This window comes from Microtus oregoni, unplaced genomic scaffold (assembly GCF_018167655.1).
Source record: "Microtus oregoni isolate MIOR12 unplaced genomic scaffold, Mior012 000025F_ref0000491, whole genome shotgun sequence".
Classification (NCBI taxonomy): domain Eukaryota; kingdom Metazoa; phylum Chordata; class Mammalia; order Rodentia; family Cricetidae; genus Microtus; species Microtus oregoni.
The window spans coordinates 23,887,836-24,164,144 of record NW_024543084.1 but is presented as its reverse complement, the minus strand read 5'-3'; the positions used below and the strand labels follow the sequence as shown (position 1 = coordinate 24,164,144).

General features: G+C 50.0%; 14 protein-coding genes across 40 annotated transcripts in view; 6 read left to right on the top strand and 8 right to left on the bottom strand.

Moving 5' to 3' along the window:
• The window catches only part of Kxd1 (KxDL motif containing 1), a 10,834-nt gene extending 8,598 nt beyond the window's left edge, over window positions 1-2,236 (bottom strand). The window contains exon 1 of the mRNA XM_041675095.1: window positions 2,153-2,236. The gene's annotated coding sequence lies outside the window, so the exon portion shown is untranslated. The remainder of the gene's footprint in view (window positions 1-2,152) is intronic.
• Window positions 2,237-5,627: 3,391 nt separating this feature from the next.
• Window positions 5,628-12,474, top strand: Fkbp8 (FKBP prolyl isomerase 8). 4 transcript variants are annotated; one of them, XM_041675041.1, is made up of 9 exons: window positions 5,628-5,728; window positions 7,121-7,430; window positions 8,755-8,924; window positions 9,001-9,089; window positions 9,332-9,549; window positions 10,238-10,410; window positions 11,292-11,369; window positions 11,634-11,765; window positions 12,033-12,474. In XM_041675041.1, the coding sequence occupies exons 2-9, from the start codon at window positions 7,148-7,150 to the stop codon at window positions 12,117-12,119; spliced, it is 1,230 nt and encodes a 409-aa protein (XP_041530975.1). In that variant the 5' UTR covers window positions 5,628-5,728; window positions 7,121-7,147; the 3' UTR covers window positions 12,120-12,474. The 4 variants fall into 4 exon arrangements, with proteins under 4 accessions (XP_041530975.1, XP_041530972.1, XP_041530973.1 ...); XM_041675038.1 differs by having other exon boundaries at window positions 9,329-9,549; XM_041675039.1 differs by lacking the exon at window positions 5,628-5,728 and adding an exon at window positions 5,779-5,925 and having other exon boundaries at window positions 9,329-9,549.
• Window positions 12,475-16,880: 4,406 nt separating this feature from the next.
• Window positions 16,881-72,756, top strand: Ell (elongation factor for RNA polymerase II). 2 transcript variants are annotated; one of them, XM_041675078.1, is made up of 12 exons: window positions 16,881-17,029; window positions 46,821-46,868; window positions 63,085-63,206; window positions 63,312-63,475; window positions 65,120-65,385; window positions 67,199-67,323; window positions 68,461-68,548; window positions 68,888-69,371; window positions 70,516-70,576; window positions 70,685-70,856; window positions 71,100-71,144; window positions 71,240-72,756. In XM_041675078.1, the coding sequence occupies exons 1-12, from the start codon at window positions 16,895-16,897 to the stop codon at window positions 71,354-71,356; spliced, it is 1,827 nt and encodes a 608-aa protein (XP_041531012.1). In that variant the 5' UTR covers window positions 16,881-16,894; the 3' UTR covers window positions 71,357-72,756. The 2 variants fall into 2 exon arrangements, with proteins under 2 accessions (XP_041531012.1, XP_041531011.1); XM_041675077.1 differs by having other exon boundaries at window positions 68,867-69,371.
• Window positions 72,757-74,333: 1,577 nt separating this feature from the next.
• Isyna1 (inositol-3-phosphate synthase 1) lies at window positions 74,334-77,236 on the top strand. Its single transcript, XM_041674706.1, has 11 exons — window positions 74,334-74,490; window positions 74,566-74,694; window positions 74,769-74,930; window positions 75,117-75,249; window positions 75,338-75,531; window positions 75,696-75,845; window positions 75,918-76,133; window positions 76,226-76,390; window positions 76,462-76,575; window positions 76,654-76,871; window positions 76,957-77,236. Exons 2-11 carry the CDS (start codon window positions 74,575-74,577, stop codon window positions 77,159-77,161), a joined length of 1,677 nt encoding a protein of 558 aa, XP_041530640.1. The 5' UTR covers window positions 74,334-74,490; window positions 74,566-74,574; the 3' UTR covers window positions 77,162-77,236.
• Window positions 77,237-77,499: 263 nt separating this feature from the next.
• On the bottom strand, window positions 77,500-87,154 carry Ssbp4 (single stranded DNA binding protein 4). Of its 12 annotated transcripts, none has more exons than XM_041674996.1 (17): window positions 86,956-87,154; window positions 82,708-82,780; window positions 82,547-82,608; window positions 82,377-82,461; window positions 80,395-80,469; window positions 79,816-79,875; window positions 79,672-79,741; window positions 79,484-79,554; window positions 79,330-79,400; window positions 79,091-79,136; window positions 78,967-79,002; window positions 78,831-78,885; window positions 78,681-78,751; window positions 78,518-78,596; window positions 78,199-78,227; window positions 78,012-78,119; window positions 77,500-77,768 (listed from the first exon to the last, which is right to left on the bottom strand). In XM_041674996.1, the coding sequence occupies exons 1-17, from the start codon at window positions 87,009-87,011 to the stop codon at window positions 77,739-77,741; spliced, it is 1,077 nt and encodes a 358-aa protein (XP_041530930.1). In that variant the 5' UTR covers window positions 87,012-87,154; the 3' UTR covers window positions 77,500-77,738. The 12 variants fall into 12 exon arrangements, 10 of the variants coding, with proteins under 10 accessions (XP_041530930.1, XP_041530931.1, XP_041530928.1 ...); XM_041674997.1 differs by having other exon boundaries at window positions 78,831-78,882; window positions 86,956-87,153; XR_005976382.1 differs by lacking the exon at window positions 78,518-78,596.
• A 37,261-nt stretch (window positions 87,155-124,415) lies between these two features.
• On the bottom strand, window positions 124,416-138,696 carry LOC121463032 (myocyte-specific enhancer factor 2B). 4 transcript variants are annotated; one of them, XM_041675066.1, is made up of 9 exons: window positions 138,646-138,696; window positions 126,921-127,001; window positions 126,411-126,614; window positions 126,020-126,154; window positions 125,593-125,722; window positions 125,351-125,484; window positions 125,138-125,225; window positions 124,932-125,019; window positions 124,416-124,770 (listed from the first exon to the last, which is right to left on the bottom strand). In XM_041675066.1, exons 2-9 carry the CDS (start codon window positions 126,972-126,974, stop codon window positions 124,548-124,550), a joined length of 1,056 nt encoding a protein of 351 aa, XP_041531000.1. In that variant the 5' UTR covers window positions 126,975-127,001; window positions 138,646-138,696; the 3' UTR covers window positions 124,416-124,547. The 4 variants fall into 4 exon arrangements, with proteins under 4 accessions (XP_041531000.1, XP_041530999.1, XP_041531001.1 ...); XM_041675065.1 differs by having other exon boundaries at window positions 138,610-138,689; XM_041675067.1 differs by having other exon boundaries at window positions 124,416-124,767; window positions 138,610-138,689.
• A 4,373-nt stretch (window positions 138,697-143,069) lies between these two features.
• Borcs8 (BLOC-1 related complex subunit 8) lies at window positions 143,070-150,027 on the bottom strand. The gene is made up of 6 exons (XM_041674630.1): window positions 149,681-150,027; window positions 147,591-147,703; window positions 146,888-146,952; window positions 144,435-144,545; window positions 143,680-143,757; window positions 143,070-143,496 (listed from the first exon to the last, which is right to left on the bottom strand). Exons 1-5 carry the CDS (start codon window positions 149,715-149,717, stop codon window positions 143,724-143,726), a joined length of 360 nt encoding a protein of 119 aa, XP_041530564.1. The 5' UTR covers window positions 149,718-150,027; the 3' UTR covers window positions 143,070-143,496; window positions 143,680-143,723.
• Window positions 150,028-150,163: 136 nt separating this feature from the next.
• Window positions 150,164-157,715, top strand: Rfxank (regulatory factor X associated ankyrin containing protein). 2 transcript variants are annotated; one of them, XM_041674627.1, is made up of 9 exons: window positions 150,164-150,509; window positions 151,454-151,645; window positions 155,042-155,122; window positions 155,572-155,637; window positions 155,824-155,924; window positions 156,037-156,162; window positions 156,497-156,563; window positions 156,825-156,905; window positions 157,586-157,715. In XM_041674627.1, exons 2-9 carry the CDS (start codon window positions 151,462-151,464, stop codon window positions 157,654-157,656), a joined length of 777 nt encoding a protein of 258 aa, XP_041530561.1. In that variant the 5' UTR covers window positions 150,164-150,509; window positions 151,454-151,461; the 3' UTR covers window positions 157,657-157,715. The 2 variants fall into 2 exon arrangements, with proteins under 2 accessions (XP_041530561.1, XP_041530562.1); XM_041674628.1 differs by lacking the exon at window positions 155,572-155,637.
• Window positions 157,716-157,820: 105 nt separating this feature from the next.
• On the bottom strand, window positions 157,821-159,198 carry LOC121462749 (nuclear receptor 2C2 associated protein). The gene is made up of 5 exons (XM_041674629.1): window positions 159,062-159,198; window positions 158,776-158,866; window positions 158,493-158,598; window positions 158,356-158,423; window positions 157,821-157,955 (listed from the first exon to the last, which is right to left on the bottom strand). Exons 1-5 carry the CDS (start codon window positions 159,097-159,099, stop codon window positions 157,836-157,838), a joined length of 423 nt encoding a protein of 140 aa, XP_041530563.1. The 5' UTR covers window positions 159,100-159,198; the 3' UTR covers window positions 157,821-157,835.
• Window positions 159,199-171,397: 12,199 nt separating this feature from the next.
• On the top strand, window positions 171,398-198,469 carry Ncan (neurocan). 3 transcript variants are annotated; one of them, XM_041674521.1, is made up of 15 exons: window positions 171,398-171,556; window positions 175,438-175,517; window positions 176,618-177,016; window positions 178,655-178,829; window positions 178,917-179,044; window positions 179,357-179,650; window positions 180,831-181,415; window positions 182,159-183,346; window positions 186,318-186,434; window positions 188,149-188,262; window positions 188,643-188,801; window positions 190,135-190,217; window positions 192,111-192,255; window positions 193,165-193,347; window positions 193,956-194,163. In XM_041674521.1, the coding sequence occupies exons 2-15, from the start codon at window positions 175,445-175,447 to the stop codon at window positions 194,123-194,125; spliced, it is 3,813 nt and encodes a 1,270-aa protein (XP_041530455.1). In that variant the 5' UTR covers window positions 171,398-171,556; window positions 175,438-175,444; the 3' UTR covers window positions 194,126-194,163. The 3 variants fall into 3 exon arrangements, with proteins under 3 accessions (XP_041530455.1, XP_041530457.1, XP_041530456.1); XM_041674522.1 differs by lacking the exon at window positions 193,956-194,163 and adding an exon at window positions 194,764-198,469 and having other exon boundaries at window positions 171,401-171,556; XM_041674523.1 differs by lacking the exon at window positions 175,438-175,517.
• A 2,709-nt stretch (window positions 198,470-201,178) lies between these two features.
• Window positions 201,179-207,991, bottom strand: Hapln4 (hyaluronan and proteoglycan link protein 4). 2 transcript variants are annotated; one of them, XM_041674931.1, is made up of 5 exons: window positions 207,872-207,991; window positions 207,141-207,261; window positions 206,549-206,911; window positions 204,458-204,781; window positions 201,179-203,459 (listed from the first exon to the last, which is right to left on the bottom strand). In XM_041674931.1, exons 1-5 carry the CDS (start codon window positions 207,872-207,874, stop codon window positions 203,068-203,070), a joined length of 1,203 nt encoding a protein of 400 aa, XP_041530865.1. In that variant the 5' UTR covers window positions 207,875-207,991; the 3' UTR covers window positions 201,179-203,067. The 2 variants fall into 2 exon arrangements, with proteins under 2 accessions (XP_041530865.1, XP_041530864.1); XM_041674930.1 differs by lacking the exon at window positions 207,872-207,991 and having other exon boundaries at window positions 207,141-207,851.
• A 1,083-nt stretch (window positions 207,992-209,074) lies between these two features.
• Tm6sf2 (transmembrane 6 superfamily member 2) lies at window positions 209,075-215,472 on the bottom strand. 2 transcript variants are annotated; one of them, XM_041674958.1, is made up of 10 exons: window positions 215,239-215,472; window positions 214,004-214,107; window positions 213,243-213,340; window positions 213,054-213,157; window positions 212,353-212,435; window positions 211,760-211,884; window positions 211,268-211,363; window positions 210,836-210,928; window positions 210,304-210,423; window positions 209,075-209,533 (listed from the first exon to the last, which is right to left on the bottom strand). In XM_041674958.1, exons 1-10 carry the CDS (start codon window positions 215,331-215,333, stop codon window positions 209,324-209,326), a joined length of 1,128 nt encoding a protein of 375 aa, XP_041530892.1. In that variant the 5' UTR covers window positions 215,334-215,472; the 3' UTR covers window positions 209,075-209,323. The 2 variants fall into 2 exon arrangements, with proteins under 2 accessions (XP_041530892.1, XP_041530891.1); XM_041674957.1 differs by having other exon boundaries at window positions 211,268-211,369; window positions 215,239-215,471.
• Window positions 215,473-218,046: 2,574 nt separating this feature from the next.
• On the bottom strand, window positions 218,047-252,335 carry Sugp1 (SURP and G-patch domain containing 1). The gene is made up of 14 exons (XM_041674160.1): window positions 252,084-252,335; window positions 245,089-245,260; window positions 241,539-241,639; window positions 238,529-238,753; window positions 234,487-234,610; window positions 234,054-234,154; window positions 233,277-233,400; window positions 229,732-230,093; window positions 220,820-220,926; window positions 220,227-220,404; window positions 219,917-220,023; window positions 218,689-218,834; window positions 218,342-218,471; window positions 218,047-218,203 (listed from the first exon to the last, which is right to left on the bottom strand). The coding sequence occupies exons 1-14, from the start codon at window positions 252,115-252,117 to the stop codon at window positions 218,177-218,179; spliced, it is 1,938 nt and encodes a 645-aa protein (XP_041530094.1). The 5' UTR covers window positions 252,118-252,335; the 3' UTR covers window positions 218,047-218,176.
• A 41-nt stretch (window positions 252,336-252,376) lies between these two features.
• Mau2 (MAU2 sister chromatid cohesion factor) lies at window positions 252,377-276,034 on the top strand. 4 transcript variants are annotated; one of them, XM_041674163.1, is made up of 19 exons: window positions 252,377-252,771; window positions 260,210-260,227; window positions 260,762-260,827; window positions 262,418-262,513; window positions 263,284-263,378; window positions 264,941-264,968; window positions 265,309-265,464; window positions 266,262-266,408; window positions 266,476-266,566; window positions 267,212-267,315; window positions 267,703-267,780; window positions 268,066-268,131; window positions 270,460-270,543; window positions 271,363-271,412; window positions 271,520-271,597; window positions 271,708-271,819; window positions 274,118-274,208; window positions 274,601-274,728; window positions 274,851-276,034. In XM_041674163.1, exons 1-19 carry the CDS (start codon window positions 252,478-252,480, stop codon window positions 274,923-274,925), a joined length of 1,857 nt encoding a protein of 618 aa, XP_041530097.1. In that variant the 5' UTR covers window positions 252,377-252,477; the 3' UTR covers window positions 274,926-276,034. The 4 variants fall into 4 exon arrangements, with proteins under 4 accessions (XP_041530097.1, XP_041530099.1, XP_041530096.1 ...); XM_041674165.1 differs by having other exon boundaries at window positions 270,460-270,546; window positions 274,858-276,034; XM_041674162.1 differs by having other exon boundaries at window positions 270,460-270,546.
• Window positions 276,035-276,309: the final 275 nt, after the last annotated feature.

Sequence of the window (276,309 nt, the reverse complement as noted above, 5' to 3'; positions counted from 1 at the left end):
TATACATATTTAAGCCAGGTACAGTAGCAGAAGCAGGGAGATCTCTGAGTTTGAGGATAGCCTGGTCTACAGAGAGTTCCAGGACAGCCAGGGCTACACAGAGAAACCTGGTGTCAGGGAAAAAAGAAAAAGAAGAAACTAGCTATGGGCAGGGCATGGCCTCTGCTATTCACCCAAGGTGGACTACGACAGATAGATGGTGGTAGACCCCAACACACGGTGAGAAGAGTAAAGGCAGAAGGATTCAACCTTCAACACCAACCAGGACTTCATAGATCTTCCCAGGCACACTGGGCAATCGAGAAGACCCTGTTTCTAGTGGAACATGGCCTGTGACATGGCTCAGTGACTAAAAGGTGCTTGCGATCAAGCCAGAGGGTTCCAGTTCAAGTCCTGGGACACATGGTAGAAAACCCAACTACTGCAAGTTGTCTCCTGAATTCCAGGCATGAAGGTGCATGCCCCTCCCCATAAATAGGATATATATATCATACACATATATACATACATATTATATATACATACATACATGTACACGTATTGTTTTTTGTTTTTCAAGACAGGGTTTCTCTGTGGTTTTGAAGCTTGTCCTGGAACTAGCTCTTGTAGACCAGGCTGACCTTGACCTGCCAGAGATCTGCCTGCCTCTGCCTTGCCAGTGCTGGGATTAAAGGCGTGCGCCACCACTGCCTGGCATATGTACATATTTCCAAAAAAGAAGAAAAAGACTTGTGGTTAAAGGGTGGAGTCAGACAAGTTAATGGCATCTCTCAGATGCAGAATTTTGATTCGAGATTTTGTTTTAAATTATTAGTCGGGCTGGAGCTGAAATGGTGGCACACAGAGGGCCAGCTTTGGCTATACATATTGAGATCTAGGTCACCCTAGAGATGTACGAAACCCTATCTTAAAACACAGGCCTGGAGCTGGAGAGATGGCTCAGCATTAAGAGCACTGGCTGCTCTTCTGGAGGTCCCGAGTTCAACTTCCAGCAACCATATGGTAGCTCACAACCAACTGAATTGAGATGTGGTGCCCTTTTCTGGCCTGTAGGCAGACATACAGGCAGAACACTGCATACATAATAACTTAAAAAAAAACCCAAAACACCACAGGCCTGGCGTGACAGCTCATGTTTGTCACCCTAGCACTCAAGTGGCTAAAGGATGTTGTAAATTCAAGGCTAATCTGGGCTACACAGTGAGCTCCACACCAGCTTGGGATACTTAAGACTGTCTCAAAAAATAAGACAGGTGTGGAAAGGCCTGTGTTTGGCGGTAAGGAAGGCAAAAGATCAAAGTTGCTTTTTTTTTTTTTTTTTTTTTGGTTTTTCGAGACAGGGTTTCTCTGTGGCTTTGGAGCCTGTCCTGGAACTAGCTCTCTAGACCAGGCTGGTCTCGAACTCACAGAGATCCGTCCACCTCTGCCTCCCGAGTGCTGGGATTAAAGGCGTGCGCCACCATCGCCCGGCTTCAAAGTTGCTTTTTGAGTTCCAGGCCAGCATGGGACAAATGAGTCCCTGACCTAAAGCACGACAACACAGCCAGGCGTGGCAACTCAATGTTCGTTAAGTCCCAGCACTCTCGAGAGGTGCACTTTAACGGGCTGAAGGCCAATCTGGGTTACTATCTTAAAAAAACTAATGACTTCCCCTAACACTTGGGTGGCTGAAACAGGATTACCAGGAATTGGAGGCTAATTTGAACTATCATCTCAAAACATTAAATCTCCCCCAGGAATGCAAGGCTGACAGCAAGGGCTCTGCGCTTCAAGGTCACAAACAGGAGCACAAGGCGCCTTCGCGCCCTAGTCCTAACCGAACTCGACTCAGCAAACCAAACTCCAAGGGGGAAAAAAACAAAAACCAAAAAGGATAAGGTGACACTCAAACATGCATTGAAGCCCCGCCCCTTCAAGAGGGGAAACTGAGGCACGCGCGGACGCCGAGCCGCTCAGGACCCGGGCTGCGCACGGTCACACAGCCTGGTTCCCATCCGGATCCTCCCGTGCCGCCGCTGCGCAGTCAAGGAAACTGAGGCCGGCTCGGCCGCAGAGTCACAGTGGCCGTCCTTTGCCTCTGCGGCACAGCCCGCGGTCTCCCGCCACCCCGCAATCCCGCCCTAGCCCGCCCCGGCGTCGCCGGCCTCGGCACCTGCACATCTGGCGGCCTGGCTCGCGCTTCCGGGATGGACGCCGCGTTACGTCACTACGAAACGTCCTTCGCGCCCTCCGTCAAGGCGCCGACGAGAGTGCGTGACCCCGCAGCAGGAAGGGGTGGGACCACTCCGTAAGAGGCGCTTACCAGAACGTCAAACGAGTAACCAATCACAGGTTGGTTTATGCGCACGCGCAGTGTTCGGAACTTGGTTTCCTAAGCCTTCTGGATGTGGGGAGTTAATTTTTATTAAGTTTTATTAATCCTTTTAAAATTTCGCACGTGTATATAAAATATTTTGAGCTTATTCGCCCCACTTTTGCTTTTAGCCCCAGGTGCATGAGTGGTGTCTGTGAAGTCCCGAAGAGGGAGTCGGTTTCCCTGGAACTGAATGATTGGGAGTCTCCTTATGGGTGCTAGGAATCAAACCATGTTCTCTGCAAGAACAAGCACTCTTAACCACTGAGTCAACTTACAGCACCTAATTTTTTGTTTGTCTTTTTGTTTTTTTGTTTCAAAGACAAGGTGACATGTAGCCCAGACTGGTTTCCAACTTTTCACTGTTAAACTTCTGCTTCTCCTGCTTCTACTTCCTGATATGATAGATGTATGGCCCCCATGTGTGACTTTCAAGTTTTTGAGACATCTCTAGCACAGGCTGCCCTGGTGCACACTATTGTGAGAAAAAAACCCCACTCGGTAATAAAAAGACAAGCTAGTGGGGGGGCTGGAGAGATGGCTCAGTGGTTAAGAGCACTGCCTGCTCTTCCAAAGGTCCTGAGTTCAATTCCTGACAACCACATGGTGGCTCACAACCATCTGTAATGAGGTCTGGTGCTTTCTTCTGGCCTGCAGGCATACAGACAGACAGAATATTGTATGCATAATAAATAAATAAAAAAAAGACCAGCTAGTGAAAGAGAAGCAGTTCTGATTTAGTTTTGTTTATTTTTTGTTTTGTTTGTTTTGTGAGACAGGGTTTCTCTTGATAGCCCTGGCTGTCCTGGAACTCACTATGTAGACCAGGCTGGCCTGGAACTAAAAGATCTGTTTGCTTTTGCCTCCTGAGTGCTGAGATTAAAGGTGTGTACCACCACAGCCTGGCAAAAGTAGTAGTTTTCAAAGTCCTGATCATAAGAACATAAGAAGCCTCTCCTTTTTCCTACAGCCAGATACTCAGAGAGTTAACAGTCTTTGTATACTTTTAGCATTATCTCCTTTATATCCCCATTCTATTCAGGGGACTCAAAGCCTTATCAAATGAATCGTCTGCAGCTTGAGCCTGACTATCCCTTCTCTGATGGCAGACATGTGTTACACAGCGGAGTGCTTACAACTTTTCAACCATCCTGAATCTAGAAAGCTCAGACAGAAGCTGCCAGCTTGGGGCAAGAGGGTCCTAGTCCTAGCGCCTCGGGCTCTCCATGACTCTGACAGTCTCTAAGCTCATCTGACATGAAAATGCAAATAATTTCTTACACTATGGGTAGAGGGCTGGCCTTGATCTTGTGGCCATCCTCCTGCCCCAGCCTGCAGGCGCTGGCAGTGAAGGCCTGCAGCTCTGTAGCTATCTTTTGGATACTTCTGCAGTTCAAGTACCACAGGAGTTCCATGAGGCACGGGATGCCTGAAAATTTAGCTTTCTCAAGTAACCTGCTTTTTGTCTTTGTTTTTAATGCTTTTATTATTGTATTATTTGTTTTGCCTACATATATGAACCATATATGTGCCTGGTGCCTGTGGAGGTCAGAACCTTGCCAACTGGAGTTAGAGGTTGTGAGCGGCCACACGGCACTGGAAATTAAACCCTGGTCCTCTGCAAGAGCAGTCAGTGCTCTTAATTTCTGCGCCATCCCTTCAGCCCCTTTCTTTTTTCTTGGTCCTTGCCTTTCTCATTCTGTCTCTTTATCTCTAGCCCCAAGCAGTGTGCTTCCTCTGTTTGTTGTTTAGAAAGAGTCCTGATTCTGGTTGCTGTGACTGTATGGCGGAGCACTAACCCTGAATTCTGCACTCTGTTGTTAGGTGTGAAAGACCCGTTCTAAAGCGATGAATACCAAGTGTGAAAGCTGCTCAAGTCATTTTCCTAGACTTCATCAGCTCTAGCTGCCTTCGCACTGACTGTGGTAGCACCCCTGGAACCCACTACTGGCTACTGAGAGGCCGAGGTAGGAGTGTCACCACAAACCTAAGGCCAGCCTGGGCTGTGTACATAGTGAGACTTTCCCATAAGCCAGGTGGTGGTAGCATAAACCTTTGATCCCAGCACTTGGGAGGCAGAGGCAGGTCATCTCTATGAGTTCAAGACCAGCCTGGTCTACAGAGTGAATTCCACGACAGTGAGGGCTGTTACACAGAGAAACCCTGTCTCAGAAAAAAAATCAAAAATAAATTATCCAAGAGAAAGGACTTTATGATATCATGAAACTACGTGCGAAGGAGATGAGCACCAATAAAGAGGCACACAGCAGGGCAGGGCCAAAGCCAGGGCTCTCGGCACAGCTAAGAGCGTTGGGTGCTGGGCCAATGACATGGGTACCAAGGAAAGGGCTTACCACCAAGTCTGACAATCTAAGTTCAATCCCTGGACCAGAGGGTTATGAAAGAACTCATTCCTGCAAACTGTCCTTTTGCATTCACATATGTACCAGGGTACATGTTCCTTGCTCCAATATTTAACAAAAAGTCCTGCCGGGCAGTAGCGGTGCACACTTTTAATCCCAACACTCGGAAGTTAGAGACAGGCAGATCTCTGTGTTGATGCCATCCTGGTCTACAGATGGAGTTCCAGGCAGCAGAAGGATTGCTGCCAGCTTGGTCAGACCTTGACTAATTAAAAAATACAGTATAAAACATGAAAGAAAACACAATAATAAAACTAAAGAATGAGTTGAGCTGGGTGTGGTAGTGCACAAGTTTCATCTCAGCACTAAGCAGAAGGATCTCTGTAAACAGAAGGCTGGCCTGGTCTGGTCTATATGCTCAGACACGGCCCCCCCACCGAAAGGGAGGGGGGAGAGAAAGCGGAGTGGGGAGGGAAGGGGGAGGAGGAAGGGGGGGAGACAGAGAGAGAGAGAGAGAGAGAGAGAGGAGAAAATGAGGGAGGGGAAATGAAATAAGTAAAATTGAGCTCCCAAACTGGCCTCACACCAGGCAGTGCCGCCACCCTCCCCTACCGAGGTCAGAGTGCTCCCACCTCCCACTCCGTACAAAACACCCCCAGTCTGAGAGTCCCTTTAAGAACAGCCAGCCGAGGCAGGCGGTGGTGGCGCACACCTTTAACCCATAGGCAGGCGGATCTCTGTGAGTTCCAGGCCAGCTAGAGCACAGAGAAACCCTGTCTCGCGGAAAAAAACAAAACAAAACAACAACAAAAAAACAGCCAGCTGAGCCTAGCAGGAAGGAGGCGGCAACTAGGGCAAGACGGATGTGCGCACAAGCCAATGGGCGGGGCGGCCGCGGCGTGACCAGCCAATGGGCGCACCGGGGGCGGGGCGGCGCGTCTGAAGCTGCTTCCCGAGGCGCGGCGGCCGCGGCTGGGGGCGTAGGACCCCAAGTGGGGTTCCCGAGCCGCAGGCACGTGTGGCGGGGCGCAGCGCGGAAGCCGAGGCTGCGGCCTGGACCTTCCAGGGCTGCGGGGGCCGCGGCATCACGGGGCGGTGGTGTCGGCTGGGCGCGGGACGGCGTTGGGGGTGCGGGGCGCGCGGGGCATTGTGGGGGCTCGGGGCGGGAGGGTCTCCGGTCGCGGCCGGATCCCGGAAGGAACCCCGCAGGTGAGGGTCGCTGGGCAGGGCCGCGGGACTCCGGGGCTTCCTGGGGCTTATGGAGAGGGCCTGACTGTAAGTCGGTGCTGCTGCCGGGCTGAGGGGCTCCGCAGAGAGGCCTGGGGCCAGGGAGACGCTGCAGGATTCCGTATTGGGGTCCCCACTACTCTTGCTTTCATTTTTTTGAGACAGTCTCACGTATTCTACGCTAGACTCCAAAGTGGCTGTGTATCTCGGGCTGGCCTTGAACTCTAGATCTTTTGTCTGTACCTTTCAAGAATTGGGATGACAGGCATGCATTGCCACACCAGGTTTATGGGGTGCTGAGCCTAAAACGTGCCCGCTAGTAGAGCGCTCTATCAACGAATTACAACCCTAGCGCACATTTTAGATTTCTTGAGGCGGGGTTTCATGTAGTCATTGGATTCCTTGGCCTTGAATTCTGACCACCCTGCTTCCACCTCCCAATGGGATGACAGGCCTTTGTTGATCCGTGGCTTCTGTGGTACCTGGGGATAGAACTCGGGGTTTTGTGCTTGATAGACAAGTGCCCTATAGGCTAACCTACCTCCCCAGTACCCTACTGTGATTAAAACCTGGAAGCAGACTTGATGATAGAGGCAGATTGGAACCAGGGTCCCTGATGTTGTTAGAGGTATCCTCAGGGTACAGAGCAAAGACATCTAGCATCTGGCATTGATCCTTTTATACTGGAGCCTTTAGCAGACAAGATAGCCAGAGGCAAGACTCTCTCAAGTGACCCAGAAGCTGTAAAGATGACTGTCCCAAGGGCTCAGGGACTACACTATCCCCACCATCCCCAAACCCTAGCAACTTTTTCTTGTTATTCATTCCAATAACCTTACTTTTCTGTCTTGGCTTGTGTGACCTTGGCCAAGTGGCTTTGCCTTTCTGTGCCTGTTCTGTTCTGTGTGTGCACGTGTGTGTATAAGTGTGTAAGATAGGTTTTCCCTACTTTTTGGGTGTTTATAAAGATTATATGGTAATTAGTTCTAATAACAGCCAGCCCATCTGCAGCCTGTGGCTCGGAACTTGAGGTCTGTGTGTTGGTAGGGTGCCCAGTGTGTAGATGAGAAATGCAAGCCCTGGTGGTGTTGTCCCGCAGGAAGAACTGTCGCTGAGGGCATTAAAGGGGCTGCCTAGATGGGGTTGTCACTGTAGTGCTTGACTGTCTGTTCCCTAGGGTCAGTTCCTGGTCCCCCCCAGCAGCATGGCGTCCTGGGCCGAGCCCTCTGAGCCTGCTGCTCGGCCACCTGCTGGGGTCCCACCATTGGAGGACTTTGAGGTGCTTGATGGGGTAGAAGATGCAGATGGGGAAGAGGAAGAAGAGGAGGAAGAAGATGACCTCAGTGGGCTGCCGCCACTAGAGGATATGGGACAGCTGACAGTGGAGGAGACTGAGCAGCCAGGAGCCCTGGCTCGGGAGTTCCTGGCAGCCACAGAACCTGAGCCAGCCCCAGCCCCAGCCCCTGAAGAGTGGCTGGACATCCTGGGTGAGTGGGAGCGCGAGCAGAGTACAGGGCTGGGGGCCACCTGACCCGGGGACGTCTCCTCTCCTGAGTTTCATTTCCTTCTATTCCTACCTGAAGTGACATTAGGACTTCACTGGCTGTTTTTTATTTATTTATTTCGAGATAACTTACTGTGGAGCCCAGGCTGGCCTTGAACTTTGGATCCTCCTCTTGAGTGCTGGTCTCACAGGCCTGTGTTCTGTGGTTGCCTTCCCAGACTGCTTGAGACAGGCGTGTTTTTGAACTCTGTTCGTTGGCTCACACCTTGGCATGCACCCACAATTTTTAACAGGTTGCTTTTTACCCCCAGTGCTGGTAACAGCAGCTCCAAAAGGCTGAGTCACCTTTCTGGAGCCACACAGCCCTAGCACTGGGTGCAGGAGCTCCAAGCCAACCCCCACTGCATCTTTCCTAAGCATTTGTAGACACGTGACAGGTTCTGAGACTGTGCCACACTCAGCAGAGGTGTCCAGTCCTTTCCAGCCTTTACCACTCTCTCCTAAAATGCCATCGTCTCGGGATAGTGCCTTCAGCAATTTTATGCTTTGAGAAGGTTTTTTTGGTTTTTATGGTTTTTTTTTTTTTTTTTTTTTTTTGGTATGAGTGGTGCTAGGGAATAGAACCCATGGTCCCCTGCATGCCAGGCAAAGACTCTACCACTGGGGTTCACTCTCAGTCCCCACTGTGTTTGTTATTTTTTTTTTGTTTGCTTGTTTGTTTTGTTTTTTTGAGACAGGGTTTTTCTGTGTAACAGCTGTAGCTGTCCTATCTCTTTGTAGACCAGGCTGACCTCAGACTCACAGAGATCCACTTGCCTCTGCTTCCCGAGTGCTGGGGGAATTAAGGGTGTGTGTCAGTACTACCCGGCTCCCCATGAGATTCTAGGAAGGGGTTCTTAGAATCCAGACCTTGGGAACTGGAGAGCTGATTCAGGGCATTGGCTGCTCTCCTGGAGGACATGGGCTCAAGTCTCAGCGCCTACATGGCTGCTAAGTGTCTGCAGTCCAGTTTCTGGGGATCCGACACCCTCACCTGGACTTTCCTAGCACTTTGTTCATGTAGTGCACAAATGTATATGCAGGCAAAATTCCCAGACACATGAATTAAAAAAAAAAACTTAAAAAAAAAGCAGGACAGATGTTGGCCAGACATCCCTAATGCTGTGCTGCTGGGGGAGCCCAGCCTAGTGATCGAGCCCTGGGATAGAACGTGCAGGTCACCACGACAGCAGCAACATGAAGGGTGGCTGGCAGTGCAGAGAGCCATGCTGGCCACCATACTACAGAGCACATCCTGGCCCCTGCAGGGAGCGGACTGCTGCGGAAGAAGACACTGGTCCCTGGCCCGCCAGGCTCTAGCCGCCCTCTCAAGGGCCAGGTGGTGACCGTGCACCTGCAGATGTCCCTAGAAAATGGCACCCACGTACAGGAAGAGCCTGAACTGACCTTCACGCTGGGAGACTGTGATGTCATCCAGGTGGGAACTGGGTGGGCAGGTGGGTGGCACCTCACAGGGCCTGGGTTCATGTGACCCTTACTGGCCTGTCCTCCAGGCCTTGGACCTCAGTGTCCCGCTCATGGATGTGGGCGAGACAGCCATGGTCACCGCTGACTCCAAGTACTGCTACGGTCCCCAAGGCAGGTGAGAGATGGCCTGCACATTCACCTGTCCCTACCACCCTTCCTGTTTCACAGAAAGGGAAACTGAGGTTTGGGCTGGCGAATTCACAAGACGCAGATTGCTGTGGGTGATTGATATGGGGCACACCAGGACCTGAGGCCTGGCCTTGTAGGGAGGATGTGGTGGTTGGCAAGGAGGGTGCGGTGGCGGGTGCAGCTGGGTGGCTGGGTCTGAGTGTCTCCTGTTGGCTAACTCCCCAGCAGGAGCCCGTACATCCCCCCCCACGCAGCCCTGTGTCTGGAAGTCACCCTGAAGATGGCAGAGGATGGACCTGACCTAGAGATGCTGAGTGGGCAGGAGCGTGTGGCTCTGGCAAACCGCAAGCGGGAGTGTGGCAATGCCCACTACCAGCGTGCTGACTTTGTACTGGCTGCCAACTCCTATGACTTGGCCATCAAGGCCATCACCTCCAGTGCCAAAGGTGACTGGCTAGCCAGGATGTGTGTGCGTGTGGAAGTCAGAGGACAATTAGGGAGGCCATTGTGCTCTGCCATGTGTGGAAGGGACTCAGACTCTGTTCCTTAGGCTTTGCAGCGAGCACTTCACCCACTGAACCATCTAGCTAGCCTGCAGGGTGGACAGACATCTGACTGTCATTGGGGTCATAGAACATTCTAGAATATTCCAGAATATAGACAGATTCCTTACTAGCCATAGCCTTCAGGTCAGTGGCTCTTTCCAGACCTGTAGTGACCAGACACGGTGGTGGTCACATGGTCAGAAGCTAAGACAGGAGGATGACAATTTGTAGTCTAGCCTGGGCTACATAGCCAGACCCTGCCTTTGGTGTGTGTGTATGTGTGTGTGTGTTCACTTCCAGTTCAGATCAGAGGTGGACACCTGGGGTTTCCCCACCCTCTGCCCACCTTCTTTTCTGACACAGTCTATCGTTGAACATGTGACTTGGGGAGAGTTGGGTGGTCAAGCCTGCCTCTGCCCCATGCTGAGATCACAGTCTCGCATATTGCACTTGGCTCCTAAGTGAGCCCTGGGATCACACGACCCTCAGTGGCCTGTGTCTGTCAGCTCGGCATGAGTTAGAGGCCACCCTGAACTACTGATGTGGGGAAGAGGGTGGGACTCCCTCGAAGTGACCACTCCTCCCACAGTGGACATGACCTGTGAGGAAGAGGAGCAGCTGCTACAACTGAAGGTCAAGTGTCTGAACAACCTTGCGGCTTCGCAGCTGAAGCTGGACCACTACCGTGCAGCACTGCGCTCCTGCAGCCAGGTGCTGGAGCACCAGCCCGACAACATCAAGGCGCTGTTCCGCAAGGGCAAGGTGTGCTGCAGCCAGCCCGTCCATGGTGTGGCCAGGCTGTGTGATTCTCCACCCTGGGCTGGTGGCACTGGGGACATAGCCTCTTTTCCCCACTAGTTTCTGTCCCCTCTGCCTGGGTTTGGGCCTAGTGCAGTTGGTTCTGTTTTGTGATGGTGTTGAGGGTACAATTCTGGGGCCTCCCACAGGCCAGAGGTAAAGCAGGGACACATCGGGTATCTGAGAAACTCGCCACCTGCTGCTTATGAAACGCTGGCTGTGTGGTTTTTTTTTTTTTTTTTAAAATATTTATTTATTTATTATGTATACAATGTTCTGCAGGCCAGAAGAGGGCACCAGACCTCATTCCAGATGGTTGTGAGCCACCATGTGGTTGCTGGGAATTGAACTCAGGACCTTTGGAAGAGCAGGCAATGCTCTTAACCACTGAACCATCTCTCCAGCCCCCTGGCTGTGTGTTTTATAGGCCTGCCGTGTAGAAGTCATGCGAGCCTAAAGAGGGATCGTAGGCAAGCATTGCAGCATAGGCCAGCAGTCCCACACCCAGGAGAGGGGCAGGACAGTCACAAGGTCTAGGCCATCTGGGCTACAGAAGAGAAAGCCAGAAAGAACTGCCCCATCGGGGGGACTGCTCCCCAACTCCCGCCCAGGTCCGGTGGGGTTCCTAGGGCTATAGGGTGCTGAGTCTGACTTCAGGCCCCTGCACTCTGAGGGTACATATCCCCAGGTCCCCTGTCCCAGCCCAGCAGGGATGCCATTGCCCAGCTGTGCCCCACCTTGGTCAGTCTCTGCACCAAATGTGGTGAGAGAGCAGGGACTTAGTGCAAGGCTGAGGAGAGCAAGGCTCTGGATGAATACAGAGAGTGGATGCCCCTCTCCCACAGGTGCTGGCTCAGCAAGGAGAATATAGTGAGGCCATCCCCATCCTGAGGGCTGCCCTGAAGCTGGAGCCTTCCAACAAGGTAAGCAGAACTCTGGTGGGTTTGTCTGGTAAGTCCCCCTATTTGTCTGCCTCTAGTTATTATTGCTGTTCTATCTGCTGGCTTGCCTTTGGGTTGGGGCAGCAGCTCCCTCTTTGTTAGAGCTGATGGGAGCAGTTAGAACCCCCAAGTCCCAGGAGCCCCCACACCTAGCAAGCCTGGGGACCAGAAGAAGGCAGCAGTAGTAATGACAGGCACGTCTGCTGCCTCCTGCATGTGTTCACCAGTCCTCCCCACCTCCCACAGACGATCCATGCAGAGCTCTCAAAGCTGGTGAAGAAGCGTGCTGCACAGCGGAGCACAGAGACCGCCCTGTATCGAAAGATGCTGGGCAACCCCAGCCGGCTGCCCACCAAGTGTCCGGGCAAGGGGGCCTGGGTGAGCTAGGGTGTGGCTGGGCTGAGGGCAGTGCTGGGGATACAGGCTTCTGCCTAGGCAGAAGGGAGGGACTTTGGAGCTGCAGGCTCTTGGTGAGGGTTGGAGGCTCATGCAGAGGAAGAAAATACATTGGAGGAGTAGGTGTTGGGTTTGGGCGTGTGTAGAAGTATCTTAGACATGGTAAAACACTGGCTAGGAGGCCTGTGTTGGTCATGGTGGTTGCTTTGGTGTGCAGCCTGCCTTCCTTACCCCTCCCTTTATTCACAGTCCATCCCATGGAAGTGGCTGTTTGGGGCGACTGCTGTGGCCCTGGGGGGCGTGGCTCTCTCTGTGGTCATTGCTGCCAGGAACTGACTGCCCCCCTGCACACCTGGACCCCGACCTGTGCTCCCCAACTCCCCCCAGGCTCCCTGTCCACTGCCCTCCCTGGCCGAGCCACCTCCTCTGGGTTGGGGGAGCAAGGATTGCGGGTCACACACCCCAACAAGCAGGAAGGACTGAGGCCCTGAAGGGGTACATGGGGTACAGCCCAGGTGGAGGGGCCCCGTTGCTCCAGACCCAACTGTCTCTGTTCCACATCCCTGCCCTCTGGGCTCTGGCCTCAGTTTTTCCCTCTCATTAGGCCTGGGGCAGCCCTTACTACTAGTCCTGCCTACCTGCCCCCTGCCCAGGCTCCCCCACAGTGAATGAAATAAAGCCTCACCCCGCACCCCATTGCTTCCTGAGCCTCCTTCTGCTGAGGCTGGAGCAGAGAAGGCCTGTGAGTCACAGCTGAGCTGGCCCAGCACAACAGCTCCCTTACAGAGGGCTGTGCAGGCTGCACTTGAGAGGACTTCTGCGCAGCCCGCTCTATGCGTTCATCTTGTGGCCATTCTCTGCCTGAAGTTGGGATTGTGTGGATTCTGGGTCACTTACTTGGTTGATGCTGTGATTTCAAAAGTCACTGGTCTGGTATGTATGAGGCATTGGGCTCTACAGGGAAGAGGTGGAGGACTTTGGCAGCCCTGGTCGAGGAGAGACAGGTGTGGGACAGCTAATGCCGAGGACTGATCCAGGCAGGGATCCCTGTGTCCAAGGCAGTGCACGCTGTGCTTCCCAATGGCAGCCGACTGCAGCTCTGCACATTGCAGAGTTCAGAGCTGGTGGAAGCTGGGCTTGCAGGCTGCCCTATAGTGCTGGCCTGTGCCCTCACACACCTGCCACGGCCAGCAGAGCGGGGATGGGCCATGTAGTGCCTGACTGGGGGATTTGTGTTTGAGGGAGAGGCTCGCATTGCTGAGGCTGGTCTGCAACTCCGCATTCTCCTGCATCCAGCTCTCAATGTTGGGATGGCAGGTGTCTCAAGTATATGACTTATCTGGGACTTACTTTTTTTGGTTTTCTTTTAAAAAATGTTTAGAGGTGCTGGCTATGAAACAAAAGACCTTTTCTCAAAGTTCCTTAAGAGTTCAGAGAGGGCCCGGCGGTAGTGGCGCACACCTTTAATCCCAGCACTCAGGAGGCAGAGGCAGGTGGATCTCTGTGAGTCTGAAGCTAGCCTGGTCTACAGACCGAGTTCCAGGGCAGCAGGGCTGTTACACAGAGAAACCTGGTCTTGGACAAAATAACAAAAACCCCACAAAGTTCAGAGAGGGCCAGTGCTTCCCCCGGGGTACACAGCAGCTGTCCTGCAGATCTCCCGAGCCCTAGCTGCCTTTGCCCTTGCCCAACCCTCTGACCAACTCCAGCATTCACCGGACCCAGCCGGTGAATGTCCGGATGACTGGACAGCAGTGAGTCTGTCTCCCTGAGCTGTCGGAGAGTCACACACAGACCCATCCTGAGGGGCATCTGCTCACCCATACCTCACTGGTCTTGCCTCTCCACTTCAGCCCCACAGTTCCCTATAAAATGCCCTGAGGTTGGCAGAGCACCATACATGACCTTAGAGACGGGGTCTAGACTGACCTTGGGACTGCTGGGTTCTGGTAAGCCTCCTGACTTGGTCTCCTGGGTAACGAATTGCATGCTTGCTATCATATCTGGCTTATTTTGCAGTGCTGGGAATCCAAGGTCTTGTTACATCTTCTTGAACTGTTGGGGATGGGGTGTGCAGTGGTGCATGTCACTTCTCTCCTTTCTTGTGGGTCCTAGGGTTTGAACTTGGGTCATTAGGCTTGGTGGCAAGCTGCTTTGCCAGCTCAAAGGACTCTGGGAATGGATGGGTGGGCCATGCCCCCAGCCCCTCGCTGGGACATCCTGAGCTGTGACAGATGCCTTTGGAGGCTGGGTAGAAGTATAAAGTAAGGACTTTGGATCCAGTGGTGAAGTCTGTCTGTCATCCCAAGTCAGTCTGAGCCCAGAGGATTCTGAGTTCAAAGATACCCTCAGCTATGTGGTAAGTTCAGCCTGGATCCTAAGACCATGTTCACAATAAGGGGCTGGAGACTCATAACCACCTCCTGGAACTAGTTACAAGTTCCAGGAGCGCTGATACCCTCTGGTGGTATGGAGGGCATCAGGCACATACATGATGCACAGACACGCATGTGCAAACACACTTAGAAAAATAACTTTTTTTTTTTTTTGATTTTCGAGACAGGGTTTCTCCGTAGCTTTTTGGTTCCTGTCCTGGAACTAGCTCTTGTAGACCAGGCTGGCCTCGAACTCACAGAGATCCGCCTGCCTCTCCCTCCAGAGTGCTGGGATTAAAGGCGTGCGCCTCCACTGCCCGGCAGAAAAATAACTTTAAGAAGTGGGTGGTGGCTCCCCTATCATCTCAGTGTGGAAGACCAAGGCTATCTCAGCCATTTCCTGACCCTTTGCTCTGTGGTTGTATTAAAGCGATTGGGAAAATAGCCAAGCATCTCCTGGATTTGTGCAGCAGGGAGCTCACACAGGCACCAGTGAGGACCCCTCCCCCATGATAATACATATAAAAATCTATGCTGGGTGTGGTGGCACGAGAATTTAATCCCAGCAGTTCAGAAGCAAGCAAATCTCTGAGCCTGAGGCCAGCTTGCTCTTGCATAGTAAGAACCAGTCTCAAAGATTATATATTTGTTAATATATATTGTGTTTTTTTTTTTTTTTTTTGGACAGGGTTTCTCTGTAGCCCAGCCTGTGCTCGAACTGTACAACTCAGAGAGACCCTCCTGCTTCTGCCTCTGGAGTGTTGGCATTAAAGGTGTGCACCAAGCTGGGTGGTGGCGACGCACCTTTAATCCCAGCACTCAGGAGGCTGATCTCTGAGTTTGAGGCCAACGTGGTCTACAAGAGCTAATGCCAGGACAGGTTCCAAAGCTACATAGAAAAACTGTCTCAAAAAGAAAGAGAAAAAGAAAAGAAAAACAAACAAACCCTAGTCAAACAACAACAAAAAAGGCTTGCACTGCCATCCAGTAAAAGATGTTTTAAGAGTCAATGTGTAACTCATCCCAGCAATTCAGATGATTAGTAATGGCCCAGGTGGACAGTGAGGAGCAACATTGGACGCGAATCATCAGATGGATAAGCAACAGCTGTCGATTACAGGCAGCATATTGTGTCGTCCTCAAAAAGGAACGATTGATCTTAGATTGATGACTCTTGAAAACAATAGCAGTCAGACTTAAAACACTGAGCTCAGGATGTGTGACCACACTAGAAAATGCCCACAGGGACAAGCAGATCAGAGATGCCAGGCGACAGGGAGGAAATGAGGAAAACCTGCAGATGGGGACGGACAAGGCTGGCTTTCGACCTGAAGGAATGTTCTGGAGCGGAGGGTGGTGGTGGTTGCGCAACACTGAGGACGTGCTGAATGTCGCATGAGAGAGTGTTGTTTATTGGAAAGCCAGCCCGCGGCGTGTGGGAGTTTTTATCCTGTTACTGAACTTTTAGCATCAGGAACGCACAGCACACCGCCAGTTTGCGTCGCTCTGGCCGCTTCCGGTCTGGGGACCCCCACCCATTAGCGGGTCCCAGCGAATCACGCGCACTTTGTTACATAGTCACGCCCACCAAGCTAACTTTCAACCTCCCGCGCGCCGGCCCCGCCCACCTCACGCTCCTGACAGATCTGCGTTTACTCCACCAAAGAAACGCTGAGGGGAAAAAACAAAAACCACAATAGCTGAGTAAAGAGGACCCTACGAGTGCGGTAACATGCGCCCACGTGTTCAAGGCTCATGAATAATTTATGTGAGGCGGAGTTCATAAATGGCCGTCTCTAAGTGGAAAGCTGAACTCGTCAGCGGCTCATGAATATGTATAGCGCAGGGGCGGAGAAGGGGTGTACGTCAGGTCGCCAGGGGGCGTGGCCAGCTGAGTGGCAAACCCTTGAGGGCTGGCGTCCGAGGTGGGAGCCGCCGCAGCTCCGAGTGGTTCGGCTTGTGTGAGGGCCTGAGGTTGTAGGAAGCGCGCCTCAGGAGCCTGCGGGCTTGCTAACCTGCGCGGCGCCGGGCGGCTGTGGGCGCGTGGCCAGTCGGGATTTTGGCGGGCAAGCGGTGGTCTGGGCAACCCCCCGGCCCCGAGGGGGAGTGAGCACACCTTCCTCATGAATAATGCAGCAAGGCTGGAGGGCGGGCCTTATGGAAGCTTAGAGGCGTGGCCAAAGGCTTTGGCCGTGGGCGAGCATTTCCTGTGACGTAGGATTCTGTGGGAGCTTGGGGCGTGTCAATGAACTGAAGTGGGGCGGGCGTCACCAGAACCTGTGGGCGTGGCCATGTGCGTAGTGCTTTTATTTTCAGTGTGGGCGGGCTCGCTTCTGGCGGGAGGCGTGGCCATCGCGGCCGGCGTCTACAGGTCTTCCCTGAGAGGGGGCGGGCTCCCTGAGGCGAGGGGCGTGGTTATCTCGCCGGCTACTGCTGACAAACAAGTTCGAAACCGCCGGCCGGCTGGGACGCAATCGTCGGGATGAGGAGCCAGCCTCTCCTCGTAAACAGCCCACCCCGCGGCGAGCGCCGGCCGCGCTGTCCCGCTGACCGGCCTCGCGAGACCTCGGGGCGTGGCCTCAGTCCATCCGGTCCAACTGGGCGCCCTGCGGGAGGGCGTGGCCGAGTCGGCTCATGAATAATGCATCGCGGCGGAGGGCGGGCAGGGCAGCGGGGAGGGCGGGCCGGCGTGCAAGCGCAGCGGCCGAGGAGGGGGCGGGGAGTGATGGTTACAAGATGGCGGCGCTGAAGGAGGCTCGGAGTTACGGGCTGTCGTGCGGGCGCGTGAGCGACGGCAGCAGGGTGTCGGTGTTCCACGTGAAGCTCACCGACAGTGCCCTGAAGGCTTTCGAGAGCTACCGGGCTCATCAGGTGAGCGGCGTGGCGTTCTGGCGGGCGGACTGCGCCGTGGGCACAAGGCCGCGTCCACACCTGGCGACACTTGGCCAACCCCAGTGACATCCTTCAGGTTTATTTTCAATCTGCTCTTTCGCTTTTTATAAAGCATGTCCTTCCTATGTAGCTCAGGTTGGCCTTGGACTGACGACCATCCTCTTGCCTCAGCTTCTTCAGCGCTGGGATGACAGGCGTGCCTGGACCCACTCTTAGAAGGGGTAGTTACTGACCCCAGACCCTGTCTCCTCAGGTCACCTTGTGTCGCTGGAGGCTTTTGGACGAGGCCGTTGTGTTTTTTCATAGACTGAGGTGATGTTAGCTGGGCATGGTGGCTTCCTCTGGCTGGGCACTCAGGAGGAGGCAGCAGTTCCACCACATTTGGTCGTTCCCTCTCGTAGTCCACCCGTCATCTGGGAGAATTAGAAGCCTTTTGGTGCTTCCTCCTGGCTTGGGGGTGGGGCGGGGACCCCAGCAGTATGCCTCCCTCCGGGTCTCACCTGGATGCTCCACCCAGGTCTTGGCACCACCCTGCGTCCACTGGGACAGAAGTTGCAGGTCCCCAGGGCAAGTGGTTTCAGGCTTCATCTTAAAGTGGCTGGGGTGTTGGGTCTGTTTCTGGGACGTGTGTTTGCCTGTGTTGGCGCAGGGGGTGTTGACGCGGACGAGTGAGCAGAGAGTAACTAGGAAGGAATGTGGTTTCCTTCCTGCCCGGGACATGCGCAGCATCATTGGCCAAGCTAGGAATTTCTTCCCCATTCAGCCTTCTGGGGAGCCTACCTCTTCCCACCTGTCTTCCCATTACTTCTTTTGAGCCACTTCCTCCCTGTGTCAGGGTCTCAGTTTCCTCCTTTCTAGAACAGGATCCGATTTCTTTGGGAAAAGATTAGTTCTTCCTTTGTCAGGTTCCACACCTTGGGGCAGAAAGCGCCCCTGCAGGTGAGGAGGAAGAGGTGTTGGGGATTTGGGTGGTAGCCTCTGGTTGACCAGCCCAGCCGCTCTTCCTGGTTGGAGTCTTTCCCCTTGGGCCGTTCTGACTAGTACTGGAGGAGCAAGGCTTTTCCCAGAAACAGCTGGACCAGAGTGTGAGTCACCACTGTCAGGTGGACTTGGTACCTGGTGGCAGTGCTGCCAGCCCTTGCCCTGATGCCTCGGCAGCCTTCTCTCCAGCATCACTGTCATACTGTTATTTTGAATTTTGGGTGTGCATTACATCCCCTAAGTAAGCTTGGTCTTCCTCATGTGAGGGCGCTTATGGAACTAGGCCACATGCATGTGCCCCAAGGAATTCAGCTGTGTATGGCCGCAGCTGACAACGAGGGTGCCTCTGCAGTGTGGCTGGCAGCATTTAATTTTGGGGCAGTCTAACCCTGTGTTTATCTGAAAAGCTGACAGGGCATTTAACTGGCAAGGTGACTTTGAAGTTTAATCTCTTGTCAGCATAGGAGCCTCACGCTATCCTAGGTTGGTCTCAAACTCATGACTCTTAAGTGCCAAGATGGCAGACAGGTATCTACCACTGGCCCAGCTTCAGAGATACATTGCTTGTTTAGTTTTCCGAGACAGGGTTTCTCCTTGTAGTCCTGGCTGTCCCGGAGCTCTCTCTGTAGACCAGGCTGGCCTCGAACTCACAGAGATCCATCTGCCTCTGCCTCCCGAGTGCTGGGACTAAAGGTGTGTGCCATGCCTGGCCTGGATTTGAGCTTACCCTCTGAGCATGGAGGGGCTGAGACAGGGTGCGCTGACAGCAGGAGGGGCAGGTTTGCAATGGTGGGCCTGGGAGGGACTTGGAGACATGTCGGTGACGATGTTCACGGAGCAGTGCCTCTCGTGCTCTCCTGCCTGCTTCAGGTCAGTCACTCGCTTCCCAGCAGCTGCTCACCATTGAGCTGGGCCACCAGTTCTTACTTTTTTTCTTAAAGACATGGTCCTCTTCTGTAGTCCAAGCTGGTCGTGAACTCTCCTGCCTAGCTTCCCTACACTGCATTGGCAGGCATGCCCCAGTACAATCCTATATTTTATTTTGAATCTCCAGGAGCTTTTTCTTAACTTCATGTGTAGCCAGAGCAGAAGCTTGAGAGGAACTGACTGTGGAATGGCTGTGTGTGGCCTAGGGAAGGAGCTGGGCATACCTTAGTAGAGGGTTGGGAATGTGTGGTGACCTATGCTGCAACAGGAGGCCATGCCAGTTCAAGGCACAGCCATAGAGATGACCGGAGCCCATCTCACCTGGGGCTTGGGTTTTTTTCTCTTCTAATGTTGATAAAAAGAGAAAAGGCATACTGCCTAGGGTCCAGGGGCTGGGTAGAATGAGGAGCTCAAGGCCAGCCTGAGCTAAACAACCTAATAAGATGTCCCCGAAACCAAACTGGTGCTGATGTGGCACTTCATCTTTGTGTTTTGGGATTCAGTGGGTGTGGCATTTAGGAGAGCTAAGAAAATGTGGTCTTCTCATCCTTTCAGGACAGCCCGTTGCTGCTGAGAGGCATGCCCTGACAGCTATGAGATGGGGACCCTGCCTCCATCTATTCCACTCTTGTTCATCCTTGTTGTCTAGGTGGGCTCTGTGGCCATGTGTCCTCACCTTGTCCTTGGTAGAAAGGCACAGAGAGGTCAGGGGAAATTGAGGGTTCAAGCAGAGTCCACGTCCAGAGCCTTGAGTGGCTGTGGGCTAGCAGAGGCCTGACATCTTGCAACTCCAGGTCTTCCTTAGGTCTGCAGAGGTCTGTTCCCACTAGAGTCCCAGCTTCTACCGAGGTTCTGCTGTGGCCTCATGTTCCTGGAACTGTCACTTGGCTATAGGAGGCTACCTTACTTACAGTGCCTCCTGTACTGCCCTCCCAAGAAAGAAACACTCTCTCCTGTCAGCATAGGGCTGGCCTTTGGGCCCAGAGGCACTGATGTGCCTCTCATTACACCTGATGGTTTAGAATCCTCAAGAGTTGGCAGAGCTGGGCAAGGGAGATCCACCAGGGTAGATGTAATAAGGAGAGAAGTAGGGCTGTGGTGGTCATGTAGGGCCTAGAAGGGCATTGGAGGCCCTGGCTCACTGTGATGCACCGTGGGGCAAGAGGAGCCCCAGTTGAGCCTGCATCCTCCTGGTGTGGCTCTGCATCCCTGGGGATTCCCGCCTTTTGGGATTGGACACTGCCCTGACAGTGGGCTGGTGGCTCCCACTTTGTCCAGAGGCTGATGAACCTTGAAGCACATCACCAACCCCCTGTCCCAGGCCTTCTCTCAGTGCTCATGAGTCTCTGGTCAGTCTGCTTGTACCCTAGAGAGACTTGGTGACTGAGGGATCGTGCTACCTTACTGGCATGTCTGTGTTGTGCCCTGTTTTCAGAGAAAGCTGGAGTGTGACAGGATCACCTTCTCTTGTTCCCTGCTTGTCCTGTGTCATTCATCCCAGTCAGCCCCATCGGGGAGCAGTGTCCAGTCTTCAGGTGAAGTCATGGGTGGTGGCTCTAGACGTAGAATCACCTCTCAAGACCTTTAAGCAGGGAGGTAGCTCAGAAGCCAGGCATCAAGGCCTCAGAAGGGCTGTGGCTCTGCCAGGAAGGGTTGACCATACTGGTGTGGGCATCAGAAGTGTGGTGGCCTCATGCCTTTGGCCTGCTGGGGTGTGGGTTCCCATGTGTGTTGTAGGGTAGGTGCTGGATGGTGCTGAGGCCGAATTCCTCAGAGGACTAGAGAAAGAGGGAAACAGCCTGGCGCTGGAGTCTTTGGGGGTGATGAGTGTGTGCCAACAACTTGACACCTCCCTGGCCACCGTGACCCTTGGCTTTGCTTCCGGCTGCCTGCCTGTGGCCACGGTGACTGTGTGTAAACAGCAGGCACTCAGAACCAACCCATCTGTTGACTCATCTGCAGGCCAGAGTTCATCACCCTGCAAGCAGTTTTGATAGCGCACCAGGATTGTGACATCCTGGCGGCCTTGAAGGAGGAACTACCCAGCATGGAAAACATGGCTACTTTTCCCTACTCTGCTAGTCCCTATGCCCAAACCGGACCCACAGGAAACCCCAGGATGGGGCTAATGGGCACACACTGGAGTCCTGCTGATTGACCTGGGTGCTCTGAGTCACATATGTACATGTGTGCAGCTCATGGGAACATGAGGTTTCCATGGTGACCACACGCTAGTGTCTAGCAGGTGGATAGTTTGTCTGTTTTCATTTTTTTTTTCTTTCTTTTTTTTTTTTTTTTAATTTTCGAGACAGGGTTTCTCCGCAGCTTTTTGGTTCCTGTCCTGGAACTAGCTCTTGTAGACTAGGCTGGCCTCGAACTCACAGAGATCCACCTGCCTCTGCCTCCCGAGTGCTGGGATTAAAGGCGTGCACCACCACCGCCCGGCATTTTTTTTTTCTTAGACAGGTGTCATGTAGTACTAGCTGGCCCTCTCTTTGCTTCCCAAGTACTTGGATGACAGGTGTTTGCCACCACACCCATTGTTGTGTCACGGTTCAATAAAAAGAAAAGCTGGTGTCCAAATAGGCCATCCTGAGGAAACTGTCCCACACTTAGTGTCATAGCCCTGTGCTCTAATGACTCCCTGGCCAAGGAGTAACCAGGCCCAAGGGTTTGGGGTGGGGGCTGGCATCCAGTGATCCCCAGAGTCCATATATGTCTGTTGCAGCACACGGGAAACTGTCACAGAGGGGAGGCCCACAGAAAACAGTGTGACTGTCCCTGCAGCCTGGGGTGCATTCCTGCCTCCCTTCCCCCATCCCGAGACAGGGCTTTTCTGTGTAGCCCTGGCTGTCCTGCAACTTGATCTGTAGACCAGGCTGGCCTCGAACTCAGAGATCATCTGCCTTTGCCTCCCGAGTGTTGGGATTAAAGGGGTGTGCCACCACTGCCACATACTTTTGGTGGTCAGACATGCATGCAATTTTGTATCTTTCTTCCCTAGTCATAGACAGTTTATTGTCCCTTAAACTGAAGCCTGTGTGGTTGGCCCCAATGAGCTGCACTGCAGCACAAGCTTTCCTGGCTGCTCTGTTTTAAATTTTATTTTGTGTGAATGGGTGTTTGTAGGAGGAGGGCCTGCTTGTTTGTTCCAGCCACCCGGCTAACTTAGACCCAAAATAATTACACAGAAACTGTATTAACTAAATCACTGCTTGACCCATTAGCTCTAGCTTCTTATTGGCTAACACTTATATTAATTTAACTCATTTCTATTAATCCGTATATCGCCAAGTAGCTGTGGCTTACCGGCTAAAGTTCCAATCTGCATGTGTCTCTGGTGGCTCTATGGAGGCTCTCAGACTCCGCCTTTCTCCTCCCATGCTATAGGCCAAGCCAGTTCTTTATTCATTAACCAATAAAAGCAACACATAGACAGATGGACCTCTCATACCATGTGTTTCTATCTATATAACACTTTCATGCCTGGTGCCAGATGAGGGCATCAGATCTCCTGGAACTGGAGTTTCAGGTGGTTATGGCCACTGTGAAGGTGCTCGAAACTGAACCTGAATCCTCTGCAAGAGCAGTTGGTACTCTCAGCTGCTGAGCCATTTGCCCAGTCCCTCACTTTCTTCCTTGTAGCCTGGGGATAGAATCCAGGCTCTAGAGCATGCTAGGCAGATAGTGACCACTGAATACCCCAGCCTCTCGAGCTCTTCATTTTGATGTCTGCACCTTCCACCGCTATGTATGCAGCAGGTCTCCCTATTCCTTGGTCAGACATGTATGCTAGATGTGGTGTGTGATCCTGGGGATACTACTGTGGGAACCTTGAGTAGTGAGTGACTCTGGCTGACGGTGTCCTAGGAAGGTCCATGAAGTCATAGGTCTTGAGGAGGAGGCTCAGTGCTGGGAGCCACTGGTGTGGTCTCCACGAGAGGTACGGTGAGCTGGGAGAGCCAAGCTGGAGGCAGCGAGGCCCAGAGGAGGTTATAGGAAGAAGCTCCTGGGCCTGGGCTGGGACAGTACCCCAGGAGTGGGCCCGAGGACAAGTGCATGAGGCGTGTCTGAGAAGGTGGCTATCTCCCTTAGAGCCAGGCTGGCCCAGAGCTGCCTCCTCCTGGCTCTACCTTCTCGGTGCTAGGGTGACAGGTGTATCCCATAGTGATCTGCCTTCTCTTTCTCCTTCCCTTCCTTCTTTCCCTTCTCTCTTTTCTCTTTTCGTTTTCCTTTTCTCTCTCTATCCCTGTGTTTCTCTTTGCCACTTTCATTCTTTTTCTTTTTATGGAGCTGGAACCCAAGGCCTGGATTTCGCGAGTCAGGTACTTATCATGGAATAGAACCCTTGGCCACACGTGTGCAATTATAGAGTTTTTTTATTGTTGCATGTGAATGTGTGCCATGGTTTGTGTGTGTGTAAATCAGAGGACAACTTGTAAGAGTGTTCTCCTTCCACCACAGAGGTCCGAGGGAGTGAACTCAGGGTGACAGGCACCATTACGTACAGTCTTCTGGTGAGCACCATGTGTGCAGTTTGAAGGCGGTTTGAATGGGTGTGGCATTGTGAAATAGCCTGTCCTCCTGGTTGCCCCAGCCCAGGCCTCAGCACCTCTCACATCTGACTACCACAGGGCCAGTCACCACCAATACCGTGTGCTGACCCCGACACCTGATGCTGAGTCCCTTGAAAACCATCACCTGGGCAAGTATGACTGGAAATGCAGAGAAGGTGGCTGGAAGGTCTCATCGATTCCTGGGCCACACCTCTAGTCATGTGTGGCAGCAGACTTTGTAGTAGCCCACCCAGGACTCAGGTGCGGGTGCAGTTCCTGGAGTTCTTCTGGCTGCCTTTTGCATGGAGGACTAAGCTCAGTGTGGGGATGCCACTCTTTTCTCTCTCTCTGTCTCTTTTTGTTGTTTGTTTTTTGAGGCAGGGTTTCTCTGTGTAGCCCTGTCTGTCCTGGAACTCACTCTGTAGACCAGGTTGGCCTCGACCTCAGAGATCTGCCTGCCTCTGCCTCCTGAGTGCTGAGATTAAAGGTGTGTACCACTACTGCCCAGCTGGGAATGCTACTCTTGATATGTTCTGCTGAATTCTTCCCTAGCCACTGTCCTGTGCTTGGAGAGGGTGTGGCAGTCCTTTCCCTCTTAAAAAGCTAAGGGACTGTTTCTGGTTATGGTTCCTCAAGGCCACTGTGCCACCCTGGGACCTTGGTGTCTGTGGGGACAGTAGATGGTGCCTGTCTATTAGACATGGCCCTGCTCTTATTACCACTGTGCCCTCTAAAAGCAGGGGCCCAGTGCTGTGCCTTCTGTACCCATGCCACAGATCATTCAGGTAACAGGATGGTGGACCAGGATGGTGGACCTCCTTGGGTGCCTGCATGGCTCCCTCTGAGCAGGCTGCAGGTCATAAGAGATCACCAGAAACTTCCGAGAAACCCTGTGTTGTTTTCACAGTGTGCGCAATCATCTCCTGGGCGTGTGAGATGCTTCAGTGTCTACCTCCTGGGCAGCTTGCTGTATTTTTATTTGTTTGTTGTGAGAAAGGGGCTCTCTACATGATCTCATAGAGAACCCCTTACTTTTGCCTCCTGAGTGCTAGACATGTGCTGCCATGCACAGCCCAGACTGTCCTCAAGTTTGCATGCGCTCCTCTCACTCCAGTGCCACTGTGACATGTAGCACGAATAATAAAACTCCAGAGACAGAAATTAGCGTTCAACCTGAAAACCAGAAAAGCAAAGCAGCCAAGCCACTAGAGAAGTCTTACCTCTACCAAGGCTGGATGATCACAGACTTAACAGACTAAACTTCTCCCATTTTATATTCCCACTAGTGCTGGGATTAAAGGCACAAAACTCGCTAGTACTGGGATTAAAGGTGTGAACCATCACTATCTGCTGGATTTGTTTTCAGCTTTGGTCTTGTGGAGCCCAGAGTGGCCTTGAAATCACACAGATCCACCTGCCTCTCCCAAATCCTGGGATTAAAGGTGTGTGTCCCCACTGCCTGACCTCTAGTGGCTTAGCTTTGCCCTTTTGATCTTTAGGCAAACTATTTATTAAAACATAAAATATCACTATAGTTACAGCTATTCTTGCCATTTTTCCTTTAGATTTATCTTGATTTATTTATTTGGGTATTTTTGAGATAGGGTTTCTCTGTATAGCTTTGTTACCTGTCCTAGAACTCACTCTGTAAACAAGGCTGACCTGAAACTCACAGAGATTCACCTGCCTCTGCCTCCCGAGTGCTGGGATTAAAGGTGTGTGACACCATGCTTGGCTAGATTTATCTTTTCAGTAAGTAAGGGTTATTGTGTGTGTGTCACACACATCTACAGGTGCCAGCCAAATGCAGACACTTCGGATCCCCTGGAACTGGAATTAGAGGTAGTTGTAAGCCACCTGCTATTGGTGGTGGGAAGTGAGCCCAGGTCCTCTGCAAGAGTAGCCAGTGCTCTTAACTGCTCTTACACATTTCCTGGGTTTTATTAGAAGTGGTGTGTGTGCATGAGTATGCATGTCCACAGCAATGTGGCAGTCAGGACAACACTGGAATCTCTTCTCCCATCTTCATGTAGATCTAGGAGCAGACTCGGATTGTCAGGCTTGAAGGCAAGTACCTTTACCACAGGAGATTGGCTTGGACTGTTGTTCTGGAGGGCTGAGTGAGAGGAAGAGCTGAGTGGCCTCACTGAGTTAGTGAGGTGGTGTGACCACTGCCTATTGCTGGAAAGACTGTCAAATCATTAATACCCTTGGGATACAAGATGAAGAGGGAAGAGGGGGCTCAAGCCTCACAGCTCCCCAACCTTACAGCAGCAGGACTCTGATGAGCCACAGGCCCTGGCAGTGTCACCTGCTTGACGGCAGATTCAGCTCTGCCAGTCCCCTTGGCTAGAGGTTGGCAGTGGGCACTGTGAAAGGGAAAGGTGGCCTATGGGGAACTGTGATTTCTCCTGGCTGGAGCAGGCCCAAGGCTGTGAAGCCAGGAGCTCCAGGACTCTGGGGGATCAGACAAGTGGGGCAGCCTTGGCTCCCAGGCCTGCTTGCCTCCTTTCCTGTGTGTCATCTCTCCCCGTTGCTGGCTGGAGGTGAGTGGGAAGGAGAGAAGGATGAGAGTTTCTGGAGTGGCCTCCATCTGGTGTGTCTCAGTATGCAGGTGCACATGGGTAGCATGACTGCTCTGCCCTGCAAACGCCAGCGCAGGCCTCAGTTCAGGCAGGAGACAGTCCTCACCTGCCCTTCCTAGTGCTGTGCCAAGTTTCAGGCCCAGTAACTCAAGGTCTCCTTGCCTTTCCCCGACAGGTGTCGTCGTCCCCCCCCCCCCCCCCCCCGTCTGTCTCTGTCTCTTTCATGCCCCCTACTTCTCTTTTACAAGTTTGTTTTTAGTTTTGTTTTTTTGAAGTAGGATCTCTTCTCTATGTAGTCTTGGCTCCCTGGAACTTGCTGCGTAGACCAGGCTGGCCTCGGAACTCAGAGAGATCCACCTGCCTCTGCCTCCTGGGTACTGGATTAAAGGAATGCACCACCAGAGCTGGCTCTCGCTAGTTTATTACCATGGTTTGAGAATGGGCAATACACATGTCGTGGCACACATGTGGAACTCAAAGAACTGCTTTGTGAGTTGGGTCTTTTCCTTGCATCTTCATGGGTTCCAAGAACTGAACACAGGTCACCAGGCCCCCCCTCCGGTTTTTTATTTTATTTATATTTTTTTGTGAGACAGCATTTCTCTGTGTAACAGTCCTAGCTGTCCTGAAACTTGCTTTGTAGACCAGGCTGGTCTCGAACTCACAGAGGTCTACCTTCCTCTACTTCCCAAGTGCTGGGATTTAAAGGTGTGCACCACCACTGCCCAGCCCTTCTTTCTGTTTTTTTTGTTTGTTTGTTTTTGTTTTTGTTTTTTAGGTAGGGTTTCTGTGTGTAGCTCAGACTGCCCCAGAACTTGAGGTCCTTCTGCCACAGTGCTAGGTCACATCTGTGCCACCTCCGCCCCCACTCTTGACTCCTTCCTTCTTTTTCTTAAACAGCGGTTTTTCAAGGAAATTACGCTTCCTGCTATGGACCTCGTGGTCTCCCCACATCCTGGCATGACTTCAGGTCCCAGCAAGGGTCTGAGATGATGAGGACACTGTCATATCCACAGTCAGTTCCCACCCTTGGGAGAGGACCCTGGGTGTCTCCTGTGCTCTGCTTGTCTGCAGACTTGTCCCCGGGATCCTGATGGTCCTCTGACTGCCCTGTTTTTTAGAGGGTCTTTACAGCCTCTTCTGTCACAGCTGTGTGGGGAAACTCCTCCTGTGCTGCCCTTGGCTCAGTGGATGGAGAGGACCCTGACCATGTGATTGTTGCCCTAAACCAAGCCATGATCCAAGGGGTCATGCCACACTGCCCTGTCTTTGTAGATAAGTTTTAGCATGACATCATGTTTGGGGATAGGCTATTAAGCTGGGAGTGTTGGCCCTGCCCTCCTCTGTAGACCTCATTCCCCAAGCTGTGGTCTCTGGGTTGTACTGACTGGGGAAGAGAGTCCCGTGGTTCTGGTGTTGTCATGTTAACAATAGGTACTTGGAGAGAGTGACCATCTACATCACATTGTCTACATGGATGACATCAGCTTCCCCAACATGCTTATAGAGGCGCCTCCACCCCAGGATACTCCACAGATGCTGCAGGACAGTGACACACCTATGCTGCTTGCAGAGGGACCTAGGGAACACCTGGGTATCTGAGCTGGGTCTAACTTCTGTTATTTAAAAGCAGATGCATTCCCACCCTGGTCCCTGGTGGGCTGGAGCCTTGCAGTCTGGGTAAGGGAGCTTTGCCTCTTGTCTGTTGCCTCATTCTGGGCACTGACTGCAGTCCCTACGCTTTGCCAGTGGCTGATGACTCCATAGGGGAGGTTTAGTGGTCTACAGGGTGGCTGTCCGGTGGTGGTTCCAGCAGCCTGGACAGCTGGGGTGTGTGTGTGTGAATGTCTGTGAGAGTTGAACTCCAGGAGTCTCCTGGTGGGTCTGCTTAGGGCTCCTGCTTTTCCATGTGTCCTTAGGTCTCCAGGTGGCCAGCACTTAGGATAGTGTGACTGGTGGAAACCTCCCTGGGAGCTGTCTGAGGGCAGGGGCAGGCTGCAGCTAGGAGAGTGTGTTCTTTTCCCGTGGCTCTATTTTTGGAGTTGGCATGAGGCATCCACCACTTGTTCCAGGGAAATGTGCTTGGCTCAGGACATTTGAGATGGGGAAGGGACAGTGGGGGCTTGTGATAGCCTGTCTGAGGATCCCAGCTTCCTTAGGGGAGGAACTGGACCCCTGGTCAAGGGCCCTCATCCCTCCCATCCCAAATGACAAGGCTTCTCTGTTGGGCTGCCCATGGGTAGGAAGCCAGCTGTCCTGAGCAACCTGGGGCTGTGGTCTGGTCCTCCCTGCTGTCCTCTCCTGCTTTCTCTCTTTGTCACAGCACTTCCCCCAGGGAAGATGCCCTGTTTTCTCTCACCTAGGAAGGTCAGCCTCCATCCCTCCAGAGCAGGGATCTGCAGAGCCTGATATAGTGGATAGGGCCCTGGCCACAACTGCTGTAGCTCCACGGGGCAGAGGCTGCTCCTGTCTTCATAGGAGGACTGCCCAGGGTTGTGGCTTTGATGACTATCTGTCCTGGGACCCCAAATGTTTCCACCCTCTCTTTTCCTTCCCATTCTCCTCTATTGTGTGAATACATTGGAAACCTGGCTACCTTATGAGGTGACAGGGATGACCAGTGAGGATCGCTGTGGTCTCCTAGGACAGTGCCTGAAGCTCAGGAGAGCTGCAGGTGTGCCCATCCTCGTCACATGCCTCTCCCCAGTTAGAGTGAGGTGGCCTGCAACTGGGAGCCTGAGGGTGCCTGCAGTAGGACTCTGCAGGCCAGGTACTTTATCTAAGGTGTGGCCACACCAGGGCAGCAGCCTGGCATGCACCAATAGAATCTGCCTACCCCCATGCATCTGTGATCCAGATTTGTGAGGTAGGCTAGGCTGAGGGCCAGCGCTAGGTCCCAGTCCTTCAGTTCCCATGCTAGAGTCACCTGTGGACCTTTGATGTCCTAGAAGCTGAAGGGTGGCTTAGTGGGAACATAGCTCAGTCCCTAAGGGACCTTTATGAGGTGGCAACAGGAGTCCTGTTTGTAGCTCTCCTGGACCTTAGCCCTGATCTGCTCTGTGGGGCTGTCCCTCTGCTTGTGCTTGACAGGCAGCCAGGGATAGCCAGGTGCCTTTGCTTTGAAGCCCAGGTCCCTGGTCTCCCTTGGGAGGCAGATGAACACCATGGTTGACTCAGGACCGAGGTGATGAGGGGTGTATAGCTGGCAAGGCTGCACTGTCTAGACCAGAGGAGGCGTGGCCATCACTTGGTTCAACAGTCCCACTCTCCACAGGAGGTGCTTCTGACCACTGCAGTCCCTGTCTCTACTGTCTTGGAACAACTGTGGCCCTTAGCCACTTGTGGTCAAGCAGGAGGCTAAAATGATGTGGTGTGTGCTAGTGAAGGTGACAAAGGTGTCATAGTACCCATTGGGAATGTCCACAGGCTTGCCCCACTGTCCTTAGGATGGGCGTCTGAATACAGGAAAGCCCTATGTTAGGAGGGGGGGTGTGTGGCTCCTGAGCCAGGTCAGGACTGACCTGTCCTTGGTCCCTGCATTACCTAGATGGTGCACCTAACATTTGATGGGAAGTCAGTTCTTAAAATGGAAGGCACAGCTGTCACCACACTCACGTCCTGGGAGAGTCAGTGGCACACATTTTCTTCCAGCTAGAAGGTAACACATTCTTAATGCTCGTAGAGGCAATCTGTTGAGTTCAAGCCAGCCTGGTCTATATAATGAGTTCCAGACCAGACAGGGTTTTTTTTTTTTTTTTAAACTTTTTTTTATTTAACTTTATTATGTTCATTGGTGTGAAGGTGTCAGATCTCATGGAACTGCATTTTCAGACAGTTGTGAGCTGCCATGTGGGTGCTGGGAATCGAACCCGGGTCCTCTGGAAGAGCAGTCAGTGCTCTTAACCGCTGAGCCATCTCTCCAGCCCCCAGACAGGGTTTTATAATGAAAATACATATGTATGTATATATGGGGGGAGCACACATGCTATAAGCATCTTTTCAAGCCAAAGGACTATGGAGTCATTTGGTTCCCTTCCACCGTTGTGTGGGGTTTGGGGGCTGAACTTAGGGTCTGACTTGTGTAGCAAGCACTTTACACACTGAGCTATCTCCTGGACCTCTTTTTTGAGACTCCGTCTTACTTTACAGCCCAGGCTACTATTTGTGGGATCCTTCTGTCTCAGTCTGTCCTGTGCTGGGATCCTGTGTATGGACCACTAAGCACATACAATGAATGGGCTTCCTTTGGCCTGGGTTAGGGTTTCCCTTTGGGGGCAGGAGAACTTTCTGAGTGGGCAGCAGATTGCTGTTGTCACCATGGATCTGACCATCTAGACTGTCTCCTCTCTTTCTGGGTGCACCTCCAGGGCTTTCTCTCCTTCACCCCCTGGTTCCTCCTATGCCAGATACTGAGTGGAATCTGTCGTGGCTCTGGTTTGTCTCCAGTGGCTTCTGTGCACTCCTCACTCATGCTGAATGCTTATGTTGCTTCCCACTGGTGTCTAGCTGATCATGGCTTGTGCTCCTGGCTCAGGTGACCCCCTTGCACCTGGCTTCTGTTGTGTCAGCTTGATGGGTGGTGGGAGAGCCGCTATTTTGGAAAGCTGGCTCTGTCTGCTCGTGCTAGACAAGTGAGCCTCCCTGCCTTGAGTTTGGCTACTTGGTGTGTAGATTGTTAGGACATGCAGAGTTGACAGAGCAGGTGGAGTGTGCCTGCTGCCCTCCCCTGAGCTCTGTGTGCCTCCCAGATGTGCACTGATCTTCGGTCAGTGTCTGCTGCTTTGGGTGACATGAGGTCAGAGCCCAAGTAGCTTCCTTGATGGCCTTGCCCAGCACTTTGCACCTTGCTGGGTGATTTCTAGGTCATGAAACAGTTTTGGGAAAAGCCAGCCCACTCTTTCTTTCTTTGTTGAGGCAGCCAGTGGGCATTTTTAGTTTGCCCAGCACTTCTGGCCCTTGTCCCTTTGGTTACACTGTGACCTTGGCTGGAGAGCAACAGGGTGAGCAGCACATGGAATTTTTTTGTTGTTGGATTTTCTTTTTTTTTTTTAATTTATTTTTATTTTATGTGCATTGCTGTTTTGCCTGAATGTATGTCTGTGTAAAGGTTCTGGATCCCCTGGAACTGGAGTTACAGACAGTTGTGAGTTGCTATGTGGGTTCTGGGAATTGAATTCAGGTCCTCTGGAAGAGTATAAACAGTGCTCTTAACCACTGAACCATCTTTCCAGCCCTCTTGGGTTTGTTGTTGTTGTTGTTGTTGCTGCTGCTGCTGCTGTTGTTGTTTTTTGGGGGGGACAAGAGTTCTCTACATAACTTTGACTGTCCTTGAACTCATTATGTAGACTGGCATGCTGGCCTTGAACTCACAGAGATCATCTGCTTCTGCCTTCCAAGTGCTGTCTGTACACATGGGATTCTGAGGCTGCAGGAGGCAAGCCTGTCATCAAGGTCCCATGCCAGGCTGTGGGTTCTCTTCCTCACTTGGGCTATCTACAGGGCTGGCCTAGGTCCCTTTATCAAATTAGGTGTTGTTTTGTTTGAGGATTTTATAGGAACATTCAGTAAAACAAATCAGGAGTTGAAGGGAACTAAGACTGTATGTGTTGTGTGTGTGTGTTTTGTGTGTGTGTGTATGTTGGCATATGTATTGTTTTGTGTGCAGCTGGGGCTGTTACACACACTGTTTCCACAAGTGAGTTAGATTTCTACTTCTCTATGACAAAACACAGAGAAGCTGAGTGTGTGTGTGTGTGTGTGTGTGTGTATTTGTTATTGTTGTTTTGAGACAGGGTTTCTCTTTGTAACAGTCCTGGCTGTCCTGGAACATGAACCTGAGTATCTTATTGAGGTCACACATGTTGGACTAGGACATTCTAAGCTCAGCTACTTCTAGGGCCCATGTGTCGTTCCTACTTGGAAAGGTTGAGTGAGGCAGGGCTTCTGTGTGTGTGAAACTTGTTCTCCTGCAGCCCTTCTGCTGGTCCTGAACACCAGCACAGGGACCTCTTGGTTGCCTCATGCCCAAGGTGGGTAAAGAAACTCTGTCCCATTAGAGCTGGTTGAAACCTGTCCTGGTTCTGGCGGGCTCTGCCTTCCCAACAGAGGTCCTTATAGCACTCGGTGGTGTACAGTGTGGCGCACAGCTGCTGCTTCCCCAGGGTCTGCACACCCCAGACCTCATCTCTGAGAAACAGCATGTAATGGTTCTACTTGGTCATTCTCGTTGGTAGGAAGTTTGGAGGACACAATGTGTTTATATGGAGAATTAAGGTCTTTATTTATTTAAAAGCAGTCAGATAAAGGCCAGACTTGCCTTGGAGTCTCTGAGGCTACTGAGCCCCTGAGTGCTGAGTGAGGGGTGCAGTCCCTGTGTGTGTGGGAGCCGGAAGCCAGGGCCAGACATGTGCTTGGTGCGCACTCTGCCCACCAAACTGCAGCCTCAGCACCCCCAACACATTAGAGCAGTTTTAATCTCACAGCAACATAGAGTGGACTGTTAAGAGAGGCCTTTCTCTCGCCTCCATGGCACTACAGCAGGGCCCAGTTCACAGTACCGTCTGTCACAACAAAACACCTTCCGACTTTCTCCTGAGGGCATACAGCCAGCATGCTGGGGAGCCCTAAAGCAGGTCACATGGTAGTAGCAGACAGGAAGCAGGGCTGGCCTGTACCCCTCAGAATCTCCCCTCAGTGACCCACTTCCTCCACCAGACTACTTCCTAAAGCACACCCCACTGAAAATACACACAAGCAACACCATTGGCTTGGGGAAGAGTGTGCCCACACATGAGCCTGTGGGAACTATTCATGACAAACTGACCCGGGTCTCACAACCCAGATCCCTACAGTTACAAAGGTTTCAACATTGTTTAAAAGTCAGAATCTCTGCTGAGTCTCTGAGGCCCAAAACCAGACACGGGGATGCCCTGCCTATTGTTATAGAGGGTCAAGAGTTCAAGGTCACCTTCACCTACACAGTGAGTCTGGCCTGCAGGAGCCTTCTGGGCTTTGAAGACTTGAGCAGCCCTTGACCTGTGGCAAGTGGAACCTTTCTTTTAGGCCTGCTCTGCTTTGTGCCTACAGCTTTCCTCGCTGGACATCTATGTGAGTTTGCTTTCTTTTGATTTGATAAAACTGACCAAAGGCAACTTGTAAAGGAAAGGGTTTATTCTAGCTTGTAGTTGAAATCTGTTGTCAAGGGAAGTCAGGGCAGGAACTCAAGAAAGGAGCAGGAACAAAGGCCTTGGAGGAATGCTGCTTACTGGTTTGCTCAGTCTGCTTTCTTGTACCACCCATGACCACCTGCTGGCATTGCCCACATGAATCATTAATCAAGAACATGCTATGCCTCTAGACTTGCATACAGGTCAGTCTGATGGAGCTGACTCCTCATGTGACATTTCCTTTTCCCAGATCACTATAGCTTTTGTCAAGTTGACAAAAGAAACCTAACCAGCCCAGTGTCCTATGTTCCTGACCATCCTGGCATCCCAGTGTCCCTGAGGCCTCACTTTCCCAGCCCTGTACCTCTCAGGGCCTCCCTGCTACATGCAAAGGGGTTCTTTGCTCTCTCCAGGAGTCTTTAGGTGTGGGGGCTGGCCTGCAAAGCACTTCTGTTGTGCTGGAGCCAAGTCCATGTCAACTCTCACTGAGCTCTGAGCAGTCGCAGCCCTGCTATGCTTTGTACAAAGCCCCCTTGTCCACTTTAAACCTGCCCTTTACCTCTCCACACTGCACATGTTCCACTCTCTCTGCTCTCTCCCTGAAGTCTGACTGAGAGCAGGTGAGGAGTGACCTCTGCACTCCTGAAATTTCCTCTTTCCAGTTTATTCTAGTTTGTTTGTTGGCTGAGTGTGGGTCTCCCTGTACAGCTCTGACTGGGATGGAACTCACTATGTAGACCAGGCTGGGATTAAAGGCTGCACTGCTGTGCCCAGTTTATTTTGTTAGTTTTAGGTACACTCCTGAAAGCCTGTGTACAGGCAGAATGCAGCCAGGTTCATTGCCAGGACACAGCATGAGCAGGTAATGGGAAATGCTCACTAATTTTCTGGCACTCTGTTCCACGTACTTCCTTCTCTAGCCTTCCTACTGGCTTCTCACTGCAGTCCCACTCCTGGGCCGGCCCCTGCAGGAGTTACTCTTCTCATGGCTGAAGTGGTTTGGTGTGCGGTGGCAGGCACTGTAGTTGCTCACATTGTGACAACATAGAAAACACAGCTCAGGGGCTGGAGAGATGGCTCAGAGGTTAAGAGCACTGACTGCTCTTCCAGAGGTCCTGAGTTCAATTCCCAGCAACCACATGGTGGCTCACAACCATCTGTAATGAGATCTGGTGCCCTCTTCTGGCCTGCAAGTATACATGCAAGCAGAACACTGTATATGTAATAAATAAATAAATCTTTAAAACAACACAGCTCGGGCTGCGAGTGGGGCTGGGCTAGGGAAAGCCTGCCCCCCAGTTTCCCCGCTTCCCCGGCTAGGCCCCACTCCTTAGTGACTCTGCTTTGAACACAGTGACACCAGCAGGGACTGGATGTACAAAAACACTGAGCCTGAAGGGACCTATCATGTTCAAACAAGCAAGCCCAAGTGCGTTTGTTTCTATGAGATCTGATGAATGCAGAGTGTCGAAGCCACCAGTGCAGCGATGCGGATTTCCCTACCCTGTCCCTTCATTCAGTACTCGCCCATTGGAGCAGCTAGTTGCTTTTGAAGCGGCTCACATACCCAGACTAGTCCTGAACTCTGTTGTGGAGGATGCCATGAGCTCCTGTCTCTACCTCCTCTGAGTGCTGGAGCGACAGCTGTGTGTCTCCAGCTCTGCTTATCCTTTTTTCTTTTTTTAATGTTTATGTAATTTGATGCATATGTGCCCTGAGTTTGTGTCTGTCCACCAGTGCCCTCAGACCTCAGAAGAGGGGCTGGGGCTCCTAGGACTGGAGTTACAGATGGCCTCCATGTGAATATAGAACCCCCGAGTCTTCTGCAAGAGCAGTAAATGCCCTTAACCACCAAACCACCTCTCCAGCCCCTTGTTTTGGTAATTTTGAGATAGGGTCTTTGAACTCCTTTCCATGTACTGGGGATACTGGGTCAGTGTCATTATGGTCAGCCTACCCTGTTGTATTAGAATACAGTTTACTCATCTGCTCCATGACACGTCCCCCGAAAACCCACATACCCAAGGATATCTGTGTTTTCCACTTTTTGACATATGCCTTTAATCCCAGCACACACGAGGTTTGAGGCCCACCTGGTCAACATTACCCAGTGAGCCTTGTCTCAGAACAGAACAGAGGAGGACACCTTTTATGAGTGTCCACTATCCTGCAGAGGCAGGCACCCACCAGCTCCAAGGAAATTCTCCTGTCTGTGCTTTTCCGGACATAGGGGTGCTGGGATTACTGATGTCTTCCATGTCTTCCAGGCTTGAACTAGTCAGGCTTTGTAGTTTATGCTTTACCCAATGAGCCATCTCCCTGGCCTGGACTGTGCTTTTGTTTTGTTTGCTTTAGGCAGGGCCAGGGATAACATAACCAGAGCTGCCCGCTAGCTTGCTGTATAGCCAAAGTCTTTGCCTTGAGTTCCTGATCCTTCTACCTCTGCCTCCTGACTGAAGGGACTGTAGGTGTGTGCTCACATGACGGCTGCCGTGCTTCTGTGTGTGGGCACATGCACTCACAGGCAGTGTAGGGGAGTTGTCAGTGCCTGCTCCAACAGAGTCAGCTAGGGTACCTGGATGGGGGGACTGCCAGCGTACTCTGCACAGCCGTGAGTTTATCTCTGAGTCTGCTTCTGTACAAACATAGACAGTCAGTCAGTATCTAACCGCAAGGCCATTCCTGTCCTTAAGCAAGCACTATCTTCTATCTGTGTGCCCTCGGCTGGCATTCACCAGCCTGTGTCTTAGTAGATAATGTGTTCTTTCCCATGGGCTTACCCAGGACTTTGTCAAGGATATTTGGAGCAAGCAGAACAGGCAAGCTAAACTCAAATGACTTTTAAGCCAGAACGGACTCCAGAGGGAAACTGAGTCACTTGTGGGCCACCACAGGGACCTCAAAGTAGCACCTGCCATTTGTCTTAATGGGATGTTACCTGTGGCAGTGGCTGTGCCACATACGCATGGTGGTGCTGAGAGCTCCCTGTCACCACATCCTTGCTGGCTTTCTGCAGTGTCAGTAGCTTTGGCCATTATCTCAGTTATGTAGTGACTCCTCACCATCATGGGCAGAAACTTGGTGTCACAGACTACAGTAAAAGCCACCTCCTGCCTGTTGGCACCTGGTGTGCCCTCATGGGCAAGGGCACGGAGTACTCAGCAAAGCCAGGGAGAGGAGGAAATGTGTCTGGCTGTTGCAGGCCTGGTCTCTGCAGTTTTCACTCTGTTTTGGCCCCCCTGAAGGGCGCTTTTGACTTGCTGAACTGTCTGAGCCTCAGTTCCCTCGAGGATGGAGCCTATGGAGTATTGATGAAGACTGCCTTCCCCTATAGACTTCACTCTGCCTTGCCGTTTGTCCTCACCCTTGGCAGGTTCTCTTACTCAGCCTCCCTTGGGGGTCCTGTGACACCCAGGCATCTTCTGTGGTCCCAGGTACCAGGCTCATGGGTACCATCCTGGAACTAGTGTTCTCACAAGGCCCTGCCCTCTCTGGCTAACACTGTCAGCATCTCCTTCACAGCCAGAATGACTGAGAAGTGCCCAGTTAGAGGCAGCCAAACCAGAGACTCAGTGCACTGGGCTGCTCCTTTCTGTCTCGGTGCTGGGAAACAGTGGGAAGTGAGCTGCAGTGTGGGCTCGGGCCAATACTGGATTCTGGAGCTTGTGGTCACCTCCTTCTTCAGAGACCCCAGTGTGTCTAGGTGGTGTACCAGAGTCCAGCTGTACCCCAGGGTTGGGAAAGCAAGTAGATGTGTCTGTGCACAGATAGTCTCTGTGTGTATGTGCTTGCCTGTGCACCCATGTGTAGAGTGTATGTGGGTGGGAGGGCCTTGGGTTTTCTGGATGGCGGATTTGTGTCTGAGTTGGTTTCTAAAACATTCCTGGGACTGGGAAGGCTGTTCTGTGAGAACCAGCCAGCAGGTCATAGGACTGTGTCCTCCCTGGCCCAGCTGCTCATGGTGACTAGGAGTCAGAGGACACCAGGGCTGCATGTGTGATCAATGCATTGTGTGCCTCTGCTTAGCCACACCTCAGGGATCAAAAATGTTAGGATGGACTTCTGGCACTTGAGCCCACCATACTGTGATAGGGCAAAGTCACCCACAATCTGGGAGTCAGCCAGGTAGGTGGCTGCAAGAAACAATCTAAACAGGGACATGGGCTACCCGGCTGTGTCCCTGTATAGGCGCTTCAGGGCTGCAAGGCCAGGCTTGCCACTGTCCAGACATTTGGGCTGAGGACAGATGTGCTGCAGAGGCTTTCTTCTGAGGAGACTGGGGCCTGGTCGGTGGGGCCAGAATCTGACATGTGAGGTGGTGGAGGCTTGAGTTACATAGAGGCTTGGGCACACAGGTTGACAGGCATGTATTCTTTCCTCACTCTCCTCGGTAATCTCCTGACCTGAAAGAATTGAGAAATTTCCCGAAAGTGACTATTTCCTGGGATTATCAACTGGAGAGCTCTGTGCAGAGGAGCCCAGCTGGCTCCATCTCATGCTGATCTTGTTACCTTGAAGATCAGCCCGTTTTTGTCTCAAGGCAGATGATAAACAGCTGCCAAGAGAGAACTGAAGAGTCCAGCCTGCAGTCCTCTCAGCCATCCCCATGGGCTGGGGACCCAGGGACAGGTGTCAACAGCATTACCTCATACCCTGTCTTAGCAAAGAACCTGCCTTTTTTAATATTTATTTATTTATTATGTATATGTTCTGTCTGTGTGTATGCCTGCAGGCCAGAAGAGGGCATCAGATCTCATTACAGATGGTTGTGAGCCATCATGTGGTTGCCAAGAATTGAGCTCAGGACCTTTGGAAGAGCAGGCAATGTTCTTAACCTCTGAGCCATCTCTCCAGCTCCCAAAGAACCTGCCTTTCTTCATGTTTAAGTTGGGCTTGCTTGCCCTAGTTGACTTTGGGTCTGATCATAGCCTGCTTTGTGAGGGGTTCTGGATGCAGCTGCCCGAGCATCTCTGCTCCCTTCCTGAGCTCCCACACCCACTCTGAGCAGACTCTGGCAGCATGACCTGCCACAGTGTGTCTCCTGCATTCAGGCTTCTCCATGGGCCCTTCTGTCAAATCAACTGAGGAGCTGGTGTGGGGGTAGAGGCCTGATTGTGCTCTAGTGCTTGGCTTCTGGGACATTTTATGTGGCTCTCCGTGCTTGGGTCAGTCATCTTCCTGAAGCAGAATGCTAGTAGGCAGATGCTTGGCATCAGCTTCTGCATAGACTGGCCAGAGATCAGGGTGTGTCACCCTGAGATAGGACACGGTACTTGCAACCTGGGATAGTCCCTCTGATACACTTCCTCTCCCGACTGATGTCATTGCTCATGCAGGCTCTGAAGGCCACAGCATGGGTACAGTGAGCAAAGTCCCTTGCAAGGGACAGAGGCAGCACCTGGAGCTGAGTCTGTCAGACAGCACAGACCCATGAGTCTGAGAAGGTGACTCGTGTGCATTTGTCATGACTTTATTTGACTGAGGAACTCAGTCTCAGGGAATTCTGTGCCTGAGGATCCCAAAGACCTAGGGTGGGTACTAGTACCTGCCATAGGTAGTCTATTTGAACTCGCTTTTGAGGAGGGGCAGGTGCAGAAGGATGAAGCAAGGTGGGGCCTTGGGTTGGCCCAGGGACCCTAGCTCTCTGGAGATCAGTCTGGGAGATGTCCTAGGGAGGTCAAGGGTTGTGGTTGAGTGTACAGGCCTGCTGGGAGGTGATATGTTGTTTAGCAAAGTTCTGAAGTTGCATGCAGGTCATGAGTGGGGTTGAGTTGCAACATCCGGGTGAGATCAAATGGTGTGGTGGCCAGGTTGGGGTTGTTTAGGGATAACAGAACTTGCTGTCCTGTGAGGCTGGATCCCCACACCCTCGTTCAATCCATGTCTTCTCTGGCTTGTTCTGTGGTCGAGATTGGGGGTGGACCTTTCAATTAAAGGGGGTGTGAAGTGACTGCTGATTGGTTGTGGTTTCCTCAGCGGGCTCATCGAGGCAGCATAGGAACTGTCCTGATATCAGGCAGGAGTGGTAGGACCCTATGAGTGAGACAGGCCAGTATCTGCTCTATGTGCTTAGCAACATTTTTGGAGGCAGATCTAGAAAATGTCCTGGCTATGACATTGTTGGGGTCAGTGGACTGGAAGTGAGGCTGTCTGAGAAAGCTGCTCTGTAGGTGGGCACAACCCCTGCAGGGAGTTTGGGAGATTGTTAGAAAACATGGCTTTTCAGCAGAGTGGTGATGCATATAGGCAGATCTCTATGAGGACAGCCAGGGCCACATAGTGATACCCTGTCTCAAAAAGAAAAAGAATTAAATAGTGACCACAAAATACTGATAAAACATAAATAAAACACAGCTTTTCAAAAAATAGGAGATTGTTTTGTTTTTTTTTTTAAAGTAACAGCTGGGGTCTGGAGAGTTGGCTCAGAGGGTTAAGAGCATTGCCTGCTCTTCCAAAGGTCCTGAGTTCAGTTTCCCAGCAACCACATGGTGGCTCACAACCATCTGTAATGGGGTCTGGTGCCCTCTTCTGGCCTGCAGGCATACACACAGACAGAATATTGTATACTAAATAAATAAACAAACAAATATTAAGAAAATAACAGCTAGGGAGGCCGGGCGTTGGTGGCGCATGCCTTTAATCCCAGCACTCGGGAGGCAGAGGCAGGCGGATCTCTGTGAGTTCGAGACCAGCCTGGTCTACAGAGGTAGTTCCAGGACAGGCTCCAAAAGCCACAGAGAAACCCTGTCTCGAAAAACCAAAAAATAAAAATTAAAATTATACAAGGAAAAAAAATAAACAAGAAAGTTAGGACATCCAGAGCAGGAGCCACCCACGTGGGATAACGGTGCCTAGAGCCAGAGCATAGGCCCCAGACTCACCGGGGCAGCAGGCCCAGCACTTAAGCTCTTGGTGCTGCCCCTGGGTTTTGTGTGTAATATATGTAAAGATGACTGAAGGTGGTGGGCACACTGTCATCCAGGCAAGTGGGAGCTGATGCAGGAGGATCAAGGGATTGGGCCCACCATGATTAAATAGCAAAATTCTTGACTTTAAAAACAAAAAAGGAGAGCTGGGTGTGGTGGTGCACGCCTTTAATCCCAGCTCTCAGGAGGCAAAGGTGGGCAGATTTCTGAGTTAGAGGCCAGCCTGGTCTACAGAGCAAGTTCCAGGACAGCCAGGACTACACAGAGATACCCTGTCTTGAAAAAACAAAACAAAAAAAGGAAAAAAAGAAAAACTAGGGTGTTCTTGGCACTCTAGACACAGGAGCAGGAGGACTGATGAACGCTGGAGGCTGCCCTGGTGTAGGTAGTGAGCTCCAGGTCAGCAAAGCCTTACAGAGCTACAGACTGCAGCACCACATACTCAGACACAGGGGCAGAAGACCAACAGTTCTGAGTCATTCCAAGCTACATTGTAAATTGAGGCAGACCAGAAATGTGTGAGACTGCTTACAAGAAAAAGAAATTCCAGCTGGGCAGTGGTGGTATACACTTTAATCCCAGCACCCAGAGGCAGAAGCAGGCGGATCTCTGAGGTCCAGGACAGCCAGAGGTACACAGAAAAACACTTGTCTCAAAAAAAAGGGGGGGGGATCTAGTGTCCGTGTAGAGAGTGGCAGAAAGGAAGGATGCTAAAAGGGACTGCCTCTGCTTCAACCCAGTGACACTGACCAGGACAGGACAGGTTTTGGTGTTAGAGCTCCCAGATCAGAGGATTTGTTACACAACCACAGATCGCATGCACTGTGTGACTCCATGGACACTTCAGAAAAGACATATTCACAGGGACAGAAAAAGACTTTGAGGAGGCTTGACATCAGGACTGGGCTCTGGGTAGCCATAGTGCTTGAGCTTTTCTGCCCAAGGCTGCAGGAGGGTGGTGGTTACAGCCTTAAGAGTCTTGCTCGAAGAGGCAGGTAGGACAGCTAGGGCTACACAGGGAAACCCTGTTTAGAAATAAACAACAAAAAGAGTCTTCCTCAAGATGTTCTGCTGTGAGCTTGCTGGGTCCCTCCTTGAGTTAGGCAAACGTACCTACCGAGAGTGAGGTCACTAAGCGCATCAGGCTTAGCAGTTTGCCTGCTCAGGTGACAGCGCCACAGCTGTGGGCCTGGCTCCCAAGCTCTAGTCATTCACACAGAGGCACAGTTCCCACCAGGGTCCACAGCCTTGGCCACTACACTCATCCTGCCAGGAAACCAAAGGAGAATTCCTTAGCAGCATTGCCCAACAGGCTGGGCTTTACTGGAAAGGGGAGATCTCTGGCTAGAGCTCAGCCCCTTCAGCCTTCCCTCTGGCGCCCCGAAGACTGCTAGAAGGGATCCACACCCTCCTTTCCCCTCCTTTCCCTGGTCTTCTGTCCTGGATGGAGTAGGATGTGGGTGGGTGCGGGGACAGTGCTCAGCAGGGTTGACATAAAAGCTGTGAAGCTCCTGGCTCCAGGAAAGGGCACAGCATGCTCTGCCACCCTCACCCAGCCTTGTCCGGCTCTAGATATGACCCATCCGTCACATATCCGGTCTTCTAACTTGCTGCATAGGCAAGGATGACCTGATTGATCTCTTGCCTCCACCTCTCAAATGCTGGGATTCCAGGCGTGCGCCACCATAAGTAGTTTCTGGGGTGCTGAGGATGGAGTCCAGGGCCTCATGCCTGCTAGGTGTGTCCTCTACCAGTTGAACTCCAGCCCCTTGGTCTGTCCTTCCCCTTCACCCTCCTCCCTTATTTGTGAATCAGGGTCTCGTCTATGATCCACAATGACTTTCCTGTGGCAGCCACCAGGAAGCCTGGACACTAACACTCTGTCCTTTGCTCAGTGAAAGGGTCACAGTCTTTCTTCCCCTAAAATTCCCAAGGTGGGTCAGGACGCTAGCTAGCTTCCCTCTGGACCTTCCCAGGTGCTGAGTGTGAGTACCTTCTCCCCACCCCCAGCTCTCAGTGGTCAGTTGAGCCTCAGCCACACTCTGTAAACTGTCCCCTGCCTTAGGGCATGCACAAACATTTCCTGTTGCCTCACCCTAGCTGTTCTCTAGAGTTGGAGAGGATTCCAGGTCCTGTGTCCTGATGTTTGCCTTTGGGGTACAGGCGTGGAGCGTGGGGGTGGGGTAAGGGTATCTTGGAACCAGCCTCACCTATTCCCACTACCATCCCCTGTCCAGGAATGGGTCAGTGCTTTGGGCATTCCCGGCCCAGTGCCCAGGGCACTCTTGCCACTGCCTATAGGATCTGAAGTCAACTAGCTCTCAGCCTCTTCTCGGTGTGGACCCTGCTGGTACTATCAGCCAAATACAGTTGCCATGCCAATCCTCTGGCTCACAGTTGTGTCCTCTGTCCCCAAAGAATATGACCATTGCCCACAGCACATAGTCAAGCTTGTTAACCTGATAGGACCAGGGAGGGTGTCTCCTCCAACCAACCCTAGGGATAGTGACTCCTTAGCCACATAGCTTCTCCAGCACCCACCAGGGCCCTTAGACCACTAGTGACCTCCCACATGCACTGGGAGCCAGTCTAGATGTTGCTAAGATCTCAGGAAGTGTCACACCTGCTATCACCTGGCCCATGGGACTTTATTTCTTGCTGTGGAGGTGGTACCACAAACTATGGGACTTTGAAGGCAGCAACCCTGGACTGCAGCGGGGCAGGTCCCTGCACTTGCAGTCACTGTCACTCCTGGAGGCGGAGCTGATGCAAAGGCTATGCTGCTTAACTTGCTCCCCATGGCCTGCTCAGCCTGCTTTGTCATAGAACCCAGGACCTCCATGGGCTGGGCCTTCCCAAACCAATCACTAATTAAGAAAATGCCCCATGGGTTTTTCTAAAGTCCAGTCTCATGGGGCATTTTCTCAGTTGAGGCTCCCTCTTCAGATGACCCCAGCTTGTGTCAAATAGACATAAAACTAGCCAGCACTTGACCTTTGTTAGCTTTACACATCCAAACACATTACTGTTCAGTCATAACCTTTCCCCAAGTTCACATGTTAATATAAACATTACAACATAAACGCTCAATTTTTAAAAGTCCCACAACTTTAAAAAGTTCAGTCTCTTAAAATAGACAGTCTGTGTTTAAAAATCCAAATTCTTTTAAAATTCAAAGTCCCTCAACTGTGGGCTTTTGTAAAATCAGAAATAAAGTCTTACTTCAGGAGGGAAGAACCTGGACACAGCCACAATTAAATCAAAGTCAAAGCAAACTCCTTCTGTATAAATAACTCAGTATCTGGCCAGGCGGCAGCACACACCTTTAATCCTAGCACTCTGGAGGCAGAGGTTGGCTCTGTGAGTTCGAAACCAGCCTGGTTTACAGAGTGAGTTCCAGGAACAGCCAGGGCTACAGAGCAACCTTGTCTCGAAAAACAACAACAACAACAACAACAACAACAACAGAAAAGTAATAACAGCAACAACAACTAAGGATCTAGTGTCTGGGCTCCTCCAAGGGTCTTGGGTCACTTCTCTGGCTCTGCCCTGTGGCTCCACTCCCCACTGCTGCTGACCTTGGTGGTCTTCCCATGGTACTGTCATCTACACAGTGCTGGAGTCTCTGCTGCAACTGGGCTGCACTATCACCAACAAACTCTCCTGGGCTCTCTTCTGGGACTCCTGTCCTGCTACACAGCATCTGTTGAGCCTTGTCTGTTCTCCGTGACCTTCCAGACCAGCACCACCTGGTGACTCCTACACTATCAAGTCTGGATGCTAACAGGAGGTACAACATTGGCTACTTCTGGAACATAACTTCTGCATGCCGATCCCGGGGAAACAGGCATGGCTTCTCTTGCCACCAGCTAGCAGCCGTCACTCACTGCCCAGATTGGGATAGGATTGGTGCTGGAGCTACCTAGGTACTCAGCAGCCTGAATCCCAGAGAGCTTTGTCCCTTCTGACTGAAAGCAGCCCAGGGGGCGGAGCTTCTACAGAATCCAGGTTTTCCCCCTCAGGACCAGGAGGGTTGATGGAATGTGGTAGGAGTGGGTGGTTATAAACACAGGACACCCTTGGAGAAACCTAACTCCTCAGGCCTCTTAAGGCTTTTGAGCCTGTGCTTAGCTTTGATGTGAGGCACCTGCTGTCCTTCACGTGGCCTGGCTGCACTGTCCAGGACAGTGGACTCCAGCCTGGCCCCTAGGTTTCTACACAAGACCACCTGCTGGGCTAGTGACAGGCACTAGCAGGGTAGCTCAGCCTGGTCACCTGTCTTCTGATACTGACTCACCCAGTGGGCCTTCAGCTGTCAGACAAATGGGCCAAGGCCACGGTGAACAGCTGTGTTCCTCGGTTTGTTGTGGAACAACAGCAGCGCCCCTCCTGATTTGGCTTTATTAACCTGCTTTTTCCCTGTGGGTCACTGTGACCTCATGACAGGTATGGGTTGTGGCACTTTGCCCAGAGGCTGTTGGCTTTTGAGGCAAGGTTTTGCCCTGCAACCCAGGCTGAGCTGGGACTCACCATCCTGCCTCAGCCTTCCTCACTGATGGTGCACCACCATGGCGTACCTTGTTCCATCCATGCCTGTCTAACCCTGTGGGAGCTGCAGTCAAATGATGGGTCTGAGTAGTGAATACTCCTTGTTGACATGAAAGCCCAGCCTGTATGGCTGGGAGCCCAGGTTTATGAAAACAGCCAGGTCACATGGGAACAGCCGCTTGAGGTCAACCTTCCCAGGTCTGAGGAAGGCTGAGCTCCTGGGCTACTCCAAGACAGCTGTAGGAGAATGAGCAGCCAGAAAGTTTACAGATCAAGGGGAGTGTCTGCATGGCCATAAGGCCACTCTCAGAGCTGGCCCCGTATGCTATCACCTACGACTCCATGCATGTCATGGAGGATGTGTTTTTTTCTGTCTTGTCCTTTAGTAGATCCCTGTGTTCTGCTTCTGCACTGACCTCTAAAGAACTTGGCCCTTGGGGTGGATGTGGGCCAGGCTGTACCTGCTGTTCCTCCTCCTGGGCCCAGTGCCACAAGGCCACCTGACCTTTGCTCTGAGTGGCTCTTGTGTCTTTCAGAGGCTTCCTTTAACCTGTCTTTTATGGTAAGATACGGCCCCAGTGACAGTCCAAGCATGTGTACAAATCCTGGAAAAAAAAAAAGTGGGAGGATAATGAGTGGCACTTCCCCTTGCTCTATGGCTTCCTAATCCAAAGAGACATCTACACAGGCAAGCAGTGCATTGCACAGAGGTGGCTCCCATACAGTGACTGGTGAGGGATTTTATTTTTTGATATTTTTTTTTCAATCAGGATATCACGTAGCCCAGGCTGGCCTTAAACTTCCTATATAGCCAAAGATGACTCTAGGCTCTACCTCATTCTCCTGTAAGCTGGGACTCACTCACACAGCATGTGGCCATGGGAGCCGAGGTCACATCCAGGTCACATTCTGCTTTTGGGTGGCTTCACCAGTTGGCCCTTAAACCTCAAAGTGTGAGCTTTGGCTGTAAGTTCTCCCACTGTCCTTGGTGTGGCACACCAAAATGTGCGGTGGTGCCAGGGTTGACTCAGTGGCAGGTGTGCACTGGTGTGCCCAGCATCACACAAGATCAAAGAACCCTACCACCCTATACAGCGTGTGGGTGTGGTTCTGTCCTGGGAGAGGGTTGTCAGACTGGCTTTGTCTTCTCAGCACCTGTCATTGGCCCTGAGGACATGCCACCACTGGGTAGGAGATTGGTTGTGGTGTGGCCATGACCCCTCTGCAGGGATCCTCACCTGTGTCTTCAGCACAGCGCCCTCATGCATGCTGGGTGTTCTGTGACATGGCTGAGCAGCTGACATGGTTGTGAGCGACTGGCCCTGTGGGTCATCTCTGGAGAGCAAAGAGGGCCCAAGGCATGGGGTTCTGCAGACAAAGGGACCCTCACTGCCTCCACCCTGAAGGATAATTGTATGCTATTGTAGGACCACCGGCCACCTCTCCCCGCCCCACCTGCCCTTGACTGGCTGCTCCTGCCATGCCAGCTGGTAGCTCTGGTTCTGGCTCTGGCCCAGTGTGCAGTGCCCCCTCGGCCCCCAGGCCTGCCCTGCAGTGGAGTTATTGGCACTGCAGCTATGCATCATCTCCTTGCCTAGGGGAGAAATGGAGGGGGCAGGAGCCTGCAGACAACAGCATCCCTGAGAGAAGGTGGCCTGGACCCGGTGGGCTCTGGAGCAGAATGGAGACTGGAGTCATTCTGCTCTGGGCTGAAGCCCTTCAGTGCAGGTTTCCTGTAGGAGCCACTACCCAGACATGGCTCTGAAGGGCTTGCCGGGTGTCCTCACCCCACAGCAGGATCCTGTAACTGTGATCTGCTCCACAAAGGCCACAGTGTGCTAAGCTCCACCTGTTCTCCTCTCCCAGGGAATCGGCCTTGGACAGCACCAAGGCTCCTGACCTGTTGCTGGCTGCCCAGGTCTCAAGGCTCTGCTTCTGTGACTTTGTCTCTGGCAGTTGGAACTCCTACTGACCCTTCAAAACCCTTTGGGTCTCTGAATGCGCTTTGTGCTCTGGCCCTGTGTGGCTGGAAGGATGTGGATTTTATATCCATTGAAGCTTTCCCTTTTGTTCTCTTGTAGGATTCTGTGTCCCTGAGACCATCCATCCGGTTTGAAGGAAGCCAAGGAGTGAGTGTTTCCTGTCCTGACACACACATGGGCTGTGGAAGAGGGTGGCCCCAAACTGGTTCAGGGAAGGCCATGTGTGAGAGCAGGGTGACCATCTCACAGTGATCCTTGGGATGCCCTCTCATGAGTGTGTGGTGTTTTAGATAGGAATGCTTCCATGGAAATTCTTCCACCCCCAACCAACTTGCAGTTCTGGGGAGGGAGCCCAGGGCCACCTCCTTGCCAGCCCAGGCAAGTGTTTCACGGCTTAGCTACATCATCAGGCCTCTGTTGTGCTTACTGTCCTTTTGCAATGAGGTGACTCATGGCCCAGGCAGCTCTTAGAATGCATTTAGCTGGGGACTGGCGTATAGTTTGAGAAGCTGAGTCCATTATCCTCATAGTCAAGAGCATGGTGGCACACAGGGAGGCACGGTGCTGGAGAAGTGGCTGCGAGTTCTACTTCCTGATCCATATGGAGAGAGAGAGAGGCTCTGAGTTTGGTATGGGCTTTTGAAACCTCACAGCTTACACTCCCCACCCCCGTGACACACTTTCTCCAACGAGGCCACACCCCCTAATCCTTCTAACCTTTCGAATAGCTCCACTCCCTGGTGATGAAGCATTCAAATATATGAGCCTGTGGCACTCTTCTTATTCAGCCACCATGGCCTCTTTCTCTGTCCCACCAGCCTGCTCCCAAATAGCAACCCAGAGACTTATTAATTGTGAAGGCTTGGCCTTTAGTTCTTGGACTTGTTGTCAACAATAGTATAACTAACCCATGTTGTATTGATCTACCTTCTACTACATGGCTTTTACCACTGTCCCATTCTTTGTGTCTTTCTTGCACCTAGATTAATGTCCTACTTCCTCTCCCCCTGCCCCCAAGTCCCGCCTATACCTCCTGCCTAGCTCTTGACCATTCAGTTCTTTATTAAACCAACCACAGAAATATATCTTAACACAGCATAAAAGTATCCCACAACATTTCCCCTTTTTGTCTTAAGTAAAAAGGGAAGATTGGAACTCTGACATAGTAAAAGTATATACAATAAGAACAATTATCAGATAAGAATTCCATTCACAGTAGTTGGCAAATGTGGAGAAAGCACTGTATTTCTTTCCTGTCTTAGTCCAGAGTTTCAAACCATTCTCTATCATAACGTGTATTACCATCATAAAAATACCTTAGATAAACAACTTAAGCTTTTATGTTTCTGAACCTTATACAGTTTACATCTCTAATATAAACTCCTTTTCTGAATTTGGTAACAAGGAAAATTGTAATTACAACGATCTAGTCTTGAGCCCCATCAAGGATTTGAAAAGGATACAATATTATCTGAGTAAACAGGAAGTGTTGCACAAACAACTTTCTAATCTAAGAAACAACAGAGATATCTGGCTGCCTGGACAGTCATCCAAAGTTCTTCTCCAATGATGGGGCATCCATCTTGGACCTACAGGCCTAGAATATCTGACAGATATTTCCATGAAGCAGGTATTTTGAAGGACTGTCCTACCCTGTCTTGACAAAGTTCTGCAGTCAGAACTTTTATGTCCTGCTTGTTCAGTATGGACTGCATACTGTTAGCAGTTAAAGACAAGGAAAGTTTCTTGCCCAGTGACTAACTGTAGCACAATTAATAAAAACCCAGAGACAGAAATTGGGATTCAACCTGAAGATCAGAAAAACAAAGCAGCCAGCTACTGGCTCTTACCTCTACCTCAGTCTGAAATGGCAATCCTGCCTCCAGGAATCTCAAAATGAGACTATGTCTGAGAGCTGTCTCCTCCTGGTTTATAATCCTCTAGGGCTAGGATTAAAGACTTGCACCACCTGGTTTCTATGGCAAACTAGTGTGGCTACTGGGATTAAAGGTGAGTGTCACCAATGCCTGGTCTGTAAGGCTGACCAGGACGACTTCAGGCTGGCATTATTTATTAAAATAGCTAGCTTTGTCACAATAAAAGCAGACTCCATATGGAGGTTCTTCTATTTCCATCATTCTTTTTTTTTAAAGATTTATTTATCATATATATACAACATTCTGCCTCCATGTATGCCCGCATGCCAGAGGAGGGTGCCTGATCTCACTACAGATGGTTGTGAGCCACCATGTGGTTGCTGGGAATTGAACTCATGTCCTCTGGAAGAGCAGCCAGTGCTCTTAACCACTGAGCCATCTCTCCAGCCCCATCATTCTTTTTTGTAGTAGATTGATGCCACCAGGAGCAGATATGTCTTACTATCATGAAAAGCCTTGTTATTAAAACATTTTAAATGCCATATTCTGTGGGTCTCTGAAATGCTTGAAGACTATCTGTCTATCTTAAATATATTTCTGTTTGACCTTGAAAACATACTTAACATGGCCACAAGTTTGATTGTGACTAACTACTAACCTGTATTTCTTTTTTTTTTTAAATATTTATTTACTTATTATGCATACAATATTCCTTCTGCCTGTATGCCTGAAGGCCAGAAGAGGGCACCAGATCTCATTCCAGATGGTCGTGAGCCACCATGTGGTCGCTGGGAACCGAACCCAGGACCCCCGAAAGAGCAGGCAATGCTCTTAACCACTGAGCCATCTCTCCAGCCCTAACCTGTATTTCTTAATTATCTTTAATACTTTGTAATAATAATTTTCAAGGACTAAAAATTTGCATTACATTATTAAATGAGCTGCATAGGTACAATACCTTAACCAAGAATAGAAACATATAATACATTATAATGAAAATAACTTTAAATTTGTATCAGTATGCAAAAGTCCATGATAATATAAAATATTTGAGGTTAGTAGTTGCTTTTTAGTTTAAAGTAGATTCAGTAATCTACCCTTTTATCCTATCATTCCTGTATTTCCCTTTTTTCTAACCTTTCTTGCTTAGTTTTTTTCCCTTGCCTTGACCAGTAATAGCTTGAATAGAATGGCCTGAACCAATGAAAACATCCACAATACATTGAATGACCAAAAATCACCCATTCCACCTCTAGGGAATGTGGGTATTGTATTTTCTAGACTGCTTCCTATTGTCTGAGAATGAAGGCATCTTTAGGGAACTAGAGAAAACTGAGATAATGGTCAAGGCTGGGGAAGCTAGCTGTATCATTTGTTCAGTCTGTGTGTGATGGGAATATGCAGGACTTATCTGAAGTCCTGGCTGGAGTAGTGTGTGATTCTGGACTATCTCACCTAGCAGCTTTGAAGTTGTTCTGGATGCAGAATTTGGAGGAATCTGCAAACAGAGGCATTTTGAGAGACTAGATCACCTGTGGTTTTTTTTTTTTTGTTTGTTTGTTCGTTTGTTTTTGTCTTTATTGATGTCTTGTTCTTGTTCCGAAAACACTCAGAATTTTAAAGGTAATGTGTATATCTGCATTAACATAAATATGGGATATGCAGTGTGCACACATCAGTTAAAGTTGATTTTTTCATTTTATATTTGAACAGATAAAAGGTATCTGTCAGCTTTATAAATCTCTTGACTGTATAACCAAATTTCTACCCATGCTGTGGACTCAACAGATTTACTATGTCTCACCCAGTCTTAGAGCTACTCCCATAGTAGAGGGATCCGCATATACATCATCTGTCCTGCAGTCTTTCTTGGTTTCTTTTCTCGTGTGTAGCCAAGATTTTCAGGAGGTCCCCCCAATCAAGTGAAGAGAACCATAACTTTCCATTTCCTCTGGAGACAAAGGCAAAACCTCTTCCCCACTGCCACATATTTTCTGACTTTCATTCTGAAGTTAAAAGACATTCTCAAAATATATAGGTTAGTTTCATTTAGCAGTTTTCATAATCCAGTGTCTCTCAGCACTTGATGATTTATTCATTATCATTTAAAACTTCAGCATCAACAAAACACCATAGGGGATCCAGACACCTGTGTTCCCATCTTCACATGGCTTATTCTCTTTACTTTGTTCTCTCTTAAAGACTTTATTGTTTTTAAACTATTCTATTTTTTCTTTTTGTTTTGTTTTTATGAAACAGGATTTCTCTGTAACAGTCCTAGCTGTCTGGTAACTCACTCTGTAGGCCAGGCTCACCTCAAACTTAGAGATCCATATGCCTCTGCCTCCAAGTGCCGGGAATAAAAAAGGCATGTGCCAACACCACCTATCTTTTCTATGACTGTCTATACCCCCCAAAAAACATTTTATTTTTATATTTATTTTTTTGGTTTTTTCGAGACAGGGTTTCTCTGTGGTTTTGGTTCCTGTCCTGGAACTAGCTCTTGTAGACCAGGCTGGTCTCTAACTCACAGAGATCTGCCTGCCTCTGCCTCCCGAGTGCTGGGATTAAAGGCTGCACCACCACCGCCCGGCTGAACATTTTTTTTTGTTTTTAATGAGCTATATATTTCTTCCTCCCTGTCCTTCTCTTCTCCCCCCCCCCCCCCCCCAATTCTCTGGAGCTGTGGACTGTAGTCTGGTTGTCCTTTGCTTTACTTTACGTCTTCTATCCACTATGAGTGAATACATACCGGATTTGTCTCTCTGGGTCCGAGTTACCTCACTCAAGATTTTTTTTGTTCCACCATTTGCATACAAATTTTATGATGTCATTGTTTTTTGCAGCTGAGTAGTACTCCATTGTGTAAATGTACCACATTTTCCTTATTCATTCTTCAGTTGAGGGGCATCTAGGTTTCCAGTTTCTGGCTATTATGAATAATGCTGCTATGAACATTGTTGAGCAAATGTGCTTGTGGTTTGATTTAGCATCCTTTGATTATATGCCCGTAGTGGTATTGCTGGGTCTTGAGGTAGATTGATTCCCAATTTTCTGAGAAATCACTATACTGATTTCCAAAGTGGCTGTACAAGTTTGCACTCCCAACAGCAATGCTGGAGTGTTCCCCTTACTCTACATCCTCTCCAGCATAAACTATCCTCAGTGTTTTTGATATTAACCATTCTGACATGTGTTAGATGATATTTCAGAATCGTTTTGATTTGCATTTCCCTGATGATTAAGGATATTGAGTCTTTTGGCCCTTGAGAGTCTTCTGTTGAGAATTCTGTTTAGCTCTTTACCCCATTTTTAAATTTGATTATTTGTATTTTGTTGTCTAGTTTCTTGAGTTCCCATTTTTTAATGTACCTATTTAGAGATTTTCTTAGTCTGGATCACTTTACTGCACCCTTGTAGCCTATCTCTGACCGTGTGAGCCCAGCCTTAGTCCTGCTGCTTGTGTCTGCTCTGGCTCTGTACTGCTCAGTCTGAGAGCACCAGCCAGAGGCAACATTTACGAGCTTGGGGAATTTGCTGAGTCCGTGCTGTTTCTACTTATCGCCTCTGTGAGCTGCAGTGGAAGTCTGTCCGATTTTTGTTGTTATTGTTTTTAAGATTTCTCTGCAAATCAAAACAATTCTACGATTCTATCTTAACACCTGTAAGAATGGCCAAAATCAAAAACACTGATGACAACTTATGCTGGAGAGGTTGTGGGAAAAGGGAACACATCTGCATTGCTGGTGGGAATGCAAGCTGGTATAACCCCTTTGGATGCCAATGTGATGATTTCTCAGAAAATTAGGAAACAACCTTCCTCAAGACCCAGTAATACCACTTTTGGGTATATTTCCAAAGGATGCTCAATCGTGCCTCAAGGGCATGTGCTCAACTATGTTCAGAGCAGCTTTGTTTGTCATAGCCAGAAACAGGAAACAATCTAAATGCCCCTCGACCGAAGAATGGATAAGGAAAGTGTGGTACATTTACACAATGGAATACTACACAGCAGAGAAAAATAATGACAACTTGAACTTTGCAGGCAAATGGATGGAACTAGAAAACATTATTTTGAGTGAGGTAACCCAGACCCAGAAAGACAATTGTCACATGTACTCACTAATAGGTGGTTTATAAACATAAAGCAAAGAAAACCAGCCTACAAACCACAATCCCAGAGAACTTAGACAACAGTGTGGACACTAAGAGAGACATACATAGATCTAATCTCCATGGGAAGTAGAAAGTAGAAAAAGACAAGATCTCCTGAGTAAATTGGGAGCGTGGGGACCTTGGGAGAGGGTTGAAGGGTGAGGGGAGAGACAGGGAGGGGAGCAGAGAAAAATGTAGAGCTCAATAAAAATCAAATTAAAAAAAAAGATTTCTCAGGCCCTGCTAGGCGGTGGTATTACATACCTTTTTTCTTGTTGCTTTGTTTTTATTTATTATTAGGTATATAGTATTCTGCCTGCACGTATGCCTACAGGCCAGAAGAAAACACCAGATCTTATTACACATGGTTGTGAGCCACCATGTAGGTACTGGAAATTGAACTCAGGTCCTCTGGAAGAGCAGCAAGTGCACTTAACATTTGAGCCATCTCTCTAGCCCAGTGACGCATGCCTTTAATCCAAGCACTAGGGAGGCAGAGGCAGGCTACACAGAGAAACCCTGTCTCAAAAAGCCAAAAATAAACAAAAAGATTTCTCAATTCCTATGTGGAAATACATACGTGGAGGTTGAGCATCATATGTAATGAGTCTTGCTCTGTCCCACTGCCAACTCCCAAATAATGACACAGACTTATTATTAATCATGAAGGCTTGACCTTTAGCTCAGGCTTGTTGATAACTGGCTCTTATAACTTAAATTAACCCATATTTTACATTATACCACATGGCTTTACCTCTGTCCCATCTTGTGTGTCTCTTATGCTTATTTCCTACTTCCTCTCTTCCTGCCCAGAAGTCCCTCCTATACTTACTCTTGGCTAGCTATTGGCCATTTAGCTCTTTATTAAACCAATCACAGCAATATATCTTCACACAGTGTACAAATATCCCACATCTTTTTTTTCCCTAATTTTTTTTATTGCATGTTTTGTCTGTGTGCCCAGTGCCTGCTGAGGTAGAAGAGAGCTTTGTGTGCCCTGGCCCTGGTAGTTGAGAGCTGCCATGTGGGTGTTGGATCTGAACCAGGTCCTCCCCAGTGCTCTTAACGCCAAGCCATCTCTCCAGCCCCTGCTTTTTACGTTTTGAGACATCATCTAGCTATATTACCCAGAATTGATCTTATACTCAGTATCCTCCTGCCTCAGCCTCCTGAGCAGCTGGTGTGGCCAGCCTGTGCCCCAGTCCTGACCTCATATCTTTTTACTTAAAGTTGCTGCCTTGTCACTGACCTGGTCAGTGTATGCAGTGAGATGACTGTAGTGGATTTCCTGTTACTTAGTGCTCTGGGCTAAGTGCTGTCTAAATGGGAAGAGGTCTTCCTGGCCACAGGCCCCTCACGGGTGTGGCTTTGGGGCTACAACCCAGGCAGACTGGACCATTTGAGTGTTCCTACTTCTCCCTCCAGCTACCCAGGCTCTGCAGGTTTGTTCACCTCACCTTTGGCTGTAACTGGTAACCAGGTATATGGCGTGCCTCAGCTGCCCCACATGGCCCACAGTTGCTAGCCTGTGGCTCCCTGGGGGGACACAGCCAGGAATGACAGCTTCACCCCTGAGTTAGTCAGGGTTCTCTAGAGAATCAGAATTGATGGATATATATATATATATTGTATGTATATGTGTGTGTGTACATAACAATACATACATACACACACATACACACACAGATATATAAGGGGATTATTAGAGTGGCTTACAGGCTGTGGCCCAGCTACTCCAGCAATGGTAGTCGGCTAAGGGAAAAGTTGTTCAGTGCATGAGGCTGGGTGTCTCAGCTGGTCTCCGGTATATACTGCAGTCCTGAAGAAGCAGACCCTAATGACAGTGAAGGAATGGACTGGCTCCTGAGAGCCAGAGCAAGCAGGCAAGGCCAAGTGTCCCTTCGTCTCTGTCATTTACATAGGCTGCCAGCAGAGGGAGTGGCGCAGATTGAAGGTGGCTCTTCCCACTTCGGAAGATCCAGATCTAGGTTGGGTTTTTCCAGTTGAAATGATTCAGTCAAGAAAACATTCCTTACAGGTATACCCAGCCACTTAGGCTTTAGTTAATTCCAGATGTAGTCAAGCTAACAACCAAGAACAACCGCCACAGTCCCATGTCGTTGGCCAGTGCGCCAAGGGCTCCTTCCACAAAAGTCGTGTCAGCCATTTCTTTCTCCACCTTTGTGCCTTGGTGTGTGAGGGGGAGGTGGGACCTCAGACATGTGCCCTTAGTGTGTTCCTGCCCCACTCATCGATCTGGGCTCCCATAGGAGCATGCTCCCTGTTGAAGGCCCTGACGTCGGACACACCTGTGAGGGGGTCCGTCTCCTGCCGTCTCACTGTCCCCACAGCAGTCTGCTCCTCCTGGCCAATCCCGGCCTGCATGCGTTTGTCTGTGTGCCCTACTCCTTCATGGAATGGTCCTAATCCATTGAAGCTACAGCCTCTGAGGGGACAGAAACTGCCACCTGGTGATCCTGTGATAAACAGCACTGGTATCTATGATGTGTGCCACAGTCCATCTGAGCTCAGCCCTGTGTGCAGCTGGCAAGGCAGCTGTGTGTCCCAATGGTGTCTAGAGAGCGGACTAGGATCGCCACTGGGTAAGCCTGTTGTCTTTCCTCTAGGCAGCTGGTTCTCAGCCTTAGTAATGCTGTATGCTGTGGTGACCCCAACCATAAAATTATTTTTGTTTTTACTTATAACTAATTTTGCTACTGGGAATCATAGCGTAAATATCTGTGTTTTCAGCAGCTGTCTTAGAGCAGACAGGAACAGCACAGAAGGGGTCTGGAAAGGTCCACAATGTTCAGAACCAGTGTTAGCTCTGTGATGAGGGTGAACAGGTTGCCCAAGAGGACAGTGGTTCATACTAGTCAATCCCTGGGGTGAGGGGAAGGAAGACAGGCACCGGGGGATTCTCTGAGACCTGCTGAGGTGGGGCTGATACAGACAGGGTCCCTGGAGCACTCTAGAGCCCAGAAGCTGGGTACGGTGCTTGGGTTCCTGGGTGTCCTGTAGACCACATAGCTGCACACTCTTTGTTTTTTTCAAGACAGTGTTTTTCTGTGCAACTGTAGCTATCCTGGAATTTGCTCTGTAGACCAGGCTGTCCTTGAATTCAGAGATCCTCTGCTTCTGCCTCCCAAGTGTTGGGATTACGGGTGTCTGCCACCACTGCCCGGCTGTTTTGATTTGTAATTGTGTGTGTTTGTGTTGGGAGAAGTATGTTGCACAGCTAGTGAAGGCCAGAAAAATGTATAGGTCCCTGGAGCTAGAGTTAGTTGTGAACCTCGATGAGGGTTCTCAGAACTGAACTTGGGTCCTCTAGAAGATGCTGAGCCATCTGCACAACCTCCCTTTATCTGATTTAAACTGCAAAAACATTGCTTAAAACATTTCTTTTTATATATTTTTAAAATTTTTTTTATTGAGCTCTACATTTTTCTCTGCTCCCCTCCTTGTCTCTCCCCTCCCTTTCAACCCTCTTCCAAGGTCCTCACACTCCCAGTTTACTCAGGAGATCTTGTCTTTTTCTACTTTTCATGTAGATTAGATCCATGTATGTCTCTCTTAGGGACCTCATTGTTGTCTAGGTTCTCTGGGATTGTGATTTGTAGGCTGGTTTTCTTTGCTTTGTTTATAAACCACCTATGAGTAAGTACATGTGACAATTGTCTTTCTGGGTCTGGGTTACCTCACTCAAAATAATGTTTTCTAACTCCATCCATTTGCCTGCAATATTCAAGATGCTATTTTTTTCTGCTGTATAATATTCCATTGTGTAAATGTACCACATTTTCCTTATCCATTCTTCGGTTGAGGGGCATTTAGGTTGTTTCCTGGTTCTGGCTATGACAAACAATGCTGCTATGAACATAGTTGAGCACATGTCCTTGTGGCACGATTGAGCATCCTTTGGATATATACCCAAAAGTGGTATTACTGGGTCTTGAGGAAGGTTGTTTCCTAATTTTCTGAGAAATCACCACACTGACATCCAAAGGGGCTGTACCAGCTTGCATTCCCACCAGCAATGCAGGAGTATTCCTTTTTCCCCACAACCTCTCCAGCATAAGTTGTCATCAGTGTTTCTGATCTTGGCCATTCTTTCAGGTGTAAGATGGAATCTCAGAGTTGTTTTGATTTGCATTTCTCTGATGACTAAGGATGTTGAACATTTCCTTAAGTGTCTTTCAGCCATTTTAGATTCCTCTGTTGAGAGTTCTCTGTTTAGGTCTGTATTCCATTTTTTTTATTGGATTATGTGTTCTTTTGGTGTTCAATTTCTTTTTTTTTTAATTTATTTTTATTTATTATGTATACAGTGTTCCGTTTGCATGTATGCCTGCAGGCCAGAAGAGGGCACCAGATCTCATTACAGATGGTTGTGAGCCACCATGTGGTTGCTGGGAATTGAACTCAGGACTTCAGGAAGAGCAATCAGTGCTCTTAACCTCTGAGCCATCTCACCAACCCTGTGTCCAATTTCTTGAGTTCTTTGTATATTTTGGAGATCAGACCTCTGTCTGATGTGGGGTTGGTGAAGATCTTTTCCCATTCTGTAGGCTGTCATTTTGTCTTGTTGACCATGTCCTTTGCTTTACAGAGCTATTATTTCAGGAAGTCCCATTTATTAATTGTTTCTCTCAATGCCTGTGCTGCTGGGGTTATATTTAGGAAGTTCTCTTATTGTACAGGATTGTTTTGGCTATTCTGGCTCATTTTTGCTTTTCCATATAAAGTTGAGTACCATTCTTTTGAGGTCTGTAAAGAATTTTGCTGGGATTTTGATGGACATTGCATTGAATCTGTGGAATTGCTTTTGTTAAGATTGCCATTTTTACTATGTTAGTTCTACCTACCCAAGAGCATGGGAGATCTTTCCATTTTTCTGGTGTTCTTCAATTTCTTTCTTCAAAGATTTAAAGTTCTTTTCATACAAGTCTTCCACTTGTTTGATTAGAGTTACTTTGAGATATTTTATGATATTTGTGGCTGTTGTGAAGGGCGATGTTTCTCTGATTTCTTTCTCAATCCGTTTATCATCTGTGTACAGTAGGACTACTGATTTTTTTTTTTTTTTGGATTTTTTGAGACAGGGTTTCTCCGTAGCTTTTGGTTCCTGTCCTGGAACTAGCTCTTGTAGACCAGGCTGGCCTCGAACTCACAGAGATCCGCCTGCCTCTGCCTCCCGAGTGCTGGGATTAAAGGTGTGTGCCACCACCGCCTGGCAAGGGCTACTGATTTTTTTGAGTTAATCTTGTATACTACTATATTAAAGTGTTTACGAGTTGTAGAAGTTTCTTGGTAGAATTTTTGGGGTCACTTACGTAAACTATCATATCGTCAACAAATAATGAGAGTTTGACTTCTTTTCCAATTTATATCCCCTTGATCCCCTTTTGGTGTCTTGTTGCTCTAGCTAGGACCTCAAGGACCGTATTGAATAGATATGGAGAGATTGGACAAACTTGTCTTGTTCCTCCTGATTTCATTGGGATCGCTGTGAGTTTCTCTCCATTTAGTTTGATGTTGGCTGTTGGCTTGTTGTATACTGTGTTTATTATGTTTAGGTATGTTCCTTGTATCCCTGCCCTCTCCAAGACCTTTATCATGAAGGGATGTTGTATTTTGTCGAAAGCTTTTTCAGTATCTAATGAGATGATCATGTGGTTTTTATTCTTCAGTTTGTTTATATGGTAGTTTGCGTTGACAGATTTCTGTATGTTGAACCATCCCTGCATCTCTGGGATGAAGCTGATTTGATCATGGTGGATGATGGTTCTGATGTGTTCTTGGATTCAATTTTGCCAGTATTTTTGCATCAATGTTCATGAGTGAGATTGGTCTGTAACTCTTTTTGTTAGTAATGTCTTTCTGTGGTTTGGGTATCAGTGTAATTGTAGCCTCATAAAAATAGTTTGGTAATATTCCTTCTATTTCTATTGTGTGGAACAATTTGAGGAGTATTGATATTAGTCTTTCTTTGAAAATCTTGTAGAATTCTGAGGTGAAACCTCCTGGGCTTTTTTGGTTGAGAGACTTTTGATGACTGTTTCTATTTCTTCAGCAGTTATAGGTCTGTTTTATTTGCTTATCTGGTCTTAATTTAGTTTTGGTAAGTGATATTTTTCCAGAAAGTTGTCCATTTCCTTTAAGCTTTCCAATTTTGTGGAGTACAGGTTTTTGGAATATGTCCTGATGATTCTCTGTATTTCTTCCATGTCTATTGTTATGTCCCCCTTTTCATTTCTGATTTTGTTAATTTGGATATTCTCTCTGACTTTTGGTTAGTTTGAATAAAGGTTTGTTTATTTTGTTGATTTTTCTCGAACCAACTCTTTGTCTCATTGATTCTTTGTATTGCTTTCTTTGTTTCTATTTTGTTGATTTCAGCTCTCACTTTGATTATTTCCTGCCATCTAGTTCTCTTGGGTGAGTTTGCTTCTTTTTGTTCTAAAGTTTTTTTTTGTTTGTTTGTTTTTTTTGTTTTTTTTGTTTTTTTTTTTGGTTTTTCGAGACAGGGTTTCTCTGTAGCTTTGGAGCCTGCCCTGGAACTAGCTCTTGTAGACCAGGCTGGCCTCGAACTCACAGAGATCCACCTGCCTCTGCCTCCCGAGTGTTGGGATTAAAGGCGTGCGCCACCACCGCCCGGCTGTTCTAAAGTTTTCAAATGTTCCGTTAATTCACTAGTGTGGGATTTTTTTTTTTCCAGCTTCTTTTTATAAGCATTTAGTGCTATGAAGTTTCCTCTTAACACTGCTTTCATTGTGTCCCATAAGTTTGGTTATGTTGTGTGGTCATTTTCATTGAATTTTAGGAAGCCTTTAATTTTCTCCCTTTATTTCTTTCTTGACCCATTGATGATTCACGTGAGCATTGTTTAATTTCCATGTGTTTGTGGGTTTTCTGGAATTAGTGTTGCTGTTGAATTCTTATTTTAAGCCATGGTGATCTGATAAGATACATTGGGTTATTTCAATTTTTTGGTATCTGTTGAGGTTTGCTTTGTTACCTAATATGTGGTCAAATTTTGAGAAGGTTCCGTGAGGTGCTGAGAAGAAGGTATATTCTTTTTTGTTTGGATGGATTATTCTATAGATGTCTGTTAAATCCATTTGAGTCAGCACATCTGTCAGTTCCTCTTATTTCTCTGTTATTTTTTTTTCTGACAGACTTGTTCTGTGGTGAGAGTGGAGTGTTGAAGTCTCCCACTATTAGTGTGTGGGGTTTAATGTATGATTTAAGCTTTAGAAATGTTTCTTTTACATATGAGGGTGCCCTTGTGTTTGGGGCATAGATGTTCAGTATTGAGATTTTCTCTTGACGGATTTTTCCTGTGACTAATATGAAATGTCCTTCTTTGTCTCTTTTGATTGATTTTAGTTAGAAGTCTATTTTGTTAGATATTAGGATAGCTACACCCACTTGTTTCTTAGGTCCATTTAATTGGTATATTTTTTCCTAACCCTTTACTCTGAGATGATGTCTGTCTTTGAGGTTGAGGTTTGTTTCTTGTATGCAGCAGAAGGATGGATTCTGTTTTTGTATCCAGTCTGTTAGCCTGTGCCTTTTTATAGGTGAGTTGAGTCCATTTATATTAAGGGATATTAATGACCAGTTATTGCTATCTCCTGTTAATTTAGTTTTTGTTGTTGGTGATGTTAATTTGTGTGTTTTCCTCTTCTTTTGGGATTTGCTGCTTTGAGATCATCAATTGTCTGTGTTTTGTTGATGTAGCCAACTTCCTTGGGTTGGAGGTTTCCTTCTAGTATTTTGTCTAGGGCTGGGTTTGTGGCTAGGTATTGGTTAAATATCATTTTGTCCTACAATATCTTGTTTTGTCCTTCTATGGTGATTGAAAGTTTTGCTGGGTATAGTAGTCTGGGCTAGCATCTGTGGTTTCTTCTTTTTTTTTAATTATTTATTTATTTATTTATTATGTATACAATATTCTGTCTGTGTGTATGCCTGCAGGCCAGAAGAGGGCACCAGACCTCATTACAGGTGAGTTGTGAGCCACCATGTGGTTGCCGGGAATTGAACTCAGGACCTTTGGAAGAGCAGGCAATGCTCTTAACCGCTGAGCCATATCTCCAGTCCCCCTGTGGTTTCTTCTTAATGTCTGCATAATGCTTGACCACGACCTTCTGGTTTTCATTGTCTCTAATGAGAAGTCAGGTGTAATTCTGATAGGTCTGCCTCGTGTTATTTGGCCTTTTTCCTTTGCGGCTCTTAATATTCTTTCTTTACTCTGTATGTTTAGTGTTTTGATTATTATGTGGTGAGGGGACTTTTTTGGATCTAGTCTATTAAGTGTTCTGTAAGCTTCTTATATCTTCATAGGCATATCTTTCTTTAGTTTGGGAATGTTTTCTTCTATGATTTTATTAAATACATTTTCTGTGCTTTTGAGTTGAGCTTTTTCTTCTTAGGTTTGGCCTTTTTGTTGTGTCCCATATTTCCTGGAGATTTTGGGTTAAGCTTTTGTTAGATTCAATGTTTTCTTTGACTGATGAGTATATTTCCTCTATTGTATCTTCAGCACTTGAATTTTTCTCTTCCATGTCTTGTATTCTGCTGTTCATGCTGGCCTTTTTGGTTCCTTATTGTTTTTTTCATGATTTCTGTTTCTATAATTCCCTCGGCTTGTGTTTTCTTTATTTTGTCTATTTCAGTTTTCAAGTCTTGAATAGTTTCTTTCATATGTTTAATTGCTTTTCTTGGTTTTCTTTGAGGAATTTGCTGATATCTTCCATTTTTTTTTGTTTTTTCCTCCATTTCTTTTAGGGAAGTTCTCATTTCCACAAACGTCCTGAAGTTATTTTGTAGGTCATTTTCTTCTGCTTCATCTATATTTGATTGTTCAAGTCTTGCTGTTGTAGAGTCTTTCGGTTTTACTGGTTTCATATTGTTCTTTGTGGTGTTGTATGTGATCTTACCTTGTCTACTCATCTTTTCCTGTAATAGGAAATGATGATATAGGAAAAAATGATATGGAGACTTATCTGGCATCTCTGCCTTCTTCCCAGCATTCTCTCTGTCTGAAATCCTGCATAGGTATAGTCTTTTTCTTTGCTAACTTTATTAATCTTTAGCTATTTTGATCAACTCTAACAATGATATTCGGTGGAGATGTGCTATGTAAGGACTCAGGAAATGAGACTTTTCATCTGTGTACTTCAGGACCCTGAGCTCAGGCTGCCAGCCCTGTGTGATGTCATGTACAAAGAGCCCAACTCCTTGGCTGTGGCATCAGCCACATGTAACTCAGGGCTTGTGCCAAGGGAATGTCAGCTATTGCCTAAGCTGGGAGTATGTGTCAAGGACAGGTGGCTTAGAGGCCCTTGCAGTTCCCTGAGCCCACAGCCGGGAGGGACCTCAGCCGATGGCATGAGTCTGGGCAGGCTGCAGAAGAGAGTGCGCATATGTGTGGATATGTGTGAGCGTTGTGTATGCACATTTGAGGCTGCATGCTTGTGTACTCCTCACAGCCTGGGTGAGTGGTAAGAGGCAGGCCAGGGTTTGACATTTCAGATGCTGGGATCCCTCTTTAGACAATCAGTGGGTGCAATACTTGTCTGCAGCATTCCTGAGGCTTTGTGTTCATCATGTGCCAAGCAAACCAGGTGTAGTACACACCTGTCTCCCCAGTCCTGAGGAGGTAGGGTCAGGACAGTCAGGAGTTCAAGGGCAGCCTAGACCAAATTGCAAATCTGAGATCAGGCTAGGCTCCTAAAACAAACATATTTGAGCTGGACAGTGGTGGTAACACACACCTGTAGTCCTAGCACTTGAAGAGTCAGAGGCAGGTGAATATCCTTGAGTTCAAGGCCAACCTGGTCTACATAGCAAGTTCCAGGATAACTAGAGGTGTCACACAGAGAAACCCTGTCTCTAAAAACCACACACAAAACAGAAACCCCATATTTGCATTAAGGCAGATGCAGGTAATGGGGCCTTTGAGATTTGGTTGCCGACATGCAGGGCCATAGGATGGCGTTTACACTGTGTCTATAGTCATCCGCTGGTAGGAGCGCATGTTGTCCTGTTAGCTGTGGCTGCTGGGGCATTCTACCTTCATGGGGAATCTGAGGGACTGCTTAATGATTGGGGTGAGCTCCTGTGCTGCTAAGCCTAGCAAGAGGGTAAGGATGAGTGACCATCATGTCCCTTCATGCCAGGAGGTGCCTCAGAGGAAGATGCCCACACATTCTGTGCAGGTTGCACATTGACAACCAGTGAATGGTCTCTGTGAGGAGTGAGTGCTGACTTGTGCTGCAGCCTCCCGATGCTAAGGACCACAGTAACACTCCCTCTCCCCACAGCACATCTCCATACCCCAGCCTGACTGCCCCGAGGAGGTGCGGGCCTTCTCCTTCTACCTCTCCAACATTGGCCGAGACAGCCCTCAGGGCAGCTTTGACTGCATCCAACAGTATGTCTCCAGGTAAGGCTACCTGCCCTCAGACTGCTGCCTGTTCCTGTGGTGCTGAGGCTGGCTCGGCGTGGCTCAGGTGGCACCCTAATGGTGACATTTCCTCTTGCTGTGCAGCCATGGGGATGTTCACTTGGACTGTCTGGGCAGCATCCAGGATAAGGTCACAGTGTGTGCCACCGATGACTCCTACCAGAAGGCCCGGCAGAGCATGGCGCAGGCAGAGGAGGAGACTCGGAGCCGAAGTGCCATTGTCATTAAGGCTGGAGGCCGCTATATGGGTGAGTGGCAAGCAGGAGGCTGGGACATAACCAAAGGGAGGTTCATATTGCAGGGTGTTGGAGTATGGGGCTGTGGCTACAGATGACATGTGAGCCTCAAGTAGGACAGGGACCTGGGCCAGCCATCCTCTCCAAGTCTGAGAGGTACAGAGCTATGCATAGGTTCAGGTCCACTTAGTTCTCCAGTTATCCCCAGCCACTCCTCCAAAGGGTACTGTGGCCACAAGCTGCAGACTGGGAGGTGGGTGAATTTGGCCTCCTGAGAACAACCCAGCAATGGGACAGCACCAGGCAGTCCCAGGGGGGAAGGAAGGGCCTTGTTTTGTCTGCGTGGTTTTTTATGTTTAAAGTAATGCATGTATTTCTAATGTGCAAGTGGAACCTGCTCGGCTGTGTACTCACGTGCATGTTAGTTGGTGAATGCCTTTCTGGGGAGGCTATTTCTCAGGAGCTTAGCATTCTTAGTTGCCTTAGAGTTTCATGCAGAACTGCAGCCTTGTGTTTTTTCCCTGTTTGCTTAGCATATGTAGTGAGTCTGAGGCCAGCCTGGTCCACCAGAGACTCTGTCTTAGAACGAGGACCCAGGTTTGGTTTGTTCCAACACCCAAGTGTCAGCTCTCGGTGCCCTCTACTGGCCCCCTTGGCCATTGCACACATGTGCTCAAACATATAGGAATAAATAGGTGTCTATTTCATAATAGAATAAGAGTTGGAATTTCACATTGTTTCCCCCATACTCCACATGTTGTGGGGTGCAGCTTTGGGTGGGTCTTGAGTAGAGTGAGCATGGCTAGTCTTCCTCCTGTGTGCCTGTGGTATTGGAGTTCTGAGCTGAACCGTGATGACAGAGACCCCTCTTCAAGGATGGGGTGTGCACCCATGTGAACGAAGCTGTGGTTCTGTGGATACAATTTGGTTAGCAACCTCACTTGTCACACCTTGTTAAGGTACCATGTTGATTTCTAAGACTGTCGCTGTTTAACTAGTGGGCACACTTAGGAGACTGAGGCAGGAAAATGATGAGTCAATTTAGCCTGGGCTGGGCCTTGAGAGATGGCTCAGAGGTTAAAAGCACTGGCTGTTCTTCCAGAGATCCTAAGTTCAATTCCCAGCAACCACCTGGTTGCCTATAATGAGATGTGGCTCCCTCTTCTGGCCTACATGCACACATGCAGGCAGAGCACTATATAATAATAAATAAATACATCATTTGAAAAAAAAAATAGCCCGGGCTACAGTGAGACTTTGTCTCATACCAGACTGAACCAGATTGTGAAGGGAGGGGCCCTCCAGGTGCTGGGCTTGCTGTGTCCTGAAGGGCTGCTCAGGATGGCCTCCTGATGCCTTCACAGCCACAGAGCTCTGGCTGAGGCTGCAAGGCAGCCGCGGTGCCTTTAAATCTGCAGAAGCAAGCAGAGCTGGTACAGGGCACCTGTCAGCCCTGGTGCCTTCTGTCTTTGGGCTGTGGCAAGATGCCCACACATTCACAGTTGCTCAGTCTCTTTCCCCTCTCTCCTCTTGCCTTCTGCTTGCTTTGCTCTGCTATGGACACTGACACTGTTCATGAGTCCTAAACCTGGTGCACCCTCTGTGGCATGGTATTTGGCTGTCTGCTGCACCATAACACGCAGGCTCTCATGGCAGGCAAGAAAGTTCAGTTCCGGAAGCCAGCGCCAGGGACAACCGATGCGGTGCCCTCCCGGAAACGGGCCACCCCCATCAACCTGGCCAGTGCCATCAGAAAGAGTGGTGGGAGTGGAGCCAGCAGTGTGGTTCTGAGGCCCTTCCGAGATCGGGTGCTGCACCTCCTGGCCCTGAGGCCCTACAGGAAGGCTGAGCTGCTACTGAGGCTACAGAAGGATGGTCTGACGCAGGCGGACAAGGAAACCCTGGACAGCCTGCTGCAGCAGGTAGGTGCAGGCCAGCCTGACCACACAAGCTTCCTGACCCCACGGTGGTCTCAGGCCCAGCCTCCTGGGGTGGCAGAAATGTACTGGGTTCTTCCCTAGCAGGGCCCACAACAGGCAGTGCCCACAGACCTGTATGGTATGGTATGGTATGGTATGGTTGCACAGTTTCGGCTCAGAGCTGTGTCTGTGACTGCTGTTAACCCTGCACTATCCATAGGAACTTGGGTCATGCCTTCCTGCTGTCCCCACCCACAGTGTTTCCTGGGACACTGGATGGTGAGCATTCTTGCTGACTTTAAGCTACCAGCCAAGGTTGGTGAGATTGCTCACTTGGGAAAGGAGCTTGCTGTCTGGTGATGCCCAGTGGTTAGGATCAGTGTGCTCTTGCAGAGGATCCAGGTTCTGTTCACACCACCAATGTGTTGGTTCACAGCTGTCTGTACCTCCAGTTACAGAGGATCTTAATCCCTCTTCTGGTCCCTGTGGGCACTAGGCATGCACGTGGTGCAGACACAGAAATTCGGGCAAAACTCCCACACATGTGAAATTAAAAAAAAAAAATGACAGCACCAGCCAGACCTTGGGAACCAGCATAGAGGTGGATTGGGGTGGCCTCGCCCCTGTGCTCTGGGTGACAATATAATATCAAGAGTCTTACAGACAACACTTGGGAGGCAGAGGCAGGTGGATCTCTGAGTTCGAGGCCAGCCTGGTGTACAAGAGCTAGTTCCAGGACAGGCTCCAAAGCTACAGAAAAGCCTTGTCTTGAAAAAAAAAAAAAAACAAATAAAAGACTCACAGAAAGCTCTGGAATCAGGAGAGGTGATGATCACCCTCTACCTCTGCCCATGGAGTTCACATAGATGCAACATGGGGCTCCCAGGGCCTCTGTGGTCAGCCATACCAGGCCTGACCATAACAAGCTCTACCAGCCTCACTCTGAATGTATGGTGTATCTTGTGTGATAGTGGGACCCCACAGGTACAGAACAGGCCTGTCTTGTCACCCATTGGTCTGGTCCTTTACAGCCTCCACGGGTCTCCAGAGGCCCTGAGCACCTGCAATGAGGAGGACCAGGGGGTGGATTGACCAAAGGAACCAGGTCTGCCCCAGGGCAGTAATAGATGGTCAGTGAGACTACATGCATGGAAGAGCCTGTGTATGGGAATGTGTCCATGCTGTGCAGAAGCTGAGTGGCATGACAGTACAGCATCTAGATCTCAGTGCTATCATGAAGTAAGCAATTACTCAACCAGTAATAAGTCCCTGCCAGCTTAGCATGCTGGCATACTCGTGATCCCAGCATCCTGAGGCAAGAAGTTGTAAATTCAAGGCCAACCTGGGCTACAAGTCAAGGCTTTGTCTCCCAAACCCAGAAAATATAACCCATTCCTCTCAGATCCAGCACACCTCAAGAGTACTTCAGATTGACACAGCTGAATGGCTGGTGTGTACATTTGCCTCACACTGGCGGCCAGCAAGGCCAGCACAGACATGGCCTTAGCCCCTTCAGGCTCCTCTGATGAAATGCTCTAAGCCTCAGCTGACAGATAGCCTGGAATGAGTGAGAGAGGACTTCCTGGCTGTCACCATCTGAAATAGGTAGGGGCCTGTGAGGGGCTGACCGCAGCACACCATGCTGCCCCTCATCCAAAAGACAGTCTCCACCTTCAGTGTGAGCCTGTCGCTCCAGTGCAGGGAAGCTGAGGTAGGATTATTGCTGCCCATGTCCCTTTAGAGTCCTGTGTTCCCTAAGCACTCACCACCCCAGAGACTATGCAGTGCCAGTCAGTGACAGCTGGATATCCTGCAGGTAGCCAGTGTAAACCCCAAAGACGGCACATGCACACTGCGGGACTGCATGTACAAGGACGTGCAGAAGGACTGGCCCGGCTACTCTGAGGGTGACCAGCAGCTGCTGAAGCGCGTGCTCATGCGGTAAGGTCCTGTGTAAACTTGAGTGGTAGCAGCCTCACTCCCACCCCTTTCAGCCCCAGCCTCAGAGGACCTTGGACAGGCTTCAGCCTAACAGATGGCTCACAATCATAGCTGTCCCCAACCAACTGTGCAGGTTCCTGCCGGCTAGGGTGTCCCATCCATGTCCCCATGGCTTCTAATGAGCCTCTTGGGCCCATGGAGTGCAGGAGGCAGACTCCAGGAGAGTGGCACGATAATTAAATGCTTCCCCTGGTGCTGGTACTGGGAAGGGAATAGCTAATTGATTCTGGAGTGATTTCCCAAGGAGAGATTCCTATTGATTCCTCAAGGTTAGGGACAGCAGCTCACTCTGGGCTGATCTCCTAGCCTGTGCCTTTGCTAGAGCCTGGGTTCCAAGTGCTTGGAGAGGCTGGGAGGGAACATCTTGACAGAAGCCCTAGGCTTGCCACTCGCCACATACTTTTTTTCTTTCCTCTTTCCTTTTCCCTCCCTCCCTCCCTCCCTCCTCCTCCTCCTTCCTTCCTTCCTTTTTTTTTTTTTTTTTTTTTTTTTGCCTTTTTTGAGACAGGGTTTCTCTGTGTAGCCCTTGGTGTCCTGGAACGCACTCTGTAGGCTGGCCTCGAACTCAGAGATCCGCCTACATCTGCCTCCTGAGTGTTAGGATTAAAGGCATGCGCTGCCCAGTTTCTTTTCTCTCTTTTTTGAGTCAGGGTCTTACAGAGACAATTCGGGTCTTAACTGCTGACCCACCTCCTTGTCTCCGCCCTCCACCAGTGCTGGGCTCCCTGAGCCAAGTGCTCACCTGGTCTCTTACTGGCCCTCATGTGAGTGTGCGGGCAGGGCCAGCATGCCTGGGACTAGTCACCACTGCTGATGACATTCCCTCTGATGAGTGCTGAGCCAGTCGGTGTGTGTGTGATACCATGTGCATAGCAGGGCCACATACAGACTTAGAGCTGACACACAGGATGGGGTTGTGCTAACTGTGGTCCCAGGTGCTGACCACCCACACCTCAGCCTGCAGAGCAGGAGTGCTCCCTGAGGACCCAGGAGTCCTCCGCCTGGCGAATGCCGCGCAGGCAGCCCCTCTGGGCGCAGTTGTAGTACTAACATGGTGCCTCTACCACTCTCCTGCAGAAAGCTGTGCCAGCCACAGAGTGCCAACTCAGACTCCACTGCCTCTAGCCCACCCCGGGAGCATGGCCGCTCCGCCTCACCCTCTCAGGTACCTGCCTTAGGATAGATGAGTGTGGGGTCCTCATTGGTGCCCCACAGCCCTGTGTGGTCAACATCCACTGCCTGAGCCACATTCCCTTGGGGAACTTGCTTTCTTCGGGGTCGGGGGTTGTCTGTCTGGATGGCCATATGCTTCGGGACCTTGTCTTCATCCTCCAGTGCCCACAGTCAAGTACCTGCAGAGTGCCTGTCACTGACCAGTCGGGCAGGCACCTGATATGCAGGGATTGGTAAGCCCTGCCCAGCTGTGTGTAGGCACCCCCGTGTGGCCACAGCAGACCCTCAAGGTGGCTTCTGGTTCCCACAGGCTTCTCTGCTCACTTCTCAGAAACGACCTCAGTCCACAGACTTCATTGACCCCCTGGCCAGCAAGAAGCCCCGCATCTCACACTTCACACAGCGAGCACAGCCCACCCTCAATGGCAAGCTGGGTGCCCCCAATGGCCACGAGATCCTGCTGCCTACCCTGGGGTCCACCCCTACGGACACCCTCAGCTCTAGCCATTTGCCCCCACGGCTGGAGCCCCCACGGACCCATGACCCCTTAGCTGATGTCAGCAATGATCTAGGCCATAGTGCCCAGGACTACAAGCACCAAGAGGCTACCCAAGCCCCAGCCCCAGCCTCAGCCCCTCACCTCAGCCTGCCCCTGCTGACGGACTTTTCCCAGTCTGAGCGACCTGCTGGCTCCTCGCACACCCATAGCCGACCCAAGAAGAAGTCCAAGAAGCACAAAGACAAGGAACGGCCCCCTGAGGACAGGCCCTCCGCCCCACAGCCTGATGCCCCTGCGCTGCTCCCAGATACCCCAGGTCAGTACTATCTTGTTGTCTGAGTCACTAGGTGTGGGGTGTGAGAGCATCCCTGGGGTCAGGACCTGGGGTACTGTGGCTGGCCACCAGCCTGCAGCCCCAAGCAGGGGTGCCATGGGAAGCACTGAGATGCCCTGGGCCAGAGAGTCAGGGAGGGCCAAGGCACAGACGGGTGTACTGAGCCAGGGAGCAATGGCTGCTAGGACAGGAGGATATACCATGAGGAGTGAGGCAGAGGCCTCCGGAGCCCTGTGTCCACAGTGTGGTGAGCACATGGGTATGGCGTTACGGGGCCTGTACTGGCTGTGTGCTCTGCTGGCGCTAGGAACTCACAGACACAAAGTAGCTGTAAGACCTTTAGGGACTACTGAGGCCGCTGTGGGCATGCAAACCATTGGCCACAGATAACCTCTGGCTTTGTCTGATGGAGGACAATTCAAAGGGTTGTGATTACACATGGGGCACACTGCTCTAAGAGCCCTTGTCCACCTGGTCAGCTCCAGAGCGCAAGACCTGTGGTCCAGCACTGCGGGTTGGGGCCCTGAAGCCTATGTTGGTTAGGCTGAGAGCATTTGGTCAAAACAGGGTATGTGGGGACTTTGAGCTGTTAGTCCAGGGAAGCAGCAAGTGTACCCTATCAATCCCGCCATGGAGGGGAGCCCAGGCTACAGAGTCAAATAAATGAACTACATGGCTGGAACGTGGTGCTTTTCCTGGCAGGGCTGCACCTTGCCTCACCCCTTCGTAGGTTCCACCAGCTCCTGGTCGTAGGCTTGGTTGGGGATGCCATGTGGAGGAACCCCTCCTGACTGGCCCAGCCTGCAGTGGTAACTGCAGAGGGCTAGGGCCCAGCGGTCTCAGTGTTGCTGTGTTTGCAGTTGCTGTGCTGCCAGAGACCGCACCTGCCTGGTCGTCTGTGCCGTCAGGGTTTGTCTCCAGCTCAGTGCAGACACTGAATATTCAGAGTTCTGTTTTTGGCTTCAAGCCAACCTGTCTAGAGGCCAGTAGCCTGGACAGTGGGTCTCCACTGTGGCCAGCTGGCCTTGACACCTGGTCCACTGCTAGTGTCAACTTGTGGCCATCTAAGCATGGCTTGCAACCTCACACACACTGACCCTGGACTAAGGGTGCATTGCTCATGCAGGTCTGAATGGAGCCTGTGCCAGTGTCCCCACGTCTACTTCTGAGACCACGGACTATTTGCTGTGAGTATATTACCTGGGCTGTGTCCTACCCAGGCCCAGACACCTGCCTGAGCCAGGTGCTGCCAACCACTGTGCCCTTGAGCCCCAACAACCCTTATCGTCCCTCAGGAAATACCCCGCCATCTCGTCATCAGAGCAGCGTCAGAGCTACAAGAACGACTTCAATGCTGAGTACAGCGAGTATCGCAGCCTGCACGCACGCATTGAGCAGATCACGCGCAGGTTCACGCAGCTTGATGCACAGCTCAGGCAGCTGAGCCAGGGCTCCGAGGAGTATGAGGTACTGCTAACTACCCATGACCAGGGTTTGACCACAAGTCCCTGCAGTAGGGCCTGGGCAAGGTCAGGAGGTCTTGTAGCTCACACAGGTTTCTCTAGTGTGGCTACTTCACCATTTGTCTTCCCCCGCCATGTCCCCTGCACCCTTGAAAGAAGTGCAGGAAGGCTGTGCTCTGCCTGTCTAGGTGGTTGCTTCCTCAGCTTCCCAAGGTGGGACATAATTAGTTCTTACTGTTTCCCCCAGACAACCCGTGGGCAGATTCTTCAAGAATACCGGAAAATCAAAAAGGTGCGTGAGGCAGCGTGGGTGCTGAGTGGGGAAGCCTGCCTGGCCCAGGTTGCCGGGCAGATGTGTCTCACCGGTGGCCCTTGGTTCCCTCACAGACCAACACCAACTACAGCAGAGAGAAGCGACGCTGTGAGTACCTGCACCGCAAGCTGGCACACATCAAGCGGCTCATCGCAGAGTATGACCAACGGCAGCTGCAGGCCTGGCCCTAGCGTGCTAGCGGGCAGTCCTGATGCTCCGCCTGCCTTTTCTAGTTTTCTATGAACTCGGCCCTTTCGCCGGCGCAGAGACCGTCTATTTTTGTATTTTTTCTACTCCGTGCCTCTCCACGGCCCACACCTCCAGGGTTAGAAGCTCCAGGGAAAGTCAGCAGAGTACCAGGTCCTGGTCACTGTAGCTCCCGGCTATGCCCGAAACCCCCTGCAGTGCCCTCAGCAGCATATGGTCGTCAGCCCCCCACCCCCTGCATACACACCTTCATGTCACACCGAGGCTGTGTGGTCCTGTGCTGCTGGCCTCACTCTGTCCCTTCATCCATTTGTGGGTGATGGGGTCCTCTCTGCTGGGTTCCCACAGGGCGGGGGGGGGGGCCTGAAAGTGGTGCCTTGCTTGCCTTTTCCAGGGCGCAGGCCTGTGGCCCCCAATTGCTGCTTTCTTACTGTGCCTCGTCTTCTCATACCCCAAATCCTAGGGGCCGTTGGTGTGTGCGTGCGTCTATGTGTGAGAGTGGGTTCTGAACTGTGCACATTCAGAGAGAAGCTGTGCTGGAGATACGCTGGGGGTGGCAGGGGCACTGCTACCCACGGTTGCAGAACGGGGAGGGCAGAAACTCAAATACAGATGTCTATTTTTTGTCGTTATTTTTGTTTTTTTTCGAGACAGGGTTTCTCTGTAGCTTTGGGCCTGTCTTGGAACTAGTTCTTGTAGACCAGGCTGGTCTTGAACTCACAGAGATCCGCCTGCCTCTGCCTCCTGAGAGCTGGTGTGCCACCACCACCCGGCCCAGATGTCTATTTTTCTAAACCTCAGGGGTGTCTCTGGATGGCTTCCAAAGAGCCTGGCAGCCAGGAAGCACCTGCCTGGTCCAGTTCTACCCCACACAGCTATTAGTTTTCCTATGGGATCCCTGGGGTCCCCAGACCCTAGAGGAAACCGATCCTTCAATGTTTAGATGACTGTTGGTTTCTAAATGGGGCTGGGCCAGATTCTGCACAGTGCGTTGTGCAGGCTCTGGGTACACCCAGCCCAGACTGCCCCTTTCCTGCCCTGGGAACTCCACCCAGGGACTATCAGTTGAATTGGTCTGATTTGTTGTTCTGTTGTCTGTCTGAGATTTATGAAGGGAGGGCAGGGCCAGGCTCTGGAACTGCTGGTGCTGGCAGGTTAAAGATGGTCTAACTTATTGGTGGTCTCCGCCTTTGGACTGTACAGTGGATAGTCTACTTTGAGCCATGGACTTGGTGTTTACAGTCTTCACTTTTGCCAAAACGTTACAATTGACAGGAGAAACGGTGCCTTCTTGGGACCCTTTCTCTGAACCTGCCTGTCTTTTGTACACTAAGCAGGTGAACCACCGACTTTTAAAGTCTATAATAAATTTGATGGACTCGCATCCCCGCTGTGCCTTGTGTATGTCACTGAAGGGTGTGGGGTGGTCCTAAGTGAGCTTAGACCAGAGCTCCCTGTGGTGAGGTGAGGGGTGAGGCCAGGCAGGCAGGCTGGGGTGGTAGGGTGCTCGGGCACACACAGAGTTGGCTCTCCTGCAGCACCAAGGCCCGCCGATGAGGAGTTAAGGCCTGGTGAGGAGGGGGTGTCTTAGCTCCAGCCACCGAGGATGGGGCAGAAAGACTTCCTGGGCCTGTTTTTAAAACAACAGTGCACATAGCAAAAAGTGATGCTGTGTTTTAAGCTGCACTCAGCTGAGGCCATGGAGCTGAGTGGTGGGCTTGGCCACCGTTGGCCACCTCCAAGCAGATAGCAGAGGCTGGGTCTGGGCCAGGGCAGAGTCTGAGCATGTTTGTTCTCAAGGGCTGGGGTCAGTCTGCCTCGAGACCTTGGCTGAACTTCTAAGAGTTCTGAGGCGGCTGAGGGGGTGGAAGGGAGAGCCAGGTGCCCTGCGGTCTGCTGTGTACCCACCACTTGGGAACAGCATGACCATTCTCTGCCATCTTCGGCCCTGGAGCGGCTGACCCTTGTCCCCCCACACCTGACACAATGGTTCCTGAACACACACACTGCCCCACGTCCAGGCCAGAAGGGACTCTTGGGCCAAGTCCTCTCATCAGCCTTGCTTTCAGCTCTGGGTCCCTTGGCCAACAAATGTCCCAACTGCAATCTTCTTGCCTCAACCTCCCAAATACTGGATGACAAGTTGGCCAGCAGGCAGTATCATTACCTAAATCAGACTGATTAGATACCCTCCATTTCTATTGAAGTAAACCCCAAGACGAACGGGGGGGGGGGGGGAACAGTGATCTTTACAGCACAATCTGGATCCTCGGCCCCCGGGGAACAACCCCGCTCGCATCTGAGCTCCTCCCTGGTGCTTTACTTTAGGGGATGCAGTGGGCTTTGCCTGTATTTCTTCCTTGACAATCTCTTCTTCAAACATCAAAACCCTCTCCAACAGCCCCTCCAGGAATCCTGCCAGGGTCTCTTCACCGGGATGTGCACAGTCCCCTTTCTGTTCCTTCACATTGGGATTGGTTCAGGTTATCTGGACCAACCAACAACAAATAATCTTGACGCCTACGAAGCGCAACCCCCCTCCCTTTCGTGCAGACATTGTGGACGATCCACCTTTTTGGCCCTGCTCCAGCAGGGAAAAGTTTCCACTAGGAGGAGGCCACTTGTTTTGGAAAATTCTGGGGTGCCTCCCCCGCCTGCCCGCTGGGTTCCCACGGTCCTTATCGCTATGCCTGCTGAGGGGGAGGCAGCGCTGGCCTGGCCATCCTGTCCCTTCCCGTTGGCCTGGTCACGCAGGACAGTGCCAAGGATTAGGGGGTAAGGCATACGAGAGCGCAGTTTAGCTCAGCTCCGGGACCACCAAGAGCCCCTCGCCAAGCGGGGCCCCGCCTCCCTGACGGTGGCTGTCGCTCATTGGCTGCCGTGGTGACCCGGTACAACGTGAGTGCGCAGCGAGCCAATGCGCACGGAGCTCGCGCCTAAGGCTGCTTCCGGCCACCTGGGTCCAGAGCGCCTCGAACCCTGGGCCGCTCGTTACGCCCAGCAGGGGCGTGGCCGGGGCGTGGCCGGGGCGTGGCCTTGGTCCTTTTCTCCACTGCCCGCGCGCGCGCCCTGGTGTCCCGCGCTGTCCGCCTCCGTAGCCCGAGCCCACTCGGAGCCGGTGAGTGCGGTCCTGTCCTGGGGTGTAGGGTGTGCCCCGGGCAGAGGGCTCGCGCTCACCGGCTTTCGCCCATAGCTCGCCGCGATGGAGCCCGCCGCCGAGATCCTGGTGGACAGCCCGGACGTAGTCTACAGCGCCGAAGCCATCGAGGCTCGCTATGAGTACCGGACAACGCGCGTCAGCCGCGAGGGCGGCGTGCTGCGGGTGCGCGCGGGGCCCGGGGGGCGGTGGACACCAGGAGCCCGAGGTTCCGCCACTCATTCCCCACCCGTCTTTAGGTGCAGCCCACTGCTACTCGCTTCACCTTCCGCACAGCCCGGCAGGTGCCCCGGCTCGGGGTCATGCTTGTAGGCTGGGGTGGGAACAACGGTTCCACGCTCACCGCGGCCGTGTTGGCCAACCGGCTGCGTCTGACCTGGCCCACGCGCACTGGTCGCAAGGTGGGGGCCCGTGCGGCTGCGAGAGGACGGGGAGGACCCTGAGGGGCGGAGCCGTGTGAGGTGTGGGTGACGTCATCTCGGTCTTGCGCGAGAGCGGGCGGGGGCGTGGCCTCCGGAGCTTGCGGTCCCAGTGCGCCGGACCCTTACCCCCTCAACACCCTACCTACTCCTCTTGTTACTCCCCAGGAAGCAAACTATTACGGCTCGTTGACCCAGGCGGGCACCGTGAACCTGGGTCTGGATGGGAACGGCCGGGAGGTGTTCGTGCCCTTCAGCGCGCTTCTACCCATGGTGGCCCCCAACGACCTGGTGTTTGACGGTGGGCGGAACCTCGGGGTGGGGTGGAGGTACGTGTGGGAGGGCCCAGGGTACAGGATGGGTTCAGTGTGAGAGTCCCCACAACCTAGGCTGGGATATCTCGTCACTAAACCTGGCCGAGGCGATGCGGCGCGCACAGGTCCTGAACTGCAGCCTGCAAGAGCAGCTGTGGCCCCACATGGAGAACCTGCGACCCCGGCCCTCTGTCTACATTCCTGAGTTCATCGCTGCCAACCAGACAGCACGTGCAGACAACCTCATCCCTGGCACTCGTGCACAACAGGTGGGAGCCTCGACTGGCTTCCCCAGCTCAGTCACCTGTTAACTGGCCACGTGGTCCTTTCCTTTGGCTACGTCCCCACCCTCACCCACCCTGTCCCCATGAGTAGCCCACATCCCTGGAGGGCTTGGACAGCTTCCTCCTCCTCTAGCCCCATCTTTTCCCAGTTGGAGCAGATCCGAAAGGACATTCGAGACTTCCGATCCAGCGCAGGATTGGACAAGGTCATCGTGCTGTGGACCGCCAATACGGAGCGTTTCTGCGAGGTGGTCCCAGGTCGTAATGACACAGCTGAAAACTTGCTGCGTACTATCCAGGTGGGTGCGCGACCAGGATTCTTGGGGATCAAGGCCAGAGGGAGCCTTGGCTGACTGCCTGTCTGCCCACAGCTTGGCCTGGAGGTGTCACCATCCACACTCTTTGCCGTGGCCAGCATCCTGGAGGGCTGCGCCTTTCTCAATGGGTCCCCACAGAACACGCTGGTACCTGGTGCCCTGGAGCTGGCTCTCCAGCGCCATGTGTTCGTGGGTGGGGATGATTTCAAGTCTGGTCAGACGAAGGTCAAGTCTGTTCTAGTGGACTTCCTCATCGGCTCTGGCCTGAAGGTACCTGGGGGCTTCATGAGGTGCCCGGAAGGAGGCCAGGACCTCGGGTTGGTGAGGGTCCCTACATCCACAGTATCTCTGTGACCACGCAGACCATGTCCATCGTGAGCTATAACCACTTGGGCAACAACGATGGGCAGAACCTGTCTGCACCACTGCAGTTCCGCTCCAAGGAGGTGACAAAGAGCAGCGTGGTGGACGACATGGTTCAGAGCAACAGTGTCCTCTACGCACCAGGAGAGGAGCCAGATCATTGTGTGCGTGGGGTTGTGGGCAGGCAGGGGCCTGGTGTCGTATGATTGGGCTGTGATCTGATGCGCCTCCACAGGTGGTGATCAAGTATGTGCCCTATGTGGGGGACAGCAAGCGTGCCCTGGACGAGTACACCTCAGAGCTGATGCTGGGTGGAACCAACACCCTGGTGCTCCACAACACTTGTGAGGTACCGAGGGCGGTGGCGGGCGGGGGTGGGTGTTGATTTGCCAGACCCTTGTCATGCCCTTCGCCAACCCCCACCCAGGACTCGCTCTTGGCAGCGCCCATCATGCTGGACCTAGTACTGCTCACAGAGCTCTGTCAGCGAGTGAGCTTCTGCACCGACTCGGACCCTGAGCCTCAGGGCTTCCACCCCGTGCTGTCGCTGCTCAGCTTCCTCTTCAAGGCACCACTCGTGCCTCCTGGCAGCCCAGTGGTGAATGCACTCTTCCGCCAGCGCAGTTGTATCGAGAACATTCTCAGGTGCTCCTGGTGAAGGGTGGGACACAAGGCTGGCTGGGCAGAGCAGTCCCGGGGCAGCCCTGCTGAACCCACACTGTCCCCGCAGGGCCTGTGTGGGGCTCCCGCCCCAGAACCACATGCTTTTAGAGCACAAGATGGAGCGCTCAGGCCCAGGCATCAAGCCAGGAGAGATGGCGGCCACCAGCCCACTGTCACATAAGAAAGAGTTCACACCTGCTGCCACCAATGGCTGTACCGGTGATGCCAATGGGCACACGCAGGCACCAACACCAGAGGTGTCCACTGCTTAAATCAAGTAATCCTTTCATCCAACCCTCTCATCATTGTCCTCAGGACCTTGCCAACAAAATAAAGGGTCCCCATCAGGCAAGCGTCCTTGTGGCTTTTTACCAAGTCTTAGTGTGTAGCCCTGGCTAGCCTGTGTATGTTAACCTTGCTGGCTTCAACTCAACCCATCCACTTGCATCTGCCCAAGTGCTGGGGTTAAAGGACTGTACCACCAGCCCGGTCCCTATGTTCTCCTTGTAGATGTGGTAGGCTCGCAACTTCACCCCACCCATCTCATCTGGGCAAGGATTGAGGCCATAACTGCTGGTCAAGTGAGAGACACCAGTGGTACCAAAAAGACAAAAATCGAATGGTGTTTATTGGCTGTGCGCCCCCCACCCCCAGCCCCGTGACAGCGCACAGTTCAGAAGGCCTGCCCTTCTCTGAGGTCCTTGCACTGTGTGCGTGCGTGTGTGTTTAGAAAATGATAAAGTCCTTCGTGGGGGGCCCTGCCGGCCATCCAGGCTGAGCTGGCCAGGAGTCCGGGTGGGGCGCGACCCCAGACCTTGCCAGCAGGACACTGGGCGCAGACCAGGGCTATCACACGCTCATGGTCACGCCGGGGGAGTACTGCGGAGAGAGGGCGGCGCGCGGGCGCGGCTCAGCTCTGGCCGAGGCTGGGGCCCGCCCTCCCGGGGACAGGGGAGAACCCGGGGAGGGTGGGGAGGAGGGGAAGGTGCCGCGCCGCCCCCCCCACCTGGCCCGCCGCGGTCATGGTCTTGTTCTGGCCCCGCGGCCGCCCCGCCGGGGCCTGCCCGCCAGGCCCCTCCGGCCCGCCGCGGCCGCGGGTGGGGAGTCGACGCAGGCGCTTACGCTTTCGCTCGGAAACGGATGCAGGAAGGTCCCGGCAGCCGCCATCTCGTTGTCGTCGCGCGGGGTCCCCGGGGCGTTGCTCAGGCCGCCCACGGCGCCAGGGGAGTTCTGGGGGCGGCGCCGGTCAGCGCATGGGTCCCCTGTTCCAGGTCACCTGCCCCCACCCACCCAGCGTGCACAACCTCACCTTCGGCAGCCCGTCCATATCGCCCGAGCCTGCGGGGAGACAAGAAGCTCAGGTGCTGATACGGAGCTCAGGGACAGGGTATCCCAGGGGCTCTCGTTCCCGTAGCCTGGGGACAATGGAGGGTGCAGGCGTTGAGCTCAGGGGCCACCCGAAAGCTTGGGGGCAGGGGTCTCTCAGAGCCACCCCTCCCGTGGCGTGGAGGTCAGGGCACTAGCGGATCTAGGCGCCGGCGACCAGGGACCCTCGTAGCCTCTTGTCCGGGCGCCTGGGAGTCGCGGTGCCCGCCGATGAAGCCGCTAGGTGGCGCCCGGCCACTCACCCAGGGATCCGTTCACGTGGTGCGGCTCCATCGCGCTCATAGCGGCCATTGGGCCCTCGGGGCCGGGGCCGAGCGGGAACTGCGGGCACAGGGCAGCGTGGGGCTCGGGCCGGCCGCCCCCCGCGGGGTCCCCGTCGGGTGAGGCGCACCGGCCCCCACTCACGTTAGCCCTGCCGGCGCCCGGCCCGATGGGGTTCATGATGGTATACATGTTCTCGCTGGAGTTGGTGGAGTCTGGGGGGGACAGCAGGGGCTGCGTGGGTGGGTGTGTGGGATGGAAACCCCGGTCCACCCCAACCCGTGTGCTCCCTACCTCCAGGGCTGGGCATGATGGGTGTTCCGGGGGCGCCTCCTCCTGCGGGTCCCTGCTGGGAGACATGGGGACTGTGAGACTTGGCTTGTCTGGCCTGCACCCTTCAGGTCCCACCGCACACCTGCAGGGAACTCACCGTGTAGCTGCCAGGAGATGAGGAAGCGTAGGGGATCTGGGAATAGGCAGGGACAACTGTGAGCGTCAGTAGCAGGCAGCTGGCCCGAACCCTCCTTCCCCAGCGCACCCTGCCTGCCACTCACCGAGTTACCGCTGGGACTGGCCCACGGGCCACGCACCCCCGGACCCCTGGAAGAGATGGGGGCGCTGCAGCAGCCCAGGCGCCCAGGGCCCAGCAACCTGTCATTCCCCAGGGCTAAGTGATCCTTTTGTCCTGTTTCCCCTCCAGACCGTGGAATAAACGTTGCCCAGGTTGTCCCTGAATACATGGCCTGCATCTAGGCTGGGTGACCACAAGCCTGAGAGTACCCTAGGGCCTTACATGTTCATGGATGGCAGGACCTGGCTGGATGCAAGGGAATTGGGTGGGGGCCTCATGCCAGTTCCATAGCCCTGTTGAGGCAAAAACGTTCTTTCGTCAGAGAGTACCTAGGGCGTGGCCTTCCTGCCCCACAGTGGGTTGGGTCACCCCTTACCTGGGGCCCAACACTGGCCATGCTCCTCGGAGGTGTCACTCTTTGCATGGAGCCTCCCAGGCTGGGGTGCCCTGGGCAGAGACATAAGGAAGAGGGCTTGGGCATTCCCAGATATGGACAGCACATCCAAAAGGGGGCTTCAAAAAAGAACGGGTCCCGAGGAACAGCAGCTGGAGTCTGCTACTCACCTTGTGCGCGTGGGGAGGGGTCCATGGCACCAGGGATGATGGGCTGGGACCCAGGGAGGCCCACAGGAGGCTGTGGGGTGGGCACGGTACTGAGTTGGAGGCGACACCCCTACCCAGCTCCTGTCCCACCCCGCACTCTCTCACCTGTCCTGGCATCCGTAGGGTGGGCCGGGCACCCCCTGGAAACCGTGATGACATGAAGGGCTGGAAGAGGGGGTGGGGGTCAGCAATCTTCATTCTGTGTTTCCCCTAAAGAAACCCTGTTTTTTCTTAAGCCTGGGGCACAATGGAGGCAGGGGCTTCCAACCTTTCTGGTCCCCTGCCTCAGAGACAGATTACAGACCACAGCCAGCTGGTACAGCTGCAGGAGGGAGCAGTGCGCGGTCCGGCATGTGTGAGGGCCCTTACTTGACTGTGGGGGTCACCACTAGAACTCTGGGAACAGCTACACATCTTGAGGGTGAATGGGAAAGCTACTGAACCCCGACTGAGAGGGGAATGGGAGCACAGCCTGCAGGTAGCAGACGGTACAAAGAGACGTGAACAGGACGGTGGAACCAGCGGACACCGGTGCTCAGGGGTACAAACTCATGCCTGTCACTAGCGATGACAAGGTGCACACATGTTCACATTCACTGTGTCCACAGCCCTTCCACCGAATTCCAGCCTGCAGCTTACCCCTACCTCAACTGTGAGGACAAAGGAGGCCCCAGGCAGCCATACCTGGAAGAAGCCTGGTGCCCCCATCGTGTCGTTAGGGGCCATGGCGCCCATCACAGGGTTGGGGACGGCGGCACTCTGCAATGAGACACCAGAGGATGTGAGAGCCACTACAGGTGACTTTCGGAACAGGGTTTCCCCTCATCTTTGCATGCAGCCTGGGGACAGCTATCACGTGGTCAAGCTGGGAGACCAGAGAAAGGGGTGAAGTGGTGTAGCAACACCCCCAGACTTCTATGGCTCCCTCTTATCTCTTCTGGTGGCATGGAGGCCCTCTCCCGACCCGCACCCCGAATGTCTAGGCCAGTCCTTGCCCCAAGAGCCCCTTCCTTGTTCTGCACTGTAAATGTACAGCCACCCATCCAGGACGAAGGAGCGGGAGTGTGGGGAGGGTCCCTAGACCACAACCCTCCTCAGATGGACAACAACCAGGCTCAACAGGCTCAGAGCTGGGATGGGGGGTATGGGGTTGGCAGGCTCCTTCTGCTGTCCCTCTCTTCTCACTGCCTTCCCAGGTGGCTATGCTGGCTAGCACAGACATGCCTGGGACTCCATAGGCTTCTGCTATGATCTCTGGAATGGGGACAGCCCCACCATAGCTCAGAGTCAGGTCCCTGGTGACCTGTTCCTGCAACTCTGAGGTTGCTGCAAGCATTCTGGTCTAGCCCTGGGGAATAAATGACAGTAGCCCACAGAGAAAGTGCACTCTCAAGGAAGCCCCAAAATCATTGGAACTCCCGCTGATTACGGGTTGTCATGCCCAAAGCGCCCCCCCCCACGCCTGGCCTATCCGCCTGGCCTATCCCCAAACGCGAATACCAGGTCCCTTGATGCAGACCAGCTGGGCACTGCGGGAGGGCGGTCTGAGCCGGAACCCCACCCCCTGCGCCCGTCAATCATCCCACAGCGGCGCCCCCGCGCCCGCCCGCATTACCATGACGACGGGCAGGGCTGCGCTAGCGTTTCCAGGAGACGCCAAGGTCGGGGCCGCAGCAGCAGGGCGCCGAGGACCAGACTGCTCTGGCCCCGCCCTCCGACGCCCACGCTGCCATAGCAACCGGCGCCTAGGGACTGCTGTGAGGAGGCGAGGACCGCCTACTGTGCCAGAGGGAAACTGAGGCCAGGGCGTTGGCCTTTAACCCCAACTCTACAGAGGCGGGAGGTAGCGGAATCTCTGAGCTACATAGGAGTTCCAGGATAACAGGACTACTTAGTGAGCCCCTATCTCAAAAACAAAACAAAAAATTCCAGGAGACTCAAGAGACCACTTGCTGCTCTGGCAGAGGCCCCACGTTCAGGTCCCAGCACCCACATGGCAGCAGCTCATAATCTGTAATGATGCCCTCTTCTGGCCTTCGCAGGCACCAAACATACACACGGTGTACAGACAAGACTTGCAGGCAAAAATTCATACACATAAATTTTCTTCTTTTTTTTTTTTTTCCTCCGAGACAGGGTTTCTCTGTGGTTTTGGAGCCTGTCCTGGAACTAGCTCTTGTAGACCAGGCTGGTCTCGAACTCACAGAGATCCGCCTGCCTCTGCCTCCCAAGTGCTGGGATTAAAGGCGTGCGCCACCACCGCCCGGTTCATACACATAAATTAAAAGTGTTTTTTTAAATAATAAAATTAAAAAAAAACAATAAAGAGGGACGTGGTGGTGCATGCCTTTAATCCCAGCACTCGGGAGACAGAGGCAGGAGGATCTACAGAGTGAGTTCCAGGACAGCCAGGGCTACACAGAGAAACCCTGTCACAAAATAAACACACAAACAGCCGGGTGATGGTGGCGCAGGCCTTTAATCCTAGTACTCAGGAGGCAGAGGCAGGAGGATTTCTGTGAGTTTGAGGCCTACAAGAGCTAGCTAGTTCCAGGACAGGCTCCAAAGCTACAGAGAAACCCTATCTCGGAAATAATAATAATATAAAAAAATAAACAAACAAAAACAAAAGAAGTGGCCCAGATTCCAGAATCCTGGAGACTCACATAGTCCTGGAAGACTTTGGCCTCACTGGTGTGTTCACAGGCTTCTCTGCGGTCTGGTGCTGCGCAATAGAGATCCCAGAAGACACTGCGGGCAGTAGAAAGAACAAGGTGATCCACGTCCCCGCGAAGATCCCACTTCCTTCCGTTAGCTCCCACACACACGCACGTACCACCACCAGGAGTGCAGGAAGCCAGGGGGCTCGCCCAGGGTGATGTTCTTTTCCCAGCGGATCTATCGGGAAGAGGATGAGTGAGGGGAAGGCACCCAGGAGGGATCCGCCAACCCTGCCAGGGACAATGTGGGGTGTCTTGGCAGAGCGGACAGACTCACCTCAGACAGGAAGGTCTGAGCCGACTTCTGTGCGCCTACATGTAGCAGGTACTCATACACGTACAGCGCGAGCCTGCAGGCAGGGTGTGAAACGGTTCAGGTCGCTCGGCAGAAGGGCACTCAGGGGCCCGCCCAACACAAGGCCGTGAACAGGTTCCCCAGCCAATCCATCTAACCCGCAGAGCTTCCACCCTATACTAGATCCACCATCTCCACCTGCTGAAAACAGCTTCTTCAACTCATCGACCTGGGGCAGCCAGCTCCCGTCTATTCCCAACACACCACATAAATGTCCCCCCCCCCCCCCGCAAGAGCCCCATCTTCATCTTCTGTATCCAGTGGTGGCTGTAACTTTTCCTTCCCTGTAGAGTACTAGAGGAGACAGTCATGGTGCTTCTGGGGAATGAGGAGTGGCAAGGCAGAGCCTCCAGTGCCACATGCCACCACCAGGCCACTACCCTGTTTTGCCAGAGTCTGCAGCCTGCTGGGACTCTCTTGCTCCATGGGCCATGGCCCACCATAGTGGGCTAGGCCATCCCACCCAGCCTTTCGTAGATGGCAGCTCTCATCCCAAGTTGGGCACTGGTTCCTCTCGCTCACATATGGGTCCTCTGAGTGCCAGCACCTCCCCGCTAGTCCCTATAGGGCATGAGAATAAAGGGACATGCTGGACGCTGGGGACCTGCGGGGCTCCAGGGGTCTCCCCAGCTGTCCTCGCCCCACCCTCTCTGGCTGAGGGCCTCAGCGACTCAGGCTTTCTCTCATCCTGCCGCTATCTCATTTCTGCCCTAGGATACACTTGGGAATGAAGCTGGGGCTTTGCACCCCCAGCCTAACCTCCATGGCGCTACCCTTCACCTTGATATTCTTTCTTTATCCATCCATCCATCCATCCATCCATCAGCCCATTCACATGCCCACCCTTCTGTCCATTTGTCCGTCCATCCATCTACCCACCCTCTACTCATTCACCCACCTGCCCATCTATTTACCCATTCGTCCACATGCCACGCATTCATCCATTCCTCCATCCATTTGTCCACCCATCTGTCCATCGGTCTGTCCTCCTTATGCAATAGAACACCGGCCATCCTCCTAGGTCCAGGTGACTCCCTCAGACACATACAAGTGGACCAAGAAGGGCTGAGCTAGCAGACAAGAAGTCCATGTCAGGATCATGGTAAGCTTGGTTTGGGATGGCAGCATGGCCAGGGTGGCATCCCAGCCCTGACACCCTCCAGATAGCCAAGAAGGAGCTGTGGCCACCAGAGCCCACCATTTGGTGGTCAGAGACTGAGCTGGGCATGATAGGGATGAGGTGACAACTGATGGTCACACCCTACAGCCTGCCCACCAGTCACGCTAGCCTTCCTCTCCCTGCCCCTACACACCTGCTCCCTGGCAGTCCCCCACCCCCATCCAAAGGAGGACTCAGGGACTAGATGTCACAGGGTGAGCCCCACTGGCCCATTCACCAGGGAGGTTGAGGTGGGTAGCTAGAGGGACACACAAGGCCAGTCTCAAGTGTGCTCAACCATCCCCTCTCCCACCTCGTCTCAGCTCTGCACAGCTCCCCACAGCTGCTTCATCCAGGCCAGTAAGTCTGAACTGTTGCTCCATTGGCTCCGCCCTGCCTTCTGCCCCAGGGGCTCTGCCTTGGCTGTGCCTCCTGAATCCAGCACCAGCAGTCCAAGATGCCATACCCCACCTCTGTCCTATGCCCACCCTCCCCTTGCTGTCTCTAACAGCTGGGGTAGGCACAGACATAGGTCCTGAGACCTGCACCCACTGGCTCACTGTCCTGGGTCTGCTGAGCCTCTCAGATCCCCCCAATTTCCCTGTGGCAGAAAGCAAGCAGACTGAGGGATCTTGAGAGCCAGGACAAGCTCAGCGCCCTTCCTGCTAGACGTGCTGAGTGTCCTGGAGAGCAGGACAGCTCTGTGTTAGCCGGCTGCCAAGGCCCAACACACCACCGCCATTGGCACCATGATTGTGGGGAATCACTGTAAAGGCCACCCCTACCAGCATCCCTCAGGCAGGTTAGCCAACCGAAACACCGCGGTCAACATCTAGCCTTCCTCGCTTGGTGTCACCTGTGTCCAAGGGAAGGTGTCCTGTGCCATCCTGAAGGTTTAAAGAAGCCACCTCAATTGCTGGGCAACACCACATAGATGCATGCCTGCCCACGGTCAGCACACACACATACTCCAACTTACACAAGGTCCATTCAGACCCCAGCCTCAACCTCGCGACCCAGGTAGACTTTCCCCAGCAGGTGGTGCACTGCTCTCCTGGAGCCGGCTCCCCTCTAGACATTCAGGTTCACCTGGAGCCGGCTCCCCGCTAGACATACAGGCCTACAAGGCTCTAGTGCTGAGGGGACAGGCATGGTAGGTGGAGGCCACAAACAGGTGAGTCCAGGGTGAGAGAAAAACCAGGGCTGGGCCAACCAGTAATTGAGACACTGGCCTTGGAAGTCCTGAACCCAGAAAGGCTAGCCAACCACAATGCAGAGCCACCTGCCTACCCTCTGTGAAGACCCCACGGGGCAGATGGAAGACCTTACACCAGTAGGCCGAGAAGAGTCCTGCTTCACGGGGCCTCATCTACAAGGATCGCCCAAACGGGCCTTGCGTCCACCCTAGCAGTCCCAAGCCTGGTTGGCCTCTTCCTGTTCTCTGTGAGCCCCACAGGCCAGACGCACTTCTTTCAGACACCCTTGATAAGCATTTGGCTCAGCCTCCGTGTGCAGTTCAAACACACAAGCCTCGCTGTGGCCCACAGCACATCCTCAACTCCCTGCCTACTCCTACCACAGGCCTTTGCACCCCTCTGTCCCCTCCTGGCCTAACTTGAGGCTCCCGATGGTCACAATGGTACTTTGTGGGATGGCTGGGCCCTTGCTCTCTGGATCTGCATGTCCTCTCACAGAGGTCCCAGACTGTCAGACCCCGACCCCTGCCTCATCACCTCCCTAACTTAGCACAGGACTACTGACTATGTGAACTATGTCCAGGCTGGGGACTCACCAGGTGTCGCACGACCGAGCCAGACGGTCCCTGCTTCCCACATGGGCATTAGCCTGATGCCAGGATGGGTCATTGAGGCCTAACCACACTACAACAAGGGTAGCCTGAGGGGCCAGCATCCACGGCATCCCCAGCAACCCAGACTCCTCTGTGGGTCATCTGTCTCATACCCAGGGCTGTGCTGGACAGCTCAGCTTCTCGGTGGCCAGCCAAGTTTCCATGCAGGCTTGGCATGCTCACCACACCCCCAATGTATGTGCTGCCCCCAACACGCTTCAAATGTTCACACCTTCACCAATTCCCCTGCATGGGCACCCAGGGAAGGAAAGCCAGGCAACTCAGCTTGCCCACCTTGGCCACTCATCCTGCATCTCCAATGCAGGGCAGTGAGGGCCAGAACCAGTCTGGCCCACCTAGGGTCACTGGAGGTAGCCCAGGTAGCTCCACCTTCTTCCCTCCTGCCCTATGTCCTCAACTTTGCCCACAAGCGACAGTTCAGTTCAGGTCACACGTGCCCACACAAATCTCACGACCTCCAGGCTCCCAACACCTAGAGCCCCTCAACCTCCTCAAATCTGCAGCTCTTGGGTTTGTGTGCATGGGATCCCCGCCCTGAGACCTGCAGCTCTCCATGAGCCCCATGGTCTCGAGGCCCAACCCAGGCCTGTGTGACCCCAGAACCATAGAGGTCTCGCAGCCCTCAGATGCTGTGCCTGCCCCGGGCATCCTGCTCGCTGCTACAGCACGGACTCCTTATAGCTCACAGTCCCTGATATGGCACCCCATCCACTTCTGTGTGACCCCAGCAACCCTTGTGGTCTTGTCTGACCCCCTGATCTTCTGTGCCCTCAACTGTCCTGAGACACCCACCCCCAGGACCCGTGAATCTCCCACACTGCAGTCTCATGCCTTCTGTTTCTCAGTGACCCTGAACCCCTGGAACTCGAGTGCCTCCTATATATTCTGCCCTTTGTGTCTTCCGTGACCCCAAATGGGGCCTCAGGCTTCGCACACCCACAATCATACACCCTTGAGGTCTCGTGCGACCCCACAAGCCCTTTGACCTCGTGTGTACCCCTGAAATTCCCGCTCCATTCTGATCTTTGGTAATTCCACGAGCCCTCCGGATCTCGTGTATCCCCCTGAAATCCCGCACCCTTCTGGTCCCTCATGACCGCACAGTCCCCGGTCCCGCGTGGCCCCCAAGCCGCGCACTCACTTCTCGCGCGCCTGGCCGTCCGAGGGCGCGCAGCCCTTGCCCGCCTTGCCGTACATGCTCCGCACCTGTCAGGCGCGCAGGGCCAACGCCGCCCGCTCCCCGGGTTCCGCAGCCATGTCCGCGCGGGAGCTGCGGCCGCGGGTGGGTTCTAGCCGTGCTGCCCTCCGCGGGCTGTTCCGGGAAGCGCGCCGCCGCCGCGCGCTCCCGCCGCTCTTAAAGCGGCAACGGCGGGCGCGCACGCGTAGAGCCTGCGGGGGCGGCAGAGCCCACTAAACAGGCTGCGCGCGACTTAGCGCGTCTACCGTACCTCCCGCACCCACGCGGGAGACACGATCTAGCCACTGCCATGCCTCCAAATAGGGAAGCTGAGGCAGGAGGATGACTGCGAGTTCCAGGCCCACCTTGGCTGCGGAGCAAGACTCCCAGCTGCACAGATTCGCAGGGCTGTGGGTTTCTGGCTTCGACTCCGAACATGTCTCCTGGCCTCAAAGTGCATGTGCCCACAACATTCTGCACCCAGAACACACATTGAGAGCCCACATGCAGCCCAGCCAGTTATGAGGAGTTCCATCCATCTTTTTCTTTTCTTTTCAGAGGGTTTCACATAGTCCAGGTTGGTTTCGAACTCAATAAGCAGCGGAGGACGACCTTGAACTTCAGATCCTGCCTCAGCATCCCTAACGCTGAGATGACAGGCGTGCCCTGCTTAGCCTGGGTGGTATGCTGTAGATGGAGCCCAGGGCTTTGTGCATGCCAGCGTGGACCAACTGAGCCCCAGTTCAACTATAATTTGTTTGTTTTTCTGAAAACGTGTCTTCACTCAAAGGCAGAGGCCAGCCTGGTCTACATAGCGAGTTCCTAGACAAAATACATAGTGAGGCCCTGTCTCAAAAGTAGAATCTAAACAAAACAAAGTCTCAAGTATCCCAGGCTGTCCTCCAACTCCCTATGTCACTAAGGCTATCCTTGAACTGGTGATCCCCCTGCCTCCACCTCTGGAGTAGGGGAGTAACAGGCGTGCTCACTGGGCCGAGGGCATGCTACCCCCAGCCCCCACGTACACACACATTCGTAACACGCGGCCCCGTGAGCGCACGTGTGGTCGTGGCGCATGGGCGTGCAGGCGAATGCTCGCTGTCTCGCAAGTGTTCACAGTTGGACGGCGACGGTTTTTTTGGGGGGAAGGGGGACAGGCAGGAGATTGTCCCAAGTAGGTCTTCAGCTACCGAAACGTCGCGTGGTGCAGTCACGGGCACAAGTTTCCTATGGGACGTGTGTGTGTGTGAGACAGTCTGCAGGTCACCGCGGTCCTGGATGACGCGGGTGTCCCTGGTGCAGGCAGATCCCCTTGCCCGGGCCTCCCCTCCCCCACTCTGCCGGCGGACGGGAAGCCGAGACCTGGAGGTTCCAGGAGCGCAGGAAAGGCTGCACTGGCGCGCCCCGCCTCCTCCCCCAGGACTCAGCTGGGCGGACGCCGGCCATTCCCATTTCCTGCCCGGCCCGCGCCCCCTCTCTTTCCCCCTCCCCCAGCTTCCTCTCCCCGCGGCGGGGCTGGTGAGTACTGGCTGCCTGAGAGGCCGTCGGGGAGCCTGGGCCATCGAGGACAGCACTTTTTGCAGCCTCTGCTCGTGGCAAGTGTACCCGCGATGCATAGGTTTCTTCCACCCTCATCTGTGTCCCCAAGGTCCAGCGCTGCCCAGGACGCCCGGTTTCCCCTCCCTCAGCCACAGATCTTTGATTAAGTATCTTCACCCACACTCGGTGCTATTTATTGAGCGCCTGCTGTCTACCGGGCTCTGGGGACCCAGTAGAGACACTTTGCTATTACTCCTGGAGCTGAGAGTCCGCCGCGGAAAGCCGGCGACACATTCTGGACAGGGGGGAGTGGGGGACGGGCGGCGGCGAGGCAAGGTCGGCAGGACTCCTGGAGGAGGGTGGAGGCGGGCGCAGGGAGGAGAGAGCAGGGGGCGCCCGCAATCCTACAGGCTGCTCGGGGAGGATCTGCGGGCGGGAGCGACTGCGCCGTCGTCATGGCAACCGAGGCGCTCCCAAACACAGCTAGGAGAGTCAGGGGAGCTGAGCACGCAGGATACACACACCCAGTTTGGGCCTAGCCAGAGACTCGCCCAAACGAGAGAGAAGCAGGGTCGATACTGAAGGACGGGGAAGGGGTGCTCGGAGGCAGCAGAGAAGGGGTCGAGGATAGGCAAGGGCCGAGCAGCTTGCCTGGCTGTCTGTACAAGCGCCACCTTGTGAGGCAGAGCTAAGAAAACCATTTCCTTGGGCCGGCGAGAGGGCTCAGCCGGTAAAGGCGCTTGCCACCAAGCTTGATGACCTGAGTTCAACCCCTAGAACTCACATGGTGGAGTATGTTGCCCAGTCCTATGAGTTTCACACGCACAATGGCACCTGCGCTCACACACATATACACTGACACAGTAAGTAAATGTTCGTCAAATAAAAGCGACAAGCTGGAGGCGTTTGAAGCCTAATCCCTTTTCCCTTGGGTGTGGTAGGAACCAGATTGCCTGCTTTGTCAAGCGGATCTGCTTCCCAAAGCACGCGGAGGGCCTGGCCAGCGATCCTGGCTCACAGAAGACAAACCCAGAAGGGTAAATCTTGTTTCTTCCCTTGAGCCTCCTGCCCGAGACTGCCCGGTCCACCAGAAGAGCCGGCTCCGCCGCGCCCCCGTGTGGTCGGCAGCGGCACTGCAAGGCTGCTGCTCCTCCCTCCTCCCCTTCCCCCCTTCTCCGTGTCCCTCCTCTGCCCTGTCCCGCAGGCCTTCTCTACCCTCTCTAGATTTCCCCTAAAGCTTTGGCTGTCCCTAAAATTGACAACTGGTGCCCTCCCCCGCCAGGGGCCACAGCGCGGGTGAGCGGAGCCGCGTGGACCCTGCGCCCGCACCCAGCGGCCTCAGCCCCGCCCAGCTGTGCATAGGAGGCGGCACAGCTGGAGTGCGGCTGTGCTCGGAGACCGTTTCCTCTCCGCAGCTGTAATTATGGGTAATTTTCTAAGTGCAACACAAAAATTAAAACCCAAACACCACCGGGAAGGGAGCAACCGCAGCTGCTGCACGCGGCGTGCCGGGACTGCACTGGGGGCTGGGGCTTGGGGTGGAGGGAGGACGAGAACCTGGGGCGATCTGTCCCTTAGCCTCTTGGGGTGCAGGGTTCCGAAATTCGAGGTATTGGGGACAGAAGTCTGTGTGTGGCCCGGTTCAGGAGCTCGGCGGCCCCGCTGCCCTCGCCGAGCCGCTGGGTCACGTCCCGGCCAGCGGGCGGCGGGGGAGGAAGCCCAAGGGTCGCCCTTGCCGGACCGCAGCCTAGGGGGCAGGCTTCTTCTGTGGCTCCCGCCGCCCGCCCTCCGCCCTGCTCGTGAGGACTTCTGAGCCACACGGATCCTAGGACCACTGTGGGACAGGGAGACCCTTCTGGTGTGAGCCGCTCCCCTGCAGGACAGAGCCCTGTCGTCCATTCCGCCTGACCTCGGGTCCTCAATTCAGCCACAAGCACGGGGCTTCATTTTTGGTTGAGTCCTTCCAGCAGGCGTTGGTACAGTTTGTTCTGCAGAGGAAAAAGCGGGCTCAGTGTGACAAAGCAACCTGCCTAAGGATGCACAGCAGGGACTAGAGACTGGAGGCTCATTTGAGGGTGCGTTGGTAATGCATGCCCCCCTCGCATACTCTCATTTCATGTGAAAAACACTTGATAAGTATTTGCTGAGCAGACGAACCAGCAGCCGCTTTCTCTGGGACCCCTGGGGGTCTGGGTTTCTTCAAGGTTGTCGGGTTTCTTGCTCCCTCAAAGCAGCCAGGGGCTGTGGTTCCAGATGTGGCCACGCGATGGAAGCAGAGAGGCCGCCAAAGAGCCTCTTGGCCTGGCGCATGCGCTCACTAGGGCCTCCAAATAGGCAATGTGTAGGTCTCCCTAGGCGCCGGCTCCAGCCTCAGCCCTCTAGGGCTGGGGTCACAGGCCAGCGCCACTAATTTGGCTGCTAATTAACAGCTTTCCAGTCACTGGAGGGATGTTTCAGTGGTTAAGAGCATTGGTTACAACTCCAGAGGACCTGGGTTCAATTCTCAGCACCCACACAATTGCTCATTTAACTGTTGAGGAGAAAGACCACTGACCTACATCATCATGGCCAAATTAGTTAAAGCAAACAATAATTAAAACAAGATTTTTATTCCTGAAGGCAAAGGTCAGCACTGGCTGCAGGGGTGGGGTCACTAAGTAGGGGAAACAGGTAGGGCTACAGAAACAGAACAGGACGGAAACAAAGATGTGGTTACAAGGTAACAAGGTAGTCATAGCTTTTGAAACAGAGGTAGAGTCGCAAGATGGTTATCAACAACTTTTGAAACAAAGACATAGTTGCCATTATTCCTGCAGCAGGCAGCCCAGAACCATTTGTAGCTAAGGGTACAGCTGGGGCATAGCCCGATCCTTGAGAAACAGGTTTAATTACAAACAGGAATGAGCCTACTTCCCCTTTACCACAAATTGAATTTTAAGCCCACAAAAGAGGCAGGCTGGTTCTTCAAGTCTCCCTTGGTGCCCTGTCGAATCTTTAATAGGCTCTTAGCATTCTTTTGTTGTGGTTGTATTTGTTTTATTTTGTTTTTGTTTTTGTTTTTTTTTTTTTCGAGACAGGCATTCTCTGTAGCTTTGGAGCCTGTCCTGGAACTTGCTCTGTACACCAGGCTGGCCTCAAACTCAGAGATCCACTTGCTTCTGCCTCCCAAGTGCTGGGATTAAAGGTGTGCGCCACCACCGCCAGCAGGTCTTAAGCATTCTTTATGGGGGGGGTCACAACATTTGTAACTGTTCACCCATAGATTACACCTGTGTGGTTAACAGACAGAACAAGCGTTTTAAGGCCATATCATCTTGGACTTACTATGGACTCTATATGTAGCCATTTTGACTGTTTCATCAGTGAAGCCCTTGGTTGAGGACAAGGGTGACACGGCCTCCTTTGTAACTACTTCCATTGAAATGAGGAAGCTGTTGTCAGGGTCCAGGGAGGCTAAATGGCAGGATGGCAGTAGGGCATCAAAAGCATAGGTTACCAATCCTGCTGAAGAAACAGGGACCGACCACATCAGCTGGACTGGTTCACGTCTGCTCTCAGCAAGGCCAGGACTTTGGGGTTCTGTAGGACATAGATCACCTTTGGAGCGGTTTGGAGTCCACAGCTGAGGTCAGGATTGTGTCTGCCAGCGAGGGGAACTCTGCAGGGATCGAAGTTAAAGCTAGGGAACTCTCACATGTGAAGGTTCCCGCTCAGGAGCAGGCAGAAGGCAGGGAAGCCCCTTCAGCCTGTGAGGGGTGGGTCCACATCTGAAGACTCTCCAGGCCCTGAAATATACACTACCATTGTTTGTACTTTGTGTTGAAATTCAAAGTATCTAGCAGCTGTCTGTAACATAGCCGGAGGAGACTTACACCCTGGGGTCATAGCAAAACCTATGGATTCAAAAGTATGAATGCTTTTTCTTCTATCCAGGGGGCTGGATATAGATGGGACAGAGACATTTTAGCACGAAGAGAAGTAACTCTATGTGTAGGAGACAACCAGAGGAAATTTAAAATTGTGGGCTTGTGATTGATAGTAGTGTTAGTGTCACCAGTTTATAAGAACTGCACTGGGAACCTGGAGCTCACTACCAGGCTGGCCTCGCCCCATCCTTCTGCCTCCGCTTCCCGAGTGCCTGTGCCACCACCACCCAAGCTACGTTTGAATTTTTTATTGATATTTATTGAGCTCTACATTTTTCTCTGCTCCCTCCCTGCCTCTCCCCTCCCCCCATCAATCTTCTCCCAAGGTCCCCATGCTTCCAGTTTACTCAGGAGATCTTGTCTTTTTCTACTTCCCATGTAGATTAGATCTATGTAAGTCTCTCTTAGTGTCCTCATTGTTGTCTAAGTTCTCTAGGATTGTGGTTTGTAAGATGGCTTTCTTTTCCCATTCTGTAGTCTGTCGTTTTGTCTTGTTGACCGTGCCCTTTGCTTTACAGAAGCTTTTCAGTTTCAGGAGGTCCCATTTAGTAATTGTTTCTCTCAGTGTCTGTGCTGCTGGGGTTATGTTTAGGAAGTAATCTCCGGTGCCAATGCATTTGAGTGTACTTCCCACTTTCTCTTCTAAAAGGTTCAGTGTGGCTGGCTTTATGTTGATCCATTTGGACTTGAGTTCTGTGCATGGTGATAGACATGGGTCTATTTTCATTCTTCTGCATGTTGAAATCCAATTATGCCAGCACCACTTGTTAAATATGTTTTCTTTTTTCCATTTGATATTTTTTGCTTCTTTGTCAAAGAACAGGTGTTCAAAGTTGTGTGGACTGATATCCGGGTCTTCTATTTGGTTCCATTGGTCCTCCTGTCTGTTCTTATGCTAATACCAGGCTGTTTTCAGTACTGTAGCTCTGTAGTAGAGTTTGAAGTCAGGGATTGTGATTCCAAGTTTGAATTTTTGAAATCTTAGCATAATAATGGCATAAAGTAACTTATATTTATATACCTAAAATCATTTTTAGAGCATCATACTTTATTTATATTTTTATATCATCAGATGTTTATAACTAAAATTATTTTTTTAAATAAAATTTTATAAATACAGTGTTCTGGATGCATGTATGCCTGCAGGCCAGAAGAGGGCGCCAGATCTCATTACAGATGGTTGTGAGCCACCATGTGGGTACTGGAAATTGAACTCAGGACCCCTGGAAGGGCAGCCAGTGCTCTTAACCTCTGAGCCATCTCTCCAGCCCCACCCCGTTTTTTATACTAACACTAACTCTTTCCATTTATTTTATTTTATTTATTTACTTATTTTATTATTGTTTTGGTTTTTTGGGACAGAGTTTCTCTGTGTAGCTTTGGAGACTGTCCTAGAACTTGTTCTGTAGACCAGGCTCAAACTCACAGAGCTCCACCTGCCTCTGCCTCCCAAGTGCTGGGATTAAAGGCGTGCACCACCACTGTCCAGCATCTTAAATTATTTTTAGACCTGTATAATTTATGTAAACTTTAACTCTCTCTTCTCAGTTATTTGCCAGCAGACAGATCTAAATGTTCCTGAGAACAGCCATTGCAAAGCCGGTTCCATCAAACAGCAGAAGTCACACCTGAGACCTGTTTTGTTTACCCCTTAGCATGAATGAAGCCTGTTAGTAGAAGATCCTGTGTGTGAGTTTACCTTTTTTATAAGGTGACCTGATAGACTGAGAAAGGCCAGGTCTGGTTTTTTATGTGGAGTGTTTTAACCAGGGAGCTGAACTCAGACACTAGAGCTGGCGTCAGCGACACCAGAGATGTAAGAAGGATAATAACAGCAGGAAATAATCCAAATGGCCTAAGCTTCAGTTAATATGTCACACGTACCCAGTCCTGAGATGGTCGCACTAGGCTCCGGTGGTCTCTGTGGCTTCCTTGGGGACAATGCTTGTGTGTCTTGTCTTCAGCTCTCCTACAGGACAGCACGGGCCTTTCACTGCCAGACCCAGGCCTAAGATGAGAAACTTGGGGGCTGACCTCTCTGGGCTGACCCAACAGGACCCTGGAGGCAGGCGAGGCATAGGGCAGTTCTGCCCAGCGGCTAGTGTCACTACACTCCAGGTGGAGTCGTTGTGCCTTCCTGTGTTCTTTGGAGACCGCAGGGTCACTGTTAGGAGCCTCTGTCACAGTAGGGCTTTTCCCACTAAACATTGAGAATGCCATATTCATAAGATCTTTGGAAACGTTTGTGGGCCATCTACTAAGTGTACCTGATTTTAAATAAACTCTGTTTTTAGTTACTTCTAGGTTTGACCTCGAAAACATCTCTAGCAGGCTAAATAAAGCTTGTCTTCCTACCCCTCAGAAAGGAGTTACACTTTTAAAGAATTTGATCATTTCTACGGTGACTATCAATGTGTGCGTCTTAATCATCTTTAACCTTTCACAGCAAGCTGGTAGCTTTTATAAGACTAGGAATTTTATTCCAATTAAGCTTAGCATTAAAAATACTGTAAGGCCTTTAATCCCAGCACTTGGGAGGCAGAGGCAGGTGGATTTCTGTGAATTTGAGACCAACCTGGCCTACAAGAGCTAGTTCCAGGACAGACTCCAAAGCTACAGAGAAACCCTGTCTCAAAAATAATTAATTAATTAAATAATTAAATAATAAAAAGAAAAATACTATAAGTTGCCAGACGGTGGTGGCGCACACCTTTAATCCCAGCACTCGGGAGGCAGAAGCAGGTGGATCTCTGTGAGGTTGAGCCCAGCCTGGTCTACACAGTGAGTTCCAGAATAGAACCCTGTCTCAGAGGAAAAATAAACCGAACAAGTCTTTTTGTTGTTGTTGTTGTTTTGCTTTGGTATTTTCAGACAGAGTTTCTCTGAGTGGCCCTGACTTACCTGAAACTAACTCTGTAGACCAGGCTGGCCTCAAACTCACAGAGATCCGCCTGCTTCTGCTTCTGCCTCTCAAGTACTGGGATTAAAAGTGTTTGCTGCCATCACACAGCTGAAAATTACAACCCTTGAATTGAAGTTTTTTTAGGATCAAAATAAAACTTAAAATCTTAAATATAGCCCGTAGGGAGACTGGCAACTTTATTTCCTGAATCCTTACATAGCACATCTCCACAGAATATCATTGTTAGAGTTGATCAAAATAGCTAAAGATTAATAAAGTTAGCAAAGAAAAAGACTATACCTATGCAGGATTTCAGACAGAGAGAATGCTGGGAAGAAGGCAGAGATGGCAGATAAGTCTCCATATCATTTTTTTGTGAGCTGGTGTTTATGTTCAGCTACATCTGGCGCCCAGTATGGGGCACCAGAAAAAGGTTTATCTGATCACTCTTCATCCGAATGCGCAGAGCAGACTTCTCCATTTTATACAGGACCTAACTAGGGGGTGAATGCAGTCCAGCAAAGTCATAAACATTCCCAAGAAACTGTGCTTGCCCTGGTCAAAGTGACCCACCAGGGTGTCCAAAAACATCTGTTTGCTTCAGATGTCCTTGTAAGTATCTGATTAACTGTTATTTTGAAATTCTTGTCTGTTGACAGTCACTGTTTTGAAATTCCCCTGTACCCCAACCAACAAATTCAAAAGTTGTTTATTTTTACCCAATCCTGAAACACCAAGGCTTGTGCCACCTTGTTTGTGGGTTTTCCCTTTTAAAATCCCTCACCCTGAGGGCTTGAGGGTTATTCTCCCCCACATGCTGGGTCAGAGTTAGCTAACTTGTAATCAATAAACTCCAGTGCATTTGCATCAAATACCAGCTCTGTAGTGGTCTTGTGTGGGGTCCCATGCCATGTGGGCACACTACATCAATAAGAACTCAGGAGTCAGATATCAGGTAAGAACCAGAATGATCAGAGAAGTGGCAGAGAAGCAACCAACAACCTCCTCTCTTTCTCCTTCCTCAGTCCAAAAAGGCTGAGGCTATCTCTAAGTCCCACACCATTTCCTGTGTCTTTCTAGTTGTCTTCAGTGTAAGTGTCACAGCTGTGGAGGGAAAGGTGCCCTGGCTGTCAGGAGCCAGGACACACCTACAGCTCTGTCTTGGTGGGGAATGAACCGTACCCCCCCACCCCACCCCCACACACACAGGGTTACAGCAGTTCTCTGCAGCCTAGCTCTTCTTTGCTAAGGGGGTTTCCCTGCAGAAATGGAGCAGTATTACTTCTCTGCCCCACTCCATTCAGGCAAAAGAAGCTCCAGGGTGGGGAAGGGCAGCTGCCTACTGAACAGACACAGCCTTGCATAGGAATTCTGAGGGGCAGAGTGTTTTCAGGATGACAATTATCAGGGTGGGGATTGGTCAGATTTCAGTCCCTGATCCTGGACAAACTCAGAAATTGGCTGGATTTAGTGCTCAGGGATTGGTTGGTTTCACGTTCAGTCCCGGGCAGAGTGTGTTTCTCCTCCAAAACCTCTGTTAGCTTTGGTCAGTTAGGAGCTAGATTCACCCTCTGATTCAAAGCAAAGTGGTGTCAGAAAATGATGAAAATCTCACACAATAGCCGGGAGGTTGTGCACTCAAGAGGCAGAGGCAGGCAAATCTCTGTGAGTTTGAGACCAGCCTGGGCTACAGAGCAATTTCCAGACTGGCTCCAAAGCTACAGAAAAACCCTGTCTCAAAAAGAAAAAAAAGAAAGGAAGGAAGGAAGGAAGGAAAAAAGAGACGTATTCTCAGCTGCCTCCCTACATAACCCATGTGCAAGGAACCCCTCACTGCAGACTTCTTAAGTGTTGGGTTTACCTGGGAGTGGTAGGCCAGGCATTTCTGTTGTTCTTAATTCCTGCGGGTTAGACGATGGTTACACAAGGAAAAGACACAGACACACGGCGGTCCCACGTAGGTGCACTTTTAATGGAGGAGGGGCAACAAACAGGTGGGGAGGGGCGTGCAAACACAGTAGGGAAGGCAGGAAGAAAAGGGGGGGGAGAAGGGAGAAGAGAGAAGAAGAGAGAGAGGGGGCTCGTGGTGGTCCCCGCTTTTTAACGGGGAATGCAAAAGCTTCTGGGAAATGTGTCCCCAGGGGAATGCTGGGAGTTGTAGTGTCGCAAGAGAACAACATTTCACCCTTTTGGTTTGATTAAAAAAAATTGGGGGACCTTAAAGGGTAGGGAATGGGGGAGTAGTCCGGTCTCTCATGGCTGCTTCCTGCTGGCTTTGGGCGTTGAGGGGTCCAGGAAATGTCCGATTATTTTGGCAATGTCCCATTGGCGTTTGCAGTCGCTGGTGCAGTTGGTCACTGGCATTTGAAGTCCTGGCTGTTGTCTGAGGCGGCTGATTGAAGAAATCTGTGTGGCTTTTCCTGACTAGCTGGGTCATCATTAAGATGCTGGAAGGCAAAAGTTGCATTAGTAAAAGAAAAAAAATTAAAAGAAGGGGGGATTTGGGGGGGGGGAGCTGGGGTGAGGGGGGGGAGAGGAGATCCAGGTGAGGGAGTCTTAGGATATCCGGGGTTAAGAATGATAAAAATTAAGTGATACTTATTCCATTATTCCGTTTGTGTTTGATTCGTTTAGATGGGTTGGGCTGGCATCCTGGAGCTTAAGGAAACTGTCTTAAAAGAAATAGATTCTAACCATACATTTCTTAACATTTCAGGGGCCACTGCTGCAGTCAGCGGCTGGCCTGTTATGTTAAAGAGCTTTGTAGAGGAGAATCTGCTTACCACTTGACTCCGTATTTGATGGGGGTACCTGTAACGACAGCTAGACGGTTATTTATTTATTTATTTATTTATTTATTTTTTTGGTTTTTCGAGACAGGGTTTCTCTGTGGTTTTGGAGCCTGTCCTGGAACTAGCTCTTGTAGACCAGGCTGGTCTCGAACTCACAGAGATCCGCCTGCCTCTGCCTCCCGAGTGCTGGGATTAAAGGCGTGCGCCACCACCGCCCGGCTAGACGGTTATTTATGAATTTAAATAAGGGAGGGTGTGTTAACACAGCGATGGATCGGGACCATTGTTTTCCTTAGACTGTAGTAGGGGGGCTGAATCCGGCGTCCTTTGGAACTTAAGAGAACAGGCTCCAGTTTGAGTTACCGTATATGAAGGGTTATCTTGAGCTGTGGAGATAAACGGTTTAAGATGTGACAGGTGAATCCAATGAGGAATTCCTTTAAGCTTGGCAGCTGTGGGAGTTAAAAGAATTACTTTGAAAGGGCCCTGCCATTTAGGGGAAAAGGGTGAAGGGCGCTGGCCTGGGGGTGAGAGTAATACCTCATCCCCTATTTTAATCGGCAGCGGACATGTATTAGCACATGGTCGAGGTAGTGAGTGATCTGTGAAGTCCCATAGTAGTGAGCGTAAGTGGAAAAGGAGGGGAGTGAGAAGGTGGTCAGGAAGGGGAGAGGTCTCCGATGAGAAGCCGGGGGTTAAGACCGGCCGCCCATACATGAGTTCAAAGGGTGAGATGAGGAGGGGGCCCCTTGGAAGGGCTCGGAGTCAGAGAAGAGCTAAAGGCAGGAGCGTTACCCAGTCCAGGTGGAGCTCTTGTGACATCTTAACGAGGGCTTCCTTTAAAGAGCGGTTAGTTCATTCTACCTTACCTGATGACTGAGGATGGTATGGTATGTGAAAATTCCAGGGGATCCCGAGTGCTTTAGACAGATTTTGAGAAATCTGAGAAGTAAACTCTGGACCGTTATCTGACTGAAGAGAAGTTGGGAGTCCAAACCGAGGAATAATCTCTCGGAGAAGAATATCAGAGACTGTCTGGGCCCTCTTGTTAGAGGTGGGGAAGGCTTCAACCCACCCAGACATTGTATCCACCAGAACCAGGAGATATTTAATTCTCCTGACTGTGGGCATATGAGTAAAATCCAGCTGCCAGTCAGTTCCTGGAAGGGAGCCCCTTGCTTGGTGGGTAGGGAAAGGGAAGCTACGATATTTAGTCCTGGGATCTGACTTTTGGCAGATCTGACAGGAGGCTGCTGTAGCTTTTAGGAGCCTGATATCCTTAGGTGTAACAACGGAAGAGTGGTGGTTAGTGACAGCGGGAGCCTAGAGGGGCTTTGGCTTTAAGCCGCCTGTGTGACCTGTGGCGGAGAGGATGCACCTCCGATCCCGAGAACATGCGTACCCAGACGCTCCGCCCCGTCCCCCCCCCCCCCCCCCCCCCCCCCCCCCCGTTCGCGATGGTGCGACCCAACAAGCCCATCGCAAGCTCTAGGCAGGGTCCACTGTGGGAGCAGGGGGAGGGCCGCGGCCACAGCCAGAGCGGGACCGGGCTTCTCCTGGAGCAACGCGCCGCCGCCTAGTGGGGGTGGAGACGGAAGAATCGGAGAGGGAGCAGGTAGGTGACCCAGAAGAATAAACCTTGGAAGAAAGAGGAATGGGTGAGCCAATCGCTATCGCTTGACTGGGCGGAGCGAGAGCGAGTGGCCCCTCGAGGCGCGGTGGGGGGTGTGTGGAGGCAGGGTTGTTGAGGTTTGTCCGCGGGATCCATAGCGGTGGGAGCAGAGGGTAGCTTTCAGAAGCTGACCGAGAGGGGAAGATGGGGGGATTGGTTTTGAATGCTTAGAGCCCATAACCAAAATGAAGTCTGCCCGCAAAAGGTACCACTAGAGTACCGCGAACACGGCAAGCCAAGAGCGCTGGCGTCCTGGCGTTCTTGAGGCGTGCTAGTGCTTAACTGGCCCGAACCCAACTACCGTACGGGGGAGAAAAAGCCCCGGCTGGGAGGAGACAATTAAGCTTTTCAGGGCCTGCGTACGGCCCAAAGGCACCGCAACAGAGCGGGCCGGAAAGAAGACAGGAAAGGTTAGAAAAAAAGAGAAAGAAGCCAGGAGCACCGAACTCCCGGGCGCGCGAACTGAGGCAGGTTTCGGCCAAGGGCAAAAAGCTGGGGGGGGGGAGGTTGGCGACCTAGTCCAGGATGCGCAAAGAAAGCCGGCCGGACAGTCTCTGAGCGCCCCGGGGGGACGGAAGCCAACTTAGGTTAACTCACGGATCAGAATGGCCGTGGTAAACAGGTGGAGATGAGTGCAGGCAGTCGGTTCGTTGAGTTGCGGCACCAAAATGTTGTTCTTAATTCCTGCGGGTTAGACGATGGTTACGCAAGGAAAAGACACAGACACGCGGCGGTCCCACGTGGGTGCACTTTTAATGGAGGAGGGGCAACAAACAGGTGGGGAGGGGCGTGCAAACACAGTAGGGAAGGCAGGAAGAAAAGGGGGGGAGAAAGGAGAAGAGAGAAGAAGAGAGAGAGGGGGGCTCGTGGCGGCTCCCGCTTTTTAACGGGGAATGCAAAAGCTTCTGGGAAATGTGTCCCCAGGGGAACGCTGGGAGTTGTAGTGTCGCAAGAGAACAACAATTTCCAACTTCCCCCCACTCTTGGAATGCCTGACATGCCTGATGTCCCTTGCATGGCCTCTCCAAATCCTCAGCTTGGACCCCAGTGCCATGAACGTCCTTTTGGTTCTTTGACTCTGTTGTGTAGCCAAGGTGATGAAACCCTGCCAATGGATGGTTAGACTATGGGCTGCTCCAATTTTCTAGACCCCAGTGTCATCAAGAGCATCCTCAGGTGACAGATCTGACCTGTCACCAGGGGAGGTCAGAAAAAGAAGTGGTGGCTCTGGTTGAACTCCCACCTAGGCAGAAATAACCAGAGGAGTGTGGGACATCTCCCTATGCCTTGGATGAGGAAATGCTAGGCATGCTAGACCCTCCCCGGATCCAACAGATCAGGATCCTACAGAACAAGAAACCAGATCTCACAGAAAAAAATAAAAGCTTCCAAGATGGGCAGTGATGACACACACCTTTAATCTCAGCACTCGCAAGGCAGAGGCAGGAGGATCTCTGTGAGTTCAAGGCCTGCCTGATCTACAGAGCAAATTCAAAGACAGCCAGAACTGCACAGAGAAGCCCTCTCTCAAAAAAAAATTAAATAAATAAATAAATAAATAAATAGTAAGTAAATAAATCCTCCATGACCTGCCAGCACAGGTCCCCAAAGAAAGGAGATGCTTGTGTTTTCCTGGTTTTGATGTGGCTGTTACTCAGGCGGCCTGACAAGCGGAAGGCATGTCTCAGACCTCGGAGTAACTCCGTAGCACAACCCTCTGAACAGCAGCTCCTCAGTATCAGAGGCCCAGAGGGAAGGAGCCAGCTTCCGGCTTTCTGAATTTGGTTTGTCATCTCGATCTCACTGGGGCCTCTAAATGTTAATCCCCAAAATGGGAGGAGAAAGGTCACTGAACCAAATCATCATGGCCAAATTAATTAACACTTGCTCTGTAGAGCAGATTGGCCTTAGACTCAGAGATCTGTCTACCTTGGCTTCCTAAGGGCTTGTATTAAAAGTATGCTACCACAGCCTGGCTTTAATGCAAGATATTTATTTGTGTACACAGGCTGCCTCCCCTTAACGCAGGTTCAAGATGTCCGCACTGGATGTGTGGAGGAGAAGACTTTTAGACTGTAGTGCATAGGGTGGCAGGTTTCCAAATGGAGTACTTGACAGGCAAAACAGGTAGGGTTAAAGGAGCAGAAAGTAAATCTAACAACTTTGTCCCTCCAGAAACAAAGATGTGGTTGGTTACAGGGTAACAAGTTAGTTATGACAAGGCAGTAACAGCTGGTTGGACAACCTTTTGTAACAAAGGCAGGTTTACAAGATGGTTATAAACTGATATATTGTAGGCCCATATTTCTGTATGGCACAAGAGCCATTAGCCTGGTCTGAGCTGATCACATAACTCTGCAGACGAGCTGTCTCTGTTTAACAATAGCCAGGATGTGCTGCTCCTAGTTTCTTTTGTTGTAAATGTAGATTACCTGAGAAAAGATGTTGGCTGAAGCTGATGACTTAGGAGTTAAGAGGTTTGGTGCTTCCTCCCTTTGTAATTTGGAGGATGTCTTATAGAGATGCTAATTCATGGCCTACGTGACTGCTAGCAGACAGGTAGATGTGGACATGACTTGAGCCCACGCACCTGGTTGCCTAGGAGACAGCCTACTGTGTTTTCCCACTCAATGATGTGATGATATATGAGGTGTTTGGAGAATAAACGAGAGATCTTTGAGAGAGATCTTGCCCTTCCATGATGACCGTGTAAGCTGCGTGGGTTTATTCCTCACGACTCCATTCCAGTCTAGTTAGGGAATCTGTGTTGGACCCACATGGCCTCCAACAATATATAATATCCTTTTGTATATGTGATGCTTTAATTGGTTAAGGAATAAAACTGTTTCAGCCAATGGTTTAGCAGAGTAATGCTAGGCAGGAAATCCAAACAGAGATATACAGAGAGAGTAGGTGGAGTTGGAGAGTGTCTGCCAAAGGAGAAGGACACCTACCAATTGGTCACAGCCTTGTGGTGATACATAAATGAATAGAAATGGGTTATTTAAGATGTAAGAGCTAGCTAGAAATACGCCTGAGACATTGGCCAAACAGTGTTGTAATTAAAATAGTTTCTGTGTGATTATTATGGTCTGGGTGATCAGGAAATGATTGCGCAATCTTTGCATAGAAAATGTCACGCCAACATGAGGCAACGATGTTCACATAAAACCTGAGAGAAGTTGGGAAGGAATTCTAGACACAAAAGAAGAGAGTTAAACACGGTTTCTTAGTAGCAGCGTTTTCTCAGGTGGGCCCTACTTGCCAGCAGTGAGCAGAGGTGTGACTCCTTTTAAAGAAGGCTTTCTAGTTGGTCCTTGTTGCACAAACAACTCTGGCTCTTTTGGAAGATTCTGCACTTAAATGGGGTTTGTGAGCTGTAACACAACTCCTGCTGTACACACTACATGCTATGGTACAGTTCATGAGTTGGGCAAGGGCCTGGAGATTGAAACACACACACACACACACACACACACACACACACAAGGACATGGGTAAAGCCAAGAATTCCCCTTTCTTGTGTTCCAGGGCAGCTTATATAGGGTCTCATTGACTAAATAACCACATCTTAACTCTCAGCTGCAAGCCCACGAGAAATCACTCCCCTGCCATCAGGAACTCCTGAGGGTCTCATGCTCAGAGCAGCTGCAAGCACAGGAAAACAAGTTGTTTACTCCAGCAGGCAGGGGTTCACAGGAAATTCAGGGGTCCACAGTCCCCAACAGTGATCAGCATGATATAGATCCACTGCATCCCTAGAACCGGTGCAGTGAGTGTGGCTTGCAGAGCTGGTTGTGACATACCTCCACCATGTTGAATGAGGCGGAGCCAATTAGTCCTGGACATGCTGCTTAGCATTTTAAAAAGCGCTCCTCGTCAGAAAATGATTACAGAAACACAATAAAAACAGAGTCAAACAGAAATAAAACTCTGAACAGGTCAAAGGTGTGTTTCAAAAATGTACATAGGTTTGGGAGACAGAGGAAAAAGAGTATAGACAGTTATAAAAAGAAGTAAAGTCTTTAAAGAGTCAGTAAAAGTAAAATAAAGGAGTGCAGACAGTCACAGATTAAGGGGTAAAGAAAAATAAGCCATGTAAAGATGGGAAAGCCACGGAGAATCAGGATTATGCATATTATTGTGTTTTCTTTGAATTTTTCATTGCAGAGATATATTTGTTCTGGAGGTTAAACAAACATAAGGATATCTTCATTTCAAAATTTTGCTTTAAGGATATGTTACTTTGGAAAAGATGCTCTGCTTTTGTTCCCACAGAAGAGAGCATGTGACCTGAAAGACCCTACAGACCCCCTCCTCAAAACCCGCAGCTAGCATGCTCCCGGGGGAACGTACTGTTTGTTTTAAACAAATCTCCGGATCAGCAGCCAGCCTGCTCCCGTTAGAACATCTCATGTGCCTGAGAGAGCAGGGGATAGAGATAGGAAGACTGCAAGGCAAGATGTCAATAAGATAGGATGTCAACAAAGCAGGTTAGCTATAAGATAGGAACAGGATGATTGTTGCCAGGCATCCATGCTGAGAGAGGAAACCTTTCATGCCCCCCGCCGCATTCCGATAACCACGCTTTTGCTTCTGTAAACTTGCTTCTTGCTGACACCCATGCTGAGAGGGGAAACCATTCATGCCACCGCCTCATTCCGGTTGATCGATAACCACGCTTTTGCTTCTGTAAACTTGCTTTTTGCTCTTCCCTATAAAAAGCCCGCCCTCCAGTTGGCAGGTGCGCAAATCTTCCGAGAGATCTTGCTGCCCACAGGTACCTGTGTCTAATCAATAAACCTCTTGCGATTTGCATCCGTGCGGTCTCGGCCTGTTCCTTGGCGTTGGGGAGGTCTCCTCCTGAAAAGAGGTCCTCGTTGAGGGTCTTTCAGACCTTCTTCCAGACTAATGTGATTTGATGAGCCAAGACTCCCTCAAAGGCCACCATGGACTCTAAAAATACTTCACCCAATAAACAGCAGGAAGCAGTTTGGAGAAAACTAAGCCCAAATTCCGAAATATTGCTTATAAATATTTGTTTTCATTTAAAGGGGGTTGATTATAAGTGATTAATAGCCACAGTCAATTTCTGGAAAAAATAGGGAGGATATGATATAGAAACGAATACTTTGCATTGGTATAAATCTTGGTTATTGATACAAATTTAAGGTTGATTTTGTTACACTGTGTATATATATTTCTGCTTTTGTATAAGTTATTCTGTTTGTGCAGCTCATTTAAAAATGTAATGTATAGGGGGCTGGAGAGACTGCTCAGAGGTTAAGAGCATTGCCTGCTCTTCCAAAGGTCCTGAGTTCAATTCCCAGCAACCACATGGTGGCTCATAACCATCTGTAATGGGGTCTGGTGCCCTCTTCTGGCCTGCAGGCATGCACACAGACAGAATATTGTATACATAATAAATAAATACATAAATATTTAAAAAATAAAAACAATTTTAAAAATGTAATGTATAGTTAACAAATATATATTAGAAATCGAGTCCCAGGAGCCAACCCAGTCCCAGGACACTGGAGGATCAGGACTGAGCCAGGGACCAGATCCAGAGTCAGCCATCTCTATCAGAACAGGTCCAGCTCCAAGCTAGGGACTTCTGCAGGAGGGGATCCAGAGCAGGATTTAAAGATCAAAGCCAGCAGCCTAGGCCAAAGTAGGCCTGAGACAGCAAACTCCAACCGAACAGAGCAAAGCACAGGACTGCTGAGCTATCTCCAGGAACAGGAGTAGCCAACAGGGTAACAAGAACTGTGGCACTGACTGTACAACGAGGAACAACCATCTGAGCTTTGGATTCACTGGCACCTAGAAGATTATTCAACAGAATCTCAGACAGCCCCAACCACACCTATTAGAGGAAAAGATGAGTAGAAAAGGTAAGATCACATGCTACACCACAAAGAGCAACACAATACCAGTAAGACCCAAAGACCCTACAACAGCAAGACCTGAACAACCAAATATGGATGGATCACAAGAAAATAACCTAAAAATAACTTCAGGAGAATGTTTGAAATTCTTAAAGATAAAATAAGAAATTTTCTTTAAAAATTGAGGCAAAAACAAAGAATTGGAAGACATCAGGAAATCACTTAAAGAAAACTAAGAAAAAGAAATCAAACATATGAAAGAAACTATTCAGGACTTGAAAACTGAAATAGAGACAATAAAGAAAACACAAGCCAAGGGAATTATAGAAGCTGGAGTGTAGACGTAAGTCACAAAACAATCCCACACCAGTTTGGAATTATGATTAATAAAAGGGTTATTTATTGAAAGGGGAAACTTACAGATCACTGTCCTAGACAACAGCCCTCTGTGCCACCAGGAACAGAGTCTAGCAGCTCGAAACAGAGCCGGAAGCAAGAGAGCGAGAGCAGGGCTACCACTGCTTTTTAAAGCAAAAGAGACCACACCCAAGGGGGCTGGTATCTTAAAGGCTATTGGCTGAAGGAGCAGAAGGAACTCTCATAGCACCTCCCCCTTTTGTTTAAGTAAGAGAGTTCCAAACCTGATACAAAACAATATATACTATAAACAGATATCAAGTATAAGATTAGAATTATAATCAGCATAAACAATATTAAGCATGGAACATATGCTAAATATTTTAATAAACATTCTATCCTATGGAGTCTAAGTCTTGTATAGGAAATGGTTTGACTAGATCATAGGAGTACAATAACTATGACTATCTAATCTTCATATCGAAGGCCTGAGAAGGGAGATAATATTACTTGAGCAGGCAGGAAGTACAATCAAGTAGCTTCCAAAGCAAGCAATACATGACAGAGACAATTAGCTACCTGAGCAATCAACCAAAGTCTCATTTGCAATGTTGAAGCAACCAACTTTGGCTAAGGCCTAGCATAACTGACAGACCATTTTCAGAGGCAGGAAAATTTTCAAAACCATCTTTTCCTGTGTTGGCAAGATTTGACAGTCCTGCTTATCCATTTCTGGATATCATGTAACTTGTCAGTGGTCGAGGCATGGGCAGTTCCTTGCCCAAAGGCCAGTTTTGCCAAGAAGAAACAAGCTCCAAGTGGAGTGTCTTTGGTGCTCAACATTCTCTCAAGAGGGGGCTGGAGAGATGGCTCAGTGGTTAAGAGCATTGCCTGCTCTTCCAAAGGTCCTGAGTTCAATTCCCGGCAACCACATGGTGGCTCACAACCATCTGTAATGGGGTCTGGTGCCCTCTTCTGGCCTGCAGGCATACACACAGACAGAATATTGTATACATAATAAATAAATAAATATTAAAAAAAAACATTCTCTCAGGAATAGATTAGTGCTCTGAGGAGCAATCATGTCTCATGTCAACAGAACCCTAAGTTATTTAAATGCCATGTTCTATAGATCCTTGAAGTGGTTGAAGATTACCCATCTAGACAGAATACAATCTCTATGTATCTAAAGAACCTAATTGATCTGACTGTATGTACAGCAAGCATGAACAACTATTGACCTATAATAATTAATACCTGTATAACTTAAAGACTAAAACTTCATGTCAGATAATTAAATAACCTGTAAACAAATGTGCAACAAATGAGGATAATGACCTCAAAATATCAACAATATATAAGTATTTTGATCAGAGGTAGGAGTAATATATAATGCAATATGAAAATATATCCTAAAAGTTATATCAATATACAAAATGTCCTAAACAGAGATAATAACATACATATATACAATCTGACAAAATAACTTTGTATAGGGGTACAAATAATGTAAAAAAAATAACAAATATAATTTGAACTTTGTATCAATATACAAAAACTATACCAATGTAAATTATCCATGAATAACAGCTCACAAGTATTCACTTTATTACCCACTATTACTATCCCCCCCTTTTCTTAACAAACAGATAGAGGGTTTCACCCCAACCCTCTATCTAATACATTAGTAATCAACAACCCCTAAACAGTGTTCCCAACCCTATGGACAAACTATTTTTGGGATGGGGGCGTCATCTTCTAGAATTGCTTCCTGCTGCCATGGGGGCAATGTTCTCTTTAATGGGGGTATGCAAAATTAAAGTGATGGTTAAGTTTCCAAATTACTGTCTAGTATAGCTGCAAACAATTTCCGAGCAGTTGATAGATAGGTTTTTTTTTTTTTTCAAAGTTCTTATTTGGAGTTCTGGCCAGAATGTCATGAGAAGGTGCACCATTTCAGCAGCTGGTACTCAAAAAAAGAAGCAGTCTTATGTTAGCACTGTCAGCATCACAATGTCATCTCAACTAGGTGGAGATGTTGCCATGCCCCCCCAATCTTCTTCCTGGAAACTTCAAAGATTACTGCAGGAAAAGGATCTGTAGGAAAATCTATTGTTCATCATGGAAAACTTAAACATCATTCATATAAACATAATTCAATAAAGAATATGATATAGACAAAAAAGGCATGGAGAAAGTAAAAATTTTTTCCTAAAGTCTTCCTTCTGTCCCATATCAGATGGCTCCTGATATGAGACAGAAACTCTGAATGTTCCTTTTAACAACAAGCTTGGATTTAGAGAAGTACAGAGCCATTGTCCAACTCCAAAACCAGGTGAATATACACACACACACATATATACATATATGTGTGTGTAAATGTAAGTGTAAACAGTACCTGGATTCATAAACCACATTCTATTTTCTAGATGCTCCTTAGAGGATAATTATTTTTCGTTCTGTCAGCATTCAAATACCCAGGGTCTCTTGAATTTTTGATGATGTATATTTTCCTGCAAAGATAAGAGCAGACCCTGCCCCAACCCTATATTGCTTTCCTTACCACCTGTATGGTTGTCACCATTGTGGATGAGCTGTCATTTCTCTGTTTCAATAGGTTTCTTCTTTTTGAAGTGAATATTTATTAATTTTGATGGTATCCATAATTTTTCCTTTTTAGAAACCCCTGGTTTTCATTGTGAGGTAAACACATCCTTGAAATATCATGGTTGATTCAATACAGAAGTTCTTTCCATTATCCAATGCCTCTCTGCTGCTGTTGTTCCTTTCTCATTAGCATTAAGAAAATTCACGGTTAATAAATCATTATGCAATCTATTTCTGGAGGTATTTTCCATCCCTTTCTATTTGTTCAGCATATTCTTTATAGTACGATTTGACCTTTCTATAACTGCCTGACCTGTAGGATTATTTGATATACCTGTAATGTGCTTTATATTATAATAAGCAAAAAAAATTCATTTTTTTCTTTTTTTGCATTTCATTTTCTTAGACACATATACTGGACCATTGTCTGTCTTTATTTGTGCAGGTATACCCATGATGGCCATAACTTCCAATAAATGTGTGATTACTGAATCAGCCTTTTCTAAGCTCAAGGCAGTTGACCATTGAAAACCTGAATATGTGTCTATGGGGCAGTGTACAAATTTTAATTTACCAAATTCCATAAAGTAGAACACATCCATCTGCCAGATTTCATTCCTTTGAGTACCCTTAGGGTTACTCCCTGCAGGCAATGATGTTTAATTATAGAAAGAGCAAGTCGGACTACTCTTTATAATCTCCTTAGCTTGTTTCCATGCAATAGAAAACTCTTTCTTTAAACCTTTGCTATTGACATGATGTTTTTTATGAAATTCTGAGGCCTGCAACATACTTCCAATCAGTAATTGATCAATTTCTGCATTACCTTGTGCTAGAGGACCTGGCAGACCTGTATGGGATTGGATGTGTGCTATGTACATAGGACAAAGCCTATTCCTGATTATGTTGTGCACCTGGATGAATAATAAAGTCAACTCTGTGTCATCTGGTATTAATTCAGCAGTTTCAATATGCAAGATAAATCTTTCTGCATATTGTAAATCAGTAACTATATAAAGGTTCTTTAAAATCCCTTAGTACCATAAGAATAGCATATAATTCTGCCTTCTGGACAGAATTATAAGGGCTTTGTTCCACCTTACTTAATTCTTCTGATTTGTAACCTGCCTTCCCTGATTTATTTGCATCAGTATAAAATGTATGGGCTCCAGTTATTGGTGCATCATGTACAATTTGGGGAAGAATCCAAGAAATTCTCTTTATAAGGTTAAGTCTATCACTTTTGGGATAATTGCTATTTATTTCTCCCAAAAAATTAGCACAAGCCCTTTGCCAGTGTTCATTGTCTTTGCAAAACTTTTTTATTTTATCAACAGTAAAAGGCACTATAATCTCTGCTAATTGAGGAGGTCTCATTTTACCTTTTATAATTCTTTCACATACTTTTTACACATAAGTTTTTTTTTTACTTGGTTTATGTGATAAAAAAGATCCATTCTAAAATAATATCATCCCTCTGCATTAAAATTCCTGTAGGAGAAATTCTGGAAAGCAATATGACCAGAATACAATTAAGATTTGGGCCGGGCCGGGTGGCGGTGACGCACGCCTTTAATCCCAGCACTTGGGAGGCAGAGGCAGGAGGATCTCTGTGAGTTCGAGACCAGCTTGGTCTACAGAGCTAGTTCCAGGACAGGCTCCAAAACCACAGAGAAACCCTGTCTCGAAAAAAAAACAAAACAAAACAAAACAAAAAAAGATTTGGGCCGGGCAATGGTGGTGTATGCCTTTAATCCCAGCACTAGGGAGGCAGAGGCAGGCGGATCTCTGTGAGTTCGAGACCAGCCTGGTCTACAGAGCTAGTGCCAGGACAGGCTCCAAAGCCACAGAGAAACCCTGTCTCAAAAAAACAAACAAACAAACAAAAATATTTGGATTCACTCTTTCCACATGTGCCTCCTGTAATTTCTCCTCAACAATTGTCAGTTCCTTTTCTGCTTCAGCTGTTAGTTCTCTGGGATTATTCAAGTCTTTATCACCATCTAAGGTTTTGTTTAAATGAATTATTAGATCAGGTGTTTTCCCAACAGCCTGTCATAGACTAGAAATGTCTCCCAGTAATCTTTCAAAGTCATTAAGAGTCTACAACCAGTCTCTCCTAATTTGTGCTGTTTGTGTTCTAATTTTCTGTAAACCTATTCTGTAACCTAGGAAATTAACAGAATCTCCTCTTTGAATCTTTTCAGGAGCAATTTGTAATCACCATTTAGGTAAGACTTTCTTTACTTCTTCAAACATCCTTTCTAAAGTATCTGTGTTTGAATCAGATAACAAAATGTCATCCATATAATGGTAAATTATAGACTTAGGAAATTGCTTATGAATTATTTTCAATGGCTGGCTGACAAATTATTGGCACAGGGTGGGGCCATGTAGCATGCCCTGTGGGAAAACGGTCCATTGATATTTCCTAGTAGGCTGAGAATTATTATAAGTAGGCACTGTGAAGGCAAACTTTTTTCTATCCATTTCCTGTAAAAGTTTAGTGAAGTAACAATCCTTGAAATCAATAACTATAAGAGGCCATCCCTTTGGCAACAGAGAAGGCAGAGGAATTCCAGATTGCAGAGGGCCCATAGGTTGAATAACCTTGTTGATAGCCCTTAGATCTGTCACCATTCTCAATTTTCCAGATTTCTTTTTAACAACAAATACAGGAGAATTCAAAGGGCTACTCGGTTCTTCTATTTGGTGAGCATCTAGTTGCTCTTGTACCAGCTGTTCTAAATCCTGCAACTTTTCCCCAGCTAGAGGCCACTGTTTAACCCATATTGGTTTTTCAGTTAACCATTTTAAAGGTAGGGCCATTGGTACCTCTGAAGGTTTATCAATCACTTTGTGTTCTTGTACAGCCTGAATGGCTGGTGCCTGTCATCTATAATATCTTCTAATATTTTCCCCAGAAACATAAGTTTTTTGGGCTGCAGGAATGTTAATCTGGGTATTCCATTTCTGCAATAGGTCATGACCCCACAAATTCAATGCAATATTGGCTATATATGGCCTTAATCTTCTTCTTTGCCCTTCTGGTCCTATGCATTCAACCCATCTCATGCTTTGTTTTACCCAAGATAGGGCTCCAATTCCCAGGATCTGAATATCTGCCTCTTGAAGAGGCCAATTCAGATGCCAAGATTCTGGAGTAATGATACTTACATCTGCACCTGTGTCTAATAAGCCTTCAATAAAAATGTCATTTATACAAACTCTTAGCTTTGGTCTTTGATTGTTTATAGAAGTCTTCCAGAATATGTGTTTACTCTGTCCTATTGGAGTTTTTAACTCATCCTCCACATTTAACCCATCATTCAGACCAGTATTGCTTTCTACAGCAGGCATTGGATTTTTTAATTTTCCTGGTGAGACACATTCTCCACAGTAACTGGGAATGACTAGACCACATTCATCATGGCCACCTGTGAGAGGCCCCCCCCCCCATGATGTTTCCCGATGGTATCAGATTGCCTTGTCTATCTTTCATTGACCTATATTCATTGGTCCAATGTTGGCCTTTGCCACACCTCCTACATTCAGCTGAAGGCTGAGTCCTCCTATTTCTGCCATTCCCAGAGGAGACATTATTCCTAGAAATCCATTGTCTGCAATCTCTTCTAAGATGTCCCATTCTACCACAATTAAAACAGCTGGTATTTTGATGTCTTCTCTTACCATTAGAAATTGCTTCTCCTACCCACACCAGTACCATAGTCAAGTGTCTTGACATTCATCCATGAGTGCTGCTCTGATCTTTAAAGGCCCAAGGATCATTTACATTCAATATTGGCATTCTCAGAAACCAAAGATTCAATTATTATACATCTAGCTTCTGGGTCAGTTATCCCTATTTGTATGGCCCTAGTTAGTCTTTGCAAAAAGTCACTAAAAAGGTTTTCTCTGATCCCGTTTAACCCTAAGATATGATTCAATCTCTTTTTTGGTTCCTGAATCCTGTCCCAAGCTTTAAAGCTGCTGTGCTACATAGAGACAAGGTGTGGTCATCATAAAAAGCTTGATCCTGAGGATCAGAGTAAAAATTTGATCTAGGGAAACCTCAAGTCCTTTTGCTTTTTCTTGTTGCTCTAAAATTCTTGCCTCCTCTTTTAAAAAGCACCTCCAAAGTAATTGCTGTCCACTTTCTAGGACTGCTGAGATTAACTGAGCCCAATCTTGAGAAATGGCTTTGCTACTGAAAGCCTAGGTTTTGACCATTTCCCAAACAAAGGACAGATGTAGGCCATAAACTTCAATTGTTTAATTTCCTTTAGATCAGTCACATATGGGCTCCCATGTACATTCTTTGACAACCTTAGGGTACTTGGGGCCAGGTACTTTTTCTGTTGTTATTACAGGAAAGGCAGAATCTGGGGAAGTCATCCCGGGGATTTTTATGTACTGATGAGGTTAAGTTTTGCCTTTGTACTTTTTGTTCCTGGTCATCAAATTTGATAATTCCCTCAATCTTTTCAAATCTGGTTACCACTGACTTTTGTAATGTCTGGAGCTCCTGTCCAGTATTCTGCTCTGGTGCCCTCATTGAGGAGTCCAAGGTATGAAGTCTGTCCAGTAGAGATAATGTCTCATCCTTGGACATGATCTTCATAGCATGCATATTACCTTTCTGGAGATACATTCTGTCAGTCAGTCTGTCATACCCCTTTGACAGAGTCCGATTAATACATTCAACAGTGCGAACTCTCTCAAATAATGTTTCAGCACCCACTGTCATTGATTGGGTTTTATGTGCCAAGTCAGCTGTTTCCTTCTCCAGATTGCTGAATCTTCCATTAGATGAAGTCTGTACCATTTCCATAAGAACCTCAGTTGACTGAGTTTTGTTAAAGTGGTCATATCCTTCTTCAGATTTCCAAACACTTTCTTGAGACATGTTGTTTCCATCTGTAAAGATTGTACCATTTCTAAAAATGCCTCATTCTCAGCCAGATTGCAAAACCATTTTTTAGGAAAAAAAATATTGAGGACAAAACTAATCCCCAGAATTAAGATTAATGATGTAGAAAGGACATCATGTAAGTGTTGTGAAGCCTCATACATGGTGTTAGTAAAGAGGCCATTGAAACCTTGGATGGTTAGGTTGTCTAACATATTGCCCTTTTAAATTAGCAATTTATGATCTATATTTAAGATATATTTAGCTGGATTAGGTGCAATAACTGTAACCTGCCAGTAGTGTCGCAGGCCACCTACAAAATTAACCTAGCTGAGCCTGGCGACACAGTTGGAGTCACGTGACTGGTATGAATCTGATTTTAGTGTGAAATGCTGAAAGATATGCTTAGATCAAAAAGTGTGTACCGCGGTGGGCCCTGATTTTTCAGCAGCTGCAGGAGCACAGGGATAACAAGATAAAAGCAGGCACCCAGGAAAGCCATAACCTGTCTGAATTTCCATGCAGTGTGTAGTGGCTGGAGGACTGGAAGCTGCTCTGAGGTGAGTAATGTGATAATATAAAGAACTACGGCCCATCTACAGCAAGAAAAGCCACCACTTCATGAGAATTCCATACCCAGATGAACTGCTGGCTCCACACACAGGCTGCGGCTGGCTGAGGGAGGGGTCACACCTAGCCAGGTGCACTCTGAGCTGGTGGCAGGCGGGGGTGGGGGTATAAAACCAAACATTGTTGGGTGCCAGAGAAAGGCATAAGTCACAAAACAATCCCACACCAGTTCACAACTATGAATAATAAAAGGGTTATTTATTTAAGAGGAAAACTTACAGATCACTGTCCTAGACAACAGCTTTCTGAGCAAACAGTAACAGTGTCCAACAGCCAGAAGCAGGAGCTGGAAGCAAGAGACTGAGCAAAAGAGACCACACCCAAGAGGGCTGGTATCTTAAAGGCTATTGGCTGAAGGAGCAGAAGAAACTCTCACAGCACACATAAACTGAGTAAAAAAAAATTAAAAAAAAAAACTTATGTGGAAAAAGTCTCTGAGTTAATTATAAAAGGAAAAATTGAGACTTTTTCAATTAGCAGAAACAGACCCAGCAGAAATTATAATACACTTTAATAATGGTAAAATTGACAGAGTGAAGAAATGGGAAGAAAGTGAACCCTAGCAAAGAGCTTTTAGTAATTTTGGGGGATAGCAACAGCTATTCCAAAAGCAAGATAATTCAATTTATAAAGAGAACTAGCTGGAGCCTTCCTCACATTGTGTGGGACACACCAATAACTGGAGCCCCTACATTCTCTGCTTACGCAAGTAACTCAGTAAAGGCAGGTTACAAATCAGAAAATTAAATAAAGTAGATCAAAGCCCTTATGATTCTGTCCAAAAGTGAGTATTATCTGTTATTCTTGTGCTATTAAAGGATTTTAAAGAACCTCTCAACATAGCAATTTACAATATACAGGAAGAGTCATTTTACATAGTAAAACCACCAAATTTACACCAGATGGTTCAGAATTGACTTTGTGATTCATTCAGCTACACGATATAATCAGGAATAGGCTTCATCCCATATATAACACATATCTGATCCCAGGTCCTCTAACACAAGGTAATGCAGAAATCAATTAGTTATTGATTGGAAATGTGCTGAAGGCCTCAGAATTTCATAAACAATTATGTCAATAGCAAAGGTTTGCTGGGCAGTAGTGGCACACATCTTTAATCCCAGCACTCAAGGGGCAAAGGCAGGTGGATCTCTGTGAGTTTGAGGCCATCCTGGTCTACAAAGTGAGTTCCAAGACAGCCAGAGCTGTTACACAGAGAAACTCTGTTTTGAAAAAAAAAAAATAGCAAAGGTTTAAAAAAAAAGACTTTTCAGCCGGGCGGTGGTGGCGCATGCCTTTAATCCCAGCACTCGGGAGGCAGAGGTAGGCGGATCTCTGTGAGTTCGAGACCAGCCTGGTCTACAGAGCTAGTTCCAGGACAGGCTCCAAAGCCACAGAGAAACCCTGTCTCGAAAAAAACAAAAAAAAAAAAAAAAGACTTTTCCATCATGTAGCTACAAGCCAAGGAAAATATAAGTAAATGTTCTATTTGTACTTTATACAACCAAACACCGCTACCTACCAGAAATAACCCAAAGAGTACCCAAAAGAATGAAATCTAGCAGATGGATGTGTTCTATTTTGCAGAATTTGAAAAACTAAACCATGTACCCCACATCATTGATATATATTCAGATTTTCAATGAGCAACTGCTTTGAGCTTGGAAAAGCTGATTTGGTAATCACACATTTACATTTACTAGATGTTAAGGACATCCGGGGTATACCTCTACAAATAAAGTCAGACAATGCTCCAGCATATGTCTCTAAGAAAATAAAACAGGTTTTTGCTTATTATAATATAAAGCATATTACAGATATCCCACACAATCCTACAGGGCAGGCAGTTATAGAAAGATGAAATTGAACTCTAAAGGATATGATGAATAAACAGATGATAAATACCTCCCAAGTGCTGGGATTAAAGGTGTGTGCCACCATCGCCTGGCAGTACTTATTAGTTTTATAGGTTAGTTTAGATTAAATAGTCATGTTGTTTTGAAGGACACTAAAAAGAAATCCCACACTAGCTCAGAATTGCGTATATTAAAGGGTTATTTATTTAGGGGTAGACTCACAGATCACAGTCTTCTGCATGAATGAGGAAACAGTAACCGAATGGAATCTGGCATATGGATGTGTTTCATTTTGCAGAATTTAGAAAATTAAAATATGTACACCACACCATTGACACTTATTCAGGTTTTCAGTGGGCAACTGCTTTAAGCTCAGAAAAGGCTGATTCAGTAATCACAAATTTATTAGAAGTTATGGCCATCATGGGTATACCTGCACAAATAAAGACAGATAATGGCACAGCATATGTCTCTAGGAAAATGAAATGGTTTTTTGCTTATATACCACACTGTAGTAGGAGCTGTGGGGCTGCATTCTGCCACCCAGCTCCCGCCACTGGCTAACTTATGCCCTGAAATAACAACACACAAACTGTATTCATTTAAACACTGCTTGGCCCATTTCTATCTAGCCTCTTCTCGGCTAACTCTCGCACCTGGACTAGCCCATTTCTAATCATCTATGTAGCACCGGTCTTACGGGGAAGATTCTAGCCTACGTCCATCCTGGGGTCCATCCTGGGTCGGAGCTTCATTGCCTGCATCTTCCCGGGAGCGGGGAGCATGGTGTCTCTGCTGAGGTGTCTGCTCCCGAGAGCAGAGCTGTTGAGTCTGAGCTCACTTCCTCTTCCTCCCAGCATTTTGTTCTGTTTACTCCACCCACCTATGTTCTAAGCTATGAGCCCAAGCAGTTTGTTTATTACTTAACCAATGAAATCAACAGATTGATATATGACACTCCCACATCACCACACAACCCTACAGCTCAAGCAGTTATAGAAAGATCAAATCAAACTATAAAGGATATGTTAAACAAACAGAAAGGGGTGGAAAATGCCCCCAGAAATATATTACATAATGCTTTATTAAATTTGAATTTTCTTAACACTAATGAGAAAGGGACAACAGCAGCAGAGAGACACTGGATAATAGAAAAGTCTGCTGAATTAAATCAACCAGTTTATTTCAAGGATGTGCTGACCTCACAATGGAAGCCAGGAGATGTGCTACGTTGGGGAAGGGGTTTTGCTCTTGTTTCCACAGGAGAAGAAAAATTGTAGATACCATCAAAATTAATAAAAGTTCAGTTTGAAGAGGAGAAACCTCTTGGAAAGGAGACATGGCAGCTCATCCACAATGATGATAATCATACAGGTGGTAAGAAAAACATATAGAATGGGGGCAGGGTTCTGTTCTCATCCCCTCAGGAAAACACTCATCTTTGAAAAATTCCAGAGACCCTGGATGTTTGAATACTGACAGATGGAAAAATAACCACCCAATAGGGATCATCAAGAAAATCCAATATGATTCACAGGCACGAATCTTTAAAAATGTACATTTATGTATATGTATATATATTTATGAATATATAGAGCTGGTTTTGGAGTTGGACAACAGCTCTGTCCTTCTTTAAATCCAAACATGTTGTTAAAAGAATAACCCAGAGTTTCTGTCTCATGTCAGGAGCCATGATATGGAACAGAAAGAAAAAATAATTCAGAAAAAATTTACTTTTCCTCATATCTACTTTGTCTTTATCGTACCTTTCATTGAATATATATGTCTGTATATATCTATATAAATAATGCTTAAGTTTTCTACAATGAACAATGAATTTTCCTGCAATAATCTTTGAAGTTTCCAGGAAGAAGATGAGGCCCCACAACAACTCCACCTGGTTGACATGATGTCATGATGCTGATAGCACTATTACAAGACCTGTTTTGGGTACCAGCTGCTCAAGATGGTTCCAACTAGGTTAGCTGAAATGGTGCACATTTTTACAGTGTTCTGGCCAGACCTCCACCAAATACTCAGAGACTATTTGCAATTATACCAGACATGAATCTTGGAACTTAACCGTCATTTTTCTTTCACAGGATCCCATAGAAAGCACATTGCCCCCATGACAACTGGAATTAATTCTAGAAGATGATGTCCCCTCTCCCAACAATGTTTGTCCTCAGGATTAGGGGCATCATTTAGGGGTTGATTATAATTGGTATACAGTTGGAGGTTGGGGGGAATTTTATAAGTTCAGGGATCTTTTGGGGAAAAAAGGGAAAAATTGGATGGGATTCTACATTGGTATGAGTTTACTCACACTAATAATAATAGTGAGTGATAGGGTGAATACTTGTGAGTTATTATTTATAGGCAATTACATTGGTATAGATTCTTGTATATTGATACAAAGTTAAATTATATTGAATATTGTATGCATGCATGCTTCTACCTCTGCTCAAAACATTTTTATATATTGATAAAAATTTATTATATTGCAATGTACATTTCTACCTCTGATCAAGATACTTATACATTGTTTACATTTGGAGGTCATTGTCCTCATTTATTGCACAGTTGTTTATTGTCTTAGTCTTTAAGTTAGATAGGTATTAAGAATTATAGACCAATAGTCATCTATATTTGTCATACTTATAGTTAGACTAATCAGGTTCTTTAGATGCATAGAAATAGAAATTATATTCTGCGTAGATAGGTAATCTTTAACCACTTCAAAGAGCTGTAGAAAATGGCCTTTAAGTAACTTCGGGTTCTGTTGAAGTGAAACACAATTGCTCCTGGCAGCACTGATATATTCCCGAGAGAATGTTGAACACTAAAGACACTCCACTCGGAGCTTGTTTTTTTCTTGGCAAAACTGGCCTTTGCGCAATGAAATGCCCATGCCCCAACCGCTGACAAGGTACATGGTATCCAGAAATGGATAAGCAGAACTGTCAAATCTTGCCAAGACAGGGTAAGACGGTTTTGAAAAATTTCTTGCCTTTGAAAATAGTCTGTCAGGCAGGACGGTGGTGGCCCACGCCTTTAATCCCAGCACTTGGGAGGCAGAGGCAGGTGGATCTCTGTGAGTTCGAGACCAGCGTGGTCTACAGAGCTAGTTCCAGGACAGGAACCAAAGCCACAGAGAAACTCTGTCTCGGAAAAACAAAAAAGAAAAAAAAAAAAGAAAGAAAAGAAAATGTTATGTCAGTTACTCTAGGCCTTAGCCAAAGTTTTTTTTTTTTGTTTTGTTTTTTTTGTTTTTTTTGTTTTTTTTGTTTTTTTTTTTTTTTTTTTTGGTTTTTTCGAGACAGGGTTTCTCTGTGGTTTTGGAGCCTGTCCTGGAACTAGCTCTTGTAGACCAGGCTGGTCTCGAACTCACAGAGATCCACTTGCCTCTGCCTCCCGAGTGCTGGGATTAAAGGCGTGTGCCACCACCGCCCGGCTTAGCCAAAGTTGTTTGCTTCAACATTGCAAATGAGACTTTGGGTGATTGCCCAGGGAGCCAGTTGTCTCTGTCATTTGTTGCACATTTTGGAAGTTGCTTGATTGCACTTCCTGCTTACTCAAGTAATATTATTTCCCTTCTCGGATCTTTAATGGGGTTGAAGACTAGATAATTGTAGTTACTTTCCTCTCATGACTTGGCCAAGTTATTTATTATAAAAGACTTAAGCTAGTTAGGATAGGATATTTGTTCTTATTGTATATAATTTTGTATTAGGCTTAGAAGTCTCTTATTTAAAAAAGGAGGAGGTGCTGTAGGAAGGCTTGCAGCCAGTGGTTACCCGCCTGCTGGGGTGTGGCCTCTTACACTATATACGTGGATGCAGAGGCTGTGTCTGGCCCTTTTTTCACTCCTTTTTGCTGGCTGCTCGTTCTGATTGTTGGATTGCTGGATTTGATCTATGTCTACCATTCAAGCAGAGAATTCTGATTAGTGAGTTTACCCCTAAATAAATAACTATTTGTTTCTCATTTCTGAGCGAGTGTGGGATTTCTTTTAAGTGTTCGTTCATCACTTGGTCCGTTGTAACAGGAGGAGCAGGTCCTTTTGTTCTTCCCACCCAGCTAGCTTACACCCGAAATAATCACACAGAAATTGTATTAATTAAATCACTGCCTGGCCCATTATTTATAGCCTCTTATTGGCTAACTCTCACATATTAGTTTAATCTATCTCCATTAATGTATATCGCCACTTGACTGTGGCTTACCAGCATGAGTCTAACCAGTGTCCATCTCGGGCAGGAGAACAATGGCGTCTGCCACACTGCCTTCTTCCCAGCATTCAGTTCAGTCTACTCCACCTATCTAAGTTCTTCTGCCCTATCAAAAGGCCAAGGCAGATTCTTTATTCAACCAATGAACGCAACACATAGTCAGAAGGACCTCCTGCATCAGGTCCGTTCATCACCAATCTACTTCAGAGACCTTGACTTTGCTTTCTTTTTGGCAAAACTAAGGCACTGGGTAAGAAAGTGCCCTTGCCTCAACTGCTGACTGTATGCTGTCCTAATGGGACAAGCAGGACACAAAAGAGAGTGACTGTCAAACCTTGCCCAGACAAGGCGCGACAGTCCTTAGAAAACCCTGCTACATAGTCTGTCAGATATTCTAGGCCATGTAGCTTGAAGATGGCTGCCCCAGTGCTGCAGAGGAACTTGGGTGGCTGTCCAGGCAGCCGGCTCTTTGTTATTTCTCACATTTTCAAAATCCATTGTTTGCACTTCCTGCTTATTCAGCTAGTATTGTTTCCTTCTCAGGTCTCGAGAGAGAGGAAGACTAGATGGTTATAGTTTCCCTTCTTTGCAAGAGTCTTAAAAGTAATTCACTAAAGAAATGCAAAGTATTTAAGTTTGAGAGATAACAAAAGATAGTTTTGGATGGTAATGCAAGTTATGATAGAAAGTAAATTAGGTTCAAAACTTTGGACTCACCAAGATAGGATAGATACGGAGTATTTTCTCTGAATTTGTCCAATGTAAGTACATTGTTGATGTACTTATTGCCTTTATATATTGTATATAGTTACTTACTTATTGTATATAGTTTTTCTTATATTAGTTATAGCCCTTTTAAATTTTTAGACAAAATGGAGAAATATAGTGGTTTTTTTTTTAATAAATAAAACTTTGCTGAAGATCAGAAAAACTAAGCCACCAGAGGCCAGGCACACATCTTTAATCCCAGGATTTGGGAGACAGATGCAGATGGATCTCTGTGAGTTCAAGGCCGTTCTGGGCTACATGAGATCAATACAGAAACAGACCTAAGTAGTGATGGCTCACACCTTTAATCCCAGCACTAGAGGGAATATAAAACCAGAGGAGACAAAGGCTCTGAGCTCAATCTGCCATCGCTCAGCCTTGGGAGATGTAAGACTTTTCTAGTGGCTGGCTTGTTCTACTTTTCTGATCTTCAGCTTGAACCCCAATATCTGTTTCTGGGTTTTTATTATTCATGCTACAAAGGTGACCTCTGACCTCTACACCACCCACATATACATTATGTCCTTGCACACAGATACAATACCAGATAATAATTGTTTATAGGAGGTGCTGCCTGGGTTTGTGGCTCACATCCCTAATTCCTGCACTAGCAAGACAGAGCAGGCCTATTTTTGTGAGTTTGAAGCTAGCATGGTCTTCATAATGATATCCAGGCCAGTAAGAGAAACATTGTGAGACTCTGGCTCACAAAAAAAAAAAAAAAACAAAAAACAAAAAACAAAAAAAACAACTTTTTTTTTTTTTTTGATTTTCGAAACAGAATTTCTCTGTAGTTTTTGGTGCCTGTCCTGGGACTCACTCTTGTAGACCAGTCTGGCCTCGAACTCACAGAGATCTGCCTGCCTCTGCCTCCCGAGTTCTAGGATTAAAGGCATGTGCCACAACCGACAGGCTAAAATAAATCTTAATATAAAATAAACCTTAAAATTCCTAAAGGCTCAAACAACAAAGGGAAAATCTTGGTTCATGTAATAGAAAATGTTGGAATATGCTGGATTCACAAGGTGGTGTGGTATCGCATACCTGTAACCCAGCACTTAGGTGGCTGAAGCCTGAGGGTTGTGATTTGAGACCAGTGAGAGCTGGGGGGGGGGGGGGGGCGGGGTCCCTGGTTGTTTCACAAACAAAACCCATCATGTACAGCAACCTCAGCTTCAGACATAACTTGATACAGAATTCAGTGCAGACCTTGGGACCCTATAGCATTTCTCTTGGGGCTTGGAGAGAGGGCTTCTTGAGTGTGAAATCCTGGACACGACTAGGGGGTACATGCCCATAGAAAAGATGCCTGTGTGGTCTCAGTGTGTGAGCCTGTCATTATTTATGAAGATATCACTGGGGCCGGAGGTAGGGGCTGGCTAACTGCCCTAATTCAGGCCTGAGAGGCTGAGGGCACCACTCCCAGCCTCTCAGGCCTGTTTACTTCTTAAAACCTCCCTATCCCCTCCCAACTCAAGGTCTAGACTGTGGAAGCTGAGAACCTTTCTAGAACCCAGTGGCCTGCCCGGGTCCCTCTGGACTTCCCAACCCTGCTCATGTGCGGCCAGCGCCCATCAGTTCTGTGTCTGGACCTGAGTGAGGCAGGGCAGTTAGCCAGCCTCCTGCCTCCGGCCCCAGTGATATCCCAGGCACTAAGTTGGGGAAGGACATAGCCAGGAAGGGCAGAGTAGAAGGTCACAGAGGGTGCGGAAGACCCTACCCAAGGCTGGAGCAACCCTTCCTTCTCTTTCCTGCACCAGGACACCATGTCACCGGTGCACGGTGGTTGCTCGGGTGGGAGGGGAGAGCTGAGCCTAGGAGCCCATTTTTAAAAGCTTGCTTCCACGTTGACTTCTGTCAGCCGTTCTCAACCTTCCTAATGCACCCTTAAAACAGTTTCTCATGTTATGGTGACCCCACCATAAAATGACTTTTGTTGCTACTTCATAACTGCAATTTTTCTACTGTATGAGTCGTAATGTAAATATCCGTGTTTTCTGATTGATGATCTCTGGTGACCCCTTTGAAAGGGTCCTTTGTCCCCCAAAGGAGTTGCCAGTGTTGAGAACACTGACTTATGTTCTGGGGAAGGAGGCGTGGCAGGGTTGCACCTGGAGGACAACTGTGGAGTCAGTTTGCTTTTTCCACCCCGTGAGTTTCCTCTGGGGACTGAACTCTGAGTGCCAAGCACCTTTACCCACTGGCTGAGCCATCTCCACTGCCTTAGGGGGACTCTCCCCTTTAGAAACTGAAAGTCGTGTATAATACTCATAAGGGTACGTGTGAGCTCCAGGGTATACTTGCCAGTCCCCTTGAAAAAGCCATGAGAAAGTTAGATGTCCCCTTGAGGCAGGGCCTCTGCCTGAACTAGGGCTGAGTTCTCCAGGCTAGATTAACAGTCAGTGAGTCTCTGCCAGAGCTGGGATTAGTGGCGTGTGCAGGCCGAGCTGGGGGCTGGACTCTAGTTGCAGGACCCATAACCATCATCGTGCCCTCTGGGCCAACTCTTCAGCCTAGACACACATGAAGGAGGAAGGGTGCAGAGCCAGAGCCCCGCCTTCCCAACTCCCACTGCTTTCCCCACTTGTTTTTGCATATTTTATGTCTGTCTTCTTGTGGGATGGTGCCAACACAGCCAAGAAGGCCAGAGAAGGGGCGGGGAATCGTGAGTCTGACTCTGTCTCTCTCCATCCTCTGCCACTAAGCCCCAGCGATTCTATCGCCACCTTGCTGGCACCCAGGCCACATCCGGCTTTTTTATATGGGTGCTGGAGATTCGAACTCAGATTCTAATGCTTGCACAGTAGGCTCTCTTGCCGGCCCTTTGAATCTTTTTTCCTCCCTCTCCCCATTTATACATTTATTCGTTCATCTTGTGAGTCCTTGTGTATGCCCGTGGCGGTCAATGGACAACTTGCAGGCAGTTAGTTCTTTCCTTCCACCAATAGAAACTCAGGTCGACAAGATCGGGAAGTGTCTTTACCCCCTGAGCCATTTTAGGGTGATCTCCTGTTTACTTTTTTAAAGCAGTGACTTTCTTGTCCCAGGCTCACCTAGAACTCCTGGTCACCAGAGTCAACCCGCTCTCAGCAACCCTGGCGACACGACTGTGAGCTCATTTCAGACTCACACCTCCAAGAGCAGCTCAGGCCTTCTGGCTTGCTCTTAGTGGCGTCCCCTGTGGCTCCTTTTCCGGTCACATCCCCACCCTCCACCTGGCCTTTTTCCTCTTGGAATCCGTTTTTACGACGTGCGCCCCCAAACCATTGTGGACTTAAAGGAGAGACTGGGTATGGATACCTCATGCTCGGGAGGCTGGGGGAGGGGGGCTTCCCAGCACCCTCCCGGAGCCGTGGGCTTTATTGATGCAGCGGCCCCAGGAAGGAACAGGGGCCTCACGAGTGAGGGGCATCGCGTGCCCTCGCCCTCCTGGCTGTGCAGGGAACCGGAGACTGCGGGATGTCCGTGGAGGCTACCGCGGCCAGCCGTCAGGGGTCAAGCGACTCAAGGAGGCCGCAGGCCGAAGTGGCTCCGCTAGGGGCCTGGTGAGGAGCAGGGGGTAGGGGTAGGGCCTGGGGAAGTCGCTAGAGGCCCCAGTGGCAGGGGACAGCCGCTCGGACTTAATGCTGATCGGGGGCGTTTGAGGGGAGGCCACTCGGCTGGGGGGACCCTCCTCACACATGCTGCGGGAGCTGCTGGAGAGGGGAAACAAGGGAGGCAGGAAGGTGAGAGATCTTACAAGGTAGATGAGAAAGCTTACCCGCCGTGGAGCTCTGTGAGTCCCCTCTAAATCTCGCAGTCCACCCACAACCCAATCCAGGCAAGTCTCCCGACCGCCAAGGGGCACCCAACTCACCCCGGCCGGGCTGGGTCCACCGCGTCCCTCGTCGAGGGCCAGGGAGAGGACTGCAGGGGGAGCGAAGCGGTGTCTCCGGGGCTGCAATCTGCCGGGAGAGGCTGGCTGAGCGGGGCTCCTGTCAGAACCCGGCCCTCCCCACGCTGGGACTCAGGGCTGGGGCGAGGGACTCTAACGGGCAGGCAGGTCGGACGGGGTGGGCACACCTGCGGAATTTGTTGGCAGGAAGGCAAAGCTACCCAAAGCGGGGCCCGGGGCGGCGGCGGAGCTCTGCAGGCCGCTGTACAGGCTCCTCTGCCGGGAATGCAAGGAGAGAAAACTGAGGCCGGGGTGTGATCACCTGCCTCCTCCCTTCCTCTTTCCCTCTACTTTCCATTCTTCTCCTCCTCCTCCGTCTTCTCCCATCCCCCCCTCCTCACCGAGATGCCCAGTCCCCCTCGGGCCCCCATCAGGCCCGCGGGCAGATCTGGCCTCCGCCCATCAGTTGCCAGGTACAGGGGTGGCGGTGTCTTGCCGGCAAGGTGGCTCGGAGAGAAGATGGGGTGTCCCAGGCCTGGGGGGAAGACCCAGGGAGAGAGGGATGGTAGTGTCACCAGCGAGACCAGAGCCAGGATCCTCGTGCCCTTCCACTCTCCCCATTCTGGCTGCTTCTAATGCTCACCCGGGGGTCGAAAGAGGGGCGGGAGGCTGTGGACAGACGGGTCCTCCCCCAACCCGCTGGGGTCGCAGCCGGGTGGGGCGAGTGGGACCCGGTAGGACAGCTCTGAGACCGACATCGCAGGGGCCACTGGCTGCGGACAGAGATGTGGGAGAATGAGGGTCTGTCTGGAGATTTAGACCTAGATACAAGACTGGGGTTTCCGAGTGGGCTCCATCAGCCTGGTTCGGAGTCCAGGCCTCTCTCTACCGATCATGGGGTGTCTGATTTGTTGAACTCTTTCAACTCTTTTTGTTGTCTTTCAAAGCCTGGGTCTTAATGCGTATCCCGCAGAGACGATTGCTCAGCCCCTCAGGACGAGATCACACTCTGTATTGGAAGTGTGTTTGGAGGTCGGAGAGATTAGAAGGAACAGGGAAAGTTCTCTTACATAGATCCGAGGCAGGGGCGAAGCCGAGCCTCTGTGATCCCCCAGCGTCCTCAGCAGCTTCTCTCCAGGCCCGTCTGACCCCTCCTCCACCTCCAGCTCAGGCCCATCCAGGCTCACGCCCCTCCTCCTCAAGGTCTGTGGGAACAGCAGATGGCGGGGTGGGCCCTCCGATCTTACCCGACTTGGTTCTAGGGTACCTGAGAGAGGAGACCTTCTCGGGCTAGTCTGCTGGAGGGATACACGATAGACATGGCCTGCTGCTGGGAGACCCAGAAACTAAATTCACAGTAAGTCCCCCGATGTTCAAGTCCCCACGGAGTAGCTTAGAAGCTACCGAGGTCATGTAGCATGGCTGGGATGCTCCCGGGGCCTTTCAGGTAGCTTCAGGTACCTGCAGGATATCCGCATTGGTGCGGCTCTCATGCGGCTCGCTGTACTCGGTGTATTTGAGCAGCACCCGGTCCATGTCGCTGCTCGCGTACTGGAAGAGGCGCTGCGCGCTGTTGAAGATGATCAGTGCGATGTCGCAGTCACACAGCACGCTCAGCTCGTAAGCCTTCTTCATCAGCCCGAACTTGCGTTTGGTGAATGTCACCTGCACCACAGAGGCGAAATGGGGTGTGGTGGGGTGGGGGCGTTAAAGGAGGGAACTGCAGAGCGAGCTTCTCTGCTCTAGTTTCCATCCGAGCTTGGGAAACTTCTCTGCGTGTTTACAACTCCCCAAGTGTCCAGGTGTCTTCTGAGAAGATTGGGCCCGGGGAAGCAGAACCCACGGTTTCTGTCTCAGTCTCCCCAAAAGGGCCTCAGGACTCAGACTTCTCTGCAAGACCATTTGTTTAGCCTGGCTGTGCCCCTGCCCCGAATGCCACCTCCCCCAATGGTGATGCAGTCTGGGACTCACCTGCCTGTTCCTTTGGTCTAGAATGCGTGAGATCTGGATTTTTTTCCTTCCCATCGTGCCTGGATGAGCTGAGTGACTCTTCTGAAAGAGCGCAGGAAGGAATGGCTGGAACGAGGCCAACAGTGGCAGCCTCTGCCCTGCCCACTTCAAGTCTCTGAACCCCAGTGATGACAAGGAGAAGGAAGGCGGGCCAGGTCACCCAGACAGCCCCTGCTGGGCTTCAGTAAATGCAATGCACTGTGGAGATCCATGCACTTCCACATCCCTCCACCTAGGAAGCTGAAACAGGAGGAAGCTGGGATCCAGACCAGCCTCAGCTCCTCCTCGAGATGGAGGTCATCCAAAGGACCGTCCACAGTATATCACTTACTCAAATGGAGAGGGTCACTAGGATGCCCTCTGGACAGTGGACACAAAAATGGAGGTTGTTTCCCCACTGCTGTGTGCTCATATGCACGTATGTGGGGTGGGGGGCCTGGAGACAGGCCCTCTCTGCCCACCACATTGGTCTAGTTCTGCAGATGGAACTCAGGCACTTGGGTAGACAGCAGATGTCTTTGCCAGCTGAGCCACCTTATTCACCCTCTTTTTTGTTTGTTTGTTTTGTTTTGTTGAGACAGGATCTCTACATGTAGCTCTGGCTGTTCTTGCAATGTTGCTGGCCTCAAACTCACAGAGATCGACCTGTCTCTGCCTCCAGAGCACTGGGCTTAAAGGCATGTGCCACACCCAGCTCTTTTCTTTCCTTAATTTAGTGAATTCTGCATACAATTCACTAGTTTAATGTGCACAGTTAAATGGCATTTAGTGTGTTTTCCATAGTGTTTAACCACTACCTCGGTCTAATTTCAGAACATTCCATGGTCATCAGGCTGCAGCTGCCCCCACCCCTACCCCCCATTCCCTCTGCTTCCTGGCTCTGGGATCCTGTTCTAGATCTCTCCATACATGGGTCACACACCGTCTGGGCCTGGGGGCTCCCCACATTTTCACTATGGGACATGGAAGGAGAGTGTTCTGAGACATGGTTTTGCTAAGTAGAAAAAAATCCTCCTGTCTCAGCCTCCAGGGTGCCAGTGGAACAGGTGTGGTCACCACATCCCCTCAGGAAAACGCTCTGCTGTGTTTTTTACTGCATGGACTTGAGAAAAAGTCACCCCTGGCAGACTGGGAACTCCACTAAAGGGTCAACATGGGGACTTGGGAAGTCCCTGGCCTCCATAGTAGAGATCCTGGGTCTCCCTGGCCTCCAGCAGTTCCAGACTAGTCTGGGCTGTAGTGAGAACTTACTTCAAATAAAGAAAACAAGATAAAGTTTCTGAGCTGGGCAAGGACGGTACACTGAGGATGCCGGCACTCAGAGGCTGAGGCAGGAGGCTTGCTGAAGTCGAGGAACTCTAGACTAGTCTGGGCTTCATTGTGGGACTGTCTCAGGAGCGTGAGGGCCTGACTACAACACCCAGCACCACAGCAGAGCCTAACTGAGGAACCAGCCCTGGGGTTAGTGAAGGACAACGTCTCAAAACCATGAAGTGTGATCTAGGGAGAAGATTCCAGGGGTTAGAGCTCTGCCTTCACGAGAATGATGACATGAATTTGAATCTCAGGACCCACGTAAAATCTAGGTGCTCATGTCTAACCCCAGTGATGAGAATAGAGGCACAGGAGGAGCACTGGGGCTCAGTGGTTGTGAGCCTAGATTCAGGTTCAGTGAAAGACCCTGTCTGAAAAGAATAATGTGGGAAGTGATAGAGCAGGACACCCAGTATCCTTTGCACAAGTGCACACACATGCACACATACACAATGCACACACATATGCATACACAGACATGCACATATACGCACATGCAAATATGCACACACATGTGCATATACATACATATGTACAATACACACACACACACACACTGAAAGCAGTAAATCATGGCATCCCACATCAGCCTCTGATCTCCAAATGCACATCCACAAAGAGGAAAGAGAAGAGGGCTAGGGTTCCCACCGGCCCAGGGCACTACATCCTACATACAAGCCTGGGCTCCCAGAGACCCAGGCCAGGGAGGCTGAAGGCTGGGCCTGGGACACATGCCTTTGAGACAGAGAAGTAGCTGACCCTTCTCAGATGATCTGAGCTTTTTGGTTTTTTTTTCTCTCTCTCTTTTTAAAAAATTTTTAAGAGACAAAGTCTCTGTAGCCCAGGCTGGCCTCAAACTCACATTGTAGCAAGAGAAGGCCACTGTGTTAGGGATCAGGTAGCTCTAGAGTCCTTTCATGACACAAAGGTATCTGTTGCCCACAGGGAGGACAAGATAGACACAGGGCCCTTACTCCCTTGAAGACAGTCCTTTCTGCAGACTCTGGGGCGTGGTCACCTCAGAGTCACAGAGGCCTGCATCTGTCCCCCACAGTCCCCACCTGCTGTCTGGAGAGGTGGGTGGGCAACAGGTGTCCAGATAGACAGCCCACGCCCAGTGCCACTCTAGGCTGGTGATGAGCTCAGAACACGAGAGCTGGGGGCTTCAGATGGTGGCTCACACCTGTGATCCTAGCACTTGGGAGGGTGAGGCCAGCCTGGGCTGCTAACACTCCAGAGACAGAAGCAGGGGACTTCTTGAGCTTTGGAGTTCCCAGTCAGTCAGACCTACAAGACCTACATGGTGGGACTCTGTCTTAAAACAAAAAACAAACAAACACAAAACAGGTGTGGTGGCACACACCTGTCATCTTGGCACTGAGGAAGTGGGGGAAGAGTATTAGCTAAATGAATCGAAGGCTAAGTGAATCTGAGGTTAGCCTGGGCTACATAAAACCCTGTTTCCCTCCCATAAAAAGAAAAAGAAGTCTGGATCCAGTGAGCTGGCTAGGGCTACTCTCTTGTCCCCAACCCAATTGGTCTGGCTGTGGCTCCCATCTTCCTGGGAGTCCTGTATCCAGTGGTGTGGAATACTTCAGCTGGTATATGTGAGATGCTGTGGGCTAGCCTCCACCCTCTCTGAGCTGGGTTTCCAAGTCAAGTCCAAGGAACAGATCCAGGAAGAGCAGGCCCCGCTCCAGATTCTCTTACTAAATTTAACCCCTCGCTAATTTTACCCTTTGCTGGAGTCATGCCTTTCCCAGGGCTGGGATGTGTGGTCAGAACCCAGGCAGGTCCCTGGAGGATGAAGGGGGGCACTGGACCAGAGGTTCCCCTGGCCAAAATGACTCCGGAAATGCCCCAGTCCAGGGCAAATGAGGGCCAGGCCAGGCTTGGACCTGAGTCCCTGGGTCCTAGAAGACCTGAGGGCAGCTCTCTGTGTCCTTGAACTGTGAGGAAGGGACATTGGTGAGGGGAAAACAAGGGTGGTCATGAGTTGAAATTCCAGCATCCACATAAAAAGTCATCTGCCCTGGGGAGGTGGGGCTTCCTGGCCAGTCAGTCAGTCAGAGAAGGGATGCAGGGGCTCTCTTTGAGCAGAGACTTGAGGAAGTAAGTTCCTGGCAGAAGAGACCAGAAGAGGCAAGGGCCCCGAGGCTGGAAAGGGGCTGGAGCCTGGAGCAGGGCTGGGGAGCCTCTGCCTCCAGCACACAGATGACTTCGGTCTGTCACTGAGGGCACAGAGAAAGTTGTGGAGAAACAGGCTTTTTATTTTCATTCCTTGAGACAGGATCTCACAGCCCAGGCTGTCCTGCAACTCACTGTGTAGACCAGGCTGGCAACTTACAGAGATCCACTTGCCTCTGCCTTCTGAGTGGTGGGATTAAAGGTGTGCGCCACTATACCCAGCTAATTCATTTAGTTTTAAGACAGGGTCTCATTATATAGCCCTGGCTGGCCTAGAATTTACTATGTAGATCAGAATGGCCTCGAACTCAGAGAGACCCCCGTGTCTCTGCCTCCCCAGCGCTGGTGCTAAGGCACAGCCACCACTCCTAGCTATGTATTCATTTTTAGTTTTTGAGACAGGGTCTAGGTTGGCTTCAACTCCTGATCCCCGTCTCGGGCTCCAGAACACTGGGCTGACACTCAAACTCTCAAGGGAGCAGGTTGGGGTCAGGGTGTAAGCAGCTAGGGGGTGGATGGGAGGCCAGGGCTCTGCCTGGGCATGAGTTGAAATTCCAGCATCCACATAAAAAGTCATCTGCCCTGGGGAGGTGGGGCTTCCTGGCCAGTCAGTCAGGCTGAATCGCTGAACTCCAGGCTTAGTCAATGACCTTGTCTCAAATAAGGTGGAGCCAGGCCTTTAATTGTAGCCTTGGGAGGCAGAGAGTTTAGATGGCCAGGGATGCGTGAGGCAGAATGACCGAGATACCCAATACTGACCTCTGACCTTCACACATGAGACATTTCCCCCCCCCCAGCTTCCTGCTCACTTCCTCTTAGACGCTTCCCCATCGGACACCCAGAAATACACGAGAGAATGCAAATCTCCACTCACTCAGCACGGGCTGCAGACCCTGTGCCCAGGTGTGACAGGCGAGAGGAGTGTGGAGGTGGAGGCTGGGCAGATCTATTTGTACTTCCATGCAAATTACCCAGCCACAGGCCGACCCCAGGGCCTCTGCTCCAGATGCTGGGGTGATCGGAATGTGGGGAGGAGGGAGCAGCCCAGTATGAATATGTCAGGCATAAGGAGGACATTGAGAACTGGGGAGGTGGCTTCCACACCCAAGTACTTCCCAGTGATGTCCAGCCAGGACGGGAGTATTCAACTGCGTTCAACACTGCAAGTGAGAGAGCAGAGGATCAGAAGGGCAGAGTGGGGCCAGGTCCTGGAGGAAAAGCCCCATGCAGTCAGAGGAGGGTCTGCAGTGGTGCTGAGTAGAACTGATGGGGACACTGGGGGCTGCTATGTGGGTGACACACAAGCCTGGGTGGGCCAAGAGCCAGACTCTCAGGCCTGAGCTCTGAGCGGGTGATTGCTGGGGAAATCACAAAGTCTATGTCAGGCAGGAGGATTGCGTTCAGTGAAGCCAGTGCAAAGACCCAGAGGAGGGAGGAGGCAAAACACTCTGTGCTGAACCCGAGGAGCTGAGTGTGAGCACAGGACCCACTCCTGGAGGCTGTCGTCTGAACCCCACACACTGGTTGTGGCATGCACGCACACACACACACATTAATGACTGTTAAATTTTTGTTTTAAAGGCAGGGTCTCAAAATGTAGCCCTGATTCTCTCAGAACTCATTACATAGACCAGGCTGGCTGAACTCTGCCTGCCTTTGTCTCCTTCATGCTGAGATTAAAGGGGTGCACCACCACACCTGGTTATGAAAGTAATTTTTTATTAAAATAAAACATTCTCTCTCTCTCTCTCTCTCTTTCTCTCTCTCTCTCTCTCTCACACACACACACACACACACACGCACGCCTTTTGTCTGATAGGATTTGTGGTTAGAAAGTCAATCAACAAACTCTCTTGATGGTCTTATGAACCACAAACTATCACCTCCCTAGCTCAGTGTGGCCTCTGGGTCCCTAGGTGATGGAAATGAGGGTGATTAGGAGGGATCCCACCTTCCAGTAACCTCTAGTCTCTTACCCAAATGAGGCCTCGGTTTCCCCCGCACCCGTAGAGGAAAACAGGTTAAAAACACCTCTCCTTCCAGCCCGAGGGCTTCAATTTGTCTTTCCTTCCCAGAAGTCAAATGTGGACCTCGGGATATTGAATGCCAGGCCACATCCAGCCTCCGACTTGTTCCCCCGCGATGGGCCACCGGGCTGCACAGGGACCCACAGCCCTGCGCGAGCTGAGAAAGCAGAAGTGAGAGGCAGGTGGGAGCCAGGCCCGCGGGACACGCGGCCTCACGCAACCCGGGCAGCGGTTTCATCACCTGCTCCCAGGACTCCTCATTACGACGACAGGAAGCGCCCCCTGGAAAACCGGGACCCCTCCCCGCCCTCTCCTGGGGGCCCCCCAGAGGCGCTCACAGCGACCCCAGCTGCCCATCTCCCCACAGCTGCAGCCGGCGACACGCCCCTTCGCACTGGGCGGGACCTGAAGGGCTAGAGGCGGGGCCTAGATCACAGCAACTTCGGGTTGAGCAGGTGTGTGTGTGATCAGTAACCCCTCAGTAGCCGCAGCTTTACCACCAAAACTGGGTCAATCTGGACCTCCCGGGGGTGCCTGGCTGCCTAGTTCTTTCTCTGGGTAGGGGACAGATCAGTGTAAGTATTCCAAGTAGTCTCAGGCCACGTGGGCCGCTGGGAGAGCTGGAGAAACCTTAAGATGGCCAGAATGGGGAAAGACTCTACCTTCACTTGGAGATACCTCGGACCATGGGGATGTAACAATAGATCCCCAAAACACTCGGGCATCCCTGCCTACAAAAGCCATCAAAGGATCTGGCCTAGTGTGACACTATTACCCTGGAGCTCAGGTGGTGAGGCAGGAGGACAGCTTTCAGTCTGAAGCCAACCTAGCTAAACAATGAGTTCCTGGCTAGCCTGGGATACAGTGCAATACCATCTCACAAAACAAAGACAAGAGATATCCCTAAATCCACACAGCTCTCCAAACTTAACCCCAACATGAGACCTGCTTTGGAATCTCCGAGAAGTGTCAATCCTCAGATGCACGTAGCCTCCCGCCATCCAGACTGCCACAGATACAGCCAGTCCCCTCAGACACACAGAGAGACCCCTAAACTTTCACCTGCCCCTGGCATATGCAGACTTCGAAATCCATGCTGGCCCCTGTGACATGCATGCATCCCTAGAGGCTCCAGCCCAGTTCCAGCTTCCCTTCTGCTGTGGGTGCTCACTCAGCCTGAGGTGTTGAGAGATGTGTGTGTGTGTGTGTGTGTGTGTGTGTGTGTAAATCTCATTTCCAGTATTCTAGGAAGGTCCCCAGGTCCCTGTGTCCATGGGTCCTTCTGGTGTCTCTCTTGGGAACCTCTGAACTGCTCAAGGTGAGGGGTACAGACAGTGAGTTCAGTGGGACCAATCCTGGCTGCTGGCTGCCCAGAGCTGGGTCAAGGATAACATGTTGCTTTCTTCTTTTGGGGCTGAAGATATGTTGACGCCTGCGTGCTAGGGAAGCCCTGTGGTGCTGGTTCCATTTCTTGTCCTTAGTCTCCTTTTAAGAACCTCATAGAACAGAGCACAAGCCTGAATCACAGATGGCCCTGTCTGTAAGACATCCTCATGCTGTTGGGAGTTTCCTCAGCACACGTGAAGCCTGCATGCCACCCCCACCACCCCACGGAAATAGGCATGGTGGTAAACACCTGTAATCCCAGCACTGAGATGTTCAAGGCCAGCCTGGGCTATGTGCGACCCTATATTAAAACAAAACAAGCCACACTTGGTCACACACCCTTCTTCCTAGCACTGTGAGTCAGGTGCAGGAGGATCTCTGAGTTCAACGCCAGCCTGGTCTACATGGTGAATTCCAGGTCAGCCAAGGCTACATAGTGAGACCCTGTCTCAAAACCACAGCAACAATAACAAGAATGAAAAACAAAAGCCCCTACACATAAAATAAAAATCAATTTTACCAGAGAGAGACGGGGATTGGAGAAGAGAGGGGACAGAGGAGACTCGGAAGGTAACGCATTTGAGCATATGGACCTGAATTTGACCCCCAGAGTCCACACGGAAGCCAGGCAGATCCGAAGACTTGATGGTTGACCGGCCTTGCCAAATGGCAAGTTCCAGGTTTGGTGAGACACTGTCTCAACAGTAAGAGAGCGTCCATAGGTGTGATCACCCGCTTCGTAAGGGGCACTGCCCCAGGAACAGGGACAGACCATGCTCTGAGCTAAATCCTACTGCCCCATATCAGGGGGCCCCAAACATGTCCCTTGAGCCTCTACAGTGGCTGCAGGGACAGCCCAATATTTCCCTCTTTATTCCACAGAAAGGTCTTCCCTCAGGGAATTGGTCCCCAGAGGCCCAGGTCTCCCTGCTTGGGAAATTAACACATCTGTCAGCAGTGGGCGGAAGGGACTCTGCCCACAGCTTCAAAAACCCCAAAATATACTAGCCGGAAACCTAAGACAAGGTGCCCAGAAATGACAGGGACACCCAGGCCAGGGGTGGACACACATTGGGTTCCCCTCCTGCTGTCAACAACAGATACATATCTGTGCCTGGGAGGTCTGTGTGGAAGGAACAGGAACACCAGCTTGGTCTGGGGGCTTGTACCTGTTATCCAGCAACTGGGAGGTGGAGGCAGGAGGACCAGGAGGCTAGCTCCTGCTGCATAGTAAGTTCACAGAAGAGCCTATCTAAAAAAGAAGAAAAAAATGGGGAAACTGAGGCAAGTGACCGTGAGAGTGGCTGTGACAGAGGGTCCAGGAAAGCCATCTGCTAGGACGACGCCATCTGTAGGGACAGGGCTGGCCTACAGAGGGAGGCCGAGGCCAAGGCTCCTAACCAAGCATCTGCCCTGGGGGAAAGCCCAAGCCCTCACGTTGGACAGGGTGAGTGAGGGCTGCAGACAGTGGAGAACAGAGCATTATGGGATGGGTTATGTTGATCCACGATACTCAGATTTAGTGGCTGTGGTAGGGAGAGAGGTTTGGGGGGGCAGGAAGCCTGGGTAGCACCCAGCAGAACAAGGTGTGGCCTGGACCACCAGGGCTGCAGGCTGGGAAAGATGAGACAAGCCTGAGCCCACAACTGTGGGGACACCAGGTCTCAACCACCACCTTTGTTCCCTTTTTGCTCCTCACCTTGACCTGGAGCAAACTAAGACCCAAAGAGGGTGAGTCAGGGATTAGCAGCTTCTCCCCCAGCCCTTCTGCTGGGAAATAGCTCACAGTATCTACTATGATTGAGTGCCTACTGTTTACCCAAGCCATTCACACATGGCCCACCTCACAGTAAAAGCCCAGCTACTGAGAGATAGGTCCTCCTAATCAGAGGAACTGGGCTTCCCCTCAGGGCCAGATGGAGCAGGCTTGGGCTGAAGCGGGAGCCTTCCACAGTCCAAACTGGGAAACGGGCCTGCTATTGTTATTCAGATCAAAATCCAGATTCCAGACTGGGAAAGTTGGGGCATATACATATGTTCCTGGCAATGCCAGGTATGGTACATGCCTGTCACCCCAGCTCTGAGATGCAGAAGGATCAAGAGCTCAAGGTCATTCTTAGCTACATAGCAACTTTGAGCTAGCCTGAGGTCCTCGAAACGGTCTCAACAAACAACAACAAACCAGGAAGCCAACGAGGTGGCGATGGTGGCACACGTCTTTAATCCCAGCACTTGGGAGGCAGAGACAGGTGGATCTCTGTGAGTTCGAGACCAGCCTGGTCTACAAGAGCGAGTTCCAGGGAAGTCGAAGTTACACAGAGAAATCCTGTCTCAAAAAAACCAATAAAATAAAACCCAGGAAATCAAGTTTGGGCTCAACTTGCCTTGCCATGGTCACAAAGGCAGACAGAGTTCAGAGAAGGGCAGGACCTTAGCAAGGGTGCGTGGCAGAGACTCAGTCCCCAGCCATGGCTCCTGCTCCCTCAAGGGCCTGGGAGTGGCCTTGAGCCCCTTCTTTCTCCAAAGTGGGGCTGGGTGTCCCCACCTGGTCTTAGGATCCTCTCCTTCGAGATCATAAGCTGGGCAGGCCGCTGTCACCCCAACACCGAGGAGGTGGAAGCAGGAGGATCAGGAGTTCAAGGCTGGCCTGGACAACATGACACCCTGGCTCAAAAGGGTGCTGGGAAGATGCTCAGTGGCTCAGAGTGCTCACTGCTCTTGCAGAGGACTCAAGTTCGGTTCCCATCACCTATAGCAAGTGGCTCACAACTTCAGCTCATCAGTACCCCCTCCATGCCCTATACATAATAGTTAAATAATAAAAAATGAATCTTTAAATCAGTAAAAAGAGAAAAATCCAAACCAGATTTCAGTCGGCCCCTGGCCTTAAGTATCTCAAAATTCCGTCCCCTTCAGGATAAGTTTTGTTCCTCTCTTTAGCTAGGTGAGTGACAGACCTGTCACCAGCAAGGAAGACGCAACACCGGAGCTGCTCTTCTTGCAATTAGTTTATTCAGGACCTTGTTCTCTCTCTCTCTCTCTCTCTCTCTCTCTCTCTCTCTCTCTCTCTCTCTCTCCCCTCTCCGGGCAAACCTCTCCCAGCCCTTAAGTAGGCATGGGATACCAACCCCGGATTGCCAGGTGGCACACTGCCCATAGGTCCACGCATATGCAAGCAGCTGACAATCATTTTGTGATAATAGGATGAGTCAGGCCTTAGCCAATATTAGGAGTTGATTATCACAGAGAGCACTTGCTTTCTGGATCGCGAAGGGAGGGAGCCAGCACCATCAGGTGCGGTTCCACACAGCTCTCTACACAGACCCAGTTTGGAGAAGCAAGCCTGCCTTTGCAGAGGTCCCTGCAAACTTAGCAAGCAAACCAGAAACACCGATCCTTCTAAATTGAAGTAGGTGCCCCCACACCCACCTCCAGTGCCTAGGACGGAACTTGCACCCATTCTTAGGCTATCTCCCCAGATCCTCACTGGTGAGTTCTAGTCAAGCATTCTCTCCAATCCTGACACACTGAGGGCTCTTTTGAACCCGGGTTTGTTCACAACAACAGCCAGATTTCCTGTCCTTAATTCCACAGGACCACAGTAAGGACTTCAAGGTGGAGGCCTAGACTGTGTCTGACCTCTGTTGGCATCTAGGGCTAGGGCCAGGCAGGGACCAGGCAGGGGCCAGGTTCACTGGCATCTACTTCTCTGGATGGAGACTGAGAGGCAGGGGGTAGGTCAGGACCGTAAAAGGGACACTGTCTCAGACATCCGTGAGTTGTTCCCAATGCCATTTCCAAGGAAGACACAGGCATGGGGCAAGGGGTGACCCCTTCATCTTGTCTTCTGTGCCCATGTGCATGCCCGAAGGGAAAGATGCGCAATGGATGTCAAGGGGTGTGCACCTTCAGAGGGGTCCCTCAGTGACATGACTTCACAATGGATGTCAAGCGGTGTGCACCCTCAGTGACATGACTTCACAGCAGCTCTCACCAATTTTCAAACACAGCCTCAAGTAGGGACACACCTGTGATCCCATAGTTTGGAAACTGAGGTAGGAGGATTGATGAAAGCTTGAGGCTACATACAGAGACCTTATCTCAACTTCTCAACCCTCCTTCTATCTCACACAAAGAAAACCACAAACACAGCCACCACTAGGTAAACATCAGTGATCATGGTACTTGGGAGAACAAAACCAGATTGCCATGAGTTCTAGGTTAGGATGGGCTACAAAGGTGTTTTTTTTCTTTTTCTTTCTTTTTTTTTTTTTTTTTTGTCAAGGTCTCACTACATAGCTTTGTCTGGCTTAGGGCTCACTTTCAGGCTGGCCCGGAAAGCGGAAAGCTCTGTTTCTGCCTTACTGGGACTAAAGGCATGCACCACCAAGCATGGATACATAGACTTCTAGGCTACCCTGGGCTACAGAGTGAGACCCTCTCTCAAACAATGGAGTGTGGACACACTTGAGATCCCAGCACTAAGGCGGGGGGGGGGGGGGGTGTTGAGGCTGGCCTGTGCTATATATTGAATTCCAGAGTAGTCTAAACTATAGAGTAAGATCCCAGCACTCTAGAGACTGAGGCAGGAGGACTGCTGTGAGTTTGAGGCTGGCCTGTGCTATATAGTAACTTTCAGACTAGCTTAGGCTAGAACGAGACCCTACTCAGCAAACATCCCTGAAACCCAGCGCTCCCCCCACTCCCGTCAGACACCGTATGCACACACACACCACCTTTTGCACCCACGCGTGCCCCGGAGCCGTGCACACCTCTGCAGTCCCGGGAGACAGTCAGCGCCAGCCGCACCTGCAAGTCCAGGCGTCTACCGCTGCTCAGGCACTGAGCTCTGCTCCCACCGGCCCTGGGTGCCTTCCCGCGCAGTCCCGCCCCTAAGAGGTGATTGGATGGAGGTGGTGCCTTCATTTGCGAGGGGCAGATGCTTGGGAGAGTCCTGCCTCCTAAGCCCTTGAACTCAGAGAAGATGCTGAGATCCAAAGTAACCAGGTATAGAGAAGCAGGGCTTGGAGGTGCATGCCTGTCATCCCAGTAGCTGGGAGGTAGAGGCAGGTGGATCTCTGTGAGTTCGAGGTCAGCCTGGTCTACAGAGAAAGGTCCAGGACAGTCAGGGCTACAGAAAAACCCTGTCTGGAAAAAAAAAATAAAACAAAACACCACCAACAAAAATAAAATAAAGATGGGTTTGGAGGAATGACTCAGTGGTAATTGAGAGCACTGGCTGCTCTTCCAGAGGACTGGAGTTCAATTCCCAGACCCACACAGCAGCTAACAACTACAACTCCAAAGTCTGACACCCTCACACAGACATACATGCAGGCAAAACATCAATGCATATAGAATAAAAATAAATTATTAAAAAAAGAAAGAGAAGAACGGGGCTGGGGCAGCAGCTGAAACCACCAAGCATGGTGCAGACAGAATTCAACCCCAAGTACTTGAATGGTGGACTCTGGTGTCCCCACTGTGGCACACACCTCATGCTGAGCCTCACCTTAATCTGGACCTTGTTCAGAACTCTGCCACTGCCAGCCCAGACCATGCACCTCAACAGAGCGAGTTCCAGGACAGGCTCCAAAGCTACAGAGAAACCCCGTCTCAAAAAAATTTTTTTTTCTTACAGCCCTGATTCTGCTAGCAAACTGGACAATGGACCAAGCCAGCCTTTAAGGCTCATGGCCTTCTAAAATCAGAACCACTTCATGGGGGACCTGGACCACTAAGTATGTAGCCCTACCCAGTGGTGCCTCCTGCAGTGTCCTCACGGACTTCTACTGGACCCTGGTCACTTTGTGGCCTTACCCTGTCCTCTTCTGGTCTTCTACCATCATGCTCCTGTCTCAGTTCATCTCTGTGTTTGCAGAGCATCGAAGGAAAAGGATTACAGGGTCAGAGGTCAGGAACAAAGCTGGCTGGGGACAAGGGGGTAGAATTCCCACATGGGACCCCTCCCAACTCTTTGGAGGTGGAGCCAGGCCAATGGGAACAATGGGAGGGCAACACCAAAAGGACGAGGGACATTTGCAGTGCTTTCCAATGAATTTGTCCCTGAGTGAGAATCGAGAGTGGGGCAGGAGTGCGGCTGCCTGGGTGGCCTCTGCCTTGTTCCACGTCTGTGTAATTTGAACCCTGTAGTTTCGGCACAACTTCCCAGACTCCCAACCGTGTTTCACTCTTGTAACCCAGGCTCAGGGCAGTCTTCTTGCCTCACACTGTAAGCGTTTGGATGACAGCAGTGAACCACTTCCCACGGCTGCAAACTTTCTCTTCAGACTCAAAACCGAAAAGTTTGTGCCGTGCTATAGGTGAGTCCCCTGCCCTAGCCCAGTTCTCACTCCACACCCATAGGTGTTCTCGGGACACACCAAGATCCGAGCCCAGCCAGGGGGCTTCTGCCTGGGTTCCAAGATGAAGAACAAGGCTCCTGTAGATGAAGGAGCCTGGGGAGCCCCGGCCCCCGGGGCCCCGCTGTTTACCGGGCCACCTCCCCCTGGCTCTGATGCAACCTACAGGCTCTGGTTACGTGAGGGCAGCAGCTGCAGCAGGGCCAGCAGGGCCCTGCACCGGAGCCAACCCGCCCACACAAAGCCACGCCCCCGACCCACAGCAGCTTGCCCCCTGCCCTGGACCCCTTCGGTCCCATCACTTGAGGGACTAGACAAGTTACTACCTCTGGCTATTTAGGTGAGGGGACACATGAGTGGCTGGAGCAAGGGATGAGGAGGTCTGAAAGCCAAGGCTCTTTACTTCGGATTTTTCTCTTTCTGTCTCCCTACAAACTACTTAAGTAATAACAACCCCTGAGCCGAACTGGTAATAAATGTTTTTTTTCCTCCCAGTTTTTCAAGACAGGGTTTCTCTGTGTAGTTTGGAGCCCGTCCTGGAACTCACTCTGTACATCAGGTTGGCCTGTCTCTGCCTCCCGAATGCTGGGATTAAAAGGCGTGTGCCACCACCACTGGGCAAGGCACATGGACTTAAACTCATGGCTAACCTATGTTACATGACAAGAACCTGTCTAAAAGGAAATAAATTCAAGATCTGTGAGATGTTCAGTGGGTAAAGTGCGTTTGATCCCCATGTCCTCTGATCTCCACATTTACACGTGCCGTGACACTGTGCCCCCCCCCCCAGTAAAATAAATGTCAGTTTTACAAGTCATAAGCACAGGCCACTGTGAGTCCCTTTCCAGCACTGGTGGATCTGGGGGAGCCCATTCAAGGTCAGACCCTGCCAGACTATTCCTAGTCAGGTGGCTGACTGGTCTCTTGGATGCCCCATGGCACAGGAAGATCACCTTCTGTCTCCAAGTTACTGAATGAATTTTGGTTGGAGCAGTGTGGGGACAGATGTACGGCTTGATGAGTGCCCTGGTCCCCTGGAAGCTCAGTTCACTCTCAAAGGACCAGAAGCCTCTGTCAGGTTTGTGTGGGCAGGGCTGTGCACCCAGACCAATGTCTGCTCTTGGGGGAGACGCAAATGAGATGTAAAGTAACTGTGTCCCTGGGAGGCCTGCGCAACAGGTGTTGAGGTGGGGGACAGACCAGAGTCCTGCTGAGACCTCTGAAAGATAACAGCTGCCAGCTGAGGGGGCACCCAAGGGCTGGGGTGGTAAGGAGTCCTGGAGGCCTGCCTCCTAAAGTTCAGTGCACCCAGTGTTTCTGTGGCCGAATCCTGGGGTACCTTTTATATTTACTACCTATTTACATGTGTGTATCTATGGAAGCACAATTGTGTGGGTGTTGGGGTTACTAGCTTTGGCGACATGCCTGGCTTTTCTGATGTGGGTTCTGGTGGCTAAACTCAGGTTCTCACAGCTGTGAGGCAAGTACTTAGCTGACCGAGCCCTCTCCCCAGCCCTCCTGTACATGGCTTACCATGTCTTGGGCCCTCTCCCCAGCCCTCCTGCACATGGCTTACCATGTCTTGGGCCCTCTCCCCAGCCCTCCTGTACATGGCTTACCATGTCTTGGGCCCTCTCTCCAGCCCTCCTGTACATGGCTTACCATGTCTTGGGCCCTCTCCCCAGCCCTCCTGTACATGGCTTACCATGTCTTGGGCCCTCTCCCCAGCCCTCCTGTACATGGCTTACCATGTCTTGCATGAGCAGAGCTGATAACATACATGCTCCTGTTCCACCTGCTACAACTTTGGCAATTTTTTCGGTTGGAGTTTGTGGGTTTTTTTTTTTTTTTGTTAGCTTGTTTGGTGTGTGTATATGATTTGGGGGAACCTAGGGCCTGGTTGTAGGACAGACATGGAACCTGCCCCATCAGGACCCAGGAGATGGGAGCTAGTGGCCAAGCCAGGGACTCAGGTCCTGCCCTGGATGGAGGTGGGAGACAGTTATCCAGTGGCTCCTAAGAGATCAGACAGGGAGATGTGTTCACATCGATCTCAGAGAAGCCAGCACCCAGTCCTGCATCACTTGTCAGAAGCAGGGTCAGGGTCTGGTCTTCAGCTATGTGACCCCAGCATGGAAGAACAACTTCTGAACATTCATGTATGCGCACCAAGACTGTCCTGGGGTGCGACTGGAATAGTGAGCCTGGTTCATGGCCAAGGGGAGCAATTACGGCTGAGCCAGGAGTTCCTGTTGAGTTTTCAGTGTGATGTCCAGGGGTCTGCTTCTGCAAGGACTGGAAAGGGGGTGGGGGAGCTAAGGGTGGGAAGGCCAGGACTCGAACCCATTGAACCCATCAGGGTTCGAGTGGGGGCAAGTGCCTGGGGCGGGCTATCCCACCACCAAGCCAGTTTCCTCTTGTATAAGAGATTGTGCTGAGGATCTTGGGTCTGGACAGGCTGCGAGGATCTGAACCCATGAAGGCCACTGGTAACCCAGGAGAGGCTTTGGAACTCAGAGGGCTGCGGATCCCAGGGAGGTGAAGAAGTCTGAAGAGATGAAATTGGGATCCAGAGCCCAGGATGCCACGAGGTGAGCAGAGCAGGAGACACATGACTCGGGAACCCAGGCGTGCACCAGTGCCGACAGGATCAGTGCACACCTGGGAGCCCTTCCAGATGCTCCTCAAGTGAAAAACTGCCCATCTCCTGTGGTGGGGACAACAGCTGGTGAGAGTCCAGATACCTGGCAAGCTGAGGCTTGCCACTGAATGCCCACTGACTGGTGCCGAGTAGTTCTTGCTACCCAAAGAGCTGAGAAATGCTTACTGTACAAGTGAGATGCTTAATTAATGCTTGATGACCTCATTACTCAGTAAGTGCTGACTTACACTCTGTGCCTCTGGGCTGTGAGCCAGTCTTTACACTCTCTGCCTTCGCAGCACCAGTGGGACCCGTGGGTGAGCCCCTGTCGGAGGTGGAGAGGACCCTGGACCCCCTCCCCAACACAGCAACAGGCAAAGGCCAAAGGAAGCACCCAACTCCCTGCAGCCTGAAGCAGCATCAAGGAGCTGGTCAGTTTGTAGTATTGTAAGGGTCAGGACTGTGGACACTTCTTTCTTGCATGGACACAATGTCACAATGTATGCCATCACTGACCACATGGCCTCAGCTGGATAAGCCATGTTTACAGAGAAGTGAGGATGCAGCCTCAAGGTCACACAGCAGCTGAGTGGTTGGGGGCATAGGAGCCAGGTCTCTGCCTAAGGGAGGAAGATGAAGCAACAAGAGGCCTGAGCAACAGAGATTCATCAGAGTGAGACACCCCTCCCCCCGGCCAAGAAACCATCCCTGAAGAGCAGTCAGAAAGCCCAACAGTTAGACAGCAGGCTGCAGGGACACAAAGAAAGGGGTTAGCTCAGTAGAGTGGCAGCCTCTGCACTGACCTGGGTGGGCAGCTGGTGGCCCTGAGAGTTTTGCATGGTCAGGGTCAGGCCACAGTAGGAGGGGATGGTTTCTCCTGGCTGGAACAAACATTTGGAATGCATGAGACTGATGCCACAGATCGGGAGACAACTCAGCCTAGCTGACTAGGGGTTGGAGTCACACCCTGAACCTCAAGACCATGGTCTGAGCTTTTGGTCTTCTATAAGGGTGGAATCAGCACCTACTTCAGAGGCCAGGCCAAGCTGACTGGAAGGATAGGGTGCAACCCAGATGCAGCGTTCCTGCATCATTCCTCCTGTCATTCCAGCAACAGACCAGAGTCGGCGGAGTCAGGTGAAGACTGGCTGAGGCTGGTACGGGTCAGCTACGAGTTTATTGAGTTATAATCAACATGGAGAAATCTAAGGACAGTAGGTTCTTGTCATCTCCCTGGGCTTCAACTGGAGACAGCCTGGCAGGGCAGGATGGAGAGCCCAGCCCCCACAGCACAGCTTCTCACTAAATCATTCCCCATGCTCTCTCCCTGGGCAAGAGTGCCAGTCTCAGGGCCTTGCTCTGTTCACTTTCCTGGGGATGCTGCTTGCCCACACACTTCCTCTGACCTGTTTCTAGGTCACTGTCCTTGTGAGTCTGTCAACCAGGCATGGCTGTCACAGTTCCTCACACACAGCTGGGATATTTGTGCCACAGATGACAAAGAACACCCGCACAGCTCACTGGTTAGGATGCTGAAAGGGGCGGGTGGCTGGGCTACCTGTGGCCCTGGGCGCTGTTGTTCATGTGGTCCCGGATACTGATGGCCTGTCTGAGCAGGCCTTCGACACTACGGAAGTACACACTGCTGTCCATCAGGCTCTTCACAGCACTGAAACAGAAAGGAGTGAGGATCAGCATCAAGGCCACCAGGAATGTCCCTATCCTGTCCAGAGTCGGGAGCTGCAAAATGTGGGCTCAGCTTTCAACACTGCTAACTATTAACAATTAAAAAGGGTTTCATGTCTGTAAAGGAAACAATCTAAATCTGAGACAACTCAGCCCAGGGACCGCCGTGGGCGCTTCTCAGCCCAGGGACTGATGTGGGGGCCTCTCAGCCCAGGGACTGACGTGGGCACCTCTCAGCCCAGGGACTGATGTAGGTACTGCTTTACAGGGCTGGAACTGCTCTTTATCTAGTGTTTAAAAGGTGGCTGGCTGTGTAACTCTGCTTTTAGGATTTGAAGTGTATAGATGAGGCATGCCTGTGTTCCAGGACTGGAGGAGGCTGAGGCAGGAAGATCCCAAGTTTGAAGCCAGCCTGGATTGTAGAGGAAGACCCTATATTTCTTGTGTGTGGGTTTTTTTTGTTTTTTTTTTTTTTGGTTTTTCGAGACAGGGTTTCTCTGTGGTTTTGGAGCCTGTCCTGGAACTAGCTCTTGTAGACCAGGCTGGTCTCGAACTCACAGAGATCCGCCTGCCTCTGCCTCCCGAGTGCTGGGATTAAAGGCGTGCGTCACCACCGCCCGGCCCTATATTTCTTTAAGGAGGGGCTGCATCTGCAAGCAGTAGCAGGTGGAGGTCAGAGGACAGCCTGCAGGAGTCAGTCCTGATTCACAAGTGGTCAGGCTCAGCACGGGTGCCCTGTCACCAGCCCACATCCTTCCTGGGAGCAGCAGTGTGAAGGGTTTTATCACTCTCATGTCCAGCAAATCCCACAGAATTTTTGATGAGGGGATCAAGTCCTCATTAGGAGTTCATGCAATCCCAGGCAATCGAGGTGTGCACAGCAAAAGCAGCTGGCTGAGACCGCACTTAACAGAAGCAGTGAGACACTGGAGTGGGTGAGTGGCCCAGGCCGCACAGTAGGCAGAACACAGGAACAGTGGCTCAAAAGAACTGCCCTGCCAGCGAGGAGGAGGCCCAAGAATGCAGAGAAGAGCCAGGTGTTGTGGCGTACGCCTTTAATCCCAGCACTTGTGACACAAAGGCAGGAGGATTTCTGAGTTTGAGGCTAGCCTGGTCTACAGAGTGAATTCCAAGACAGACAGGGCTACCTAGTGAGACCCTACAGAGAGGAAGACTTAGGCTTTTCTTTTTTCTTTTTTTTTTTTTTGATTTTTTTGAGACAGGGTTTTTCTGTGGCTTTGAAGCCTGCCCTGGCACTAGCTCTTGTAGACCAGGCTGGCCTCAAACTCACAGAGATCCACCTGCCTCTGCCTCCCAAGTGCTGGGATTAAAGGCGTGCGCCACCACTGCCCGGCATGACTTGGGCTTTCAGACAGCCCAATGGGCACAAAGATTCAAGGCCATACTCACAGAGCCAAATATGGGTTTTCAAACCTGGAGAGGGAATGAAATTTATGCCCTGACAATGACATGGCACACGTGTGCCTACACACACACATACACACACACACACACACACACACACACACACACACAATCTCAGGTGTGAGCAAAAGTCATGTGCAAACTGACCTCAGCTCCTGGGAAAGTGGAGGCAGGACTGCTTAATCCTGGGTATTCAAGACCAGCCTGGAGATACACTAAAACCCAACTTAAAAACAACAGGACAGGCAGGCAGGGCATGCTCACTCAGCACTGCTGCCCGGGGTCTGCATGGTACACACGCACAGGGTACAAGGCAGCCCTGACCCCCCTTAGCTGTGGTCCAGCTGATTTTTGTGTCGGGATGGTTATGTGTGTGTATGTGTTTGTGGGTGTTTGCATGTGTGTGGAAGACAGAGGCCAACACTGGGCAGGTTCATCAATTGTTCTCCACCTTATTTTTCAGGCAAGCCTTCTATCAGCTGAGTCACTAATCTGAGACAACAGTCTCTCAGGGAACTAGGAACTTGCTGACGGAACCGCCTGCCTAGAGGAGCTCCAGACATGCTCCTGCCTTCACCTTCTTGGAGCTGGACTTGCTGGTGCTCACCATCGGTCAACAAGGGCGCTTCAGATGCGACTTGTGGATAAAAGCACTTTCTCCTGCGAGCCACCCACCCCACCCCAAGTCAGAGGCAAACAGTCAGGTCCCCAAACTCCCCAACAACTATGAGAAACCGAACAGAGGTGTCATGGCTATATCACAATGGGTGGATGGGATTGGGAATCTATGTCACTCTCCCTCTGACAGATGTAGCAGGTGTCTCACCTGCAGGCAACAGTGGGATGGGATTGGGAATCTACGTCACTCTGCCCTCTGACAGATGTAGCAGGGTGTCTCACCTGCAGGCATACTCCACGGTGTATATAGCACCCTGGCTCTGCTCCTCCCATCTCTGCATGTCAGCCTGCAGGATTGGGGAGTGTTAGGAGGGAAGGCTCTATGGGAACCAGTGTTAGATGTCAGATCCTCTCTGAGCTTCCCATTCTAAAAGCTCCACCAAGTCCTCTACTCCCTCACTGAGTGAGTGCTCCACCACCCCACCTGAGTGCTTCACTCCCCCACTAGTGCTCCACCACCCCACCTGAGTTCTCTACCACTCCACCTTAGTGCCCCACTCCCCATCTGAGTGCCCCACTCCCCATCTGAGTGCTCCACTCCCCACCTGAGTGCTCCACTCCCCACCTGAGTCCTCCGCTCCCCACCTGAGTGCTACATACCCCCAGCTGTCTTGACTTTGCCTTCTGCTATCCTCTTCCCCTAGGGGCTCTGTGTGACTAGCAGGCCTTGAGTCAAACCCTTAGGACTGGCTATTGCATCTACCTGGCAGACTCTTTCTTGGGCTCTTTCCTCACCTTGCTAGTCACTAATCCAGACCATGCTGTCTCCTTCAAAAGTCACCCACGGGCTGCCCCCACATTGTCCAGCCTGATTCAGCTGCCAAAGGCTATCTCACCAGCATCTCTGCTTTGACTTCAGCCCCTTCACATGTGTACTCCACTTCTGCTCAGGGGAGAGATCCTTGGCAGGGCTGGCAGAACTCACCTTGTGCTGGGCCAGCTCCGGCAGTGAGCGGCGCACATGTTCCTGTAGCCGGTACAGGGCCACTGACGGCTCGTTGGCCAGGACATAAACACTTTCGGTGAACTTGTCTGTTACTGGGTTTGACAAGGAGGGGATGAGAATAAGGGACAAGTATTAGACCCTTGTATTTATTCTATTTTGAATTATATGTATGTATCTATGTGAAGATATACATCTAAGTGCAGTGCCATGGAGGCCTCGGAGCTGGAGCTACAGGCAGTTGTGAATGCTGGGGACCAAAGTCCAGCCATTTCTAAGATCACCAAGTGCTCTTAACTGCTGAGATACCTGCTTCTTCTTCTTTTTCCTTTTAAATAGGGTCTCATATAGCCCAGGTCAGACTTTAGCTTTCTGTAACCAGGGATGACCTTAACTCCCAATCCTCCTGGCTCTACCTCGTGAGTGCTGGGACTGCATTTGTGTGACACCACACCTGGTTTATGTGGCGCTAGGCAAGCACTGCCAACTGAGCCCCAGCCCACATCAGACTCTTAGTTCTTCAGTCTCTGACCCCAATTGAAGTGCACCCCTGTAACCGTCATCCACAGGCCCAGGTCAGCTAGAGACTCAAGGGGACATGAGCACATTCTGAGCCCACAGCCCCGCCCCCGCAAATCCACTTCCAGGGGACACTAGGGAACAGTACTATTGCCACTGAAAACCATCAACATAACATCATACTAGAGACCAGTATGGAACATCATACTAGAATCCAGTAGCTCTGAATTCCCTGTAACTTCACTGTGTAGGCCAGGCTGTTCTCAAACTCGCACCAATCCTCCTGCCTCTCCTTCCCAAGTGCTGTGAAGAGAAGCATGCACGCAGAGGATAACCACTGAACCCAGAGGTGCCTCAAGTCCACATCCCTGTGTGGCCTGTACTCTGACCAAGACAGGAATGTTGTGAAAGCCTACATCTCATGCTGTGCTGGAATAACTCTGAGGTTACCCCATCACAAGCACTGCCTTAGCAGCATGCCTGAGGCTGCCCTCTACATCCAAGAGCCTGCTAAGTCCACCTGCTTTCATTACCCTAAAACTCATGTCTCCCCCACGTCAACTGCACATAAACCATCATCCCAGGGTAGACTTTGAGCAAGGACTTTCCAGTCTGCCAAGTCTCCAACCTTCCTGCCCTATCCATCAAGGATCTTGTTGCTTCCAAATGCTACTGCCCCCTCTCCCACTGCTTGTACCAGACCAGCTCTGACAAGTCCCAGCTACAGGCGGCAGATGGCGCCAACTCCCAAGGCAAAAATGACGTTGGCCCTGCCTTTATTTCGACCCATGGCTCTCACTAGCCAAAGAAAATAACCTACTTATCCTGTCTTTATTTATTTTGCTGTGTCGGGGATCAAACCCAGAGCCTTGAACATTCTGGGCAAAGTGCTCACGACTGTGTTTGGGTTAAGGCTTCACCCCACCACCCAAAATGACTGAGCACTTGAGACGGAGTCGCTCTATGATTAAACTGGCCTTCAATCAGTAACCCGTTTTTTGTTTTTTGTTTTTTTTTTTTTTGCTTTTTCGAGACAGGGTTTCTCTGTGGTTTTGGTTCCTGTCCTGGAACTAGCTCTTGTAGACCAGGCTGGTCTCGAACTCACAGAGATCAGCCTGTCTCTGCCTCCCAAGTGCTGGGATTAAAGGCGTGCGCCACCACTGCCCTGCAGTAACCCGCTTCTCGACTCTTGAGTAAAGATTAGAGTATTGGGCCACCAAACCCACACACTCGTTCACGTGTTCACAGGATAAAAAAATAAAGAGCTTGGGGTGCGCACTTTTAATTTCAGCTCTCAGGAGGCAGAGGTGGTAGAGGTCAGCCTGGACTACACAGCGAGTTTTCCAAGACAGTCAGGGGCTACATACTGAGACCTTGTCTTAGAAACAAACAACAGAGCCTTCCTCTGCCCCCGGTCTCTACTACACGGCTGCCACATCACTTCCCGCCAGGAGACAGTGGCCTCCCTTTTCCGCCGAGCCCTGCACTGCCTTCTCCAGGCTGAGACTGGGCAACTCCCGGAGCCCTCCAATCCGCCCGGGACCCAGCAACACCTTTCTTTCCCTTCAGGAGCATCTCTGGTTCTTCCATAGTGAAGGCAGCCAGGCGGAGCCCCAAAACGGAAGCGGAAGTCGGGAGACTGGGAGGTCTACCTAAACTTTCCGGGTTGAAACTGGTCTCGGAAAGCCTCCGGTTCTGGTTTCGGGCTCGCTGATCCCTCTTCGCCTCAGCTTCATTCAGACAGGAGAGAAGAGGGAAAGAAGGCAATTCGGGCGTGTGTGCAGTACAGAGATTTCCTGAGGCTCTAGGATACCTAGTCAAGGACTCCCTGCTGACCCTGACACAATAATCCTCTGGGACCAGTGCAAGGGAAGGTTAAAATACTCGGTCCCTTTAAATTCGATGAGTCCCGCCCACATGTCTCCGCCTCTACAGAATGCTCCACCCTCCCATCCGCAGGTGGCTCCGACGGGAAGACCGTGGGGGCGAAGACGCAGGAGCAGCGGCACAGCGGCACATGCGCAGTGAAATCCTCAGGGGGGCTAAGGCGCCTTCAGCACTTTTCAAGGAGAACGTGCGCATGCGCCACAGTCCTTCTCGGCTTCTGCGGAAGCCGTGCCCCGCCCTCGAATCTTAAAGAGCTAGAAGCAGCTTCGGTTCTTGCTGAGCAGGAGTACGCAGGCGCAGTGGGGTAGTGCTTCAGTCGGAAATAGTCGTCGCTTATTAAGTTGCTGCTCTGTGTCCCAGCAGAGGAAGCTAGAGTCCGATCACCAATTTGCGCCTTACTAGATCCACTGGACCAGAAAAGTTTGTGAATAGGGAGTCTCGAGTTTTGGGAGACCCAGGCTTGGAGCGTAGGGGGACGGAGGAGGCTGGAGGGAGGTGAGTGAACCTCCTGAGTCGCATTTTTTTATTGATCCCTAAGTCATTTTGGAAGACCCCGACCCAAATAACCACAGAGGGACACTGAGAAGTTTAGTGTTAGTATCTCACTATGCTGCTTTCTGACATGACCTCTCTGGGACCTCGTTTCTTCACCTTATTGAGGAGAAAACTGAGCTCAGCTTAGTCATAGCCCAGGTTTTCACGGCTTGTAAGTGAGGGGATTTGAACCCAGACTACTACCCGAACTCAGATTTTATTGCCTGGTGCAAGGGCCTGGGATTCTGGTGTTAATTTCTTGACAATAGCAATTGTCCAAAACCTTAAGTTTCCCATTCTCACTATGCAAAGAGAGAGAGAGAGAAATTTTTTTAAAACTGGGCAGGGTAGGGCACACCTTTATTTATTTATTTTTAAATATTTATTTATTTATTATGGATACAGTATTCTGTTTGCATATATACCTACAGGCTAGAAGAGGGCACCAGACCCCATTACAGATGGTTGTGAGCCACCATGTGGTTGCTGGGAATCGAACTCAGGTCCTTTGGAAGAGCATGCAATGCTCTTAACCGCTGAGCCATCTCTCCAGCCCCCGAGAGAGATTTTTTTTGAGATAGAGTCTCTCTAACATAGCCCTGGCTGTCGTCGAATTTACTATGTAGACCAGGCTAGCCTTGAGCTCAAAGGAATCCCTCTTCTTCTGCCTCCTGAGTGCTGGGATTAAAGGTGTGTGCTACCACGTCCAGCCTAACCAAGCCCTAGTCCGTAAGAAGAACTGATTTATTCCTGTATTTGGGGGTGGGGGGGTTGCCATGGAGCCGACATGGAGGCCAGAGAACGTGGGTTCCTGGAATCAAACTTAGGGTGTCTGGCTTGGTGTCAAGCTGAGCCACCTTGAGGGTCCAAGAATTTTTGATAACTATTGTCCTCTCTTCCTCCAGTTCCTACCATGGAGCCCACTCAGCTTTCAGATGACCTCATCCCAAACCAGCAGTCCCCAGCTCCTGAACTTGAGGATCCTGAGGACCCCAGAGACGAATCCCCAGACAGCTCAGACACTGTGGTCCTCAGTCTGTTCCCTTGTACCCCAGAGGCTGTGAATCCCGAATCAACCAGTGCATCCTCATCACAGGGTGAGAACCACTCTGGGTTTTGGTGAGGGAGACTGGTCAGACAAGGTCACTTAGGGAGACCTTGTCTTCGGAAAGTGGTGGGGTGGGTAGAGAGCTAGCTGAGTTCTTTAGAGCACTTGATCTCTCAGAGGCTCAGGTTCAGTTCCCAGCATCCCCAGATGGTTATACAGCCATGGCGACTGCACAGACTTCCTCTGGCCTTGGAGAACATCAGACACACATGTGGTACACATGCATTTATGCAGTCAAAACATATACATAAACAAAAAGCTTTAATGGATTTTTCAATGTGTTGTTCTGTGTGTATGAGTATTTTGCCTACGTGCATATGTACCATGCACAGGCAGTACCTGAGGGGGCCAGAAGAGGGCGTCTGAGTCTCTGGACCCTGAGTTGTAGACCCCCCAGGGCAGATGGTTCAGATCAAACCTGCCCCAGAGAGCCATCTCTCCGGCATTTTTACATTTATTTATTTCATGTTTGTATGTGCATGTGTGTGAACATGCCATGGCACACATGTGGAGGACATAAGATCCTTTCAGGATAATTCTCTCTTCTTACCTTGTGGGTCCTAGGGATGGAACTCAGGTCAAGCCAACAACAGGCGCCTTTATCAGCTGAGCCATCTTTCTGGCCTCCACATGTTTAAGACATGTCTTCGCCTGAACCTGAAGCTCACTGACTGAGCTAGACCTGCCTGTCAGTGGGCTCTGGGGCTCTGCCTGTCTTTGCCCTCCAAAGCTTCCAAACTGCCATGGCGCACGCCTTTGATCCCAGCACCGTAAAGGCAGAAGCAGGCAAATCTCTGTGAATTTGAGGCCAGCCTGGTCTACATAGTGAATTGTAGGTTGTAGGCCATCCATGGTTACATAGTAAATGTTTCAAATTTTTTTGTGTGTATTTTGTGTGTATATGTGAATATATAATATAGTATATAGTATACATAATTATATAATATAGTGTATAGGTGTATATGTAAATATATATATACACACACACACATATGTATATGAGAAAGAGACAGGGTCTCTCTATTTAGACTTCTGGCTGTCCTGAAACTTGTTATATAGACCAGGCTGGCCTCAAACAGAGATCCACCTGCCTCTGCCTCCTGAGTACTGGGATCAAGTGCCTGCCATTTTGTACATTTCTTTTTTCTTTCTTTTTTTTTTTTAATATTTTTATGGTTTATTTAACCTTATTTTATATGCATTGGTGTGAAGGTGTCAGATCCCCTGCAACTGGATCTTCAGACAGTTGTGAGCTGCCATGCGGGTGCTGGGAATTGAACCCAGGTCCTTTGGAAGAGCAGTCAGTGCTCTTAACCACTGAGCCATCTCTCCAGCCCCTCTTTTTTTTTTTTTTTTTTTCCTGAGACAGGGTTTCTCTATAGCTTTGGAGCCTGTCCTGGAATTAGCTCTTGTAGACCAGGCTGGCCTCGAACTCACAGAGATCCACCTGTCTCTGTGTCCCAAGTGCTGGCAGTAAAGGCATGCGCCACCACTGCCCGGCTTGTACATTTCTTTAGTGTGGTAAAATACATACAACATTTACTATTTGGACACAATTGCAGTCTGATTCAGTTATGTTTGGCTCCTTCAGCAGCCTGTGCCACCATCACTTCTGTCTGTTCCAGTACTGCCGTCTCTGCAGTAGAGGAGCACGCCCTCCTGCTCCCCAGGCCAGGGCAGCTCTGATTTGTCTCATCTCTGGTAACTGCCTTTTCACATTGTTCTGCTTGATAAATACCCCTGAGATGGGCCAACATCTTGAACTCATGATTGATCCAAGTTGCGGTATGGGTCAGGTCTTCATTGCTGTTTATGGTAGCATACAATCCCAGTAGGTGGGTGAACCACATTTTGTTGATTTGTTAATCTATTGGCAAACTTTTGGGTGTTTTCTTTTTTCTTTTTAAATTGTGTGTGTGTGCATATGCGCACCGGTGCTGACAGAAACCAGAAGACATTACTGGAACTGGAGTTACAGGTGGCTGTGAGCTGGGAACTGAACTCCAGTCCTTTGCGAGAAGGACTGGTGCTCTCAGCTGCTGAGCCAGTTCCCTGCCCCACCAGTTTCTTTGTGCTGTTGGGAATTGTATTGCTTTGAACACCGAGTTTTCTTTTGACCTTGCTGTCTGAATACTTTGGAGGTAGAAACAGAAAAATTTGAAATTCAGGGTTATCCTCAGCTACAGAGAACCTAGGCTACACAAGACCTTGTTTCAAAAGCCAGGAAGGCACCCACAGAGATGAATGGGTCAGGTAATACAATCCTATGAACACAGGGACCTGAGTTCAATTCCAAGCAGCCGGAGAGAAAGCTGGTGTAGTGAAACATGCTTGCAGTTCCATCACTGAGGAGGTGGAGACAGGAAGGTCCCAGTACCCGATGGACAGCAAGCCTAACCTAATTTGTGGCCCCAAGCCTGGCTCACAGGCAAGGTGGACAGCTTCTGAGGAGTACACCTGAGGTTGACTGGTTATCTCTCCCCTTAAACCCTTAAACCCCGCCCCCCCCGCCCGAGTTGGTCCCTCTCTCCCTCTTCCTCTATTTCCTTATTAGATGTCCTGAGCCCAGGCTTCCTAGTAGTCCTTAAACACATCTAATTTGATGTCACACCAGGACCTGTGTCCTTCCCAGTGCTTGCTGGGATTCAAGTGGAAGTTGCCTGAGAGCCACCTGCTCTAACCATTTGTCAGAACAGACTCGCTGCCTGTCCTGTCTTCCTACCACCTTCTGCCTGCTTTTTCTTTCCTTCTTTCTTTTTGTGGCAGGATCTTACTGTGTAGCCCAGGCTGGTCTCAAATGTGTGCTTTCTCTCCTGCCTCTACCTCCTCAGGATTGGGGTTATGGTTGTGTACCCCTCAAATCTTTTTTTTATGGTCTTTATCTCTCCCTTCTTCTCCCCCTCTCTCTGTTTTTCTTTTTTCTTTTTTTGTTTTGTTTGTTTGTTTGTTTTGTTTTTTGAGACAGCATTTCTATGTGTAGCCTTGGCTATCCTGGAACTCACTCTGTAGAGGCCCACACTGGCTTCAAACTCACAGAGATCTACCTGCATCTGCCTCAGAGTGCTGGGATAAAAAGGCGTATGCCGCTACTGCCCAGCCTCCATTTCTTTAACATAGGATTTCATTCTGTAGTCCCAACTGACCTGAAATTCACTGTGTGGCCCGAGCTGACCTGGGATTTGTGATCATGCCCCAGCCTCCTGAATAGCTGGGAATGCCGGCCTGTACCACTTAGGCCCTGCTCCTTTAAAAAGTGATCGTATTTACCATTGGCATCTGTGTGGATGTGGACACCAAATGGAAACCACAGGGTTGGCCTCTTTTCAGATTAGAGCCTGCAGCATATGTCTGGACACCCTGAGACAAACACCTCCTCTTCCTGCAGGCAGCTTCCTGAAGCACTCAACAACCCTTACAAACCGGCAGCGTGGGAATGAAGTCTCAGCTCTGCCAGCCACCCTGGATTGTGAGTAGAACTCAAGGAGGGGTGGGGCGGGGCTAAAGGATTCCTTACAAGCTTGGCATGGCACCCCATGGCCCAGCATTTTGGAGGTGGAGGCAGGTGGTCACAAGTTCAAGGTCTTCCCTGGCTACTTACTGAGTTAGAGGCCAACGTAGACAAAGACAAGCCATAAGGGATTGAGAAATATGGGTCAGTTGATAGACAGCTCCGCAGCATGTACAAAACTGAGTTCATCTCAAGTGCCTCGTAAACTGAGAATAGTGGCACATACCCATCACCCAGTAGCAGTGGCAGTTTCCGGTCATTCTCGGCTATACAGCAAGCTGCGGGCCAGCCTGGGCTACATGAGACCCTCTCTCAAAACAAACAAAAACCGGGATCAATTTTGAACAGGGTAAAGAGGCCTGGGGAGGGGTAGAATGGGTGAGCACTGTGCCTGTCTCTGGCCCCAGCACTGTCCGTCCACCAGCTTGCAGCACAGGGGGAGCTGAGCCAACTGAAGGACCATCTCCGGAAGGGTGCGTGTCCTGTGTGTGCTGGCGTGCACACACCTGTCTGGTAGGGGAACTTCTGTGTGAGAGCGATTTGTGTGTTTGTGTATGTTCTGTATATGTTCCCCTTCACGTGACCCCCAAACCCTGCCCACTCTACTCAGGAGAGCAGGCAATCTTACCATCCCCATCCCATATCCCTTCCCATATCAGGTGACAACCTGATCAACAAACCAGATGAACGTGGCTTCACTCCCCTCATCTGGGCCTCAGCCTTTGGAGAAATTGAGACGGTTCGCTTCCTGCTAGAGTGGGTATGTCCTGGGGGTGCAAGGACAGGCCGGGATTTCAGCTTCTGAAGCTGCTGCCCTCCTTGGGGACCCTGAGATTTCAGGGACTCCATCACTACCTTTTCTGCTTTCCTAGGGTGCTGACCCCCACATCCTGGCCAAGGAGAGAGAGAGTGCCCTGTCGCTTGCCAGCATGGGTGGCTACACGGACATCGTGAGATTGTTGCTTGATCGAGACGTGGACATCAACATCTATGATTGGGTGAGCCCCCGGGTGAGCCCCCTGGCTTCCGTTCTTGCTCACGGATGAGCCCCTGTGAGATGCCAGGCCTGCCCTGGGTTCTGGGATCGCAGGACAACTGTCACCACACCTGATAGAGTTCCCAGCCTCTGGGAGACAGATGCAGAGAGGATAGTAGAGCCTTAACGGGAGGCTGGGCCAGCAGCTGCAAGAGGCACAAAACAACTGAGAAAGTCGGGGAGGGCTGTTCGGAAGAATGGGCATCTAAGAGACACAGATAGGAAGTGGGTTGGATAGGCAGCCAGAGGGCAGGGCAGAGACCTAGCCTTTGTTTTCATCTAGTCTTATCCCACAGAATGGAGGGACACCACTACTCTACGCGGTGCGTGGGAACCATGTCAAGTGTGTAGAGGCCTTGCTGGGTGAGTAGGAGACCCCTTAGGAGTCCTAGGGTAGACAAGAGGAGGCAGAATGGTGTGCAGCTTCTGTGTTTGATCCAGTCAGCCATGTTGAGCACCCCCTCCCATGCCCCAGAGACTCCAAGTCCTGTTCTTTGGGTAGGGAAGCACTGCGGTCTTGCCACTCAAGGTCACATGGACAAAGAGTATACTGCAGAGCATTGTGGGGGCACCTCAGTCCTGCAGTCCCCAAGCCCTGTGCCCAATGCCTGTTCTGCTTTGCAGCCCGGGGCGCTGACCTCACCACAGAGGCCGACTCTGGCTACACCCCAATGGACCTCGCAGTGGCCTTGGGATTCCGCAAAGGTGGGCTTGAATACTGGGGTGGGCTGAGGGGCCGTGTGGGATGGTCACAGGGGGTAAACAGGACGCTCCCCGAGGATGCCAGGTGATGTCCCTTAGCACCCAGGCAGGCCCAGGTACCTCTTCATCCTGGCTCTTGGCATTTTGGGGCTGTGCTCATGATAAGGATGGAAGCCACTCTGTGGTACACACAAGACACTCAGATGCTGATAGCCCCAGCCTACATGTGGATCTTAGTTCCTCCTGCCACAGACACACCCTGCCTCGTGGTACTGGGCACTTTGCTGAGGCCACCCCAAACTTCTATTTCTGTTGCTATAATAGAATACAAGAGATAGGGTTTTGTTTTTGTTTTTTAAGTTTTATTTGGATTCATGGTTCTGGAGGCTGGGAAAGCTATAGTGGTGTGGTCACATTGGCTGAGGGTCTGGTATTGCTCTGACTTAGTGGATAGCGTGGGTGGGAAGCACCAAGTGGAGGATGGGCCTCTTCTTAAAACAGCCCCAAGGTAGCTCCACCCCACCCTGCTGGACCAAGGAGGGTCCCAGGCTCAGGGCTGGGCTGAGTCACCTCCTGGTGGCTACATTCTGCTCAAGGCCTCCAGCAGCCTCTCCCGCTCACACCTCCCCCTCCTGCTCACACCTCCCCCTCCTGCTCACACTGCCTCCCACCTCCTCCCACAGTGCAACAGGTGATGGAGAACCACATCCTCCAACTGTTCCAGAGAACTCTGGGGCCTGCAGACCCAGAGTGAAGATGGCCTGCTGGGGACCCAGGCACTCAGGGAATAAGCCAGGCTGCCCCACAACTGGCTTGAGGCAGCTCCCGGACAGTGGTGGGAGGGATCCTCCCCAACAGGAACCAATAAATCTGTGCAGAAGTTGAAGGGCTTCTGGGTGCCTCCCAGGGGTCTTCCTGGAGGTGGGCCAATGCTCACACTGCCTTCTCACCCAGCACCCGCAGGTGGTAAATGACCACACGACCAAAAAAGTCCGTGGTGTCCTCAAAGGTCAGCTTCAGCCGGTCCACCTCCACAGTAGGAATGGAGAAAGTGTGGCCTCTGTGGTCAAGGAAATGGTGACTGTTTCTGACCCAATAGGCCTCACCTTCCCAGTTCTGACACCACAGTCATGGGCCAGATGCTTCTCAACAGCACCACCCCCTGCCCCCACCACACAGGGTTTCTCTGTTAACAGCCCTAGCTGTCCTGGAACTAGCTCTGTAGACTAGACTGGCCTTGAACTCACTGTAGCCGAGGATGACTGCTCCTGACCCTCCTGCTTCTACCTGCACAGCACTAAAGCTCCTTGCGATGGCTCCTGCTCACGTGTAGGAGGCACAGTGTGGTTATGTGCCAGGCTGGCCCAGTGCTTGCACCACCACACCATACATACAAGCTACACCAAGGCCTTCAGAAGACCAGGTCCCTCACACCCCAGACCAAGCAGGATATTTGAAGGGCGTTGGTGTCCTCAGGGTAGAAGTCCACAATCTTACTGAGGGTGTCCCCACCTTGTGAACCTGCAGTGCAGAAAGAGGCTGAGAATCCAGGGAACCCCTTGACCCCCACCTCTTGCGACCTTCCAGTACCTTCCAGGCAGCTGTGGCGACTGGAGAAGCCGCCCTGGAACTGCACCTGCAGCTGTGTGATGTGAACACGATGGGGAAACTCGAGTGTCACCCACTGGGAGGGACCCTGGAAGCAGATGGGTCAACTAAGGGACTTGGTAACTGCAGGGCAAGTTCCACGGCTACAGCCGGGCCAGGAGGGTGTGGGCACGCAGTCCTTCCTAGGTCTCCCCAAAATTCTCAAGGCACCCTGCTCGCTGAATCTGCTTCACACTTGTGATGGAGGGACGTGGAAGCGCCTCACCTGGTCGGAATTCCAGCATGTTTCCTCATCCTCGTCAAAAAGATATTTCTTCCCAAATTGCCGGCTGTTGCGATTAAGCACAGAACTCACCCTGCAGGGCAGAAGCAAGGCTTTCACCGGAGCCACCCTCCAGGCCAGCCAGGGCCGCGGCCGCCTGGCTCCACCCCCAGCCTGCCCCTAACCGACACCAGGTCGGGACCCCAGCGATCTCTGCCTGGCCTCGCCACCACGACTCAGCCCCCAGTTCATCCGCCCCCTCCCCGAGTTCCACAGTCCCGAGTCTCACCGGCTCACGGTCTCGGGGCAAACCAAAGACTGGGTCATCGCGGCTTAGCGCGAGTTTGAACCCAGCCGCCGGCCCTCCCCGATCACCTCTACGTGACACGGCGGGCGATCCGGGAGCCGGAGAGAGACAAAAGCAGCTTCCTAAATTTTACAGCCTCGCTCAAGATGGTCTGCGGTTCTGCGAACCGAACACCAAGACCCGGAACCGCGTGCGAACGGCGCGTGCGCAGTGCAGTACAGACTCCGCCTCATCCTCGGGGCCGGCCGGGATTTGTAGTGCTTTTGGTTTGCCTCTTAAAGAAGCCGCACCCTGAAGTTTCTGATTCCTTGGAGCTGGAGGGAAATGGATACCGTGTCCTTCGCGTTAACAAACGTTCTCACAGCCTTCCTGTTGTGTATTCTGCGGAGGGCCTCCTTCGCCGTAGAGGCAATAATTCACAGGGCATAGTGGGCATGTGCAGTCCCTCCGGAGGCTGCTTGGCAGGATTGCATGTTTCACGCCAACACAGAAATTTTAGCAAGATCTGTCTCAAAAAAAAAATTTTTTTTTAAGTTTTATTTATTTATTATGTATATAGTGTTTTGCCTTCATGTGTGCCTACAGGCCAGAAGAGGGCACCAGATTTCACTATAGATGATGGTTGTGAGCCACCATGTGGTTGCTGGGAATTGAACTCAGGACCTCTGGAAGAACAGTCAGTGTTCTTAACCTCTGAGCCATCTCTCCAGCCCTCAAAAAAAAAAAATTTTTTTAACACACACACGTCTGTGTGTGTGAGAGAGAAAGATAATATATATAAAATGTATATCCTTAATTTATTTTGTGTGTTCTGTCTGCATGTATGTCCCTGTACCACATATATGCCTGGTGGTTGATGAGACTCCATGTGAGTGCTGAGACTCAAACCCAACTGAGTCAACTTTTAAGCCCTTAAATATGCTTTTTGAGACAGGGTCTTCTTGTGTAAAGTTGCCTGCTTGGAACTTGCTATTCAGATAATGGTCTCCTAAAACTCCCTCCAAGAAATCTTTCTGCCTTTGCCTCTTGAGCCCTGGGATTAAAGGTGTGTACCATCACACCCCCTCTCTGGGATTTAAATTTAGTTGTTTGTTTTTTTTTTTTTTCAAGACTGGGTTTCTCTGTAGCTTTGGAACCTGTGTCCTGGAACTAGCTCTTGTAGACCAGGCTGGCCTCGAACTCACACAGATCCACCTGCCTCTGCCTCCTGAGTGCTGGGATAAAATGTGTGTGCCACCACTGCCCGGCTTAAACTTATTTCTTAATTAAAAACATTTTATTGCTATTACTGGGTGGTGATAATGCACTCCTTTCTTCCCAGAACTTGGGAGGCAGAGGCAGATGGATCTTAAGAGTTTGAGATCAGCCTGGTCTACAGAGTGAATTCCAGGACAGCCAGGGCTACACAGAGAAACTGTCTCCAAAAACAAAACAAAGAAACAAAAAGAAATTTTACTTAATATATATTAAGTTTTTTCTTGAATGTTTGTATACCATAGATCCAGAAGAGGATAGGATCTTCTGGGAACTGAACGTGGGTCCTCAGCAGGAGCAGTACGTGCTCTCAACCACTCTCTAGCCCCTATACTTTTTCTTTTTTTTTTTTTATAGTTTTTCCGAGACAGGGTTTCTCTGTAGCTTTGGAGCCTGTCCTGGCACTAGCTCTTGTAGACCAGGCTGGTCTCGAACTCACAGAGATCCACCTGCCTCTGCCTCCCGAGTGCTGGGATTAAAGGCGTGCGCCACCACCGCCCGGCAGCCCCTATACTTTTTCTTACAGAGCACCACGTGTTAGGAATTGCTTTCTCCTTACCCATGTGGGCCCTGGGGACTGAGCTTGAGTAGCTGGGCTTGGCCATCCCCTCAACTAAGGAGATAGTTCAGTGGCAGAAGGGCCAGGAAGTGCAAGGAGCTGAGCCCCTTTGCCAAAAGAATTAAGTCTCTTAGCAAATGCTGTCCTAACACCTTATGGAAGGCTTGTTCAAAGATCCAGCATGAGGTGGGGTTTTGGTTTTTTGTTTGTTTGTTGTTTTTGTTTTGTTTTGTTTTTGTTTTTTGAAACAGGGTTTCTCTGTAGCTTTGAAGCCTGTCCTGGAACTAGCTCTGTAGACCAGGCTGGCCTAGAACTCACGGAGATCCACCTGCCTCTGCCTCCCAAGTGCTGGGATTAAAGGCATGCGCCACCACTGCCCGGCATAAGGTGGGTTTTATAGGATGAACAGGAGCTTGTCCCAATGGGAACCAAACCAAACCAAATGCAGACACCCCAAACCTCATGGGTTGGGGGATGAGCCACAGGGACAAACAGTCTGAGGAAGCAGGGACCCTTCCTGACAGAAGGGCTTTCTGGGAGGGACCATGGGGTGGGAAAGAGTTTCAGGCCAGGATTAGAAAAGTAAAAGCATAGAATCAGGTGACAGACCTGTGGAGTCACTTCCCACTGGGTAGAGCAGCTCCGGGCAGAGAGTGGAACCCCCACCTCCCTGAATGAATGCTCCCAAGTCAGAGCCATCCTTGGGGTTGAACGGTCCCTAATCTTTCCTCTTTCTACTAGGGCCAGAAGGATTTCTGGGCATCCACTAGTGTCTCCCCAAGTCCACCCCAGGAAGCAAGGCTGGCAGAGGAACTGGGTCACCATCAGGAGGGCTGCCATGCTAGCTTGTAACTGCCAGAGCTTCCTTGCCAGGACTTCAGTTATGGGTCCTGGCTATTCAGACTCAGTTTAGCCCTCCAAGGTCTATGGAGGAAGCATGTGTAGTTAAAAGCTTGGCTGTGTGATCTCAGACAAACATTTGACCTCTGAGCTCAGCTTCCTGTCTGTGAAAAGCAGGCTGTTTGGGTTGACGCCTAGCAACAATAACATGAGACGCTGGAGCTCACAGACAAGGTCTGTTTTCAGGCACAGACTCATCATTACCCTCCATAGGGCCTGGTGTCACTTCTATGGCACTGAATACAAAAACGTGTCCCCAGTGGCTGAAGGGACTACATACAGCCCCAGCCACCAGCCTTCCTTGATCACTCCTGGCCCTGGCATGAAGCTGCCTGGGCCCCTGGGACTTGGCCAGCTCCCTACACTCTTCCTGCCTCCTCACCCCACTGGCGCCTGGGCATGAAAGAGCCTCCTGTTTCACCAGGGAATTAGTAGTTCTGAGTTCCCAGCGAGGCAGCCAACATGGTCCATTCATCTAAGTCAGGGAGCCTGAGCACTGCCTCCTTCCCACCGCTCTCCAGGCTCTGAGCAGTGCGGGTGCCATAGGGACTGGATCTGTCCATTTTTTTTTTCCTGTTTGTTTGTTTCAAGACAGGGTCTCACTATGTAACTCTGCCTGTCCTGTAACTTACTCTGTAGACCAGGCTGGCTTAGAACTCTCAGAGATCTGCCTGCCTCTGCCTCCCACGTGTTTGGATTAAAGACATGCACCAGTATGCCTGGGTTTCCTCGTGTGTGTGTGTAAGTCAGGGTTGCTGGGCTCAAATTCATTATGCAGCCAAGAATAGCCTTAAACTCCTAGTCTGTCTCAGGTGGCTGGTGGCATTGTGTGTGACTGTGCACATAGGACCTTGGCTGTATTTTTGGACAATTAGCGGGATGTTGCTCCAAGACCTGACTGTCCAGGAGCTTCTACCACCCATGTGGCCTCTGGGCCACTTATCTGCCCTTCACCTCATCCCCTGATGGCAGCCCCGGAGTGCCTGAGACAGAAAAGGCCTTCCAGGCTGGAGGTGGGGACTTTCTGGACCCCAGAGTGGGCCTAGAAATAGCTCTTTGGGCCTCTCAGATTCCCAGGCTAGGTTCCCTCACTCAAAGCCCAGGCAACAGCAGGTCTGGGCCCCGGGCCAGCCCCTCTCTTTTCAGTCCTGGCACCAACCCAGGGATGGAGTTGGTGAGGAGCCGAAGGGTCAGCTTGGCTCTGGGGCTACAGACCAGATCCATGTAACTTCAGGCAGGGCATCCCAACTCCCTGAGCCTCAGTTTCCCCCAGCAAACTCCAAAATGAGCAACAACAAGATGGTAGCCCTGCTGGGTGTGGTGAAGTATGCCTCATTCTGGCACTCAGGTGCTGGAGGCAAGAGAAGCAGGGGACCAAAGTCAACCTCAGCTGCGGAATGAGCTGCAGGTCAGCCTGTGCTGACGATTGCAAAAATACAAAACAGTAACACATACACACGCGCGCACACACACGCACACACACTTCCTATTTCATTCCTGTAGCAATCCGTGGAGAGGACGTGTGCTCTTCTCTGACATGAGTGGACTGAGGGGAAGGAGGGCAGAGACGGCTGCTTCAGAGTTGCAGCATTAGAAGTGATGAAGACAGCAGATCCTTTCCCCTCAAGCATTCATTCTGTACATCTTTTTTTGTTTGTTTGCTAATTTGTTTCTCTGTGTAGCCCTGGCTGTCTTGGAACTCATGCTGTAGACCAGGCTGGCCTCGAACTCACAGATTCACTTGTCTCTGCCTCCCAAGTGCTGGGATTAAAGGAGTGTGTCACCACACCAAGCCAGTACATCTTCTTTTTTTTTTTTTTAATCAGTCAGTAGCATCTTCTGGTGCAACCATCCCATTGTTGTTACTAATGTTACAAGCTAAAGGGACTGAGAAAGCTGTTACTTTGTGTCAAGAATGTATTCCTACTTTCCATTCGTGTCCGCAGACTGTAATCTAATCTAGCATTTCAAAGTTGTGCATTTACTATATCTTTTTATTGCCTATATTTATTTGTGGTTTCGTGGCAGGGGTTTGCACTCAAATACTACATGTGGAGTCACAGAATAACTTGCAGGAATCTGTTGTGGATATTGTTTTTACTAGGTAAAGATGTATTACATTTGTTTATGCTGGCTCTAGCTCACTCGCTCAGCAATTACTCCCCTGTACCTGTTCTGGTGGAGATCGTTGACTCTGGATCAAAAAGAAAGCATATTTAACAAGTGGTGCTGGCATAACTGGATATCAACATGTAGAAGAATGAAAATAGACCCATACCTATCACCATGCACAAAACTCAAGTCCAAATGGATCAAAGACCTCAACATAAAGCCAGCCACACTGAACCTTATAGAAGAGAAAGTGGGAAGTACACTTAAACGCACTGGCACAGGGAACCACTTCCTAAATATAAGCCCAGCAGCACAGACACTGAGAGAAACAATTAATAAATGGGACCTCCTGAAACTGAAAAGCTTCTGTAAAGCAAAGGACACAATCAACAAGACAAAATGACAGCCTACAGAATGGGAAAAGATCTTCACTAACCCCACATCAGACAGAGGTCTGATCTCCAAAATATACAAAGAACTCAAGAAATTGGACACCAAAAGAACACATAATCCAATAAAAAAAACAATGGAGTACAGACCTAAACAGAGAACTCTCAACAGAGGAATCTAACATGCCCGAAAGACACTTAAGAAAATGTTCAACATCCTTAGTCATCAGAGAAATGAAAATCAAAACAACTCTGAGATTCCATCTTACACCTGTAAGAATGGCCAAGATCAAAAACACTGATGACAACTTATGCTGGAGAGGTTGTGGGGAAAAGGGAACACTTCTGCATTGCTGGTGGGAATGCAAGCTGGTACAACCCCTTTGGATGTCAGTGTGGCGAATTCTCAGAAAATTAGGAAACAACCTTCCTCAAGACCCAGCAATACCACTTTTGGGTATATATCCAAAGGATGCTCAATCGTGCCATAAGGACATGTGTTTAACTATGTTCATAGCAGCATTGTTTGTCATAGACAGAACCTGGAAACAACCTAAATGCCCCTCTATTGAAGAATGGATAAGGAAAATGTGGTACATTTACACAATGAGTACTACACAGCAGAAAAAAATAACGACAGCTTGAATTTTGCAGGAAAATGGATGGAGCTAGAAAACATTATTTTGAGTGAGGTAACCCAGACCCAGAAAGACAATTATCACATGTACTCACTCATAGGTGGTTTTTAAAAATAAAGCAAAGAAAGCCATCCTACAAACCACAATCCCAGAGAATTTTGACAACAATGCGGACACCAAGAGAGACTTACATAGATCTAATCTACATGGGAAGTAGAAAAAGACAAGATCTCCTGAGTAAATTGGGAACATGGGGATCTTAGGGGGAGGATTGAAGGGGAGGGGAGAGACAGGGAGGGGAGCAGAGAAAAATGTAGACTCAATAAATATCAGTAAAAAATAAAAAAATATGCTTTCTTTTTTTTCCTTTTGATATTTTTTGCTTCTTTATCAAAGATCAGGTATTCAAAGATGTGTGGATTGATATCCGGGTATTTTATTTCCCTAAGGAAATAGACTTCTGGACATGCAGGAATACCTAAATTAGTTAATTGGCTGCTGGGAAGATCCGTTCTGGATGTCTTTACGTAGGTTTGGTCAGGCGTTGTATCAGAGCCATCAGACAAGTAGTTAGTGCAGCCGGGCGATGGTGGCACACGCCTTTAATCCCAGCACTTGGGAGACAGAGGCAGGCGGATCTTTGTGAGTTCGAGACCAGCCTGGACTACAGAGCTAGTTTCAGGACAGGCTCCAAAGCCACAGATAAACCCCGTCTCGAAAAACCAAAAAAAAAAAAAAAAAAAAAAAAAAAAAAAAAAAAAACCAAAAAAACAAAAACAGTAGTTAGTGCAGTGTGTGGGAGTGTCGGGTGGAGATTGACCACATCACAGTTCATGCAAACCACATGCTGCTCCCAGGGCCATGCTCATTGGTTAGGCAATTTTGCTATTTATTGGAGGGATGCATGCGTGCCGTGAGTGAATATGGAGGTCAGAGGGCGACCTGCAGGGGTGCGTGCAGGCTGTGAGTGAATGTGGAGGTCAGAGGGCGACCTGTAACACTCAGATCATCAGGCTTGCGGCCTGTACCTTCTGGGTCACCATTTTAGCCTAGAATTTACCACTATGTCTTTAATTTTATGTCATTATTGTAAGAGAACTTTTTGCTGGGTGGTGGTGGTGCATGCGATTAATCCCAGCATTCAGGAGGCAGAGGCAGAGGCAGGCAGATCTCTGTGAGTCTGAGGCCAGCCTGGTCTACAGAGTGAGTTCCAGTACAGTCAGGGCTACACAGAGAAACTCTGTCTTGAAGAACAAAAAAAAAAGCAAAAACAGAAAACCTTTTGTGTGTGTGTGTCTGTGTCAGGGTGGAGGGGGTTTGGGTTTGCTCTACATATTCAACCCTGTCTCAAAACCAAACCAAGGCTGGAGGGCTGAGACCACGGCTCTGTGGACAGAGTGCTTGCCTAGCATGCACAAAGCCCCAGGTTCCAGCCCCAGCACCAGCTAGCTATACCAGGCATGGTGGAGAGTGCACCTGCAACCCCAGCATTTGGGAGGTGAAGCAGGAGGGCCAGGAATTCAAAGTCATGCTTTGTTTTTTAAAGGAGGTGGCAGGCTCTGAGATAAAGATAGTTAAGAGCACTTGCTGCTCTTAAAGAGGACTCAAGTCTGGTTCCCAGTGTCCCTGTACAGCCGTTCAAAATGGCCCATCCTGCTAGCTGCAGGTGCTCTGACTCCTGACCTCTGTGAGCATTCATACACAGAGACACACACCCCACACGCAGACAGAAGTAAATCTTATGAACAAGGACAAAAAAATAACAAGGCTGATGTGGTGGTAACATTATAACCCTTGCTCTGAAAGCAGAGATAGGAGGGTCATTTGAAGTTCAAGTCTAACCTAGGCTATGTTATAGCCAGTCCATACCAGCAAGATTTACAGAGTGAGACCCTCTGAAAGAGAACATTCAACATGCAAACATGTCAAACCTTGCAGTAGGTAGATTAGTAGTTCTGCAGGGAGGTGGGCTTGAGGACGTTTATATTATTTGAAGATGGTTGCCTCCTCTTGTTGTAACACAGTTTCACTCCTTGAGAGAAAACCGCTTCCCCACAAGCAGTCATTCACAGCCCTGATCTGTTTCCTGGCTCCATGGGTTGGACTGTCCAGGGAGGGACCACACATCTGTGTCCTTTAGTGCCTAACTGTCAACTCAGTATCATCATTTCCAGGTTTATTGCTGTTGTGTGTAGAACTTTTGTTTTGTTTTCTGAGACAAGATTTCTCTGTGTTGCGTTGGAACCTGTCCTAGAACTTGCTCTGTAGACCAGGCTGGCCTAAAACTCACAGATCCACCTGTCTGTACCTCCTGAGCGCTGGGATTAAAGGTGTGTGCCACCACCACCTGGCATATGTAGAATTTTTCACAGCTACGTAACATTTCCCTGTGGGGATCTAGATTTGTTCCAGTTCCTTTAGAGAGAGAGTTTTGCAGTCCAGGCTAAACGTAAACTCAGAATCCCCTGTCTTAGCCTATTGAGTCTGGTGTAGCTGGTGTGTGCCACCTTGTCTGAATGAAATCTAAACTCTGTGTGTGTATACGTGCTTGTGTGTGTGCGTGTGTGCTCTGGGGTGTACCCTTGTACATGTGAGTGTGGAGTTCATAGGTTGACATGAAGCGTCTCTATTTCTCTCTGACTTATTTGTTTATCCATTCTTTTCTTTTTTTTTTTAAGACATGCTTGTCATTTTGGCTAGACAAGTTGACCAGCAAAACACAGGACTCTGGAATGGGCAGTGGTGGTGCACACCTTTGGTCCCAGCACTCTGGAGGCAGAGATAGGTGGGATTCTGAGTTTGAGGCCAGCCTGGCCTACAGAGAAAGTTTCAGGACAACCAGGGCCACATAGAAAAACCCTGTCTCAAACAAACAAACAATGCCCCACTCCCCCCCCCAAAAAAAAAAGAAAAGAAAGGAGCAAAGACAGACAGACACGGTATCAGGGTATAGGAATGCCACTGTCGCGGCTTCCACATGGGGCCTGGGCTCAGGCTCTCACTCTGCTGAAGCAGCCACTTCACCACTGAGCTCTCCGGAGCTTCCTCTTCCCGCAAGCCCCACCTCATTTTTGAGGCTAAGGTCTCAGGTAGCCAAAGCAATCTCCAATCTGGTATGAAGCTGGGGATGACCTTGAACTGATCCTCCTGCCTCCTCTGCCTAAGTGCTGGAATTACAGGGGTGCAACACCATACCATGCTGCTTTATGAGATGCTAAGCAGGAATCCTACCTACCCACTGAGCCATATCCCCAGCCCCTAAATTCAAGGGTTTCAGTCAGGCTGCACATATACTCCTGCCCAAAGTAAGACTATCCTAAACACATGGCCCTGGTGTGCACGTGCAAGTGAGTGAGTGAGCAGTGAGTGTGAGGGATGGGTGGGCGATGGGTGAGCGAGGGATGGGTGAGGGATAGGTGAGGGGTGGGTGGGTGAGGGATGGTTGGGTGAGGGATGGGTGAGGGGCGGGTGGGTGAGGGATGGGTGAGGGGTGGGTGAGGGGTGGGTGGGTGAGGGATAGGTGAGGGGTGGGTGGGTGAGGGATAGGTGAGGGGTGGGTGGGTGAGGGATAGGTGAGGGGTGGGTGAGGGATGGGTGAGGGGTGGGTGGGTGAGGGGTGGGTGGGTGAGGGATGGGTGAGGGGTGGGTGGGTGAGGGATGGGTGAGGGGTAGGTGGGTGAGGGATGGGTGAGGGGTGGGTGGGTGAGGGGCAGGTGAGAGGGGTGGGTGGGTGAGGGATGGGTGAGGGGTGGGTGAGGGATGGGTGAGGGGTGGGTGAGGGGTGGGTGAGGGGTGAGTGAGGGATGGGTGAGGGATGGGTGAGGGATGGGTGAGGGGTGGGTGAGGGGTGGGGGAGGGATGGGTGAGGGGTGGGTGAGGGGTGAGTGAGGGATGGGTGAGGGGTGGGTGACGGGTTGGTGAGGGGTGGGTGGGTGAGGGATAGGTGAGGGGTGGGTGAGGGGTGGGTGAGGGATGGGTGAGGGGTGGGTGAGGGGTGAGTGAGGGATGGGTGAGGAATGGGTGGGTGAGGGGTGGGTGAGGGGTGAGTGAGGGATGGGTGAGGGGTGGGTGAGGGGTGGGTGAGGGATGGGTGAGAGGTGGGTGAGGGGTGGGTGAGGGGTGGGTGAGGGATGGGTGAGGGGTGGGTGAGGGGTGAGTGAGGGATGGGTGAGGGATGGGTGAGGGGTGGGTGGGTGAGGGGTGGGTGTGGGGTGGGTGAGTGAGAGATGAGTGAGGGATGGGTGAGGGGTGGGTGAGGGATGGGTGAGGGGTGGGTGAGGGGTGGGTGAGGGGTGGGTGAGGGGTGGGTGAGGGGTGAGTGGGTGAGAGATGGGTGAGGGGTGGGTGAGGGATGGGTGAGGGGTGGGTGGGTGAGAGATGGGTGAGGGGTGGGTGAGGGATGGGTGAGGGGTGGGTGAGGGGTGGGTGAGGGGTGGGTGAGGGGTGAGTGAGGGATGGGTGAGGGGTGGGTGGGTGAGGGGTGGGTGTGGGGTGGGTGAGTGAGAGATGAGTGAGGGGTGGGTGAGGGATGGGTGAAGGATGGGTGAGGGGTGGGTGAGGGGTGAGTGAGGGATGGGTGAGGGGTGGGTGGGTGAGGGATAGGTGAGGGGTGGGTGGGTGAGGGATAGGTGAGGGGTGGGTGGGTGAGGGATAGGTGAGGGGTGGGTGAGGGATGGGTGAGGGGTGGGTGGGTGAGGGGTGGGTGGGTGAGGGATGGGTGAGGGGTAGGTGGGTGAGGGATGGGTGAGGGGTGGGTGGGTGAGGGGCAGGTGAGGGGTGGGTGGGTGAGGGATGGGTGAGGGGTGGGTGAGGGATGGGTGAGGGGTGGGTGAGGGGTGGGTGAGGGGTGAGTGAGGGATGGGTGACGGGTGGGTGACGGGTTGGTGAGGGGTGGGTGGGTGAGGGATAGGTGAGGGGTGGGTGAGGGGTGGGTGAGGGGTGGGTGAGGGATGGGTGAGGGGTGGGTGAGGGGTGAGTGAGGGATGGGTGAGGAATGGGTGGGTGAGGGGTGGGTGAGGGGTGAGTGAGGGATGGGTGAGGGGTGGGTGAGGGGTGGGTGAGGGGTGGGTGAGGGATGGGTGAGGGGTGGGTGAGGGGTGAGTGAGGGATGGGTGAGGAATGGGTGGGTGAGGGGTGGGTGAGGGGTGAGTGAGGGATGGGTGAGGGGTGGGTGAGGGGTGGGTGAGGGATGGGTGAGAGGTGGGTGAGGGGTGAGTGAGGGATGGGTGAGGGGTGGGTGACGGGTGGGTGAGGGGTGGGTGAGGGGTGAGTGAGGGATGGGTGAGGAATGGGTGGGTGAGGGGTGGGTGAGGGGTGAGTGAGGGATGGGTGAGGGGTGGGTGAGGGGTGGGTGAGGGATGGGTGAGGGGTGGGTGAGGGGTGAGTGAGGGATGGGTGAGGGGTGGGTGACGGGTGGGTGAGGGGTGGGTGGGTGAGGGGTGGGTGAGGGGTGGGTGAGGGATGGGTGAGGGATGGGTGAGGGGTGGGTGAGGGGTGGGTGAGGGGTGAGTGGGTGAGAGATGGGTGAGGGGTGGGTGAGGGATGGGTGAGGGGTGGGTGGGTGAGAGATGGGTGAGGGGTGGGTGAGGGATGGGTGAGGGGTGGGTGAGGGGTGGGTGAGGGGTGGGTGAGGGGTGAGTGAGGGATGGGTGAGGGGTGGGTGGGTGAGGGGTGGGTGTGGGGTGAGTGAGAGATGAGTGAAGGGTGGGTGAGGGATGGGTGAAGGATGGGTGAGGGGTGGGTGAGGGGTGGGTGAGGGGTGAGTGAGGGATGGGTGAGGGGTGGGTGGGTGAGGGGTGGGTGTGGGGTGGGTGAGGGGTGGGTGAGGGGTGGGTGAGGGGTGGGTGAGGGGTGGGTGAGGGGTGGGCGAGTGAGAGATGGGTAAGGGGTGGGTGAGTGAGAGATGGAGCAAATGCCGTGGACATGGCTGGGCTGCTGGAGCAGTTCTGCAGTTCTCAGGCCCAGCACTGTGTGTGATGATTTAACATTTACTTATCTTGTGTGGGTGGAGGTCAGAAGACAAATCGCAGGGGTCACTTCTCTCCCTCCACCCTGTAGGTCCCAAGACTTGAACTCAGGTCCTCAGGTTTGGCAGCAGAAGCTGACACTGCCGAGGAGAGATTACTGGCTTTGTCGCACAGCTCTTTGCAGCCCTGTGACCAGTGGCTCCTCCGAGCCCATTTTTGTTCCAGGAGTACTTAACTGTACTTGGAGCCTTGGGCAGTCAGATTCGAACCTCTACTCTGCCCTTTCCCTCAGCGTGACCTTGGCACTCTTACCTCCCTGAGGCTCCGTTTCCCCACCTATAAATTGAAGCGAGAAGCATCTTGAGGCTTACTGGGGCCATTTAATGGGGTTCCTAAGCGAGCAAAGAGAATGGGGGCGGAGTCTGGTGTAGGCTGTCCCTGGGCTGTGTCAAAGAGAGAATCTCTGTCTGGGCGCCCTTACCAGCGTAGCTGGAGGCCTGGGGCTGCACATGCGCACAGCATACCTGTGGTCCTTTATAAGTGAGGAAGCTGAGCCTGGCATGCTGAGCACCGGGCGCAGGGCCTGGAGAAGCACCCGGATCCATCAGCGAGTCCTTTGTGCCCGGGGCCGTGGGGATGTGTCCGCGCTAAGAAGCCAGGTGTGGGGGGCCCGCAGAGAGGGGGGGGCAACAAGGAATCGGACTTGGGGAGGACTGACCAGAAGGAAGGCGAAGCCCTCCACTTGGATGGGGATGGGCAGGGGGCAGTGGGGGAGGGGATCCGAGTTTGGGGGGGCCGAGCGCATGAGGGGCAGTCTTAGGGGTGTGGGAACGGAGGTAGTCTTGAATGAAAGGATTCAATGAAAAGATTCTCCCATGGGAAGGGTCCCTGGCTGCAGATAGTTCTCTGGATCAAGCAGGAGGCACTGGAAGCTAGGTCTACGGGAGGGCACCCCGAATTTGGAAAAAAGACAAGGGCATCCTGCATATAACCCAAAGAATCTCGGGACTGGGTACCCCCGGTGTTTTAGCTGAGACACCCCGGGAATTTGAAGAGGAGACTTCCAATTTACAAGTGAATGGAGGGCTGCGGTGGGGAGTGTCTGCAGCTGAGTCTTGGTCAGGTCTCTGTCCTCTAACTGAATCCTGGCGGGGAAGAAGGCCCAGGCTGCCCCATCCTAAGGGGAGGGTATTTTTCTAACAGATGTGCAGTTGGGGTGCAGTCCCTTTTCCCAGCAAGCATGTTAATGCTGGGTGTGGGTTCTGGTCTGCCCTAATATGGATGTCCAGGACCTGGATGGTCCTGCGGGAGACAGAGAACCCTCCGGTGTTGCACATCTCCGCATCATGTCAGCCCTTCACATGGGCTTCACCCTAGTCTGTCTGAATGGTGCTAGAAGGGAAGGTACCCGCCACTGAGGTATTCAAGTGACTCCCATCCATACATCACAGTGTGGCTTTGTTCATTCTAAGTGTGGCTGGGAAGAAGCCAGGCTGAGGCAGGCCAGGGCATGTGGGGACCAGTTAGGAAGGATGAATGCGTACACTGTGCCACCCCAGATCAGTGGCCCTTGGACATCCCCACAGGGAAATAGGGAAGATTTCCAGCCCTTTTGTTGCGGTCTTTGTGTGTCAACAGGCCACGAGGAGAGAAATAATCAGGGTGCGTGGGGTCTCCTGTGGCTGATACAACTGCAGTTAGTCTTTTCTTTCAAAACTGTGGTGGGGGCCACATTACAGTGGTCATGCATTGGTCAGCAAGGCCATATGCATCCCAACTCTGTACTCAGGGCTGGTGTGGCCGCCTGTGGAAGGAGCCAGCCAGGTGGTTGATCCATTGGGGCTTCAACAGAGGGCTCCAGACTGTGGGTGTCTTTGTGTAGAGCCTGCAAGGGTTCTCTTTCTTAGTCTCCCTAGAAGTCACCGTGTGTATCTCTCCTGAGTGTGTGTCTGCAGTGGGTTTTGTGAATAGGGACAGGTGACCCAGAGCTTGGGAGTTGCAGTGGGAGAGGCATGGCAGGGGTGAGGATCCCTAGCTTGGCTTCCTTTTTCCTCTATAGTATTCCATGTTCATGCCTGTGCACACAAACCCACTGTAAGTCTCAGGCCAGGAACCCACAGTGACTGCAAGTGCATGTGTATGAGTGTGTGTGGCTTTGCTCAGAACTAGAAATCCTCCAGATGCTCATGTTACTAATGTCCCCACATGGTAGGGTACAGACTGGGGTACCCTTGTCCAGACATAGCCTCTCGAAGCTCATGTTACTAATGTCCCCACACGGTAGGGTATAGACTGGGGTACCCTTGTCCAGACATAGCCTCCAGATGCACATGCAATCACCCAGCGACACTGGATGATAAGAGCCCAACTCCAATGCAGTGAAGAGACAAGAGATGGGTTGGGGTGCCTCCCCTCTCCCCTGCAGGCCCCTACTTGCATATACATGAGGCTAATGCATCATTCATAAGTGGGTGGGTCCAGACCTCAGCCCAAAGTCTGCCACTCAGCTCTGGCTGCCCAGGGGAGGAGGTATTTTAAGAGAAGCCTGTGGGTGTGTGAGGATGTGAGGGAAAGGGAGAGGGAGGACCGTAAGGCTGACGTTTGTCACTGTGTTGGGCTACCTTGGGTTATTTTTAGGGTGTTCCCAAGGTTTTGTGTACAAAGAGCTGTTTTTAAATTTGATGTATTTTACAAGTCTTAGCTCACTCATTCCAGAAAACTTCAGAGGGTTTGGGCTGGATGAGGCTTATTTTACAGGTGGGGAAACTGAGTTATGGGGAAACAAGGTTCATGGTGCAGAGTTGCATGCTGGGTAAGTCAGAAGAATGTGACATGGATTTTTTTGGGGTTTGTTTTCCAGACAGGGATTCTCTGTGTAGCTCTGACTGTCCTGGAACTCACTCTGTAGACAGGCTGGCCTCGAATTCACAGAGATCCACCTGCTTCTGCTTCCTGAGTGCTGGGATTAAAGGTGTGTGCCACCATACTCTTTTTTTTTTTTTGAGACTGGGTATTATGTATAGGTTGACTCTACACCCATCGATCATTCATTGATCCTCCTGCCTCCACTTCCTAAGTGTAGGATGGCAGTCTTTGACCACCACACCCAAATGAAGTCAATTATGTGGAGAGGGCTGAAGAGAAAAAGAATGAGAGAACACATCTTTCTGGCCTTGATCTCCCCTAGATCCCTATGGGGTGATCTCAGTCACTAGTGTACCTCGCATTGGCTTAAGGTTCCCAGGGAGAAGAAATGGGGATGGCCTGGGTTGAAGTTAGAGTTTGTAGGCATTTACAAGTTGGTAGCCTGTGCTTTACTGTGCAACCCAAAACCAACAGCTAGCCTTCTCTGGGTGCTGAGGCGGGTCAGCTTTACGCCTCAGAGTTCAGCACCAAGGACAGGTCCGCACCGGGAGGAGAACCGGGCGGAGCTGTGCTCTTCGAGGCCTCTTGGAGACCTCACCCACAAGGGCCTGCTCTTCTTTGATAGTCTGAAGGGCCGGTTTGCAAGTGTCCCTATGACTTCCCCTCTCCAGTTTCCTTTGAGCCCCTGGAAGGGGTCTGAGTTGAGAGAGAAGCAAAGTTTAGTTGAAGAATCCCTGGGGAATGGATGTATTTCGGCACATGAGGTAGACCTTGCTCACCGGCAGTCAGTAGTTACTGTATACCAGGTGGGACATGGCCCCTCTGGAGGGGATGGCCAGGACAGAGGAAGTGTCAGCTCGGAGAAGTGGGCCTGGGAAGAACCTGAGGACCCCCAGAAGGATGAGGACCCATTGCTTCCCTTAGGAGCCCAGTCTGATGGTGAGAACTGACTTGAGAAACAGGATTTCAGACTTGGCAGTGTGAAGTTTAATGATAATATTAGCCACAGCTAAAATGTTCTTCTTTAAACCAAGTTGCTCAAAACACTGTGTATGAGTTGACGCATCCATCCCTTCCAGCCAGCTGTTATCCTCATCTGACCCATAAGGAAGGGAGGCAGAGAGAAGCTAAGCTCCTTGCTAAAGTCACACAGCAAGGCAGAGGCAGAGGACTTGCTCTGCAGATCATGGCGGCCTGTGCATTCGGTCCCCACCCCTCCAGATCTGAGATGTGAGGTCATGTGAGCCACCAAACCCACCCAACATGGAGTGATATGCAGGACTAGAGCCCCAGGCTCACATGTGCTCAGTGGGGTACAGGGTCGGGGGCTAGAAGTGGGGCCCCCCAGGAGAATGGCAAGGGCTGGGAAGAGAACCCAAGGCCTATGTAAGCCCGGAAGATGCAGGGCCAGAACCTAGGCCTGTGAGCTCAGCAGGTGTCCCACCGCTAATCTGCACCCTGCCTCACTGCTTGGGTTCTCAACTGAGATGCTTCCCTTTCAGATCCTGCCAGCATGGCCTCTGCTTTCTTGCTCTGTGACCTTCAGTGACATGCTGGCCTTTCTGAGTTTTGATTCCTAATTCTCGCATGAGTCATCTGGTTCCTTCATGTTCAAGGTCGGGAGAGGGTCTGTGCCATGACTCACCCTCCCTCCCTCCCTCTGCTTTGCTCCTAGCTCCAGCATGGGGGTCGCATCTGTCTGGGCCTCCAGCCTTCTGGTGCTGAGACTGTTGCTCCTAGTGACTGGGGATCAGGGTGAGTGGGGCTCTTGGAGTGGGGGTCAGCCAGATGGGATGACGTTTTTTCATTTCAGAACCTTCTCCTGCTGCTCCTCTAGCTGGGCCTACAAAATAAAATGAGAAAAGCTGAAACCGTTTTCTGAGCAGTGAAAAAGAAGCGGGACACCTGAAAGGTGTTTTTAGTTACAGCCACAGAGGCTGGAGGGCGCCTCTCACTGTCTTTTGCTGAAACAATCTGAAGAAGAAAGGTGGGGGAGAGAGAGAGGCAGGTGGGAAAGGTGTGCCTCCCCTAGAATCTCCCCCAGTGGCGTCAATCCCAGGCTTTATGAGTCCCTTGTTGAGTTTCTCTGTGGCCATAGGCAGAAATATTTATTTCTCTGATCTTCCGTTTCTCAGTGTCCCTAGAAGACAAGCCATTGCCACTACAGATGGTTGTGGGAATTCAGTGACTTGACTGAGCACACCCAACAGAGTGGCACACCCATGTAATTCCAGCAGCTGGCCAATAGAGCAGGAGGATCAGAAGAGCAAGATCATTCTGAGCTGTATACTAAGTTTGAGGCTAACCTGTGCTACAGGTGACTCTGTCTCATACCAGAAGAAAAAGGAAGGAAATTACCCTATAAACACTGCTTCCAGTGTCTGCCTCTGGCTTAACTTTTGAGGCTCAGAGAAGGAAAGTGACTTTCCCAAGACCGCACAGCAAAGCAGTGATAATGACAACCATAGCTCACCCATATGAGAAGCCTTTGGAATTCTCCCACAAGAGGCAGAGCCATGAGTGGTCTGGCCCGGTGGTCCCTTCTTGCACTGTTACACTGCGTGGGCAGCCTGGTCTCTCTGTAAAGAAGGGTTAGTGAAGCTGGGCGTAGTGGTGCACGCCTTTACTTCCAGCGCTGGGGAAGTAAAGGCAGGAGGGTCTCTGTGAGTTTGAGCCAACCTGGTCAATGTGGTGAGTTCCAGACCAGCCAAGCCTACATAGTGAGATACTGTCTCAATACACAAAACGAAGAGTTAGTGAAAGAAAACTAAAAGAGAAAAGCTAACCCGTGAAAGCAAGAAATGTCAGTGTTCTGCTGGCCCTCACCACTGATTCAGGTCCTCTTTCCATCCCAGACACACAGGATACCACTACCATGGAAAAGGGGCTCCACATGCTGAAGTCAGGGTCGGGACCCATCCGTGCTGCCCTGGCAGAGTTGGTAGCCCTGCCCTGCCTCTTTACCTGGAAGCCACTGCTAGGCACCCTTCGAGACATTCCTCGGATCAAGTGGACCAAGGTTCGGACTGCATCAGGCCAGCGACAGGATTTGCCCATTTTGGTGGCCAAGGACAATGTGGTGCGTGTGGCCAAGGACTGGCAGGGACGGGTGTCATTGCCTGCTTACCCCCGACACAGAACTAATGCTACCCTTCTGTTGGGGCCGCTTCGGGCCAGCGACTCTGGGCTGTATCGCTGCCAAGTAGTGAGAGGTATTGAAGACGAGCAGGATCTGGCAACTCTGGAGGTGACAGGTGAGTTGACATCAGGTAATGGGTGTGGTCAAAGATGAAAGAGGAGGGACCTAGGATGAGGCTAGGAGGAGGGGCCCAGGAATCCTAGGAAGAGTGTCAAAGGAAGAAAAAGGAAGCTGGAAAGAGAGGGTCTGAGGATGGAGAGGAAGGTGCTCAGGACAGAAGGGCTACTGTGAAAAGGTGGGGATATTGCAGAGGAGTCAAGTATAGATGATGAGGTGCTAAAATCGTAGGGGATAAAACAGAAGACGGGTGGCTAATCATACAAGGGGAGCCCTGAAGATGAGGGGGCATTGTACAGTGCAGGGAAGGTCCTCGGATAGACTGAGAGGCACTGAGGATGGAAGGGGAGGACCAAGCCTGAGATCCAGCTACTGAGGTTCACCTTATAAGTCGTCCTGTGGTTGGTAATCCCACTCAGGATGCAGAGGCAGATGGCCTCTGTGAGTTTGAGACCAGTCTGGTTTACAGAGCAAATTCCAGGACAGCTAGGACTGCAGAGAGAAACCCTGTTTCAAAACAAAGCAAAACAAAACAAAAAACCTTTTTAATTTTAAATTTTCTGTGCATAGATACTTTGCTTGTATATTGTGCACCATGTGTGACCTTGGGTGCCACGGAAACAGAAGAGAGGGTGCAGGATCCCATGGAACTGGAGTTAAAGATGGTTGTGAGTCACCATGTGGATGTTGGGACCATGTGGATCTGAGACCTCTGGAAGAGCAAAAATGCTCTTAAACCTTGTGGCCATCTCTCTAGACCTTTTTAATATTTTTTTTATTTATTATGTATACAATATTCTGTCTGTGTGTATGTCTGCAGGACAGAAGAGGGCACCAGACGTCATTACAGATGGTTGTGAGCCACCATGTGGTTGCTGGGAATTGAACTCAGGACCTTTGGAAGAGCAGGCAATGCTCTTAACCACTGAGCCATCTCTCCAGCCCCCTCTCTAGACCTTTTTAGATACAAATCTTTTTAGAAGGTTAAGTGAGTCTATCTTTAAAGTGTCAGTTAGACACTGTGTGAGAGTGTGTGCCCAGCTCTCACATTGTGCACCCTACAATCCAGGGTGATCTCTCTTTTCCCAACAGATTAAGAAAAACTGATCTGGGTGTGAGGGTGAGCTCAGAAGCAGACGTGCATGGGGCTTTGTGGGTCTCAGTCCAGCCTGGTTTAAGTGAGACAATGTTTTTTTCTTTGCGTGAGTGTGTGTGTGTGTGTTTCATTGTTCTTTTTTTTTAATATTTATTTATTTATTATGTATACAATATTCTGTCTGTATGCCCAAAGGCCAGAAGAGGGCACAAGACCTCATTACAGATGGTTGTGAGCCGCCATGTGGTTGCTGGGAATTGAACTCAGGACCTTTGGAAGAGCAGGCAATGCTCTTAACTTCTGAGCCATCTCTCCAGCCCCTCATTGTTCTTTTTGAGACACAGTCTCACTATGTAGCCCTGGCTATCCTGGAATTCACTCTATAGACCAGGCTGGCCTCGAACTCCTAAGTACTAGGGTCAAAGGCATGCCACACCACACCCGATGAGACCCTTTCTTTAAAATGTCTGCTCGGGAGAGGTCTGTTCTCCAAGATTCCGCCATAAGCCTCTCTCCGGCTGCCTGGCACTTACCCCACAGGAGTCGTGTTCCACTACCGGGCTGCACGGGACCGCTATGCGCTGACCTTCACTGAGGCCCAGGAGGCCTGCCGCCTGAGCTCTGCCACCATTGCCGCCCCAAGGCACCTGCAGGCTGCCTTCGAAGATGGCTTTGACAACTGCGACGCGGGCTGGCTCTCAGACCGCACGGTTCGGTGAGGGAACCCTGAGACTGGGGGTTGATCCTGAAGAAGAGGTTTCCCAGAGCACAGGTCTGATAGCCACTCCCCTCTCGTCGTCAGGTATCCAATCACTCAGTCGCGTCCTGGTTGCTATGGTGACCGCAGCAGTCAGCCAGGGGTTCGGAGCTATGGGAGACGCGACCCACAGGAACTTTACGACGTCTACTGCTTTGCCAGAGAGCTAGGGGGTAAGGCAAGCTTGGCTGGGACCCCACGGCCGCCTGTCCCTGAGTGTCAGGTGCTTTCCCAATCCCCGTATTTCCCTAAGCCCACATGAACTTCTCTGAAGTCACAGTGCCCTCCAAATCTGCACCTGGAACAGGGCCATCTCTCCCTGTGTCAGGTGTTCTTCCAGCCCTCAGGTCCTGCTAAGTCCCCTTAAAGCTCTCCAGAGCTGGAGCCAGAACCTGGACCACCTGTCTTCTGAGCCTCCCATCCTCAGTTCCGAGCGTCCCTTTTTCTCCTACCCCTTCCTGACCTCCACCCTATCCTTCTCCCAGGCGAGGTCTTCTACGTGGGCCCCGCCCGCCGACTGACCCTGGCAGGTGCGCGGGCACAATGCCAGCGGCAGGGTGCGGCGCTAGCCTCGGTGGGGCAGTTGCACTTGGCCTGGCATGAGGGCCTGGACCAGTGTGACCCCGGATGGCTGGCAGACGGCAGCGTGCGCTACCCGATCCAGACGCCGCGCCGGCGTTGTGGGGGCCCAGCCCCGGGTGTGCGCACTGTATACCGCTTTGCCAACCGCACTGGCTTCCCTGCGCCTGGAGCACGCTTCGACGCCTACTGCTTCCGAGGTGCGTTATGATTGAACCCCAGGGGCTGAAGGCCACGCCCACTAGAGCCATTGTCTGGAGTCACCCTTCCTGGGTGTGTGTCCTCCAGACTGGTCCCCAATTGGGAGTGTCTTACTAAGCCCTACCCCCAGGTGGTGTCTCTGCCTGACCACATACACCTGGGCTAACCTCTGCAGCTACTTGTGGGTTGTGCGTGTGTTCCCTTGGAACCACAACCCCCCCCCCCCCCAGAAAAGCTTGGTTATTGCCACATCCCTTGGGTTGGTCCCCTTGAGATCACACACACCCCCGAAAGTGCATAACGAAAACCATGCCTCCATAGGCGTGACCTGCATTAAGGAAACCACTTGCCACTAGTACGGTCCCTTGTACTCATTCAGGAGTTGGTGAAGGCCAGATGCCAGAATCATTGGTGGAGGCCACAAGAACCATTGAAGGTTAGCATGCTCCATGCTGAGTCTTCTGTGGACAAGCTTGTAGACCAACTTTCATTTGTTGTGTTTTCTTGAGAAAAGGTCTCAGTGAGCAGTTCTGACTGGCTCAGACCTCCTTTTGTAGACCAGGCTGCGTCTGTAGTTCAGCTGGTCGAGCACTCACCTTGCAAACACAAGTCCCTGAGTCCTGTCCCATCATCAAATAAAGCCAAGGGTGGGCCTGAGGGCCTGAGACGAAGAGGCAAAAGAATCAGAAATGTTTTTTTTTTAATATTTATTTATTTATTATGCATACAATATTCTGTCTGTGTGTATGTCTGCAGGCCAGAAGAGGGCACCAGACTTCATTACAGATGGTTGTGAGCCACCATGTGGTTGCTGGGCATTGAATTTGGGACCTCTGGAAGAGCAGCCTGTGCTCTTAACCACTGAGCCATCTCTCCAGCCCAAGAATCAGAAATGTTAAAATTATCCTGGGCTATCTAGTCAGTTCAGGTCAAGCCTGGGCTATCTAGTCAGTTCAGGTCAAGCCTGGGCTTTATATTGATTTTCCAGGTTAGCTTGGGTTATAGCCAGACAAGAAGACACAGAACTCGTGGGGAGGGCTCTGAATAAGGCTGTATTCTCCCTCATGGGCCTATTTCCTGAGATGTCTTAACCTAGAAATCCCACCCTGGGTGGGGCTCCACAACATAGGCACTCTTCTGGCTGTGCCTGGGCCACCTCAGCTTCTGCTTTTTCTATAGCTCATCACCTTACACCACAACACAGAGACCCAGAGATTCCCTCTTCTGGAGATGAGGGGGAGATTGTGTCAGCGGAGGGGCCCCCAGCCCAAGAACTAGAGCCCAGTCTGAGGGAGGAGGAGATGACAGCACCCGACTTCCAGGAGCCTCTCATGTCCAGCGGAGAAGATGAAGCCCTGGACTCAACATGGACACAAGAGCCTCGGAAGACCCTTGGCCCTACCCCAGGGGGTCCCACACTGGCTTCATGGCTGCTTGCAGGTGCCACAAGCTCCACAGGTGTCCCCAGCCCCAGCAGCATGGCCATGGATATGGCAGAGACAACACTCTCAGGCACACAGGTGACCTCCACCTCCATGGCGAAGAGGGGCCGCTTCAAAGGGTTAAACGGTCGACACTTCCAGCAACAGGGCCCAACAGGCCAACAGCTTGGAACAGCAGAGGCCAGTGCCCAACTTCCTACTCTGGAATTTACTGCTGGTTCCCTGGGGCCTTCTGTATCCAAGGAAGTCTCAGAGAGTGACCAGAGCCATGGTCACAGTCCCTGGGCCATTCTGACCAATGAAGTAGATGTGCCAGGGGCAGGTGAGTAACTTGGGAGCAAGGAAGGGTGAACACAGACACACATTGTTCCAGCACCCCAACCTTGCCCCTAGTCCTGCCTCCAAATTCCCATTTTGTTGTGTGTATGTATGAGTGTTTAAATGAGTGTGTGTGTAAGTTGTGTGACTGTGTGTGGTGTGTGAGTGTGGGTGCGCACACAAGCCAGAGAGACCAGAGCTTCAAGTGTCTTCCTTTATGGTCCCCCACCTTAGTTTTTGTGACAGGGTCTCTCACTAACCTGGGTGCCCTCTTTGGCTACACTGGGGACCACCTGGCTCCACTCCCCTTTTGGATTCCCCTGGACTGGAGTGAAGACCCAGGCTGCCGTGGCCATCTGTTTTGTGGGTACTGGGGCTCCGAGTCAAGTCTTCATGTCTTCACAGCAAACGTTATGGAGTTTTGTGTTTTGAGGCAGAGTCTTACTCTGTACCCAAGGTTTGCCAGGAACTCAAAGCAGTCCTCCTGCCTGGATCTCCCCGGCACTAGGACGGCAGTGCTGACACACTGGCCTTTGTTGTCTGTTTGCTGGGGATGACTCTGCAACCCAGATCCCCCAACTACACAGAACAGGCTTGTGCACCGCACCTGCTCAGTGTGTTTCTGGGGACTGCGTCTCTATGGAGTGCAAACTGGCCTCAACTGTTTATCCTCCTGCCTCCGTCTCCCATGTGGAATCATAAATGCTTGCTGCCAGGCCAGCTAACATGACGCTTTTGATGTCACAGGTTCCCTTGGCAGCAGGAGTCCACCAGAGTCCTGGATGTGGTCCCCGTCTTCAATCTCACCTACTGTCAAGAGCACTGAGAATGGCCTTGGCCTGAAGCCAAGGACAGCTGAAGCCCCCAGTGTGAAATCAACCACCCACCACCTGCCCTGGTCTCCCTCGGGGCCCTCTCTCCCTCCCTCCAGTCCTGCAGAGGCCCCAACTGTTGCCTTCCCTGAGGCACCCCCTGATGGCACCTCTCCAGACTTCCCCTTTATAGCCATGCTTCGTGCCCCCAAATTGTGGCTGCTGCCACACTCCACATTTGTCCCCGTTGTGACCCCCATTCTGCCCTCCCCAGCTTCCCCACAGGATGGGAGTGACACCACTGCCAGGCCTGTCAGCTTTGGAGCTGAAGACCTCGAAATGCTGTCTCAGACCACCATGGATGCCCCAGTTGAAGCCAACCACAAATCCCCTGCTGCAGATTCTAGAGAAACCGGGGGGATCAGCTCCGTCCAGGCTCCCAAGCACCCCATCTCTGGCCAGTGGGTGTCCTCGAACTCTAGTAATGTGACTACCAATCCCATCTCCCCTGATGCTGGCATCCTGGGGACCGAGTCTGAGGTCTTGGACATATCAAGGAGTCCCACATCTAGTGGACAGGCCACTGTGGGCAAGGTGCTGGCCACCTGGCTACCACTGTCCAGCCAAGAACTGGACTCTAGTTCCCAGTCCTCACTGTTGGGAGACCATGGAGTCACCGTGAGCATGGAATCCACAGTGGCTTTGGCAGGAGGCACCACCAAGGGCCCTCTGAAGGCCATCATGGAACTGGTCCCTAGAGGTGCTGATGCCACTTGGGGGTCTGAACCCAAAAGTTCCTTTTCTAGCACCCTTGTGGCTGTGAGTTCAAGGATGCCCACAGAGACCTCCACAAGCTCCAAAGGTCACCCAGAGATGCAGGACCAGACAGTAGCCCAGGGATCACCAGGGCCTCCTAGCAGTCCGCCTTCTCTTCCGTGGTCATCCCTGACCTCCAACATGGATGAAGCGGCCTCGGTCTCCTCAGGGGAACTCACTGGGATGTGGGACACCCCCAGCACCCTAACACCTGTGTCCTTGGGCTTGAAAGAATCAGATCTGAATGTTGTGGCCAAGAGTCCAGGATTGGAGGACTTCTGGGAAGAGGTGGCCAGCGGGCAGGAGGGTAAGTTCTGGATTCTACATCTGTCCCAGTGCAGCCAGGACCTGAAACTGGAGGTTGGGGGTTCCCTGAGCAGAGGAAATGCCCTGGGAAGGCTGGGATTTCTAGCAAAGGATGGCGCTAGAAGTCAGGAGGCAAGTTACATTGGCCTTCTGTGTTGTGCTGTGCTGGGGGCTCTGGCTGGTATGGACCTGGCTATGTAGACCAGGCTGGCCTTGAGCTCACAGAGATCCTCCTGCCTCTGCCTCCTGAGTGCTGGGATTAAAGGCGTTCATCACCTTGTGTGACTAACACTGAACACTTCTAACACTCAAGGAATGTGGTCATTGACCAAAACATAGGCTCCATGAAGAACTGGGGGGTTGGATTTGGGGGAGTTCGGTTTCCAAATATCCAGATCAGTTTGAGGGACAGGGCAGGGTGATGCCAGGGGCCTGCCTTCAACAGCTTCATTGTGTCTGGAAGACAGCTGGATCTGGTTTCATCCCAGGCAGGGTAAGAAGGACAGGACCGTGGGTAGAAACTAGAACTGGAATGACTCAGTCATGGAGATGTCAGGGGATAGAGCCATGAAGAGAGCGGGAGGTGGGAGCAGGCTCAGTGGCCTTCTGAATGCTGGAGTAGCAGGTGTATGCCACATGCCTAGTGTCTTAGTCGCTGTCCTATTTCTGTGATGAGCACAATGGCCATGCAACTCACATAAAAGAAAGCATTTAATTGGGGCTTACAGTTTCAGAGGTTCACCATGGCAGCATGAATGGTGTTGGAACAGTAGCTGAGAGCTACATCCTGGTATACAGCTAGAGAGAAGAAACTGGGCCTGGCATGGGCATTTTAAAACCTCAAAGCGCATCTCCAGTGATACATCTCCTCCAACAAGGCCACACCTCCTAATCCTTCTCAAGCAGTGCCACTCCCTGCTGATTAAGCATGCAGATCTATGCACCTAAGGGGGCGTTCTTATTCAAACCACTACATGCAGCTTGTTCCTTAAAGTTCACTCATTTATCTTTTATTATGCGCGTGCAAGGGCACACACGTGTAAGTGCACAGTTGAGCAGATACATGTACAGTCCAGAGGTGCCTACCCTCAGGCACTATCCATCTTGTTTGTTTAGTTTTTAATTACCATCATTAACATGCCATGGCACTCTTGTGCAAGTCAGGGGACAATTTTGGGACTGGGCTCCCTCCCACCATGTGGGTTCCAGGAATCAAACTCAGATTGTCAGCTTTAGCATTGACCCCCTTCAGCTGCTCATCCATCATGCCCATTCTCCAGTTCATATTTTGGAAACAGGGTCTCTTATTGGCCTATGAACTTGCCAATCAAGCTAGATTGGATAGTCAGTGAGCCCCTGGGATCCCTCTGTCTCCATCTCCCCAGAGCTACGACAGCAGACACTGCACATGTGCCTAGTGCTCATGGGGATCCCTTAGAGACAGTGCTACCAATGGTTGTGAACTGCCATGTGCATGCTGGGAATCAAAGTCCTCAGAACAGTGCTCATAACTGCTGAACAATCTTTCCACTGTGAGACAGGATCTCACTCTGTAGACCAAGCTGGCCTAGAGATCTCACCAACTCTTCTGCCTCAGTCTCCTGGGTGTGAGGACCATGGGCATGTGTCCCCATTCCCAGCCAGATTGGTCCAACTTTGTAACATCTCATGGGACAAGCTCTTGTGTGGTTCTCACATTACTCGAAGGGAGACTGAGGCATGGAGTATCTGAGTACCTAGCATGTTCCCACAGCTGTGGCTGGAACCGGAACTAGGACAGAGAAACAAACCCCAAACCAGAGCTTGTGAGTTGGGCTTGGCACACACCTGCCATCCCAGGTAAAGGCAGGGGGCAGGGAGCAGGGGTCAACCCCAGGAAGAAGTAAGTTCAAGGGCAGCCCGTATGAGACTATGTAAAGGACGGAGTGGGGGAGAAGGGCAGCATGAAGGCGGGAAGGAAGGAGCATTAAAGGCAAAGGAGCCTGTGTCTCTGGCGTTAGCCAGCAAGAGGCTGAGTGCAGGGTGTGCAATCGACCAGTGGCAGCTCGGGCTATGAGAGGCTGTGGGGAAGTGGGTCCCTGAAAGTAACAACATCTGGAGGAAAATTAAATAGAGGATGTGCAGCCAGGACTCTGGGTGGTGGAAGTTGAAGGGGTGGCATAACACCCACGGCACAAATGCTAATAAAGCCAAAAATATACTGGCTCAGCTGATTCAGTGCCAGCCGTAGGCAGGTGTCATGGCGGGGCAACCTGATGGCTGTCATTGTTGCATGCCACCCTCTGTCCCAGCGTACTTGCATGGGGCTGGAACTTCAGCAGGCACATCGCACAGACCAGACCCCCATTTCCAGTGTCACTGCTCAGGGACAGATGTTTCAGCTACTACAGGACAGCTAGGTGTCTCCCAATGTTCAGTTAGCCAGCAGTGATTGCATGCCTGCTGTGTTCTGGGCCTGGAACACTGATATTCTACAACATTCTCTGAGCAGTCAGATTGACATGTGACTCATAGAACTGCATACGTCATCTCGTTTTAATTAATTTAAGCATGAATGAGGTGTGTGACTGCCATATGGGGTGTCATTGCTCTCAGAGAGAGACAAAAAGCAACAAGTACAGAAGGAACCTGGCAGGGTTAGTGAGAGGGTTCAGTGGGCAAAGGTGCTTGCTGCCAAGGCTGGGGATGTGAGTTCAAGCCCTGAGACCCACATGGTGACAAAGAGAATTAACTCCTACAATTTGTCTTCTGGTCCCTGGGTAAACACATTGGACTGGTGAGTCTAGTGTGACCTGGAAGAGGACTTTGCTGAGTAGGATGTCCCACAGATGCTGTGGTGGAGTCGCGGAAGTGGTAAGGTTTTTATCACAAGCATGGGAGCCATTGTTCACTGACGAGTCAACAGAGGGGAAATGTCTGGATTCCATGACATGGTGGCCAGTCCATCCTCACACTGCCTATCCATTCCACAGACCCTACAGATCCCTGTGAGAACAACCCTTGCCTGCACGGGGGCACCTGTCGAACCAACGGCACCATGTACGGCTGTAGTTGTGATCAGGGCTATGCCGGGGAGAACTGTGAAATTGGTGAGTGTCCCACCCCAGAACACTGTCCTGTCCCTTGTGCTTTGAGTCTGGGCAAATCAACCAAAATTAGCTGAGCCCAAACTAGTTAGCTGAAGGCTGTGTCCTGGGGGCTGTAGCTCAGGAGAGCCATTTCCCACTCTTTGCTCGACTTCACAATCACACTAGGAATTATAGAGTCATAACTAAAAACACAAATGAGGGCCAGGCATGGCGGTGCACACCTTTAATCCCAGCACTTGGGAGACAGAATCATGTGGATCTCTGTGAGTTCGAGGCCAGCCTGGTCTACAGAGAGAGTTCCAGGACAGCCAAGATTATATAGAGACGTAGAGAGTTACAGAGACCCTTTCTTAAAAAAAAATCCACAAAAAAACCCAAAATATATATCATTTTAAAAATGTTTTATTTTAGCTGGGTGGTGGCAGCACACACCTTTAATCCCAGCACTCGGGAGACAGAGGCAGGAAGATCTCTGTGAGTTTGAGGCTAGCCTGGTTTAAAGAGCTAGTTCCAGGACAGGCAGAGTTACACAGAAAAACTCTGTCTCAAAAAACAAAACAAAACAAAATAAAAACCGAAAAACAAAAATAGGGCTGGAAAGATGGCTCAGTGTTAAGAGCATTGGCTGCTCTTCCAGAGGACCAGAGTTCAATTCTCAGCAATGACATGGTGGCTAACAGGTCTCTGTAATGAGATCTGGTGCCCTCTGCTGGTGTGTAAGTGTACATGCAGGCAGAACACTGTATACATAATAAATAGATAAATTTTTTTTTTTAAAGTTGTATTTTAAAAATCCAAGACAGTGACAACCGAGTAACAAGATTGGCCTCTCAGCTCCCACAGATGCACACAGGATGCACCCTTGTGTGTGTGTGTAGGGTGACACAGGATGCACCCGTGTGTGTGTGTGTGTGTATGTATGTGTGTGTGTGTGTAGGGTGACACAGGATGCACCCTTGTGTGTGTGTAGAGTGACACAGGATGCACCCTTGTGTGTGTGTAGAGTGACACAGGATGCACCCTTGTGTGTGTGTGTGTGTGTATGTGTGTGTGTAGGGTGACACAGGATGCACCCTTGTGTGTGTGTGTGTGTATGTGTGTGTGTGTAGGGTGACACAGGATGCACCCTTGTGTGTGTGTGTGTGTAGGGTGGCACAGGATGCACCCTTGTGTGTGTGTGTGTGTGTGTGTGTGTAGGGTGACACAGGATGCACCCTTGTGTGTGTGTGTGTGTGTGTATGTGTGTGTGTGTAGGGTGACACAGGATGCACCCTTGTGTGTGTGTGTGTGTGTGTGTGTGTAGGGTGACACAGGATGCACCCTTGTGTGTGTGTAGGGTGACACAGGATGCACCCTTGTGTGTGTGTAGGGTGACACAGGATGCACCCTTGTGTGTGTGTGTGTGTAGGGTGACACAGGATGCACCCTTGTGTGTGTGTAGGGTGACACAGGATGCACCCTTGTGTGTGTGTGTGTGTGTGGAGGGTGACACGGGATGCACCCGTGTGTGTGTGGAGGGTGACACAGGATGACTGAATGCTTGAGTCACGCTTTCCTGTCTGGTGGTGTCTGCTGCACTCATGCTTGCTAGTGCTCTCCTCACAGCTGCAGGGCCATCCTGCCCTCCCTATGGGTCTCGGGGGCTGGTTCCACCTGTGGGCTGGGAACTGAGTGGAGGCTGACCTCTGACCTCTATCCACTCTGTGTCTCACAGACATTGACGACTGCTTGTGCAGCCCCTGCGAGAATGGAGGCACCTGCATTGATGGGGTGAATGGCTTCACCTGCCTCTGCCTCCCTAGCTATGGGGGCAGCCTGTGCGAGAAGGGTGAGTCCCCGCTCCTGAGTCCCGCGGGGTGTCAATTAGCTTATTATTTATTTTATATAGTTAAAAATTTTAAGTTACATTTTAAAAACTTATATGTTTTGTGTATGAGCATGGTATGGGGCATACAGATGATATCGGAAAACCTTGCGGTACTCCGTTCTCTCCTGCCATCATGTCTAGTCTGCTCCGTGGGCTTAGTGGCAAGCATCCTTAGCCTTGTCTACTTACGTATCTTGCTGGCCCTATTTTTTTAATTGAAAAAGTTTTTGATTAATCTATTTTGTGTGTGTGGGTGCTGTGGCTGCATGTATGTCTGGGCATAATATGTGTTGCATCCTGGGAAGTAACAAGCCCCCCTCACATTCCTGTCCCACCCCCAGATACAGAGGGCTGTGACCATGGCTGGCACAAATTCCAGGGTCACTGCTACAGGTACTTTGCCCATCGGCGTGCCTGGGAGGATGCAGAGAGAGACTGCAGGCGCCGGGCTGGCCACCTGACAAGTGTCCACTCACCAGAAGAGCACAAGTTCATTAACGGTAGGGACAGTGCAGTGATCTGGGGTGGGAGCTTGTCCCTCGACCCACTCACCACCCGGGAATCCTGGAGACTCCCTGGCTCCCTGGTGGACCACATGTCTGTTAAAGTCCTGTGTAAGTTCCCTGATGCTCCCCAAATATTCTCTACATGCCGATTATCTCCCTCACTCTTTTAAAAAAATAAATTTATTTATGTTTTATATATGTGCATTCTGCATGCCAGAGAAGGCATCAGATCCTATTACAGATGGTTGTAGCCACCATGTGGGTGCTGGGAATTGAACTCAGGACCTCTGGAAGAGCAGACAGTGCTCTTAAACACTGAGCCACCTTTCCAGCCCCCTCTCCCCTACTCTTGTCAGGTCCTGAGAATGCAGTGAGACAAGTGTGTCCTTAGAAAGTGATGTTCCCGGTGGCAGGACTTCAACCATCAAGCACATGTCTAATTTGGATAATGTGTGGCTACAGATTTGATTATTTCTATGTTTATTGTATTATTCTATATAATAATTATTATTTAATTTTTGTTTTGTTTTGAGACAGGGTTTCTCTGTGTAGCCATGGCTATCCTGGAACTCGCTCTGTAGACCAGGCTGGTCTCAAACTTAGAGATCCACCTGTCTCTGCCTCCTGAGAGCTGGGATTAAAGGCGTGCTTTATTTTCAATACTGTAGGAATTGACAAATAGAGCCAGGGCATGGACTTGGGGCATCTGGTCCTCTGCAGAGAGTGGCACTCGTTACTGTAGCTGCCATGCGTTTCTTCACATGGCACTGACCCTGTCCCTCTGGACCCTCTCCTTGTTCAGTGTTTGGTTCACTGGTCAACACGTCTCACCATCCATGGTCTGAACTGGCTTCTGGTTTGGGTTCCTCACTGTTCTGTCCCTCTTGCCCCAGCCAGCACTACTCCAGGTGACCGACAGGGCCTGTGCACATTTGTCCTTTCTGGCTGCCCAGTTCCCCTTCCCTCACATGGCCGGACAGGTCTTCCTCACCTCTGTAAGCCCACCTCCAGGCTGGGAACACTGTGGCCTTTCCTGCCACAATACATAACCTTCAGAAACTGCACGTGGCCGAGGGTGGGCCTCTCCTTTGTCCACCTCCTCCCTCCGCAAGGCAAGCCCTCCAGCTCAGGCCTCCTGGCTCCCAGGTCCACATGTCCTTCCCGCCCACCCCTTGCTGCCCTCTGCTGTCCGCAATGCTCACTCTCACAGGCCCCAACCTGTGTGGTTCTCCCCAGCCTCCTCTAGGCTGGCAGAGAAGGCCTCTGAACATCTTCCCTTCTCCTTCAGCCCAGGGAGGAGCATGCTTTCATAGTCCTCCGTCCACAGGTTTTGGCCATGAGAACTCGTGGATCGGTCTGAATGACAGGACAGTGGAGAGGGACTTCCAGTGGACAGACAACACAGGACTGGTGAGTGGCAGGTTCCTGTCCTCATGCTGCTAAGCCCCAGTGGTCCCAGTTTACCCTCCCGTGGAGCAACCACTGGTGGGCATCAATGGTCCTCAGAAGTTCTGGGGTGTGGCTTGGCAGAAGAGTCCTGCCTAGAGTGCTCCAGTGAGGGGCTGGGGTTGTGGTTCAGGGGTGGAACCCCTGCCTAGAATCCCCCAGTGAGGGGCTGTGGGTGTGGCTCGACCTGGCTTACATCCAGTTCCATCCCAGCTGTAAAATATGAAGAAATACACAACACTGAAGTAGCGTGGTTATTGTGGTTTGTGGTGCTTTTCTGACATCCCAGCCCTTGGGCGGCTGAGGCAAGAGGAGCATTGCAAGCGGGAGCTCTAGCTGCGGTGCCAAGTGCGTTGTAAACCAGTCATTGTTGCGCAGCTGAGCCCTGGCTCAACAAGCATCAGCAAGCAAAGCGTCATCAATGCCGACCACCTGAAACAAAGCCTGCAGAGGAGCTGTGGGGGAGGCAGGGCAGGTAGTGTGTGCCAGGAGCCACACAGGCAGAATGAGTAATTATTTTTTCCTGAATTGGCATAGAATTTTGGTTTGTCGTGATGCAGTGGTGACGGTTACACACACTAAGATGGCAGTGACGCCACCAACCATGGCTTTAAAACGGTTTACATGGGCTCGGTGAGACGGCACAATGGGTACAAGTTCATTGCCAAACCTGATAACCTGAGTTTGATCCCTTGGGATCAAAGAAAACAGGGAATTTCCAGAGGTACATGCTATGTGTGTCCCCTTCTGAAATAAATAGTTTTTGGGGGAAAATTTTTTTTGAGACAGGGTTTCTCTGAGTATCCCTGATTGTCCTAGAACTCACACTGTAGACCAGGCTGGCCTTGAACTCACACTGTACACCAGGCTGGCCTTGAACTCACACTGTAGACCAAGCTGGCCTTGAACTCACAGAGATTCGTTTGCCTCTGCCTCCTGAGTGCTGGGATTAAAGGTGTGTGTTACCATGCCTGGTTTAAATAAACAAATTCTTTTTTATTTACTTATTCATTTAATGCACAGGAGTGTTTTGTCTGCGTGCGTGTCTGTGCACCACGTCCATGCAGTGCCCTCAGGGGCCAGAAGAACTGGAGTTACAGACAGTTGTGAGCCAGCATGTGGGTGCTGAGAAACAAACTCAGGTCCTCTGCAAGAGCAGCCAGTGCTCAACTTCTGAGCCACCTCTCCTGCCTAAAATTTTTAAATGTAGTAAAAATACCTTTAAAGAGGCTGGGCAGTGGTGGCGCACGCCTTTAATCCCAGCACTTGTGAGGCAGCGGCAGGTGGATCTCTGAGTTCGAGGCCAGCCTGGTCTACAAGAGCTAGTTCCAGGATAGGCACCAAAGCTACAGAGAAAGCTTGTTTCAAAAAACCAAACATAAACAAGAACAAAACCTTTAAAGGCATGTTTCATGGTATACATACACTACCACAATTTGTAAACTACCCATTTCTTCTTGCTCCCATGAGATCTGGCCCTGCCCACTCTCTGCCAACACGCAGTCCCACCACCTGGCATTGATTCCATCCCTGCCCCTGGGCCTTTGCACGTGTTGTTCCCTGGGCTTGGAACTCTGTCCCCTGCCTGCCTGCCCCTCTGCTTTAGCACTTCCTGTTGTCCCTGGGGGAAGCCCTCCTGTAATTCCAAGCAGGGGTCACCAATTTTTCCAACTGTTTACCTAAGACTGATGCTTGTGGAGAGCTGGGAAAACTACAGAGGAGGCAAGAGAAGGCTGCTGTGTCCTCCCAGTAGAGATAGCCAGTGTCTGTTGTGGGGGAGGGGTCTGGCCACAGGAAGTGCCAGGACCTGGGCTGACACACAGGCACCAGAATGAACTCAGCTCTCTCTTTCCAAAGCAATATGAGAACTGGAGGGAGAATCAGCCAGACAACTTCTTCGCGGGTGGAGAGGACTGTGTGGTGATGGTGGCACACGAGAGTGGGCGCTGGAATGATGTCCCCTGCAACTACAACCTCCCCTATGTCTGCAAGAAGGGCACAGGTACTGTGCACACCCCTTTCCACTTTCCTTCCAGACACTTGAGGTTCTTTTTTTGTAACCTGATTATTTCCCATTAATTCCTTGGCATTAGTGATTCTTTTTTCTTTTCTTTCTTTCTTTTTTTTATATATTTATTTATTATGAATACAGTGTTCTGTCTGCATGTATGCCTGCAGGCCAGAGAAGGGTGTCAGATCTCATTACAGATGGTTGTGAGCCACCATGTGGGTGCTGGGAATTGAACTCAGGACCTTTGGAAGAGCAGCCAATGCTCTTAACTGCTAAGCCATCTCGTCAGCCCCCTTTTTCTTTCTTTTTATTTTGAAAAATTTTTAAAAATATTTATTTACTTATTATGTATTCAATATTCTGTCTCTGTGTATGCCTGCAGGCCAGAAGAGGGCACCAGACCCCATTACAGATGGTTGTGAGCCACCATGTGGTTGCTGGGAATTGAACTCAGGACCTTTGGAAGAGCAGGCAATGCTCTTAACTGCTGAGCCATCTCTCCAGCCCTTAAAATTTTTTTTATTTGGTTTTTCAAGACAGGGTTTCTCTGGGTAGCTTTGGCTGTCCTGGAACTCACTGGACCAAACTGGCTTTGAACTCAGAGTGGTGGGATTAAAGGCGTATTCCACCGAGCTAGTTTCTTAGCACTCTTTACATATGAAGGAAATAATTGTATGCATTCTGTCCACTTTTTTTTGTGTTTCAGTTTAGTCTTGTGCCTTGTTCCCTAGGGAGTGGGTTTTGTCCAGAAGATTTCACACTCCCCCCCCCCAGGAGTTCCTGGTTTAGGTAAAAAGCAAGAGACAGGCACAGTCATGTGGAGTTCCCTGAGCTCAGAGCTCTGCAGAGGGAGGGCCCCCATTTGACAAGCTGTGTCACCCTCAGCCTCTCTGTCCCCAGTGCTCTGTGGTCCCCCTCCAGCAGTGGAGAATGCCTCTCTTGTTGGTGTGCGCAAAGCCAAGTACAGTGTTCATGCCACTGTGCGGTACCAGTGTGACGAAGGGTTCTCCCAGCATCACGCAGCCACTATCCGCTGCCGGAGCAATGGAAAGTGGGACCGGCCCCAGATTGTCTGCACCAAACGTAAGTACTACGTCCAATAATCTGTCCCTGACGAGGTTCCGGTTGTTTATAGGTCCTGTCTCTGCATAGTGGAACAGCATCATCTGTCACCTCCACAACGTGGAGGCTGAGGCAGGAAGATTACAGTTTGAGGTCAGCCTGGGCTATTGCACGAGACCCACAGGAAGAAAAAAGCTAAGCTGAGGGCGGGACTCAGCGGGTAGAGGAGTCAGGGCTCCATTTCCAGACGCCTGTCCTCCCAGCACTCAGGAGGTAGAGGCAAGAGGATCAAGAATTCAAGTTCATCCTCTGCTATAAAGTAAGTTTAAGGTCAGCCTGAACTATGTGAGGCTCTGTCTTAAAAAAAAAATGTCTTCCTTTGGCCTGTGGCCCAGCAGTGGTGGCACACGCCTTTAATCCCTGCACTCAGGGGCAGAACTAAGCCATCCTGTCTACAATTTGAGTTCCAAGACAACCGAGGCTGTTACACAGAGAAACTGTGTCTTGACAAACAGAACAAAACAAAACAAAAATCCTCGTGGTGATGCAGCCTTACAGAGAAGTGTAAACTCACCAGCCCACCTGGTGCTTTGGTTTGTGTTTTTGAGACAAAATCTCATGTAGCACAGTGTGGAAGTTGATCTCATGGAGCACAGTGTGGAAGTTGATCTCATGGAGCACACAGTGTGGAAGTTGGGATGTGCAGCCAAGGCTCTGGGCGTTGACCCTGTGCTCAGCTACTCTGAGACTGGTGCAAAGGGGCTGCAGATGTCAGGCCAGCCTGGGCTACAGAGTGTGACCACACAGTTCAGGTATGGAGCTCTTTTGGTAAACTAAGCCACATTTCCAGCCCTCACCAAATTGGATTTTGTTTTAGTTTTTTGTTTTTTGTTTGTCTTGTTTTAATTTTCAAAACAGGGTTTCCCTGGGGCTGGAGAGATGGCTCAGAGGTTAAGAGCACTGGCTGCTCTTAACCAGAGGTCCTGAGTTCAATTCCCAGCAACCACATGGTGGCTCATAACCATCTGTAATGAGATCTGGTGCCGTCCTCTGGCATGTGGGCATACATGGAGGGAGAATGTTGTATACATAATAAATAAGTCTTAAAAAAAAAACAAAAAACAGGGTTTCCCTGTGTAGCATGGCTGTACTGGAACTCGCTCTGTAGACCAGACTGGCCTCGGACTCAGAGATCTGCCTGTCTCTGCCTCCTGAGTGCTGGAATTAAAGGCGTGTGCCACTGCCACCTCTCTTGATTCTTTGTTTTTTTTTGAGACAGTCTCATTATGCAGCTCTTGGCTGACCTTGAACTCAGTTCTTCCTGCCTCATCCCCTGAAAGCCACCAAACCAGGCCTGCCTGTATTTTTTCTCTTTTCATCCCCCTGAGGAGGCCAGTGACATCCAACCACCCCAACATCTCTTTCCCATCCCTGCAGCCAGGCGATCACATCGGATGCGTAGACACCACCACCGCCAGCACCGACATCACAATCCTCGCAAGGAGCACAGAAAACACAAAAGACACCCAGCGGAAAACTGGGAGAAGGACGAGGGGGATTTCTGCTGAAAACCCAGGCTAAGCAAGCACACACTCCCACACCTCTTCCAGAGCATTCTCCTGGGAAGCCAGAACCCAGACACCCACGGGAGAGAGGATGGGAACACCCCTGAGACCCACACCCCTGCAGTCCTCTGTACAAAGCTCAGATCTCCCCTTCCTTCCCTCCTGAGGTCCTCCTGGGAGTGACCAGGGTGGTCAGGCTGAGCCTCTAGGAGTATCTCCCAGTCACAGGAGAGGGGATCCTGGAGACTGGTTGCTAAACTTCCAAGAGTCTGTGTGTGTGTTCTGGGAGTAGCTTTCACACCAGAGATTCAGGCTTAGTAAACGGTGAACCATTCTAAATCCAGGGTGAAGCTTTGACTCAAGGTCACTGGATTTGAAAATGAGGCTCAGAAGACCACAGTGCAAACATGGCCTGTTCTATCTTCACCTGGGATTGACCCCAAGGGCGGTCTTTGATCTGTGTGGCTTTCTTTCTTCTTCCTTCCCCCAACCCTCCATCTCCCCCATCCCCATAGACTAGCCTGGCCTTGAACTCACTATTGCAGCCAAGGATAATTCTCTTGCTATGCACCACCATGCCTGCCCGGTTCATTTGGTGCTGCAGACGGGACCCAGGGCCTCACGAGTACAGCAAGTGCTCTCTCTACTAACTAAGCCCTGGTCTTTGGTCTTGGTGCATAATCTAGCGTGGACCTCTGTGTGCTGAAGTGTAGTGATGTCTCTTAGAGCCACTGGCCTCCTCGGCTTCTGGGGGAAGATTACTCAGAGCAGTGGGGAGGGGCAGTATATTGCTGGCCTCCCTCCAGGTCGAGTGGGGTGCTGAGCCACAGTGCTTTTGTTTTGAGACAGGGCTTCACTGTGCAGCCCTGGCTAGCCTGGAAATTGCTATGTAAACCAGGCTGGCCTGGAACTCAGCGATTTGCCTGCCTCTGCTTTCTGGGATTACCATGCCTGGCCTTCTCTTGTTTATTGACATAGGATCTCATTCTATAACCCAGGCTGGATTTCAGCCCACAGCAATCCTTTCTCAGGCATCTGAGTGCTGGGATGACAGACATACACTGTCGTGTGTTGGTTTCATGGGTTTGTGATGACAATCTCCCACACCCATGTATATAGAAATGTGGTCTGGCTGCCACTGCCTTCCTCACCTTCCATCTCTCAGGGAGACAGATAACCTCCTGCCTGGACCAAACCCTTTCTACAGACCTCAGTAAATCCCCTGCCTTAGGCCCTACCCCTGCCCTACCGCCTCCTATCCCCACACCTTGTCAGCGGGCTCCTTGTGGTCCCCTTGTAGAGAGGAGTGGTGTTAGGTGTTAGAAGTGACACACACACACACATCCGTCTCACACTTGTAAGATGTGACAGAGCCCACTTATACTCCCTCTTCCCATTTGCACCTCAGAAAAGACTTCCCCAAGCCAGGGGTGGGGTTCATCACCCAGCGGGGCCAGAGATTTGTCTCCACTTTCAGGCCCTCCAGTCTGGGTTTAAAACCTGTGAATTTGTGTTAAAACCACTGCGTGGAGCTTGACCACAGCTCAGCCGGTAAAGATGCTAGCCGAATAAGCCTGAAGAAGCAGTTTAATCTCTGCAACCCATGTTTCAGAAAAGGAAAGCCAGGTGGAGTGACATGAATCTGTAATCCCAGTATTCGTATTGTGAGAGGCGGGCAGAGACAGCAAGTTTGTGAGCCAGCTGGCCTGGAGGGTGTAGCATGGCAGAAACAAGTGGAAGGCCAGAGCCAGCTCCTAAAGGTCATGTGACCTTCACATGCAACACGAGCAAGCACAAGCCCCCACCCGTACAAACCCAGCACCACACACACTGCACAAGCACAAAGTAAGTAAGATTTTCAAAATGTGTGGGACCTGGTCTGGAAGGGCAGGGGCAAATGCTTAGCCAGACCCGCACAAGGTCCTGGGTTCCTTCCCCAGCTCTTCCTAAGCAAGTGTATGTATGGCCTACTCGAGGGATCAGTACGAATGGAACTGTGTTTACTGAGCCTTCATCCCTCATGGAGGGTAATGAGAGCCTGGGGCAGTTACTGAGTAAAAGTCACCCAAGTCGTATCATTGCCCTCGATTCCTCTCGGCAGGCTAGGTGGCCCTTGGTCTCCCATTTTACACATGAAGGTAGTGAGGTTTCAATACTAGAGGAAGGATTTTGTTCTGTGCATTGTAATTAGTGTAAAGTTGCTTTGCTTTTTAAACAGGGCCTCATGTATCCCAGGTTGGCCTGGATGTACTGTGTAGCTGAGGATGACCTTAAATTCCTGATTTTCCTGCCTCAGTTTCCCAAGTGCTGGAATAATAGGTGTGCACCACTTTAGTTGGTATATACAGTACTAGGAATGGAACCCAGAGTTTTGTGCATACTACCTAAGCTGCAGGCACTGCACCCACTGAGCTGCTAGCACTCTACCCACTGAGCTGCAAGCACTCTACCCACTGAGCTGCAAGCACTGCACCTACTGAGCTGCAAGCACTGCACCCACTGAGCTGCAGGCACTGCACTCACTGAGCTGCAGGCACTGCACTCACTGAGCTGCAGGCACTGCACCCACTGAGCTGCTAGCATTCTACCCACTGAGCTGCAAGCATTCTATCCACTGAGCTGCAAGCACTGCATCCACTGAGCTGCTAGCATTCTACCCACTGAGCTGCAAGCACTGCACCTACTGAACTGCAAGCACTGCACCCACTGAGCTGCAGGCACTGCACTCACTGAGCTGCAAGCACTCTATCCACTGAGCTGCAAGCACTGCACCCACTGAGCTGCAAGCACTGCACTCACTGAGCTGCAAGCACTGCACCCTCTGAGCTGCAAGCACTGCACCCTCTGAGCTGCTAGCACTCTACCCACTGAGCTGCAAGCACTGCACCCACTGAGCTGCAAGCACTCTATCCTCTGAGCTGCAGGCACTGCACCCACTGAGCTGCAGGCACTCTTATCAGCTATTCTATAAACACTATCAACTGAGCCCCATTCCCAAACCCTGGTATTCATTTGTGCTTCAAACTTTGCTTTGTGTATGGAGGAAAAGATTGACCTCTTTACTGGCCCATGAACACACACACACACACACACACACACACACACACACACACACACGTAGGCTTGGGATTGGTTGAGAAAAGCGAAATGGATCCTGATCATAGTGGCCCCTGCTGGGAAAAGTCTGGCCTCTGGCTGTGGCTGGGAAGCTGCCCGCAGCTGTTTTCTTACTAATATTTCATGGTTCAGAGGGGGGGGGGGAGAACCCTAGCCAAGCCCTTGGCGATCCCAGGCAGGAGGACTGGGGATGTGGCTGCTTGGGGCTCAGTGCTGTGCCCTGACCCAGTCCTGCTCCAGGAATGGAGGGCCTTTGGCATTTTCTGTTGTGGAGATTCGTCTTCTGCTCCGTCCCTCTGCGGCCATGTGTGCAGCAGAAGTGTGTGAGAATGGCCCCAGGTTCTGCTGGGTTTTCTCTCGGGGCTTTGAACTTCTGTGAGTCTGTGCAGACACTGTGGATGTTAATGGACTTCTTTGGACATTTTAATAAAATTTTTAACAGTTCATTTTGCCTGTGGCCCCCTGAGACTGTCTCACCCATTCACCTGTCTGGTATTATTCTCTGGGCCCCTGTGTTTCTTTGATGCGAGGACTCTTACAACGTAGGCTGGCCAGAATTCCTTAAGTTCTGAGGATGACCTTGAACTCCTGATTGATTGAGGGTTTTTGTTTTCTGTTTTGGAAACAGAGTTGCTCTCTGTAGTCCAGGTTGGCCTCGAACTCACAGAGATTTCATCTGCCTCTGCCTTCCCAGTGCTGCCACATTTGGTTTATGGGATGCTGGGAGAGCACGCTACCAGCTTGGCCACAGGCTCCACGAGATGAGCTGCAGCCACAGGCTGCTGCTGTGTGCAGAGGGGAGCATAGGGAAGTCTTTGTTCTCTTCATTTATTAATTTAGTTTTTACAGAGACACTATGTGTCCCAGGCGGACACGAACTCAAGCTCTTCCTGCACTAGCCTCCCAGGTGTGCACCTGCATGCCAGGCAAGGAGGGTGCAACAGAGGCATAGCATGGGCTAGACTTGGTGGGGGGTGGCCACGGTTTCAGACAGAGAAAAGACCAAAGTCATCCTGAAAACTGATTTATTGAAAACATCATCAAGATGGCTCTGCTGGCGAAGGTGCTTGCGGCTAAGTCTGATGGTTTTAGTTCAGTTCCCTGAACCCATGGTATTAGTGGAGAACCATAAGGGGACCATGAAATGTGTCCTCCCCTCCCCCACAAAATAAAGAAATCTTACAAACAAAGCAAAACCAGTGTAAAGACAGAGAAAACGGGGACCGGTAGCATTCATTACTCTGCTTCCTGATGGGGCATAGTGCGCCCCTTGCCTCATGCCCCTGCCATTGAGACATCCCCACTGTGACAGGTTGTATCCTCGATCTCAGAGTCTAATAAACCCTTTCTCCCTTAATTTGCTCTGCCTGGCATCTGGTCACAGAGAGAAGAAACGTGACCAACACGCACGTCTCAACAGACAGAAGCAGCATGCACAACCCTTGCCCCAGCACTCATGAGGTGTGAGCAAGAAGAGCCTGGGCTATGTATGACCCTGTCAGAAACAAGAGACAAAAGCAGGAAAGGAGGCCAGGCAGGGTGGCGCACACCTTTAATCCCAGTTTTGGTTTTTTTTCAAGACAGGGTTTCTCTGTAGCTTCGGAGCCTGTCCTGGAACTAGCTCTTGTAGACCAGGCTGACCTTGAACTCACAGAGATCGGACTGCCTCTCCCTCCTGAGTGCTGGAATTAAAGCCTTTGGCTTAGTTTATTTGGGGGGAGGATGTTTTCTTTTTTGAAGTAGTGTCTTACTATGTAGCCTTAACTAGCCTAAAACTAGCTCTATAGACCAGTGGTCGTCAACCTTCCTAACGCTTTGATAGGCTCCTCACGCTGAGGTGACTCCAACCATAAAGTTATTTTGTTGCTGTTTTGTAACAGTAATTTTGCTACTGTTGTGAATCATTGTCAATATTTGTGATTCCCGAAGGGGCCGAGATCCACAGATTGAGAACCATTGCTGCAGCCCAAGGGGGTCTTGAACTCCGAGATCTATCTGCCTCTACCTCCAGAGCGCTGGCACTAATAGTGTGTGCCAGCACACTCAGCTTATTAGGAAGGTGATTAGGGTGCTGGAACCGCATGGGTCAGAGTGGGATAAACTTATAGATAAATTTTTCCCATCCCTGAAGTGGATCCAGCTTCCGACTTTTCTCTTTCCTAGCTTAAGTTCCCTGTTTTCACTTGGTGAAACTGAAGGGGTGGAGCCATCCCTCTCAGTTCAGCCAATGGTATGGCCCATTTCCCAGAGCAACCCTGATTGGTCCAGGACTGCATGAATGTTAGTTAACCCCCGAGACTCAGGCGCGTCCTCTGACCACTCATACACACTCCACACACTAAAAAAAGCGAATGAATAACGTTTACAAATAAAAATTCAGGGCTGGAGAGATGGCTTAGTGTTTAAGAGACTGGCTTCTCTTCCAGAGGACTGAAGCTCAACTATCCACAACTATCCATAACTCTAGTTGTAGGGGATACAACTCCCTCTTCAGGCCTCCAGGGGCAGCAGGCATATGCATAGTAGTGCAGACAAAACACAAACACGTAAAAATAAAAATTATAGATGGCTACCTAAATTCTTTTTTTAAAAAATATTTATTGCCGGGCGATGGTGGCGCACGCCTTTAATCCCAGCACTTGAGAGGCAGAGGCAGGCGGATCTCTGTGAGTTCGAGACCAGCCTGGTCTACAAGAGCTAGTTCCAGGACAGGCTCCAAAGCCACAGAGAAACCCTGTCTCGGAAAAACCAAAAAAAAAAAAATAATAATAATAAAATAAAACAAAAAATATTTATTATTTTTTATGTATACAATAGTCTATCTGTGTGTATGCAGAAGGCCAGAAGAGAGCACCAGACCTTATTACAGATGGTTGTGAGCCACCATGTGGTTGCTGGGAATTGAACTCAGGACCTTTGGAAGAGCAGGAAATGCTCTTAACCACTGAGCCATCTCTCCAGCCCGGCTACCTAAATTCTATAACCAGATCCTAGCTGGACCCATTTTTAAAATTACAGGATGGTTATTATCACATATCCCACTACGCACTTGAGGAGGTCAGAGTATTTCATAGGGTCCTGTTCTGGGTGAGTGGGCACTGAAGGAGGCAGCTGCTTCCCAGCCCAGCCTGAGAAGCCCACTACAGAGACAGAGGAGCACGGCAGCCATGTTTCTCAGTCATCAAAAGAAACAAAGGTTTATTGAACACGGGGCTGTGTGACCCCCGAGCAATCCTGGTCCAGAGAGGAAACAGCCTGGTCAAGTTCTGTCACTTGGTCAAACATTTTACAACAAAATGTATGGCTTGAGCCCACAGCCACCCAGCTTCCAGACTCAAGGGTGGGCTTTGCAAAACAGGGCAGGCAGCAGGGTGCTGGCAAGGGCACTTGCTACTCCAAGCTGCACCTCAGAGCTGGGAACTCCTGCGTCTGGGATGGCTCTGACTATACAGTTTTTGCATGTTGGTTCTGACCCTTGAACACACATGGTCCCTCGGAAACTGAATTGGTGGTTTCAGGAACATTCCACTCTCCTTGATCTCCAGGGAAGGAAAGCTCTGACCCTGTGCAGAGCTACAGTCTCTTTTCTCACCTACAGGTGATAATTTAAAATGCTGGAGGGGGTTTCAGTAGCGGCCTGTGCACAGCTGCTGCCTGCCTAGAGTTAGCATGCAAATGAACTGTGGTGGGCAGCTGCTCCAGAAGCAGAGCCCTGTCTGCCCCCCCCCCCCGGAACACAGCAGGCAGCTCCAATCAGAACTCTGCCCTTGGCAAGAAATTCCTGAGAGCTGCAGATCAGTTGTCATGGAGACATTGACGGTCTCTATAGCGACAACTGAGTAGGACAGGACCCTGGAGGGACAGGTGTTCTGTTATCTCCATGGCAACAGCTGTGAGGTTCAAGCTGTCTGCGGGAGGGACTTGGACGGATGAGAAGAACGGGAGGTGCACCTTGGGAATGGGGCAGCTTGTTTCCATGGAGAGCCTAGAGAAATGAATGCTGGGTCCCCCTGAGGGCTCAGTGGGGAAAACAGTCTCCATAGTGGTCCATCAGGATGGGGACATTCGGAAATGGAGTGGCAGGTGACTGGGCTCTAGGCCAGTAAGAAAGGAAGAGTGTGGAACCAGGTGTAAGGGGCGAGAGGACAGGTAGAGACGCACTAGTGACTTTGTCATCGTAAGAAGCCGAGCAGCATGTCTCTATAGCAAGTGAGATTTTCAGGGGGTTCAGGTGGAGGAAATGATGTCTTTGGTGACAGCTCCAAGGAGCCTGCGAAGGGACATTCAGGCGAGTCTAATCTCTGGCCAGAGAAATACCTGAGGGTAGGCATGGCCACTGTTCCTGGGAGCCAGCTGGGGACATTCTCCCATGAAGCCAGAGGTGTTGGGACTCTCTTCTATAGTGACTGGGGACTAGGTATGTTACCCTGGAAAGTTAGACTCTCTGGAATAGCTGGAATACCCAGCCTCTGCGCCACCCGCCGGGACAGGGCGTGGCCACCTTTTGACTCATAGTTTTCTGTTTCTTCACCAAGTAATGAGGAAAAGTCAGTGGACAGTCGACTGTCTAAGACCAGCTTTCCAGCTCCTGGGAAAGGCAGAGGGTTTGTGTGGCCAGTCTCCAGTTAACCCTGGGGGTCCAGCCTCCAGGTGACTGACAGGGACTGTTTTCCAGGAGGCCACAGAAAGGTTTTTAGGAAACCGTGGGGTCCTGTTGGTCTACTGAGATCCTGAGGGTTGGGAGCGGGGAGGGAGGCTCTTCTAGACAAAGTCGCGAAGATAGGACATCCACTATCCAGAAAAAGTGGGCTTGGCCACTATCAGGGTGTCTCAGAGAGCGGCACAGTCAACCTGCAGGGCACTGCAGGGTATGTCGTGTATCAAGGAGACCTCAGGAGGTGTGGCCAGTGTCCTAAGACCACAGGTAGTTGAGTCAGCCTTCAGCACACCACGGGGGTGTGGCGTGTTCAAAGGTTCTCTGCTATGTAGTCTGTCTCCACGGGGTGTGCAGGGCCCCTGGATCAGCCACCAACATCCCCAAACGCCCGTCCTCGCAGTCCTAGACACGCAGCGGGGTCCAGGCAGCCGGGTCCCTCGACCCTCCTGCCCAGCCTCCTCCGCCCTCCCAGCCCCAGCCCCAGCCTCCTGGAGCCGGGTCTGGGGCACCTGGAGCGCGGTAGCAATAGACACCGAAGAGACGTCGTGAGGCGTCGGGGAAACCGAGGCTGCGGACGCCCGGCCGGGGGCCCCCGCAGCGAGTTCGCGGATTCACGATGGGGTAGCGCGCGCTGCCATCGGCCAGCCAGCCGACAGTGCAGCGGTCCAACAGCTGTAGCTTCCAGGCGGCGAACAGCTGCCCGACCTTGGCCACGGTCGCACCGCGAGCCGCGCAAGCGCGAGCTGCTCCGGCCAAGGCCACTGGTCGGAGAGGCTTCAGGAAGAACACGCGTCCTGCGGGACCCGGGGGCGTGTCAGCACCAGGCCAGGGCTGGGCCCTCAGGGCTCGGCCCTCAGGGCTCCTGAAGCCTGAGGCTCCCAGCTCCGGGTCCGTCCCATTCCCTGCCAATGACTTCTGCCAGTGCGAAGCCGTGCCATGCGGCATTTTACTGCCCCGCTGTGGCAGCTCTGGAAAGTCTTCTTCCTAGTAGCTCAGGGCAAGGCGGAGGGGGCGGGGCCTGATTACTTAGGGGTGGGGTCAATGATCCTGGAGGCGGGGCCTATGTACGTGAGGACGGTCTCAGTCCACTTGAGAAGGTGTTCGCCACTGATCCTATGTCATTAGGCAGGGATCTGTGCTCTTGGGCGCATCGTCTAAACTCTTGAAATGGACCTCCAACCACGGGGCAGGCCCTTTGCATTTCCGACAGGCTTTCTCTAGGGGTGGGGGGAGACTATGCGCTTGAACGGGGCCTCTCTCATTGGGCGGAGCCTATGGTACGAGTATGGGGGAAGGGGTCTTCACTCAAGAGCCTGTGCCCTTAGGGATGGGGCCTATGCACAAACAAGAGTCTATGTTTCTGAGACAAACTTCCCTCCATCTGCCAGGCCCTATGGCTAATGGTGAGGGCAAGGATTGGGGACTATGCTCTCGGATCTTCTTTTCTTTTAGGGGGCAGGGCATATGCGCTTGAGAAAAATTCCTTCTAGGGGCTGAACCTATGCACTCAGGAGTGGGGCTACCCTCCATGGGTCAGAGCCTGTGCACGTAAGGCAGGTGTCCCTTCAGGGAGGGGTCATTTGAACTTGAGGGGTGTGCCTTGTCCCAGGGAGAGGGCATAATGCTTAGGAGGAAAGAGAAAAAGATCCCTGGGGACAGGGTGGGGGTGGGTCGGTGGAACCTATGTATTTATGGGTGGAGCCTCACTTCAGAGAAGTGGGTCTAAAATCTCGGGGCGATTTCCTTCCAGAGGCCGTGACTTAAGCTTTTACTAGAGAAGGGCTTAACTCACCAGGGAGGTTGGACGTGAAGCAGAATGCATCATAGCGTTCCTCAGCATTATGGCGATATCCATAATTGCGCACGCCTCCGTTGGTGCCTTCACCAGCCCCATTGCTCCCTGCCCCACCACAGGGCTCCCGGGCCTGGCTCACTGGGTACTGCACAGAGCCATCGCGCAACCATCCTGCATTGCACCAGTCCAGGCCATCGCGCCAGGCTTCGTGCAGTTGCTCGGCGGACGCCAGAATGCCATCCTGTTCAGCGCAAGCTCGCTGTGCTTCCACGAAAGTCATCTTGTAGCGGCCTCCACGAGGGTGATAGGGGAAGACCACTCCTGGATGAAAGCAAATGGGAAGCCTGGCGGTGGTGGCGCGCGCCTTTAATCCCAGCACTTGGGAGGCAGAGGCAGGCGGATCTCTGTGAGTTCGAGATCAGCCTGGTCTACAAAAGCTAGTTCCAGGACAGGCTCCAAAACCACAGAGAAACCCTGTCTCGAAAACCAAAAAAAAAACCAAAAAAAAAAACAAAAAAAAAAACAAAAAAAAAAAAAACAAAAACAAATGGGAACCTATCAGGGTACCCCAGTTTCTCATGCACCTTACATGAACCAGAACCTTCCAGTTCATTCTTCTCTCTGGCCCTCGGGTCTGGCCACACCTCTGGCCAGCTCACACACATCCTTGGATTTATGCTTGGGACTGGTCCTTCCTCCTTAACATACTTACTCTCTTCTATGGTCGGAGACCTTTGCTCATGTTCTATCCTTTTCTACCTGCCCTATTCATCCTTCAAAACTCAATTTTTTGTTTATTTTTGTTGTTGCTGGTTTTGTTTTGTTTTGGTTTTTCTAGACAGGGTTTTTCTGTGTAGTCCTGGCTTTCCTAGAACTAGCTTGTTAGACCAGGCTGGCCTTGAACTCACAGAGATTCACCTGCCTCTACCTCCCAAGTGCTGGGGTTAAAGGCATGTGCCACCACCACCCTATAAACTCAACTCTTAACCCTCCTCAGTCCCAATGTTCTGATAATCAAAAAAAAAAAAAGAATCCTTCTCAAAGGGACCACGGAGCTGGAAATGCTTGTTCCTAGCGTTGGATTCCTCCACACTAGCTCCTGAAAAGTTAGGCAGAGTGTTGAGCTCCTTAGTTTGCCGGTATTTATATTTAAAGTGCTTCTGTTGCAACTTCAGTGTGACTACTCCGAACTTGTTGCTTCCTAGACTCACAGATGCCCAGTCTCCTGCAGCCAGAGCTCACCTCCTGGCTAACAGCTATCTGCCTCGGGGATTTGGGGGAATTAAATCAGAAGCTCCAGAGCGCCCTTCAGCTAAGTGGCTAGCAAACAGAGAGCATCTAAGGAAGCCAGCTACTATGATTTACCACCGTTAAAGTGTTCAGAGAGACCAGCAAAATGGCTCAGAGGGTAAGGGGATTTGCCAGCAAGCCCGAGGAGTTGAGTACTATTCCAGGACCTACTGGCAGAAGGAAAGAATCCGTTCTGTAAGTTGTTTGTGACCTCCATGCAAGCACCATGGCAGATGCACACTCATATGCATACACACACACACACACACACCACAAATTCAATAAACTTTCCTTTGAAGATCAAGAGTTCAAAGCCAACATGGGCTCCATGAAGCCCTGTCCTAATCTTAGAGCTAGGGCAGGAGAGAGAGATGGCTCAGCAGTTAAAATACTTTCTGAAGGCCTTTAATCACAGTACTCGGGAGGCAGAGGCAAGCCGGTTCTCTGTGAATTTGAAGCCAGCCTGGTCTATAGAGAGTGAGTTCCAGGACAGCCAGGGCTACACAATGAGACCCTGTCTCGAAAGGGGGAAGGGAGAATTCTTGCTTCTCTTTCAAGGGGCAGTGAGAGTTTTCCCACACCGACCTCAGGCAGTGTACAACCACCTGCAACTCCAGCTCCAAGGGAACTGAGGCAGGACGCCTTGACCACACATTCAAACATATACATATCAATAAAAGCTGTAATAAATATTTTTAAATGAACTATTCCCCTGTCTAGTAAGATTTCTACTGTGCCAACTTGATTCGGTTTATCCCACACTGTCCCCCCTTTCTCATCTGCCCACGCTTCGGTCACCTTCCAGGTCCAGCTTGACTATGCCGGCGTCATCCTCTAGCTCATTGGTGACCTCACACTCGTAGCGTCCATAGTCCTGCAGGGTGACATTTCGGAGGACCAGGGAGGCGTCCCCGGGCCCGTCGTTCTGTAGCTCGGCTCGCCCTCGGTAGGGACCAAAGGCTCTGTGCTGGGTACCCAGAGCCACGAAGACATCGGTGAAGGCCAAAGGGTCTACCACCTTCGTCCACTTGAGGCGGACGCCGTCGTGATCTTGAGCGGCCGCCTCGTAATGGTAACGGCAGGGTAAGACGATGGTGCCACCGCGGTGGCTCACCACCTGCCCGGGCGCCGTCTGCACCACCACTGAGCCGGATTCGCCCTCTGTGGGGCGACCAATCAAAGGTCAAAGGTGCGGTAGGGAGGGACCCAGAGAAGTGATGCCAGAGAAGTGATGTAGGCCCAGGATAGGAAAGGAGCTCCGAAGAAACCGAGTGTTAGGGACCACCGCAACCCGCCACCCTACCCCAACCCGGTCGTTCGCTCTTACCCACAGTCCCGGGGGGGGGGGGCGGGTAGAGGGCCGGGAACCAGAGCTGCACACAAGACTCACCCAGCACGTGCACGACTTTCTTTCTGCCACGCTGCGCCCCGACAGGTACGGGGACCAGCAGCAGGAGTCCCCAGGCGACGGCCCAGAGCGCGTGGGGACCGAGGGCCGTCGGAGCGCACGCCTGTGGACACAGGAGCTGCATCCAGCTCTAGTGTCCAGACCCTCCGCAGCTCGTCTTGCCCTCCCAAAAGGGTCTCAACCTTGGAGCTGTCCCAGCGTCAGGTGACTCCTCTCGCCCTCTCTCAGGTCCCCACCCCCGCTACCGGAGCGCACGGGAGGGGGAGCAACAGCCCGCACCGGGGCCCGCAAGGTTATCAGCGCGCCAGGAGACTGCAGCAAGCTGGGCAGCGTGAGCGGGGGCTGGGGACAGCGAGACAGGTGCGGGAGGAGGGGGGGAACATTGGACTACTGAGAGACAGACATAGAGACAGAGACGGAGAGACGGAGACCCAGAGAAAGACGCAGAGACAGAGATGCAGAAGAAAAGAGACTCAGAGGCAGAGGAAGGAGAGACTGGTAGGGAGAGATAGGGAAAAAGAAAAAGTGAGCACTTTCCCTTCTCCCCCTCTAAAATAAGCGGTAGACATTAAGGGGAGCAGAGAGGGAGGAAGTGCCAAAGAAAGAAAGAAGAGGCAAGAAAAAAACAATAGAGGGTGGAGAAAGGCAGAGAGGGGAGAGGGAGGGGGAGAGATAAAGGCGAGTTCGCGAACCCCGTACACCACTGCACTCACCATCCTGCTCGCGGCCCCCGCAGGGCCGCCAGTGCGCTTCCAACTGCGCACGCGCACAACGTTCTGGACCGCCGGTCCCGCGGGCCCGTGCGATCCAGGCGTTTGCCTGCAAGGGGAGGAGGACTTGGGGCATTAAAGGGGCAGCGCGTGCTCACCGCGCCAGGAGGGGGCGGGCAGCGCTGAGCTGGGAACGTGGTGATAATGACCCTGACCTATCGCGACCTTCGAGCTGTGAGGACTATCTTGGCCAGCAGACGAGTCTCACAGGCCTCAGTTTGCACTCCATGCTTCAGTTGCCCTGAAAAGTAAGCCCGTTAGATTGGAGCCCAGTCCCTAACTCAGCTGTGCCCAGGTATGACCTTGGACCAGAATCTTCACTTCCGGTCTCAGGCTAGACTGTGGAGCCCAGTGGCAGCAGTCTGTGGAAATCATTGGATGCCCCCATTTGGTTATGCTGTGCTCTGTGTGTGTGTGGTATGTGCACCTGTGTGTGAGAGTTCGAGCGAGTGTAGCTCAGAGGTCAACATTTGGTGTCTTCCTCACTCTCTACCTGTTTGTTTGAAACAACCTGGAGCTCACTGTGTATCGAATAAAGGCATGCAACACTACACTCAGCTTCTACCTGAACCTGGAGCTTGCTGGCTCTGCAGAATCTTTCTTTACTCCCTTACCCCCGTGCTGGCTACTTCCTTACGTCGTTGCCACGGCCACTTACTTTTACGCAAGTATTGGGGGATTTGAACTAGGGTCCTCATGCACATTATTGACTGACATATTGTCCCTGACCCTTTTATGTGTGGAGGTGTGAGAATGTCGTCCAGGTTGGTGTCCAATTTGCTATATGGCCAAAGACGATCTTGTCCTGGTGGTTCTGCCTCTCCCTCCGCAGTGCTGGGATGACAGGTGTGTACCACAGCAAGCTAATGTAGTGCTGGGGACAAAGCCAGGGCACTTTACCAAGGGCTGCGTCCACAGCCCTGGTTGTGCTGTGACTTCCCCAGTGTGACCTTATGCGTGTGGCCAGCCATACTGAGAGCCTCAGTCCTCCTGTCTGGAACACGGAGTGGTGCATTCCACCGAGAGGCTGACTGTGAGTGTCCTAGTGTCCTGGCCTCTCTGTGACTGTGAGCGCCTCACCCTCTCATGGGTACAAGAAGATGGTCCCTTGCTCCAGCTCCCTAAAACACTCAGGTGGTGATGTCCAGGACATCAAAAGGGTTTTTATTAAAAGGATGAGGGGAGGTGAAGGGTAAATTCCAGGAGAGGGCATTAGAGTCCTTGTGGCTTTGGGGGCACAGTGACATAGCAAGAACATCTTGTCATGGGTCTCCTACACTTCTTTCTGGCCTGGATTGCAATTCTCCCAGATGTCCATCCAGTTTAAAAAGGGCCAACCCATCCTTGCAGGGCAAGGCCTGCTGCATAGAGGTCCTAGCAGAGAAGTGCACATGTTCACTGCTGCTTCTTGCCTTGGCCCTGGGGCTCCAAGGGTGGTGACTGCATGAAGAAGGCAGGCCACCACAGGCAGCGGAAAGCCAGCAGGTGTGGACCCAGTGCAAACAGCATGTTGCTTAGAAAGAAGGTGGTCCAGGTGTCCTCAGGCACGCGGTAGGTGAAGGGTGTGCGCAAGTGCATGGAGGCACCCATGTGTGAGAACTGCGCCTGTCAAGGACACAGGAAGGAGGGCAGGTTAGGCCAGCACCCTCAGGCCACCACCCACTGCCATGTCTTCCCTCCCCAAAACAACTGTTTAGCAATAAACATCCCTGCCTCTGACTTGGATCCCATTCTTCCTCCTCACAAATGTAATCAACTTGCAGAGACTTCCTGGGCCCCCTGCCCTGGCTGGTTCTAGGCATTTTCTCTTCCTACCAAAAACCCAGAAATAGCTCTGAGCCCTCCAATGTTCACACAGCTTCCGCGGCTCCCGGCCTCCCTTCATACGCCTAGAGCCTTGAGTCCAAAGTCTTCAACATCCAGCTCCAATTTCTGCTGCCTTTCTGTGCACTTTCCCTTCAGGGGTCCCAGTCTTTCTGCTCTGCATCTGCTCTCAGCCCGTCGCTCCTTCCCTCCATGTTTCTGTTTGTTACATTTTGTTTTTGATTTTTATGAGACAGGGTTTCTCTGTTTAACAGAGATCCACCTGCCTCTGCCTCCTGAATGCTGGGGTTAAAGGCGTGGGCCACCTTGCCTGGCTCATTAGTTTGTCTGTTTGCTTGTTTCCAGTGCTGGGGAGATAGAAGCTATGTGCTTGTACATGCTAGACAAGCACTGAACCCTGGAGCCATATCCCAGCATGGTTCTTCCTAGCTCGACTAGGGGGCTTGGAGCTACTTGTGTGCTAGGGGTTATATACATCCAGCTATCTCCTTCAGACTAGGGAATTCTGGATCACTGGGCCTGGGCTCCACCATCACTACCCCACTCCTTACCTGGCCAATGGCTCCGGCAAACACCAAGGCCCAGTCTGGCAGCCAGGAGCAGCCAGGGAAAATGAGGGCATAGGCAGCCAGGCAGTAGAAAGGCAGAGCATAGAACAAATACACTAGCATCTAGGAGAGACCACAAGCTGTGAGAACTCACGGTGGGGGCTCTACACAGGACTCCTCACCCATCACACACACTTAGCTGCCCAGATGGTGCAGAACACTGGCCTAGCAAATTGGAACACCCCATTTCCAAGACTAGTATGATTGACAGGGGCATGTGATTCAAGCTGGGCTAATCAGAGCCTCTGTGAGATATGTTCTTAAATCCTAGCATTTCCAAGGGCATGGATGAAACCCCTGCGTGCTTCTGGGACATGATAGGGAGCCTTGCTAAGAAGGCACAGCCAAGCCATGTCTTGAGCACTTGGATCCTGCCATACCTGAAGGCATCTGCCTGGCTGGCATGGCTTTCAGGTAACTATGTCAAAGATGCTTGGGCAGGACCACAGCTTTCTCCTTCCACCTATCCTCTCACCTGCAACTTTGGGTAGGCCACAGGGTCCCGCAGGTATGGCTCATATTGGTAAATATAGATGAAGCAGGCGTCTGTGGGGCAGTCAAGTACCACCTAAGACACACAGATAACCACCATCCATCTTGATCCTCTCACGAGGCTCCTCCCCACTCCAGCTCTCAAGCCAAGCCCACACCAGCCACTCTGGTTCCTCTCAGCCCTCCCTAGTTCTCTCCCTTTGGTTATGAATTCACAATGAGAGAGCTGAGAAGAGGCTCTGGGGAACAGGCATTTGTCATGGAAACTTCAGGTCAGACAGTGAGGGACTTTCTTGAGTACGAGATAGAAGAATGTGTCTGTCCTTTTGGCAATGGATAAGGAAATAAATTTGGGAGAAGAAGGCTGAGAAGGGAGTCTGGAAGTGGAGGAGGGAGGCAGCCAAGGCAGACTCACCAGGCCCCGGAAGAGAGTGAAGAACGCAGCAAGGACGAGGTACGTGATGATCACCAGGTCGGCTGGGCGCTGTAGGAGGCCTTTTTTTTGCTCCTCCTGTACCTGGCCCATGTGAGGGAAAGCCAGAGCTAGCCAGAGAGGCCTGGAGTCCAGCAGATGCTCATTAAATGCTCCCTATGTCTTTTGAGAACCAAGGAGGCTCTCCCAAGTAGACAGTCATTGCGTCTTGAGCTGAGGATTGAGCAAGGTCTTGTACAGGCTGAGCAAGTGTTCTACCTGTGAGCCAAAGCCTAGCCCCTCACTGGGGGGTTCTAGGCCAGTGTTGAGCCACACTTGAGTCCTTGGAGTTTTGAAACAGTCTTACCACAAAACCTGTGCTGACCTTGAACTCAGTCTCCCCAGTGCTGGCATGATAGGCAGACCACCATTACCTGACTTTACACACAGCCTTTGGTCCAGTCTTTCACAAACTGTGTATGGTGGAGCACTCACCATGTTGGGGGTGTAGGAGGTTGGTGCATGGGACTGGCTGAAGATCTTCACACCAGCCCAGCATGGGACCAGCATGTAGAGGATGGCGAGGAAGAAGGCAGGTCTGATCTCTGAACTGTATTTACCTGCCGGGACGGAGAACATATGACTAGAAGAGATCTCCTAATGGCAACTGAGTCACTCAGGAGCCCCACCTGGACGTCTGGAGTTACACTGCTCTTGCTCAAACGCTTCCATGGCTTCCCAGGATGTTCCTTGCCCTAGCCTAGCTAAGTTTAGCCTAAACACAGGCCTGACACTTGTGAGGACATCTTTGTTTCCCATCAAATATGTCTCTTTGCTTAGCATTACTGAGCCATTTCAACCCTGGAACTTGTCAGCCTGCCCCACCTCAAAGACCTCTGCCCCCAGGACCCACCCTAAAACTCCTCCTGTGTAAAGAACATTCTGGGCCTGAAGAGGTAGCAGGATTAATGCTGTCTCCCTTCACTTCCCCAAGGAAAGGGGTAAAGGGGGTCTTGGCTGCTGGCCAAGACACAAGGTTATTGGGTCTTCAGACCTGTGGAGGGGTGGAGTCTCAGAGGCTGTCTTACCAAGGATGTTTCCTGGGAGGAACACCAGGAGGCTCATGGCGAAGGACCCCAGCCAGTAGAGCCCAAGGTTCCGGTACCTTTTCCTGGGAAGTGATAGAGGGGTCGCTGTGGGCCACTAACCCTCAAACTGTTAGGGCCCAGAGGCCACCTTGGCCCTTCAGCTGGGTTCTTCTTGGGCTTTATTTATTTATTTATGGGGATGGAATGTGGGTCTTGATCACGCTCAGTATATGCCAGGATGGCACCTCACACAAATAAGTACTGGGAATGAGCCGGGCGGTGGTGGCGCACGCCTTTAATCCCAGCACTCGGGAGGCAGAGGCAGGCGGATCTCTGTGAGTTCTAGGCCAGCCTGGTCTACAAGAGCTAGTTCCAGGAGAAGAAGATTCAGATTTTCGGTGGGCTGGAGAGATGGCTCAGTGGTTAAGAGCACTGGTTGCTCTTCCAGAGGTCCTGAGTTCAATTCTCAGCAACCACATTTTGGCTTACAACCATCTGTAATGAGATCTGGTGCCCTTTTCTGGCCCTCAGGCATACATGCAGGCAGAACATTATACATAATAAAAAATAAAATCTTTAAAAAAAAACACTGGGAATGGTCCCAGTGGTACAGAAGATGTGGGTCTCCATCCAGTCACACCTGTTAGCAGTCTCTGGAAACATCTTTTAGCCATCCATGGGTGACCTGGGACCCACCTCACCTCTTCCGGATGGCACCGGCCATGGCCAGATAGAGTAGGTAGTGGACAGTACCATCCCAGTAGCAGATGAAAATGCCATGCGCTGTGCGTAGGTAGGGCTCCCCCTGTGGGCAAGGATGGAACTTAGGAGCATGCATGGTGGGGCCAGGACCACCTCAAGCCACCTCAGTCTTGGTAGCCACCACCTACCTCCTTGGTGTAGAAATCCATAAAGCCCACCATGTAGCCATCTTCTTGGAGTGCAATAACGAGGTCCACCACCGAGGTGAAGGAGAAGAGCACAAAGACTGGGGGGTGGGGTGGGAAATGGGGGGAGTAGGTGAGTGTGGCTGACATAGGCAGGGCTAGGACCAAGTGTGCATGTGCTTAAAGCCAACACAGTGGCAATTTGGGCCTGTGCAACCCCAGGTTCTGTTCTTTTGATATGGTTTGAGTCTGTAGCAAAAATGGCAATCCTCCTGCTGCAGCTTCCCAAGTGCTGGGATCACAGGCCCCGGAACTCTGTACTTAGCTTTTAGTTCAGCTTAAAAGTGGACTTGCAACATCAGGTCCAGAGTGAGGACACCAGGCAAGCCTCCAGGCCCAGGTCATGCATAATAGCATGTCATTCTACATATGTGATGGAGGAGGCACAGCCAAGGCCTCAGAAGTCCCTGGTCTGGAGCTGAACAAGGTGCCATTGTTATTCCAACACTCAGCACTGGGGGGTGGGAGGTGGGAGTGGAGGTAGGAAGATCAAGTTCATGGTCAGCCCGGACTACGTGAGAGGGCCTAGTCTGATGGGACTAACTAAGACATAACTGGTTCTCTCTTGAGTTCCAGTTCTGAAAGAGGAGGCCTTGTGAAGTTCTCCAATCTAACCATGTTCCAGGCCCTTTGAGTTCTACAGTTGAATGGGAATCCTTCAAAGACTGATGGAGAATCTTGGTTGGCCCTGTTTAGTGACTCACCAGCATAGAGAGGGTCATAGGTGATCTCCCCATGAGACAGACTGTAGACGGCCATAAAGAGCAGACCCAGTATCAGCGCACTCATCAGCACTGCGCACAAGGGCCTGTGGGGGGCACCAAGGGACACATGCTTGGGTGAGACCTCTTGGCGGAGTTACTCAGGAAGCACCAGCAAGGGAGAATGAAACTTGCCTTCCCCATCAGAGGCTTCTTGTTTAGGATTTTTACTTGACAAACTCCTACTCATTCTTCAAGACCCATGTATATATTGCTCCTCCTGGAAGCCCTCCCTGATTTCCCTATTCCTTTCTGTTAATTCCAGTAATTCCATCATTAGCTGACATTCATTCATTTGGATTTGCCCAGTTCCTCCCAGCTAAAGTCCAAATGCCTCCATCAGCTGCACCCTATCCTTGCCCAGATCTACCCCACCAACCTGATAAGACAGGTCAGCTAGTTGCAAAGATAACAACAGAAGCCAGGGCTTCCATTAACGCAGCTGGATAAACAAACTGAAACCCAGAGAGGGGAATCCACCGTCTAGTGTCACACAGCAAGGTTTTGTCCAATTCTCTTGCACTACCCAGGCCCACATTTCATGAACGTCAGCCTGGTTTTACCCAATCAGCAATGCCAACCAGGTACCTAATTGCACAGAACTTGTGATCCTCGCCTATAACTATAGTGAAACCTAGACAGAGGAAGGAACCGAGGTTTCCAGAGTGCATTTGGCTCACTCAGATTCTCAGAAGACTGGTATTGCTGCCCGGAATTCAGACCTATGGCTAAACTCTTTCTATCCCATCATTTGGGTCCGCTGAACATTGGAGTGAGGGACTTGCTGGACCTCCAGGGTCTAACTAGAGATAGAACACAGGGACGGGGTGGTCACTGCGTGTAGGAGAAAGTTATTCTAAGCCTGAGAAAGAGGCGATGGAAGAGGGCATGCGTGCCAGGGGAGCTGGGTCAGTAGAGCTTTATCTAGAACAAAACTTTGACCCTAGGCGACTTTGGAACTTGAGCGGGGTGCATCCCTGGAATACTCATAAACGTCCCAAACATTAAGGCTTCATATCACTTTTCCACAGAACTTCACCACAGCATCCCCCTGCCTCAGCGCAGCGGGAGGGAAATCTCTGCTTGCATGGCCGCTTCCCAGACCCAGCTCCCATCTCCCGGGCTCCACCACCCCTCATCCTTCCTCTAGCCCGGTGGTCCTCGCGGACGAAACGCACTGTGAGAACGCCGAGACTTGATTGAGCACGTAGGACAGCGGCAGAGCGCCGAGAGACATCGCCGCGGTCTTGCCGGCTAGCGGCGGGATGTCCATGGCAGCGGCGCCCTGACCCCGGCGCGGCCTCCGAGACGTTTGGCTCGGCGACCCGCAGCGAGTCTGAGCTCTGGGGTGCCAAGGACCTGCCCCGCGCAAAGGTCACCGCACGCTAATCTCAGCCTCCACCCTTATCCTTGCACGCCCGGCCGACCTGCGGGGTCCCGCCCCCACGAGGCTCCGCCTCCCTCGCCCCTCCCCCCGCGTCCTTTCGGCGGTCGCGCAGCCGTAGCCACGCCCCCTCCCCACTCTTAGCGGCAGCGCCGCTGTAGACACTCCCCTTACCTCAATTTTTAGCCCCACCTCCAGATCAAATTCTCTAGCGCCCCTGAACTGTAGCCACTCTCACCATAGTCTACAACAGTCCCCCGTCCCCCAACCTACTCCCTTCATAGCCTCTGCTTTGCTGTGACCATGCCAGCAAAGGGCGATCCTCCCTCCTGTCGCCATCTTCGACAACACCTGGCTTTTTTCGCAAATAGTGGGAATTTGAATTCAGATCCTCAAGTTTGCACAGAAACCTCTTACAAGCGTGGACCATCAGGTCAGCTTTCTGCACCGTCTTAGACCTGACACACTGATACCATAACCTGAAAATGGAGAAGGGCATTCCCTTTTCAATTAAAGATGTGTCTGTGTGCATGTGGGCATCACTCCCCACTTACTCCTTGGAGGTAAAGAGGCTTGTTTTCTTGGCGAGGCTGGATCATCCTCCATGTCCCAGGAACTCTCACAGGAATCCAGTCGTTGTGTTCTGGAATTTGAACTTTTATCCTCATGCAGCAAATGCTCTTAACCACTGAACCTTTTTTTTCTAGTCTTAGGGACACTTTAAAGGTTTCAAATTTTAAAATTTTTGTGTATGGGTATTTTGTCTTTGTGCCCATTTGCCTGTAGTGGTCATGAATGACGCCAAAGAGAACACTGAATCGCTTGGAACTGAAGTTAATGACAACTGTGACCCTCTGTGTGGATGTTGAGACCTGGATCTTCTCAAGAGCAGTCAATGCTCTTAATCACTGAGTCATGGCTCCAGGTCAGGTTTTTGTTCATTTTCGAAAAAGGGTCTCACCAAAGTAACTTTGAGAGGCCTGGCTTTGAACTCAAAGATCCACCTGCCTCTGACTCCTGGGATTAACTGAGCACACTACTGTGCCTGGCTCTTTAAAATTAATTTTTGTAGAGACAGGTGGTATCTCTGTGAGTTCGAGGCCAGCCTGGTCTACAAGAGCTAGTTCCAGGACAGGAACCAAAAGCTACAGAGAAACCATGTCTTGAAAAATCAAAAAAAAAAATTAATTTTTGTGTGTGTATAAGATAGGAATGGTAAGCATGTGCCAAGTTTCTCAGTGAAGATCAAAGGACATCATTACTCATTTTACTAAGATGGTCAACTGGCACCTTTACCCTCTGAGCTATCATCTCTCCAGCCTGCTCTATGTATGTGAGTCGGGCACCTTTACCCTCTGAGCTATCATCTCCCTGGCCCGCTCATGTATGTGCACATGCATGATGCTGGGTGTCACGCTCTATTACTCTCCTCCTTTGAAGCAGGGTCTCACTTAAAGCAGAGATTTCAGCTAAAGTGGTGTATGGCTTCCATTCTCCCATTTCTGTTCCCTGCAGTGCTAGTCGTATCTGGCTTTCTGCATGGCTCTGGGATTAGAACTCAGGTCCTCATGCTTAAGCATCAAACACTGCTATGCCATAAACATCTCTCCAACTGAAAGTGACCCCTCTCCCCTTTATTTTTTGATCTTTTGAGACAGAAGACTTTCTGTGTAGCCTTTGGCGTCCTGGAACTCTATTTGTAGACCAGGCTGGCCTCAAGATCTGCCTGCTTCTGCCTTCTAAGTGCTGGTATTAAAGGCAAGGCAAATGTCATCTCTGCCTTGCAGCAGGGACTCTGGGTTTTTTGTTTGTTTAGATCAAGAGAGCATCATGGTGTCAGGCAGAGGCAGGAGGATCTGTGAGTTACAGGCCAGGCTGGTCTACAGAGCAAGCTCCAGGACAGCCAGAGCGGTGCAGAGAATGGATGCTCACTCCAAGAGGAGCCATGTCTACTTAGATACAGTGTGATCATCACTAAACTTGGATTTGAGAGAGTTTTCTTGAAGTGACCATAGGCAAATGTGAACCCGTGTCTGGGCATGAAGCTTTGGGGTGTCATTCCCACAGGAGGTCCTGGAGCATGAGAGGTGGAGACACACACACTCCCCGTGGTAGTCGTCCCAGATTCGGGAGAGCTGTTGGGCAGCAGGAAGGCTAGGCCAGGTGGGGTGTGGTAGAAAAGGAGGCTGGAGAGGTAAACTGGAGATAAGAGGCAGCTGTGACAAGGACTCTGAACAGGTGGAGGTGTTGGCAGATCAGGGACATCATGAACGGGATGGAACCAAAGGGACTGACACTAGGAGGCCACCAGCTGGGCTCTTGCTCATGTGAAAGCCTTGTAACTTTGTAGTGAGTGAGCACAAGTTCTGGCTTTTCAAAGACTCTTGTACTAGCTTCTAGTATGAGACAGTCCCTGTGACAATCCCCACCCCCACCCCAGCTGTGCCCAGGAAACACCAACCCATGCACATATTAGGAAGTGCTTGGAGGCCTCTCTTTCCCCTGCCTGGAGTAAAGTCCTCACCAACTGGCTGGCCTCCAGTTACTGGGACTGGAGAAGGACAAAAGGGATTCCTAGAAACAGTAGGGAAGAAGATGCTGGGCAGGAGAGCACTGGGACTTTAATACACAGCACAACACTTGTAACAACAGAATGGGCAGAGATGTATGCCACAACGTTCCACAGTCCCAGGATAGCTGATCTCAAAGCAGACTTTTTGTTTCCAGAGTATTCAGTAGTAGGGCCGTCTGGGGTTGTTCTGTAGGAGGCCAAAAAGATCAAAAGTGATAGTGTTAGTGGGAAACTGCAGGTCCCCCCTCCAGAACCTTCCAGAGAGTTAGGGCAGGGGCTTTGGTGTCACCTCCCAGTTACCAGCAGGAGTCAAGGAGGCACACACCAGGGGGTTGGGCCGGAAGCGGTAGGCCAACATCATCCTCTTGCGGAAGGCCTCATACTCATCATCCTCCTTGGAAAGCTCAGCTGGCCGGTCAATGCCAAAACCCGCTCCATCAACTGTGGTGGCACCCCTGTGGACAGATAGGAAAGGACTACAGGGTACTGGGGTGGGGACTAGTGGCAGGGCTCAGCATCCCTAGGAGAGGTCCTAGATCCACTCAGACTTGGGTCAGCCAGCCTTGAGGTCACACACAGCGTTAAGACTTCACACCTGAGACAGTGCTCACTAGTCTCTAGGCCCTAAGTGTTCATCCATATGCTCCCAGCAAGCCCCCTGGCTGCACTCACTTGTTCACTGGGTTCTTGATGCCCTGGCCCTCAGTGCCCAGCCCCTCGCCCTCCTTCCAGCCCATCTTCATGAGCATCTGGTAGCCAATGTTCTCCACCGTCAGCTTGAACTCCTTGTACTCTGAGTAGTCTGGCTCTCGGCCCTCCTGCAACAGAAGAAAAGGAAGTTGCCTGCCATGGGGACTACAGCTATCTGTTCTTAGCCGTAGGCCAGACTGGAACCACCCACGAGCCCCACTCCCACCAGTGGCAGACTCCCCTGAAACAGATCAAGCTCTTCGTCTTGCTATCTTCAAGGGACTGAGCGTCCTGGCAATCGAGTCAACAGGGGCAAAGTGACATTGACACAGTCCCATTGGGACATTAACAGTTTACTGTGAAGAATAGCGCATGTTCTAAAAACAATTTGTGCTGAATACCCAGCTTGAAGACACCACTGTAGGAGCAATATACAAGGCGGTGCACCTCCCGTCCCCAGCACTTGAGTGGTAGAGGCAGGATCACAAAAGATCAAGGTCAGCCTGTTCTACAGAGTCAGGACTGCATGGCAAGACCGTTTTTTTTTTTCCCCCTCCCCTGAGATAGGGTTTCTCTGTGTAGTTTTGTGTAGCGAGCTGCGTGGTGTCACAACTGATGGAGATGTATAATCAACTCCTATGGCTAAAGTCTGACCTATGCTATGATCACGCAATGATTATCAGCTGCCTGCATATGCGTGAACCTATGGGGAGTGCCCACCTGGCAATCCGGGATTGGCAGCCCATGCCTACTTAAGGGCTGGGAGAGGTTTGCCCAAGAAGAGAGGTCAAGGAGAGAGAGGAAAAAAAGGAGAGAGGAGAGAGGTCAAGGGAAGAGAGGAAGAGAGAGAGAGAGAGTGAATAAAGGTCCTGGAATAAACTGCAGTGAGAAGAGCTCCGGTGGTCACGTCATTCCTTGCGGGATGAGGGTGGCCGTGACAGCTTTGGCTATCTTGGAAACTCTATAGACCAAGCTGGTTTCAAACTCAGAGATTCACCTGCCTCTGTGCTGGGATTACAGATGTGCTACAGTGTCACCTGGCAAGACCCTATCTTGAAAAGAAAAAAGAAATCTCCCTCTACTTTGGAGGTGAGTGGGGACCTCTGGAGGTATGATTTCCCTGTGGCTGGGAAATGCTGCACTGTTTGTCATGGCACAGGAAGGTTGGTGCCTCCCCATCAGCTTCCCCAGGCCTGAGCCCAGGACTCACCTTCAGGGCCTTGAAGGTCTCCATGAACTTCTCTAGCTCGTCAGGGGGCAGGAAGTCACCGATGAAGTGCTTGCCCCGACCCATCTGTGTTAGCTGCTCTGCCCACTCTGCCCAGAGAAGAGGGAAAGATGAATGGTGAGGGATAAAGTGGTAGGCAATATCAGCGTTGCCCAGTGTTCCACACACAGACCAGTGATTGCTCATGGAGGCTCTCCCCCGTCAACGAGAAAACAGAGGTCCATCTTTGGACCATGTCATGGTCAGGTGGTGCAGATGAATGGGATTCTCCCATCCTTCATGCCCCACACACCCCGTGTCTTGTCCATCTCCATGCGCCGCAGCTGGTGCTCCCAGGTTCCCAGTTCGCTGTCCACCTCCTCATCACTGTCATAGCCATGCTGGTGTTGCTGTAGTGCCTTCTCCCACAGCAGCTGCATGTCCTGCATGGCGCGCTTGTGCTGCATAATCATGTCATACATCTGCTGCATCTGTGGAGAGGACAGGCAGAGGCTTTGGGAGGTTGTTTCCTTGCCCAAAGAAGCAGGACAGGATAAGAGTTGCAACCTGAAGCATCCACATCCTAGCATGGAGAGTGGAGACCCTCAGTGACAGAGCAAGGGCTACCGCAGATGTCAGGCTACAGGTTTATGGCAAGGCAGGGCTGGGGGCTCTGGGGCTATGATCCCACCTGACCTGCGTAGTAGGATACCCTGTCCAAGATTCTGGAGGTAGTTAGGAAAGAGAGAGCAAATGGAGACTGTTCTACAAAGCCCAGTCCAGAGCACTGGGCACTACCTAATGTTGGTTCTGGGGACCTGTCTGTCAGGAACTCTTCAGGTGGCACTCACACAACAGGCCCTTCATCACCATCAGAGCTGAGTGCCCCACCTCCTGTTGCCTTACCTCCTGTTGCTCCTTCAGCTGCTTCTTCTGTGCATCAGACAGCTCTGTGACACCCACCAGGCCCACAGGTTTCCCCTTCTCGTAACCAAGCCCCTTGAGATCCTGAACTAGAGGCAGAAAACAGAGAGGACAGTAAGAAGGTGGCAACCTTGTTCCAGGTTTCAGGTACCTGGTGTCAATTCTGCCCACGATACCCCAGGCAGGGTTCACAAGCTCTCTTGTCCTAGATGTTGACCTGGAGAGGCTCCACTGTGGTGGAGGCTGTGATGTGCACTGGTTGTTCACCTCTTTAGAAAGGTCTACTCCAGGAAGGTTTCAGAGTCCCTTAGCCACAAATGTTGACACCAGGGATCAGAGAATGTCTCATATCCCATAATAGAAACTTGGCCTCAGTCCTCACTCAGTAACACACAGCTAAGGGGCCTGGTAAGCAACCCAAAGAAGCTCTGCGCATGTCTACAAGGCTATCTACATGCTATCTGGTGTAGATGCCCACTGGATTGGGTCTGCCATTAGTATCTGCCATATGGCTCCCCCAGCTTCCTTGGGGAAGACAGCTAGCTATCCTCAAAGCTATGGACATTTAATTTAACATTATCTTAGAACTTGACTGGAGCTGTACTGATTCATAGTGAAGGTGCTCATATGGTTGACAGAAGTCACCAAACACCTCTGGGAATGGAAACCAGGTCCTTACACACTTGCAAAACAGAGATCCCTTTAGGTTAAGGGATAGGGCTGAGTCCACCAAAGTCAGCAAGGCAATGGGTGGGGTGACACACACCTTTAATCCTAGCACTTGGGAGGCAGATACAAGTGGATCTCTGTGAATCTGAGGCCGGACTGGTCTACAAAGAGAGTTCCAGGACAGCCAAGACAATACAGAGAAACCCTGTCTTGGAAAAAAAGCCATCAGGGCCGGGGCACTGCTATTAGGGATGAATGTGGTTCAGGGGGCAGTGTTTGACCAACATAAATGAAGCCCTGGGTTTCACCCTCAGCAACATGCAAGTATATGCAAACATGCACACACACACTTGACTGTCACCCCACCATACAATCTATACTTGGCTCTTAGGCTCCCAGTGCGCCCTTGATCTTTGTTTGAGAGCTTGTAGGAAGGAGCACAGGGGATGTGGGGACCCATGAAGCTGAGAAGAGACTCCCCTTTTCTCTGGCCATCTACCAATGACAGGCAGTAAGTCCTCCCAGACAGAGATGATACAACATAATTTACTGGGATGTGAACCTCAGCCTATGGTTTGGAGCCTGTGCTGCTACTCTGGACTACAGCTTGGGTGCCTTCATCTTCAGGGCTCTGGATTCTCTGTGGCCAGCAGAAGCACTCCCCCTTAAGTGAAGGCTGTTTCTTAGCTTGTGCCTGGCACTATCCTGACATTCGCAAGTTTTTTAATTTGACCTAAGAACAAAGACTCTGGAACTGGAGACTGGCCCTCAAAGCTAGACAGGATGCTCACCCACAGGGACCAGGAGAGCAGTCCTTCAGTGTGTTGGCTAGAGTCATCTGAGAAAGGAATCTAGACTAAGAAAATGTCTCTGGAGCAGAAGCCAGGAGCAAATCAGTCCTGGGAGTCGACCTAGTCCCGGAACACTGGCAGATCAGAACTGAGTCAGGGACCAGATCCAGAGTCAGTGATCTCCACAAGAACAGGTCCAACTCCATGACAGGGACTTCTGCAGGAGGAGATCTAGACCAGGATTTACAGAAACAGATCAAAGCCAGCAGCCTAGGCCAAAGTAGGCCTCAGACAGCAAACTCCAAGGGAGCAGACGAAAGAACGTGAGCACTGAGCTATATCTAGAAATAGGAGTAACCAACAGGGTAACTAGAACTGTGACACTGACTATACCAAGAGGAACAACCATCTGAGCTTTGGATTCACTGGCACCTAGAAGATTATTCAACAGAATCTCAGACAGCCCCAACCACACCTATTAGAGGAAAAGATGAGTAGAAAAGGTAAGATCACACGCTACACCACAAAGAGCAACACAATACCAGTAAAACCCAAAGACACTACAAAAGCAAGACCTGAACAACCAAATATGGATGAACCAGAAGAAAATGATCTAAAAAATAACCACAAGAGAATGTTTGAAATTCTTAAAGATGAAATGAGAATTACCTTAAAGAAATGGAGGAAAAAACAAACAAAAAATTGGAAGATATCAGCAAATCACTTCAAGAAAACAAAGAAAAAGAAATCAAACATATAAAAGAAACTACTCAGGACTTGAAAACTGAGATAGAAAAAATAAAACACAAGCCAAAGGAATTATAGAAATAGAAATCATAAGAAAAAGATCAGGAATCACAAACACAAGCATGAACATCAGAATACAAGAGATGGAAGAGAGAATCTCAAGGGCTGAAAATACAAGAGAGGAAATAGACTCATCAGCTAAAGAAAACATTAAATCTAACAAAAGCTTAAACCAAAATATCCATGAAATATGGGACAACATAAAAAGGCCAAATCTTAGAATAGGTATAGAAGAAGAAGAAGTTCAACTCTAAGGCACAGAAAATTTATTTAACAAAATCATAGAAGAAAACTTTCCCTACCTAAAGAAAGATATGCCTATGAAGATACAAGAAGCGTACAGAACACCAAACAGACTGGATCCAAAAAAAGTCTTCTCGCCACATAATAATCAAAACATTAAACATACAGAGTAAAGAAAGAATATTAAGAGCTGCAAAGGAAAAAGCCCAAGTAACATATAAAAGTAGACCTATCAGGATTACATTGGAGACAATGAAAGCCAGAAGGTCATGGTCAAGCATTATGCAGACATTAAGAGACCACGGATGCCAGTCTAGACTACTATACTCAGCAAAACTTTCAATCACCATAGAAGGACAAAACAAGATATTCCATGACAAATCTAGATTTCACCAATACCTAGCCACAAACCGAGCACTACCCAAAATACTAGAAGGAAAACTCCAACCCAAGGAAGATGGCTACACCAACAAAAAACAGAAAATTGATGATCTCATTACAGTAAATCCCGAAGGAAAAAAATACACAAATTAACATCACCAACGATGAAAACTAAATTAACAGGAGACAGCAACCACTGGTCATTAATATCCCTAATGTGAATGGACTCAACTCACCTATAAAAAAACACAGGTTAACAGATTGGATACGAAAACAGAATCCATCCCTCTTCTGCTTACAAGAAACACATTGGGGGCTGGAGAGATGGCTCAGAGGTTAAGAGCATTGCCTGCTCTTCCAATGGTCCTGAGTTCAATTCCCAGCAACCACATGGTGGCTCACAACCATCTGTAAAGAGGTCTGGCACCCTCTTCTGGCCTGCAGGCAGACACACAGAATATTGTATACATAATAAATAAATAAATATTTTTTAAAAAAACAAAAAAACCAAGAAACACATTGTCTAAGAGTAAAAGGTTGGGAAAGAAATATACCAATCAAATGGACCTAAGAAACAAGTGGATGTAGCTATCCTAATATCTAACAAAATAGACTTCAAGCTACAATCAGTCAAAAGAGACAAAGAAGGACATTTCATATTAGTCACAGGAAAAATCCATCAAGAGGAAATTTCAATACCAGACATCTATGTCCCAAATACAAGGGCATCTTCATATGTGAAAGAAACAGTTCTAAAGCTTTAAATACATTAAACACCACACTCCCCTCTCACCACTGGACAGGTCAATGACACAAGAAACGAAGAGAGAAATAATAGAACTAACAGATGGTTATAATTCAAATGGACTTAACAGACATCTATAGAATAGTCCATCCAGCTCCAAAGCTACTGAGAAACCCTGTCTCGAAAAACCAAAAAAAAAAAAAAAAAGAAAAGAAAAAAGAATATTCCATTCAAACAGAAAAGAATTACCTACTTCTCAGCACTTCATGGACTCTTCTCAAAAATTGACCCCATACTTGGTAACAAAACAAACCTCAACAAATACAAAAAAATTGGAATAACCCAATGTACCTTATCAGATCACCATGGTATAAAACCAGAAGTCAACAGCAATACTAATTCCAGAAAACCCACAAACACATGGAAATTAAACAATGCTCACCTGAATCATCAATGGGTCAAGGAAGAAAGAAAGACTTCCTAAAATTCAATGAAAATGACCACACAACATACCCACATTTATGGGACACAATGAAAGCAGTGTTAAGAGGAAAGTTCATAGCACTAAACCCCTACATAAAGAAGCCGGAAAACTCCCACACTAGTGAATTAACTAGTGATTTGAAAACTTTAGAACAAAAAGAAGCAAACTCACCTAAGACGGCAGGAAATAAAGTGAGAGCTGAAATCAACAAAAGAGAAACAAAGAAAACAATACAAGGAAATAATGAAACAAAGAGTTGGTTCTTTGAGAAAATCAACAAAATAGACAAACCTTTATCCAAACTAACCAAAAGGCAGAGAGAGAATATCCAAATTAACAAAATCAGAAATGAAAAGACGGACATAACAGACATGGAGGAAATACAGAGAATCATCAGGTCATATTTTGAAAACCTGTACCCCACAAAATTGGAAAACTTTAAAGAAAATGGACAACTTTCTGGATAAATATCACTTACCAAAATTAAATCAAGACTAGAGAATCAAATTAAACAGACGTATAAATGCTGAAGAAGTAGAAACAGTCACCAAAGTCTCCCAACCAAAAAAAGCCCAGGACCAGATGGTTTCAGTTCAGAATTCTAGAAGACTTTCAAAGAACTAATACCAATACTCCTCAAATTATTCCACCCAATAGAAACAGAAGGAACATTGCCAAACTCTTTTTATGAGTTACATTGATACCAAACCACAGAAAGACATTACTAAGAAAGAGAATTACAGACCAATCTCACTGATGAACATTGATGCAAAAATATTAAATAAAATACTGGCAAATCAAATCCAAGAACACATCAGAACCATCATCCACCATGATCAAGTCAGCTTCATCCCACAGATGCAGGGATGGTTCAACATATGAAAATCTGTCAACGTAATCCACCATATAAACAAGCTGAAAAATAAAAACCACATGATCATCTCATTAGATGCCGAAAAAGCTTTTGACAAAATACAACATCCCTTCATGATAAAGGTCTTAGAGAGAGCAGGGATACAAGGAACATACCTAAACAAAATAAAGGCAATATACAGCAAGCCAACATCAAACATCAAATTAATGGAGAGAAACTCCCAGCGATTCCACTGAAATCAGGAACAAGACAAGGTAGTCCACTTTCTCCATATCTATTCAATATAGTTCTTGAGGTCCTAGCTAGAGCAATAAGACAACAAAAGAAGATCAAGGGGATTCAAATTGGAAAAAGAAGAAGTCAAACTCTCACTGTTTTCTTTAAATATTTATTTATTATGTATACAATATTCTGTCTGTGTGTATGCGTGCAGGCCAGAAGAGGGCACCAGACCTCATTACAGATGGTTGTGAGCCACCATGTGGTTGCCGGGAATTGAACTCGGGACCTTTGAAAGAGCAGGCAATGCTCTTAACCACTGAGCCAGCCATCTCTCCAGCCCCCAACTCTCACTGTTTGCTGATGATGTGATAGTTTACATAAGCAATCCCAAAAATTCTACCAAGGAACTTCTACAACTCATTAACACTTTCAGCAATGTAGCAGGATACAGATTAACTTAAAAAAAAAATCAGTAGCCCTCCTGTACACAGATGATAAAAGGGCTGGGGAAGAAATCAGAGAAACATCACCCTTCACAATAGCCACAGAAAGCATAAAATATCTCGGAGTAACTATAACCAAACAAGTGGAAGATTTGTATGACAAGAACTTTAAATCTTTGAAGAAAGAAATTGAAGATGACACCAGAAAGTGGAAATATCTCCCATGCTCTTGGGTAGGCAGAATTAACATAGTAAAAATGGCAATCTTACCAAAAGCAATCTACAGATTCAACACAATGCCCATCAAAATCCCAGCAAAATTCTTCACAGACCTCGAAAGAACAGTACTCAACTTCATATGGAAAAGCAAAAAACCCAGGATAGCCAAAACAATCCTGGGCAATAAAAGAACTTATGGAGGCAGCACAATCCCCGACTTCAAACTCTACTACAGAGCTACAGTACTGAAAACAACCTGGTACTGGCATAAGAACAGACAGGAGGACCAGTGGAACCGAATAGAAGACCCGGATATTAATCCACACATTTTCAAACACCTGATCTTTGATAAAGAAGCAAAAAATATTAAATGGAAAAAAGAAAGCACATTTAACAAGTGGTGCTGGCATAACTGGATATCAACATGTAGAAGAATGAAAATAGACCCATATCTATCACCATGCACAAAACTCAAGTCCAAATGAATCAAAGATCTAAACATAAAGCCAGCCACACTGAACCTTACAGAAGAGAAAGTGGGAAGTACACTTGAATGCATTGGCACAGGGAACCACTTCCTAAACATAACCTCAGCAGCAGAGACACTGAGACAATTTCCTGAACTTTCTATAAAAAAATCGTAAGTCATGTGCTAGGACAGAAAAAAATACCACCTGTGTGACCTTGAATAGAGGGTGATGGCAAATCATGGACACAAACAGGGCAGAAACAGATATGCCCAGGAGACAGTTAACTGAGAGCCCTGATATGCTGCTAAAGCTCTGGGTAAGACCTGTGTAAGTAAGAAGAGGTCAAGAGACATGCTGAGGCACTCCTCACAGAGAAGGCACAATTCTAAATGCACCCATCACTAAGTATGATGACCCAAGTTCCAAATCCAGGATACACATAATAGAAGAAGAGAGCCAACTCTATCCGGTTTCCTAGGGCCTTCACATTGCTGCCTTGAACGTTTGGTGGTGCACACCTTTAATCCCAGCACTTGGGAGGCAGAGGCCGACACATCTGAGCTCAAGGGCAGCCTAGTCTACCTAGAGACTTCCAAACCAACCAGAGCTGCAGAGTGCGACCCTTACTGACTCAAAACATCATCAACAAATATACAGGACTGGAGAGATGGCACTGGCTACTCTTCCCACTCAGGGTTCAGTTCCCACCATCTAATCTACACGGTGGCTCACAAGCACCTGATACCCTCTTCTAGGCTCTGAAGGTACCAGGCAAGCATATGGTGTACAGACATATATTTAAAACACCCATACACACATTTAAAAAAGAAAGCCTCCAAAATACATTAAGCAAAAATTGACAGCACTAAAAGGGAAAAAGTGTCTTGCAGTAACAGGTACAATGTGCATCTGGGGATGGAGCCTAGGACTTGCAATGATTGACAGGCAAGCTCTCACTGCTGGGCCACATCCCAACCCTGAAGATGGCATTTCTAACAATGGGAACAGCACCTACACAAAACATCAATAAAGAGCTGAAGCTGGAGTGGTGGCAGTGTTCAGTTGTCCAGTATGCTGGTGAGGAGCCAATCTAGAGAATGCACATCATGTGCATGCAGTGGCAACAGACAGAAAGCTTTCCTGGTAAGCTGACGAAGATGAAGATGCCTGCTTCTACCATTTCTTATGCCACATGGTACATAGGTCCTAACCAGAGTGATTAGTTAAGAAAGAGAAACAGGGGCTGGAGAGATGGCTCAGAAGTTAAGAGCACTGACTGCTCTTCCAGAGGTCCTGAGTTCAATTCCCAGCAACCACATGGTGGCTCACAACCATCTATAATGGGATCTGGTGCCTCTTCTGGCAGAACACTGTATACTTAATAAAAATCTTAAAAGAAAAAAAAAGAAAGAAAAACAGGAGGTAGTGAAATACACATTTAACCCCACTACTCAGGTGTCAGGGGCAGTTAGGATTGTTTGTTTGTTTTTGAGACAGGGTTTCTCTGTAGCTTTGGTGCTCGTCCTAGAACTAGCTCTTGTGTACCAGGCTCTCCTTGAACTCACAGAGATCCACCTGCCTCTGCCTCCCAAGTGCTGGATTAAAGGTGCGCGCCACCACCGCCCAGCAGCAGTAGGATGTTTATGAGTTTGAGGCCAGTCTGGTCTATAGCGTGAGTTCCAGGACAGCCGGGACTACACAGAGAAACCCTGTCTTGAAACACACACACACACACACACACACACACACACACACACACACACACACAGAAACCAGTGCAAACTGCAAAGAGATATATATAGAAGACAGTCTCGCAGACAGAAACCCACCCCAGTCACAGTGGCAAATACATCATACCAGCACTGGGAGGTGAAGGCAGGAAGATCACACCTTGATCACAGTATAAAGATTTGAGACCAGCTTTGGTTACATCAGACTTTGTCTCAAAAAAGAATGGAGAGCTGGAAAGATGGTTCAGCAGTGAAGAACACTGGTTGACCTTCCAGGACCTTGGTTTGATTCCCAGTACCCACATGATGGTTCCCAACCACCTACAACTGCAGTCCCAGGGACCCAATACCTTCTTCTGGTCTCTGTGGGCACAACATACATGTAGTGTACAGACATACATGCAGGCAAATATGAAAAAACAAAAAGAATGGAAGCTAGTCATGGTGGTTTACACTCATCATCTAAGAACTCAGAGGGCTGGGGCTGTAGCTCAGAGGCAGCCCAGCATGCTGAAGGCCCTGGGTTTGACACTCAGCATTAATAATGAAATAAATTAGTAATAGAAATGGGATAAATTGACATATAAGAGTTAGCCAATAAAAAGTCAAAGTTAATGGTCCAAGTAGTGATTTAATTAATACAGTTTCTGTGTGGTTATTTTGGCTCTGAGCTGCTGGGCGGTAGGGAAATGAACTAGCAGCTTCTTACTACATGCATGTCTACAAACAAATAGCCCAGAGCATGCAGTCACAGGAGTGAAATCGTGGCCCAGGATCTGAAATGACCCCTAGAACCAACAAGACAGGGTGGCCCACCTGACAGAGGTGAAGGTGAGGCATCTATGTCCCTCTGTGCCAGTTCGGCAGGTGGCAGTTCCACTTTGTCCTCTTCAGGCCCCCATCGACTCTTCCGCTTCCTCTTCACAGTAGCTGATGTGTTGGGCTTCCCGGGGATGGATGGAGTGGGGTTGATGGCAGGTGCTGGGGCCACTGGAGTGGGGCAGGCAGTGTTGGGGGGCACAGCTCCTGACAGGGTTTCAGGAGCTGATTTGCGCCGTAAGCTGGGGTTGGAAGCAGAAGCAGGGAGGGCGCCCACAGAGCCTGCCTTGGCTTTCCGAAATTCCTCCAGCTTTTGCCGGTAGTATCTGTACCCCTGGCTGTTGGGATCATAGAGAAAACTGCAAAGGAAAGTAGGGGAACAACACAGGTGGGTTGAGATCTGGCCTTCCTTACTGGGGTTAGAGCAGATGAGGTTGTATGCAGTCAGGGTTGCTGGAGTTACTGTCCAGTATTGCAAGCCTGTATCAGGCCTCCTTCAGGAATAGAGGCTCATGCTGGGGTGTGATAGGCACCCTCAGAACCTCCCAGCCCATCAGTCACTTTACATCAGAAAATTCTGAGCTGCTGGAAGACCTTGGGTACCCTTCCTTCAAATTTAGCCATATCTCCATTGCACCCTGTGGGCTGACAGTGAGTTCCAGCCCCATCTTGAAGGTAAGTACGTGGCTCGGGTACAGAAGTACTCATCCCCTGAAAGCTGAAGGCAGAAAGCTCATCCTTTCTCCTGAGCCAGATGGGAATACAGAAGGACTGAGGCAACAAAGACCTCAGCTCTTCTCCAGTGCCTGCTTCTCTGACAGGGAAGAATGGAGTGACTTGACCCAGTGTTCCCAGTTTCATGTGGCAAATACCAAGAAAGACTCATCCATACACACACAGTACAAGGGACTTGGTCCTGGATTGAGGACCTGGACCTGCGCCCATAAACCTGGAGGTTGGTCCCAGTGGGGCTATACCCCACAAGAGAGCTGTGGGCCCTAGTCCCCCAGGGGCTGCCTGAGGCCTGCTGCTACCTAACTCTCTGTGCTCAGATGCTCAGTCTCTCCCATAAACAATGTAGATTTGCATAGAGCCTATGCATATACATCTGAGGGCAGAAAACAGCTCCAAGTGACTGAGAATGCCTTAAACAATGGAAGTGAAGCTGTCCTCTCCTGTTCAGAGAAGGACTGTAGTCTGTACACATGGCACCGAGGCAGTATGCCTTTGAATATTTTCACCACGTGACTTGCAAAATGCTTAGTGGTGTATCAGAGGACACAGGAACTGACAGCACCAGGTCAGGTACTGAAGCTTCCTTCTGCATAAGCAAGAACCTCTCACGAAGTCCCATAGACTCAGTCTGTGTGTTCACATGAGGCCTAGGAAAAGCTAGAAAAAGTCTGCTAACTGCCAACTGGGTGGTATCTTCTTTGTATTACTGGGTTACTGTATAAGAATGACCATGTAGACGGGCGGTGGTGGTGCACGCCTTTAATCCCAGCACTCAGGAGGTAGAGGCAGGCATATGTCTGTGAGTTCGAGGCCAGCCTGGTCTACAAGTGCTAGATCCAGACAGAACAGGCTCCAAAGCTACAGAGAAATCCTGTCTTGAAAAAAAAAACCAATAAATAAATAAATAAACAAAGCACCAAAAAACAAAAACTGAACTGAGCATGCCAGAAACTGGCTCACATAGAAGAGGCCAGCTGCCTTTCAGCAACTGTGCAGACATTAGTCTCTGAGAGGTTGAATGCTAGATCATAACTGACATTTCTGTTTTATGAGGTAGATCCTTGTTATATAGCCTAGGCTGACTTTGAACTCACCAATGATCCTCCTGCTTCAGCCTCCTGAATGCTGATTTGTTACTGCTGTATCATCACTTCAGATGACATATCTGACATGTTTTCTGGGGCACAGCTTAGCAATGTGTTGGCTTGCCCAAAGAACATGCCTTGGCTTCCTGACACATGGCTACAAAGGGGTCTTTTCCTTTGTTTGTTTGAGACAGGGTCTCACTCTGTAGCCATGGCTAGCCTAAACTCACAGATTCACCTGCCTCTGCCTTCCTAAGTGTTGGAAATAAAAGCTTGCACAATCACATCCAACTTTCAAAGCATTTTTCCCCCATTTTTGGTTTTTGAAGACAGGGTTTCTCAGTGTAGTCTGGCTGTCCTGAAACCCTCTAGACTAGGCTGGCCTCAAACTCAGAGATATCTGCCTGCCTCTGCCCCCAAAGTTCTGGGATTAAAGGCATGCCATCACCGAGGCTACAAAGTATTTAACCAGGCTACAGGATGCACAAGGTATGCTGGCCACATCATGGACCAGTAGCGATGGGCAGGAATGCAGGGAAGTGACACCTGTCTACCTGGCAAGTCTGGGCTTCATGGCTGCCTCACATTTTCTTTTGGTTTTTTCGAGACGGGGTTTCTCTGTGGTTTTTGGAGCCTGTCCTGGAACTAGCTCTTGTAGACCAGGCTGGTCTCGAACTCACAGAGATCCGCCTGCCTCTGCCTCCCGAGTGCTGGGATTAAGCTGCCTCACATTTTCAAGTGTGATGATTAGTTTTCATTATCAACTAGACACAATCTAGAATCATTTGGGAAGGGAGTCTCACTGAGGAACTGTCTGGATCAGGTTGACCTGTGGGCATGTCTATGCTACAGAGCTAGAGTCTGCTGGTTCCTTTCAGCTCCACAGCATACTGCCCTCCAGACCACAGAGCAGATGGCACAAAGAATCTAAACCTCAGGCTTGAGTATCAACTCATGGGCAGGTCCGCTAATATCCAGCCCTCTTTAGTTCCTACTCCTCATACCTCAAGACTCCTGTTCCCTACTGCTCCCTCATCATAAAAGGCATCCCAAGAACACATCCAATATAAACCTTTCTGAGCCACGAGCCCATCCTGTCCCCAGCCAGCAAATGCCATCTGTCACAGAACAAGATAAATGCTAGATTGTCTGTAAGACACACTAGAGAAAGAGACCAGTATGCCTGCTCAGATACCACTCAAAAACATACCCATGAGCTCTGGAGTCAGAAACTCCCAGCCTAGCCTGGTGTGGTGGTATACACCTTTAATCCTAGCACTCAGGAAGTAGAGGCGGGAGAATCTCTTGAGTTCTAGGCTAGCCTGGTCTACACAGTGAGTTCCAGTACAGCCAAGGGTACAACAGTAAGACCTTGTCTCAAAATAAAAAACATAAAGGAAAAAAAAGAAATCCTTACACATGGAGTCCTGTACCTTCACCTGCCTGGGCCATGGCCAAGGTGAGCCTTTCTAAGGAGCTGACTTTAAAACATCCACCACAGGCTAACGTTCTGAACACCTGGTCCCTTTAAATGGTGATACTCTGGAAGGAGCCTTCAGAAGTGTCCACCAGAGGCCCTCTGAGGGCCACAGTCTGGCCCCTGACCCAAGTGCTCTCTGCTTCCAAGCCAGAGGAGATATCAGGATCTGCTGCTGACACACCAACCAATACAAACCCTCCCTCCCACCTGTCTACTGTCTGCATGTGCACACAGAGCCTTACCTGAAGGCCTGATTCTCGCGGTTGTTCTGGAGGGCGATGGTCTCCACCTCAGGACCCCCGTCTGCTATGAACCTGGCTAACTTTTCTGCAAGGTTCTTGGCCTCTTCATCCTCTGGGGGTGAAACTTTAAGCAGGCTGTCAGTACTGAGCTCAACTCACCACACCCAACAGCCTAACTCCTGCTAAAGAGCCCCGCAGGAGCGAGTGGGGCTTGTCTTAGGAACAGTGCAAAGAGAGACAGGCAAACGGGAATCAGATTATTATAGGGACCAAAACCAGAGAAATATCACAACTATACAATCCCACCCCACCCCAAAAGTACAGGGCCCTGGGAGGCTCACCCTCCTTTCCTGGAGAGGACAAAGCAGAAGTCTGCAGTGATTCAAACATATTTCCACACATCAGACTCCTGCTGTCCACCAGAGCCCTGACCCATAAACCCATCCCATTCATCTCCTGCTGTTTGTCCCCAGTCTACCTGCTCGGGCGCACACAAAGCTAAAGCTAACCAGAACTTGTCAGAAAGACAATGGAATGCTCCCTTAGCCCATTTCCATGTTCTAATGAGCATCTGGACAGAACCCCAGCCCCCATTAAGCACCTGACATGTCATAGTCCTACATTTTAGAGCCAATCCTGGTACTCAGAATTCAGCTGGGCCTGGGGACCAGCAGGTGTGTTGACGCATCCCAAGAGCAACTCCCACTGCCCATGAGGGCACAGGTTTTGACTGCCACATCCCACAGTGCTCTTTTTCTTCCTCCTCCAACCACTTACCTTTCTGAGCAGCTGCTTGTGGCTTTTGGGCTTCCTTCCTGATCTCGGCTACCTTCTTTCTGTAGTACAGGAATTCCCTGCTATTCTTATCATGTAAAAATCTGGAAAGGGGATTTGGAACATTGGAAATGAGTTTCAGTGGTGGATGAAGCTGAGGCTCAAATGCAGAGTCCTCAGGAGAGCATATAGAAAGTGCCCAAGGTTGGGTGCAGCTCAGCAGCACAGTGAGACCCTGGAGTCTACCCCCAGCACTCCCTTCCAAACAACAACAATAATCTCCTTTGGAGTTGGGGTGTGGTTCAGTAAGTAGTAGAGCCCTTGCTTAGCACACGAGAGGCCCTGGGTTCTATCCCAAGCTCCAGACAGGTTTCCACCCTCGTATACATGACCATAGCAAATGTGTGAGCAGCATGGCACTAGTACTGGTACTCACGTGAAGGCAGGGTTATCCTTGTAGTCCTCCATAGCTACTTTCTCTAGCTCAGGACCTCCTTCCGCCACAAAACGGGCCAGCTTCTCTATCACTCTCCGAGTCTCGGCTCCCTCTGGGGGTGAAACTTTAAGGAGGCTGTCAGTAAATGGCTCCAACTCACACACCCAACAGTCACTAGGTACACTTTCTCTATAGACCGCAATGACAAGGGGAGAGGAGAGGAGATGCAGGCGACTGCTGACAGCCATGTACTTGACTCTGGAGAAAGCTTGGTCTCTACAGTCTGACAAGCTTGTGGGGACAGGTTGTCAGAGCTTTTGGCAGTGATTCATCTCCAGACTAAAAGATGACACTGAGAAGTGTAGACAGTCTCTAGTCTGTGTATGTATTAATTGTTTTAAGTACTTTTAAGAGTGTTCATGTATGAGCATTTTACCTGCATGTATGTAAGTGCACACTACTTGTGTGCAGTCCCAGAAGAGGCCAGAAAAGGGTGTTAGATCTTCTGGAACTGGTGTTATAGTTGTGAGACACCATATACGTCTTGGGAATCAAACCCAGATTCTCTGTAAAGAGTAGCTAGTACTCTTAACCATTGTCAGCCTCTACAGTCCAAATCTTTTGACAGTTTTCAATATAAAAACTATCACTTCCGGGCTGGAAAGATGGCTCAGCGGTTGAGAGCATTGCCTGCTCTTCCAGAGGTCCTGAGTTCAATTCCCAGCAACCACATGGTGGCTCACAACCATTTGTAATGAGGTCTGGTGCCCTCTTCTGGCCTGCAGGCATACATGTAGACAGAATATTGTATACATAATAAATAAATTAAAAAAAAAACTATCAGTTCCTTTGCATTCTTGGTCCCTAAACCCCACTCCCAGGATTTTATTTTTAGTTTTTCTGATACAGTGTTTCTCTATTTAGCCCCAGCTGTGCTGAAAAGATATGTAGACCAGGCTAGCCTTGAACTCAGAGATCTGCCTGCCTCAGTCTCTAGACTGCTGGGATTAGAGGTGCATACCACCATGTCCAGCTGTTCCTTTTTTCTTTTCTTTAGATTTTATTTTTATTTTATGAGCACTGGTGTTTTGCCCACCTGTATGTCTGTGTGAGGGTGCAAGATACCCCGGAACTGGAGTAATAGACAGTTGTGAGCTGCCATGTTGGTGCTGGGAATTGACCTTAGGTCCTCTGGGAGAGCAGCCTGTACTCTCCAGCCCCTGCCCCAACTGCTCCTTTTCATTCTTAAAAGATGACAAATTCTCTTGTATGTGTATTCAGGTGCAGATGAATGCAGGTAGATGTGTGTGTGAAAATGAGGCCAGAGCATAATCTTCAGTGTAATTCCTCAGACCTGTCTACCTTTCTTCTTTGTCTTTTTAAAGATTTCCTTATTTTATATATTATTGCTGTTTGGTTTTTGTTGTTGTTTGTTTGTTGAAACAGGTTTCTATGTGTAGCCCTGGCTGTCCTAGAAAGGTCTGCAGAACAGGCTAGCCTTGAGCTCAAGAGATCCACCTGCCTCTGCCTCCCAAGTGCTGGGATTAAGTAAAGGTATGTATTGGGCTAGAGAGATGGCTCAGTGGTTAAGAGCACTGGTTGTTCTTCCAGAGGACCTGAGTTCAATTCTCAGCAACCATGCGATGGCTCACAACCATCTATAATGAAATCTGACGCCCTCTCCTGGCCTGCAGGGACACATGCAGGCAGAACACTATATATAATTAATGAATCTTTAAAAAGAAAAAAAAAAAATAAAGGCGTGTATCACCACTGCCGGCTTTATGTTTTTAAGTGTTTGCCAACATGTGTACCTGTGTGCTATGTATACAGCTGTTACAAATGGTTGTGAGACACCATGTGGGTACTGGGAAACAAACTTGGGTCCTCCAAAAGAGCAGCAAGTGCTCTTAACTGCTGAGCCATCTTGCCAACTTTTTCTTTTTTAATTTTTTTTTTAAATATTTATTTATTTATTATGCATACACTATTCTGTCTGTGTGCATGTATGCAGCCAGAAGAGGACACCAGACCTCTTTACAGATGGTTGTGAGCCAGCATGTGGTTGCCGGGAATTGAACTCAGGACCTCTGGAAGAGCAGCCAATGCTCTTAACCACTGAGCCATCTCTCCAGCCCTCTTTTTTAATTTTTTAAAAATATTTATGTATGTATGTATGTATGTATGTAAGTATTTATTTATTATGTATACAATACAATATTCTGTCTGTGTGTATGCCTGTAGGCCAGAAGAGGGCACCAGGCCTCATTACAGATGGTTGTGAGCTACCATGTGGTTGCTGGGAATTGAACTCAGGACCATTGGAAGAGCAGGCAATGCTCTTAACCGCTGAGCCATCTCTCCAGCCCTTCTTTTTTTAATTTTAACTTCTGATTCAGGGTCTCTCCGGAGCTTGCCAAGTCCACCAGGTTGGCTGGCTAGGTTCTACCTGTCCCCACATCCCTCGCACTGGCTTACAGAATGTGTCACCACATCCAGCATTTTCTTTTTCCTCTTCAGTGTGGGATTTTTGATCAAACTTAGGGTCTCCATACTTAGGAGCCACAAGGATACCACACACTTTCCTGACTGAGCTATCTTTCTAGCTCTAATAATTCTCATTTAAAAAACTATTATACACTCTGAACGGACACTGGGTGGACTTCAGTTCATTGTCTTGAAGTTGGCTCCCAAGCACTCTAGACATGATCTCTGGTGTTTCTGATGGACGGCAGGTGATCCCATAATCTCTTAAACCTTATGCACTCACAACCAGCCATATTTTCAAGTGGTCTGAGTTTGTGTTGTTGGGAAAGTGGTGTATTGCATTCTACTTTTGGGGCACTAGCACACCACTTCCTCATGCTCAATCATTCAATCACTATCTCAGAGATACAATGTTAAGTTTGTGTGTGTGTCCGTCCCCCAGTAGGGTTTCTCTGTGTAGCCTTGGCTGTTCTGGAACTCACTCTGAAGACCACGCTGGCCACAAACTGACAGAGATCCACCTGCCTCTGCCTCCCAAGGGCTGGGATTAAAGGTGTGCACTACCACTGCTAGTTGTTTTTTTAAGCACGCTGACCCTGAACTAGTTTAAGCTTAGCCTTAAATTCCTGATCCCTCTGCTTCAACCTGCTGAATGCTAGGATGACAGAAATGCATCACCATACCCCAGTTTATGCAGTGCTGGGAATGAAACCCAGGGAATCTACACATGCTAGGCAAGTACTTTATCAACTGAACCACACCCCCAGCCTGAGACTATCTCTTTACAGTTGGATTAGCTGCCTGTTTGAGACAGGTGGAACTTGTTTTTGTATTTTTCCCTGGCCTAGTCCTGAGGCTGAGTCTGTTAGTCACTGTATTGTCATGTCCTTTTATGAATGTCATAAAACAACAGTGCAAAGAAAATACTGCACTGTTAGTGATGTCTGGCCATTAGAGCTTTACTTTCCTCTCACATGCACAGCAAGACTCCTGCCTGATCACTATGTATAGAAGTGTAAGGCCACATCAGTTGACGCCCAAAACAGGTGCTAAGGCCTGGAGATGAGCTGGGCCCCTTGTGAGGCATTAACATAGCATTGGCAAGGACTTAAAACCTAAGAAGGCATGCCTCCAACCTACTCTGGTGACCATCATTCACAACAGGTTGACTTGGTCCTGCTGTCACAGAGCCTTGTTCTGAATGATACAGAGCGGAGTCACCAGAAGAGAATGCCACTGTCAGCCTGAAACCAGAGACTACCTTCACCATATGAGAGCACATCCTCCAATCTTTACATTCTGACCCTCTGGCCCAAAATGTAGACACAGTCATGAAGCTTCTGCCTCAGTTGACATGAGGCCCTGTCCAGGAGAACCTTGTATGATGAGCTGTGACACTGTTCTCAGAATGGGGCTAGTGTCCTTGGCAGGGCTCAGCCAAGACTTCCCAGGATGACTCACTCTGTTCAAACCCCAATCACAGCACCTTGAGCCAGGCTCTGGCCACACCTGCCATGACAGTGGTAGAAGGAGCCAGGGCCATCCCACAACTTACCTTTGATCTCCAGCCATTGCTCATAGTCCTCTTCTTCATCATCATCATCATCAGGGGATTGGAAAACGCTTGGGCGGTGTGCAACAGGCAACTGCTTGGCATGTGAGTAGTTCTTCACAGGGCCCAGTGGACTGCCTAGCCCCAGGCCTGTCCGCTTGCTGAGTAGGAGGGGTCTCTTCAAGGTGCTGGGTGTTGGCATGCTGGGAGGGGCACTGGGGAGAATATCTGGGCCAATACAAGAAAACACACATTGGAGATCTGCAGAGGGCAGTGCTGTGGACACACCCAGAACGTATCATCATGGCTACAGTCATCTTCGAGCATGCCATGGCTGTGCAAACACACTAGACCTGTCTAGGCCAGAGAAAGTGGACTGAGGCACAGGAGAGAGGACATTCAGGGTATCGAGCTGCAAGAGGATATGCCAGGGCTTGGCAGGTGGCAGCTCTTGCTGGATGTGCCTCTGCACACCACAACCAGAATGGAGAGCAGTAAGTGAGATTCCAGGTCACAGCCTCCTAAACCTGAGGGTAAAGGACTTAAACAATGTGTCCTCCTCTGAAAACGGCTGATTTACAGTCTCTTTCAGAAACAATGAGCTCCAATTGGGATGGGTGGCTTCCTTATATCTGGATTTTCACCCATTGGGGCAAATTGGAAGATATGTTAGGGTACACATAGCCCTTCTCCTAAGACCCCACATGTGGACAGGACCAGGGGTTGAAGACCTGTAATCCCAGCAACTTTTGAGACAGTGGTGAAAGGTGGAATTCAAGATCAGCCTGGGATACATAATAAGTTCAAAGGCAGCCTGAGCAACTAAGTCTTGTCTCAAAATGAAAAGCTAAAACAGGGCTCTTCTGTGTGGCAAAGCACTTGCTGAGCATGCACAAGGACCCAGGTTTGATCCCCAGCACTGCAAAATAATCATCATAATCCCATGGGTACAATTAAACCCACGACAAGGCAGGGAACCAAGCTCCTTGGGGAGCAGCACTGTAGCACAACTGGGTACATGGACTACCGCACTGGAGGCTCCACACTTTGGCTTACTGTCCAAAGCCTCAGTTCCTAAGTGTAAAACAGGGGTTCCTGGCTATGTGATGCTTCAGAAGCTGAACTCAGCCTGAGATCTATAGGTACCCTCTGAGTCTAAAGAGAATCTTCTCTCACCAAACACAAACAGTACCACACTGCTGAGAACAAGACAACCAAAACTGTCAGACACGCCCGGTACTGCTGGTGGTGTGCACCTTTAATCCTAGCACTCAGGAGGTAGAGACAGGCTCTGTGAGTTCGAGGCCAGCCTGGTCTACAGAGTGAGTTCCAGGACAGACTCCTAAGCTACAGAGAAACCCTGTCTTGGACCAAAAAAAAGATCAGGAGCTTGAGGGATAGCCCAGCAGTTAAGAGCACTGATTGATCAAAGAGAACCTGGGTTCAGTTCCCAATATTCATATCAGTGATCCTCTGGCTTCCAAGGGCCTCTACAACCACAAGATGCACGTGAACTCTTACAAGCCCACATAAATATGAATTAAAAATCAAATCTAAAAGTCTTAATGATCCTCGTTTGTATAGTGGTGAAAAAAAAAAAAAAAGTCTTAATGAAACAAAAAATGCCAGGCAGTGCACCTTTTATCCCAGCAGTCAGGAGGTAGAGGCCAGGACATCTTTTTAAGTCTAAGTCGAGCCTGGGCTACACAGTAAGTAAGTAAGGCTAACATATTGAGATTTGCCTTTTTTGTTATTGTTATCTATTTATTTCATATTTTTTATATGTTTGAGTGTTTTGTCTGCCACATATCTATGAACCATGTACATGTCCTGTCTGTTATCCCCAAGATAAAAGTGTGTTAGATCCCCTGGAGCCTGAATGGTTGTGGGCCACCATTGTGGTGCTGGGAAATGAACTTTGGTCCTCTGCAAGGGCAGCAAGTGCTCTTAAGAGCAATTTAAAAAAGAGATCAGAAGGCAGGGCGTTAGTGGCTCATTTCTTTAATTCTAGCACTCTGGAGGCAGAGGCAGGCTGATCTGAGATCAAGATCAGCCTGATCTACAGAGTGAGTTTCAGGACAGCCATGGCCACACAGAGAGACCCTGTCTTGAAAAATAAAAACAGGGGCTGAAGAAATGGCTCAGCAGCTAAGAGCACTGGCTGTTCTTCCAAGGGACCCAGGTTCAATTCCCAGCACCCACATGGCAGCTCGTAACTGTCTGTAGTTCCAGGGGATCTGACACTTCCACACAGACATGCATGCAGACAAACCACCAATGTGTGTGAAATAAAAAGAAATAAATCATTAAAAAGAACAAAAAAAAAAAAAGAAGAACAAACAAAAAGATCAGAAGTAAAAACAATAGGATAAGCTGGGCGGTGGTGGCGCACGCCTTTAATCCCAGCACTCGGGAGGCAGAGGCAGGTGGATCTCTGTGAGTTCGAGGCCAGCCTGGTCTACAAGAGCTAGTTCCAGGACAGAAACCAAAAGCTACGGAGAAACCCTGTCTCGAAAAATAAAATAAAATAAAAAAAAAAACAAAACAAAACAAAAAAAAAACAAAACAATGGGATACCAAGCCTATGGATTCAGGTACGAGATAGAAGTTTTGTCGACTTTCAAAGAGATATATGGCAGCAGGGTGACAAGGATCTTCTGCCTAGGCTATTATGAAGGAAGATGAGCGATAGGGCAAGGCAGTGGCCTGTATGGTGCCAAGTGCAGGAAGCACTGGCTAGAGATGGCACTCAATAAACTCCTGTGAATTGTTAGGTGACTTGGTCATTTCCAGGATGCCTCCTTGGTCCTGCACCATCCACAGCAGGCCTGATGCTGGAGTACAACTGACCCTCACCCCACTGGGGACCCTCTAGGCCCATTATGCGATATGCAGAAACCTGTCTGCCATCCCACAGGAGAAGACTGAGGGCACTTAATGGACCTGTCATCCCTGTAATGTTCCAGGGAACCTGGGGGACAGAAGCTGGGGTGAGAGGACTGGCTGTACTCACCTGTGTTCGCCTGTGCCTTCTGCAACTTCAGAAACTGCTGCAAGAAGCTGCCATCGTTGGCAAACTTGTTGGAGATACAGGAGTTATGTGCATTGGCAATTCTAGAACCAAAGCATGGATGAGAGTGAGCTGTAGAGGAAACAGAGTGCCAAGGACATTCCTGGCCCTACACCCATAGCGTGTTCTTCTGCTGAAGAGAGCCAGACTGCAGCCCCAAAGATGTTGGGGGACAATGGTTATGTGCAGGGAGCACTCATGTATATAGTAGGCCGACACCACTTTTGCCTTGGTGAAAATAAGAATGCATACATTTGGGTTATCTTGGCTTGAATTCCAGCCCTGTGGTCTTTTTCTGCACGGCATATGTCCTACTGGATTAATTACAACCTGGCTTATTGTTCATCATGTATTACAGCTAACTCTAAAGCAGGAAGTGCGTGAATCTTATGACTTTAGTTTTTTTGAGACAGGGTCTCTTTGTCTAACAGCCCTGACTGTCCTGGAACTCCCTCTGTAGACCAAGTTGGCCTCAAATTCAGGGATCCACCTGGCTCTGCCTCTTGAGTGCTAGGATTAAAGGTGTATACCAAGGTGGGCGGTAGTGGCACATGCCTTTAATCTCAGCACTCAGGAAGCAGAAGCAGGTGGATCTCTGAGTTTGAGGCCAGCCTGGTCTGCAGAGCAAGTTCCAGGACTGGCTCCATAGCTGAGAAACCCTGTCTCAAAAAGTAAAAACAAAAAACAAAAACAGGTGTGCACAACCATGCCCAGTTTTGTGGTTTTGTTTGCTTTTGTGACAGGAACATGGCTAACCTTTAACTCCTTATCTTCCCAACTGTATCTCCAAATATAAAGACTGCAGATAACTACCACCAAACCTGACTATTTTTCCCCCTTAAAACTGTGTCTCACTATTCTGGGTGGGCCTAGAACTCACTATATAGCCCAGGCTGGCCATCAATGTGCAAAGACCTCTTTCCTCCTTCTTCGAAGCTGGGATTTGTACAATTTGTAACTGGCATTAGTGTGTATGGCCCATATATGCATACTCTGGCAGAAGCTTCGATAGGTCACACAATCACAGGGAACACCCACAGCGAATGCCTGGTGAGAACTGAAGGCATCTGCTATATATTGTGCTATAGTAGCTTGCTCCTTATTGTTGTTTGAGAGATCTGCTATATATTGTGCTGTAGTAGCTTGCTTCTTATTGTTGTTTGAGAGACTGTGTCATTCTGTAGTCTCCCTGTCTCAGTCGCCTGAGTGCTGGGATTTCATGCAGAAACATCTACCTGGCAAACAAACCAACAAAAACACCAACAAAACTTTTCTGTGTCTTTTTTTTTTCTTTTCAAGACAGGGTTTTCCTGTAGCTTTGGAGCCTGTCCTGGAACTAGCTCTTGTAGACCAGGCTGGCCTCGAACTCACAGAGATCCGCATGCCTCTGCCTCGAGTGCTTGGATTAAAGGTGTGAGCCACCATCATCCAGCTTTCTGCGTCTTCTTTAGGCAGGTGCAACAGCTGTACCTTGTGAACCTGCTTCTTGGGAGGCTTAGGCAGCAGGAAGACCTGAGCCCAGAAGGAAATAATGAACTGCCATCTCAGGATGAAGAGAACTGAAGCTTAGCATTTGCAAGTTGTAACAATCAGCTGTTAGAAAAGTACCCCAAGATTTATTTGGCTCTCAGGGTTGAATGACATTGGCTTTTCTTTGTTTCTTCTATTTCTTTGATTTCATATCATGCACATAAGTGATTTTAAAATATTTTTAAAGGGGCTAAAGAGTTGGCTCAGTGGATAAGAGCATTTGCTATTCTTGCAAATGACCTGGTTTGATTCTCAGCACCCACATGGTAGCTCACATCTATCACTCCAGTTCCAGGAGAGCTGATGTCCTCCTCTTCTGACCTCCTCAGGCACTAAATATGCACATGATATACAAACATAAATGAAGGCAAAACACTCATACACACAAAATAATGAAATAAATATTTTCAGAAAGAATTTAAAATTTATTTAATAATATTTATTTATTGTATGTGCGTTATAGTTCTGTGTACCATGGCATATGTGGAGGTCAGACAACTTGCAGGATCTAAAAGCTATCAGTGTGTACCAGGGATTGAACTCCCCTAGGTCACAGGCTTGGCAACAAGCATCTTTACCCACTGAGCCATCTTGTTGGTTCACAGGTTCTTACCAAGTTTAACAATGAAAAGGTCCTTGTTTGCTTCTTGGTTTTAATATCAAGACAAAAGCAAAAAATCAAAGCTTTCTGATACACCAGAGAAGCCTCTGCTCAGAAAGCAGTCTCCTGCTTAGTGGCTGAGGCCCTGGAGGACCCTAGTCAGACCCTGGCATTGTCCTCACACTACTCCTGCACCTAGGTAGAACTGCATGGCATCTGCATGGGACACACAGTACTCCCGTGTCCTGTTAATGATCTCTAGATGACTTAGAGTGACTACTGCACACAGATGCCATGCAATCACCTGTCAAAGTGTTGCTTAGTGAATATGCAGAGAAGATAAAACTCAGCTGCTGAGACTGTGTGATCCCAAAACTAAGGAGCGACACAAGAAAACCTTGTCTCAAAAACTGGGACAGCTCAAGTGAGTGCCTGCCACGTGAAAGTGAAGACTGGAGTTCCATTCTCAGAATCCATGTGAAAAGCCAGGAAGAATGGTGTGCAGAGACAGGAGTATCCCTTGGGTTTGTTGAATGCTAATTGGTGAGTTATAGGTCAGTGAAAAGTTTATCTCAAAAACAATTAAGTACGTGGCTTTAATCCCAACATTTAGAAGGCAGAGGCAGGTGGATCTCTGTAAATTCAAGGCCAACCTGGTCTACATAGCAAATTCTAGGCCAGCCTGGATTACATAGTAAGACACTGTCTCAAAATAAAATAAAATAAAAGAAGATGCCAGGTGACACTCATGCTTATCTGAAAGAAACTCCGTCTTGAAAAACAAAAAAGACAATCAAAATATAAACAGCTCCTAAGGAAAGAGACCCAAGGTTGTCCCCTGGTCTACACATGGGTACATACATGAGCAAGCACACATATATAAATACAAACTAAAAATTAAAATATAAAAAGCACATACATGTTTAGGATACATATGATGCCCCCTCCATTTTTTCCCCATTTCCAAAGATGTAACGCAAGGCCTCAAGTAGGCTAGGCAAGCACTCTACCACTGAGCCATACCCTAATCTGGGAATAGACTTAATACCACTGAACTATGGTGACAAAAGCAATGCAAGGCTTATAGGCCTGTAATCTAAGCACACAGGATCATAAGGGGCTTTTGTTTTCTGAAACAAGTTCTCATACAGACCAGGTTGGCCTTGAACTTAACAGACAGCCAGTCTGTTCCAGTACTCATATGACCTTCAATTTGGGATGTTCCTGCCTTTACCTCTAAAGCTCTGGGTTCACAGGGACGGAGCACTACCCCGGAGTCTCTGCACACTAATCCCCACTTTTACTGTCACACCATCCCGCCGCACTCAGACTCTGCTGCCCTAAACCTCAGAATCCACTTACTCCCCAGGATGAGGGGGCTGTGGACTGGACGCATGACTCTGCCTGGCTTTCTGTTCCATTCTGGCCTCGATCTCCCTCTTCTTCTGAGCGATGAGCTCTTCCTGGTGGAGGATGTTCATATTCATCTTTCCAGACTTGGGCTGTGCCATCCCGAACCAACGATTAGCCTTTCCTGGGGAGAGAAAAGACAGGGATCAGAAAACACTTTTGCTCCATTGTCTAACAGCAATGATGGACCAGACAACTACAAATGCTCAGGGGACTCAAATGGTCACTTGTTCATTTCTTTAACAAACGCTTACAGAATAATCTGCCATGTATATAGCATTGTGCTAGGCTCTAAACAGAAGTGATGAGGACTCTGTCCAGGTAGGACTCACCTCTGACTTTGAAGGCAAGAGACGTAACATGAAAAGTTAGCTGGATCTCAAGGTCCAAATCAGGAGCAGGAGAGAGAGCACGAGCAAGGAACTCAGGACCATGAGGGGTGCACCCACACACTGAGACAATGGGGATGTTCTACTGGGAACTCACCAAGACCAGCTGGCCTGGGTCTGAAAAAGCCTGGGATAAAACCGGACTCTCTGAACATAACGGACAATGAGGACTACTGAGAACTCAAGAACAATGGCACTGGGTTTCTGATCCTACTGCACGTACTGGCTTTGTGGGAGCCTAGGCAGTTTGGATGCTCAACTTACTAGACCTGGATGGAGGTGGGGGGGTTCCTTGGACTTCCCACAGGACAGGGAACCCTGATTGCTTTTCGGGCTGAGGGGGGGGGGAACTTAATTAGGGGAGGGGGAGGGAAATGAGAGGCGGTGGCTGGGAAGAGACAGAAATCTTTAATAAATAAATAAATTTAAAAAAAAATAAAATTAAAAAAAAAGGAAAAAAAAAAGTTAGCTGGAAGGTTGGTAGCAGGCTGAGGAAGAAGGCCAGCCTCATCTACACAGTAAAACCCTGCTGCAATGCTGAAAACATAGCTCAGTTTGTGGACTGTGTGCTCAGGATGAATGCCTGGGTGAATGGTATATATCTATAACCTCAGGACTCAGGAGGTTAAGGCAAGAAGATTGGGGCTGGGAAATTAAGAGCACTGACTGTTCTTCCAGAGGACCCAGGTTTAATTCCAGGACCCACATGTAGGCTCACAAACATTAGTAACTCCAGTTCCAGGGGATCTGACTCTACTCTGAAAAGAAAAAAAGGAGGATATAGATAAAAAGGTAGACTACTGAATCTACTTAAAAAAAAAAAAAAACACTACCAGTTTTAAATGTTTTATATTGTATTGGACTTTTGTATAACATATACAAATTTTGTATATTGAGATTAATTTTGTTAAAACATACTGCATATACATTTTTACTATACAACACATTTAACAATGTAATGCAAATTTCTAGTCCTTGAAAGTTATCATTACCAACTGTTTAGGATAATAAAGAAATACAGGCTAGTAATTAGTCACCTATTATAACTGAACTGGCAGTACATTAGGTATGCTTTCAAGGTAAAACAGAGATTTTAGAAAAACAAATCATCGGGCTGGAGAGATGGCTCAGTGGTTAGGAGCACTGACTGCTCTTCCAAAGGTCCTGAGTTCAATTCCCAGTGACCACATGGTGGCTCACAACCATCCGTAGGGAGATCTGGTGCCCTCTTCTGGCCTGCAGGCACACACACAAACAGAATACTGACAATACTGTATACATAATAAATAAATATTAAAAAAAAAAAGAAAAACAAATCATCTTCAAACAAATCTACATTTAAGATGTTTTAATAACATTGGCTCCTTCTTAGGACAATGAGGCGTGTCTAGCAGCAACAATCTACTTCAGAGAAGATAATGGGCATCAAAAAAACATAGAGTTTTACTTTCTTTGTGGCCAAAGAAAGCCAGTGGGCAAGAAAACGCCCTTGCCTCGACTGCTGGCAGTATGAGCAGGACACAAAACAAAGTGACTTGCCAAACACTGTCAAGACAAGGAGGGACAGACCTTAGAATATCCTGCTTCACAGAAAAGTCTGTCAGATATGCTAGGCCTATAGGCGTAAGATGGATGCCCCAACATTGCATAGGAACTTTGGGTGACTGTCTAAGCAGCCAGCTATTTCTGTCATTTCTCACATTTTTTGGAAGTCACTTGTTTGCACTTCCTGCTTACTAAGTTATTATTATTTCCTTCTTTGGTCTCACAGAAAGCAAGTTATGATAGAAAATAAATACAAGACTGGCTTCACCAAGATAGGACAGATATCAAGTATTTCCTCTGAATTTGTCAAAAGCAAATGAACTGGACAGTTTGATGTTTTTATTGCCTATATATATTGTACTTATCGCATAGTTTTTCTATACTGTATAATTAAGAAATATAGGTTGTTAATGGATAATCATCGATAATAGTAAAGCTTGTAGTCATGTTAGTTAGATTTTCTAGATATATAGAGATATATTTCAGATAGGCATTCTTCATATCTCTCAAAGGCTGCAAAATATGGCATTTAAAATATTTTAATAACTTAGGACTTTTCATGACAATGAGACATGTCTGCTCCTGGCGGCACCAATCTACTTCGAGAGGAAGATGGGCATCAAAGAGGATCCTTATGGAGTTTGATAGCCATTTGGGCAAGAAACTGCTCTTGCCTGGACTGTTGCATAAAAATGGACACAGAGAACCCGCAGAGAGAGGACTGCTGAACTTGCCTAAAGGTGAGATGGTCTTTCGGGGTTCCTGATTCATGAGAGTCTGCGAGACATTCTTTAGGACATAGCAGAAAGTGACTGAACTGTCTTTGGAATTTCCTGCTTGATGAAAATGTCTGTTGGATACTATGGGCCTGAAGGCTGAAGATGGATGCCCCAACGGTACAAAAGAACTTTGGGTGACTGTCCAGGCAGCGAGATGTCTCTGTCATTTCTAGAGTTTTGGATTTCTTGTTTGCTTAGGTAATATTATATCCTTCTGGAGTCTTTGATGGAGTTGAAAAATGGTTACTTATAGTTTTCCTTAGTTATAAATATTGTAACTATAATTCTTACTTGATAACTGTTTTGTTATATGTAATCTTACTATGTTAAAATGAAAGCCTTTCTTTTTTTGTTTTAACAGAAAAAGGGGAAATGATGGGGAGAGTCTTCTGTTTTGTGTTAATTTCATTGGTTAAATAAAGAGACTGCCTTGGCCCTTTAATAGGACATAAAATTAGGTAGGCGGAGTAAACAGAACAGAATGCTGGGGGAAAGAAGCTGAGTCAAGGAGTCGCCATGATTCTCACTCCCGACACAGCTGCAGGTTAAGATCTTCCCTGGTAAGCCACCTCATGGGCTACACAGATTATTAGAAATGGGTTAGGTCAATATGTAAGAGCTAGCCAATAAGAGGCTGGAACTAATGGGCCAGGCAGTGTTTAAAAGAATACAGTTTCCATGTAATTATTTCGGGGCATAAGCTAGCCATGTGGGCACCTGGGTGGCGGGACACAGCCCCGCCCTCCTCACTACAACAGTTATAGCCTCCTTTTTTATTTTAGATAAAAAATGGGAAATATAGTGATATTCTATTTATGTTTTAATAAGTAAAGACTGGCTAAAGATCAGGAGGGCAAGGCTAAGCCACTAGAGGTTAGGCAGTGGTGGCACACTCCTTTAATCCCAGGATTTGGGAAAGATGCAGATGGATCTCTGTGAGTTCAAGGTCACCCTGGGTTACACAAGATCATTACTGAAAACAAATCCAGGCAGTATAGGTTCATGCCTTTAATCCCAGTACTAGAGTAAATATAAAATAAGAGAGAGAGGTTTAGCCTGTGGCCCCCCAGCCTTGGTAGAGGTAAAATTTCTCTAGTGGTTTGGCTGCTTTGCTTTTCTGATCTTCAGGTTGAATGCTAATATCTGTCTCTGGGTTTTTATCATTCGTGCTACACCTGATACCCTATCTTCCACATTGAGACATAGGTTCTTTTTTTTTTTTTTAAGATTTATTATGTATACATTGTTCTATGTGCATTCATGCCTGCACACAAGAGAAGGCATTAGATCTCATTATAGATGGTTGTCGGCCACCATGTGGCTGCTGGGAATTAAACTCAGGACCTCTGAAAGAACAGGCAGTGCTCTTAACCTCTGAGCCATCTCTCTAGCCCAAGACATAGGCTTTTGATGCTCAAAGCTATGCATTCCAGGCTAGGTCCTTTGTAAGCTTCCAGGAAACATCTTGGCTTTGCCTCCTATCTCTTCTGGTAATAGGAGCATAAGGATTACAAACTGTGTTATAAGGCAGCCATGAATTCTGGACATCAAGTTCAGGTCCTCATGCTTGTATAGTAAGGACTTTATCCAGTGATCCATTTCTTCAGCCCTCCACAGGTAGTTTATTTGAATTTATTTAGTTCTCATATAGTTCAGATTTATCTCAAACTCACTGTACAGCCAAGAATAATGTTGAAGTTCCTATCTGTACCTCAAAAGCAATGGTCTGGGGTCAGGCTTCAAACCTGTAGCTGTTTAGTGACAGAGTGGTTCAATTCAACCTTTTGGGATGGAGTATCTATTTCATTTTGCTCCCTGCAAATCATACTCTTAAGTGATAAACATCTCTAAATCCTCCTCTATCTCTGTGATTTCAAGGCCAGCTTGGTCTACAGAGTGAATGCCAGGACAGGCTTCAAAGCTACACAGAGAAACCTGTCTCGGAAAAACCAAAACCAACCAAACAAACAAAAAACAGTGGTTCTCAACCTGTGGATCGCAAGCCTTTTGGGAGTCAAATAACCCTTTTACAGGGGTCGCATATCAGGTATTTGCATTCTGATTCATAACAGTAGCAAAATTACAGTTATGAAGTAACAACAAAATAATTTTATGGTGGGGAGCCACCACAATATGAAAACTATATTAAAGGGTCACAGCTTTAGTGTTTTGATTACAAGTGTGGGTTACCTCATCAGCCAACTTTGTGTTGGTTTTTTTTTTTTTTTGGTTTTTCGAAACAGGGTTTGTAGACTAGGCTGGCCTCGAACTCACAGAGATCCGCCTGCCTCTGCCTCCCAAGTGCTGGGATTAAAGGCGTGCACCACCACTGCCCGGCAGTGCTTTTTTTTCAATATTTATTTATTATGTATAGAGTTCTGCCTGCATATGTGCCTGTATGCCAGAAGAGGGCACCAGATCTCTTTACAGATGGTTGCTGGGAATTGAATTCAAGACCTCTGGAAAAACAGTCAGTGCTCTTAACTGCTTCCAGCCCTGGTTTTAATGACCTTGGGGACAGGATGATTATTCTGACGTACAGAAAGTGCACAGAAAGAAAGATGACCAAGACAAATTGCTGGGTTCAAGCAAAGATGACAGTACCAAATGTGGTACTATACCGCAGCCATCCAAAGTCAGGAGGTGCATGCTTTCCAGACAAGCTGGGGCTTAGTGAGACTTTGCTTCATTGAACCGGTAGCACAGCCTTTATATCCCAGCACTGGGGAGGTAGAAGCAGACACATCTATGTGAGTTCAAGGCCAGCCACAGCTATGTAACGAGATCTTGTCTCAAAACAAAAACAGCATTGCAGTCCAAACGTTTCCAGGGAAATTCTATTTTCCTAATAAAAAAATTATTTTGAGTTCAAGGCTAGCCTGGTACCTAATTATGAAAGATTGCGAGTCAACACATGTGTGCCAGGAATCAGACTTAGTCCTAGCGGTCCTGGATCTACCTCTGGTAGACCAGGCTGGCCTCGAACTCACAGAGATCTGCCTGCCTCTTTCTTGTATAGACCTGGCTGGTCCTCAATTCCGAGGTCCACCTGCCTCTTCAGATTTTGGGATTAAAGGTGTACACCACTGCTTCTGTCTCTGCCTAATATTTTGGGAAGGAGGAGGTCACAGAACCTTGAGCTCTCTGTTTCAGCGAGGACTCTGCCGCCAAGCCCCAGGAGCCCACAGTGCTGTAGTTCCATCTAGATTTTACACGAGTGCTGGAGATGGGAAGCTTGGTCCTCATAACCCGGAGCAAGCACTTTAACCACTGAGATGTCTTGACAGCCCTTCAGTTGCACATGTTGAAAGCAAGGCTGACTCCCAGGCACTATCACAGCTGGCTTCCCTGGTTATCTCCATTTCTTTACGGCAATCCCAGTCCACTCCTCTGAGGGGAAACCTCTGCCGTCCTATAGATCACATTTCAAACACCTGTGCTCAAGAGAAGCCTTTCATGGACTTGGAGAGACGGCTCAGTGGTTAAGAGTGCAGGCTGCTTCTGTAGGAGCCTCAAGTTGAGATGCCAACAAACATCCAGGTTCCGGGGGATCCGAAATCCTCTCTAGTCTCCGTGGGAACCCACGTGCGTACTCTCACGCAAAACATAAATAAATACAAATAAGTAAATAAATAAAACTTAGAGCCTTCCCTGGCCTTCAGTGTATTAGCAGCATCCAAGCCAGACCTCGTCACCAGAATTAGTTCTTTGTGAAATCTGCTCCCCGGCGCTTGGCACACAGGACTTGTGGGAGCAGACGGGGAAGGGCCACTGCATTCTGTCCTAGAGGCATATGCTAGCCCCGTGGCCAAGTGGGCTTCCATAGCGTGCGAGACCGTGCCCTCCCTGGCTGCCCCGCTGCAATTCTGAAACGCAGATTTTTCTTTTTCCACCAAGGGTAGCTGCCACCTGAAGGGGCAGCTAGGCTGTCCTCGGCTGGCCGCTATGGATGGCACCAGCCCGAGAGCAGACATTGGGAAGGCCCGCGCGGGGCCACCCGGCGCCTAGGCCTCTGGGGAAGACACGGGATTCTCCTCAGCCCCGGGTGAGCGGCCAGCAAGCCGAGTCTGGGGTCTCGGGAGACGAAAGGGGTGCACACGCCGTTACCGCAGGTGGCCGAGGGGCTGAGGCAAAGAGTCCGCGTGTCAGGCCTGAGACAGAAAAGGGGGTGAAGAGGGGAACGTGCAGCCGCGGGAACCCAGGCGGGGGCCGGAGAGAAGGCGGGGGCTGTTACCTGCAACATCCCGATTGTCCATCTTGAGACTCATCCAATCCCACAATGCTCCGGCGCCACCTGAGAGGAGGGAGACTCAGTTATAGTGCGCTTGGTCTGATGGGAAATGTAGTCTTCTTCGGTCGACACGTCCAACCCCTTCTAGGACACCAGGAATCTTCTCCACAAAAACTCCGGCGTCGATTCAGGAAGGTGTGTCACTCTCGGTCGCGAGGATGCAGAGGCGTCGTCCTCTCCTCAGACTCTCCCTCAGTCGCAGCCACTGCGAATAGACACTGTAAATCCCAGAATACCTTGCGCAGAAATTCTCGCGAGAACCGCGAGGAGCGCCAGGCCCGCCCCTCGAGATGCTTCCGCCTCTCTGTGGAGGCGGCTTGTTGTTGTGCAGGCCAAGATGGCGGCACAGGCGGCAGCAGCGGCGCAGGCGGCGGCGGCCGCGCAGGTGGCCGCGGCTCAAGCAGCGCAGACCGAGGCAGCCGAGTCGTGGTATTTGGCTCTCCTGGGGTTCGCCGAGCATTTCCGCACGTCCAGCCCGCCCAAGATCCGCCTGTGCGTTCACTGCCTGCAGGCCGTGTTTCCGTTCAAGCCGCCTCAGCGGATCGAGGCCCGTACGCATCTGCAGCTCGGCTCGGTGCTTTACCACCACACGAAGAATAGCGAGCAGGCGCGCAGCCACTTGGAGAAGGCGGTGAGCGTGCGGGCCGGCGGGCGGGCCGGGGGCGCGGGGGCGCCCTCTCCGTCTCCACCGGGTTTAGGGCTCCCGGAGGCCTCGCCCTCACCTGTGCTGACAGACACGACTCCGCCACGCCCTCTCGGCGGGGACCGGGGGAAGTTGTGCCTTAGCAAGGACGGGGTTCCCGCATCGGGGATCTCGTTTGGATGGCAGTGGTATCGTTGGCCAGAGCGTCAGCCTGGAAGCTCGTTCCTGGTCCCTCAGCTGCCTGGGTCTCCAGTCTGTCCTTTGTGCCAAGGCTACTGGGGAAGCTGAGACCTGTCCTGTGAGGAAGCAAAGGATGTAGATCGCGGAGTCAGTTGCTCCACCGGGGTCTGGAGGTCGGTCCCGTCGTTGGTGCCGCCTTCTCCCGACACGTAGTGCTCTGTCTTTGAAGGAATCCCCACTCACCTCCAGCTTGTCTTGTGACAACTTGGTGCTTCACAGAATTGGAAGAGGTAGCTGTCATTCCTCTCCTCAATATACTCCGTGGCTGTAGACATGTTTCTTCTCATAGAAACCGTCCCTTTCCCACCTCCGCCTCCTTTCTGCCATTCACTTATCTCCATTCTGATTGAAGGAGCTCCTTGGGTCATCTCGGGTCTTTAAATGTGATGATCCGCAGTCTGACTAAGTCAGACTAAGGAAATTGCCTTCAGGAGGGGCTCAGAATCCTTGTTTCCCAGGCTGTACACTTCTAATCCTCACTGACAGCTAACTTCCTTTTTTTCCAGAGTGAAACAATACAGTGAGATGATGTGGTTTAGCAAAGATCACCCCGTGAGGTTTTGTTTTTGTTTATGGGGGCTGTGTCTTACCATGTACCATAGAACGGCCTCAGAATTCCAAGCAATCAGGTACTGAGATTCCAGGTATAGTTGCTCATGCTTAGAATGTAAGCACTCACCGTAGAGGCAGGAGGATGATCAACACAAGGCTAGCCTGGGCTACAGTAGCAAGACTGCCTCAAAGAAAAAAAGTAGGTCTGGCTAGAAGACTCAGTGGTTAAAGGCTTTTGCAGCACAAGCCTAATAACTTGAATTCGATCCTTAGAACCCACGTTAGAAGGTGAGAACTGACTCCCAAACGTTGTCTTCTGACTTCAACATGTGCCTGTACTCATACATACACACACACACACATAATAAAATTAATTTTAAAAATAAAATGCACTGGGTGTGGTGGTGGAACCTCTAATCCCAGCATTTAGGAGACAGGTACACAAATCTGAGTGCTGCAGAACATCCAGGGCTACATAGAAGACTCTGATGATGAAGGAAGGAAACAAAACCTGGAGCCGGGCAGGGGTGGCGCACACCTTTAATCCCAGCACTTGGGGAGGCAGAGGCAGGCGGATCTCTGTGAGCTCAAGGTCAGCCTGGTCTACAAGAGTGAGTTCCAGGACAACCAAGGCTGTTTCACAAAGAAACCCTGTCTCGAAAATATCAAAAAAAAAAAAAAGAAAGATCTGGGCTCAAATTAAATTTGTGAATATCTTAAAGATTTAATTATTAATTATGTATGTGAGTATATGCATATAAATGTTGTGCCCACCGAGGTCAGAGGCCTTGAGTTAGAGTCAGAGTTGTACATGAGCTGCCTAGTGGAGGTATTGGGAAGAGAACTTGGGTCCTGTGCAGAGCATTGTGTGCTGTTAACTACTGAGCCATCTCTCTAGCCCCTTCAGTTTAATGATCACCAGTTCCCATACTAGACCAAGATAGTGATTATTGTGTTAGTGAAGTTTTTTGTTTTGTTTTTATTTTTGTTCTTTTGTTTTGCGTTTTCTTTTATTCATCAAGGAGCTTCTTGTTCCCCTTGACGTGGAGTGTCAAGCCTGTTTTGGACTCTGGGTATTAGCTAACTGAAACAGTGACTATCTATGTAAGCTTTTTCTTTAGTGAGACTAGCAGTCAGTAAACCTGATAGTATGAGAGCTGTGAACTGGACCACAGGAAGTATAGAGTTGATGTCGGCCCGTTGGGACAGTGGGCATGCAAGTGTCTCTTATTTGAATGGTGCAAGCCAGTGAACCCACTCCGAGATTCAGGTCAATAACAAGGAATGCATGTGGCCAGCAGTGGATTGGAGAGGCCAGGGTATAGTGAGTGAGGTGATCCTGCCAAGGGCCAGGCTTTAGTGTAGGTGCAGGCTGGAGACTGCCAGGACCTGGCTGCTTCTAAAACTTTTCTTTCTTGTTCAGAGCAGCTAATCCCATCACCTCCTCCCTCCCTTTTTTCCTTGGGTGTCAGTGTATCCTGTATTTCATCTACTCAGCCTGTGCCATCATGCCTGCAGTTGCTCTCTTTTAGCTCTTGGCTTTGAGAGTAGTAACTGAAACACTTGTGAAGTGCTTTCCTTTGCTGTCACAGAAACCTGACTCCTGAGGGGTCTCCCACAGAATCATATGGTGCCCATCATAGGTCACCCCAGCTCAGTACCTGGAAGTCCTGTTAATCTCAACTACTCCTCCATTCAAAGTTTGAGTGAGTTTCATTTAAAGTGGCATGTAAAACCCCTTTTTTCCCCCTTGGGAGTGACCCATGGACCCTGTCCATAAGCCACTCTGCTCCTAAACTCTATCACCAGCCCCTTCATTTATTCTCATTGCACTTTCCCCAAAGCACAGCTATGAGCTTTATTCTCTCCTCTCTTGGACCCACTCGGTAAAGAATACTAGCATGAATCACACACAGACCATAGTCAAGCCACTTAGAGCCCTGAAATTGGGATTCAGTGAGCCCAGGAATTCCAAGTTAACCTGAGCCACACAACAAGGTGCCCTTTTCTTTAAAAAACTAAAAGTGTAATTAGGTTCTTTTAGAAACCACACTTGGCTTTGGTTCTTAGGTTTGAAATTGTACATTCTGTTCCCTCCTTCCCTTGCTGACCTTTGTCAGCATGGTCACGCTGTAGCTAGTCCCACCTGTTGACCCTCTCCTGTAAGTACCCTTTAGCGGATATTTCAGGTATCAAGTACAGTACTGCAGTGCTGCATTCAGCAGCTCATAAATAGGTGCCTGATGTCTAGTCAGTCACCTATCAGTGAAGTGGATAGTACAGCAACAAGATACGGTAAGTTCGGAACAATAAGGTATTTTGAGAAAGAGACCATGTTTTGTCATGATTTAATTGGGTATGTGGGAAAATTGAGGTGAAGTGTTAGTCTTTTGTTTGTTTGTTTTTATGGCACTGATGTTTTGCCTGCATGTATATCTGTGTGAGGGTGGCAGATCCTCTGGAACTAGAATTATAGGCAGTTGTGAACTGGGAATTGAACCCCAGGTCCCCTGGAAGAGCAACCAGTGCTTTTAACTGCTGAACCATCTCTTCAACCCCAGGAGTGTTAGTCTTACCCTGACTTCCCAGTACCACTTGGGATTTTGGGAAATCCTGTAAATAAGAGAAGGCCAAAAATTTCACCCTATATCTCTCTCTCTCTTTCTCTCTCTCTCTCTCTCTCTCTCTCTCTCTCTGTCTTTGTCTCTGTCTCTCTCTCTCTCTCTCTGTGTGTGTGTGTGTCAGAGAGACAGAGAGAGAATAGGGGTGTGAAGCCATCCTTTTTAGAGTATTTGTGGGATCTTGACATGTGGGGATTCTCATTGCTCTGAAACGCTCCAGCTGGCTATGATGGTCTGAGCTCTCATCTGCACAGTATTTGCCTGCCTTGCTGGAGAGCTTGGAAAGCTGCTGCTGCAGGCATTGTGAGCTGCATCCTGTCAGACAGAGCCTGCCGTTTCTGTGCGAATTTGGTCTTGTCTTCAAAGCCAAAATGTGACTTCTGCCTCATTTTCACACCCATCCTTCAAGCAGACAGCCTCATTTCAGTGGTCTGTCCATCTGCCATAGGACTGAAAGATTATGGGTGGTATCAAGGCATTTTCTCCTTAATTTTTTTTTTTAAGATTCATTTATTATTCCGGGTGATGGTGGCACATGCCTTTAGTCTCAACACTTTGGAGGCAGAGGCAGGCGGGTCTCTGTGAGTTTGAGGCCAGACCTATAAGTTACAGGACAGCCAGAGCTATAGAGATTTATTTATTATATATACAGTATTCTGCCTGCATGTACACCTGCACACCAAAAGAGGACACCAGATCTCATTACAGATGGTTGTGAGCCACCATGTTGTTGCTGGGAATTGAACTCAGGACCTATAGAAGAGCAGCCAGTGCTCTTAACCTCAGAGCCATTTCTCTAGCTTCTCTCCTTCAGTTTTGAGACAGGAATGAAAACTGAACCTAGAGCTAACCAGTTGGGTAGACTGACTGATCAATAAGCCCAGATATCCTCTTGTCTCTGCTTCCCAGAGCTGGAATTCCAGGCTTGCAGCTCAGCACCTTGTTTATGTGGGCGCTGGCTGTCAAAACTCAGGGAGTACTTGCTGAATGAGCATCTTCAACCTTCTTTATTTAATTTGTAGTGCTGTGGATTGAACCTAGGTTCTTGTTGCACACTTGATATGCATCCTACTGTATGCATTCTACTTCTAACTCTACGACCTCAAACATTGTTCTTTTGATCTCATGATCCCATTTGTCTCTGGACCTGCAGTGTGCAACACCATTCTTAGGTGCTCCCCATTTGGAAGCTGCAGAGAAGAGAGGAACTGTTGTTTTTTTTTGTTTTTTGTTTTTTGTTTTTTTTTTTCGAGACAGGGTTTCTCTGTGGTTTTGGAGCCTGTCCTGGAACTAGCTCTTGTAGACCAGGCTGGTCTCGAACTCACAGAGATCCGCCTGCCTCTGCCTCCCGAGTGCTGGGATTAAAGGCGTGCGCCACCACCGCCCGGCGGAACTGTTGTTTTTTGCATCTACAGTTAGTCTTTGGCCTGGTTGAGGACACCCTGCTGATGACTGGCTTTCTGTGGGTTGCTTTGTTAGGTGGAGTTGGCCAAGATGGTCTCAGTCACCCAGGCTTGAGTGCCCTTCCTGTGCTTCCGTATTGGGCTGTAGGTTTGTGCTGCACCTGCCCCAGCTGCTCTATGATAATGGTTTTGCTCATCTGACCTGAAAAACAACTCTAGTTCCACTGGTCAGGCACTGTTACTCCCCGGTTGGCCTGGGAGTCTCTTCCCTCTCTCTTGATGCCTGAGGCTCAGATGGAGCAGCTCTTTCTCTCCTGGGTTTTGATCATACTAGAGTACATGCTGTATAGGCCTGGGATAGAAACCCATGCCCACGCCTCAGCTATCATGCAGAGCGGCTCCATGGTCAACAACCTGTGCTTCTTCCTGTTTTCTTTTCTGCTCTCTCCTCTCTCTCACTCTCTTTGTCCCCTCTGACTTAAGGAACTAAAGTCAGCATCGCCTTTCATTCTGATTCCCCCTGCTTGCCTCCTCCACGTCATCTTCAAAATACTGTTTTTAGTGTTTGACCTCCTTATTTCCTTTTTCACATTGTTAAGTGTGTGCATGTGTGTACACAGAGCATGTGTGCAGCTCAGAGGACAACTTGTGGAAGTCTGCTCTCTCAGGTGCTAGGTTTGGTGGCAGGAACCTTTACCCAGTGAGCCATCTTGTCCACCCTCAGGTGTTGGCTGGAAGCGGTTCCAGAGCTTTGGCTGCCCATAGCAAGTCATTGGGGAAGCTCACTCTGTTTCTGTCATGATTGTAGCAATCAGTAGCTACTCGTTGATCCGAGTTTTTTTGTTTTGTTTTATTATTATTATTTTGTTACTTTGTTTTCTATGGATAAGAAGCCTGTCAGCTGGGTGTGCTGCCTCATCCATATACTCCCTGTACTTTTGAGGCTGAGGCAGAAAAAAAGATGCTATTAATTCAAGGCTGACATGATCTTGCCTCAAAAACCAAAAAACATGAGGCTGAGTAAATGCTCACTGGCTTAAAACTGTTGCTGTTGAAGAGTGAGATCCTGAGTGCAGATCTCAGTCTCCATGTAAAGAGCTGACATGTGCACATAACCCCACTGGGAACCCCAGTACTGTGGCTGCTGAGGGGCCTAGGGCTTGCTGGCTGCTAGCGCCTACCTTCCTTCTGTCTCAAGGGAATAAGGGAGAAAGGGGAAGAGCATGATTGAAAAGAACTGACCTTTACATTTATGGGCTATTGAATACACACACACGCATACATGTAAAGAAATCATATAAATAAGTAAGCTTTTATTAAAAAAAAATAATTTGGGCAGGTACTTCCTCCCTACTGGGTCAGACTTCACACCCAAGGGTGGACTCCCAGCCACTGCTGCATGTGTGGCACTAAACAGCCAGCCTTGCCACCCCAGCTAGTCCAGGTCTTGGTTCCTTTCTTACTTCCCCTTTCCTGCAGAGCCCGGTGCTCACCACATCCTACTCCAGCCTTCAAAGCCCAGCATCAAGTGCCCCATCTTGTATGGCCTTTTGAGACAGTGGGATGTTCAAGGGCCCAGTCCACCTATCCACACCTGTCAGGCTCCTCTCAAATGTTAGTTATTTGGTAACTGTTTTTTGGACCCTAGGTTAGCAGTTCAGTGTTAGGTGTGTTCTTAGGAAGTCACTGAAGATCCAAATGACTGTACACTGCATGGCACACTAGCTAGGAACCTGTTGCAACATGTAGCTTGAGACACAGTGGTTCCCTAAGTCAAAACTGGCCCTCCGAATACTTTTATTTATTTACTTATTTGTTTGGAAACAGGGTTTCACTGTTTAGCTTTGGCTAGCTGTCTAGACCAGTCTGGCCTCAAACTCATAAAGATCCACCTGTCTCTGCTTCTTGTGTTGAGATTAAAGGTGTGTACCACTATACCCAGCTAGTTATTTTTATGTGTGTTCTTTTGTCTCTGTGTACATACCTGAATGTAGGTGCCTGTGGAGACTAAAGGTGTTGAGAAGCTGGGATTGTGGGTGATTGTGAGCCAACATGATGAGTCCTCTGCAAGAACAGTAACAATAGTAACCAGGGTTTTTTGTTGTTTGTTTTGTTTTGAAGATGTTTCAGTGTACCTTCTCAGGTTGACCGGCTGCTGTCCACACTGGCACTCCCTTCTGAGGCTAGCTCTACCCTCTTCAAGCCTATTTAATATGCTGCTTCCTCAGGAGGAACTTGTCCCCATATACCAACCTCCTCCCCTATTGTAACTCACTCTTGAGCAAAGCTTTGCTGAATGTCCAAGCTTTCTGCCAGACCATCATCCTTGCTGACTTGTGGAATGTGGCCAAGATCACCCTGGGATCCCCTCCCTGGAGTATGTGGGAGCATTAGCTTCTTGTTTGATGTTAGAAGGATAAATCCCCTCTTTGTTAGGCATCTACCAAGTGTCCTGCAGCTTCCATTCCCACGATCAGATTATAGGGGAAGAAGCACACGCACCGCTTCCCCACACTTCTTGGGGATGATTACCAGCCCCAGCATGAACCACATAGCCAGGCACCAAGCATTTGCCTCAAAATTAATTAATCCTTTTTCTTTCTCTTTCAGTGGTTGATATCACAACAAGTATCCTTTTCTTGTTTGTGTGTGTTGGGGGTATGCCCTGCTAGGGGTGGAACCAAGGGCCTGGGGCTTGCTAAACAAATGTTCTGCCATTGAGCAAGGCCCTGTACTATGCTCTTAAGGGGGGATGTTCTGCTTGAATGAAAAGCCAGTGGTAAAAACTAGAAATCCCTCCCTTCCCTGGCGTACCATGTGCCCTCACTGCCCTGGAAGCTAGCCACCACTCTGGGTTGCAAGGTCTTCATTCTGCCCCAACGTGGCTCCTCTGCTTGCCCTATAACGTGGAGGAGGAGGACTCATTGGCACTTTGGCCCTTTTTAAAGAGAACTTTGCACCAGGCTATAGTGGCGCACGCCTTTAATTCCAGGACTAGGGATGCAGAGGCAAGTGGATCTCTGTGAGTTCAAGGCCAGCCTGGTCTACACAGTGAATTCCAGGACAGCCAGGCCTAAACAGAGAAACCCTGTCTTCTAAAACAAAAATAAGATAAACAAAGAGATGTCTTTGCATTGTACTTCCTTAGCTGGCCTTCTCCAGATCCCACAGTTTGAAGATGTTAAATTTGAGGCAGCAAGCTTGTTGTCAGAGCTGTATTGTCAAGAGGTGAGAACATGTTAACTGGTTCTGAAAGCGAAGTCTCCCCGTCTCCTGGGCGGGAGATTATGGTTTCCAGTTGGGTAGAAGTTCACATTGTGTTCAGCCCTCGGAGACCCTGGGAACTCACCCCATGATTGTTGCAAACACCAGAACCACAAGGTGCTCAGAGCCCTTCTGTGGAGTGCTGCAGCTTGTGTGTGGCTTGCTCATACTTTTATTCCTGTGTTTACTAATTCAGGGCTAGGGACAGAAACCAGTGAGTGTCTCACCTGTACTAGAAAGACACTGCCACTGAGCTCTGGTCCTGTGCCTCTCCCCTCCCAGTGTATACTGCCTACTGCAATAGAAGTGACTCAACACCCTTGTCCAGTATTCTTAAAGGTGCAACTTTTCCTTGTATCTTTTTCTGTGGTCCAGGGGATACCAGGGCCTTAAGCCTGCTAAATAGACACCTTCTAACACCAAACTGCACCCCCACCCTTCAGATTTTGTTATTTATTTTTATTTTATGGGTATAAATACTTCGTGTGTGTGAGTGTACCACATCCTTGCCAGTTGTCCAGAGTTTAGAAGAGGATATGAGATCCCTTGGAACTGGACTGACAAATGGTTGTGAGCTGCCATGTGAGTGCTGGGAACTAAACCCAAGCCAGAGCCATCTCTCTGCTTTTCCCAAATAGTTGTGTGTGTGGTTTTGGGTTTCATTTTGGGTTTGGTATTTCTGTTGTTGGATTTTTTTGTGGGGGTGTTTTGAGACAGGGTCCTAGTATGTAGCCTTGCCTGGCATAGATGTGGCTGTGTAGAGCAGGCTGGCCTCACTCATAATGATTCACCTGCCTGCCTTCCAAGTGCTAGTATTAAAGGTGTGCACCACCAGGCCCAATACCAAATGTGTGTGTGTGTCTATATGTGTATATGTGTAAGTTGTTTTTGAGACGCAGTCTCACTATGTACCTACCCCTAGCTGGCCTAGAATTTGCTGTGTAACCTGAACTGGCTTCAGATCCATACTTCCTGCATTAGCTTCCTTAGTACTGAGATCCCAACCTAAGGGGCCTACCATACATGTTTGAATGAGAAGCTATTATATTTTATATTATATTCTAAACTTTTTGTTTGGTTTTCTTTTTTTTTTTTTGAGGTTTGCTTGTTTTTATATTGTTAATTTCTTTTGGGGACAGGATCTCTCTACATAGCTCTGGCTGTCCTGGAACTTACTATGTAGACCAGGCTGGTTTTGAACTCATAGAGATCTCCCTCCCTAATACTGAGATTAAAGGCATGATCCACCATGCTTGTCTTTTATAGTCTAAATTTTTTTTTTTTTTTTTTTTTGGACACAGTGTCACACTGTTGCTTAGGCTGGCCTTTCTCTCACGGGCAGTCCTGCTTCAGATTCCCAAGCATTGATAAAACAGGTGTAAACCATCACACCTATCAAGATGTGATTTCAGAAGCATGTAGACTTTCCCCAAGTGGCAAGTACACTGTACTTGCATTCCCACCTCATCCCATCAAGTGGCAGCGGCTGCATCAGGGTCCCGTGCATGTGACTTCCAGCTTGTCCTCCTTGAACTTGAAACCATTTCCTTTCAGAACTCGGTGGATGCAGCGAAGCCACTGCTGCGGAAAGCCATCCAGATCTCACAGCAGACGCCATACTGGCACTGCCGCCTCCTCTTCCAGCTCGCCGTGAGTACAGGAGCGAATGAGACCTTAGGGCATGAACTCAAGTACCAGTCACACAGGCTCCCCTTGGGCGCCTCCTGACTGCCATATGAGGACAGGTTGTTCCACTCTGCCAGTCACCTTTTCTTCCCTCATCCTGTCTACACCTCTACCTCGGGGGCACCTGGATGACCCCTTGCTGGTGTTGTCTGCCCTTGACCTAGCCATCTGTCGTGTCTCCTGTCTCCTGTGATACAGCCCTATCCCCCACATAGCCAAAGATACTGGACTTGAGAACCTTTCCCCAAGAGGTCCCCTTAGGTTCCCATGCTCACATTGTCTCTTTGCAGCCTCCCATGTGCTGTTGCCAGCAGCTGAGGAAGTGGGCTGGGCAGCTACATGACACTATGTGCAAGGGAGCTGCGCTCTATACCAAGGAGCTGCATGTGCCTTTCCAGGGATTAGCTGTATTTGTCTCTCTTTCAGTTGTTCAGGCTTCCGATTTGAAGCATCCTTATTCCCCTGCTCCTGAAGGAGCCCTTCCTAGTAACCCACCTGGTATGCACTGGGTCTGCCTGAGAGCCCAGACTGCTGGTTCTGTGCAGTCTGAAATGACAGCATGAGTCGTGTTTGCCCAGCTGTTTCCCCAGCAGTTATCACTGATGGCTGTCTTGGTGCTTGAACTCCAAACCCGCACTCCAGTGACTGTGCTGATGTAGGAGGCTCAGCCAAACCGGGGCAAGTTCTGAGGACGGGCATTGACAGCTGTGGTCATTGCTTTTTCTCCTTTTTAGCAACTGCACACACTGGAGAAGGACCTGGTATCAGCCTGTGACCTCCTGGGCGTGGGGGCTGAGTATGCCCGAGTGGTGGGATCTGAATATACAAGGTAGGCTGAGCCCATCCTTTTCCTCCTGCTCGGCTATCCTGGTACTGACCCTAAACATGGCATCTTGGTGTGTGAAGGTCGTCTCTGGTGTTGTGAACCATATAATCAGTCTTAGCAAGTAGCCTATGCTAGCAGGGAAGGCAGGGCCGGTATCTCATTGGTAGAGCTGGTACTGGCAGTTTCTCTCTAATATTTTTGAATCAGGCTGTCTGTCACTACTGTATTCCAGGATGAACCCCAGCTACTTGTTTTAATCCTCCTGCCTCAGCCTCTCTTTGGGATGACAGATTTGCACTTGTACATGTAGTTTCCAAATCTCTTGAAATGGGGAGTTCTGGTAGGATTTGTCTAGGCTTTATTGTATAGGGTCTCCTTGACAGCCAGCTGTGATTCTGCATGCTGCACTTGTTGAAGAGTGAGGCAAAGTAAAGTGGGCTAGCATTGGTATGAGAAACCAACCTGCCCTGTTGTGGGAGTTCCTGTCCTCAGTTTCACCATGTATGTAAATCTACTTGGGAAAGTCCAAGGAGTAGGGGCTAGGACAGGTCTTAGGAACCCTATGACCTGTGGAGGAGGAGAGGGGAGAACATTGACCTTTCCAGTGATATGAGTTTATGCCCTTAATCCAGAGAGGGACCTGGGCGGGGAGAGCACAACCCAGTTCACAGGTGAGGTAGTGACAGCCCAAGCCAGTTCCTGTTTCATGCATCCTCTGTGCCACGCCCATATTTGCTATGTTGAGCATTAAGGTGATTTGAGGGTGCCATCTTCTACTCTGCCCAGAACTTGGGCCTCTGACCTTTTGTGATGCTCACAGGTATGTCTGCATCATGTAAAATAATAGGTGCTGAAGGTGGAGGATCCAAAGAAGAAAGATCCCAAGTTGAAGACTGAGAAAGTAGAGGGGTGGATCATTGTTTAAGAGCATTCCAAACCCAGATTTACTCCTCAGCACCTACATTAGGAGAGTCACCATTTCCTGTAACTCCAGTTCCTAGTTATCTTATCTGACATGCCCCTGTGGCCTCTTTGGATGCGTTTGCACATGTAGGCACTCACACATAGACATAACAAAAGTGAATTGTGTGTGTGTATTCTTCGTTTTTTTGAGACAAAGTTTCTCTTATGTAGCTCCGACTGTCTTGGAATTCCATATATAGACCAGTATGGGCTTGAACTTAACAAAGATCCATCTACCTGTCTCTGCCTCTTAAGTGCTGGGATCAAAGGTGTGCTCCACCATGCCCAGTTGATTTTTTTTTCCTAAGTTCAAAGTTAAATTGGGAGTATGGTGACAGTGTAAGACCTTAAGTTCAATTCCCAGCATGCCAACCCCCAGAAAAAATATTCATGGTCATCCTCAGCTGCATATCAAGTTTGAGGCCAACCTGGCTTACATGAGAATAGCCTCATGCCCTCCCCAAAATACCATAAATATAAATGAGAACAAAATGCAGCACACTAAAGGGTTATATTATTAAGCACACCTCTCTCAGGGGCAGCCTTTTTGATCCCCAGACTTCCTGGTGTCCTTCAAACCTGATGTCTTGTCTCTTTTCCAGGGCACTATTCCTGCTCAGCAAGGGGATGGTAAGTCAAGACTGGTGGGTGCAGCTGTATGGCTTCAGGTAGCAGGTGTGCTATTGAGGAAGCCTGCTGTGGAGCCACCTGTACAGTTCCATTGTTGTATCTAGCTTTGTTTATTTGAGACAAGGTCTCTATGTATCCCTGGCTGTCCTAGAATTCTCTAAGTAGACCGGGCTGCTGGCCTCAAACTCACAGATATCTGCCTGCCTCTGTCTCCCGAGTGCTGGGGTTAAAGGCAAACGTTGCCATTCCTGACATTATTGCTCCCAGCTCTGCCGTCTCGGGGGAGGTTCCTAAGCTGTTGGACTGGTGACACTGATACCCCGCTCACCATCCCTTCCAGTTGCTGCTGATGGAGCGCAAACTGCAAGAGGTGCACCCATTGCTCACACTGTGCGGGCAAATCGTGGAGAACTGGCAGGGCAACCCCATCCAGAAGGAGTCCCTGCGTGTCTTCTTCCTGGTGCTGCAGGTGACCCACTACCTGGATGCTGGGCAGGTGTGTTGTCTCTCAGACAGGGGGAGGGATTACTTATGATGTGGTCTCATTGTTGCATGTTGGTGAGTGCACTTACATAGATGCTCTAGCATGGGTACAGTTCAACCACCCAAAGGTAGAGGGTACTCAGATGACAGAGTTTATTTTAGTGGTTCTGTTCTCATTTGAGTAAGAATGTGTGACCCCACATCCATTGAGTGCACACATGGTTGGGGGGTCTCTAGGGGAGTCGTGTAACAGGCTTCCCTTTCTCAGCTTACAGCAGCATTGTGAGGGTTAGTAGGAACCTTGGTGTGGCTTAATGGCTGCATTGAAGACCTGACACCTGTGTCTGTGATGGCATCAGCCTATGATGTATGGAAGCCACCTTGCCTGTCTTGGCCCTTGCCTGTTCCTATGGTTCCACTGACTGCACCCCCTCTTTGGTACTGGGCCAGTGTTGTGGGGACCAGGGAGGGCTCAGTGAGCTTATTGTTTGTAAGGGCTTTCCTGTGTTTCTGTTGGGCACAGCTTTTCATACAGCATGGGAAACATGGCAGATATGGGTTAGTTTTGACTGCTGAGAGCCACAGCTATCCTGAGAGGCTCAGGATGGCAGACAGGAGGGTTGGTAGAAGCTGCAATGCCCACAAGGCTTCTATCTCTGAGAAGCCAAGTGTAACCTATCTAGGATCTGTGCTCCCTGCCAAAGAGTAGCCTGGACCTGGTAAGGTAGACTCATGGACAGGGAGGACCCATGCAGGAGGACAAGATTGCTAGGCCTCCAGGGATGTATTGCTGAAGCATGCGTGCCGCAGGTGAAGAGTGTCAAGCCATGCCTGAAACAGCTGCAGCAGTGCATCCAGACCATCTCCACGCTACATGACGATGAGATCCTGCCCAGCAACCCTGCTGACCTCTTCCACTGGCTGCCCAAGGAGCACATGTGTGTGCTTGTCTACCTGGTGAGTCCCACCACCCTGGGCCTGGGCTGGGAGAGGGCCCTATGACCACCGCCCGCTTTCCTTGCAGGTCACAGTGATGCATTCGATGCAGGCTGGCTACCTGGAGAAGGCTCAGAAATACACAGACAAGGCACTCATGCAGTTAGAAAAGCTCAAGAGTAAGTGCCACCTGGGTGGGGACCCTACACAATCCCATGTCCATGCCCAGGGAGGCCAGGGTAACCCTTACCTACTTGCTCTGAAGTCTCCAGAGTCAGGGGGTTTTGTGCACATGCTTTACTTTATGCATCTCAGGTTGCACATGGCCTTAGTATTGCTCTAAACCACTTTGGTCCTGTGCCTTCCTCAGCACTGCTGAAGGGAGAAGTGAGCTGGGAACACCAGAGCCTGTGGAACTACTTCTCTTTCCCTTAAGCTAGATCTGGCAAGGACTAGGCTCCTCTTCCTCCCAAGGAGAGCTGTGCAGAGCTGCCAAGAGCTGCCTAGGTTCCTCATAGGTTGGATCCTGGCCCAGGCATGCACAGTTCAAGACATCTTGAAGAATCCTCTCAGCAGGTTCTTGAGCTCTTAACTGGGGTAGCGGCTGTGCCGGCCTCTGTAGAGCTGACCTGTGTATGGCATAGTCCTCAGCCTAGAGTGTCCTGTGGTCCAGGCCAGGACCTGTACTTGCTAAGTCCCTGCTGTACCTGAGTACCACCCAGTGGGGATTTCTCAGTCTTGGGACACTTCACAGTGGCTTTATCTAGTTGGGAAGGGCCCTGTGGGGCCATGCCTACATGCTCATCCTTGCCTCCTGTCCCCAGTGCTGGACTGCAGCCCCATCCTGTCATCCTTCCAAGTGATCCTGCTAGAGCATATCATCATGTGCCGGCTCGTCACAGGCCACAAGGCCACTGCACTACAGGAGGTAGCGAGCACAGAACAGGATGGTGGGAGCCGACATGGGTAGGGGCCTGTCTGTCAAGAGGGGAGGGTGCAGTGACCTCACTGTCACTGCTTTAGCAGTGTGAACTGTATAATCTAATGTAAAGCCAGTGGCCTGGCTCCCTAAACTTGCATGCTCAGGGAACATTGTGATGTGACTGGGGTGCCCACCTTTCTGAGAACATTGGAAAGTTACTTTATAGCCAAAGTACTCAGTTGAAGTTGGGCAAGGAGAAAGGAGATCAGGGTCACCTTCCTCCCTGTGACAACTTCTCCTTCCAGGACTTTGACCCTAGTTTGGCAAGCATGTCTTCCAGCCTTGAGTCTATACTGGGCCCAGGGCAGGCAGTGACCTCCATTCTCTCCTCAGATTTCCCAGGTCTGCCAGCTGTGCCAACAGTCCCCCCGGCTCTTCTCCAACCATGCTGCCCAGTTACACACACTACTGGTAAGTGTGCCCTGGGTGCTGGGCCCTACTCTTGCCAGAATCCTGAGCCCAGAACATACTTAACAAAGAATGTGGGTGATCCACCCTGAAAGACTCCGGATGTCCCAATAAATTCCCCTGTGACACTATTCAGTTAGAATCCAGTTGTTCCCAGTGAGCTTCACTCTGTCAAGGGGAGGGGCGTCCTTTACAATAGTATGAAGCTCATCCCAGAGGCCCAGTTAAACACTGTACTTGTCCAGGGTCACTCTTAAAGCTGCCCTACATCTATCCCTGTCCTTGCAGGGCCTGTACTGTGTCTCTGTGAACTGCATGGACAATGCTGAAGCCCAATTCACCACAGCCCTGCGGGTAAGACTGACTCCTGGAGCAGCAATATGTCAAATTGGGTTCCCCTCAGTGAGGATGGAAACTACTTAGGTCTGCTGCTAGAGCCGTAGGCTTTGAGCCTACATTCTCTGTAGTCGGCCTGACACTGACCATGACAGTGACACGGTTCTTGTTGATATGGAAGCTGATGGGGTGAAGGTTCTTGGATACCCTGGACAGATAGGAGGGACGGACATATGTATCAGGGCCATAGGAACACTGGGTGGCCACTTTGACACCTGGTAAGTGCCAGAACACCCTCAGGCTGTGTCAGTTTATGGTCCTCCTGGGGTCACAATTGGTTCTGAAGTTATGTAGAGTCACATTGTATGCATGACCAGTGCCTTGGATGTGCCTTTATCCTACCTAAGTTCCTCAATAGGTACTCAGGGATGGGTTTTACTTCAGAGAATGGGGCTCCCACACAAGGCACCTATTCCCTTAGGCTGCTGACCTACATTTCTCCTAGAGCAGCCCAGATGCCTTTGGGCCAGCTTCCCAGTTCTGCCCACCTGACCCAGGACCAGGGAAGAATGTCCCTTATCTTGGCATCAATGTCCTTGCAGGAAATGGGGGCTACTGACCCATTCCCCCAGGAAGCCCCTAGTAGAGATTTTAATGAGCAGGGTTCTGTTCTATGAGCAAGGTGGCTGACTGGGGCATCTCTCTGATTGGGATGGGGGTTCCTTTCCTTGGTGGGCTACATGTATGTGGGTGCTATGTGAAGAGCCACCTGGCTGCCACCTCCACTGGTTCTAGCCTCAGGTCCTTCTGCTGTACTATCAAGGTCCTTCTTCAATGCCAAGAGCCTCACATTCTTAGTGGTTGTCTTACTTCTCCATATGGCTTTGGCCTAGCAACACAACGCTAAAGTTATATGCTAAGGCCTTTTGGAGAATCCATGGGAGGGGATGAGCTAAGGCAGACATGGACCTCACCCTCAAACTGAGGCTCTTCCTATTGCCCACAACTGACAGCCCAGTACTGCTTGCTGCAGCTCAGGCCAGGGAAGGATACTCTGGGTTTTTGTGTGGCCGGTGTGCTGAAGGTCCTGTACATCACTGGATGTGCTCACTACGGGAATCTGGACTGCTTAGAATTCCATATTCTTTCTCCCTTCAATCCCATACTGGAGATCAAACCCAGGATTTCACACATCCCAGGCAAGTGCTAGACTGCTGAACTGCAGCCCCTGCTCTTAGTTTTTAAGAGGATATCTCAGAGGGCTGGAGAGATGGCTCAGAGGTTAAGAGCACTGATGGCTCTTCCAGAGGTCCTGAGTTCAATTCCCAGCAACCACATGGTGGCTCACAGCCATCTGTAATGAGATCTGGTGCCCTCTTCTGACCTGCAAGCATACAGACAGACAGAATACTATATACATAATAAATAAATCTTAGCCGGGCGGTGGTGGCGCACGCCTTTAATCCCAGCACTCGGGAGGCAGAGGCAGGCGGATCTCTGTGAGTTCGAGACCAGCCTGGTCTACAGAGCTAGTTCCAGGACAAGCTCCAAAGCCACAGAGAAACCCTGTCTCGAAAAACCAAAAAAAAAAAAAATAAAATAAAATAAATAAAAATAAATAAATAAATCTTAAAAAAAAATAAAATAAATCTTAAGAAAAAGGATATCTCAGTTGCACAAGCTGCCCTTAAATTCTGATCTTGCTTGGCTGCGTGTGGTGGCGCACACCTTTAATCCCAGCACTCAGGAGGCAGAGGCTTGTGAATTTGAGTTTGAGGCCAGCCTGGTCTACAGAGCAAGTCCCAGATCTGTTACATAGAGAAAATGTGTCTTGAAAAACCAAAAGAAAAAGATTTTCTGATCTTGCCTCAGCTACCCAAATGCTGGGGTGACCAGCCTCTACCACCACACCTAGCACTATACCCCTTTTGGCCAACTAAATGTCCCACAGCCTGTGGTTCAATAGCGGAGAACACACCTACCGTGCTTCAAGGCTTAGGTATGCATCTGTTGGCTTGCAAAGAAAAAAACAAACCAGGGTGGTTACAGGCCTCTCATCCTAGCACTCAGGACACCGAGGCAGGATAGAGAATCCCAGGCCCATCTGGGCTGTTTGTTGAGGCCATGTTTTACTATTATCCACTGTTGACCAGAATAGCTAGCTTTCGTGTTCACTTTCTAAATGACTCCTGATGTGGCTGGTGGAGAAAGAGCTCCACTTTGTAGTTGGGTTTGGAGTGAGCTGGGTGAATTGGAAAGGAGCCCTTGAATAGCTGTGTTCAGTCAGGCCGCAGCAAGGTGACAATGGCCAGACTGGCCCCCTAAATGCTCTGTCTTCCATTCCAGCTCACCAACCACCAGGAGCTATGGGCCTTCATTGTGACCAACCTTGCGAGTGTGTATATACGGGAAGGAAATAGACACCAAGAGGTAGTAGGTGACATGCTTCATGTTTGGTATCCTTTCTCCATCTCTTGCCCAGGAGCTGTGGGTGTCCTGGGCACCCACAGACCTTAGCAAAGCCCAAATGTATGCCAGTCAGTGGTGGTGCATGCTTTTAATCCCAGCACTTAGGAGGCAGAGGCAGGTGGATCTCTGTGAGTTCGAGGCCAACCTGGTCTACAGAGTGAGGGCCAGGACAGGCTCCAAAGCTACACAGAGAAGAAACCCTGGTTCGAAAAACCAACCCCCCCCCAAAAAAAATAAGAGAGAGAAAAAGAAAGAAAGAAAGAAAGAAAGAAAGAAAGAAAAGCCCAAATGTTTAATTTTTATGAGGGCGCGGCTTTTGAGGGGTTGGGACTGGGGCTACACTCCTGCAGCTATGTGGCCTCTGTGCTATCCTAAGCCACATAAGGTTTATTGACCCCATGTTGTGCCTTTTTTTTTTTTTCTTATTTGTGGTGCTGGGGTCCAACCCAGGGCATCCTGCATGCATGCTGCCAAGCATGCTGTCACAGAACCATGGCCTCCCCACAAATCAAGGGGAAGAAGGTCTTATATGGATGGGCCTCTGCCACCCTGACTGTCAGGAAGCTGAGGCAGGACATCAGAGGGATGCTGTTCCACCTTCACTCTCCTTCATGATTTCCTCAGATGGACACCCCCCATCTCGAGGCTGTTCTGGACAGGCATGCTGCATACTGTGATATTCTTCCACTGGAGTGGAGGAAGCCCTATCCCCCTGTAGCATGTTCAGGACCTGGCCTCTGGGTAGAGCTCAGTCCTGACTAACTAACGTTTCTCCACCAGCTGTACAGTTTGCTGGAGAGGATAAATCCAGACCACAGCTTCCCAGTCAGGTGAGTAGTCTGTGCCTAGCACAGACATCCCACACCCCCAGACAGTCTGCAGAGGCTCCCTTTGGGAAACCTTTCTCCTATATCTGTGACTCTCTGCTTCCCTGCAGCTCACACTGCCTCAGAGCGGCAGCTTTCTATGTACGTGGACTCTTCTCCTTCTTCCAGGGCCGCTACAATGAAGCCAAGTGAGTATGGGTTGGGGCACCATGTATGACAGCCTCTCCTTTCTCAGGCCACCTCTGCTTCTGTGTAACTGATGTGCCTGCAGGTGTCAGCATCTGTTTCCCTTGTGCAGGCGATTTCTGCGAGAAACTCTAAAGATGTCGAATGCAGAGGACCTTAACCGCCTCACGGCCTGCTCCCTCGTGCTGCTGGGTCACATCTTCTATGTGCTGGGGAATCACAGGGTGAGTCCCTGCCTAGCCAGCGGGCAGGATGGAGAATGGGGGAACACCACTATGGAGCTTGGCACTTATTGTCCTGGCATTCAGGAAAGTATATTGTGAAAGCCCACACACTGCCAACATGCAAGGTCTGGAAGGCATGGGGGCCTGGGGTCAGGTTCCATTCCAGGGTGTATGTGTCAGGCTCACAAGCCTCAGACCTGAGAGACAGCTACCTCCTGCCTTGCTCCTTCCTGTAGGCTCCTCAGCACACCTTTCCTCTAGAATACATGGCCCTCTGGGACTGTGCCAGGACCTTAGGTGGAACCAACAATGCCAAAGCCTCTCATATCTGTGGCACCATCAACCACATAACTTCACATGACTTAACTTTTTTTTTTTTTAAATATTTGTTTATTTATTTTATATACAATAGTCTATCTGTATGTATGTCTGCAGGCCAGAAGAGGGCACCAGACCTCATTACAGATGGTTGTGAGCCATCATGTGGTTGCTGGGGATTGAACTCATGACCTTTGGAAGAGCAGGCAATGCTCTTAACCACTGAGCCATCTCTCCAGCCCCCCATGACTTAACTTTTTTATTTCACTTTATTGGTGAGGGTAGCTTGACCATGGGGAGCAGGGAGTGGCGTTGGTGTCCCAGTGTTGTGGTCTGCTAAGTGGGCAGCTACCTAGTCACTGGGCAGGACCTATGTGATGATGGTACTCTAGTGGGGGCGAAACACTTGGAACAGGGATTTGGGCCAGAAATCTGCTTGTCTGGCAGTGTTTGCCACTCCCATGACTTGCCATAAAATATCCCGTCTGCATGTGTAAGCCTAACTTAGGGAGATAGCTGGGCCTGGCATGGAGCTGCAGGGAAAAGTCGGCTAAACCAGCCCCTCATGGGTGAGACAAGCATTTCAAGAGCAACAGCCACATAACCAGGAGAAGTCTGGCTCAGATGTGGGTCAGACCCATCCTATGCGTCTATTGAGCCAGGCCTGAAGGAGGGGAACAGTTCTTCTGCCCAGCCCACTGAGGTTTCAGAATCCTCTGCTCAGTTTGGTTCTGGTTGTTGGGGGTGGAGGTCTGTCTGCAGCCTGCTGCATTAGGTTTGGTTAGGTTGTCCCACTAAGCTGTGCCCAGGCCTAGAATCTGGCTTAAGATATTTCAGTATTATTTTTAGATTTACTTATTTTCTATGTGTGAATGTTTTGCCTGCATGTATGTATGTGTGTGCCTGGTGCCCACAGGGATCAGAAGAAGTGGGTCAGATCTCCTGGTACTGGAATTAGACAATTTTGAGCTGCCATGTGGGTGCAAGAGCAGCCAGTGCTCTCAGCCTCTGAGCCATCTCTCTGGCCTCTGGTTTGAGGGTTTGGTGTCCTGATGCTGGGAGTTGTCACAGGACATAACCAAAACCAGGCCTACAATTTAGGTAGGTAGAACAGGGTATGGTTTGAACTTGAGAGCAATCTCCTATTCCTCAGGGTGGACTCTAGGTCAGCACCAGGAGACTGTTTCCCAGGACTCCCTTAGTACTCATGAGAGCACTGGGCTCTAGGTCAGCATCTCAGCCCACACAAAAGCTGAGTAGAGCGGGTCACAGACCAGAGACCCCACCTATAGGAGCCTACAGAAGCCATCTCAAAGGAACAAACCTTCTCATCAGACCAGTGACTTCTTCCTGAAGCAGACCTTTAGCTGACACAGGCTGCTTTCCCTCAGAGGCCCAGGGACATCTACTTGAATTTACAGTTCATTCTTTTTGCTTTGTTTTGTTTTGTTTGTTTGTTGTCTTTGAGACAGGGTTTCTCTGTGTAGCCCTGGCTGTCCTGGTAATTCACTCCATAGACCAGGCTGGTCTCGAACTCAGAGATCTGCCTGCCTCTGCCTCGCAAATGCTAGGATTAAAGGTGTGCCCACCACTGCCCAGCCTAATTATTTCTTTTTTGTTTGTTTTTCCAAACAGGATTTCTCTGTAGCTTTGGAGTCTGTCGTAGAACTAGCTCTGTAAACTCTGCCTGGCTAATCATTTCTTATTGTGACGTCAGAGCTGTTTTTTTCTCTAGCTAGCAGGAAGCACACTGTGGTCCACTCATTACCTCATGTGCAGAGCAGGAGCAAGGATGCTCATTGTTTTTTGTTGCTGTTATTGTTGTTGTTGTTGTTTTTTTCAAGGTGAACAAGACTACTTCAGGTGACCATTTTAGGTAGGCTCTGAATTTGTCCAGCAGCAGCAGAACATAAAATGGGCAGGTGGAGTCAAAGTCACTCTTCCAAAGCCACCAATTCATCCTTAGCTTTTGATTGGCAGGAGAGTAACAACATGGTGGTGCCTGCCATGCAACTGGCCAGCAAGATCCCAGACATGTCTGTGCAGTTGTGGTCATCGGCCCTCCTGAGAGGTGAGAGTGAACAAGGCTACCAGACATACTTGTGGGGCCCTGATAGCACATGAGCAGGACTGTATCTCCAGGGACTTTTATTTTTGTTTATTGGAGATGGGGTCTGATATGTAGCCCTAGCTGGCCTGGAATTCTATTGTAGACAAGGCTGGTCTTGAACTCACAGAGATTTATATTCCTTTGTCTGCCAAGCCACCATGCCTGACTTTCCAGGGGACTTTAAAGAACTGTGGTAGGTGGAGCTGGGACTTCTCCTTATAGGGCTTTGTGGATGATCCTTCTGGGCCTCAAGATGAGTTTGCATCCCTGAGGGCAATTCCTGTCTGCTCTGGGTAGTATGAGTTTGGCCACCCAGAATATGAACTAGACAATGACCCCTGCTCCATTCTCAGATCTAAACAAGGCATGCGGGAATGCCATGGATGCCCATGAGGCTGCACAGATGCACCAGAACTTCTCCCAGCAGCTGCTACAGGACCACATTGAGGCCTGCAGCCTCCCAGAGCACAACCTCATTACGGTATACAGGGTGGGGAGCAGACATGCGGGTGAGGGCCTCCAGCTCCTCAGGTGTGAAGGGCTGTGTTGTCCCTTTTTCCTAGAAGGGCCACCAGGCTCACCCATGTGTGTTCTCCCCGACAGTGGACAGATGGCCCACCACCTGTGCAGTTCCAAGCTCAGAATGGACCTAACACCAGCCTGGCCAGCCTTCTGTGAGGCCCTTCTGGCCTGTGTCCCCAACTTGGACCCAACACTGGAGCTCTCTGGGAACAAAACCACCAGGGTATCTACCAGCCCCTCACCGTTGTCCAGAGCTGAGTGAGTCCCAGGAGTGTTGGAACCGTCATCTGCCTCTGAGGGTGACAGCTAATCCCTGCCTGTACCAGGACTCAGTGCCATCTCTTGGAGGGGACTGATGTCCTAATCTGTGTCTGAATAGGATGACAATCTGTGTATAGGGCCATCATCAGACTGTTCAACCAAACCTTGGTGCCGACTACCTAAGTGCAACAGCACAAAGCAGCCTCCAGCCCAGGGCAAGCTGAGGGGAGAGACATAATCCTCACTTTCCTCATCCTGCTGTTCTTCCAGTGTCCCTGCACTCAGGGACTTCTGAGGACCTGGAAGTCAGCCTCTCGACCTGACTGTTCCTGGAAGGTGATCTTAGTGCAGGGGAGGAGCTTGGGACCAGGTGTGCATGTACAGTTGATGGCAGCTGAGACTTTGAGTACCCACCTTGCCTTCGGCAATCTCCTTGCTCATATTCAACATCGCCTCTTGGCCCAGGGTACTAGGCAGAAGTCCCGCTGGACCTGACTTAAGGAGCTTCCTTCCTGGCAGCTGTGTGGCCTTCCCATGGAGGACAGTTATGGGACCATCTCAGCTCCTCTTGGCTTATGGGCTCCACCAAGGGTGACACAGTGATGTCAAGGAACAATGGTTCCTGCCAGTTTGTGGTACCTAGACAGGTACTCTCTTTGGTGGCAAAGATGGTGCTTGGGAGCTGTCTGTCACCCAGGCACCATGAAGGCCACTTCTCAGAGCTTTGAAATCCATGACTGAAGGGACAAGGCTCCAAGGCCTTCGTGGACATCATCACTGAGCCACGTGGCAGCCACTGCCCATGGCCAGGTGCTCCCAACCTTTTCCTCTTCTTCCAGCCCCTTGGGTCCCAGGGACCCCTCAGTGTCTGCATCACAGCCCTGCCTATTTATTTAAGCTTTCTTTTCTTTCTTCTTTCTTTCTTTCTTTCTTTCTTTTTTTTTTTTCTGGCTTCTAGGGCATTTTGTACATAGAGCATTTCAAACAAGAACCTTGCAACTTGACATCTGTCTTGGTGTTAGAGTGCTTTTAGTGACCATGTCTTAAGCACTGAAAGCTAAGGGTGGGGTTATGACAAACTCCATGATCGGTGTTGAGGGGTCGACTGAAGTGAAACCTCCATGACCCCAGTGCAGTCACCACAGGTCCATTAACTAAAGATTGAGAGAAAAACCCCAAAGGGCCAGCACGCACAGATATTATGGCCCAGGAGGTGCTAAGAGGCAGCCACAGCCACCCAGGGAGCCAGGCTGGGGCCTAAACTTATATGTGTCTGTCC

What these genes read in the sequence shown, in the direction of transcription:
- Fkbp8 (XM_041675038.1), top strand. Translation starts at nt 7,148, where the DNA reads ATGGCGTCCTGGGCCGAGCCCTCTGAGCCTGCTGCTCGGCCACCTGCT. An exon ending in GAGACTGTGATGTCATCCAG is followed by an intron (nt 8,925 to 9,000) that starts GTGGGAACTGGG and finishes CCTGTCCTCCAG; the next exon opens with GCCTTGGACCTCAGTGTCCC. An exon ending in GTCCGGGCAAGGGGGCCTGG is followed by an intron (nt 11,766 to 12,032) that starts GTGAGCTAGGGT and finishes CTTTATTCACAG; the next exon opens with TCCATCCCATGGAAGTGGCT.
- Ell (XM_041675077.1), top strand. Translation starts at nt 16,895, where the DNA reads ATGGCGGCGCTGAAGGAGGCTCGGAGTTACGGGCTGTCGTGCGGGCGC. An exon ending in GCTGCTCCCAGATACCCCAG is followed by an intron (nt 69,372 to 70,515) that starts GTCAGTACTATC and finishes TTGCTCATGCAG; the next exon opens with GTCTGAATGGAGCCTGTGCC. An exon ending in GAGACCACGGACTATTTGCT is followed by an intron (nt 70,577 to 70,684) that starts GTGAGTATATTA and finishes ATCGTCCCTCAG; the next exon opens with GAAATACCCCGCCATCTCGT.
- Isyna1 (XM_041674706.1), top strand. Translation starts at nt 74,575, where the DNA reads ATGGAGCCCGCCGCCGAGATCCTGGTGGACAGCCCGGACGTAGTCTAC. An exon ending in CAACGACCTGGTGTTTGACG is followed by an intron (nt 75,250 to 75,337) that starts GTGGGCGGAACC and finishes CCCACAACCTAG; the next exon opens with GCTGGGATATCTCGTCACTA. An exon ending in TGCTCCACAACACTTGTGAG is followed by an intron (nt 76,576 to 76,653) that starts GTACCGAGGGCG and finishes ACCCCCACCCAG; the next exon opens with GACTCGCTCTTGGCAGCGCC.
- Ssbp4 (XM_041674991.1), bottom strand. Translation starts at nt 87,011, where the DNA reads ATGTACGGCAAGGCGGGCAAGGGCTGCGCGCCCTCGGACGGCCAGGCG. An exon ending in CCCTACGGATGCCAGGACAG is followed by an intron (nt 79,742 to 79,815) that starts GTGAGAGAGTGC and finishes CCCACCCCACAG; the next exon opens with CCTCCTGTGGGCCTCCCTGG. An exon ending in CATCATGCCCAGCCCTGGAG is followed by an intron (nt 78,752 to 78,830) that starts GTAGGGAGCACA and finishes TGTCCCCCCCAG; the next exon opens with ACTCCACCAACTCCAGCGAG.
- LOC121463032 (XM_041675066.1), bottom strand. Translation starts at nt 126,974, where the DNA reads ATGGGAAGGAAAAAAATCCAGATCTCACGCATTCTAGACCAAAGGAAC. An exon ending in CCAATGCGGATATCCTGCAG is followed by an intron (nt 126,155 to 126,410) that starts GTACCTGAAGCT and finishes CTGTTCCCACAG; the next exon opens with ACCTTGAGGAGGAGGGGCGT. An exon ending in CCTGCCAACAAATTCCGCAG is followed by an intron (nt 125,020 to 125,137) that starts GTGTGCCCACCC and finishes CTCTCCCGGCAG; the next exon opens with ATTGCAGCCCCGGAGACACC.
- Borcs8 (XM_041674630.1), bottom strand. Translation starts at nt 149,717, where the DNA reads ATGGAAGAACCAGAGATGCTCCTGAAGGGAAAGAAAG. An exon ending in CGGAGCTGGCCCAGCACAAG is followed by an intron (nt 146,953 to 147,590) that starts GTGAGTTCTGCC and finishes CCAATCCTGCAG; the next exon opens with GCTGACATGCAGAGATGGGA. An exon ending in AACAGCGCCCAGGGCCACAG is followed by an intron (nt 143,758 to 144,434) that starts GTAGCCCAGCCA and finishes TGTTTGTTCCAG; the next exon opens with CCAGGAGAAACCATCCCCTC.
- Rfxank (XM_041674627.1), top strand. Translation starts at nt 151,462, where the DNA reads ATGGAGCCCACTCAGCTTTCAGATGACCTCATCCCAAACCAGCAGTCC. An exon ending in GAAGGACCATCTCCGGAAGG is followed by an intron (nt 155,638 to 155,823) that starts GTGCGTGTCCTG and finishes TTCCCATATCAG; the next exon opens with GTGACAACCTGATCAACAAA. An exon ending in TTCGCTTCCTGCTAGAGTGG is followed by an intron (nt 155,925 to 156,036) that starts GTATGTCCTGGG and finishes CTGCTTTCCTAG; the next exon opens with GGTGCTGACCCCCACATCCT.
- LOC121462749 (XM_041674629.1), bottom strand. Translation starts at nt 159,099, where the DNA reads ATGACCCAGTCTTTGGTTTGCCCCGAGACCGTGAGCCG. An exon ending in TGCCCCGAGACCGTGAGCCG is followed by an intron (nt 158,867 to 159,061) that starts GTGAGACTCGGG and finishes TCTGCCCTGCAG; the next exon opens with GGTGAGTTCTGTGCTTAATC. An exon ending in CATGCTGGAATTCCGACCAG is followed by an intron (nt 158,599 to 158,775) that starts GTGAGGCGCTTC and finishes ATCTGCTTCCAG; the next exon opens with GGTCCCTCCCAGTGGGTGAC.
- Ncan (XM_041674521.1), top strand. Translation starts at nt 175,445, where the DNA reads ATGGGGGTCGCATCTGTCTGGGCCTCCAGCCTTCTGGTGCTGAGACTG. An exon ending in CGACGCCTACTGCTTCCGAG is followed by an intron (nt 179,651 to 180,830) that starts GTGCGTTATGAT and finishes CTTTTTCTATAG; the next exon opens with CTCATCACCTTACACCACAA. An exon ending in AGTAGATGTGCCAGGGGCAG is followed by an intron (nt 181,416 to 182,158) that starts GTGAGTAACTTG and finishes TTGATGTCACAG; the next exon opens with GTTCCCTTGGCAGCAGGAGT.
- Hapln4 (XM_041674930.1), bottom strand. Translation starts at nt 207,282, where the DNA reads ATGCAGCTCCTGTGTCCACAGGCGTGCGCTCCGACGGCCCTCGGTCCC. An exon ending in GAAAGTCGTGCACGTGCTGG is followed by an intron (nt 206,912 to 207,140) that starts GTGAGTCTTGTG and finishes GTCGCCCCACAG; the next exon opens with AGGGCGAATCCGGCTCAGTG. An exon ending in CTTCACGTCCAACCTCCCTG is followed by an intron (nt 203,460 to 204,457) that starts GTGAGTTAAGCC and finishes CGGGTCCCGCAG; the next exon opens with GACGCGTGTTCTTCCTGAAG.
- Tm6sf2 (XM_041674957.1), bottom strand. Translation starts at nt 215,333, where the DNA reads ATGGACATCCCGCCGCTAGCCGGCAAGACCGCGGCGATGTCTCTCGGC. An exon ending in TCACTCTCTTCCGGGGCCTG is followed by an intron (nt 210,929 to 211,267) that starts GTGAGTCTGCCT and finishes TGTGTGTCTTAG; the next exon opens with GTGGTACTTGACTGCCCCAC. An exon ending in TGGCCTACCCAAAGTTGCAG is followed by an intron (nt 210,424 to 210,835) that starts GTGAGAGGATAG and finishes GGTCTCTCCTAG; the next exon opens with ATGCTAGTGTATTTGTTCTA.
- Sugp1 (XM_041674160.1), bottom strand. Translation starts at nt 252,117, where the DNA reads ATGAGTCTCAAGATGGACAATCGGGATGTTGCAG. An exon ending in GAAGGCACAGGCGAACACAG is followed by an intron (nt 238,754 to 241,538) that starts GTGAGTACAGCC and finishes GTATTGGCCCAG; the next exon opens with ATATTCTCCCCAGTGCCCCT. An exon ending in GCTTCCGGCCCAACCCCCTG is followed by an intron (nt 218,204 to 218,341) that starts GTGTGTGCCTCC and finishes GGCCTCCTACAG; the next exon opens with AACAACCCCAGACGGCCCTA.
- Mau2 (XM_041674165.1), top strand. Translation starts at nt 252,478, where the DNA reads ATGGCGGCACAGGCGGCAGCAGCGGCGCAGGCGGCGGCGGCCGCGCAG. An exon ending in TCCTGCTCAGCAAGGGGATG is followed by an intron (nt 264,969 to 265,308) that starts GTAAGTCAAGAC and finishes CATCCCTTCCAG; the next exon opens with TTGCTGCTGATGGAGCGCAA. An exon ending in CCCAGTTACACACACTACTG is followed by an intron (nt 267,781 to 268,065) that starts GTAAGTGTGCCC and finishes CTGTCCTTGCAG; the next exon opens with GGCCTGTACTGTGTCTCTGT.